This window comes from Notamacropus eugenii, chromosome 2 (genome assembly GCF_028372415.1).
Source record: "Notamacropus eugenii isolate mMacEug1 chromosome 2, mMacEug1.pri_v2, whole genome shotgun sequence".
Taxonomy (NCBI): Eukaryota; Metazoa; Chordata; class Mammalia; order Diprotodontia; family Macropodidae; genus Notamacropus; species Notamacropus eugenii.
The window spans coordinates 528198239-528486596 of record NC_092873.1 but is presented as its reverse complement, the minus strand read 5'-3'; the positions used below and the strand labels follow the sequence as shown (position 1 = coordinate 528486596).

The 288358-nt window shown below is 44.8% G+C and overlaps 1 protein-coding gene across 5 annotated transcripts; it reads left to right on the top strand.

Moving 5' to 3' along the window:
- Window positions 1–144423: 144423 nt before the first annotated feature.
- GNG12 (G protein subunit gamma 12) lies at window positions 144424–280382 on the top strand. Of its 5 annotated transcripts, none has more exons than XM_072649798.1 (4): window positions 144453–144542; window positions 196233–196284; window positions 278548–278663; window positions 279999–280382. In XM_072649798.1, exons 3-4 carry the CDS (start codon window positions 278571–278573, stop codon window positions 280122–280124), a joined length of 219 nt encoding a protein of 72 aa, XP_072505899.1. In that variant the 5' UTR covers window positions 144453–144542; window positions 196233–196284; window positions 278548–278570; the 3' UTR covers window positions 280125–280382. The 5 variants fall into 5 exon arrangements, with proteins under 5 accessions (XP_072505901.1, XP_072505899.1, XP_072505900.1 ...); XM_072649799.1 differs by lacking the exon at window positions 144453–144542 and adding an exon at window positions 191653–191717; XM_072649800.1 differs by lacking the exon at window positions 196233–196284 and having other exon boundaries at window positions 144424–144542.
- Window positions 280383–288358: the final 7976 nt, after the last annotated feature.

Here is a 288358-nt window from a genome sequence, read left to right as displayed (position 1 = left end):
ATGTACTAGGAGATTAGACCAGAGGGATGTCATCGCCATTTGGAAGGACTAGCTAAGGATTTCTTGAACTAAAATATAAGAATTTACAATTATTCCTACTCAGTTATATCTTATTTGATTCAGCCTGATCTGACCTGTCAGGATATTTTGGGTTCTGACACTGTCATCCAAGGTGTGAACTAGCTTTGTGCAAATTTGAACACTGTAGCCACTAACCTGATCTATTGATCAGGAAGGGTCTGCCCTGGATATGTTCTTCCTAGAGATTTTGGTGTTTTTCACCCGACTGAGAAAAGGTGCTGGAGGGCCCACCTTCCTTATCGCTACCTCTAACAAAAGATGGTCAGCAGGTACCAACAGGCAGAGAGGCACAAGGGTCCTGGGCATCTTGGTTCTAACTCAGCCCTCACAGATACCAAATAGGAAAGCAGATCCAGTGGGTAATAGGCCATCTTCATAAACAGCCAACCACTCACCCCCCATGGGGCAGTCAAATCAGCCTAGCTAAAGCGGAGGGCACCCTGGGGGAGAGACAGGAGGCAGCATATGCTGGGCAAGTTAAACCATCACACCTGCCGTGACCACCATCTCCCCTCAGACCCCGATGCAGACAGCCCAGTGCTCAGCCATTATCCTGGGGAGCACCCCTGTGGAGATGAAGTCTGTCTACAGCTGCCCCTCAAGCTGCTATAAACTCAGCTCCTAAAGACCTAGAAAAGCAAATGCTTGTCATCCAAGTTCTTAACTGGGTGGTTCAACATCAGAAACTGATAGGATTTTATCAGTGGAAATGACTTGAAGAAAGAGTTATTAACATCTGGACCCTAAATACCATGGGACCTTTCCATCTGACTTGCAGCTGAAATCTTCCATATGTCTGGTCTCTCTCATTATAATGGGAGCCCCTTGAGGGCAGGGGATCATCTTACTCCAGTATCAATATCCCTAGTGCTTTGGACAAAGTGAGCACTTAAATGCTTTTTTTGTTTATTTACTTAAATGCCAGACTCTCCAGAGTTGTCAAAGAATAGACACCTTCCATCCCTTAGTTCTGCCTCTCTCTGACCGTGCCAACTCATCAGTAGAAGGGCTACCCCCATCCAAATCACCTCCAGCCCCACCTCCCTCGGGTTCTAATGCCTCTACTGTCTTACATTATCCTAGTAGAACATAAACTTCTCAAAGGCAGGGCCGTGTCTTGTATTTGTATCCCCAGGACTCAGCACAGCACGTAGCCATGGTAAGCACTCATGAAATACTCACTTCATTCATTCCTTCTTCCACCCATTCATTATCTACTGCCTAGCCACAGGTCTTGACATAATGTAGCTGTATCCCACAGGAAAAGACTAAGCATGCTCCACTCTACATGGTGTTTTACTGTTGGCATAGGAACGAAATAAAACAATACAGAATAAAGTATCTACCCCACAGTCTCTGTGAGACTCAGTAAGTTTCTAGAAAGTATAGAAGCACGTCATTACCTGTGAGTTCTAGGAAAGGCCCAGGCCAAACTGCCTGGAGGTGGTCCGAGAAGTGTAGATACTACAGCCATTCTCAAGTGACGTTTGAGTCACCCATCCAGTTGGGCTGATTATGAAATAAAGACTCAGGACTTGAGGAGGCTCTTTTCCTTTCGTTATCTTGTTGGCTAGACCTCTGACTGAGCCTTAACACACTCAAGCTCATCATGCTTAGAGAAGAGCAAATGAACTCAGTGGCAGGTCCCAGCAAGGAGAGCCTCCGCCATTTTGTTTTTTCTCACTGACTTGAAAGCTTCTGGTTCCTGCTTTCACTGGATGAGTGGTGGAGGTACATAACACTCTCTCTGTCCTTTTAAGCCCAAGGACTTCATCTACAATTACCCACTCAAATCTGGCCTCAGACATTGACTAGCGATGTGACCCTGGGCAAGTCTCTTCACTGCTGCCTGCCTCCCTTTTCTCGATTGTAAAATGGGGGTAATAATGGCATCCACCACTTTGGGTGCTGAACACAGTGCCTAGCACTGCCTTGTTTCCTCCTTTCCTAGGAGACATTGCACTAGGTGAAAAATGGTACCATCACTGCCCTCAAGTATCATTGGGAAGCAGGCTAAGAGATGAACATAAGTCTATTCCCAGACAAAATGTGTGAAGTGCAGCAGATCATAGAAACTTCAACAGACAGCCCTAAAGGACCTTCGAGGGAATCCAATAAAATGTACAATCATTGCAGATAAACCAGTAAAATGTAAAAAATCATTGAAGGCAGGGACTGCTTCATTGAATCTCTGTGTTCCCAATGTAGAACATAGTCCCTAGAACTTAATGGGTGCCATCGAAGCTTGATGAGTTGAATCAAATAGTTTTACAGATGAGTAAACCAAGGCTCCGTGTAATAACATGACTTGCCCAAGGTTGGTCAAATAGCTGGGCAGTAGCCTTCTGCCTTTTTGGTTTTTTGCTCTTGAAGTCGGTACCATGTAATTAGTAATGCTCAGCATCTAGTTTTCATACTGAAAAGACTGTAACTTCCAAAGACTTGGGTCAGAGTTACCTATCATATTAGAGAGTTAAAAGCCCAGTTCAATTATGATTTGGTTCAGGAACAAGTAATATACTCCAGCAATTCATCCCCTGCTAAGTAGAAATTCTAATTTTATGACTCAGCCAGGCACTCAGGCTATGGCACAGCAGTAATGAATAGTCAATAATTTATGTCACAATAAAAAGCCAAATACTAAGACAGCACAAAAAAATTGGTAAATAAAGACCAAGGAACTAAAAGTCAAGTCAGGAAAGAAATGTAGACAACTGGAGAAACTGACAAAAACCTACGTGTAAAACTGTTGGATCCAACCAACTGAAAGTTCTTACAACAAGAATAATTGATTGTTTGTTTTTTATCTCACATTTTGAGGTTTGCACATTTTTCCCCTCACAGCAACCCTAGGGAATAGGAATTGTAAGTGAAGCCCATGTTCTGGGCTCACTTTCCCAACCCCCACTTGCACTGGTCAGTTGGGCCTCAGACTCCCATGTTTCCCCCTCAGGTTTGGTTTTAGGGAACCCTGAGAGTTGGGGGATTCTAGTACTATAGATCACAAGCCTAAACCAAAAAAAAAAAAATATTAAGTGATGTGCCAGGCACTGTGCTAAGCACGGGATATGAATAATAAGAAAAAGATGGTGCCTGCCCTCAAGAAGCTTATAATCTAAGGATAAGCCCCCACCAGCAGGCTTTCCTCATTAATAATCAATTAATATAAATTAGTCAGCAAGACTTAACTTTTAGATATATCTTTTTGCTAATGTGATATGTTAATACCAGTTGACACAAATACCACTTTCCCCACCCCAAAAAACCTGGGAGGACATTCTCCCATAAACACATATTGAATTTCAGAAAACTGGGGCTCAAGCTTAGAGAACACATTTGGCAAAGGGATGACCCCCAGCTCCTAGAAGCCCTTTCCTCCCCTTCCTGGGTCCTCACAAAGTTCCACTTAAGCATGATGCACCTTTCTTCATGGAGTCCTGAGGCTGCCTTTCCTCAGTGTGTCTAGTTTGGCCTCAGCTCCCAATGTAGGCTGCTAGAATACTGAGGAGTTCAAATGCCCTGCCCTTCTGAAGTTCACCAAGTCCTGCTCTGGGCGTGTGGGTGAGGGGAGGAGGAGACAAGAGTCATTCTTCTTCCCCCACCCCCAGTTCCCAGGAATCCCCCCTCCAGTTCTTGGCTGACTTGGCTCTCTCCTCTGTACTGAGAGATGTTCAAATGCTGTGTTCTATGTTGTGAGCTGACTTGCCAAATTATACAAAACCCATAGGATATGACTGTGTTTCCTCAACCAATCCCGACACGCCTCCTGTGGAACCACCTTCCACTTTATCCTATGGCTTTCAAGCCCTTCTCATTCCTGTTCTAATACCATTGGTTTATTAATGATTATTGGTCTGATTAAATAGAAATGTTCTCAGTTGTTTAAGGTAGTTCTTTTAAGTGCAGTGGGGTGACTGATTGAAAAACTCATTTGATCTCCCCCTACTCTTACGTAAATATTGTCATCTCCACTTAAAAGAAGAAGCAACAGATGATCAGAGAAAGACAGCGTCTTCCTCGGTTAGTCAATGTTGGAGAGGCAGGATGTGAAGGCAAGTCTTGATTGTAGGGTCCTTAGACAAATTGAATCAGTCCCTGCCTCCAGATAGCATACATTCTATGGGGCGGGGTGGGGTGGTGGAAGGGAGCTGACAACATGGACACATATAAAAATACCCAAAATAAAAACAAGGTAGAGGAGAGTGATGGTTCTGTAGGAGGCACAACAATTTCAAAATGGGTGAAATTCTCCTAAGTCTAGTCAAGTCCTGAGTCCCAGTGCCTGCCCCTTGTTATCCTTAGTGTCAACAGGTCATTGACAAGGTCATTTGTCTACTTTGTAGAGAGAGGATGCTTTTTCAGGTATAGGTTGAACAGAATGGCCACTAAAGTCCTTTCTGTCTCTCAGATTCTAGGGTTTTGTGAATATAAAACTAATAAAATAACCTAATGAAACTAATAAAATAAAAACTAAAAAGTGATTTTCCTAAAGCAGAGATCTGATCATGTCACTCTTCTCCTTGATGAATTACACTGGCCTCCTGTTACCTCCAGGATCAAGTGCAAACTCTTCTGTTTGGCATTTAATACCTTTTACAACCTGCCTGTAAAACACTGTCAAGAGGCATAAAAAGGACATTCGAATGAGAAAAGAAGATGAACGGTTCTGGGGACCTGAGGAAAAACTCCCTTTAGAGAAATACAACTAGAGGACTTATTTCCAAGCGAAGCACCCACTGAGGTAAAGATGGCCACAGAGCACCTTCTGACTGTTTTCAGTGTTTTGAAGGGTGCAGCGGAGAAAGGCTATATCTAATCATTTGTGGGGGGAGGATATTGAGACATTTGGGAATCATCTGGTTTTGTAGTTTCTCATCAGCTAAATGCAGAAGCCCAGCTTCAGAGCAGGAAAGGTGGGCACATTGAGTGTGAAGAGAAAGGAAGTTGTTTTGGACTGGGTCGACCAAAAAGCTGACTGGCACTAGACAGGTTCTCCAGCTCCTGCTCTCATTGGAAGGAAACTTTGTAACTTGTTCATTTGAAGAAAGCCGAATCCTCTGCCAAGGTGACTGGGCTTGTTGCCCTTGAGCACCCCCTACTGGGAAATCCCTTAGAGGCATGCCCATGTTGACCTTTATGTCCAGCTATGACTTGAGGAGATACAGAGGGGTAAAGAAAGACTCTGCTGAGACTTGTGCTTATTGGAGAAAAGGTGTTATTTTGCTGAGAGCTGACTGGAGAAAACAGAATCCTGTGGTAGTTGAAGAGTTGATTGGAGGGAAAGAGTTCATTGTCTTATCGCTGACAGTTTGAGAGAGAAGCAACTCCCAGGACCTTGCTTGCCCTGTGCATTACTGCCCTTTGTGGCTCTAGAAAGGAAAACCCTTCATACCCCATAGAACATAGACCTGGTTATCATGACAAATACTGGACTTATGGGCACTGCTGACTCACTGTGAGAGTATAATAATGCTGCATTGCTAAAAGTCCTTCATACTGCTTCAGTAGCCCAAGGATAGCAGAGAAGTGGCCTTGTCCCAGGGGCCAGGTGATATGGGGTGCAGGCTATCAAAAAGAAATTACTGACATCCAGGCCAAGAGCACAGAGTCATGTAGTTGCCCCAGGTATGTTTGTGCTTCTCTGCTCATGCACTTGGCACTACTGGGTGCCTCTCCTCCTCCCCACAACAGATACTGTGCAGTGGTGAAAGAGTAGGACCAGATTTCCAGGTGGACTATTATATTATTAGTAGTAGTATTGCTTTTTACTTCCTGTTTAGTAAATGCTCCATGTTAGGGAATCCATGATGCCATTGTGATGGTTTTGTATAAATGGGAAGCACATACATGTGGGCTCAAGGGCTACAGGAGAGAACCCTGGCTCAGATGTCTCCTCATTTCCCACCTGACTGCATTACTTTGGGACTGACTTCTGCACCATGCCCTGTCACTGAGTAACCCCTTTCAGGTTCCTTTTGTATATTGTCTTACTCCTTTAACTTATAAGCTTCTTGAGGCCAAGGGCTTTCCGTCTTCATATTTGTATTCCCCAGTATTTAGCACAGTGCCTGGCACATAATAGGTACTTTAAAATGTTTATTGACTATTGCTAGTGGCAGAGAGTTGGAGTATATCCCCTCTACATCAGCCTTACCCCACTGGACCCCTACAATGGTCACGTCTATGACAAAGCCCTGACTCCGGGAACAGTGGCAAATCTGTCAGTGTGAGAGAAGTTTGGAGTTAGTGAGCCAGACTTGTGGGTAGGACCAAGAAGGAAGGGGTAAAGGGACTACGTCGCCTGCTCCTCCCCTGCTGCAGAGCCTTTCCACTTTATTATATGTTATTTCTCTTCATGCTTTCCCCTGGCTCTGATGCTACATCTCCAGATGTCTCCATTCCATAGCAGCTTTCTCACCCTGGAAGATCCCCCTGCCTCTGTGGGCTCAAGCTACCACATGTGCAAAGCATTTTCTCCTCTAAGCATTGCTAATTTCCTTCAAAGCTTAGCTCAAGCACCAATTTCTATATGAAGCCTTTCTGATTTCCCCAGCTACCAGTGCTTTCCAGTAATCCTAGTACCCTCCAAGGCAGGGGAAGGGGGGGATTTTGCATATATTTTGTATTTATTAGCAAGAAACAATTCTCTAAGATTAAGAGTTGTAGAGAAGGTTTTGACCTGCATAGACAAAGAGTTCCACAGATAGATAGATAGATAGATGATAGATAGATAGATAGATAGTCACAGACAGATGGAGGATAAACAGATGAATGGAACATCCATGTATACGTACAATCTTCCTAGCTTTGAGGTGGCTTTCTCTCCACTGTCAGAACCAGTGGACCCAGGTGATGGAGATCATGGCCAGAGTGGAAGCAGCTAGCCAGGAAGTTAGTGACCTATGTAATAGACATCGTAAATATCCGATAGACTGAAAGGTGATGAGTGGATTCTCCCTCACTAGAGGCCAAACCAAAGATGGATGACCACTCATGGGGGCTGTTGTGGAGGGGACCCCAGTTTAGCTACTGTTGGACCATATGACTTCTGAGGTCCCTTCTGATCTGACATTCTGTGATTCAGTGACTCTGAGTGGCTTAGACAAGAGAAAGAGCAGAGGAGCATCCCTATGGACGAGTTCCTGTAGGAATGAGAAACAGGAACAGATGGTGATAGGTCAGACAGGTGAATGTTCGGTTAATTGTCCAGGTCAATAGATATTAATGACTCTAAAAAGCACAGCAGTGACAACAGCAACCTGGCCCAGCCCGAGGACAGGCAGAAATCTGGAAGGACTGCTCTCAAGGGCCAGGTGAATCCATCATTTTCTGACCCTGGCTTGGCTCCCATCTTAGTGATTAGGAGATGCTGAATCTGCCCCCACCCTGGGAAGGGGGATGAAGAGAGAAGGCAATTAATAAAAGTTACTGAAAGTGAATTTCACTTTTTCAATCCAAGACTCTCTACTTAGTAGGAAGTTAAAAAATGACATTTCCCCGAGGTGATCTGTGTCTTGATTAAGGTTCTTTCAGCCAACATTCATGGGATTTGAAGTCTACCAGGACCCTGAGTCATCTAGCCAAGCACCTCCTAATCTTTTCAGGTACAAGAAGCCATTTTTTAATCTCTAAAATTTCCCAGGACTCTGAAATGAGAAAAGTTGTTCTATTAACATCTATTGACTGAGAACATATATGATGACAGAAAAAACTATGAATTCATTAGCACTTCTAAATGAATTTGTATTTCACTACTTGCATTAGCATCTCCATGACTTGGAAAAAAATAGTAATGCGTATGTGGGAGATGTGATTTATTCAGACTAGAGAAGAAATAGCAGACCTGCTTCAAGCGTAGAGGAGTTGGTTGTGTTGCTAAGTAATAAGAGCTTACTTTTATTGGGTTTTTAAAAGGTTTTCCTTAGAGACTCCAAAGATTCACTCTTTGAAACATAATGGGTTATAAGTTCATTGTGGGCAGGGGCTGCATTACAAATTTTGGAAGTGTTGAATGAACATTTTGAGTCAATTTAATTGAACAGTGCCAACTTATTAAGTGCCTCCTGTTTACCAGGTACTGTTTTCTCCTGGGAACACAAACTTCAAAATAAAATAATGTTAGAATGCACATTCTACTGGGCTGGTGTTGAGTGATATTGGATGAGATTGGATTGGCTTGACTTGACTTGGTTTGACATGACTTGTGGTCTTGTCTATGTTACTTCCCCAAATAATTTTCATGGAATGTAATGAAGTAGGATGCTATTGTTTGAATAAGAATGATACAGTGGACAGAAGGAGGACCTGGGGTCAAATCCAGCTTTGTCACTTACTAGTTTGTGATCCTGGGCAAGTATCTAGGCCTCATCTTCACTGGTAAAATGAGGGGGTTAAATTCGATGACCTCCAAGCTGGTGCCCTTTCATACCAGTTAGCCAATTGTTAAATTTTCAAGGTAAGCATATAGAGCTCAGAAATCAGCAAATATTACAAATCAGGACTGGTTTTATTATTTTGGTGACTTTCTAGATTAAAGAAAATAATCGAGAAAAGTGTTAATTCAGATTAAATTTACCAGTATTCTGTGACAACTTTTTGTTTTTCCAGAAAGTCAGTTGTTGAACATTTGTTAACATATCCCTGTTCCCAAGGTTCCTTCAGCCCTAAATCTACCCCAGAAAATAAAAATGTTCTTTCTTCCCTTAGCTCACAGAAGCATTGAAATTAAATATGCTCATTTTCATGGAGTCATTATCAAAATCCAGGCTTCTAATTATCATGACATTTTATTTCTTACGTTCAGCTTTGCTGAGAAAGTCATTATGTGTAACTCTGCATTTGTCCACTTTTACTAGGGGATATATCCCTTATTTCTAGAAATACTCAGAGGATCAGAGATTTGGTGTTAAAATGGACCTCAGGAACCATCTAGTTCCCAAAATGTGGTCTAAGGATACTTGGGAGGTCCCGAGAGCTTTCTAGGTGTTCTATGAAGTCAAAATTATTTTCCCAGTAATACTAAGACATTATTTATGGACTCAAATACTGCTCCTTTTTGCAACTACTCATTTGTGTCAGGCCAGATTTTCTTCATAAACTTAAACCAAAACAATGCATCACGACAGATTGAAGGCAGAAGTAGATAGAGAATCCAGCTGTCATCGATTAAGTCAAACATTAAGGTGGTTTGGAAGAATGTAAAACAATGCCCCTTCTCAATAATTTTTTTGTTTTGGAAAATGTAGCTACTTCTCATTAAATATATTTATATTAACATGTCATGGGTTTCTTATTGATTTTTTAAAAATTGCTAAGTATGTGAACATTTTATTAGTTTGCAAAGCACTTTAAAAATATGATCACATTTCATCCTCACAACAGTCCTGGGAGGTGGCTGCTATTGGTGTTTTCATTTTTACAGATGAGAAACTGAGGCAAACATGATTAAGTGACTTGCCCACAGTCACACAGCTAGTGAGTGTCTGAGGCCAGATTTGAACTCGGGTCTTCTTGACTCTAGATTCAACACTCTGTCAAATGTACCACCTAATTACCTTCCATTTCCTTTACTAAGACCAGATTCAGATGGAATGCATGTCCTAGACCCATCATGGCAGACCCATAGGGTCTCCTCTCTCTATCCTTGAAATGGAGAGTGAAGGCTGACAGCTAGAAAACTGGTCCTTCTTGGCCTCTGTGTACCTCCAAGGACCTAGCCTTGCAGCCTCCCCAAATCTCAGAGTCAGAAGGAACTTTCAGCCCGAAGCTTATCTGAACAAGAGATTCCCCATGACAACATCCCTAGAAGGTGGTCAGCCAGCCAGCGTATCAGTAAACATTTATTCAGCACAGACCATATGCCAGGCACTGTACATATGAATATGAAAAAGAAAGACATTGTCTGCCCTCAAGATGCTTACAGTGTTACAGGATAAGACAGCGCACAAAAGCAAACAAAAATGGGGGCTGGGGATAGAAAGCCAGGCCAGGGCCAGGATGGAAAGGTTCAGGGTAGTGCTACCGAGTAGGAAATGAGGAGAAGGCTGGCCTGGGTCATGCCTGGGAGTGGGGAGGGCAATGGGAAGGGTCATGATTGACTTAGTACAGTTACTGCTTGAGGAACGTGCAAGAGGAGAGGCTGCCCATCCCAATTCTGGTAAGCTTGGAGGAGTTCTTTGTTTTTTGTTTATTTCCTGAATCAGAGTCTGTGATGTATCTCCATCTCTGTAATTTCCACCCCATCGTGGTTCTGCCCACTGAAGCCATGCCAAACCAGTGGCAGTGTGGGATAGTGGATAGAGTCCTGGACATAGAGTTAAGAAGACCTGAATTCAAACCCCACAGCAGACACTTCCCAGCTGGATGACCCTGGGCAAGTCTCTACCCCATGATGTGCCTCAGTTTCCTAATCTGTAAAATAAGGGCATTGGTCTCATAGGCTTTTCATTCTAAATCTCTGATCCTGCACATCTATTTCCTCTGCAGCTACTTAAAGACTTCTCTATCACCTACCCTCACCCCTCAAACTCTTCTGCCTGGGGAGCATCTTTAGTTCTCCCAGCGGACTCTCCTGTGACCCTTTTCTGTTTTATAGATTGACTTACGTCATCAGCTCCCCTGCCTCTATGTCCTGAAGCCTCTCTTGTTCCCCTGGCTTCCCATCTTTCCAGCACCTGGTTTTGCCTCTTCTCTGCATTTATCACATTCTCATTTGGATTATAGAATCTGTGTCCCTATCTAACCTCCCCTGCTTTATTAAAGCTCCTGGAAAACAGAAATTGGGCCTCTCGTTCTTAACCAAAAATGTAATAGAGCCATTAGAGGCAAACAGACATGAAAGACACAATAGACAAAATAGATTATTTTGATTATATAAAACAAAAAACTCCACCTTTTGCTGAAACAAAATCAATACAAATAATGTAAGAGAAACTTTAAAGTGGAAAATAAGCTTTGTATCAATTATCACTGAGAGAAGTCTGATATCGAAGATGTAAGGGGAAGTAAAATAAACATTTGAGGAAGACCCTTCCCCAATAAATGGTCAAAGGATAAATGAAATTGTGGGTCCGCTAATATAAAAATAAAAGATATACATTTAAAACAAACTTGGACCCCCAAAATGAGCAACGATGACCCAGATGGAAATGGAATAGGTGTTTGGGGGGAAGACTTGGGAAAAGGCAAGGGTACTAACAAATTACTGGGGGAGCCATGAATTGGTTCAAATGTTTGGGTTAATATTTCAGAGTTAGTTGAGAAAGGTGCCAAAAGGCTCCATGCTGGTGGACCCAGTGAGCCTGCTACTGAGCATATATATATATTTCCCCGTCCTCCAGCCCCAAAGGATCAAGACAGAAAGAAAAATCAACTAAATGAGACAAGTAGATTAGTTGGGCTATTTAAGCTAGTTCTATTTCCCCAGATGTTTATATATACCTCTGGAGGAGGGAGGAGGGAATACACTTTGGGGAAATACCAGACTCTGCAGTGCTCAGAGGATAAATGATCTTCTGGCGCTTTTATCCTGCCTTTTATCTCTAGGTGGTCATTTTGGTTGTTGGGAGTCAGGAGAGATTATATGCATTTGTCCTATTATCATCAGCTCTTGAACCTCCGTTCTACAAGAAACCATCTCAGTCCCTCATGATCGGGCTGTATTTCACTTAACCTCATCCCATGACCTTGGCATAATGGAACTGCTCCCCACTGGAACAGGCAGGCATGCTTAACTGCCATATAGTGTTTACTCTTGGCATAGAATCAATACAAGCAGTAAAACAACACACAGTAAAATCCCAACACTCACTCCAGCCACAGGCTCTCCCAGACCCAGTGGAGTTTGCTTGCAGCCCTTGGGCTCTTTGGAACCCAGGAGCTCCAAGGAACACACAACTCCCACCTCCCTCCTCCTGAGAGCACAGGCAGTAGGGCAATGTATAGAACTCTTGTTTGCCACACACATCCAGTGGGGGCAGTGTTTAGATGGAATGTCGGGAGCTTTCACATCATAGCCCTACAGTATCTGGGGAGAGCAGGAAATCCTGCATCTGGTACTCTTCCATGGGGTCCTGGCCCAGAGGAATGCTCTTTGCTCTGCTTAGCTAATCTCCAAGCAGAGAGAGAGAGTGGATCCCATGGCTTCCCTGTCATCGTTCCAGCCTCGCATCCCTCTGTCTCTGACGTGGAGACCTTGAGTTCAGGATTGCCCTGTCTTGCCATTTTCTGTTGGACATTTCATTTCTTCATCCTCACTGGATAGCCCAAATCCTATGGCTCTCAGGGGAAGGGGCACATTGAGAAAATGAGGAACAACACGAACTAAGATGGAGAACTCATGGTTGGGCTTTGAGTGAAAAGCACATGAGGATAGCTGGCTTTCCCTTTTAAAAAAAAATTCAAAGCTGTGATTTCTTTGTTACAGTGATCTCCCAAGTGAGAAAACTCATAAGAAGGAAGGAGGGAGGGAGGGAGGAAGGGAGAGAGGGAGGGAAGGAAGGAAAGAAGGAGAGAAGAAAGGAAGAAAAAGAGAGAAGGAAGGAAAAGGGGGAAAGAAGGATTTATTGAGTGCCTGCTCTGTTCATATCTCATTTGATCCTCACAACAACCTAGGAGGTAGGTGCTTATTATTGTCCCTATGAGGAAACTATACAGAGATTAAGTCAACCCAAGGTGACCCAGTTAGTAAGTGTGTGAGGCTGAATTTGAGCTCAGGTCTTCTTGCCTCCAGGCCCAGCACTCTAGCCACCATTTGAACCCACTGTCACTGGATTTTAGTCCTATACTGATTCCACTCTACCACCCACTTAGCATGTAAGCCACTTAGCTTTTTACAGTCTTGAATTAGTGCCTCTGCAACACACAAAAAAAAACCCAAAACCGACAGAAATTTTCAGAACTAGAGTGGAGTTGAACAAGATTTGCATTTAGCCCTACTTAGCCCAAGGTAGGGCTAATAGATTTCTCTGTGCAATTTTAAAGGTTTCCTTTGCCTTTGGGGCAGGACTAGCCTAGGCATCCAGAGAGGTTCAGGAGTCCTATAATGATAATGCCTCGTATCTGCTTGGTCCTCTGTGGTTTAGGAAGACTTGGCATGGATGTTCTCACTTAATCTTCATAGCCCTGTGAAGTAGGTGCTGTTGTTATCCCCACTTTAGAGATGAGGAAACTGAAACTTGAAGAGGTCCAGTGACTTGCCAGACACACATCTATTGTCCATCAGAATCAGGACTTTATCCCAGCTCTTCCTGGCTTCAAGGCAAATTACCTCATTTTTCTGGGCCTCAGTTTTCTCCTTTGTAAAATGGATGACTTATGACTCCCTTTGAACTCTAGATCTAAGACCCTATGAGTCTGTGATCACTGTGACACCACATGGCAGAGCAAACTAGATGCTTGAATGAAGTTCTGAATGGGAAAAATCTAAGTCTCTAGGTTTACACAGGCGGTCCTAGAATTTATATATCCTGCTTTAAGGTTGGCAAAGCACAATATACATCTATAACGTATATAAATACATATATGTGTAGATATGTATATGCATGCATGTGTGTGTAATTTTATCCTCACAATATTTCATTCTGTACAGTGGGTGCTAAAAATGTCTCCATTTGACAACTGAGTAAACTGAGACAAGCAGCAATGAAGTCACATAGCTACTAAGTGTCTGAGGCAGGATTCAGACCTGATCAGCTCCAGGTCCCACAGCTCTACTGACTATTCCACCTAGCTACCAGATGAGTCCTTTTGCTCCCAGGGCGCTGTGTAGAACCCCAAAGAGACTGGAGACCTCCGAGCTCTCTACAACCTAAGTAGTAGAATTACCACCAAAAGTGTTGACTCGAATCTTCCTAGGCTCAACATCAATGACATTATAACAGTAGGAATAATAACCCAAGTGGGAGAGACACCCACACCAGCTTTCCCCCCCCACTACCAGTTGGACTGTGGCCTATTTCTAACCCATAATAAAGAAATGCTGTTTATCAGTGAGGATGGAGAACACAGTATTTTTCAGCCCAATTTTCTCTGAATGCTAAAAACTGTAATCAGGATAAAATTAGCTACGCTGCTGGGGATAAGACCCATTTATAGATGCATTTTTCTGCGTCTGAATTGCTATCCCCTTGGCTCTGCTTCTATGCTATCCCCCACACTTTGGCTCATTATTGGAAAACATACGATCGGCCAGCATCTCTGCTTCCATCACCATGTGTTGGTTGCTTTAAAAGCAAATCCAAAGATAAATGAGAATGTGTGTGTGTGTGTGTGTGCATGCGTGCATGCATGCATGTGTTTAATTCCACTATTATTTTTGAAAAAAAAGGAGAAAAGAAGAGCATCCAAATACTGGGGCTGTATATGTCTGACTGTGGGTTAGAGTACTAGGGAAAAACTCAGAGAACAGCAGAGCCAGAAGAGGCCACAAAGGTCAGCCAGTCCCAGCCCTATTTAAATCATAAATTCTAGCTTGAAAAGCCTCCACAGGTGGTTATACAAAATTTGCTCAAAGACATCCACTGATGGGGAAATCATTACCCCATGAGGCAATCCATTCTTCAGATGTCTTCAGACTTCAGGTAAATTCCATATTTTAAGGCAAAATAATTCCATTATAATCAAATGTCATATATAAACTGCCTCACAAACCTTAAAGGATGGCATGATTGTTAGCTTTGATGGTGGTTATGGTGATGAAGATGGTGGGGATGGTGGTGGTGGTAGCAGCGGTGATGATGACAATCGTGATGGTGATGCTGATGAAGTCAAAAAGGCTTTGTGTGTTGTTCTGCATTTTTCCTGAATATCCAACGTTGTTCACTAACAGATATGGCAAAACCCATGTTCATTCACCCAGTGAAGCATGTAGAGTCAGAAATGATGATGATTTATGTGGATTTATTTGCTGAAGTTATTGTTTCAATTAGGTTTTTAGTTAACTCTAAGATTCTCTAAGTAAACCATTAAATCATCTCTATATAAAAAGTGATCATTTTGTTTCTTCTTTGCCTGTTTTTGTTCCTTCAATTTCTCTTTTTTTGTCTTATTGCTTTGGCTAGCATTTCTAGTACTATATTCATAGTAATGAGGAGAATGGACGTCGTTTTATCCTAAAGATAAACCCCACTTATCTCTACTTCAGATAATGCTAGCTTTTGTTTTTAGATAGATACTACCTATCATATTAAAGAAAACTCCATTTATTCCTGTGCTTTTGACGTGCATTAAGGAAAGCTTGTAGTATCTTGTCTATTGCTGTAATCTATGGCTATAATCATATAATTTTTGCTGTTGTGTTATTAATGTGGCCAATTATGTTTATAATTTTCCTAATATTTAACCAGTATTGCAGTCTAAGTATAAATCCAGCCTGATCATGGTGTAAAATCCTTGTGATAGGTTGCTGTAGTCTCCTTAATAACATTTTATTTTAAAATTCTGCATTGATATTCATTAGATATATTGGTTTATATAGTTTTCTCTGTATCAGCTCTTCTTAGTTTAGGTATCAAGATCATAATTATGTCATAAAAGGAATTTTTGTAGGACTCTTTTCCTAATTTTTTTTTCAAATAGTTGATCGGAATTAATTGTTCTTTAATTTTTTTTGAAAAATTAACTTGTAAATATGGTCCTGTTTTTTTCCTTTGGGAATCAATTTAATTCTTGTTTAATTTCAAGCTAGGATATTTAAGTCTTTTATTTTCTGTTCTGATAATCTGGGAAATTCATATTTTTTATAAATATCCATCCATTTCATTGAGATTGTCGGTTTTATTGACATAATTAGGCAAAATAGTTCCTGGTAATTTCCTTTATTTCTTCTTCATTGAATTTGAATTTACCTTTTTTACATTTTTTGATACTAGTAAATTGGTTTTCTTTTTTTCTTTTTAAAATCATGTTAGTTAATGGCTTATCTATTTTAAAGTCTCCCCCTCCAAAAAAAAATCTCCTAGTAGTATTTACTAATTCATTCTTGCTATTTTTTTAACTTTCAATTTTCCTAATTTTTCTTTTGATTTTCAGTGCTTTTATTTTAGTGTTTAATTGGGAGTTTTTGTTTCATAGGGTTTTTTTGGTCCAATTTGTTGATCTGCTCTTTCCTTTTGTTATTGATGTAAGCATTTAGAGAGATAAACTTTCTCCTTAAAAAAGTGCTTTGGTTGAATCTCCAAAATTTTGGTATGTTGTCTCATTGTTGTCCATCTTTAATGAAATTATTGATTGCTTCTATGATTTGCTCTTTAATGCACCATTTCTCTAGATTGTTATTTACTTTCTAATTAATTTTTATTTTTTTGCTTTAAAAGCCCTTTATTGAATATAATTTTTATTGCATTATGGTCAGTAAGAGAAAGATGGATTTAATTTTTTTTTCATTTCTGCATTTGTTTATGAGGTTTTATGCCCTAATAAATGGTCAGTTTTTGTGAAGGTGTTATACACAGCTGAGAATTGGATAGATCCCTTTCTTTTCCCATTCAATATCCTCCACGAATCTCATATATCTAACTTTTCTAAAATCCTATACAGATTTTCTTTCTTATTTTTTGTTACATTTATCTACATCTTAAAGGAGCAAATTGAGGTCCCCTTCTTCACTATGAATAAAACTATGAAGTTTTATTTCTCATGTTGCTATTCAGTCATTTCAGTCATGTCTGACTCTTTGTGATGTCATTTGGGATTTTCCTGGCAAAGACACTAGAATGGTTTGCCATTTATTTCTTTAGCTCATTTTACAGATGAGGGACTGAGGCAAACAAGGCTAAGTGACTTGCCCAGGGTCACACAGCTAGTAACTGTCAAGAAGCTGGATTTGAATACAGGTCTTCCTGACTCTATGCCCAGCACTCTATCCACTCTGCCCACCTAGCTGCCTATTTCTCCCTATAATTCATTTAATTTTTCCTTTAAGTATGTTGATACTATGCCATTTGACACATATGGGTTTAGTATTTATATTAATTTGTTGTCTGTGATTCCTTTCAGGAAAATCTAGTTTCTCAGTTTCTTTCTTTTGAGTAGCTCTTTTTTGGTTATTGTTATTGCATTGAGATCATGATTGTTACTCCTGCCTTTTTTTTTTTTACTTCAGCTGAAATATGATGTATTCTGCTTTAACTCATATTTTAATAATTTGTTTATCTTTCTATTTCAAGCATATTTCTTGTAAACAGCATATTTTTGGATTAGGATTTACAATTCATTCTGCTATCCTTTTCCAATTTATGGGTGAATTAATTCCATTCACTTTCAGTTATATTTGTTAATTATGTATTTCCTTCCATCCTAATCTCTTAAACTTTTTTTGCTCTTTGATTGCTATCTCTTTTGGAAGAGTTTGTTTTATTTCTGGTTAATCCCTTCCCTAATCTGCCCTTCCTCTTATTTTTTCCTTTCCCTTATTGAGTTAAATGGATTTCTGTACTCAACTCTGTGTGTGTGTGTGTGTGTGTGTATGTATGTATGTATGTAGAGTCTTCCCTGCTTTGACTAGGTTAACTGAGAGAGTCAAGTGTCATGTACTTGCCCCAACTTCCTCTTCCTTATATAGAAGTATAGACTTCTGCTTATGCACCCCATTTATGAGAAACAATTTTTCTCTTTCTTCCTCTCCTTTTCCTCCATCCCATTATATTCCTCTTCCCTTTACTTTCTTCCCTTATGATCATCCAGACATAATGGAATCATACTCAAATCTTCTGTGTAATTAAACACTCTATGATACCTAATGAAAACAGTTCTGAGAGGCTGCAGGTATCATCTTCATATGTAAGAATATAAAGTGTATCTAGTCCCTCATAAATGCTTACTCATGTCTACGTTTTTGTGTTTTTCTTGACTCCTATGTTTGAATGTCAAATTTTCCACTCACAACTAGTATCTTAGTCAGGAATGCTTGGAAGTCCTCTACTCCATTAAAGACCTATTTTCCCCCTGTAGAATTAGATTCAGTTTTGCTGGGTTTGCAAGCCTAAATCTTTTGTCTTCAGTAATATCACATTCCAAGTTCTCCACCACAGGCAGATCCTTTCTATTTCTGTTTTGCTCTATAGTTCTAAAAGACTGAGCAGTTTTATTTTATGATTCCTTGAAAATGTATTTCTGGGGTGTTTTTTTGATCATGGCTTTCAGGCGGTCCAGTGATTCTGAAATTAACTCTCCTCCTTTTGTTGTTCAGGTCAGTCATTATGTGATAGCTTACGTTTTCTTCTATTTTTCAGTCTTTTGACTCCGTTTTCATATTTGTTGACGCTTCATGGAGCCATGAACTTCTATTTGATCAATTCTAATTTTGAAGGAGTAATTTTCTTGGCTAAGGTTTTCTGCCTCTTGTTCCAAGCTGTCAATTCTCTCTCCATATCTTTTTTCCATAGCTCTCATTTCTTTTCCCATTTTTTTCCTCTATTGTTTTCATTAGGTTTTAAAAATCAGTTTAGCTGTTTTTTAACTCTTTCTTGATCTCTTCCAGAAATACTGGTTAGACTGGTGCCCATGCTGCATTTTGCTTTGAAGTTTCCTTGTAGGTTTTTTTGAATCATTATCTTTTTCTGGGTTTGTGTCTAGAGCTTCTCTGTCATCATAACAGCTTTTCATTGTGAGATTCATGTTGCTCTATTTTTGTTCATTCTTCCAGCCTATTTCTTGACTTTAGACTTTGTGTTATGCTTAGGCCCTTTGCACTTCTGAGGGGAGTACTTGGGCTAAACGCTTGTCCCCTTATGTACCTCAGATGCACGTTGTAACCTGGAGGTTGATGTGATGAAGATGCGCATCAGCACTATTTTGGGGAGCCCCTGGAACTTTTTCTTTCCCTGATGCACAGACTCAGTCCTGGACCCAGGAATGCTCCACACAGTGTCCTCCTGGCTAGCCCCCTTCCTCAGGGTCCACACACCTCTCTGTCTGTCTTCTTGTGGAGATCTGGGCTAGAAAAAGCACTCGTTGTGACTTGGTTTCTTGGATTTCCTAATTTAGGATTTGGTCTAGGGCATTTTCTAGATCATTGGAGGCCATGTGGTAGGAGAGCTGCTGTTTCCAACTGCACCTGTATATGGACTCTGTCTCCTTCAAACACTTTAGCAAAGTCACTTTGCCAGCTGTGGAGGGCAGTTTAGAGGGGAGAGACATGAGGCAGAGAGACAAAGGAGGAGACTATTGCAGTAATCCAGAGAAGAGATAATAAAAGGCTGAAACAGGGAAGTCATGGCTGTGAGGAGGAAGAAGAGGACAGATTTGGGAGATATTATAGAGACAGAAATAGCCAGATCTAGCTACAGAGCAGATCTGCAGGCTGAGGCAGAGTACAGAGACAAGGAGGATACCAGCATTGTGGACCTGGCTTACTCCCACCTACTTCTCTTACTTTTGCTCTCTGGGGCCAAGCTGCACTTTAAGATACCCCTCTAAGAAAGACTTTCTTACCTGGCCCATAAAGAGACAAGAAGATGAGGACTCATAATTTATGCCAGTGGATGCTGTTGTGGATGTTTCTCAATGGAATGCAAGCAGAGAGAATATTAGAACAGGGGCCAGCTCTAGCCGGACCACACCTATAGCAATTAGGCTCAGTTTGGGAAAGGTCCTTGCTAAGCTAGTGAACTTTGAGAGGAAAGTGACCAGAACAGTGAGAAGACTTTTAGAGTATGCTGAATCAAAAGGCAGTTATGGCCCAATGGATAGAACTGTGGATATGGACTCAGGAAAACCTGGATGAAGCCCCAATTTTGATAGCAAAGGACTGAGTGATTCCAGATAAGACATTTAATCACTCTCAACCTCCACTTCCTCATCTGTAAAATAATAATAATAATACCCAGCTCATGATGCTGGTTAATAAAGTATGTGAAGGGGTGCGATAAAGAAAGGGATATGCAAAGCTTAAAGGACAGCTTTAACATGGGACAGTATTGTTATTGAAGGAAATGGCAATAATTCATTTGGAGGAGAGGTATCATGGCCAGAGCATGGTTGCTGCCTTCAAGGATTTGAAAGGCTATCACCTGTAAAGGGGATTAATCTTATACTAATTGGCCCCAGAGGGCAGAACCACAGAACCCAATGGCCAAAGAAAAGGAAAATGCATTTTCTGATTGAAGTTTACTACAAAGGAATAGAGTGGCTATAGAAAGGAAAATTAGAAAAATTTAAAATGACTGAATACCGTACCAAAAGATGTCTACACTAATGACGTAAGGAAAGTGGTGTCACTGTCATTAAAGTATTTTAGCAGCATAGACTGAACCGCCTTCTCTTGTCTTTCTTCAAATCTTCATATATATGCTGGTAGGTCCAGAGAGCCTTAGCAGATCTTGGCAAATTTCCAGGCTCATATTCTCACAAGATGAACCAAGGGATTGGTTGGGGCATTATCTGAAATCAGTAATACTTTAAACAAGATCTTGTTGTCCTTGCAATATTTTTCAGCAGCTGAGCTGAAACTTGAAAATTAGTCTTCAAAAACAGCTTTAGTCAATTATGCCTTCTTACTTTACCACCAAAGAACTGGAAACAATTAATGGTTGCAGTTTCTCAAAGCACAAAGATCTTAGAACCGATAAGCAAGCATCGGTTTTCATCAAAATTCTCTTCTGTATTACCTCTCAATAATGGTGTTAGATGCTTTAAATCCAGGTGGAGTTTTTTTCTTTCTTAGAAATGTGAGTTCTGGAAAGCAGCCTTCTCCAGAATAATCCTATTTCATCCCCGTTAAAATTTTGTTGATCAGTGTATCCATCTTCTTCAATTATTTTCTTCCAAACATTGGGGTAGTAACCTGCGACGCTTTCATCTGCACTTGCTACCTCTCTGAGAATTTTAACATTATGCAATAGAATTCAGTTTTTAATGTGATCAAATCAACCAACGTTTGCAGTAAAAGTTTCTTCCCTATCCACTTCATTTCCATTTTCTTTCATTGCCTTAACTAAACTTGAAGCCTCTGTCTGAATGGCTGCTGTGTTAAAAAGAATCGATTTCTTTTTACGGAAGTCTTTGATTCACATAACTGAAAGATGCTCCATTCCTATCGCCATAACATTTATATTCCTTTTAGTCATTTGCAAACCACAAAAAGCTGGGGCAACTTTACCTTTTCTTTTAATATTCCATATCGCAGATTCAAGCCTTACAACATTTCGTCCTACTTTTGAGTAACTCCAACTGCATTTGCGCCATCCAATTACATGAGATTCTTGTTCGAATGGAAGCCCAGGCATCTTCTTTTTGGAACTGATTTTCCTCTTGTCCATTTTGTTGAGGGTTCTCTTTAAGGGAGTTAGCATGGGAACTAGCAGCTAGGAGGCGCACAGTGGATAAAACACTCACCTTGGAGTCAGGAGGACCTGAATTCAAATCTGACCTCAGACGCTTTCTAGCTGTGTGATGTCACTTAACCCCAATTGCCTCCAAAGCCACAACAATAAAAACAAACGAATAAAAAATTAGCACAGCCGTTGGTAAGGTTACACAGCCGTCTATCACATCCCCACACAAATATAAACAAGGGTAAAGTCACTATGTAGTGGCATGTTAAAATCCTTGACTAGTTCACATGTGTCTGTATCATATTAATCAAGTTTGGGCATGAATTAAATGCAACCTGGTATTATTATATTATATATATAATATTATATGTATATATTATAATTCATACAAAATTGAATTTTGCATTACTTAAACTTGCATTTATCCTTAGATTTTTATGTTGAGACCGTTGTTGTGATTTATTCATTCTTCCAGCCTATTTCTTGACTCTAGGCTTAGACAGGAAAGCCCACTGTACGCAAGAGAGATCTATTGTCTTATGTATAATCACCTTTTTTTCTGTTCCATTATATAAGTGGAAATGGCCGTTTCATTTATTATTTATTAAATTTAGAATGAAAAATAAAATTTTAAAAGATGTCAAGTATTATTATATTCATTTCACAGAATGAGGCTGAGAGTGGATAAGGGACATGCTCACATGGTTGTGATCTCCCTATCATCTGAGGGCTTCAGGCACCAGCTAGATGGACCACTTGTTAGAGATATCCTCCAAGATGCCTTCCAACTCTGACATTCTGTGATTCATTCATTCATTTGACTAATCTTTAGTAAGCATCTGTGGTGTGCTAGGTACTGTGTAGGAGATAAAGATGTAGAATGAAAAACATTTGATAAAAATGACATGAAGGCTGATTTTTACTCAATATGGGAAGAACTTTTGACAGGACTACCCAGGATTGGAATGCATAACCTCAGCAGCTAGTGAGTTTCCCATCACTGTAAGTATCCAAATAGATGCTGTAAGTAATGTTGTAAAGGAGATTCATGTATTGGATAGTGGTTAGACTGATGTGCTCAGAGGGCCCTTCCAACCCAAAGATGCTGTAACTTTAGACAAGAACATCTTGTTAATTTCTCATTTGGCATCAACCAACTACTTACTATACCCCTTCTCATTTCAAAGTGAGTCACCTCTTTGTTGTATAAAGAATCTGGTCTCATTTTCTGAGGCCCCCAATATAATAGACTCTCCTGAGAACATCGATTATCACAGGGCTATGTCCTTAGTGCTTGTTTGGAGAGCTGAGGGCCTCGTGTCAGACAATCTGCTTATTAAGAGGGTTTAATGAGGTATTTCACAAATCATTCATAGCTAAAGTAGAACTTGTTCACTCAGGTATTCATGTGTCATTATCTCTCTGAATGAAAATATTATTTGGCTCAATATATATTAAGCAATGTTCCCCAGGGAGAACTCAGCTGGCAGACCTCTCTAACCAACAATGCCCCAATCTTTGATTTTCAACAGTAACTTTTCACCATCTGGGAAGCTTCATCCCTTAGGAAGAGCTACTACCCACAAAGCTGCTGTAAAAGGGGTGGGAGATAGGAATTGGGGGATGGTCTTTCCAAAAGAGAAAGCCCATTTCTAAAGGTTAACTCCAGCTTTCTCTTACTTTGCTTCCAGCCCAACTCCTTCTCACCTCAGCTCTGCCTGCTCAGCAGCAGCTTTACCCACCTTCAGATGTCTCCAAAGGTTTTAACTAAACTAACCCTCTGAGAATGGACATGTGGCTTAAAAAGTTTCCTGCAAAGAAAGGGAAGAGAATTCTAGTAATGCAAACACAGTCAAGTGAGAAAAGAAGTAGAGCTGACACCCCTCCCACTCCTAGTCTTTGTCAGACACATTATGAAGCAAAAACAATGGTAATCTAGTCGTATCTGACAAGACAGTTACCTCCCCCCAAATTCAAAATCATCCAGAAAATTATTTGGAATATGAATTTACACTCGTTATTGTTAATGCTAGACTTCCCCTCAAGTGTATATTTGTGTCTTGAGATATTACTTAATGACAGTACAAAGTCATCACCATTAGCCAGACATTTAGAAACTAAGTTTTCATTACGATAATGATGTGCCTGACTCCTATAAAAATTCTCCTAGCTCCAGACTTTAAAAACTTGAAAGCAACCTGCTATATGACTCAAAGATCTTCCTAAGAGTTTTAGTGGGCTTTGGATTCATTTGTTAAACATATAAAAATTCAACCCATTCCAATTGCAAAAACAATTAATTAACATCAAGGAAGAGGGAAATTTATTAGAGGGATTTAAACAAAAACCTTTGTGTAGTTGGTGGATAGGATTTTTTTTCATGAGTATCAGAATTTAGTAATGCTAATACTTCGTCTCTCAGCATCCCAAGCACCAGGTCTCTGCTGATGTCTTTGCACAACAGCCAAACTTGGAATCCTGTTGATTGAAATGGAAGAATATGATATCAGATTGTTTTCCTCAGTATTCGCAAGGAGTGGGGGCCCTGCCCCAGACCTCAGAGAGTCCTCCAAGGGTACAGTAGCAATAGCTTCTCAACCGCCCCCCCCCAAATTGGTCTGCAGTCACTTGGAGACCTACCCCACCTAAGTCCAGGGCATCATCAACTCCCTGATTTTAGAAATGGCTGTATCCTTGAACTTGACCTGGATCCAATGCCCCTTATTCCTTATACCCATTAAATGGCCAAAAGAGCACAATCCTGTATACTCTGGCCATAGACCCTAGATCCTGGCCTAGTCCATTGGAGACCTAGTCTTTGGCTACCACCAAACTGGGGTTCTGAATGAACCCTGTACCAGGAAGCTCCACCAACTTGCTGTAGCACTTCTGAGGCCACATTAGCACCACCTGTCAAAGTGACTTGCCCTCACCCTAGAGCAGCTGAGAGCCCCACTCACACTATGAATAATGCACTGATTGGACAATAAATAAATATATAATACCTCATCTCCACCCATTATTCTAAATCTTCACTAATAAATAATTATACCTCATATGGGCCCATGAATTTTGCAATATTTTTAAAAAATCAAATTGTTTATATAAACAGGGGATGACAAAAAAATTGCCTGGCTGTATACTCTAGTGGCATACCCAACTGGAAAAGGAAGAGAAGAAAGAAAAGAAATGGAGAAGGGAAAGGGAGAAAGAAGGGAAAGAGAAAAGAGGAAGGGGAGGAAGGAGAAGGAGAAAAGAGAGGGAAGGAAAAAGGAAATATAGAAAGGGAAAAGAAAGGAAGGAAGGAACAATTGAAGGGAGGAAAGAAGAAATTTCATTATTAGTGCAATAATTTATTAATATGAAAGACATTGTGAAGTAGTCAGGATGACCCACTTGTGACACATTGGCTTGATGACTTAACCACTCGGTGCTCTAGGAAAGTTTTAAGACTGTAAGTCACAAGGAAGTTGCGATTGCATTGGTAGAAGAAACTACTTTGTCAAACAGTTCCATATATCAGTGCTCTTTGACTAAAAAAGAAAACCATTAAAATGATTAGCAGAGATTATTAAAATCTGAGCAGAAGCAAGGAGAAGGACAGGAAGCTTTGGGAAGTTGTCATGGGGAGACGAACTCCATCCAAGGAGGCTGCCATGTGGTGGATGATCATTAAGTGTTTCCTGATTTCATTTGTCTTGAATTGTGCCTTTATCGTGGCCTAAAAGATTTCAATAAAAGGAAATGCTTCCTCTTTATTGGTAGCATGGAATGTCCTGAGCTGTAACTAGCCTCAGGTGAACGGGACTTTGTCCCAGGAGGCTAAAAGGCAGAGGGGGATGTTTCTTTCCATGGTGACCACCATCCCTGCACTTCACCTAGTGTTCCTACATCAGCCCACGTCACCATCATGGTGCACAGTCCACCCAGGGTTCCATGGCCATGGCCCTTAGCCAAACGCCCACTACATAGTACATGCTCAATAAATGCTTGCTGATTTGATTTTATTTGACTTGACTTGAAGATATCCCCAAGAAACATTCATCTTCCTGGGGCAGTATCAACTCTGATGTACCTTAAGGAGTATCCCAGGTATCTGTCCTGGGCTCAGAGCTTTTCATTGTTTTTATTAGTGTCACAGATAAGGGTAGATGTTGCATTCTTTCATATGTGCAGATGCTACAAAGCTTGGAAGGTTAGTTAACACATTTGATCATAGGATAATAAGATCCAAAAATATCTTGACAGACTCTAATACTGAGCCAAATGGCATCAGAGAAATTTTAACAGGAATAAATGTAGAGTTGGATACACAGCTTTCAAAAACAAAAAATCAGTTCCATAAATTCAGTAGAAGGAAGGCATGGCTAGAAAAGAAGTTCATCTGAAAAAAAAAACTTGGAGGTTTCAGTGGACCACAAGCTCCATATGTCAACATCATAACATGACAATACAAAAGGCTAATTCTCTTCCAGGTTGAATGATTCTACAATACACCTTGTTCCGATGAGGCCACAGGAGGAAGACTGTATTTACTTCTGGGCACCACATTTATCAAACTCCTAGATATGCCAAAGCATGTATGGAAAGGGGTGACCAGAATAGTAAGGACAGTGAAGAACATGCCCTGTGAGGATTGGTGGAAGAAGAGGAAATGTTTCTTATAAACAAAAGGAGACCCAGGAGGGACATGTCAGTTGTGTTCAAATATTTGAAGAGCTGCCATGTGGAAGAGAGATCAGGCTTATTCTGCTGGGCCCCAGAGGGCTCAATTAATGGCAATGGTAGGAAGTGTCTGAAAGTCAAGTTTAAGTTTTATGTAATTGAAAACCTGATAATAATTAGGGCTACCCAAAAGGGAAATTGACCAGATAGTGGCTTCCTCCTCACTGGAAGTTTTGAAGTAAACTCAGGATGAGTAACTAATGGGGTATGTTCTAAAAGAGATTTTTGCTCAAGTATGAGCTGGACTTTATGGCTTCTGAGGTCTTTTCCCATCAGGGATTTTCTGATAAGTACAATGGCTTAATGACACAGAACTGGATTTGGATCCTGGAAAATCTGAGTTCAAATCCCACATTAGACCCTCCCTATTTCTGTGGTTTTGGGCAAGCTTTTTAACCTCCCTAAGAATCCATCAACCCATAAGAATTTATTAAGTACCTTCTATGTCCTCACCTATAAAGTAACAATAATGGCACCTACCTCACAGGGTTGTTGTGAGGATCAAATGAAACGAAATATATGAAGAATTTTGCCAACCTTAAAGTGTTACATAAAAGTTAGAAGTTAACTGCTATGACGATCATGAAAGTGGTGAGGTTGATGACAACGATGACAGTGGTGATGGTGATGGTAATGATGGTGATGGTGATGTGATAGTGATGACGGGGGTGGTGGTGGTGATGATAGTGATGTGACGGTGATGACGAGGGGGGGGTGGTGATGGTGATGTGACAGTGATGACGATGGTGATGACAAGGGTGGTGGTGGTAATAATGTTGTCACTCTGGGATTGGTCAGACGAGGCAGACCTCTGCTGTGAGATTTCTGAGATGGTACTTTGGTGAGTCTGGCAATCTTGCTTGTAAGGTTGACAAGATGTTTTGGAACTGAGGAAGGCAATAGGCATATATACCTGGACTAGTGTACTAGCTTTCTGGTCGATCTGCCTGCCTTGTTTCTCCCAACTCCAATCCATACTCCACTTAGCCATCAAAGTGATCTTCTCAGAGCAAAGGTCTGACCATGTCACCCTCCCATTCAAAAAAGCTCCAGTGTCTCCCTTTCATCTCCAAGACTAGATATGAAGGGACTTAAAGGTCCTTCTACTTTTCCAGTCTTTTTCTGTCTTACTAACTACTACATAATCTGCACCCTAGTAATGGACATGGCTGTAGCTGCCCTTCTCCTCATCTCTATGTCCTGGCTTCCTTTGTCCCAGGCTAAAGTTCCAACTTCTGCAGTAATCCTTTCTGGATTTCCTGTACTTTAATGCTTTCTCTCTGCTGATTGTTTCCCATGGATCCTATCTGTATCTTGTTTGTACATTGTTGTCTCCCCCATTCGACAAGGAGCTCCTTGAGGTCGGGGTTTACTTGTTTTCTGCCTTTCTTTGTATTCTTAGACGAGTGCCTGTCACATAGGAGATGCTTAATAAATGCTTGTTGACTGACAATTTCTCCAAAATGTAAAAAAGCAGGAGCTTCAGAAAAGGATGGCTAGAATGTATACTAGCCCATATGAGGGCTGGTTGTAGGAATGCTTAGTTTGGACTCAGTGGTCTCTTCCAGCTCTAAATCCTACAGTTCCATGAATCGGCAGAGGTCCTGCCCTCAGCAATAGACTGTCTGAAATGGACATCCTCCAAGTGCAGGTCTCCTCCTGAGGGGGAGGGTATTTGGGGCTCCTTGGGGAGCTGGGGGGTGCCCCTCCAACTGGATTTTCTCTAGCTCAGCTCCATTTACATTTAAAATCTGCCTGATGTTCTTGCAAATGCATAACTTAGCTGAGATGAGACCATTTGCTTTTCAGAGGCTGGATGATTTACTCTGTGTCCTTTGGCTGAACCCTAAACCCTGTTCTGTGTGAAATGCAGTGTTCCAGAGCTGTGAGTAATTGCTACACACCATAGAGGAGAGGAATAAATTTTGGAGCAAAGACCTGAATTCCAGAGGAGGAAATGCCCTGCTATGAACTGTCTTTAGTCAGAATAGAATTTGCGAATTTCATTATCGAACAAGATGGTAGAAACAGTGGTAATCAGTACAACAGGCTAAGGTCCCCCCATCCCACACAGCCCCCTCTGCCCACAGCAAATGATTACTGCTGCCATCCTGGGCAGAGGACCAGGCAGGGCCTCCTCCCTCCCCCTTTCTTCTTTCATCTTCCCCTTCCCATGCTATCCATAATGTATCTAGGGTAGGAAACAGGCAAGATAGGCAAAGGAGGGGAGGATGCAGGAAGCTAATATCCCTCATCACTTCAATCCTTTGCACTGATGGGGAGTGGGCAATAGTGGTAATTAGAGAATTTCCAGGTAGAAAAGGGAAAGGGGACAGGAGGGGTGCCAGAGAAGAGAGAGGCCTGGGCCTACTCCAGCAGTATAAAAGGACAAAAACAAATGCTTGGAGGTGTGAGGACAAAGAAAACCTTGATTCTCCAGAGCCTACAACCCATCTTTGGCATAAACCATGGAATTTCAACAAAGTAAGATTGCTCTGAGGAAACCTAATCTGGCCCATATATAAATCAGGAATTCCATGTATAGCCCTAACAAGTGGTCTTCTGATTCTGTTTAAATATCTCTAAGGAATGGGAATTTACAGTCTCTTAAAATGGTACAGTCCATTTGGGAATGGCTTGAATAGTCGAACAGAAATCTGCCTCCCTGTAACTCACACCTATTAGTGAACCCTAATTATGTCATCCACTTTTAGTCATCTCTCTCAGGGTAGCCTAGGCAACTTGAGTCACAGGTCCCCTGAAAGCTCTTATAGTTCATGAGCCCCTACTGAAGTTCGTTTTACCCATCAGTCAGAAGATGGTGAATTCAAAGTAAAAGATGTATACTTAAATAGCATACGGATATAAGTGACAAGGGTCTTCCCTCCTATCTACAGACAGTCCTACTTTCTCCCAGATTTCAACAGCAAATCACTTCCCAACTTCCCTGTGGCAAGTCCAGTCCTTCTATTCCCCTGCTGGCCCTTCACATTACCAAGGAAGGACCCAATCAGCTGAACCAGCTCCCAAACAGCCCTTCTGTCTTCCTAACCTAGCAGAGAGCTGGAATAACTCAGTCACTCAGGGCAGGCAGTAGAAAACCTGCTATACCTTCTCTATCTCTTGGGGTATAAAAGAAACCTTTGCACTAGGACTAAGGGATCTATAAACTGGTTGTATGACTTTTCATGATGGGAACCCAGCTGATGAGATATTTCCTCATGCCACTTTTACCAAAGAGAAACTGCACTGGCCTTGTCAACACTAAGGCTGATGAAAAAGCATTCTGGAAGATCGCCATCCTGACATCAAGGTACTAGCTCTAGCAGAAATTAGGCAAGGCACCAATAATCTTCTTTTGGTTTCTCTAACCCACTCATCCCCCACTCAAAGAGATTTCCTTAGACTGCATGACCCATCCACAGCCTCTGGGCTATCCTGTTCACCTTCTCTGAGATCAGTGGCCATAGGTCTCTGTCCCAGAGACTTGTGGGAGTGTTGGCTAGAGCTGTTGCCTGACCAGACATTCTCACATCCGTTTCCTGGGATCTGTCAATCTGAACAGTATGTGAGTTGTCTTTGGCTTTACATGTCACTTACCAATAACAAAATATTTCCATACATACATTTTCTCATTTTTATCATTTCAACTCTATAAGGTGGGCATTACGATATTATCACCCCTTGCATTTTATTGATGAGAAAGCTGAAGCTAAGTGCAGTTAAGTGACTTACCCAGGGTCACAAAAGTTGAGAGTCCACAACAGCATTGCCTTCAGCTTGAGATCTTTTTAAACTGTTGTCTTCAACATCCTCTCAAATAATCTCTCATCTCCAAGTTTTCGTGACATGCTCTTTCCTGGACTTCTTCCAACTGGTCTCATGAATCCCTGTCTTTCAGTGGATCATATTTTGTGTCCTATCCCCTAGCCCTCTCTGTCCCCCTAAGAGTGTGCTGGGCCCTCTTCCCTCTCATTTACACTCTCTCTTAATGGTTTCATCAGTTGCTATGGGTTCAGTTAGCATCCCAATACAGATGACTCCCAAATCTATATGTTCAGCCCTCTGCTCTCTCCCAGGCCCCAGCCCCACATCGCCAACTGCTTGGCAGATGTCTCCACCCATCTCAAGTTCACTGTTTAAAACAAAATTCAGTACCTCCTTCCCTAGACCCCTTTCCCAAGCGAGTTTGTTGAGAGCGCCATTCACCTTCTAGTCTCTCAAGCTAAAAAGAGAGGAGACATCTTCAACTTTTCCTTGTCCCTTTACCTTACTTGTTTTCTTAGTATCCCATCAGTTGTCAAGTCTTGTGGATTCCTCCTCCACACCATACCTCTCTGTACTCATGTAGCCTTCACCCTCATTTCATACCCTTATCACCTCCCACTCAGACCATCACAATAGCCTCTGGTTTGAACTCCTGGCTTCCAGTCTCTCTGCTCTCCAATCCTTCTTTGACCCTACTGCCAAGGTAAACTTTCTAAAATCAAGTCTGACCCTATTACACCTTCAATTGATAAACTTTCCATGGCTCCCTATGGTGTCTAGGAGAAAACCAATTTCATATCTAATGCCTCTTAGAATCTGGCTCCAGTCCACCTTTCCAAACGTCTCACATGGTTCCCCTTCACCTGCCTCTGTTCCCACCAGACTGACCTGCCTCCTGTTGCTTGGTCTCAGCTCTATGTCTCCCACATCTATGCCTTTGCATAGCTGTGCCCCCATCCCTTCCTTCAAAGTTCTTTTCACATTCTACACAAAACCTTTCCTGATCCCCCTAATTGTCTCTCTACTCAAATAACTATGGATATATTTACTATTTCATGTTGCACTAAAATGGAAGCTCCTTGAGGGCAGGAATTGTCTTTGTATCTCCTGCCCTTAGTAAAATTGCTTCTCTGTAATGGATGCTTCATAAAGGTTTGTTGGATTGGCTTGCTGGGGCTCTGCCAAATGCTGTTGCCTAGGGATGCTTCTCTTCATGGAACATGGCTCCTTCCCTTCTCTCTTTTCCCCTAACTCTGTTATCGCATAAAACACAGGACGGGCTCTCTCAATTTGGCTCCAGAGGGCAGAGACAGCTGGGTGGGGTGGTGAGTAGGATGTCGGACCCAGAGTCAGATAGTTACGGTCTCAGACACTGACTAGTTGTGGGATTCCCCAGTATCCTCACCCCTAAGAAAGAGATTAATAATAGTTCCTATAGTTTTTTAGGAGGATCCCATGAGATAACATGTATAAAGTACTTTGCAAACTTTAAAACAAAATGATAGATACTGGTATTAACTGGAAATACTGGGGGAAGGATGCAGACGTAAAATCAGGCTTGATGGTTACACAGCCTTCACAGACACTTGGATACATCCAAGAAGGAATTCTTAATCCAGTAAGAGGAGGACTAGGTCAGCAGTCTATCATTTTGACATTATCTTATGCCCCATTGGTATTTTTTCCTTGTGGACATACTGCAGGCTAGGGGAAAATGAATGTTCTGAATGGCCTCCTATGGTGCCCTGGTCAGGGTTAGGTTATAATTGCCCAAAGGTGCTAAAACTTGGATCTGAAAGGGGGAAATTAGTAACTTTCATGACATTGGGAATGTGTGTTGTATGAGAGTGTTGGGCAGTGAATAGGCATGGAGACAAGTCCATACAAGGAGGGTGGGATGTGACCTGTCTTTGCGCCCTCTGATCGACGGACCATTCACTGGTCATCGCCTCGCCTCCCAGGGCACAAACAGATTCTATGTGGGGACCACTGGACCAGATGGCCAGAGAAATCTCTTCCAACTTTGAGTTCTGTGAATCCCTACAATGGGTGCTTGTGATTGGTTCCCACTCCTTTCTGTAGTCATGTTGACTTTAGCACATCTGTCCGTTATCTCTAACCCCAGCACACTTGTCCATGGGGCCAGATGAAGAACACATCTATTCAGCAAGAGAAAAATAATTCCATTCCAGGTTTTCTGATTCCAAGTCCACTGAGCTTTTGGTTATTAAAAAAAAAAAAGATATCAAGGAAACATTTTAATCTGTTTTGGAGAGGAAACCGAAAGCTGGTTAGTTATGTCTACTATCCCTATTTACCAAAAAATGACTTGGCTCCCTCTCAGCTACCACAGGCCACCAGCTTCCCATGGCCAGCCAGCAATGAGGATGGTCAAGCAGAGACTCAGTGATAGGGGCGGTGGGGAGTTCCTTCCACCTGTACATATGGCAGCCAAGCGGTATTGATGGGTTGTGCTGACAACTAGAAAAAGAAAAGCAGTAGTTTAGCATTTCACTCCACTGGCCCCATTTCATCTTTTTAAAAATATTACTTTTTAAAAATCTTCTTGAACATTTGCAAAGCTCTTTTCTAATGGCTATTCCACAGTGGGCAGAGCAAGATTGATTTCCTTTGATTCAAAGGCATTAGGATCATGGACACGTCTGCTTGGCATCTATAGGCCTCCAAGATCTCGCCCAATTTCTCTTTCCAATTGGTCTTTTTATTGCTCCTGATACACTCCATCTCCCAACTCTGTACCTTTGCATAGGCTGCCCTGTGTGCCTGGAACACACTCCTTCCCAATCCTCACCTCCTCTTATACTTCCTTTTTTTCTTTTAGAGCTCTGCTCATTCACCACCTTTTATGTGATGCCTTCCCCCTCATATCGCCTTGTGATTGTTTGTATATACCTCCCTATGTGGATGTTCTCTCCCCACACACAAGGGAAACTCCATGGGGACAGCACAGTTTCCTTTTTTGTCTTTGTGCCCCAGTCCCTCACCTGGCACCTGTAAATAGTAGGTATTTAATAAATGCTTGTTGATTGACTAAACTGGAAGAAACTATAAAATTGTGTACCCCAGAGGTTCTTTACTTTTTTGATGTCTTGGATCCCTTCTCAGAATGATGTCTGTAAATGCAAAGAATATAATATCTATGGGTGCCCCCGAGGATGCAGGATTCTAGAAAACACTACCAATATAGGTGACACTAGTTGGTGCACGGCCCAGAATCAGGAAGACCTGAGTTCAAATCTGTCCTCATATACTTACTAGCTTAATCCTGTCTGCCTCAGTATCCTTATCTGAAAAATGAGCTGGAGAAGGAAATGGCCAGTCTCTCCAGTATCTCTGCCAAGAAAACCTCGCAGAACATCATGAAGAGCTGGGCATGACTAAAATACTGAAGAGCAACATGGGTAGCACAGTAAATAGAGAGCAGAGACAGAAAGATCTGAGTTCCAATCCTGTCTCAGACACTTATAGACACATTATAATCAAAGTACCCGAATTCTGATGCTGGCTCTCCCACTTTACCTTAAGCAGGTCATTTTTTTCTACTCTGGACCTCAGTAAAATGTAAACTGAGGGGATTGGACCTCCCTTCTGCTTTTCATCTGGAATCTCTTCCAGTGCTATGAGAGCACCTGCTATGTTTCTGCGTGTAACCTGTGTATTTGGTTACTGTCTACCACCCTGATATGTGGTACAATGAATCATTGACTTTAAGGTAGAGACTGGTTCAAATTCTGCCTCTCTCACCTACCACCTATGTGACTTAAAGCAATTCACTTAATTTCTTTGGGTTTCAGCTTCCTTGACACTAAAATATGGATGAGGGGACAAGGTGACCTTGAAAAGGAAGCATTCACTCCAATGACATTGGAGAACCATTTGAGGATTACGATAAGCATCTAAATATGGAAATCACACTCTCTTTGGGTCCTGGAACATCACTGAAGAGTTCTGCACTTCCAGAGCTACCCTGCAAAGGCTAATGACACTATGTTCAGAAGTGCTAGCTTCTTTCCCAAGGATTTTAAAAGCCCGATTCAGACCTAGAGGCATCAGTGATAGAGTGAGCAAAGCACTAGATGAGGGTCAAACCAGAACTACATAGAGCAAAGACTAGTCAGGCACCAAGGGCACAAGATGGATGATGGGAGGAGAGAAAAAGATAAGGGCACACGTTGGTGTTTGTTTCCCTTACAAAGGCATATATTCTCACTGTCAGAAAATTCCACTGTTCTTTGATGGCTACGTGACTGTTTGGGGATGTCAGTACTCAAGTGTTTCATTGAAGGCTCAGTATCTCAGCTAGACAATAACACATAGATAAGAAAGCTTTCAGATTTGTGTCTATGCATGTGTATTTGCATATGTTTAGGCCGGGGGTAAGGAACGTTTACCCTTAGCGAACTGTGCCCAGGGAACCCAGACGCTGTGTTCTTCTCAGTGATGATCAGATGAGCAGAGTTCTCAGGCAAGGGAACTCTAACCTTTTGCCACGTAAGGGACCTCAAAGGTCCCTTGCCTTCTCATTTCGTAGGAGAGGAAACCAAGGCCCAAACTGGAAAAGTCAGATTAATCCAATAAGTATTTTTTTTTTTTATTGTACTAAAGGCTGGGCATACAAAGAAAGGTGAAAACAGCCCCTGACCTCAGAGAACTCCCAGCCTAATGCAGGACACAATGTACAAGCAACTATGTACTAACAAAATATAACCATTGTAAATGGATGCTCTCCCAGGGGTAACACAATGGTTCTCAGTTGTTATAATCATGTGAAAATAGCTACAACTATGTTCCTGACTGTCACAACCTGGTCTCTTTTATTTGGGGTTAATCTTCACTCATGTCAGCTCATACTTTTGGACACCCTTGTGTGGCACACTTGAGAATGATCTTCCATCCTCCTAGCTCCCCTTTCTTTCTCTGGACACCCTGTGTAATCCCTCTAGGCAATATGGTTTACTAGGCAATTACTAAGCAATATGAGCCCCCTCCTACCAGTCTTGCACCACCTCCTCTCTGTACTTGTCAGATGTTACTGAGCCATGATCATGTAACCTTAGTATGTAATAGAAGTCAGTCCCCAAAGGAATAGACAAAATACGTAGACTCTATATAGTATCTGGCTAACTGGAAATGCAAGCAGTGGAAAGATCACCAGCTCTGGAATCAGTGAACAAGAGTTTGAATCCTGACTTTGTTACTTACTAGTGGTATGTTCTTGAGCAAGTCAGTTAAGTTTTCTGGCTCTTAGTTTTCTCTTCTGTAAAATGAGGGGATACCTGTCATATAATAGGTGATTTCTGAGGTCCCTTCCAGCACTAGAAGTGGAGGGGGATGGGTATGATACAAATGATATAATGTATATAATAAAGTGCTTTACAAATCCTAAAATGTCATATAAATCATTAAGCATAAATCAGCCATTATACCATCATCGTTCTCACCATTGTAGCAGGGGTGTAGCCTTCCTTCCCCCTCATTACTCCCTGGTGCAAGGTACCTTTCCAATTGGCTCTACCTCCTCTCATCTTCCTTCACCTTAAAGCTAAATGTGCATTTTAACAAATCACCCTTCTAGGCCTCAGTTCTTCCATTTATAAAGTGAGGGGCTCTGACTAGATAACCTCTGAGGTCCTTTCTAGTTTTAAATTTGTGATCTTTAGGTCCTAGAAGTAAAGAGTCTCTAATTCTATAGTCCTGTTTAAACTTATTGTAGTCTCATTACTGTGCCTTAATTCTATATTTCTTTTTTTTAGGTAAATATGTGGGAAAATCCCATTAAAATGCCCAGAAAGGTAGATTCTTGAGGCCATTTTTTGAGTTAATGAAGTCCTGGAAACCTGGAGATAAGGAAACAAGAAAATAAATGGAAAGCTAGCTGGTGTGGGAGCCAAGAGCTTGGGTAGAGAATTTTTACAGGCACTTAGTGGATAGAGATCTTGTGCTCCAAATGACCAAGCATGACTCAGACCCAGGCAGTGTGGCTATCGTGCAGATGCTAATTTGTTTTTTAGAAAGAAGACCTCCTGGCACTTAACCTATCTGTGATTTAAGCAGCTGCATGACTACATTAGTGTTTATCCGATTGCTCTCTCCCAGAAGAAAGCGAGAGTTGGGGCCAGCATCTTAACATTAAAGCATTGGAAATGAAGGCAAAGGCAACAGAGGCAACTTTGCAAATACAGATAGGAATATTTGTAGCCATGAAGATGATAGTGTAAGGATGGGTCCAAATGGATTTGGCAATGAGAAGGGGATTGGTTTCCCTGGGGAAAAGAAGCCATTTCTGTGGCTAGGTGGGGGAAGGAAGCCAGATTGAACACAATTCATGATTGAAGAAAAAAGAGCAGGATGAGGAAGAAAAGGAGAAGGAAAGAAGACAGGAAAAAGAATAAGAACAAGAACAGGAGAACTTTCCTCCTTCTTGTCTCTCCTCTGACCTCTCTGACCATTCCTCATTTGAAAAGTGATCCTCTTCCTCTTCCCGTCCCTTAAATGGGAATATTGTCCAAAGCTCTGTCCTCTACCTCTTGGGTCCATGAGGCATGTTCATCAGGTGTTTCAGCAAGTGACAGCCCCTGGGGCATGGGTCTCCCTCCTCACCTCTCTAAGCTTCCCCTCTCTAGAGAAGATGCCAGCACATTCAAAGCCAAAGAGGCCAACCCCACAAAATCCTTCAAAGCCTTGTGGATGAACACCAACTCAGGAAAATAAGGAGTGCAAAGGACAGGTGGTGACCCACTATCCTCCAGGGCCCATTAAGATCCTCAAGAACTGAGGAGCCCAAGCCAAAATGGATACCTCATCCTGGCTCAGATGAATCATTAGGAAAATAAAAACCTCCCCAAAAATGTCACTGAGTGTGAGTGGAAAATGGCCTGCCTATCCTAACTGGGCCTTTGCAGCAGGCAGACTATCAAACCCCTTGATGTCCCCTCAACAGGCAGTAGGAGCAACGCCAAGTAGTCTCATTACTGTGCCTTAATTCTATATTTCTTTTTTTTAGGTAAATATGTGGGAAAATCCCATTAAAATGCCCAGAAAGGTAGATTCTTGAGGCCATTTTTTGAGTTAACAAATTCCTGGAAACCTAGAGATAAGGAAACAAGAAAATAAATGGAAAGTTAGCTGGTGTGGGAGCCAAGAGCTGGTGTGGAGTCAGAGGGCCCGAACTCCAACCCCAGCTCGGCTACATCCTCCTCGTATGACCTTAGAAAAGTCATCACAACTCTCCGTGACTTTATTTCCTCATCTGCAAAATTGGGGTTGAGTACCATGGACTTGATCATGTGTGGTCCGTTCTAGTTTTAAACTTATGATCTCATGGAATGTGTGTCACCTTGAGCACATCACACAACTTCCTTAGATCACAATTTCCTCACCTATAGATTTTAACAAAGCTTTTAATAGAACATCTCACATGATTCTTTTGGGGAAGGAGAGATGTGGACCAGATAATCATACCATTAGATAGATTCAAAAGAGACTGGAGGCCAGTTGCAAAGGGCAGTTGCCCAGGGTTCAGTGCCTGTATGGCAGGAGGTCTCTAAAGAGATGTCTCAGGAAGATGCACTTGACATTGCACTGTTCTTGGATATAGATAGAGATAGAAATCTGAAGGGCTAACAGAGCTCAGAGGGCATGCTGATCAGCTGGATAACAGTCTCAGGGATCTAGAAGCATCTTGGTAGCTGAGTCTAAGAAGCACTGAATTCAGTATGAGTAAATATAAATGCAAAAATCAGCCTTAGAAATGTAAGATGGGGGAAAATTGGAGAGACAGAAAATGTCCTGAAAAGGATTTTACTGGACTGAAGTTCTAATATGAGTCAGCAGTGCAATGTGGCCACCAAAAGCCAAAACAACCCTACTATGAGAAGGGATTGTATCAAGAGGGGCAGAGCTTCCACAGACAGGGAGATGGCAGTACTGTCACATTCTGCCCTTGTCAGACTTGGTACATGTGATCAGTTCTGGGCATCACCATTTGAGAAGAACACTGATGAAATGGAGTGTGTCCAGAGGAGAGAAACCAGGGTAATGAAGGACCTTGAGCTTATGTCCTGTGAGAATCAGTTCCCTGGAGATGTGTAGACTGATGAGAAGAGGATTCAGTGGGTGGAGGGATGAGGACAGTTATGTTCAAAGACCTGAAGGTCTATTGAGAGGGGATTGGGTCCACTGTTTTTGGCTACAGAGAGCAGATCCAGGAACAAGGTGTTGAAAAGAGGCAAGTTAAGGCTCTGTTATCAGAAGAAAAAAATCGTCCCAATTAGAGCTGTCCAAAAACTGAATGTGCTGCCTTGAGGAGTTATGCGTTCCTCCTCTAGAGACTGGAAGAGAACCAGTGCTATGGTGAGAACTCCTTTACGTATGAATTAAGCTAGATAGTCCCTGAAGCCACATCCAACTCAAATTCTCTGATTCTCTGATTCCAGGTTTGGACTGGAAAGTCTTTGAAATTTCTCCAAACTCTAAATCAATTTTTATGTAACCTTTCTATCATTTCTTTATTAATACTTGGAACAGCAGGAATCAGCAGGGTAAGATTCTACTTCCAGGCCTGCTTCTCATCTCCCTATGGAGCTAGGGATGAGAGTTACAGACATTTATGAGCCTCATTTTCCTTATCTACTTGCTATCCAAGAATTCTAAACACTCTTTTGTTTTGATACATCATAAGATCCTCAGATACAAGGCATTCTTAGAGCAAGGCCTTAAAATTATTTGCTTGTTTTGAAACTGAGGACCCTTTTACCCATGTCTGTGGAGACCTGGACACAAGCTGTATTATGATATTTCTTAGAGGCAACTCTGGGTGGTACAAAATGAGTCAAAAAATAGAAGATTGCTGAGAAGCCTGAAAGCTGAAACCTGGTCTTTATAAGCCCAGAGCCTTGGCTTGTGAATGTATCCAAGACTTAAGAACTAGTGCTCCCTTCACTAAGGCAGATTACAATCCTTCTAAAATTTAGCAATGATCATTAAGACCCTATTGTCTTCAGGTTCCACCCTGGTAATGAACTAAAGAGTTTTAGAATAATGGGACTGGAACAGACAGTGGCCATCTAATCAAGTCATGTCCCTCAGCAGAACGTGGCAATTGTTAAAAAACATGTTCCTTAAATCGTGTATAATATGTTTCTTTGACCTCCCACACATTACTTCTAGTTCTAACATCAAGAGCAGCATCTTTTCCACATGATAGTCCTTCCAGATACTTGAAGAAAGCTCATTTGTTCACCTCCTCCTCCCCAAGTCCTCCAACCAGCCCTCAAATGGCATAATCTCAATCAAGGATCTTCACCCTCCTGATTGCTGTACCCTGGACAGTCTAGCTTATTAATATCCTTTGTAAAATTGGTGCCAAAGTCACATGGATGGTGCCACTTCTGATTAGCAGGGAAACAGTTAACTTGGGGCGGGGGGGGGGAATCTTTGCAGCAAGCTTCTCTGATAAAGGTCTCATTTCCAAGTTATATGAGGAACTAATCCAAAATAATAATAAGAGCCATTCACCAATTGATAAGTGGTCAAAGGATATGAACATGCGGTCCTCAAGGGAAGAAATCCAAGCTATCTATAGTCATATAAAAATGCTCCAGCTCATTAGTCATGCAAATTAAAGCAACTCTGAGTTTCTGTCTGCCACCCATCAGATTGGGAGGGTTGACAAGAAAAAGAAAATGGCCAATTCTAGAGGGGCAGGGCTGTGGGAAAACAGGTCTGGTAAGGCAGTATTGGTGGAGCTGTGAATTGGTCTAGTCATTCTGAAAAGCAGTTTGAAACTGTCTCCAAAGTCCCTAAGCTGTGTATATCCTTGTATCTGTACCTCAAAGCGATAAACTAAAGAGGAAACTATCCTGTGTATGCAAAAGTATTTATAGCATCCAATATGTGTCAAAAAGCTAGAAATTAAGCTACTGCCCATTATTTGGGGAATGGCTGAACAAATTTTGGCATATGAATGTAGTAGAGTACTGTATCCTGCTGTGAGAAGAACTAGAAAACCATTTCAGAGAAACCTGGGAAGACTTGTATGAACTGAAGTGGGCAGAACCAGGAAGATACTTTATACTAAAACAGTGTTGCAAAAAAGTGACCAGTTTTTAAAGACTTAAGAACTTTGATCAACGAAGTAAATTACCATGACCTATAGAACTGACGAAGGATGCTATTTACCTCCTAACCAGGAGGTGAGAGACTAATGCACAAAACGAGACATGCATTTTCAGACACAGGCATTGTGAGGATTTGGTTTGGGTTTGGCTACACTTATTTAACAAATTTTTTCTTTTTCTTTTCCAGGGCTTGGGGGGTGTGCTTTGGAAGCAGCTGGGTATCACAACAGTTAGAACAGTGTCGCCATGCCCAGAGTCAGGAAGTTCGTTTGTTGTTACTGTTTTTCAGTCATGTCCAACTCTTTGGGACCCCATTTGGGCTTTTCTTGGCAAAGATACTGGAGTGGTTTACCATTTCCTCCTCCAGCTCATTTTTTTATAGATGAGGAGCTGAGGCAAACAGGGTTAAGTGACTTGCCCACAGACACACAGTTAGCTAATATCTGAGGCCAGATTTATATGCATAAAGATAGGTCTTCCTAATTCCAGTCCCAGCACTAAATCCACTGCACTACCTAGCTGCTCCTGGAATCAGGAAATGTAAATCCAGCATTAGACACTTACAAGGTGTGAGACCTTGGACAAGTCACTTAACCCCTGTTTGCCTCAGTTTCCTCAACTGTAAAATGGGAATAATAATAGCATCTCCCTCCCAGAGTTGTCATGAAGATCAAATGAGATAATATTTGGAAAGCACTAGCTTCGTGTCAATGCCTAGCACACAGTAGGTGTTATAGAAACCCTCCTGTTGTTGTGTATTTAAAAAGTGATTGACCCCAAATAAAATTCATCTAAAATGCCAAGTTCTTGAGGTCAGAAACTATTCTTTGTTCTGTCGGTATTTCCAATGCCTAGCAAAGAACTTTGGACATCATAAGCACTTAAGAAATGTTTTCTGGATGGAATTTAGGGAATTATGTTTTGTTGAGGATAATAGAGTTTTGGACTTGCATCTGAGCTGTCAATGGGATATATGTCTGTTCAATAAACAGGTAGAAATGCACTTTTTACAATATGTGGTACTTAGAGAAGAATAAAACAACACACCAGGTGGGATTTAACCAAATCACAGTTCAGCAGGAATATCCCTTCTCAGGTGTTGGACATTATGTCTTTCTTAATTCAGCCTAAGAGTACATTCACTTTCTTGGCGGCCGTGTGATACTGTCGGCTCCTAATTTAGCTTATGGTGAACTAAAACCATGAGATCTTCCTCCCCCATCTTTGTAAAGTTGATTTTTGAACCCAAGTATGACTTACATTTGTCACAGTTCAATTTCATCTTATTAGATTTGGCCCAATGTCTGTTCTACCTTTCCCCACTTATTTTGAATCATGACTTTGTGGTCCAGTGTATTAGCTATCCCTTCCAGTCTTGTGACATCTACAACTTTTATTAATATGTCATCTAGGCCTTTATCCAAGTTGTTGATACGCATTCTAAATAGCACAGTGACAAGCATGTCTGTGGGGCACTCCACTTGGAGACCTTCTTCCATGTTGACCACAAACCATCAATGTCTTCTCTTTGGGTTTGGCCATTCAACCGGTTTCAAATCCAGCCAATTCTACTGTCAGTCACCCCATATTGCTGTGTCCTTTCCAGAAGAATAATTCAATTCAGCAAGTGAGCAAGCATTTAAAGCTTCTGCTGTGTGTCACAGGTGTGGTAAATGCTGGGGATACAAATAAAGGCCAAAAAATAAAAGCCCTCACTCTCAAGGAACTTTCAGTTTAATGGGAGAGACAGACAGTATGTGAACAACTGCGTACATGTAAGATGTAAACAAGATAAATTGGAGATTTTGTTCAGAGGGAAGGCAGTAAGACTAAGACATTTGGTTAATAATAATGCCACAAAGACATCACTTGCCTTTTCTAAATGCTCACCATGCCTTTAATAAGACATTCTCAAATGAACAGGGACCCAAGTCAGAGACACTGGCCTGAAGGTCACAGATGCCATTGTCTTGCCCTTATGCAGTCTGGTACAACTGTTCCCATCCTCCACAGGCTTTCAACAATCCCTCACGGTGGCTCAGCATTTTCAGAGCCCAAGAATGCAATTCATCTGTTCCTAGTGATTTAAATTCATCAAATGCACTGTTCTCCTTACTTGCCTTGGGTATCAACTCTTTATTATTCATGTATTCCTTGTCCTTTCCAGCCCTAAGATCATTCTAAGAGCAATGGGTAGAAGGTGCAAAGAAGCAGATTTTGGCTTGATGTCAGGAAAAAATGATTTAAGAGAGCTGTCCAGAGATGGGATGGGCTTCCTCAAGAGGTGGTGGGTTCCCATTCACTGAAGATCTTGGAGCAGTCTGGGGGACAACTTGTTGAGTATGTAAGAGAGGAGATTCTTGTGCATGTCTGGGTTAGACCGGATGGCCATTGTGGTCCCTTCCAACCCTGAAATCCTATGTGCCAGAAATGTATCACTGGGATGGAAAAAAAAGAAGAAATGGATAATGAGACGTCCATGAAGAAAAGCAGCATTATATGTAAGAAGGTTGCTGTGTTCAGCCCACTATATTCAGAAGCATCTCTTTTTCCTATCTATCATCACTGCCATCAGCCAGCTCTGAATAACCAGACATATCCCTGTGTACTCTGCCCAGCTGTCTTTTCCTGGAACTATCCAGCTGCTGAAGCACTCAACTGCTCCTGTCTACTCCCATTATTGATTTGTGACTTTTGACTGGAGAGCTCAGTAGGAGTCTTTATCAGAGAGACTTTTCTGCTGCAAAACCTCTTTTATACCATAGAACCCATCCCTGATTTCACCAAGATGCTCTATGCCATTGGGGAAGGGGAAGATTCTTATAAGCTACCTTTCCAAGGATAGTCTCTGAGGCATTCACCCCATTCTGGAGCAGTATTTCCATTCAACAAGCATTTATTAAATACCTACTGTCTTCAGCATTCCATGGGTATGGGAGAGGGGCTGAGAGACTGAGAGGGGAAAAGACAAGGTCATGGCAGCAGATTTTCTCCCAATCTCCTGTTGCCAGGGGGAGGTCACTACAAGGGGACATAAGTTGCAGGAGTTCTATGGGAAATATTTAGGAGAATCAGGAAATAACCTCCAGACTGGTGAATATGATTTCATCGGTTAAGAGATGGAAGGAGAGTTAGCATTTGTAACAAGTTAGTTTTTCCTGTGTGTGTTTGCAGGAAATTAAAGATTGAGATTGCCAGAGTTAGTGAGAATGGAAAGTTGGGAGCTGTGAAAATCTGTTTAGAATTTGGCACAGGGTAGAGGGCATGGCCTGAGAGGGGTTGTGAGCCTGAGCGGCTTAAGTACCCTATGGGAGGAGCCCAGGAGAGCTAAATGAGGAAGAAAGACCTAATATGAGAACTGTGACCTTCAAGCTATTCCTCCGCTGCCCCCAACCATGTACCAAGTGATGAAAAACCCGAAGATGCAATTCTTTCAGTGTTATTCCTCGGAATGATGGACTTCTGACTTCTTGTTTTCTGCTTTGGAAGGAAAGTCCCCAGTGACAAAGGGTACCAGGTGATGACATAGAGGTCCATCCTAAGTACTGTGGGAAATACAAGGTTTAGACAAAACATAACCCCTGCTCTCAAGGAGTTTACAGTATATTAGAGATATTCAGACTATTGTAGGATCAAAAGTTTAGAACTGAAAGGACCAAGAGCTGAGAGGTTATTCAGTCTAACCCTTTCATTTTGTAGTGCTGGAAGGATACCTACAGTCCTCCCTAGACAAAGCTACCTGAGTTTATAGTAATAGCTAACATGTATGACATTTTAAGGCTGGCTAAGGGCTGTACACATCTTATTTCATTGAATTCCCACAACCTTAGGAGTAAAGTGCAATTGTTATCCCCATTTTATAGATGAGGAAACAGAGGCAGACAGAGGTGAAGTGATTTGCCCTGGGTCACACAGCTGATTAGTGTCTGTGATCAGATTTGAATCAGATCTTCCAGAGTCCAAACTCCAAACTCTGTCCACTGTACCATCTAGCTGCCTGTGGAATTCTGTGGGTCTGCATCCACTCAAAACCATAATACAGGAGCCCCTGGAAATAGGTTCATTAGTTTCCAGAAGACACAATTAACTCACAACAAAGGGCATTTAGTGATATAATATAGATTAGCAAAAATTTTATAAAGCATTTACTATGATATGAACACAAGGAAGCAAAGGTATCTCTGCCCTGAGGAACTTCATTATCATGAGAGAAGTAGGAGTGGAGACAAGGTGCACGACAGCAGAGTACAGATGTTCTCTAAGTGATGTCGAGGTCTGGGGCCAGGCAAGAAAGTGAATGTTCAGTCACATTTCAGTGGCTTCTAGGGTTGGAGGCAGGGGCGTGCTAATAAACATTTAGCAACTGGTTCTCAAAAAAGTATGCATGATAAACTTTTAAGTTTAATCTGCATTATTAAAAAGGTATCCATCACTTTCTTGAATCTAGAAATCAATAAAACAATAAATCAAGCCCTGCTTTGTAGGGTTTGCCAATTTCCAAAGTATAAATGCTCATACTGAAAATTTAACAATCAGCTCTCACCCAGTTTAAGTGAGTTTCCACAAACCCTCCAGGGGAGTCCAAGGTTCTGGTGAGAGAAAAAATGAAATGATGGCCCAAGTGGAGACAGCGTGGTGTAAAGATGTCTAGGAAGTGAGAAAAGGAGCCCCCCTCTATTCGTCTATGTTCTCCCACAATATCTCACAAAAATATACTATCAGGGGGAAGAGTATGGACACATAGATGAAGTAAAGAGGAGCAGACACAGGGGAACTGTGTGGCCAGATCACGTGCACACGCAGACATCTCATGCCACTGAGGGTACAGGGTCACAGATGTTCTGTTGATGTCACTGTCTTGTCCATGATGGGTCTTCTCATTGATCTCTGCTGCTGCTTCCTGATGCATAGACTCTGCACAAACTCTAAGCCAAATGTCCTCAGGCATAGCTCTGCTGGGCACCTAGGTGGAGAGTTTCACTCTGCTTCCAGCTTCCAGCTCTAACTGTAGTCCTTGGTTAGAATGCCATCTCTTCCTCATCAGAAGAGTGAACTCTGCCATGGTCTTTTTTAGTTTAGAAGCCTGGGAATCTCCACTAATTTTTTTCCAGAGCACCAGATTTACATAGTCTTGGGTTAGCAAAAAAGCCTTTCCTGGAATAGAGGGTGGAAGAGAGAACTTTTCCAACTTTTTTCCTCAAGGAATGGTTCATCTTGTTCTTTTCAGTCTTAGGGTCATAGAACCTAGATTTAGAACTGGAAAAGACCCTAGAAGTCATTTAATCCAACTTTTTACAGATGGAGAAACTGAGGCTTAGAGCAATGATGAGTCTTACCTAGAGAGACACAGTAAGAGTCTGAAGTGGGATTCAAACCCAGGTCATCCTAACTCCAAGTCCAAGGCTTTATCTATTGTACCATAGTGTCTCATCATCATTGGTTAGAGAGAGAGATAACATAGTACAATGGAATGATCACTGACCTTGGCATCAAAGGACCTGGGTGTGAATCCTGCCTTTGATACCTACTACCTTGTGACCTAGGGAAATTCTCATAAACTCCATAGGCCTCAATTTCCTCATCTATGAAATCAAGGAATCTTACAATTGGCCTCTGAGGTTCCTTCAGTCTCTAGATCCATGACCCTACACAGATTTTCATCTCAAACAGGAATTTTTTTTTGCTTCAACAAGCAACAAGCTCTTTAGAACACTGTAAGCCAGGGATACTCAAAATATGATCCCAGAGTCTCTTTCAGGGAGTCCATGAGATCCAAACCATTTTTATAGTAATGCTAAGACATTTTGGTTTGTAATATGGCAATTGTCAATAGATAGCCCACATAAACAAAAGCTCCTTGGGCATCCTCAACCGTTTAAGAGAGCAAAGCAATCTTGAGACTAAAACCCTTGTGAGCTGCTACTCTCAGTACCCTTAGGATTCATCTTTTCTCTAAGCTAAACTTTCTTGTTAATAGGATTGAGTCTTCCCAACAGAGACCCCTATTTAGTTTCAAGTGGGCCTCTCCCATGCTTCTGTATTTGTCTCCAAGGGGTAGGTTACCTCCAATTGGCCTCTGTCCTAGAGGCTTCTGTCCCAACAAAACTGCCTTTCTCCCAGCCCCCCTCACATGCCAGGGTTGTTTACTTTCGTAGTATGGTTGGCATTCATTAGTATAGTCCTGAATGAGCTAAGTACATGTTCTAGGAAGATAATTCACCTGTCATGAGGCTAAAAGTCCTGTGATGACTAACTAGAATGACTCAAGTTTTCCCTCTGGTAGTCTTGATCTGCTAGTCTCCTAAGGTGAGGGGCCATCCTGCTGAGTTCTGTAGAATTTGTCTGAGTTGAATCTGGGCCATTTGAATCCCATTCATTTTCCTCCTGCAATCTTTAAGATAAAATATATTTGGAAAAATACCAAGGCCTGAAGACAAACCTAAATCTAGGAAAGTTATGTCTCTATATCATCAGCAGGATGTTATTCAACCTGCCCCCTGTCCACCCAATACTGCTTCCACCTTCTGCTATGGTTCCATAGCCAGAGGAGGGATCAAAACCACTGCTGGACAGCTCCTTCAGAGATAGCACAGATTTTCATCAGCTACAAGTCTGATGACAATAGTAACTAGCATTTGCTGTATATAGTGACTTAAGGTTAGCAGAGCTCTTTTTAAGTGTCATTTCATTTGAGCCTTAAAACAACCTTAGGAGTTAGGTGTCATTATTATTATCATTTTACAGATAAGGAAATTGAGGAAACAGAGGCTAAATGTTTCTCCCAGAGTCACTCAGCTAGTGAGTATCTGAGGCCAGATTTGAGCTGAAGTCATCTTGACTCCATGTCCAGTGCTCAAAGTGTTTATATTCTATTGGGGCTGGTCACAGTGTGTGTCTATGCATGTGTGTGTGTGTGTGTGTGTGTGTGTGTGTGTGTGTGTGTGTGTGTGTGTACACAATATAAATACAAGGTAATTTGGCAGGGAAGATACTGGAAATTGGGAGGATCAGGAAAGTCCACATGAATGAGATGCTTTTTTTTTTAAGGAAACAATTATTGAGCAGAAGGGAGGAGTGATTATATTCCAGGGATGGAGTACAACCTGTTCAAAGTCAGGGAAATAAGAAATGAAAGATAAAAGAATGTAACATGTTAGGACAAAGAGCTTCTTGGTTAGCTGAGTCTGGCCTAGAGCAGTCACTTGTGTCTAAAGAAGCCATTTTGTTTTAGCCTGATAAACTCAGAAGTCACTTTATCTTCCTGAGTCTCAGTTTCCTTATGGAAGTCCCATCATCTACAGAAACCCTTTTTCAATCCCTCTAATGACTTTCTTCTGCTAAATAGATCCTATTTGTACCATTAATGGCTTGTCTGTACATATTTGTTTGCATGTCGTCTCCCCCATTAGAGTGTGAGCTCCTTGAGGGTATTTTTGTATCCCCAGAACTTAGCACAGTGTAGGCACTTAATAGATGTTTATTGATTGAGTGAATGGCTGGATGGCTGGATGGATAGATAGATGAAGAGATGGATGGAGTGATAGATGAAAAGATGGATGGATAGATGGATGAATAGATGAAGAGATGGATGAATGGGTGGATTATTAGACTTATAAATGGATGGACAGATGAAGAGACGGATGGATGGATGAACTGATAAATGGATAGATAGATGGATGAATAGATGAAGAGATGGATGGATAGGCAGACAACTAGGTGATCTCTAATGTCTCAGATCTGGGTCTGTAAATGAATCAAATTTTAGACATGGGAGGGACCTTTTTTTTTTTTTCATTTTATTTGCAAGTGAGAAAAGTGCAATCCAGGGTAGGTGAGTCCCATGGCTCAGGCAATGCCTGAGCTGGAACCAGAACTCAAATTTCTGATTCCCAGGGCCATTCATGTTCTTCCCAGACTATTTGGTTTGCAGGTTAGTAGAGATGAGAGAAAGAGTCAGGGAGCAAGCCTTTTCCCAGTGGATCCTATGTCTAGCTGCTTCATAGAAGGATTTCTTTCACTTATTCAATGCCTCACTACTCTTCTGCACAGGGAAGGCATTAGGCTGGTTTCCCCAGATGCACTCTAGCTCAGCTTGTTTTTTCGCCTGACTCCCAGAGAACATGAGATGTTTATGAGCCAGCAAGGAAATACAATATAGGTGTGATTCACCCAGGGACCCAGAGGACTTTAATGAAAAAGCTGATGCAAAGTCCCCAATTTCCATCTCCTTAATGTTCTGGCTTTCCCAAGGAGGGTGTCCCTGTGAGACCCACTGCCTCCTCAGTTGGAACTGACTTCTGTTGGAGACGGGAAGGACAGTCCTAAGACTGTTTTCCCCCCTTTGTAAGCCCATCCTCTCCAGGACCCTGACCTCACACATACTGATTCATTCATTAGATATGCCTGGGTTTAGGGCTTTTTGTTCACAACATGCAGAGTTATGTAAATAGGCATCCATATTTATGCAAATACTGATAATATGAAAATTTGGACCTACATCCTGGGGTATTGGAAGAGAGGGGAATAGGCAAGGTAAAGGAATATAGCAACCATGTTTTTCAGAGCCTGGAGCTGAGCTATATTTGCAATGTGATGAGGCCTTATAGGATCAAGAGCTGGAAAGGACCTCAGATGCCCTCTAAGCTACCAACGACCCATTTTCCAGAAGAGGCCACTGAGTGATTCCTTTGGGAAGTGAATAACTTCAGAAAATCAATGGCTCTTACCATCATGATCTCTGACCTTGAGATTTTGATAGTAACTAGATGTGGAGACTCTGTGGTGTGATGGAAAAAGACACTAAGTGTTGTATCAGAAGACCCCGGAGTTATGTCTGTCCCTACCAGTTGATGATTGTGTAGTACCTGCACCCTCTCAGGTGAAAATAATGCCTGCCTTCCCTACTTCCCAGAGTTGTTGTGGTAAGAGGGCTTTGAACACCTTAAAACACCACAGAAATGTGAGCTATTATATAAAATGATCATGTATTAAGTGCCCCTCTAGTGCTGGTCAGGTAGGGGTAACCTGCCTTCTCTCTCTTTTTTAAAATAAAGTTATATTGGCACCTTTGGTCTTTACATCATCTTCATTTCCCATCCACTCACCTCTAGAATGAAATCTAGCCTGGACAAGGAACATCACTAAGATAATTAAGCCAAAGCAGTTGATAGAAAGCCCATGCTTGATAATTATACAGTACTATTCCTGTCCTGTAGTCCTCCACCTCTGTGTCTGGAAGACTCATTTCATTATCTTTTCTCTGGTAGCGTCATTGATTTTTTTTTTACCCATTACTCAAAGTTTAACTTTTCTTTATTTGTCTGTTCATTTGAACTGTTACAATCACCATGTATGTTGTCTTCTTGGTCCTATTTACTTCATAACCCATCTGTCCATACAAATCTTCCCACATTTCTCTGAATTTCTCATTGCTTTCAGAACAATGCTATTCCTTCACATTCCCAAGCGCAGTGTTGGCGACGTGGCATTCTGGAAGACCACACCTTGGGAGCACAACTTCTGAGGCTCCATCAGATTGGAAAGGTTTTAGATATAGATAGGCTTAGTGACAGACTGGATGTCCATCATTCAAGGACCAGACTAGCCAACTTAAGAGGGTCTTATCACCCAAGCAGGCTTTGCCACAGTGTGATAATCATCTTAACTACAGCCATTCATGGAACCATCTTGAAAGGCACCATGACACAGTCGTGAGAGCACTGGTCTTGGAGTCAGGATGGCCTGAATTCAAAACTCCATTCAGAGGTTTTGTAGCTCTGCAACCCTGAGCAAGTCACTCTCTGTGCCTCAGTTTCCTCATTTGTAAAATGAGAGAATTTGGACTTGATATTCTCTAAAGTCCCTTTCAGTCTAAAAACTATTATTTTATCATCTGCTACCATGAAGTTGTCAGGGTTCTGCCCTCGGCTGGTGAAGGGAGCACTTACATTGATAGAGTTCATAGCCTTGATTGATGGACTCATATCCTTGAAATATAGTATCTTGAACCAACATTTTTGAGCAAATGTAGTGTGCAATTTGGAGACAAGTACTAGGGATATGAACAAGTACAAGATACATCAAGGACAATACTGAAATTTGTATGGGAGAGAGAGGGAGAAAGGGAGAAGGGGAAGAGGAGAGACAGGGTGGGGCAAGACAGACAGACTGACAAGGACTAGGATATAGATACAGACAACAGATGACAGCATTTATTAGGTGCTTACCATATGTCCAGAGTTTTGCTGAGAAGTGGAGATATAAATACAAACAAGACAGTCTCTGTCCTCAAGGAGGGAGATGACAAATATAAGAGAGATGGAAAAGGGAGGCTGGGGAATGGGCTGAGGGGTAGACTAGGGGGATCCATAGTGAAAGTCCAGGCATAGTGATAGGAAACATAGCTGAAGTCCCTCCTAAGATGGTGATGGTTGGGGAAAGTCACCAATCAGGAGGGCAGAACCTCAGGGTGGTAGGTCTGCCTTCATTCTCTCCTTTTCATCTTGCATCCTCCATTATTTCCTCCTGTGCTCTAGTCTCTTATGAAGAGGTTGCCCTAGTCAAAGCCAGCCCTTTTTCTCTGTCCTAGAACCCATGACCTCCCATCATCTCCAGTGTGGTGCCCTCACCATCATCCCTTCTCTCTCTTTCTCTAATCTTTTATCTTTCCCTATGTACTGGTTCTTTCCCAAGTGCCTACAAATACCCTTATGTCTCCTTCAGTCTTTTTTTTAGACAATCAGGGTTAAGTAACTTACCCAAGGTCATACAGCTAGTAAGTGTCTGAGGCTGGATTTGAACTCAGATCCTCCTGATTCCAAGACCAGTGCACCATCTAGCTGTCTCCTCTTCCTTCATTCTTAAAAAAAACTTCACTAGATCCTACTATCATTCTGCCACCTTTCATCCTATTTCTCCCCTCCAATTCTCAAGTAAACTCCTTGGAATGTCGTCTACATTTGATGTCTCAGTTTCTTCTCTTTGGTCACCTGAAACTGCTGTCTCCAAAGTTAGCAATACAATCCAACGGCCTTTTCTCCATCCCCATCTTTCTTGGCCTTTGTGCTGCCTTCGACAATGTGGAATTCTCCTCCTCAAGCCTCTGTCCTCTCTAGGTTTTCCTAAGCTGCCTCTGGACACTCCTACAGCTCCTCTGTGGGGCTTCCTCCAAGTCATGCCCATTGACTTTGGCTGGCCCCCAAGGTGCCCTTTCCTGTCCTCTCTCAACTCTCTCACTTAGTGATTTCATCAGCTCCCATGGGTTCAATGATCATCTTTATGCAGATGATTCCCAGATCTATATATTGAGCCTTCATCTCTCTTCTGGGCTCCAGCCCTGCATTCCAAACTGTCTACTAAACAATTCAAACTGAACTTCCCAATCTCTGTCAATGATACTACCCGGTGCCTCACCTCATCTCATCCTTGCCTCGTCTCTCTCTCTCTCACCCCCACCCCACCGGCACGCCATCTCCATCCCTATCACCCCACCCCACCCACATCCCCACTCCCCTCATCTCCACCTCCTGCATCCAGTTTGTTGGCAATTCCTGTCATTTTTCTCTGTCCAATATCTCTCAGACATCATGGCTCCCTCATGCAGCCACCACCCTATTCAGGTACTCATTAACTCTCCCCCAGACTATAGTAAGAGACTCCTAATTGTTTTCTTGCTTCAAATCTCTTCTGATTCCAGCCCATTTTCTGCTCAGCTACCAAATGGATTTGCCTAAAGTCAAGGTCTGACCATGTCCCCTCCTACACCCCCTACTCAGTAAACAGCACTGATTCCTTATTACCCATAGGATCGACTATAAACTCCTCCACTGGCTATTTTTTTTTTTTTGAGAAGCCAGGCAGCAAAGGTGGCCCAGTGTGTAGAATACTAGGCCTGTAGTCAGGAAGACCTGAGTTCAAATCCAGCCTCAGATACTTCCTAGCTGTGTAACTCAGGGCAAATCCCTCAGTCTCTCTCTACCTCAGTTTTCTCATCTATAAAATGGGGATAATCATAGCACCTACCTCCCGGAATTGTGGTGAGGATCCAAGAAGACAATAATTGCAAATTATTGTTTTTATTTTAAAATATTTTTATTGTTTTCATTTTTTAAAAAATTTTTTCTTAAATGTCAGTGTTCTCTGGTGAAGCTCCAACTGTCTACCCTAGTTATGGCTCCACAAATAGTATAATTTATGGAAAAGAATTACATAGAAAGAAAGATTCACTGAGAAGCTGCTCCAATTGCCCCCCCTTGGGATTCCCTTTTCATCCTTCCTTTCCTAATGCAGCCTTACAGAGGAGAGGCCCCTGCCCAGGGACCAGGAGGCTTCCTGGTGGATGAGTAACCCCTTACTGCTTATCGCTCCCTAGTTAACAGGACCCAGTCTATCAAATAAGGCAATGTATGGGAAGAGGATTGAAAACGCTGACGTGTCAGAGTATGAATGTGAGTCATTGTCATCATTCTTCCACAAACACCCCCCAGTGTCTCATGGTGTGGACATGACCCAGGGGTCTTGAAAGCTGTGTTAAGGGCACACAAGCTCTGCCAGATCCTACCAAGCTGGAATGACTGTGAGTACAGACTCAGCAGAACACTCTGGGTGTTGCCTGAGGCTACCTAGATAAATTGGAAGAGGCTTCCCCTCCTTTGCCTCCCACGTCCCCCCAAACACATACACCCCAGGCAGCTGTTTTCTTGACTGTCCAGGTTCTGGAAGGGTTGCCCCATCTGCCTCCCAGGGTCACTCCTAGGATCATAATGTCATAGCTATTGAGCTGAAGGGAATCGTAGAGGTCATCGAGACTCCTCATCTTATAGAATTTGCTCATGCTCACACAGCTAAGAAGCGTCCAAGGCAGGACTCACAGACTTAGAGCCAAGTTGGACTTTAAAGTCCCTGGGCTTCTTGGGGGCAGGAATGATCTCACTTTTGTCTTTATGCGCCAGTCCCTCAGCAATGCCTTGCTCATAGTGGAGCTCAATAAATGTGTGTTAGTGGGTGTGATCTATTCCAATCCCCTCAGTTTACAGATGGGGAAACCGAGGCTTGATATTTCCCCATGACCACCTAGGTAGAGGTAGCCAGGATCTGATCCAAAGCCAATACTCCTTCCTCTGCACCACAGTTATTCCCCCAAAATGTGACACAGCTACAAGTTTTAGAATGTGATTTTTAATCCTGAAAACTCTAAGTGGAGACATGGGAACAGCATTTCCCCCCTCCCTCTCCCTCCCTGTGCTGGGAACACAGTAGGTATTCAAGGAATGCACTCTGGAAATGAAAGTGTCCTTCAGCAAGGACAATGGGCAACCCTAAATCTCTCACCCCTTCCTTGTGCCACCCGGCCTGCAGTATTGATGATTAGAGTGTCTGGGCTGAGACCCAGTAGACTCAGCAACTTTCCTGGAACAGCACCTCCATGTAAATGAGCCTTGATGAGCCTGAAGAGAGGCTCCTGGAGAGGATTGTCATCTAGAGAAAGGAAGATGGGAGGAAATGGGTTCTCACTGGGTCGGAGGCTTATGATTAGAAAACAGCCACCTCCAGAAGCAATGGATCCATTTCCCAGGGACTTCCACCCATCACCTCCTCCTAGCTAGTAAGGAAATATTGTTCTTAGTCATTCCAGTAGTGGAAGAGAAAATGCTAAGGGTATGTTTTATCAGAGCCATATGTAGAGCAGTACAACTGGGGCTTTATGCCAGGGTACTGGAATTCCAAGGGTCCAGAGGCTCTGTGGATCATGGATAAAGCTGGAGGGTACTTTAGGGGTCTCAGAGTCCAATACCCTCATTTTACAGATGAAGAAACTGAGAAATTCAGGGTCCCACAGCTGGTAAGCACCTAAGACACCTTGACTCTTTTCCCAGCACTCTATCCATTAAGCATTCCTACCATCCCAGCGTCCTTCCTTCCCCTGCATTTGTACCTCAGGGGAACTCTATGTCTCTCCCCAATGAGTACAAAATTCCCAGGTCTAGTTCTATATATTTTATAAGCAAATGGACCTGGTGAGCCTGGGGATTCATGACCTGATTCAAGAGAAACAGTGATCTCCACAGGGTCTGGTACCCAACAGGAATTGCAAGAGTATTTGTCCCAGGAGGGAATGAGCTTCCCTTCCATGGGAACAATGAAGAAAAATGACAGATCACTAGATTTGAAGACAGAGAGCATGTAGGACCTTGACCAAGTCAGTGCCCTCTCAGGGCCTCAGTTTCCTCATCTGTAATCAAGAAATCAATCAGCAGGCATTTATGAATTTACATAATGCTCTGGGCCTAGAGTCAGAAAGAACTAAGTTCAAATTTGGATTCAGACTGTGTGACCCTGGGCAAGTCACTTAACCCTGTTTGCCTCAATTTCCTCCACAATACAATGGGGATAACAGCACCTGCCTTCCAGACTATTGTGGGGATCAAATGAGAAAATATTTATAAAGTGTTTTGCAAATCTTGAAATGCTGTCATTATCATTAATGTGCCAGACTCTATTCTGGGCACTATGTTAGGGCCTGCTGAAGGAGGTTAGACTCACTAGGCAATGTCCTTTCTGGTCCTGAGCTCTGTGGGTTGATTCTCTCCCCCTCTTTCTCAGTGTTCTTCCAAGCGGCTTCATCACCCTCCCTTTTTCATCGGCAGCAACAACAGCAGGAATGCTTCCCAGCCAGGTGCCTGCCTGGCCTGAATGCTAAACTGATGAAAAAAAAAGGAGCCAGTCATGGTTCCTACTTCAAGGAGCTTGGAATCTCAGACCGAATTCCAAAATGTGAGAGTTAGAAGCCAAGTCATCTACCATGGCCCAGAGAGAATCCTCCCTCTGACATACCCAGCCAGTGGGCATATCCACCCTGTTTTTGAGACCTCCAAGACCTTCCCTCTTGGTTCTCTCCAATTTCTCCTGTCTACAAGATCTTGTTTGTACCGAGTTGTTTGCAGGTTGTCTCCTCCAGTAGACAGGCAGTTCCCCAGGGGTAGCTATTGGATTGTTTTGTTTGGGGGCGTGGGGGCTTTCTTCACATCCTTAGAGCTTAGGACAGTGCCTGGCATGTGATAAACTTAAATGATGGTGCCGATAACCAAACACGATACTCCAAATATGACAAAGAAAAAATATTCATTTCTATAAGCTCTCTAATGCAGCTCAAAATGATATTAGCTTTGAACCCAAGCGAAAGTCTCAGCATTTATCCCTAATGGACTGCATCTTATTAGATGCAACCCAGTGCTGAAGCCTATCAACATCTTATTAGATCCTGACTCTGTCATCCAGTGTGTTAGTGATCCCTCTACATTGTGTCTTCTGCAAATTGTACAAACATGTCATGTATGTCTTATTCAAGTCATCTATATACTATTTATGCCTTTATAAAAATGTTAACTAGAATGGGACCAAAGATAGATCTCTGGGGCACACCACTGGAGACCTCTTGCCAAGTTGACACATCCATTAATAACTACTCTTTGAATCCAACCATTCAACGAGGTCTAAGTTATTCTAATTGAATTATCATCTTATACACATGTCTCTATTTTCTCCAAAGAAAAATACAAATTACTTTATCAAATGTCTGACTAAAATCTAGGTAAACTATATTGATGTACTCCCCAGTAATCTTATCAATAAAGGAAATTAAATTAGTGTGACCTGGTGGGTTCCGTATGAAGTCAAGTTTAGAATCAATGATTCCTTCTCTAGATAGTCATGAAACATTTCTTTAATGACAAGGGATGATCACGGACAAATGCATTTGTAACTCTTTCCTTCAGTCCAATTTGGTTCATAGATTCATGGAATCTCAGCGATCCTTGGAGAAAGTGGTAGGCAGAGATCCTTAGGCTGAGTCTTTTTAATAAAAAAGATAGATAGGTGGGTGGATGGATGGATGGGTAGACAGAATATTTTTATTAACTGCTTTCTATATACCAGGCACTGGTAACACATATAAAAATGAACAAGACAGATCCAACCTTCAAGGTACTTACCTCCTAATGGTGGAAGATGACTCATAAAAGAGAACTAAATAGTGGGAAAAGGGAAGATGACTTGGAAAGCTTGTGCATGATCACAATCAATGCAGCTCAAAAAAGAAGGAAAGGGAAAAAAAACTGTTGGCATCAAATACCTCTAATAGGGTCCGAATAACAGTACATTGGAAAGAAACTCAAATTCCATCTCTGCAATTGCTACCTATGTGACCTTGGGCATAATACTTAGCCTCTGAGCCCCACTTATCTGATCTGTAAAATGAAGGGGTTGGACCAGTGACCCCTCAGGCCCCTTCCAGCTCCAGAGCTTCTCATTTGAAGATATGGTGTATTAAAAATATCTAAGACCAGGATCCATTCCTCAATAGACAGCTAAAGGTATGAACAGCAATTCTTAAAGAATTGAAAACTATTAGCAGCCACATAAAAGACTGACCATGAAAGAGTCAGAAGGGAAATGTAGATTAAATTAATTGGTTTCTTCTTACATTCTCAAAATGAGCAAAGATGGAAATAATAGTATAGAGGGGCTGTGGAAAATAAAGGTGAATGGCAAGGAATAATCATGGACAAATCCAGAAGGGTTGAGAAAATGTACTTCTCTCCCTTGTTGCAGAGATAGAGAATTATAGCTAGGTAGTATTGCATATGCTGTTAGGTACAGGTGGTAAGTTATTTGATCTTGCTGAATTGTTTTCCTTTCCCTCTCCCCTCTTCCCCTTCCCTCCTTCCCTCTCTCTCCCTCCATCCCTCTGTTTCCCCATCCCTCTCTCTCCCCCTCTCCCTCCTGTCTCTTTTTCTGTCTCTCCTCTCTTCCTCTTACTCTCTTTGTCACTCTATTTTCCTCCATCTGTGTCTCCCTCTTCCACCCTATGTCAATAAAAAGTGATTTTTTTAAAAGAAATAGGCAGAGTTGTGGAGCTGAAAGAGTATTGAATTTGGAGTCAAAGATCATGAGTTCGAATCCTCAGACTGCCATTTAACTACTAATGTGACCTTAAGTAAGTAACCTCATCTCTCAGGGCCAAAATTTGCTCACTGGTACCTGAGACAATATTTGAACCCTGAGCTCCTCACTCCAAGGTCAGCAAACTGTTTTCCTTGCCATGCGACCCCCCTTTAAGGCACACAAGGTCTGCTTAATCTTCCTTTCCTGCCCTCCCAAGTGGGGCAGATGCTGAGTTATGGCAATCAGGGAAATTTTTACAGCTGCTCCCTTGTGTTGCAAACAATGAGAATGGTGGATGGAAAGCATAAACCATCAGCAGTGGATTTTTGCAAACATTTCGATTTTTTTCCCATTCCTCTTTTGGGATGTTTTGATTTCTTGTTCATGTCAGAAAAACCAGTATATCATGCTAGGCTTGTATGAAATGTGGGCCTTAAATCAATGCAGGCTTCAGAGGTTCTCAGATCTAGTAGCTTTTTATAGCCCGGTCCTTTCTTTGTCTCCCCTCCCTCAGATGGAGGGAGAAAGGCTAAGGAAACATTCCCTCCTCTGGCTCAGAGAGATGGGAGATTCAGCAGTTTTTAACTTTAACCCTAGAGAGAAGAGTCGACAAATAGAAAATTCTACCAGAGACTAATAGCCAATAGATAGTTCCAGAATTTTAGCCCTCACTAATTAGCAAACTTCCAAAGGAAATAAAAAACTCCAAAGCTTGCAATTCAGGGTTAGTTGCTTTGACTTTAACATGGCCTGAAAGATGTAAGTAAAAAGACAGCCTTCTTCTGTTGTGGTGGTAGGGAATGTCCAGAGCTGTAGCTGCCATGGGGTGAATGGGGCTTTGCCCCCTGGGGGCATGCCTCCTTCTCATGGTGACCACCATCCCTACACCTGTGCCACAATGTGCTGCCATTATGACCCAGCTGCCACCACCCAGGGTCACATTGCCGTGACTCTCCTCTTGTGGGATCCAACATTTTCCCCAGCCTGAGGTGGTAAAGATCTAACCTTCCCTCCTCTCAGGGGGTCTATACCTGTGGGAGCACAGCAAAAGCAGCCCTTCTGCTGCCTGTCATCACTCCCCCTTCTCCCAAAAAGCGAATATATATTTGTGCCCCAGAGAAAATACTGCTGGTTACCAGCCTGAGAACTTCCATGTTAATGTACAAAACTATCAGAACCGTAGCTTTTCCAACACTGTCGGAACCTCCATTCTTGGTCTTATTCTCAGGACTTGGAAAGCTCTCTGTGTTCTTGAATTTCCAGTGGGAATGACAAAATCAACTCCTGGAAGCTCAGCCAAGATTCTCAATCAAAGAATTACTGCAGTGTTGAGTCAACCTCATTGTCTGGATAGTGGATAGAGTGCAGACCTTGAAATCCTCAGACTGGGGCTTGAGTCCTTGCTCCCTCCTCACTATCTGGCTTACACTGGGCAAATCACTTGGCTTCTCTGGGGTTTTTTCATCAGTAAAATGGAAATAATGCCTGAATCCCAGGGTTCTTGTAAGCATCGATGTGATCATTTTGAGCTGGTGAATCCTGGTTCAAGTGGCTGTTCCAAAGCTCTCCCCATGCATAGATGCCAAGGCTTACCTGCCCTGGATGGCACTAGCCCTTTTTATGAGTGCCAAGGTACTGTTGAAGTTGTTTCCTGTCTCCCTGACCTTTATATCTTATTTTTCTTTTGGCATGGCAGTGGTCTAGATCACCCAACTGCCCTGTACCACTAGTGATGGTCTAGTTTCCTATTAGGGCCATCTCATCATCTTCTTTGGTACATGATCCCATCAAGCTCAGCTTAGACGTCTTTGGAGAACAGTGGGGACCCTCTCTTCTTTCTGCATGGTCTCAGAAACCATATGGGCTTGTTATGTCTCCATACTCTTTCCACCTTTGCCATTCTCCCCTCCCTCAGTGTATAGATGCTATGTTTCCTGCTCACATCATCATTACTCACTGAGTCCAAGGGATTCAGGGGATTCCTGATTCCCCCCCCTCCCCCCCATTCCCTGGCCTTCCCCCTGGAACAGCTGAGTCAGCTTATTCAAATGAAAAAACAAAAAGCAAAAACCCAAGCTACTCACCCAATTTGCACTCACACTTGTGAGTTAATCCCCAGGTGCTACCTCAGGCTCTAGGAGTACCCCTATGGGGCTCCCGTCCTAAAATAAAAGTTTACAAACTTCCATTAAAGGAAAGTAGGCTTGACTAGCTCTTAGAGCAAGTATTTACTAAGATGGTAGTAGAGTAGGTACAAAAACATTCCTCCCACAAATTTCAGTACATTCTATCCCCAACAGGCACAGCATCCTTGGGAAGGATGGGTTCAAATTCAGAATGTGGTGATAATCTAAGGAGCTCACACATCTGTGCTAATTTATAAATTACAGAAATAAATCTTCCTGCCTGCTGTTGGACTGGTCTTGCTCCTCTCTGGGCAGAGAATCTCCTGGACTGATCAATCCTTTGCATTCCCTGGGTTTGCTCCTCAATGAATAGCTATAGTGTCTGCCCCTTTTAGCTTCCTATTCAAGCGGAATCCTTTGGGAAGGGATTGCCCTGCTCAGAGAATCTTAGACCAGGACCAAAGTTAGGCTCCCTGTTCTGTAACCTTAGGGCCTTGGCTAGTCATCACCAGACAAGAAGCAAGAGGAAGGAACTAAGCGCTGAGACTTTCCAGAAATCTTTGTGTGGCTGGGTACCCTGGTAAGAGATCTCCCTCTAACTTATGGCGACTATCCAATATGTTTTCCAAACCTTCATCTCTGCAGGCTAGGTAATGAGAAGGCAATATTCATTTGCCTAAAAATTGCTGAACAGCTCCAAGGTTTAGGGTTCCCCATTTTTTTTTAAATTCTAAGGGTCTCTGGTGGTTCTGTGTAGATAAGTGGCTGGGGAAAAGGTACAGATGGCCTTCGGGCAAATTCATTATCTCTGCTGTCAGTTCAGATGCTTTCTTGGCTTTTTCATATGTAAATGAACTATTCAAAGCTTCAAATCCTTTAGGCAGTACAGATGAGTATAAACCAAGTTTTATATCCTTTATAAGCTGGAGAATGATCCACTCACAGCAGAAAGGCTTACTCTCTATAAGAAGCAAATGCAATCTCATTGTACTGTCTCTGCAAATTGCCCCATACAACCTGCAAATCTAATCAAATGGAAGGGACATAGCCTTACACTGAAGCTACAAAACTAAAACATGGAGGCCTCTGGACTCCTGGAAGATTTGTCAAGCCTGCTCAGGAAGAATACTTCCTTTTAATGACTCCAGCCCTATGTATAGACTCTGTGCCCATTTATAAACCTTTGGGTCCCTCCTCAATCCTCCCATAGCACCTCTCCCCATCCTTTCAACTGAGACCCTCACCTCACATTTCACTGACTAAAAATGAAGCCATACGCCAAGGGCTCTCTCTTCCTCCCTCCTCTTCTCCCATTACCCCTGTCTTCCCCCCTTTTTCCTCTTTCCCGTCTCCCACAGAGAGATGGCCATCCTCCTGGCCAAGACCAACCACTCTTCATCATCCTACTCCATATAATCTTCTCCAGTAGATTGTCTCTCCCCCGTCAGTCCAATCACTCACTAATTTTCAATCTCCTCCATCTATTAATTGTTTTCTTGTTGCTTTGCAAACAAGCCCATGTTTCTTTAATCCTTAAAAAAGCAAAAAACCAAAACAAAACATACTTGATCTAAACCACCATCCTATTATTTCTTCACTTTCATGGCTATACTCTTTCTCCCCTCTTAACCTCTTTTAAACCTTTTGTAGTTAGTCTTTCAAACTCATCATTCAACTGGAATCATGGTCCTCAGAGTTTCCCATTGGTGTCTTTCCCTTTATTGCCAAATCCAATGGCCTCTTCTCGTACTCATCCTTCTTGCCCTCTCTGAAGCCTTTGATTCTACTGGTCATTCTCTTCTCTTGGATGCTCTCTGGTCTCTAGGTTTTTGTGACACTGATTTCTCCTGGTTCACTCCCTCCCTGTTGGACCATTTCATTCTCCTTTGCTGATCTCCATCCAGGTCATACCTTCCAGCCACAGGTCTGACCTGGGTCCACTTGTCTTCTCCCTCTATACTATTTTGTTTGGTGATCTTATCAGTTCCCATACATTTCATGAACATTTCTATGCAGATAATTCCCAAATCCATTTATTCAGCCCTAACCCTCCAGACATCCAGTCTCACATCCCCAACTGCCTATTGGACTCTCAGACTGAATGAATGTGGACATCTCAAACTCCACATGTCTAAAATTGACCTCATTAACTTCCCCCATCCCAAGCCCTCTGCCTTCCAAACTTCCCTGTTATTGCTAAAGATACCACCATTCCCCTCTTCCCAGTCACTCAGGCTCTAACCTTCAGTGTTACCATCACCTTCTCACTTGTACTTATCCTACCTACACAATTTGTTGCTACATCTTGTTTCTACTTTCACATCACTCATATACTTCTCTCCACTTACAGGTGCAGACTCTCATCACCCTGACCTGAACTATTACAATCACCTACTTATAGTTGGCCTGCCCTGTCCCTCCCTATTCCAATCCATCCTCCAATCAGCTGTCAGAGTGATCTTCCTAAGGCCCAAGTTTGACTATATCATCCCTATCCAATAAACTCCAGGGGTTTCTTATCACCTCTAGGAACAAATACAACTTTTAAAGCTCTTCAGAGCCTAGTCCTCAGCTACCTTTCCATAGTCTCTGCTCATATATTCTGAAATCCAGAGGCAATAGCCCACGGGCCATTCTTCACACAAAACACTCCATCTTCTGACTTTGTCACCGGCTGTCCCCCATGCTTGGAACACTGTCCCTTATTACCTTCACTTCCTTAATTTCTCAGCTTCCTTCAAAACTCAGTTCTAATCTCACCTTCAGCAAGTCTTCTCTCCAGCCCCCCCAACATCTCTCCCACCATTGCCAATGCCTTCCCTCTGAGATTTATACTATATATGTTTTGTTTGAATGCTGTCTCTCATTAGTCCTCTAAGAGGAATAATAGGAAGGAAGGAAGGAAAGAAGGAAGGGAGGGAGGGAGGAAGGGAAAAAGGGAGGACGGACATAAATTCTTTTGAGAGCAAGGATTATTTTTGCCTTTCTCTGTATCACTAGTGCTCACTGCTATGCCTGGCACATAGTAAGACCTCAACAAATACTCATTGGTTGACTGTTGACTGACATGGAAGCCTTGGTGTTTGGCTGGGATGAGAAGTAGAGAATAAGGAATTACAGACAGAAAGACAAGAGGACTGGAGGTCAAAGGCAGGAAAAAGAATAGTCTGCTGGTTCACAAGGGGGCATGATTCCACTGTAGTAGGCCCTACGCGTGGGCTAAGGAGCCCCAGAGATATTGCAAGGGGTCCTCAAATCCATAAACACACTGAACATTGGCATTTTGATCTCTTTAGCTTCATGAAAATATGCAACGTGACTCAGTATGATAAATAAGCAGGCATTCCTTCTGGAGGCTGAATAAATAATGCCTCTCAGACAGACACACTATTTTTCAAATGTATGCAGATGCTGCTGCAGTGAATAAAATACAAATTTATTTAAAAGCATTACTGAATTCCAAACAGTTTTTTGTTCATGAATTTTCTCCATCAACAGATGCTAATTGTACAACTACTATCATGTTTGCGTCCATGAAATTTTTTATGATTAAAAAAGGGTCCCCATACTTGGAAGTCCACACTGGCTTCCAAGTCAGGAAGACCTGAGTTCAAATATTCCCTCTGACACATACTGGCTAGATGACCCTGGAAGAGTCACTAAGCTCTTCAGTGTTCTAGGCAACTCTCTAAGACTATAGGTTACAGCATAGGTACCAATCTGCATTGGTAGAGGGAGTTTTCTCACCTGGAAGTTCCCAAGTCAATGAAATCACAGGTCAAGACCCTCTCCCAGAACTCCTGAAAGTGGGGAGAGAATAACTAAATAATATGCAATTTATCCATTATTTTCATGTTAGTCTAATCTAAGAAAGAGTCTTTGGATTTCCATTAAACAGGTTTTTATTAGTAGAAAAGAAAAAAGAGTCCCCTGTATTCAGAAAGGTTGAAAACTGCTGCTATCCTAGCATTTTCTCTTTTGGTCTCCCCTTGCTCTCTACCTCTTCTCCCTTTGCCACCCCCAGGGTTTTCTGGGGTTTTTAAGTTGTCTGGATAAAGCCTAAGAAGCACAGTGTGAATAATTAATGCCATAAGAATGAAATAGGCCATCCTCAGATTGTGGGTTGCTCAAAAGCTGGAGGTACCTGGTGTTTTTGATTTCCACAGCCTTCAAGAGGCAGGCCCCGAAAATTGTGTTTCCCACTGATCTGCCCCCCCACCATCACTGCCACTCCGTCCTCCATACTGACTCATTTGACGTCATGCCATACCATGCCCAGGAGGATCTAAGCCCCTCAGCTCTGTACTCCCTCATTCTCACCCTAGCTACCTTTTCACCTGACAAATTTCCTTTCCCACCCCCCTTTCTTGCTCTGGGCAAAGTACTCAGATCAAGCACTTCCTCTCATTGCTGATGTAAAGGGATGTGTGGGAATAACTTCCCTACTCTTCCAGACCATAATTCTTTTTCAGAACCACCCACTTCCCTAGGTATGTTACCCCTTCCATTCAAATATAAATTTCTTGAGGACAGGAACCATTGGGTTTTGTTCTAAAATCTGGGGCCATAAAGAAAGCCAAGACAGTTCTTGCTGTCAAGGAGGTGTTTTGATTCTGATTTCATGTTCTCAATACTTAACACAGTGCCCAGTATACAGTAAGTGCTTGATAAATGTTTTTTCAGTCATCTATCAGAAACACCCCTTTGGGTGTTTCAAAAGATAGCTTTGTGCTACATTAAGGATGACTTGGTCAATGGAGATTCTCCTGAGTGTGACCTTGTCCTTGTCTCTTCTAATTAGGAGTTGCTGGGTTATCTTTGGGAGCAGCACCAAGGGATGAGGACAGGGAGACTGCAGAAAAAACAGCTCACTCGGTCTTTCATTCAGCCCTCTGATCTCAGATACAGTCCACCATAGTTGGAGAGGAAGAGAAAAGCCTGGGTGAAAGGGATTGGTTAGTAGGGTTCTTCAACTATTTCACTTCCAGGCCCATCTCCCACTGTCAAGTTCCCCATGTCCTCAAGCCAAAATGACTTGACTTCTGTGCTCAGTTTCTTGGTCAGGGGCAGCTAGTAGCACAGCCTAGAGTCAGGAAAGTCTGAGAACAGTCTTGCCTCAGATACTTACTATCTGTGTGACCCTGGGTAAGTCACCTGATCGCTCTCATCCTCAGTTTCCCCAACTGTAAAATGGGGATAATAATAGCACCTACCTACCACCCAAGATTGTAGTGAGGATCAAGTGAAATATTTGTCAAAGACTTTGCAAACTTTAAGGTATTCCATACATATTAACTATTGTTGTAATTATTATAGGATGTTATGCTATAAAAACATAATTTACTACCATTGGGTCATGGACATGCTTTTCCCAATAATCAAGGATGACCCTGAAGTGTCTTTTAATTGTTCCTTATACAGCTGCAGACACAGGAAAGGACTGGAGGAGGGGTCCCATTCTGGGGTTGAAATTGAGGGTTGTGAAGAGTTAAGAGCATTTATTAAGTGCCTAGTAAGTAGAAGTGACTGAACTTAGTGTTCATGATACAGAGACTCAGAAGAAAGGCTTTTGCCTTTAAGAAACTTATGTTCTACTCGTAAGGCTGAACTCAAAAGTGTTTTAGGCTTTAGGTGGTCAGATGTTCCTGTGAAAGACCATGAAGGTGACTAGAGGGGATGGATGGATGGATGGATGGGAGGGAGGGAGGGAGGGAGGAAGGGAGAGAGGGAGGAAAAGTTAGTATCTGGGGGGGAAAATCTAATACTTTCTATCTAAAAGAATAAAAACAAAGCATGCAGGCCACTCCATAAATGAGAGGTTCTTAATGCTGGTACTGTGAATTAAGAAAGAAAAATACTTTGATAACGCTCAATAGAATTGGTTTACTTTCTTGCCTGTGCATTTTATTTTATTTTATGCGTTTAAAGACATGATTCTGAGAAGGCTCCATGGGTTTAACTGATGGCCAGGACTCTAGCTTCAGTCAGGAGCTCCACAGCCCCATGACCAAGGAGGCCAACCCTGGAAGCATCAGCTCCTGAAAGAGGAAGCCACTTGTGCAGTGGGGCAGCATATTTCAGATCTAGAGGGTCAAGGCAATGACATCAGTAGAAGATGCCTGGGGCCTTGTAGGCAGAGCAGAGGCCTGGTTCTCCATGCTGTGCCTGACTGTGTGTTCTCTAGGTGTTTCCACTGTTTATATTGATGGTCTGGGTGTTTGTAGGAGCACGTGCCCTGAGTTTCTTAGGGAAATGTATTGCAAGTTTTCTTGTTGGGTCTTTTTTGTGATGCAGTGATCAGTGATCCTGATGATGTAGAAGACTGCTCACCTCTGTTAGAGGTGATGACAATAACGGTGATGATGATGATGGTGATGGTGATGATGATGGTGACGGTGGTGGTGGTGATGATGGTGGTGGTGATGATGGTGAGGATGGTGGTGGTGGTGATGATGGTGGTGGTGATGATGGTGATGATGGTGAGGATGGTGGTGGTGATGATGGTGGTGGTGGTGATGATGATGGTGGTGGTGATGGTGATGGTGGTGAGGATGGTGGTGGTGGTGATGGTGATGATGATGATGGTGGTGATGGTGATGGTAGCTAACATTTATATAGCACTTCCTATGAGCCAGGCACTGTCCAAAGCACTTTACAATTAGGATCTCATTTGAACCTCACAACAACCCTGGGAGGGATGTGCTATTATTTTCCCTATTTTACAGATGAGGAGACTGAGGCAAACAGGTGACTTGCCCAGGGTCCCACAACTAGTAAGTGTCTGAGGCTGGATTTGAAGTAATATCTCCCTGACTCCAGGCCCAGAGCTCTGTCCACCATGGCGCCACCTCGCTGCTGATGGACGCAGGATATAGAATGAGACATACATTTAGGATGTTGTCAAAATGATCGATTGTTTTGGTTAACTGTGCATATTTGTTACAAGGGTTTTGCCTTTCTTTTTCCCAGTGGGTGAGAAGAGATGGGAGGGAGAGTAAATCAATACTTGTTAATTGAAATACATTTTAATTTTTAAAAATAAATGCTTTTGCTTTGAATAATTGCTTTGTTTCCTCTAACTGACTGTTACTGGGAAGCACCACAGTAGGGGCTCATGAACTGTGGTTTAACAGAACGTGGATCCATGGGGCTCCTTGAAAAGCTGGGCTGGTCTTTTCTGGGAGCTCATCAGTTAGGCTGCTACATGTTGGATGGGGGCATGAAGCTCCTTGAATTTCCTTCAATCAGCTTCTGCCCACTGGGAAGTCATCATGTTATACTGGACCTGAAGAAAGAAGATCTGAATTCCAGTTCTGACTCTTTCCCTTCCAGAGCAACAACCTACAGTCAAATCCCATGAGCCCTTAGACCTTGGACAGAATGGGGAGGTAGCCTTTGCATTTCCTGTGCCACTGGATTGTTGTGATGAGTAAATGAGCTGTTGCAGGTAAAGCTCTTTGTGCATAAATGCAGGCTATTATTATTACTATTATTAAACATTAAGCTGGACTGCAAAGCAATGTATCTTGCAGATGGGGGAGATGAAGGCGCCAAACCCCAATTCCCTCGCCTCATCCTACTTTATTAGGGATGCAGCTTTCAGCAGCTGCTGTGGGGAGCTGTCTGCCTAAATCATGTCCTTTCTGCTCTCTGGCTGGTGAAAAATTGGTGTTTTGTGTGTCTCCCAAGGAAGGAGATTAGACTAGAATGCTGGTGAAGCCCTGCCCCCACCTCCCCTGTGCAGCTCCCTCCACCTTCCCCAGATGCAGGGCTCTGCTGCTCCCTACTCACTCCCCGTGAGCTTCTCTTGCAGCTCTGGGGCCAGGCAGAGCCCCAGACATGGGGAAGAAGCATGCACGATATGAGAATACCAATGCTGCGGCATCCAGGGGCTGATGACGCAGCCTCTCCTTATCCGTACTGTTTGACGTGGGTTTACTGACGCAGGCAGAGGGAAGAGGGAGATCAGAAACGTGATTAGGGTCTGTCTTGAATGTCTGGGTACACACACACACACACACACACACACACACACACACACACACTTGTCTTTCAGTCCTCTTTTCTCTCTTGACGTAAATATGTGAGAGCACAAACACACATACCTACATTTGCCAACTAGTTTGTGTTCTATCCATCTTGCACACACACGTGTGAGTACACATCTACTCCTACACCAACTGGCTTATTCTCTAGCACACTTTCTTCTCTCTTGTGAATAGAAACATATATTTACACATATCCACTAATAGATTTGTTTTTCAATCCTCCTCTTACACACATATGTTCATGGGTACAAACATACAAATCCACAATACACCAACTAACTAGTCAGTGTTCCGATCACCTTCCCTGTCTCACACACGTGTGTGAGAAGCTACCCTAAAACATATATATGTGGATTCTTATCAAGCTTTATATGAACCGAATAGATTTTATTGGAATTCTGAGATAAGTCTTCCTTTTCAGCTCAATTAACTTGGGAATTATGAGAGAAAGAGAAGAGACATAGAGACAGGCAGAGAGGGGAGAGAGAGAGAGAGAGAGAGACAGACAGAGAGAGAGAGAGAGAGAGAGAGAGATATTGAAGTTGATGTCTGTGAAGACCAGGGCCACAGGCCAAAGACTCCAAAGGGCAGGATTGGGACAGAGGGGGTACAATTCCCCCCTCCCTTGGCCCTTCCTCTGCCACCTGTACTAATGAGACAGTGAGAACAGAAGAGCAGAGTCAGCAAAGATCTGGGTTGGATTCCTCCCTGTGATGCTTACCCACCATTTGCCATCAAATGGGTCTGATAATAATTCTGGAGTTTCAACCTCCTGGGTTTGGTGGGAGGCTCATGGGATCATTTAGAGCTGGGAGGATCCTTAGAGGTTATTAGATCCAGCCCCCCATTTGACAGTGAGAACCTGAACTCTGCATTGGAGAAGTGTCTTGTCCTGCATCACATAGCCAGGAAGTTTCCAAATTAGGATTCAAACCCAGGACTTGTTGATTCCCAGGCCAGTGCTCTATCCATTGAACTAAGCTGCCTTTCACATGAGATAATAAATGAAAAAAAGGGCTTTGCTTCAAGCATTGTGCTCATATCATTCCCTATGATAATTGCAGGGAATGTGCAAAAACAAATCAAACACCGCTTCACGTACTGACCCCACCAGGAAATCTGTGATACTTGGATGACAGGAGCCTCTGCTGCCTTCTACAGAAATTGTGCGGGAGCTGATGGAAAATGATGAATGAAAAAGACTGACTTCAGCCCTCAGCCCCTTCCTCTCTTATAGTCAAAGAAGATAAGAGTTCCCTGGGACCTTGGACAACCTTAGGTCCCAATCCTGCCCTAAGAAGGAGCCCATTCACAGCCCCCTTATGACTCTGAGCCATCAAACATTTATTAATGCTCAAATTTGTTAATTTTTTATATGCTTCCTATATGCTGAGTCTAGAGCAAAGTCTAGCCTTGGGCATGTGCTCACTGTGTGACCTTAACCACTACCTGCCTCAGTGTCCTCATCTGTAAAATGAAGATTAATAATAGCACCTGCCTCCCAGGACTGTTGTGAACATTGAGTAAGATAATATTTTTAAGCACTTAGCAAACCTAGGAGCTAACTTTTATTTCCCTCTTTTAGGTTTGCCAAATGCTTTATCCATCTGACTCCCCCGTGTCACCTTCTTGTCCTTGCCTTCTCCTAGACTCTAGGTCATTCCCTGGGAGCTCCAGCTTCTACTTCGTAGCAGTTGGACATCTGCCTCCACTATCTATCTCTTCTTTTGCTCTTGTTTCTCTTGAAGAGATAGTCTTTCCCCGTGATGTGACACAAGTGGGAACATAGGCATCTGGAGAAGATCATAGGATCAGAGATTTGAATTTAGAAGGTTCCTTGTTAGCCAGTAAGTCCAACCCCTTCATTTTACTTATGAGGAAACTGAGGCTGATTGAGGTCAAGTGGCTTATGTGGAGACGCTCATCCAGCAGGTGCCTGAGGCAGGACCTGAATTCAAGTCTTACTGACTTCCAGGGACATGGATCTGAGATCTCTCCAAGCATAGGGGAGGGACTTGGGATCATTGAAGGGTTATACCCAGATCTCCAGCTGTTTTCTGATGTATCTTGTCAATCTTTTGTAAAGTATTAAGAGCTGGTCAGACACAGAGGCTAACTCTGTTCACCATCCTGCTTCCTTCTCTCTTCCTCTGTCCTGTCTCTCTAACCCTGAGTCCTTTGGTTCTCATTTCAAGGGACTGAGAGCTATGACATATCCCACCCTGACCCTTCAGCTGGCTTTTCTTTTTTTTTAAGAAGGCACTAGAATGCTGGAAATGCAGTTATCAGAAGGGTATAGACATTCGACTTCCCCTCTTATATCAAAGAGAAGCAGTTGTGATGAGGAAGAAAGGGGGTCGTTGTCTAACAATCAGTGAGTCAGTCAACAAGTATTTCCTACGTGTGAGGCACTGAGGGTATGAAGAAAGTCGGCATAGTACCTTCACTCGAGAAGCGCCCATTCCAGTGAGGAAGATAACATCTAAATAATTGAGGTGGTGTATGTATATGTATGTATGTGTATGTATGTATGTGTATATGTATGTATATATACATGCACATATAAACAGAGTACATGAAAGGTCACCTCAAAGGGGAATTCTCTAGCCATGAGGGAACTGGGAAAAGCCTTTTGCAGAAGATACAATCTGAGCTGAGTCTTGAAGAAGCTGCGACAGTCAGGAGGCACAGGGGAGGAGGGAGAACACTCCAGGCCCAGGGCGCAGCCAGTACAAAGGCACAAAAGCAGGAGATGCAGGCTCCACACAAAGATCTCCGTGGCTTTGGGTGCCTTCGAGTTTTCAAGTTCATGTACAACAGAAGGCCCCAAGGGCAGGTCACAGACACAGAATCCAGAAGGGTGGCATGGTCTTGTAATAATGGGGCCAGGACTGCTAGAATTATGAACGAATGAGGAAAGCAAAAGCTAACAAAAAGGGAGTTTCTGCTGTGTGAAAGAAATGAAGTCGGGAGAGAAAATAACCGTGCTACTCCATGAGAATGGTACAGCAACAACCCAAGAGAGGAGAAGCCGCGGCTGGCTCACCTCTGCTGGGTTCTCTGCCAAAGAGAATGGTCTTTAGCCTGGAAAGGACCAAACAAGAATGGCAACAATGGAAGTTGGAGAGGCTAAAGAAATAAGAAAGGAGTGAGGTAGAGAACAGTTAGCGGCCTGTCATGAGGTCGAGTCACCAGGACGATTGAAATAACCTGGTAGATGTGATGACTGAGTCAAGGTCAGGAACGCTGAAAGATTGTGGAGGTTGGAAGGGATGCCACACAAAAGAAAAAGAGTCAATGTTCGGTTTTTCAAAGAGCAAAGGAAAATGAAGGCTGCAAAGCAGAGCATGGTGGGGTTGGCTCATGTTTCCTGCAAAATCCAAGAGTGTGTTAGGAAAGAGTAGGTTCGTGACCATCTAGAAAAGGAAGCGGTAACCACCTAGACTCAGCAGGGCTTCACTGAAAGCAGATCACATGCATGTATGTGTGTGACGTACATCATATACATATGTGTGTGTGAATGTGTGCACATATGCATGTATGTATATTTATTTACACATATGGATCTACATGCACGCACAATACATCTGTGTGTATATTTTTATGTACATGAGTGTGGGAAATGCATTAGTATGCATATATATGTATATTTATATATATGTGTATATATATATATATATATATATATATATATATATATATGAAATCTAGCTCTTCTAGAAGGAGTTTGAAATCACATTAATAATAGCTAGCATTTATATAGCATTTTCAAGTTGGCAAACCACTTGACGTGTATTCTCCCGTTTGAGCATTTTATTTTCACAACCCTGGGAAGTAGGTGCTATTGTTATCTTCACTTTACAGATGGGGAAACTGAGGCAAATAGAGGTGAATTGACTAGTCCAAAGTCACCCAGCTAGTAAATGTCTGAGGCAGGATTTGAACTAAGGTCTCCTGACTCTATCCCCTATGCCACCCAGACGTCCTACACAGATAAAGTGGCTAAGAAATTCATACTCTTTGAAAGCAAAAACTCTACCTATTTCTTAACAGATCAGTGATAAAAAAGGCCCCAAGGTACCAAGTACATTCAAATGTTTATAGCCATTGTTTTTGCAATGGCAAAGACCTGCAAACAGAGTCAACATCCATTGGTTCGAGAATGAAACGGAATATTGTGGTGCTGTAAGAAGCAATTAATATAATGAATACAGAAAAGACTAGAAAGATCTAAGTGAACTGATGCAGAGTGAAGTCAACAGAACCTGGAAAACAATACCCAGAATGGTTACAACAATGTGAAGAGAAATAACAGCAAGAATCACGTGAAAATGAATTCTATATAATTGGAATGACCAAGTTTGGTCCCAGAAAAAAGACACAAGAAGGTACCTGTCTCCCTTCTTTGCAGAGGTGGGGAACTATGGGTGCAGAGCACTGCAGACAACATCAGACTTAAGGTCAGGCTTGATGGATTGCTGAGTTTGTTGAATTTTTTCTCTTTTTTATTCTGAATAAAGGATAGCTGTATGGGAGGGGGAAGCAAGGGAGGAGGGGGTACATCAGAAAGCAGAGATTATATAAAAACAAAATATCACGATAAAAATCGTTTAAAAGAAAGTGCAAGTTACATCAGATGAGCCTCATTTCCTTTTTGAACGAGCTTGCTGAAGTGATAAATCAGGAGGTGATACTGACATGGCTAACTTTTAGTAAAGCATGCGATAAGGTCTCTCTTTGGCCGGTGCTGAAGAGAGGAGAGTTAGACAGCCCTCCAAGTACAGTAAATGTACTTGGAAGTAGGCTGAAGGAGCCACTGTTAATGGTCCTACGTCTGCCTGAATAGAGGTCTCCAGTTGTGTATCCTAGGGATCTGTGGTTGGTCCTGTGAAAAGCACGTTTATCAGTGACTTTGATGAATGTGTCGATGTCACATTTATAAGATTTTCAGATGACAAATATGGGAGGGATAATGAACACACAGAATGACAGAATCCAGATCCAAAAATATCTTGACAGGCCAGAGGATGGGGCTGAATCTAATAAGATATAATTCAATAGGGACGAATTTAAAGACTTACACTTGGGTTCAGAAATCAATTTAACAGGTAAAAGATGTGGGACTTGTGTCTAGACAGACAAGTCAGTCTGAAAAGGATCTAGGGGTGTTGTCTATTACAAACTTAACATGCTTTAACAGTGAGAAATTAAGTCACAGCAGCTAGGTGGTGCAGTGGATAGAACTCAAGGCTTGGCATCAGGAACTGAATTTAAATTTTGGCCTCAAATATTTACTAGTTTTGTGACCCTGTGCAAGTCTCTTAAATGGTCTCTCAGCCTCAGTTTTCTCTACTGTAAAATGAGAAGAAAAAATAGCACCTACCTCACAGGATAATCGTGAGCACCAAATGAGCCAGCACACATAAAAAGCACTTTGCAAACCTTAAAGCACCATATAAAGGTTAGCTTTAATTAGCACTTTGCAGTTGGCAAGGTAAATGGGCTAGCTTATAGTATTGAGTTAGGTGGAGAGCACTCTCAATGGCCCACGCCATCCTCCGCTACTTTTGCAACTATGGACTCTGCCTAGTGGCTGGCCGTATGCCAGCAGTATGCAGCACCCCAGTTGATAACACCCCAGCACTCACCTGGCATACAAGCTAGGATACAGCTAGCCAAGGCCAAAGCCCAGTTCTCCTGCCTCCTAGGCCCAGGACTCTACGTCCACTGGACAGGCAGCCCTCTTCCTGTCCTTTTGTCTTTGTGCAAGACGTTTCCTATCCATTCCTTACCCTCACAGGGCACAGCTTTGGGATGGAGCCCACTTGTTCCCGGAATGACTCAGATTCACTGACTTCCTTCCCGCTTTCCGTTACTCTATTGGCCAAAAAGAAAAGAAAAGAAAGCCACTGTATTTGCCCCAATCCCCTTTGCTCTCTGAGCTACAAGTGTGAGGACAGTGATGCCAGACTGAGGTGTTTGCCAGCGTTCTCTTTTCATTAACTGATGACATTCACCGCCACTATGTAATAAGCCAGTGTTTATTACATCGTAACATTTCTCTCTTCTTCCTCGTCAGTTACCTTTGTTCCCCTAGCCTGGAGACAATCCATAAAAGTCACTTTGTACCAGCTTCTTAGGCTTCAGGAAACCTTGATTCCATGATAGGCTTTGACAAGCGAACTGGCAATATTAGCCCTGGGAAGAAATCTCTGAGCCACATAGTCCAGGCTCTTCTTCAGATAAAGAAGGAAAATGAAATTCAGGGAGGCTAAGAAGATCCACTTGCTACCTGCAGGGGCTGCCTAGAGACTACTGCGTGGTTCAGGAGATAGAGCATTGTTTACTTTAATTGGAAAAACCTGAGTTCAAATCCTACCTCAGATGCTACCTTTGTGACTGACCCTGGGCAAGTTGCTTGACCTCTCTCAGACTCAGTTTCCTAATTCATAAAATAAGGTTAGTAACAATATTGGCCTCACAAAATTGTTCTGTGGATCAAAGGGCCTAACAGGTATAATGTACTTTGCAAACCTTAAAGTGTTACGTAGATGATGTGAGGATCCCCAGATATTATGATGATCAAAAAAAATAACTGTGTACAGTGCTTTACAAACCTTAGAGTGATGCACAACTATTAGCCATGAGCTACAATTCACTCTCTCTGACAAATCACTTAACAACTCATGGTCTCAGTTTCCCCCTCTGTAAAATGAGGACATTGGATTAGCCAATCAGGGGTGGGGAAGGCCACATCCAAACTTCACAGGGCAGATCCCATAAAAAGGTTCAATCAAAGGGCTGCACCTGAGAACCTGGAGGGTCCCATGTGGGCTCCAGCCACTGAGCTAACCTCGTCAATTAAATCTCTGAGTCTACGAAAACATAGATCATAAGCAAATTGAACTGGGATTCAAAAGCAGATCCTCAGACTCAACTCTGCATGTCTTTTCTTCTTCCATTGTAACACCCTGAAATCCCACTCCAAGCTGGCTTGTTACCATGGATTTCTCCAGATTAGACTTCCATTCTGTGATAAAGACAAATACAAGGTATTTCTTAGGTTGATATTCATAGCAATAATAATTCCTTTCAAAATGTATATGTCATTTATCTCTAAGGAGTTCACTCTCTTTCACTCCTCTTCTCCATATTCCTGTAAAGCAGAGATGGGTTGAGTATTTTAAATGACACTAATCTCTCACAGAAAGTCATCTGCCCATTAATTGAAATGTTGCTTGTGTTCAGCAGATGCCTGGCTCTAATTTGATTTCATGGTACCTTTCCAAAAGTCACTGTCAACCTCAGGGAACCTTACCCAGACACCCGTCATCTCCTCTTACTCAGTAAAAGATTGATCCATTAGGTTTTTGTTGGGTTTTCTCCTCCCAACTTTTTCCTCTTCCCTCCTCCCCCCCCCCAAACACTCTCCAATATCCACTGTAGGCAAGGCCCCTTGTCCCTAGTCAGCTCTACCGTTGACTCGTCAGCCCAACATTCCTTCTCAAACAATACTGGGCAGCCTGAAACCTTGGTTTCTGCAACTTGTACCACTGATGTCTTTCAGGACCGAAGGCTGTGGATTTGTGGAAAGAACACCAGGTTTGGGTTCTGTTTCTTGATTCTGAAGAGGTCATTTAACTAAAATGGGTTAATGAAACATACCTTACTCACCTTACACAGTCATTTCCAGGAAAGTGCTTTGTAAACTGTAGGACTCTTTGTAAGTGAATTGTCATTATCGTTAGCTCAATGAACATTTATAATAATTTCTTCATTTTTATTAGTTTATTATTATTTAGTTTTATTATTACTTTATAACTATAATTTATAGATCATTCTACATTGATATAATTATATAGATGATTAAGTATGATATATAATGATAGTTATATCACCTATGTATATGTATAGTGACTTATAAACTATACAGTACTACATAAAGATCAGTTATTATTAGCAAAAGTTTGTTAAACTAATGATAATAGTTGAACTAAGATAATTATACTTCTGTATTGTGTGTATAAGTATATATATATATGTGCATGCATATACACACAGATACATGCATCATTTGAACCTCGCAACAACCTTATGAGCCTGATACAATAAGTATCACAATCCTTATTTTCCAGATGATAAAACTGAGGGAGAGAGAAGCTCTACCATAGCGTTGAATGTGATAGAAGCACGAAAGAAGAGAAAAAAAATCTGTGGCAAGTCCAAGGAAAGAAATGATAGCACCTGATGTAGTCCTTGAGGACACACCCAATATACAGAGTGGGGTCCCCAGCCAAAGCTATGCATGCTTAAGGGACTTGAGTCCACATCCATTCAATACCCTAACTTGCGAGCCCCCACTGGTGTGTTCTCATTTATTAGTCAGTCATATTAAGCAATTAGTTCAAAGCCAAGGCATCTAATAAAATGATGCAGTAAGAAAAACAACAATAAAATAATCTCCCCATCCACACATCATAAATCTGGGGTATGTTGTCCCACACTGCACACAGTTAGTGCATTAGCCTGAGGAAAAGGCATAAGGCTAGAGAATGCCCAAAGAGGAATAACTGCTCCCTACAGGACTGACAATATCTCCTGGCAGTGTCACCATGCTGTTCTACTAGTGTCTGTTTCCTGCTGGTCTCATGAGGCATACGGTCTCTGCCAGGCAAGGAGTCTCTTTTGCATGTGTGACCCTGACATGGAGCCTCTGCCAGGTACTGCTCCCTGCTGGTCTCCAACAATTTCTACTTTCTGATGTTCTGCTGGGCTTGTGGGAGCTTTTTCTAGGTACATCTTCACTAAAAAGAAGGTGAGGAGCTTTGATTTCTGGCTTTAACCAAAATTCTTAGCTGAGGGCCTACCTCCTATAAGTAGAGAAATGGGTCCTGTCATTGATGTTTTAGCTTAAAGTAAAAAGCTTTCTTTCTACAGCTCTTATTGAAAGCTCCAATATACCTAGTCACTGAACTGAGTGAAAACTATTTGACAAAACTGAGTCAAAACTTTTCCTCCTCTAAGGAGAGTACATAAGTTCCCAGAGCCTTGATTGAAATGGACCTTCTCCCTCCAGAAGGAGATTCCTTCCGCAGGAGCCAAGCTCTTTGGAATGCAAAACAGTGCTAGGTAAAAAGGACCTTTGGGATGAAATTGTTATCCTTGTTTGACAGATAAGAAACTGATGCCCAGGAAAGGAATATGAATTTATAGAGTCATGAAATCTCAGAGTAGGAAGGAACCCCAGAGGACACTGATGCCAGCCTGTCACCAGGCAAGAATTCCCATGTCAATATCTCCAGTAAACGGGCTTCCAACCTTTACATGAAGAATTCAACCTGCTCTTCTCTGGGGCAACTATTTGAACATTTTTCCTTGCAACAATTTGCAAGCTTCGACTTGTTCCATTTAAGCTTCCTCCCATTGTTCCTGGATCTATCATCTGGAAATGAGAAGACAGTTCCTCCATAATTCTCCTCCCAACTAAATGTCTTCACTATGCAAGAGGGCTTGGAATTTGGTTTGCGTGTGTCTTATGTGTACTTATACGTTTGTTGGTGTCATCTCTCCCATTACAATGTAAGCTTCCTGAGGGGGGGAACTACTTCACTTTTACCTTTGCATTCCTACATTTTATTTTTCCTCTATTGTTACAAGCTTTTGTTCTCTCTCTCTCTCTCTATCTCTCTCTCTCTCTGTGTGTGTGTGTATGTGTGTCTCTGTGTGTCTGTGTTTCCCTGTCTCTTTCTCTCTCTTTGCCTCCCATATTGAACAACTTTAAAAACCTCCTAAGAAGTGAGCACAGTCCAACAAAACAAATTCCCACATTGGCCGTGTCCAATCTCTCTGTCTCATGCTGCATTTGAAGCCCATCACCTCCCTGGCAGCAGGTGGGTAGGGTGTTTCATCTTCATCCTCTGAACTCCCGGCTTATTGTTGCATTGATCAGAGCTCTAAAGTCTTTGAAAGCTGTTTTTCTCTCTAATGCTCTTGTCGCTGTATAAATTGTCCCCCTGGCTCTGCTCATTTCACCTTTCAGGGGTTTGTAAAGACCTTCCCACTCTCCCATGAAAGTGTCCATCTCGTCATTTCTTATGGCACAATAATATTCATAGATTATAATTTGTTTAGTCATCCCCTTGTAGGTGGGGCCAACTTTGTTTTCAGGTTGGGAGGGACTACAAAAAGAACTGGCATAGATATTTTTGGTACATATGGATCCTTTCCCTCTTTTTTGGTCTCTTTGGAGTTTAGGCCTTGTAATTTTGAAGGGTCAAAGGGTATACATGGTTTAGTAGGTAACTTTTTGGACATCAGTCCAAATTGCTTTCCAGCATGGCTGGACCAATTCATTCATATGTCCACTCTTGGTGCCAATTTTTCTGAAGTTCTCCTAACATTTATCATTTTCCTTTTTTTAAAATTTTTACCAGTCTGGTGTATTCTGGACTCTGCTTATACTGGTTCATCAGAGCTGATAGTTAAATTCTCAGTGTGAGTATTTAAAATCAGCAAACCTTACAAATCAAGGTTGGATTTATTGTTTCATTGATTGGCTTATAAATGTGATTGAGAAGATAATAATGCAGACTAAATTTAAATTTTAATAGCAGCTCTCTTTGTGGTGGCCGAGACCTGGACATTGAAGGGATGCCCATCCACGGGGGAATGACTGAACAAGCTGTGGTATATGGCTGTGATGAAAGACCTCTGTGCTATAAGAAATGATGAGCAAGTTTAGAAAAACATGGAAAGGCGTGCAGGAAATAATGAAGTGAAATGGGTGAAACCAAGAGAGTGTTGTACACACAGTAACAGTGATGTTGTCTGAAGAATAGCTGGGAACCACTAAGTTATTCTGTGTATTATAAATGCTCAAATCAACTCCAAAGAGCCAATGAAGGAAGGCGCTATCCACCTCCAGAGAAAGAACTGATCTATAGAAGTACGCACAGTATGGTTTTACATATATGTGTGTATACACATACACACATATATGTATATGTACACACTTCTGTCTGTCTATTTAGAGCTAGATGTCTATCATATCCTTCTCTAGGGTTGGATGCAGAGGGAGAGAGGGAGATAGCGCACAACTCCAAATGTAACCAAAAGAATAATCACTTTTTGTTTAAAAAGCATGCGGTGTGTACATTTCTCCGCCCCCCCGCCCAGAGCAGGTTGTTAAACATTTACCTGTGTGTATCTGTGCAGTTTAACTGAATTCCCAGCACACAGTAGACTCTTCATAAATATTTATTGAGCGATTAATTGATTGATTAAGCATGCCCAGCTGCTTCAGGAAATCCTCAGAGGACACGATCTCAAAGCCCTTCTTTCTCCTGCTCCCCTTCCTCTGAATACTTCCCAGTTTCTCAATATCATTCTTTACATGAGGTGCCCAAAGTGAACACAACCAGCTATGCAGATGTGCCCTGCATCTGGTTCTTACCATTGGCCTCAAGGCTTCCATTTGTCCTGAACTCTAAAATCCCTTTATTCAGTCCTGATCTTGTGTCATTCTACCTTTCTCTGGTCTTGCCTTAGGCTCCTGAAGCCTAAGCCATCCTTACCTCGACCCCCAGTTCTCTCCTAGGCCATCCTCCCTGCACTGGCTACACTCTCCTCTTTTCCCCACCTTGGCCCCAGAGTGAAACAGCTCCCTTCTAGACTTTCCTCTCCTCTCCAGGACTGGTCCAAACTTAATTCTGGGAAGCCTCAGCTTTGGATTTTTCCCACCATTCTGTCTTGGCTCTTATCCCTATACCACTGTTCACAGCAGAAGAGTTATCCTGGACTCCTCACTCTGCCTTCCCATCCCTCCCCCTTTCATATGTAAGTTGTTTCACCTTTGTAGCATGTTTCAAATATGCCTCATCTCTCCTCTGACACTGCCTCCACCCTGGTGCAGACCCTCCTCACCTCCCTCCTAGAGCATTGCAGTGATCTACTGGGAAGTCTGTTGGCCTCCAGTCTCTCCACAATCCAATCCATCCTCCGTTCAGCCACCAAAGCATTTCCCTAAAATTGAGATCTGATCATGCCATCTGGTACTCAGTAAACTCTAATGGTTCCCTACTGCCTCCAGGATCAAATACAAAATGCTATGGCATTCAAAGTCCTTCCCAATGTAGCCCTGCCTACCTTACTCCCTGACATGTGCTCTTTGATCCAGGCATTCAGGCCCTTTCTCTGCCTGTCACCTATACTTAGAATACTCTCCCTCCTCACCTCTACCTTCTGGCTTCCTCCAAGTCCCATCTTCCATACCTTGCCCCGTGTCCCTTAATCTTAGTGTCTTGTCTCCACGAGCCTCTCCAATGTATTGTCTATCTCTTGGCTGTACCTGGCTGTTTCCTCAGCCCTTTCTGAAGCCACACTGGCTCTCAGGCCTATGACCAGCTTCCAGGTGAAGGATCAGCCTATTAGGAGGACTCTAGCAAGAATCTTACTAGCAATGACTAAGATAGGCACCCCTCTGTAACTGTCACAGGACAATCTATTCTCTTTGCCTTTATAGAAATGGACAATGGAGGCATCCTTGACCTCCTTGGGGATAACCTCCTCTTGCCATATAACCTGGAATATTTCAGTCAGCTTTTGTATGAGCAATGGTCCCCCTACCTTGTAAATCTCAGCTGGGATAGAATCAGCACCAGGTGCTTTGCCACATGAAAGGAGCCTCATGGCCCTCAAAACATCTTCTTCAGTTGGAAGTTCAGCTAAGGAAGGATTGACTTCAACCTGGGGTAAATGGTCAATGGCTTCAGCATCAATTGATGATGGTCTGTTGAAAACACTGTGGAAGCGTTCAGCCCATCTCTCTAGGATTTGAATTTGACTGGGCAACATGGGAGACACTGGCACAAGACTACTCAGCATGGCGTGCCTGCATCAGAAAGGGTGCTGTGCTCTATGAGCAAAACAGAATTGAGACAGCACAAAGTAAACGCAGGATGCCCAAATTTGGGATATTCTCCCCAAATATTCACACAGATTATCTGTGCCCAACCTGTGGTAGAGCATTTCAAGCTTGTATTGGTCTGATCAGCCACAGTCGACACACTGAAACTTCACTTTACAATGGTGAGGTCATTTTGGTCCTCTTTGAAGAAGAAGGACAACAACCAAAGGACAACAACCAACCAACCAGCATAGTTCATTGGAGTTCTCTCCCTCTCCCTCTCCCTCTCCCTCTCTTGCTAAGTCTTATCAGTTCCCTGTTCTACCTTCACAATATTTCCTGCTTTCCTTCCCTTTCTCTCCTATGCCATTGCCCCACTCTTGTTCAGGCCCTTATCCTGGATGATTACAATAGCCTGCTGCTGGGTCTCTCTGCCTCAAATCTCTTCCCATTCAAGTCCATATTCTGCTGAGTTATCAAAAATCTTCCTAATGCGCAGATCCCACTGCATCAACTCCCTACTCAATAAACTCCACTGGCTCCCTATTACTTCCAGGATAAAAAATAAAATTCTCTGCTTGGCTTCTAAAGCCTTTCCTAACCTGGCCTCTTCCAACCTCCCCCTCCCCCACCCCCAACACACACACGTAATCTGTAATCCAGGGACATTGGCCTCTGTGTTTTTCCTCAAACAAGACCCTCCATCCTCTGATTTGGCATATTTTCCCTGTCACTCATGCCTAGAATTTCCTACCTCTCACCTCCCCTGGCTTCCTTCAAGTCTCAGTTAAAATCCCACCTTCTACAAGAAGCTTTTCCCAGTTCTCCTTGAGACTCATGCCTTCCCTCTGAGATACCTCCAAATTGTCCATTGTATATATCTTACCGAGACATGGCTGTTTGCATGTTGTCTCCCTGATTAGACAGTGAGCTCCTCAAGGGCAGGGATGGATTTCTGCCTTTTGTTGTGTCCCCAGCACTTAGCACAGGGCTTGGCACATAGTAAGTGCTTAATAAATGCTAATCAACTTGAGTAGAACAGAGCACAGCAGCAGGATCACCTCCTTATTCCTGCAATCTTGCCTTTGCTCTTAGAGCCTAAGACAACAAAAGTGTTTTGGGTTCCCTGCCAACATATTGAACTCACACTCTGCTAATACCCCCAGATCTTCTTTAGATAACTTGCTATCTGGACATGCCTCCTCCATCTGTGATTTACAAAGCTGATTTTCTGGACCCAGATGTAAAATTTTACCTTTTCCCACATTCTTATGGTTCATAAAATGATGAAGCAGCAACTGGAACCCAAGGCTTTGAATCAGAATCTGCTGCACTGCAGAACTAAATCTGTTTCCAACTTTGGAGAGAGGGGTGAGAAGAGAACCAGGGAGGGCTTTGGGGAACAGGCTCTAAGGCTATCTGTCTTTAGACTGGGAACATGGCATTTCTGTGTCTTTGGCTCAGTTGGCTTTACGGTCTTCGAAACTGAAATCCTGGTGATCTATTTGGAGTACAAGAAATAATCCCCTCTTTTGACAGGCTGGGGATCATCTATGTGTAGCCTGATGTCTACAGCAGTGATTTACTGCAAGCTTTCAGCTCAAGAAGGGGCCATGCTGGCCGATGGGAATGAAAAGCCAAGGAAACAAATCTTCATTGTAGGATGATGTCAACACGCAAAGCCTGGAGATGCAATAAGAAAAGGATGCATTTATCCCATAGGCTGTACCCCAAATCACATAACTTCATGATAGTTTGCTTGCTAATACTTGACTCCCCCCCTGAAGTGATGTCCTGCTGCTGCCTCCCATGGGAGGGAAACGACTGCACACAGATGTGAATGCACCAGCAGGAATAACTCCTGTCCTGGCCTTTTGCAAGTGCCAAGTACTTTCCCATGCTTTTTTTCTCACTCAGACCCCCAGACAAACCCCAGAAGTAGGTGATGTTATTCCTATTGTTGGAGGAGGCTGAGTGACAGGCCTGAAGTCAGAAAGACCTGGATTCAAATTCAGCCTCAGCTCTCACAGTCTACTATATGACCCTGGGCAGATCACTTTGTTTCCATCCACCTCAGTTTCTTCCGCTGTAAAAATGGGGATAATAATAGCACCGTCTCATGGGATTATTGGAAGGATCGAATGAGATAATATTTGTAAAACCTCTAGCATGGGGCCCAGCACAGAGCTGGTGCTTAATAAATGCTTATTTCCTTCTTGACAACTAGAGAGGCTAAGGCCCAGGGAACTCAACTTGCCCAAGGCCACACAGCCAGGAAGGGGGAGGAAGGGCTTGCAAACCCAGCTCTTCTGACTGAAAGTTCTGGATTCCTTACGCTATAGTGCACTCACTCCCAGTCCTTTAGGATCATTTATTGGGTTTTCCTCTCTGAACATAAGTTTTCTCATCTGTGAATGTGGTAGGGAGTGGGCAATGTCATGAGGTAATGGATAGAAACCAGCGTCAGGACCAGGAAGACCTGAACTCAGGTTCTGCCTGTGACCCAAACTGTCTGTGTGACATGGGGCAGGTCACTTCTCCTGCAGCACTCCCAGGGAATTCTTGAAAACGGTAAGCCCCAAAGAAGGTGAGGACCCTCATTGGGAGGGGATTGTTCCTGGCACATTTTTGGAAGTGGTTGTTGGCCCAGAGGGCTTCCACGATCCCTTTCAGATCTAGTTGCCTGCTTTTCTTTGCCATAAGGTGTGTGTAGCCACAAGAGCCCATGAACCGGAACAAAAGTGGCTGGAGTGAAGTCCAGGCTACCCCTCTAGCTCCTATAGGGCTCACCTTGGTGGACAAGCAGGGATGTCCCCTGCTCTCTGCTTGCCTTGAGTTTCTTTCCACTGCCCCTCTGAACAACCTTGTGAAGTCAGCGGTACAAGCACTGGGATTCCCACTCCACTTGTGATCTGTACAACTTGGACAAACCACTTGATCTCTCTGGGCATACATGTTCTCTCTTGTAAGATGAGGGCACTAGAGTGGATGAATACTGGTCTCCTCTAGTTCCGTGACCCTAGTTCATTCAGATAACCTGGGATCTCGCAGAGGTATGCATACCCTCCATTAATTTAGAATGCAGCTCATGTCATCCTGTGCATCCTGCATGGATGAAGTTAGAGAACCTGCTTCCACCTCCAGAGAAAGAATTAGGGAGTCTGATTGCATATTGAAACAGACTCTTTTCTCTTTATTATTCTTTTTTGTGGAATTTCCCTTTCGTTCAGATCCTTTTTTCATAAAAATGACTAATGTGGAAATATGTTCAGAATGATTGTGTGGCCTATATCAGACTACACACCATCTTGGGAAGGGGGGAGAAAAAAGTTTGGAACTTAGCTTTACATGTAATTGGAAAAAATAAAATACTTTTAAGGAAAAAAAAAAGAACCTGCTTCCAGAGAATCATGATGATCCATAATGGAAGTGCCCATTTTGGAACTGGAACAATAAACAACATTCTTTAGTGGTCTCCTATAATGTAGCCACGTGATGAAGATACAGACTATTGATTGGTTGTTAGGCAGAAAAGTGGGGAGCCTTCGAAAGGCCCAGCCAGCCAGGTCCTAGACTTTGCTTTGCTCTATCTCTTTCCCGGACGATGCTGATCACGTGAGAGAGAAAGAATAGGTTGAAAGAAGAAGCCAACATGGAACCCATGGACTCAGACCTCCAGTCTTTGACTCTACTTCTTTCTTTTTTAGGGGAAAGAGTCTATGGCAGTTGTGATGTCACTGGCGCTGGTGCTGGTGGTGGCGATGGAGATGGATAACCTTGTGAGCATTAAAAGGTCAAGAGAATAAGTCATCAGAGTCCAGGAACTGGAATGCATAATGGGATTTTTAAGAAGCTAACTGCTGAGCAAGGTGCCGAGCAACCTGCCCAGCCCAGCCCAGGCACAGCAGAGGTGCAGACCCATCCTTCCATCAGACATGCAACATCAGTAAGTGAATTTGATGGGGGATGGTTATGGACGTATAAAATCTGAGGTATGTGGAAGGAGGGGTAAGTCAGGGATAGGCTTCTCCCATTGGGTGCATTTATGCCGAGCAGCCCCAGGAAGGGGGGGGAAATGGAGGCAGGTGCTCATGGCAGGGGTTGGGCTTCCCCATTAGCGGGTGGAGAAACAGGCTGGATCATTCTGTCCCCAGGTGGCATGGGGCTGGGGAGTGGACCAGATGTTGGTGCCTCAAGGCAAAGCCCTGCTTGTTTTGCCCCAGCTGAGGGTAGCATTAGTGACAGCTTCCCAGCCCCACCCTCTCTCACCCACACACCACCATAGCTTGCATTTTCATCTGTGCTTAAGAAAAGACTTTATCTCTGTAAAAGCCACAATGCAAACTGACATCCTTGAAAAGCACCCCAGAGTAACTGGCCAAAGACTGCTTTGGGTTCTAGCCACGTGACTTTGGGCAAGTCCCTCTTCTTCTCCTGAGCCTCCATTTACCCCCCTGTAAAATGAGCGAGCTGGGCTTGAGGTTCTCTGAGGTTGCTGCCAGCTTTGACATCCTGTGATTTGGTAATTGAGCTTCTTTGGAAATGAGCAGAGAAAAAAAAAAACCCAAAGGTCAATGAAGCCGAAGGCAGACGGTTGATTTTGCATGCTCCTTGCGAGAGCCTTGTGTCTTGTCTGGACGTGATTGGGAAAAAGTGCTTCTGGGCACTGGGGCTAATCAAGGATGATTGAAGTTGAGTTTAATAGAAATTTGGAACTCTCTCGAGCCTCCTTCAGCCCTCTCCAGGGGTGGAGCCAAAGGGAAGGAAGGAGCTTTGTGCCCTGTAATATGGGGAGGGGGCATAGATGGCTCCTGAAATCCTTTCAATGCTTGGGTCTCTGGAGAGACTTCAGGAAAGGCCTAAGGGTCTGAAAGTACCTGGACTGTGATGTCCTTGAACACAGAGCTGGGCTGCTTCACTGGGGGTTCCACTGGCTGCTCCTGTAGCTTTGGGGGGGGGGGGGAGGGGTGTCACTTCCTCTCTCCAGGCCTGGCTCCTCCTCAGTAAAAGGAACTGCCAAACCAGGAAGCACTCCTCATTTTGTTTTCCAGCAGCCCTTTGCACAGGCTCTATCTTTCCCCTGGAATGTTCCCTTTCTTCACCACCCCCCCCTCAGATGTCATAGCATTGCCCACCGGAGAGCGCCCCCAGTTGTGTGTGACCCCACCATTATTTCATGTCCATTACCTGTGTACAGGGTGATTCCTCCCATAAGAATGTAAGTTCATTGAAGATAGGGAGGGTTTCATTTCCATCTTTTTAATGACCCCAGTCCCAAGCACAGAATAGGTCCTTGGCAATTTTGTTTGTTGGTTTTGCTTGTTTTCAGTCAAGGTGCTTGCAATGGGTAGACTATAATGCCTAAGATCCCTTGCAGCTTGGACCTCCCACAAGCAGGAGAAGGAACTGGCCCAAGCCCAGGGACCTTCCCCTGCGCCCCTCAGCCTCCACTCTCCCATCCAGCAGGCCATCAGTCAGCAGGACAGCCCCACGGGGCTCTAAAGTCCTGAAACATCCAAGACAAATGCATCTATCTGAGACAGATCCATTTCTGTTCCCAGAGCAGGAGAAGGGATTTACACATATTAAGAAGGTTTGCATCAACAAACAAGCATTGACCTACTGTGGGTTTGGCGCAATCATGTAGGCCAAAGGGAATAACAAAATCCTCCTGGAAAGACTGGAGCCAGATTGGGAAGGACTTTCAGTGACAAACTGAGGACTTTCTATATGATCCAAAAGTCAACAGGGAGACAGACACTGGAGCTCCTGGGGCAGGGGGGTGACATGGTCAGACTGGTGTTTGCTATATTGCTTTGGAACCCATGAGGAAAAGAGAGGCTAGGATCAGGAAAACTGATGGGAAGGCTGCTGAAGTGGTCCAGGCAAGAGGTTTGAGGGCCTGCATCAGAGAGATTGTGGTGGAAGGGGAGAGAGTGGAAAAGATGCTGAGGAGGAGGAGCCCACAAGACTTGGCAGCTGAGAGGAGATTAGGGGGTGAAGGAGAGGGGAGAAGGAAGTCAAGGATTCCAGACTGTCAGTCTGACCAGGGAGGATTAAGGGGGAAGATACCCTGAGTTCTTTTTTGGACATATGTTAGAAATCAAGGGGGAAATATCCCAGCAGGCAACTGGAGATGTAGGATTGTGTTTAAAAGAGAGAAGACTGGATATGGAGATTTGGGTGTGTTTTTACTTGGTAATGATCACTGAATCCATGGGAAATTATGGGACCATCAAGAGCTGGGCCTGGAGTTAGGAAGACCTGAGTTCAAATTTAGCCTTAGATGCTTGTCCCTGGGCAAGTCACTTATCCTCTGGTTTCCTCAACTGTAAAATGGGAATAATATCAACACTTACCTTCCAGGGTTATTGTTATCAAATGAGACAATAATTTTAAAGTGTGTAGCCCAGTGCCTGGCACATAGTAAATGTTACATAAATGTTAACTATTATTATTGTTGTTATTAGAGAAAAGACAGAGCCCTGAGGCACAGCTACATATAAACACCGTGGGGACTCAGAGGTCATGAGCCTACAAAGTAGACTGATCAGGCAGTTAGGAAAAATCGCAGAATTTGGATCCACCATTCCTTGCACGCCATGACAAGTGTGCTTTCCACCCTGAAGGCCTCTTCCAGCTCAGAAATTCTGTAGTTCTGCAAGAGTAAATTCCATCGCCATAAAGCTTGAAGGTTTAGCTCAGCCATGCTGGGCCATGGAACGTAGCAAATGATGATTCCAGGGATCCCTGTTTGGGCCCGGGCAAACTAGAAATTTGACTAAATAAGTAAAAAAAAATTCTCACCAGTGGCTTTGGTGATGGTTTTAGAACTTTGAGTTGCAAAATGCTGACACATTTCTTCTAGAGACCTTTAAATCCCTCCTGTTAAGTGGAAGCAGAGACATGGGTAAGTTGCTTAATGAGGCCTTGCACATGATGTATCGTGCTTATTTCGGGACAATCACACCATTGTTATCACGTAAATAGCATTACTCAATTTTATTAAGAAAAAGTCTTCCGAGGATTCTGTTTTTCTAGAAGAGTTTTATATTAAGCTTTGCAAACCATCCAAGGCCAAAACTCCAACACTGTGAACATTCGGCAGAGCCAGGCTAAAATAGGAAAAAGATTAACTGGGTTCTAAAATGAGATGTACATAAAACAATTTATCAACTTCATTCTTTTAGAGAGAGGGTGACACAGGAGATGAAAAACACATCCAAAGTTTCCCATTACCATAACATTTTTATGGGGACATTTATTATGCAGGAAGATAAAATAGAACCATTTGATGCTGCATGTAAAACAGGCAGACCATTTGCCTCAGTTGCTGCTGGCCCTGAATCAGGGAACCACGTGGATGTATCTCAAGGAAGAAAAGGATCAAGGCACCCAAATGCCCCTTCTCTCACAGTATCCAGAGAGGAGTGATGGCATCTCCCATCCATGGAGCTGGGACTTTAAGTTCTGTTCTCTTGCTGTGACAGTTTGATGAGGTGGGTACTATGGGGATCTCTGTCCCCACTTGAAAGATGGCACAGCCTGGGCTGATGAACTGAGACACATGACTTGTCCAAGGTCATGAAGTTAAGATGTATCAGGGCCACAAACTGAATTTAGGTGTCGCTTGTCTGAATCCAGAATTGCTTCCTTTATACCACAGCCCAGACCCAGAACTGAGCTGCTAGAATGCTTCAGCTATCCAAAGATGCCTTATCTATCCAGAACCAAGCAAAGGAAAAGGAAGAAAATGGCCAATGTCTCTGAAAAGTCTCTTCGCATCACAAAGTCCCTGCTCTAAGGCTGGTCGTAGTCACAACCTGGACAAATCAGAACCCCTCAGTTCTCCTCAGAGAGGTCCAGAGAAGGTGCCTGCCTGTATTGGGGGTAAGGGAAGGGAGGCTTTTCTCACCCAAGAGTCCTATATGCCAAGGAAATCAAAGGTCTAGAATCTGCATCAATCTTACCAAATTTAAAGCCACAGGGCAAGGCTTCTAGTAATGACTGATAAGTTAATAACAACAGGGCCTCTCAGCATTAGAATTATTGTTTGGGGGTCAACAGGTCATTTTCCTTTCCTTACAACATCCAAGTCACATAGGTACTATGGGGATTTTTATGCCCATTTGTCAGATTGGGAAGTGGAGCTTCAGAGACACAAAGAAATGAAAGATACAAAAGCAAAGTCTGTGAGCGAGGCCGACAAACGGCCAAAGCGGTGAAGCCAGCATGTTAGCAAGAGGACCTTGAGCTCTGACCCACCCCACTTAACCCCCAGAACAACCCACCATGTTATTTTCTTCTAAAAAATATTTTAAATAAAATTTTATTGATACTTTCTGTTTCTTACATTGGCACAGTATCCCACAAAGCCATCCCATAAGACAAATAGTATTTTTGTAGGGAGGAAAAAAGTCAATACAACACATACATTAAAAAAAATTCTGAAAACATGCAGTGTGAATCCAATGGACCTCCTCCCTCTGTGAGGGGCAGGTTGGAGGCATCTGCACCCTTCTCTTCATTTCAGCCCCATTCGAGCTTTATCATTTGGATCTCTATAAATTTGTTATTTTGTAATGTATCGTTTCCTTTGGATTTTTCAGTGTATAGTTATACTTTTCACTGACCTTGTTGTCATTCCTGCATAGATGATTATCCTGCCTCTACAGACTTCACTCTGCATCAGCTCATAGAGATCTTTCCAGGCCATTCTTATTTATCACACACATTCCTTACAACAGAGTAACATTCCATTACATTCATGTACTACAGCATCCCCCAACTAATTGGCATCTACTTTGTTTACAATTCCTAGCTTTCACAAAAAACACTAAAGTTATCCCTTCCACGTTGTGGGAGTTAGGGATGTGACGTACCTATAATCTGGAAAATCCATGTAAAAATTTTTGACCCTCACTTCATACCAAAGTCTGAATTATTACGGTATTAAGAGATAAAATCTGTTGTTATTATATAATGCTATACATATATTTTACGCATTTCTCAATTCCTAAACTTTTTCTATGTCATCTTCTGGCCTTTGCAAAACTCTCCAAAAATTTCCATTTAATTTCTTATGCCAACCTGTGATATATCAAAACCGTAATGGGGAAAGTCACAATGTGGAAGGGATAACTGTATAATAAATATTTTGGAGTATAAGGGACTTTGTTCCTTATCTATCACTTCCTTAGGGTAAAAAACCAGTAATAAAAACTCTGGTTGAGTGGGTATGGATGTTTTTGTCACTTTATTTGCATAATTCAAATTGCTTTCCAAAATGCTTTTTCCATTTCATAGATCCACCAACAATGTATTAGTGTGCTACTCTTTTACAACCCCTCCAACATTGATTGTTGCCCTTTTTGGCCATTTTTGCCATTTTTCAGGGTGCAAGGTGAAACCTTAGGGTTGTTTTGATTTGCATTTCTTCTATTAGTGATTTGGAATATTTTTTTTCATGTGGTTGTAATTCTTCCTTTGAGAACTGTTTGATCATATTCTTTTACTCTGTATTAGAGTTGGCTAGTGTGTTATACATATAAAATTGAATTATTATATCATATTAAATTAATAAATTATTATAGTAATGTATTATAGTGTGTGCATGACACATGTATATGCCTACATCTTGGCTACCAAACTCTTATCAAAGAAATTTGATACAAAGATTTTTCCCCACTAAACTACTTCCCTTCTTACCCTAGAATCCTTAGTTTTATCTGAACATAAGCTTTTCGGTTTCAAGTAATCAAAGTTATCTATTTTATCTTTTGTAATTGCCTCTATATCTGGTTTGGTTAAGTGTACATCTCCTTCCTGTGTCTTTGGGAAGTGTATATTCTGTTTCTCTTCTTTTTTTATCATATTATCTTTAATATTAGGGCTGTGTATCCATTTAGAATGTATTGTAGAATGTGATCTAAGCCTAATTTCACCAGACTGCTTTCCAGTTTTCCCAGCAGGTTTTATCAAATAGGGAATCTTTCCCTAGATGTTTTATGTTTTCCGTTTTATCAGACACCAAGTCGTTGAGATCCATTGTTCCCCCTTGTCTAATCTGTTCCATTGATCTATCTTTCTGTCCTTTAGCCAATCCCATGCAGTGTGAGGTCTGAAAATGCTATTCCTTCTTTTTCCCTCCTTTTCATCATTTTCCTTAATATTCAAGAAGCACCATGTACAGACTCAGTTGAGGTTTAGTCAGTCTGATGAAGGGATGATGCTAGAATCCTCCAAAGCTTCACCCAGGAGTGAAAGTGGCTTTGGACTCTCAAAGTCTATACTGGTGAAGCACAGGCCCTGGCAGGGCCTTCCAACCAAGAAAATCTCCAAATCTGAGCCCAGCATTCTCTGCAGCTGAGCCCATTTCCAACTGGGGGGGAGGGCACGGGCAGAGAGATCACCAAGAAGACTGGACACCAGCTTCAGCAACTCCAGTCAGTGGCACTCATGAAATCGCAGCTTTGACACCCCAATGTATGACTACTTCATGGAACAGGGGAAGATATCATACATTATGGACAGATGGGTAGTTAAAATAAAATATCAGGATACTTTAAGAGGCAAAGGACAACAACCCATCATAGTAAACACTCAAGAAATTCTCACTGCTTGGTTGAGTTATTATTTCTGCTCTACATATGTCTAATGATACCTCAGAAATGTGTATTGTTCAGTTGTTTCAGTCATGTCCAACTCTTTGCGATCCCATTTGGAGTTTTCTTGGCAGAGATCCTAGGGTGGTTGGCTGTTTGACACTCCAGCTCATTTTATAGATGAGGACACTGAGGCAAACTGGATGAAGTGACTTGCCCAGGCTCACACAACTAGTAAGTGATTTGAAGTCAGGTCCTCCTGATTCCAGACCCAACACTCCATGAACTATGGTACCACCTAGCTTCCCCTTAGAAATCTTCCCCAAAGGGTCAGCAAGGAGGAACCTAGGATAGAGCACTGAACGTTCAAATCTCTCCTCCAACACTTACTAGCTGTGTGACTGTGCACAAATCACTTCTGTACCTCAATTTCCTCATCTGCAAAATGGAGCTGATAATAGCACCCACCTCCCAGGCCTGTTGGGAGGATTAAACAACATATTATTTGTAAAACGCAAACTTGACTGCACTGTTTGTAGCACTCTGAATACTAGCTATCATCATCATCTTCATCATTTTTGTCCTACATCTGACTCCTTCCCTCTCCAGCCCATCTGTCACACTGATGTTCCCTGAGCCCATTCAGACAACTCAGGAAGTCTCCTTCCTCAGTGGCTCCCTGTGACCTCTAAGATTAGACCCAGATTCCTGTGTTTGGCATTGAAATCCTCGCATGATTGCGCTCCATCTTATGTCTCCAGGCTGATTAGGCATCATTCTCTTTTATTTACTTCATGTTCCAGCCAATAGACTTGCTATTCCCGGCGCCTTATGTTATATCATTAAATGTCATTATATCACTTTTCTCTGTCCCTTTGCACAGGCTGTCCCTCATGCATAGGATGCTCCCTATTCTCACCTCTGCCTCTTAGAATCCCTAGCTCTCAGCTCAAGGGCCACCTACTTCAAGAGGCCTTCTCTGATTCCACTAGTTTCTGGAGCTCTCCACTCAAAATTCTTGAAATTCCTTTGCATTTTGGTCAATTTTTTATATTTATTTATCTAGAGACATGTTTCTCCACCATAGAACACAGTTCCTAGAATGCAGAAACTTTCATTTTTATTTGGCCTAGAACCTGATGTAAGAGGCCCATAAAAAAAGCTGACTCATTGCAGGCAAAGGCAGGAGCATCCAGAGGCTAGCTAAGCATTCTGGGTGTTGTAGTCCACACATTGAAACAGACTCCTTGTGAAACTGACTGGTGAGGCTGCATGGAGGGAGATTTAAAAGCATCTGGGAGGACAGAGGGAGAGGAGCTGGAGCAAGAAGAGCTATGGATTTGTCTCTAGGTCGATGATTCTCTATCTTTCAGTCCCACCCCAGTCTCTCTGCTGACCTCCAGTCTTGCATCTCCAGCTGCCTCTCAGACATATCAGACTGGATGTCCAATAGACATCTTGAAAACTCAGTATGTCCAAAATTGAACTTATCATCTTTCCCCCTAAACTCTCCCCAACTCCTACCTTCTCTATTACTGTCAAGGGCACCAACATCCTCCCAGTTTCCCAGACTCACAACCTAGGAGTCATTGTGGATTCTTCACTGTCTCTCAAACCCACCCCACCGCCATATCTTGTCAATAAAATTTATATTAAAAAAAAGAAGCGTTGGTTCTTGGAAAGGAGAAGGGCCACCAAAGCCTGTCAATTTTACATCTTCATCTTGTCTCCTAGATTTCGTCTCTGCCATTACCTCTTGTAGATTTCACCTCTGCAGCATTTCTTGTTGATTTCACCTTTGCAACATATTTTGCCAGTTTCACCTTTGCTGCATCTCTGGAATAGCCCCTCTCTCCTCTGAGGCTTCCACCATTCTGGTTGCAGGCCCTTATCACCTCACACCTGACCTTTTTTAATAGCCTGCTGGTGGATCTACCTGCCTCAAGTCTATCCCTACTCCATCTCCTAACACCGGGCATTTACACTGACTGTCCCCTATGCTTGGAATACTCTCTCTCTTCATCTTTGCCTTTTGACTTCCTTTAAGTCCCATCTAAATTCTCATCCTCTACAGGAAGCCCTTCTGTTCATGCACTCCTAATTCTAGTGTCTTACCTCTGTTAAATATCTCCAGTTTATCCTTTCTATGTCTTATTTGTATCTAGTTGTTTGTATGTTGTCTCCTCTAATAGGCTGTAAGCTCCTTGAAGGTTGGGACAGTCTTGTGCCTTTCTTTATTTCCCCAGTCCTTAGCATGGTACCTGGCAGGTACCTGACACCTAGTAGGTGCTTCATAAAGGTTTCTTGACTGAATTACTATGAAGGAAGCAGTCATGAGGGCTGAGTGTCAGAGTCATGGGGATTAATCGATAACTTGAAATGTAGGGTCAAAAATGAGAGAATAAGTGTGAAAGACTAGGCATAGGGATAGATGGTGTTATAGGAATTAAAAACAATTCATATCAACCTTGGTAAGGACTCCTAAAAATTGTAAATAAAATCTGCTAAAGGTGTTTTCCCTTGCTTTCCTTCTCATTGCTCCTTACTTCAGCTAAGGGCAGCTGGTATCTGTTTCTGATGTATTTCTTTGCCATGCTTTAATTTTTTGATGTGATTCCCCTTCCCATAAAACCATATGTTCAAATTTGAACTATTAGGAATGGCTTGTTTGAAAGTTAGTGAAGTACAGAGTGGTTCATGGAAAGCATAATGGTTAGAAGAAATCTGCACAGAATATTAGGGTAGAGAGTCCAGTCTCTGGTCAGTGGTCACAGAAAACCTCTTTTCTAAATAAGAGGATCAAGGTACATATTTTGGTAATAACCAGTTTTAAGAATCTATGTTTTTGTAAGTTCCCCAAACCAACAGAGAAAAGAATCTTCATGGATGTTGGAATAGCTCCTCTGATTAAGAACCAAGAGCTTATCATTTGGATTCCTAGCAATCAGGAGTGTTGGAACATTGTAGACTTAAAGAAAGAGAGGAGTTGAATTGATAGGAAGTCTTGCTTCTAAGCAGGCTCTAGTGGGCAAAAATAGGCATGGATTCTGTTCTTGCTTCTTTGGGGGTGGGGAGGAAAGTAAGAAGCACATTGTCAACCAGCTCCCTTTACTCTCCCTCTGGATACCTAGGAGTTATACCAGCTTGGTGCTTGGCACATTAGTAGGTACTTAAATTAGTGCACAATGAATTGAAATCTGAGTTCAAGTTCATTACACTGGCTGTGACCAGGCAGAGACTCCCAGTCTGATGACATCAACTTAGGAGAGTCCTAGAAGATCCAATAATGTTTTAAAAAGAAGGTCATAGGATCATCAGCTTACCTGTACTGCTCTCTGATTCTCCCTATTAAAAAGTGTAAACTCCTCATATGCATGTATCAATTCACTTTTGTTATCCCAGCAATTTCCCTAGTACCAGGCATCCTGATAAGCACTTGATAAATGCTTATTAATTGAATGATCGATCTATTATTTACATGCCACATCAGTTTCAGGGTGACATCTTAGAAATTCTTAAAGTTAAGTTATACCAAAAATGAAGGACTTTGTGGCGAGTAAACATGAAGTCCATGTCAAGCTGGATTTGCTCACTATCTAAGCAGAATCTGAACCTGAACAAAGTCACCCAGGAAGAGCCAAGTTTCAGGTGGGCAGTGGGGTCTCAAAGATCATGAATCATAGACATAGAAAGTCTGTGCTGGAAAGATCCCTCAGAACCAAATAGTATCTCAGGAAGGATTGATACCCATAGCGGTAAAGTTATTTAAGATCATACAGTAAGTTAAGGTTGAGCCGGGTCAAGATGCAAGGTCTACCAAACTGTTGATCCACTTGGAAAAGCTCCTAACACCTGGACCTGTTCATAGGTGGAGTAGTTTGTCTTTAGAGATAATGAGTCCTCAGTTACTGGAGGTCTTCAAGGAAAGCCTGGATAACCACTGGCCAGCTATGGAGTAGATGCTATACATGGTCAGATGTTGGTTGGGCTAAAGGTTAATTGGAGGTCCCTCCACCCCTGGCATTTTGTGATTCCTATCCCTAAATATAACCTTGAATAAAATGGAACCTGCTTAAATATAAAGAGGAACTCAAGCTGTTGTGTGTGTATTAATGCTGGTTTGTTCATTACATGGTAATATATTCATCCATCAAAAGCTCCTTCATCTTCCCTCCTCCACAATTCAGAACCCTTTATAATTTCACCAATCCTCTCCTTGTTGACTTGCCTTTAAGGGAGAGGTGGCCCTTCTCCTTTCCAAGAACCAACCCTTCTGTTTTTAAAATAAATTTTATTGACATTTTTTACTTTCACATTACTCATATTTTCCAGAAAATATAATCTCTCCCAGAAAGCCATCCTTTATAATAAAGCAGAGGAAGGAAAAAAAAAAGTTTTGCAAAACTAAGCAACATATAGAAAGATATGATATTATGAACAATGTTCCATAACTATGGTGTCCACCTTGATGGAGAATCCAAGACAGGTAGCTTCTTCTCTTTCTTTTTATTGAACAACAATGCTCATTATAACTTCAAAGCATTCAGTCTCTACCATGTGGTGGCTGTCTTTGCCATTTTTATTATTATCACCATGTTGTGTAATGTTTTCCCAGTTCTGTTTACCTTCCTTTGCATCAGTTCATAAATATCCTCATGTTTTTCTGTTGTCATAGTATTAATCATTTCTTACAAGGCGATAATCCACCATTGCATTCATGCACCACAACTGGTTTAGCCATTCTCCAATCAATGGTCATCTACTTGGTTTCTAATTCTTTGCTACCACAAAATGTACCGCCATGATATTTTGCTGTAATTAGGATAAAACTTTCTATTTGTGCCCTCAGCTCACTCCTCTCCTATCTCCTCTAGGATCTTATTTCCTGAACTTTTCTCTCTCACACTCTGATTTTTATTCTCCCCCTCACTGCCTACAAACATGGTCAGGTCTCTCTCATCCTCAAAAAGAATTGGTACTTGACTTTGCCATCCCTTTCTCCCCAAACTATCATCCTGTATCTTTCCTACTTCCTACTACTAAGCTCCAAGAAAGTTTGTCTTCCTGTTCCATTTTCTTACCAGCGAATGCACTTCCCAACCACCTACAAGTGGACCGAGGGAAGGCCTATGGCCCTCCATGACCAGCCATTGTACTGAAATTGCTGTCATTTCTATTCTTAACAACTACCACAAAAAAAAAAAAAAACCCAACACATTTCTACCTGCAAAGTAGAACAGAAAAAGATGACTGTATATGGAACTATGAGTCTCTATTATGTACAATGTGATTTCTTAAAGACCATAATTTCAACATGTTACTTTCAAAGCTGTCCTGCTTGTCTGTGTTTCTTTATAAATTCTCTTTTGTTGTCTTGTGTACATTTTTTAAGTGACTCAATAATCCTCTAGTCTTTCTTTTCTTTCTTTTTTCTTGGTAATCCTATCACTAACAACCACCACCCTCCTAATCCTCCTACCTGCTGAAAAAGAGAAAAACAAAACCCTTAAAAAAACAAATAAACATAGCCAAGCAAAATGAATCTCGTTACTAAAGATCAGTTATGTTCTGCCTCTAATGGCCTTTTCTCAATCTTTATTTTCTCTGACTTTTCTTGTAGTTATTGCAATGATTGACTACTACCTCCTTTCTGATGCTCTTTCTTTCTTCCCTGGGCTTCCATTACACTCCTCTCTGCCAGTTTTCCCCCCTTATCTATCCATCCATTCTCTTTCAGTTTCTTTTGATGGTTCCTCATGTATCTCCTGCCATGAAAGTGTGAAGGTATCCCAGAGCTCTAGCACAGCGACCTTCTCTCCTCTTTCTGTACTCACTCTCTCATTAGTCTTACCTTCTCCCATGGATTCAGTTATCATCTTTATAGACTCTTCATGAGTCTCAGATCTGTATATCAAGTCCTGGTCTCCTGCCTGAAGTCTATTTCCATATTGCCAGCAGCATTCTGGACAGCTCTACCTGGATGACCCATTAGCATCTCAAACATAACATGAACTGAATTCATCATCCCCTCCCATCCCCAACCTACCTCTTCTCCAGATTTCCCTGCTTCTGTTTAGGAGACTACCATCTACACAGCCCACCATTCTACAGCCACAATCTCAGTCATACTAAGTGTTTTCTCTCCCTGCCACATGCTCCCTGAAACCTTTTCCCCAGGTGTACAGGCTCTTTACCTCCAGCTTCCTTAGTGTTTATTTATCTGATGAGCATATTGTATTATGCAGTTGAACATAAGCTCCTTGAGTGCAAAGTTATTTCATTTTTATTTTCATATCCCCAATATTGACCATAGCACCTGGCATAGTGGGCATTTTAATAGAAGACACTTAATAAATGCTTGTTCAATTAATCATAATGGAAAAGAAAAGGGAGAGAGAAAAAGGAGGGAAGGAAGGCAAGGAGAGAGAAAAGACATCTATTAAATGCTTACTATGTGCAGATTGTGTGTTAAGCACTGGAGATACAGATAACTAGTGAGCAAGATAGTGCCTGACCTCAAGAAGCTTCCATTCTAATGGGGGAAGACAACACATACATGGATACCATATGTGGATATAGTGGGGAGCTGTCCAAGAAGGGAAGCAGAAACCTGGGCCCCTGCAATACAAAGCAAAGCTAAGTTGGGTGACCCAGGGGCAGTCTGACAGCCCAGTGAGAGGGAGAGGTGGATGATGGTTAGAGAGAATATAACATGGTGCAAAAGCAGCTAGGAAGTGGTATGGAGAGCTGGATTCCAATTCCAGCCTTCATCACTTAGTAGCTGAGTTGTCCTGATTCACTTCCTTGAATCTCCATGTCCTCATCTAGAAAGAAGCTTAAAAATATTTTCATTGCCTAACTCACCTGCTTACTGTCTATGTGACCTGGGGCAAGCTCCTTAATCCCCTTCAGCCTTGGTTTCCCCACTGGTAAAATGAAGTGCTTAGACCGGATGGCATCAGAAATCTCTTCCAGCTCTGGTGCACTGATCTGACGATTGGGGATTGGCTGAACAAATGATGGCATGTGAAGGTAATGGAATATTATTGCACCATAAGGAATGATGAACAAGAGGAATTCAGAAAGCCATGGGTACACTTGAAAGAACTGACGCAGAGGAAAGGGAACAGAACTAGAGAATGATCTATGTGCCGTCACTGCAACAATGTAAAGGGAGGCTGCACCAAAGACCAGTGGAGCTCCCATAGAATCACGTCCCAGTCTGCCTCCTTGATGACTTGCACTTCAAACACCCTTCCTTCCTGTCCTCCAAGAAAGGCACTTGACAAGAGTGGACTGTCACAGGCACTGGCCCAGATCACCCACTTTGGCTTCACCATTCCTTCTCTTTGTTTCTTCTTCTCTTTTCTATTCTCGTCTGTCTCTCCCTTCCGCTCTTCGTTCTTTCCTTCCTTTTTTCCCTTTTCCCATCTCTCCCCTCTTTTCTTCCTTGCTTCCTTTTCTTCATCCCTTCCTTTCTTTGTTTCTACAGGACAATGTGGGAAACTTTGGGGGGGGATGGTCTCAACATTTGACTTCATCAGTGTGGAGAAACTCATTCTACTGATGTGGATAATAAGCAAATCAGCTCAAACTTATCATCTTAGAGTCTCAAGGAAGCAGTGTGACACAGTGAACATCCAACTGGTCTTGGAGTCAAGAAGACATGTCTTTAAATACTTCCTCAAACTAGCTGTGTAACCCCAGGCTAGTTACTGAACCACTATCAACCTCAGTTTATTCATCTGTAAAATGGAAATAATAATAAAACCTATGTCAAAGAGTTATTTTTTTGTATCATAGATTTAGAATTGGAGAGGGCTTTGGTGGACGATGAGTTCAACACCCTCATTTTTCATGCAGTCAATAAGCACCTACTATGTGCTGGGCACTGTTCTGTATATAAAGATATAAAGAAAGGCAAGTGGTGATCTCCGTTCTCAAGCAGCTCACAGTCTCATGGGAGAGAAAGATTGAAGACAACTGTGTAGGAAGTATGGACAAGTTAAGTGCCTGGGTCACTCAGCCAAGGCAGGGCAGTGAACGGTGTGTGTGTGTGTGTGTGTGTGTGTGTGTGTGTGTGTGTGTGTGTGTGTGTGTGTGTGTGTGTAAATGACTCCCTATTACCCTTGAATCAGATGTAAACACCTCTATTTGGCATCTAATCTGGATATATCTAGTATCTATTTATATGCATGTGACCTTGGCAAGATCACTTAACCTGGGGTATCAGTTTCCTCATCTGCAAAATAAAAAGTTTGCATTAGATCAGAGGTTCTTAACCTTTTTTTTTTAAATCAGGTACCCCTCTGACAGGCAGGTGAAACCTGTGGACTCCTCAGAACCATATTTTTACATACTTAAAACATTCAGGATTATAGAAAATTATATTTAAATAGTTATGAAAATATTTTTTTTAGAAAACAAGTTCAGAGACCCCACTTGAAGAAGCCCCAGGCATGGCAGACTCTGCTGGCTTTCGAGCCATAAATCTCTGATCCCGGGTCATTGCCCTGGTTAGAATGTCTGCTCCTTGACGGCACGGACTGGCTCACTTTGGATTTTCATTTTTGGTTTGTATTTCCAGAGACTAGCAGAGAGCCTAGTACAGAGTAAGGGCTGACAAATTCTCCATTGATTGATTGATAAAGTATGGGGGTGGGGGACGAAAAAGCTGTAAATAGTAGGTGGTCCGTAGGATTTTGCTCCACGATGATGACATGCTGTCTTGCTTGGGGTGATCCGCCTCGTCCCCATGGTGCCTGTTTTCCCTACTCCTCTCCTCTTGGACCTCCATTAATGCAGCCACACAGCACAATTACCCCAAGTCCACCAGTCCCAGAGCCCTACTATGAGGGCACGTCTCTCCAGGGCCAGCATTGTCCCCATAGCCCCTATGAGTTGAGGGCCCACCTATCCCAAGCTCCCTTGTGACTGGCCCCTATAGTTGGACCATCTTTTGTATCCCTCTGGCCCCTGCTGCCTGCCTTCCTGTTCCCCACCCCAGCTATACACATGCACCCTTGTGCACACACACACAAAATTTAAATGAATTTGCCTTTCATTACACCTCTACTGACGAGGATAATTAAATGCACCGGCCAGATTGGGTCTTGATGGAGTCCGACTGTTAAGCTCTTCTGACCTTTGCACCAATTTAATCAAAAAGCCTGTGTAGAATTAACCCCCAGCTGGTATGGGTTTCTACCCATTTTGCCTCTGCTCCTTAAAGGGTGAGGAGGAACAGCCAGAGCCCAAGGGGATGGAGATAATGTCAGCCAGAGAGGGGAGCGCAATCACCTGCAAAGGTCACTTTATTTGTCTGCCAGAATTGGCTGTGTGTCAGGTCAGCAGGGAATTAGAGAGAAAGGAGTTTTCCACCTCTAGCCATGTTTCAAATAACCAACTTTGGGGCAACAGTTTTAATCACCAAAAATGACCCAGAGTGAATTAAAACAAGACAATTCAAAGGAGTGAAAATCACAGAGGCCCTCTTTCCCTTAGCTCAACACTATGAGTTTGCCCCATGGACTAACTCTTCTAAAATGCAATCTCTCCCTGCCCTTCTCCCCTCCCTGCTTCCTCTGCTTCCTCTCCTCCGTCCTGCTTCCTTCCCTCTCTTCCTGTTCTCCCTGCCCCCCTCTCCCTCTCTTTCCCTCTCTCTCTCTTTTCCATTCCCTTTTTTCCGTCTCACATATTCTCCCGCCTTCTCTCCCTTCTTTCTCTGTTCACTTCCCAAATACCTCTGCAGGCAGTTGATGATACAGAAGGTAGAATACTGGGTCTAGAGTCAGGAGTTCTTGAGTTCAAATTCAGCCTCAAACAATTGCAAGCTGTGTGACCTTGGGCAAGTCACTGAACCTCTGCCTGCCTCGGTTTCCTCAAAATGTAAAATGGGGATAATAGCATCTGTCCTGTGAGGACTGACTGAGATAATATTTATAGAATGCCTGGCACAGAGCAGCTGCTTCATAAATCTTGTGTTCTCTCCTTTTTCTTTTTCTTTAACTTAAATGGGTAAAAGTGATGAGAACACCATCTATGGTCCTGCCCCACAGGTTCATTTTTTTGCCCAAAACTTTGTGATCTTTCACAAGGTTGCTGTGTCCCTTCTGGCTCTATCATGTGTACCCGCATGAAGGCCCCAAAGCAGGTAGTGAAGATGAGCTGGTGACCCTTGGGAAGTTCTCCATCTTGTCTCACATAGGTGCCCCAAGAATAATAATTACAATCAGCGCTTTAAGGTTCACAGAGCACTGAAGAAATATTAACTCATTTGATCCCAAACTCTGGGAAGGAAATGCTTCGATTCTTCTCATTTTATGGATGGGGAAACTGAAGGAAAGAGAGGCTGAGAGATCTGCTCTGGATTGCAAAGGAAGAGAGTAGATCTCTGTTGGGATGATCAGATCAACAAATTGTTGCCTCAGTTTACTTCCAGAGGGACTCACCCATGATCCGTATTTGTCTCCCTGATCCATTCTCAGAATAGATGTGCATGTTCATCAAGAACCGTTGCCTTAGGACAACCAGCCTTCACTGTGAAGTCATGATAAAGCAGTTATTATAAATGTTCTGTCTTATAGCAAAACAAAATCTGTCTCCCCACTTCTTAAACAATGCAGAATTAAGTCTCTTACCTCTTCTACCACATGGCAGTCTTTCAAATACTGGATGCCAATGATGATGCCTTCTGATGACCTTTACATCAGAGGCTCCTCAATGACACAAAGAATCAGATCTACTTTGGTAGGGGAGGGGTCATCTCACTCTTCTTTCTTGTTGAGTACCACCCCACCCCCCAATCTGGTCATATGTCTCGGCCTTGCACTCCCTAAGGAAGCATATGGACTCACAAGATGTGAAAAAAGAACCATTTTACTTACAACTTCATAGGAACAGGACTCATTCCCTGCTCTCAGACCTTACCTCCAGGGTTCCTCTCTCTGCCCACTCGGCCTGCCTCCTGTACCTCATCTTACATTGTCCCAACACATTCTATCCCATGATATTCTCCATTGGAAACCTCCACCCTCTCAAGCAAGGGGAAGATTTCTTCTTCATTTTGATTTTCTGTAGTCTTTGCTTCTGGCTTCTCAGCCCTGCATCCCAGCTCTCTGAAGTTCAGATCTTCTCTAGCAGTAACTGCTCAGTCCCATTTTTTAGAGAATCAGCTCATTAATGAGGCCTTTATCGAACCAATCTGAAGGTGATTTTCTCAGCTCAAAAAGCAAATAAACAAACTCCCACACTTTTGTTAGTCTTATAGACTTTCCCCACCAGTCCCATGCCTCACAGAGAGGACTTGTTGGGTGGTAAGGGTGAAACTATGGGCATCTCCCTCTTGTCCCCTTAGAGATTCAATGTTAGTTACCACAGCCTACCTCTTTTCTCTGCCAGGGTATAGTCTGTAAGGCTCCTGCTCACATCCTCACCTTTCTCTGAATCTGAGGGTTTGGGGAGATCACTCTTACTCTCTCTCTTTGTTTTTCCATGCCTTTCTTCTCCCAAGGAAGCAGGACCAGATCACTCATATTATACTGTGTCTGCTGTGGGAAGAATCCTCTAAAAAAAGGGAGAAAAGGGACATAATTAACTACTCTTGGCCTAGGTGTTCATGTCATTGAAGGGATGAGTGGATGGATGAATGAATGAACCTCCAAAAAATGTAAGTGCTCACCATGTACATAATGCTATACTAAGTGCTGGGGATATAAATAGAAAAATAAGACAATCCATCTTTTCCAGGAGCTCTTGTTAGTGGGGGAACAATACATATAGGAAATGTCAAATGAAAATCAGATGGAAAGGTAATAAGATCCTTAGGGTACAATATCAAAGCAGACAGTAACATATCACATTTAATGTTGTTTCATTGATAAAACTAAGCCCATTTTTTATTTTGAACTGTTTGGCAGCGCCAAGGTCTTTAGAGCCAACACCTTTTTTTTTTCCCTACCTGTAATGTTACTTTCCTGACTTTCGTGCCATTTGGTCAGGAGTTCAGCCACTAGGGAGCTCTTGCTTACTTCTCTGGGGGATGCTCTGTCCTGAGTTTGGATTCAGAATCCGAGGCTGTCTCCATGGAGATCTGAGGGAAGGTGATGGTCAGTGTTGTGATCCTAATTTGACTTGCCTGGCAATGTCACCTCCCAACTCTCCCTCAGGGTACCTTTCTCTTTCAGCAAGGAGAGGGAAACAAGGTGACAGTGTATAGAATGCCAGACTTATGTACAGAAGTGAATTTGAATCCCATCTCAAACACTTACTAGTTGTATGACCCCAGACAAGTTACTTATCCTCTTAAATAAGTCTCAGTTTCCTCATCAGGTAAAATGAGGGTCATAGTATCACCTACTGCACCAGGTTGTTGTTAGGATCAAATGAGATACCAATTGTAAAGTGCTTTGCAAACCTTAAAGTACCGTATTATTATTACCCACGGCTAGAGGATGAAGTGGATGGAGTACTGAACTTGGAGGGGGAAAGGACTGGCTTCAAATTCAACCTCAGACAAATAATAGCTGTGTGACCTTGGGCAACTCACCTACACCCTCTCGGGACGCTCTAAGCCATGGAGCAGTGGCCCATCTTCGTTGGTGAAGAGCGTTTCCTTCTCTGGAGTTCTGTGGACGTGAAATCACAAGTCTCGTCCAAAAGCTTCAGAATATCCGTGATTTTTATCCGTGTGGGAAGTCGCTTTATAGCATCAGTGGTGAGCCAGCCATATATTCTCAGCCTGTGTGAGTCTTGTCCATGTTGTGCCATAAATCCTCCACAGAGGAGCTGCCCAACGCGGTCAAGGCCTTCTTATGATCCTTTTAACAGTTCAGGGGACCAGTGGAACCCTCAGGCCATCCGCCTGTTATCTATCTATCATTCCTTATTGATCCACCTCCGTTTACTGCCCTACCTGCTTTTCATTGTGTCTTTTATTCCATTTCTCCAGTAAAAGTCCTTGTTACCTTTTTTATGATGAGAGTACAAAGGGTGACTGGCCACTTGGTGGGAACGATGCTTTGTAGAAACTGGATTAAGTCTGAGCCCCCATCCCGAAGAGACTGCAGCAGGAGCCCCCCAGGTGTTGGAGGTAAATACTGGTACTTTCGTACTACTATGTCTTTGAAGTAAATAGCCCTTTGTAAAAGCTAATTGATGTTAATTGGTTAAATGGCCCCGGTGGCTAACAGTATGGGGGAGGAGCTCAGAATGGGGACTGAGAAAGACACCCCAGCTCTCAGAGGATAGCTGTAATCAGCCTGGCTCTGGAAGAGAGCTATCACAGCTCTCCATATGGATGCTTTATGGATGTCTTTTGTTTTCTAAATCACAGTTGTTCCATCCACCTACATCCACAGCAAGCCTTCTCTCAGAAAAGAAAAACAGTTCAGCAAAGCCAGCCAATAGGGTTATCCCATTGGAGAAGATGTGGCATTCTATGCCCTCGATCCCCCCTATTTGGCCCCACCTCTTCTCCAGGGCCTGGATCTGATATTACAGTTACCCAGAATTCAGCTCCATTAAAATGTTCTCTTAGGTTACATTATTACGGTCATTGTGCACATCTTTTCCTTGAGTCTGCTTGAATTCATTGTTGTAATATGTTCGCTACCTCCTCACGCCCACTTTACATTTTTCCATTGTCCTCTGGGTCATCTGCAATTATACTGATGTAGGTTCTCCCAGATGCTTTCAGGAACCAAGGAAATATCTCTCTGGAAGCTTGCGTGAAGAGTTACATCATGATTATACACACTGTGCTGGTTCTTCTCAGGAACTCCTATCCAAGCAAGATGTGGGTCTCACCTCCCACCCCCAGCCCTACCCTTCTGTGCCTCCTGGGATCCCAGATCTCCTGTAAGGGAAGCTCAAGAGTGGGTGGGAGCTTAAACAGAGACCATGAGTCTTGAACAGTCACTGGAGGGAATGCACTTTAGTCCACAACTGCCGAAGCATTGCCAAACAGCGCTGAGGGCCCAGCTGCTTCCCTCCCCCAACAAGCCCCCTAATTACCTTTCACCACTTTCTGCTGGAGAGTATTAAGTCTATCTGGCTTCCCTGCAGCTGCCCTAATGAGGGAGATGCAGTCTTGCCTCGCCACCTTTCTCTGTGTGTCATCTCCTAGAAATTTTTTGAAGGTTTTGTCTGGCATCTCAATCCCAGTGGAATTCATGCTCTGTCAATGTGTGTCTGGGCCCTGGGACCCGTAGCTGGCAAGGCTGTGGAATCTGGGGCCCCACCAGCACCAACTACCCCCAGATTGGTACAGCGGGAAAAAAGCGTGGACCAGAGAACCAAAGACCCTCCATTTGAATCCCACCAGTAACTCTGGCCTTCTGGCTGCTTCTTACACAAGGCGCTCCATCTCCAGACTCCAGACATATTCACTGGCTGTCCCCCAGGTCCAGAACTCTCTCCCTCCTCATCTCCACCTCTGGGATTCCTTCAAGTCCCAGCCAAAACCCCACCTTCAGCAAGAAACCTTTTGCATTGTTATCTTCAGTCCATCCAGTCTATAGCTCACAGCTGTCTTAGATGCCCAGAGGAGCCCCCTGAGGGCAGGGAGGGGCTTTTGCTTTTCTTTGTATTCTCCGAGCTAAACCCAAGACCTGGCCAATCCCAAGCTTTTAATAAATGTTTATTTATGACTGGATTTACTATCCTTGTGACCTTAGCAAGTTATTTCCTCTCCCTGAGCCTCAGTTTCCTCATCTGTAGAATGAGAGGGTCGGACTCAATGCCTTCCAGAATCCCTTCTAGGTCTAGAGATATGACCCCATAAAAATAACCACAGGTAGAATGAACAGATCTTCAGCAGTGGATGGAATATTTGATGATGGGGCTGTTAACAAGTAAGAAAATCACACTGTGAACTTTGTAATCATCTAATATAGATATAAAAGTAGCCTGATGGTATTTAAGTATATAAGAGGTTTCAAGAGGTGTCTCCTTGACAACTAAAGGAATTGTAGAAAGCTATTAATCCATGGTCTGTCTTTGGTGTAATAGTCTGCATTTGGATTGAATCTCACAGGGCAGGGAAGGGAGGGAGTCTCTCTCTCTCTCTCTCTCACTCTGTCTGTGCTATTAGAACTGACTGTACTCAGTAGAATGAACTTTCTGTTCTACTTGAAACTTTGCAAAATGAAAACCCAAGGTTCAGAGCAGCACACTTCTGGAATCATAATAGCTCATATTTGCATCATGCATTGTCATCAGCTACTACTTTCCTCAGCACAAGTCTATGGGCCATATCGTACAAGTAGGATCCAGGGTCTTTGATGTGGGCCTGGAAGGGACCTTAGAGATCAGTCCAGTTCAACTGCTTCCATACACAAATGAGGCAGCTGAGGTCTGGGAATGTGAAATAACCTGCCAGAGTTTGTATGGGTTGTAAGTGGTAGGTTTATTTTTGTGGTTGTTCCCTGACTCTTTATCACCCATTGTGGGGTTTTCTTGGCAGAGATACTGGAGCAGTTTGCCATTTCCTTCTCCAGCTCATTTTACAGATGAGGAAACTGAGGCAAATGGGGTTAAGTGACTTGTCCAGGATCACCCAGCTAGGAAGTATCTGAGGCTGGATTTGAACTCAAGAAGATGAGTCTTCCTGACTCCAGACCTAGTGCTCTGTGCTCTGTAGCGCCACCTAGTTGGTGGTAAGTCAGCATTCAAACCCAAGCCTGACTGTTTCCAGGTCTCTTTTCATTGGGCAACATGTCAAATGTTGTACTGAAATCTAAGCATATCATACCTCAGCATTCCTCTGAGTGAGGACAGCAAACTGTCCAAGCAGAAGAGGAGGTTAATCTGGCAAGACCTGTTCTGGATTAAGCCGTGCTGGTTCTTTGTGATCCCCCTTTCTCTAGAAAATGAGATCCTCGGAAATCATCCTTTTTAATTATACTTTTCTAAAATTTGACCCAGATTTGAGGTCAAACTCATACACCTAGAGTTTTCAGACTCCATTTTGTTGTTTACATTCAGATTTCTTTCTGCTAATTCTGATCTCTACAAGAAGCTTAAACCTCATGTCGGAAAGAAACTCTCCCCCGCCATTTTACAGATGAGGATACTGGGGCCCAAGATTGCAATGGTAACAAGTGGTAGAGCTGATTTAAATTCAGGTCCCTTGATTCCAAATTTCCCCATCTTTAGATGAAATCCCATTAAGGCATCATGGGCTACAATAGAAAAAATTCTGACTCCAGACTTAGAAAAGCCAAGTTCAAATCCTGCTTCTGGTATTTGTTCTCTCTGTGATCTTGGGCAAGTCACCTAACTTCCCTGGACCTCAGTTTCTCCACTGTAAAATAGGGTGGTTGGGCCAGATGCCTTGCAAGATGCTTCCAGAGCTATGATCTATGATCTTACCTTTCTCCCTGATGTTTCTAAGACCACAGTCTTAGCTCAGTGGCTCAGCAATCATGGTGACCATCTAAAGCTCCTTTCTTCTCTCATTACTTCTCTTTGGTTTCAGCTAAGTGCTCTGCCTCAAGGTGCCTGGCACAGAGTAGACAATTAATAAATGCTTATTAATTGTTTGATTGGTTCCATCCTTTTCCATCCAGGGATCATTCTCCTTGAGAGGAAAAAAGGACCTAAGAACCAAGTCCTTGTCTTCCTCCTTGCTGTCATGCAGTTTGAGTGAGGTTTGGGATGCCAAGGAGCATTACCAGGCACAGACAGGACCAGCACAAAGACAGGCATCGGCAGAAAGTAATGCCAACAAGCTTTACTGGGGGAAAACACAATAAGGAGGAGCAGTGAGGGAGACATAAATGGGTGAGTTCTGCTGGAGTCCCTGGTGGGATCGGACTTCCGAAATTGGCAAAGCCTGGGAGGTGTTTTTAGGGTCCTTCTATGAGTCAAGTGCTACCTGGCATTGGGAAGAAGGAGCAGGGTCCTGAACCTGAAGGGAAGATCAAGGTTCAGGGAGCTATGCTGATTCAGAACACAGATGTCTGGGAAACTGGCAGCTATGACTACAGGCCTTTCTCTAACTGGGTGACTCAGGGAATTTGAGCCTTTCGGGAAACTCTCTTAGTACTTCATGGCATGGAGAAACTACTGAGTCCTCATGTGTTCAGTGCCATCTTTGGTCTGCATTGTGGCAGGTAGTGCAGGAGACTTCTCTAGACTCAGTTTCTTCATCTGTAAAATGAAGGAGTTGGACTAGGTAGATCTCTGGATCCAGGATCCTTTCACAGGGAGAAGTAACAAGATGGAGTACCTGATTGAATGTGTAAGGTGAATGACCATGAGGAATTAAAGATGACACAAAAATTCTGAACCCGGGTGACTGGTAGGGTGGTGGTGACCTTGACAGTACTAGGGAAGACCATCGGAGGAGCATATTGGACAGAAGAGAACAAGTCCTGTTTTGGATGTGTTGAGGCACCTTTGGGATATTCTGTTTAAAATCTCTGATACGTGATTGGTGATATTGGCAGTGATTGGTGATATTGGCATGGAGCACAAGATTTGGGACTCATTGTCATTGAGAGGACTGGCAAGGTCATCAAGTGAGAAAATAGGAGAGGAGGGGAGGGGAGGTCAGGGAAAGAGAAGACAGAGAGAGAGGAGAAGAAAGAGAGGAGAGACGAAGAAAGTGACTTTGGAGAGGGCAAGCTCAGTTGAGTGATGAGGTCAGAAGCCAGATTGCAGAGGATTTAGAAGACAGAAAGAGAAAGTGGAGGCAGCTCAGCAGTCATTATTTTCAAGGAATTTGGCTGAGGAAAGAAAGAGATCTGTAGAATTATAGCTGGTAGGACAAGAGGCTCTACTGAGTGGTTTTTCTTTCCAATAAGGGACACTTGGACATCAGAGAAGGAATGTCTACATGTGGAGAGATTGAAGACAAGGTGAGAGAAGATGGTAGCCCAATCTGAAAAAGAAAAAAGTTTAAAATGAAGGCAAGTGTGTTGATTATGGAATGGGAGTTCCAAAGGGAGCAATGGGAGGTGTGAGTAGATTGGAGTGAGAACATTAGAGCTGTAGAATTGAGATGGGGAACAGAAAGAACCAAAGTTGTGGGGTTTGCTCTTGGGTAAGCAGGAACTCAGTATCATGCACAATGGAGATGGAGATGGAATGAGGTTTGTTGGTCTTTGGGGAATGAGTACAAGAAGAGTCTTAGGAGATGGCAGGGGACCATCAATGAAGACACCTGAATCAGAAGATCCAGGTCATAATCCCAGCTTCGTTGTGCAATCATGGTCCCATTGTGGCCGCCATTTTGGTCCCAATACCATATGGTTTTTCACCAGCCCAGAGGCAGCCTATTTTTTCATATGAAGCTCTGATGCCTCAGCAGGAGCTGGCTTCAGCTCCCTGGGCAGCTAGGTAGATCAGTGGATAGAGCACTTGACATGGAGTCAAGAAGGCCAGAGTTCAGATCCAGCCTCAGATACTCACTAACTGTGATTCTGGGAAGGTCTTTTAGCCTTTCTTACCCTCAGTTCCTTCATCTGTAAAATGAAGATAATAAACAGTACCTACCTCCCAGGGTTGTTGTGTGGATAAAATGAGATAACATTTGTAATGTGCTTTGTAATCTTTAAAGCACTGTGGAAGTACAAGCTAGTGTTATTAGTCATTTTTTTCCTTTAAAATTCCAAGGGCATACTCCTTATCCACAAAATAAGAGTCATTAGATCATAAATTCAGGGACCATCCAGTACAAGCCTCTGATTTTATAGCTAAGGAATGAAGCCCCAGAGTCAGGAAATGATTTATTCAAGGTCATACAGGCAGTAAATAAGAGAGTCAGAATTTGAACCTAGGACCCTTACTTCCAAATTAGTACTACTCCATTGCTTACAGATTTAAAGCTGAAAGGGACCACAAAGGTCATTCAATTCATTCTCTCATTTTTTCAAATAAAGAAATTGAGACCCAGAAAAATAAAACAACCCACCTGATATCATCCAAGCAGAAAGTAGCAGGGCTGAAATTTGAACCCAGGTCCTCTGGCTCCCAATCCAGTCTTCTTTCCACTGCATTGCCTTCTCTCCTCCCTACCATCCATGATCCTTCTCCCCTCCCTCTTGATCAGTGGGTTTATACCAGATGGATCCCTCTCTTTGTCCTAAGGTGGCTACTTTTTAAAGCCCCAAACCTTGTTCCTTTTCCTCCTCATTTGTTGCCTGCATCAGTTGCCTCTAAACTTTAGGACTCCTGACACTGTTCTCCCCAGACTGTGCCAGGTGTTAGCTTTCACCCTCTATTACCTGCCCTTGCTTCCATCTTTGGCGCATGTTGGAAAAGAGGAAGTTTTTCTGTGAGTGAGTTCCCCAGACATCCACATCAGTCTCTTCAAACAACTGCTTCTTTTCTGCCTCATCAGAACTATTTTCCTTTGCCTCTGAAATCTCCTCCTTGTGATCACCTGCATCATCATTCTTTCGTGGACTTCCTCTGAGGGTCTTTAAGCCATAAGTTTAAATGTGTTCTCTCTGAACCCATTCAGTTTTCCCTAAAATCTAGGGTGCACATCAGACTATGCTCAGCTGTTCTGTCTTTTGACAGAAATTCTAAATGGAGTAACCACTCCTCACCCAGGAGTCCATTATTTGGACTTCAGTGACCTTGGGCAAGTCAAAAGTGTGCTCATCTGTACAAAAGAGGAGCTTGGATTGGGGACATCTGAGATGCCTTTCAGCTCTAAATTTCTGGCCCTCTGAATTAGAATCCAATCCAAATGAGCATTTCCCATCTTTGCTGCCTTTCTGTTTTGAAGGATGAAGTTATCATTAAGGAAAGCCATGAATTTAGTAAGCTAGCCTACTTTGGCAAAGAGAAGCTCTGGCAGCTGTCTGGATAATTGAAGCCCTCCATCACTACTCCATCATCCCTCTGTACTGGGTTTGTGATGTGTCTCCCAAATGCCTCATCGATTTCTTGCAGAATGGTTGGTGCCATTCACATAAGTGAATTTTCCAGATAAATGAAGCTTGCCATTTAAAATGTCAGGTGCTACCTTTGACAAACACCTTTCTCAAATGAATTACACATGTCCCAATCTCTTTAAACAGAGTATTAATTCCATTTGCTTCCCCTGTCTTTGTAAGCACTGATATTCCTTCTCCTGATACAGAGGGAGACAGCCTGGAATAGGGGAAAGTCAGATCATTGACTTCAGAGTACAGCAGGCTGACTTCCCAACTCACCTCTGGCCCATGCTACCTGTATGACCATGGGCAAAACAGTTCCTTTCCATGGGCATTAGTTAGTCTACCTAGACAATGAGGGGGTCAGTCTAGATGTCCCCGCAAGGTCCCTTCCAACTCTAGAGCTATGAGGCAGCTAAGTGGTGCTAGTGGATAGACTGTTGAATCTAGAATCAAGAAGACTTGAGTTCAAATACTGTCTCAAATGCAGGACCCTAGGCAGGCTACTTCACCTAAAAAAAAAAAAATCTCTGTGTGCCTCAGTTTCCTCATCTGTAAAATCAGGATAATAATAGTATCTTATCTCCCAGGGTTGTTGAAGATCAAATGAGAAGATATCTGGAAAGTGCTTCACATACCTAGTTATTATTCTATGGTTTTGAGTCTCTTTGGCAGGGCATTTGGAAAGGACTCATGTAGGAAGTGGCATTTGAGAGATAAAGTGAGGAAGAAGAGGATTTCTAGAAGTTGAGTGGATAGAAGTTCCCCAGGTTGAAAAGAAATTGGAGGGGTTACAATCTAGCAAAGACAGTGATGAGGTCACGCAACCTTGGAATCCTCCCTGACTCCTGGACCTAATCCACTGCCAGGTCTTACCAACACAACCTTGGAATCATTTGGGCACCCTTCCCTTCTCTTCCTTTCTTACATCAAAGTTTTCATAAAGAAGGAAAAGTTTTTTTCCACTCGATGGTTTTGTAGCCTATCTTTGCTTGGAGCAGAGAAAGTCAAGCTAATCAGGATTTGTCATGCAGAAGTGGCTAGCTCACCAGCAGCTCCCTGGCAGGCAGAAGCTTTCCTGATTGGCTGAATGTGAGCCTGGGATTATGGAACAGACCAATGAGTTTGATACAAACCCAAACAGGTGAATTTCAAATTGGCCTGGAGATAGTTCAGAGGACACCATGCTAGGGCCAAAGCTGGGATTCCTGACCCAGGTCCACATATTCCCTAAATACAGATCTGGCAAGTCACTTCTCCACTCTACAAGCTCCGGGGCTCGTCATGGCTTTGGGGATTAAAGCACAAAGAAAAGTCCCTCCTCAATTTGATGGTTAAAGTCCTTTGCAACTTAGCCTTAGCCTACCTTTTTAGGCTAATTATACATTGGTCTCCCACAATCTAATCTCCAGAGAAAGTAGCCTTCTGTCGCAAGCCTTTCCTAAGCCCCCTTCATTCTGATGTTTTCAGTCTGTTGATTATTTGTTGTTTATCCTGCATATAGCTTGTTTATACACAGTTGTTCATATTTATTTCCCCCATTACATTGTGAGCCCCTTGAGGGCAAGGACTCTCTTTGTCCAGTTTATGTCTAAGGAGAGACATCTGGGGAAACAATCCATGAAGGAGTCCGGGTGCTGAGGAGAAAAGGGGTGAGTGGAGAGAAGTGACCCGACATGCAGCTGAGTCTCATGCCTGGAATAGAGCCTAACTCACTGTATTGGGGAGCACAGAGACACAGGTCCATGCAGCAGGAAGGGGGTGCTCCAGAGTGTCCTCTGGAGGGGGTACTTCTCAGACGTGGATTTTGGGTAACCCCCTGAAGCTACCTGGATTACAAATCATGGGTCAGGGCAAAATATTGTGGGAGGTTATCAGGAAGAAAAAAATAGCTGATGGTAGACAAAATATTGTTTGTTACCAAGGAGAAAAACAAGCTGGCAAGAAACAAAATATTATTTGAGGGACCCAGCTATACTAACCTTCAAAAAATATTATTGTCGGTATCTTTTCTGTGAGCATGTTCTGTAAGTTTTTGTTATTGTTCATTTGTGTGGCTCTTTGTGACTCCATTTGGGGTTTTCTTGGCAGATATTGGAGTGGTTTGCTCTTTCCTTTTGTAACTCATTTTGCAGATGAGGAAACTGAGACAAACAGGGTGCAGTGACTTGTGCAGGGTCATACAGCTAGGAAGTGTCTGAGGCTGGATTTGAACTCAGGAAAAGGAATCTTCCTGACTCCAGGCCAAGGACTCTGTTGACTATGCCACCTAGCTTATAGCATCCCTTAAGAGAAAACTGTCATGATGGCCTCAAGGCCAAAAGGCCTTATGATATGTAGAAAAGAAGATCGCAGCCAGTCTATAGAAGTCTCAAAATTCCAGGCTGAGGAGAGTGTATTTTATCTTACAGACAATAGGGAGCTACTGAACCTTCCTGAGTGACAGTGACAGGATCAGACTTGTGTTTTAGGGATGTTAACTTGTTAGTTTTGAGGAAGGTGGGCTGGGGAGATTGGGGACAGGTAGACAGGGAGGCTGCTGTGGTAGCCCAGGCTAGAGGTGATGAGGACCGTGAGCTCAGAGAGTGGCTATATGGGTAAAGGAAAGAGAAGACATGTGAGAGAGTGTGTTAAGGTGGCTTTGACAGGACTTGGCAATAGATTGGAACAAGAAATGAAGGAGGGAGAAGAGTTGGGTGTGATTCCAAGATTGCAAACCAAGGTAATGGTGAGGCTGCAGGGAAGCTGGGAGCTGTGGAGGGAAAGATAATGAATTTGTTTTGGGCATGATCAATGTGAGATGTCTATGGGACATTCAGGTGGGGTTTGGTGATATAGACTCGAGCTCAGGAGAGAGATGAGGCCTTGGTTATGTAGATTGGAGAGTTATCTTTATAGAAGTGATAGCTGAAGGCAAGAAAACTGATAAGATGTGTGTGTGTGTGTGTGTGTGTGTGTGTGAGAAAAAGAAAGAGAGAGAGAGAGAGAGAGAGAGAGCGCCAAGACCAAGACAGCATAAGCAGCAAGATATCAATATTGATCCAGTAAAGGAAATTGAGAATGAGCACTTAGACAGCTAGCAGGAGAAGAAGAAGCCTTGTCAGAAAAATACATGGAGGTGAGAGTGTCCTCCCCAGTCCCACAGGGCACCATCTCCCAGCCTAGAGGCAGAGTGGCCTGGTGGAAGGGGATGCTTATGGACTGGAATCAGAGGTGAGACCTTTGATATCTTAACAGGTTCCATACATGCTCCCCCAAAGTCACCTAGGTACACATAGGAGAATCAGGATTTGAACTCGGGTCTTAAAACCACAGTCTTGGCATTGGAGAGTCTGAGGCTATCTGACCTGACCCCTTCATTTGACAAGTTGTATGAATGATCTTTAACCCACAGTAATGAATGAGGGGAAAAACATAGAGGAGCACAAGAAAGCCTGTCTTGCAAGGTTCTCTCCTCTGCCTCTTCCTCCTCAGTTTTTGGCTCGTTAATCCATCACTGAACATTGGTTAAGCACCTACTATGTGCCAGGCACTGGACTAAGCCCTGGGGATATAAAAAGGAAAAGTCATTCCCTTCCTTTGAGGAACGCACAGTCTATTGGAGGAGACAACACGTAAACAGATATACGAGGCAAGCTAGATACAGGATGATTAGGAGTGATTAATAGAGAGAAGGCTCTGGAATGAAGAGGGGCTGGGGAATGAGTGCTTCCCATGATAAATCTTTCTCTTTCCTTTTCCTGCTCCCACTTGCCAAGCTTTGAGCTGACTTAGAAAGTCACCACAGGCAGTGGCAGCAGTCACTTGTGGAGGGAGTCTTTCCCTCAAGTACTCTCCCCTACCCAGGGGCCACCTCTACATTGGGCACAGTTGAGGAAGCTGAAGTTGACTCTCAGTGACATCCAAGGGCACAAAAGTGCCAGGATGTGAATTTCTTCCACACCACAGTGTCTGCCAGGTTCAAATTTTGCCTCAAGCACTTGCCGGAGGCTCCATGCTCTTGAGAAGAAATTTATCCCCCTTGGGCCTCAGTTTCCTTATCTGCAAAACAGAGTTATTAATGCCCATACTGTACCTCACAGGGTGGCTGTGAGAAAAGTCTTTGCAAACCTACAGAAATAGGAGCTGGTGATATGGTTATTGATCCAACCGAATCTCAAAATAGATAAGTAAAAACCTTTCCTTTCCCTGGTCACAGATATACTTCCTGGTTTCATCTTGCCTCTTTAAGAAAAAACTAAAACCTCTCACAGAACACAGGAAACAAACCCCCTTCCAGGAATATGAGAGAGTTTGAAAGGAATGGAAATAGCCACCCCCACGAAAAAGCATTATTTTTGTTTTTATAAGTCCTGAAAAGGCCAAGTGGTTGATAAAGAGAAATGAAGGCTGAGGCAGTGGGGGCTCAGTCTGGGAAAATAAACACAGCAGCCACAGCGAGGAGGGGGAGCCAGCCCTGGCTACGGCCACATTCCCTGAGGGATGAACGCATGGCTGCTCTGAGCAGCTTGGCTCCACCCGCCTGGAGGCCAGCTTGTCGCTGTCCAACACAAGGGGCCTGCTGAGAAATCCTGCCTATGAGGCTGGATGGAATCAGGGTGTGAGTCTGAATAAAGACACTGGAGGCACACTTCTAAATTGCTTTCTGGGTGGAAAGACAGAGACAACTGAGCCAGACAGAAGTGAATTCAGGAGGATCTGTCAGGTGCCACTGAATTTTTCTCTTCTTGCTTGGCTCGAACCCCGTCAGACTTTGGCAGTCACTATATACATACATACATACACAGACACACACACACATTCATATATACATATATATATATATACACACACACACACACGATGTCCCCAAAGTCCTGGCACAGTGTTAAGCTTTAATAGCTTAGATATGGGGGACACCCACGTCCAGGGACCTTTGTTCCACTGACAATGAGAGTGAATGGAAAGCTGGAAAACCTGAGGACAGGTCACGACTCCTCTGGACCTCAGTTTCCTCCACTGTAAAAAGAGTATTGGACTTGATTTCTAAAGCTAGCTTCCAGCTCCAAGTCTCAAAGTGTATAAGCAATAATGCAGATGATGAGAACTCACATGTATACAGGACTTGGAGGTTTGCAAAGTACCTTACATAAAGAGAGGTGATGTGATTTGATAATAATAGTGTTGCTAATGACATGACAACTCACATTTATGTAGCATTTTAAGGTTTGCAAAGTGCTTTAGGAATGTTAACTCATTGCATCCTTTCAGCAGTCCTAAAAGGCAGCTAAGGTATAGAAAGTCAGACAGGAGGAAGAACTGGGTTCAGATCCTGCCTCTGACCCAGAAAGGCTGTGACCTGGGGCAAATTACTGAACTTTTCATCTCTCAGTGCTTAAGGCAACTCTCGGAGACTCCGAGTTACAGAGAAGGAGCCAACCTGCACTGGTAAAGGACCTATTCTTAACCTGGAGTTCCCTGTGTCAATAAAATCACATGTCCAGCCCTTCTCCCTTTATGTAAACCATCTCACTTAATCTGCACTACAAGTCTGAGAAGCTGCTGGTGGTTTTATCCTCATTTAAAGATGAGGAAACTGAAGCAGACAGAGGTTAAGTGACTTCCATTAGACTGTGACCTCCGTGACTTTCTTTAGCCTCCTGTGATAGCCTCAACCCAGTGCCTGACGCAGCATTTGCTGAATGATTGCCCAGGGTCACCCAGCCAGTAATCATCCGAAGTCACATTTGAACTCAGGGCTTCCTGTCTCAACACTAACCACATGTGGCACACTGGATATTCTCCTTGAAGAAGGAATCTGTGTCTGGGCAGCCATACTAGAGTAGGAAGCACTAGGGTAAAATCCTAGCTCTGTTTTATACACACACACACACACACACACACACACACACACACACACACACCACCTATGTGTGTCTCTACCTTCCCTGGGCCTCAGTTATCTCATTTTTCAAATGACAGGATCTCTGAAGTCTCTTCCAGCTCTAAATCAACAACCTGAGAATTTTCTGCAAACCTCCAAGTGCTGTACACATGTGAATTATTGGTATCAGTTTTCTCGGAGCTAAAGACAGGCTCTAATCTCCTAGAATGACGCATGTGTGTGACAACTGAGATAATACATAGAAAATGACCTATGTCAGCTAACGTTAGGGGTTTGGAGTGGGAAAGAAAGAGGGAGAAGAGTCCTTTATAAGAAGCCAGTCAGTGAGCATGCTTGGGCTTTGCCCTAGGGTACCCACATGGGAAGGGGGCTGGCTAACAGTCACCTTAACTTACTCACCTTGTGGCCTGTTCATGCCCACCCACCTCCATTGATCTGTCCCGTTCCAGGATCCCTGATGGTCAGGTACTGCATTGCCTAGGAAGTTCACTTGGCAGCCATCCCTCCTGGAGCTGCGAAAGGACCAGTATCTTCCTGGCCCCACCTTCAGGGGCAGCCAGTCCACTTCCTCGTTTTTTGACACTGTTGTCTAATAAATGGTCCCAAGCCTGAGGTCCTCTAAGGAAACAACGCCATCTGGTGGACAATGACCGCAGGCCTTAGTTCAACAAACCTTTCTAAATCCTGAAGAGCCAAGCCCTCATGGAGATGAGCAAGGCCCATGTCTATGGTGTTGGGTCAGCAAGCTAGGACTGAACTGCAAGGGACCTTAGATATCGTGGAGTCCAATTTCTTCACTGAACAGATGAGGAAACTGAAGTCAAGAAGGGGGGAAAGATTCGGGATTTTACCATTTAGATGGATTTAGTGCTGAAATGGAGCTTAGAGCTCATCCAGTACAACCCCTTTTTGAGGATGGGGAAACTGAAGCCCAGAAATGGGAAATGACCTATGATGGTGGATGATGGACCCTGGAGGTCATTCAGTCTAATCTGTCATTTCACAGATGAGGAAACTGAAGCCTACTCAAAGGAAATGACTTGCTCAGGGTCACACAACCTTCAGCCACACAGCAGAATATGGCCAGACCTTCTGACTAGAAATCCATTTCCATGATACTGCGATGCCTCCATACAGAATTCTGGTCCCTTTTAACATCATCAACTTTTCCATCCCATTATATGTTTGAGTTTTGCAACTCTTATCTGTATTAAATAATAAATATTATGTAACTAAACAAGGTGATTATATTCAGAGATATAAATCAAACTGCAGTATTATCACTGTTCATAATAATAAGAAAGTGCCTGGCATACAGTAAACACTTAATAAATGCATGTTGGTGATGACAGTAGCACATAATGCTTTGAGTTTTACAGAGAATTTTACATTCGTCATCTTATTTGAGGCTCCCTACAAGTCAGTGAAGGAGGAATGATGAGAACAAGATTATAGCATATTCTCCTTGGCTCATCATCCTAGAGCTGGAAGAGACCTCACTTCCATTGTACCAATGAGAAAATGGAGGATGAGGAAAGCTAAGAGGCTTTCTACAGAGTCTCTGGGCTAAGAAGTGTCTGAGTTCTGGATGTAAAATATTGGTGAATATTGAATATGGATACTTTTTCATTTCGTTCATTCCTTCATTGAATGAACTCAACCTTCATTCTCAACTCTTTTACAATTTCTTGGAAGCTATCAATCCAACCTTAGGCTCACAGGCGGAAGACTTGGGTTCACATCCCAGCTCTACAGTTTACTCCTGAGACCTTGGTCAAGTCACAGAACTCAGAGGGGATAGAAAGCATCTCACCCATCATCTCATCCACCCTGGAGATTGTCCAAGTGGTCATTTGGCTTCTCCCATGACCCCTCCAGGTGGCCCTTTCCACTTTGAGATAACCCTGACTGTTAGGGAGTTTTTCCTATATTTGCCCTTTTCAGTTTCTCCCCATCACCCTCTGAGACCAAACAGAATCATTTTAATCCCTGTTCCCATTTGACAGCCTTTCAGATATATGAAATCAGCTGCCCACTCTTTTTCCCATCTCAATGCCCTTGTTTCTTTACGTTGATCCTCATAAGACATGAGCTCAAAGGCTTTCACCACCTGACCCTGCCCTGTGTGCTCTCCAACTCATTAATGTCTTTCCTAAGCCATTTTACTCCTTTATGTCTTGATATCCCCATCCATAAAAGCCTTTAAAAGTATGATTATTCCAATTTTATAGACAGAGAAACTGAGACACAAGAAGATTGGCCCTGGCCCAAAGTCACACAGCTAATCAGAGACAACGCTGAGGCTGCATTAGAGGTCCCCTTGACTCCCACTCCAGGCTCTTTCCACCAATGTCTTCTTTATTCCTGAATAAAGACTTAAACAGTTATAACCTGGATAAATCTCTAGCTTGTCATACATTCCTTTAGACAAGTTTTAACTGGAAATGGTCCAGTATCTCAGGTTTGAGATTAGCATGAAATGACATTCTCCTGGAACATCTGACAGTTCACCAAAGATGGTCCACCTAGCCATAGGAGAGAAGAATATTTAGCAAGGACACAGCAGGGATTCAACTGGGCGTTGCTTCCCTTTCTCTGGGTTGTCCATGATGGTCTGCTGGTCAGAAGCCTCAGGGAGTTGCTGCTGATTTTCATGCCCTGGCTTTTCTTATACATACACCACCAGGAAGCTACATCAACAGCCAAACCTTTAACTCTCTGAATCAATTAAGTCTCAAGAATTATTTCAACACCTGTTAAAGAGAAATTAACCCAGCCTGTACTGGGTAGGACTTCAGTATAATGTTCCCATCACAACTTCTGAGCCTTCGAGTCCTTATCCAAAAATGAGAGCGTTGGTTTAGTTCCCATATTTGAGGGAGCTGATTTCAGATCTCAGAAATATAGTCTCAGGACTACAAAAAAAATTATTTTTACAAAATTCTGATAAATGTAACATTCTATAAAGCAGCTTGGTTCTATGGTGTCATTTAACTCTGGATATAGGTAAGAGGAAATTTTGAGTAGATGTGCACAAGGACAGCGAAAGAGGATGAGCATCCAAGAAACTAAGGGGAAAAAAATGTAAAGAAAGCAGATTCAACAGCTCCAAACCTTAAACTATCTTCTAAGGCATGAGCAGTGTTGAAATGTAAAATGGAGAATTTTGATTATTTTAAATTAACATTTTTTGTACAAATAAAAACCATCATAGCCAAGAATAGAAGGAAGGCAGAAAATTGGGAGAAAACTTTCATAGACAGTCTCTCAGATAAGATATAATTAGGTTGGAATATTTGCTGTGATAGAAGAAATGATGAGCTGATTGATTTAGAAAACATGGAAAGACTTGATGTAGAAAGACTTAGAAGGAAGGTGCCATCCACCTTCAGAGAAACAGATGATAGAAGGAAATAAGCATGGTATATTTATGTATACGTGTATATATGTGTGTTTATGGAATCTATGTGTATGGGTTTATGTATATATGTATTTGTATACACATTCATACATACATATATCTATACATCCACATTTAGTTGTAGCCTTCTCTGGGTTGGAAGAGAGGAGCGTGAGGGAAGGGAGGGAGAAAAAAAATAAAGTCCAAAGTGCACAGCAGAGAGCAAAAGAAAACCTAGAAGGAAGCAAAGAAAAGGTGGGTAGCTTTGAAAATCATGTATAATATTTATATAGATTTTCTTAAAATGGAAATTTTTCTTTTTTTGGAGGGAGGAGGTGAGACAATTGGGGTTAAGTGTCTTGCCCAAGGTCACACAGCTGGTAAGTGTCAAATGTCTGAGTTCAAATTTGAACTCAGGTCCTCCTGACTTCAGGGCTTGGTGCTCTAGGTAGTTGGTGCCACCTAGCTGCTTCTTAAAATGGAAATTCATTGTTTTGTATTGAATCTTCTCTTATATTCTTCTGGGTACGTGGAAATGATCTTTTATTTTCTCACTTTGTATTTAAGTTTAAAATGAGAGAGAGACAGAGACAGAGAGAGACAAAGAAACAGAGAGACAGACAGAGGCAGAGACTGAGAATGAGTATGAGTGATAGGGACCAGCTGAGACCAAGGAATCTGGAATTCTGGGTTCCTTTGGTTATCTTAGCTCTGAACTTATGTAATCAGGACTCTTAGAAGTGTGTAGATGAGTGACTATGGGTTTATAAAACAATGGCCATTCTGGACATAAAGATCTGCTGTTTTTTTCCTGCTGCATATGTGGTAATACTTATTTTATTTGGAGTTTGTTAGGTCCAGAATAAAAATAAATAAATTATAAAACTTTGTTAAATGATGATGGATCAGTAAATCCTAGCATTCTTGATGAAGAAGGAAATCTCACCAAAATCAAAACAATTTAGTCCAACCTCTCCGTTTTGAAAACTGAGGCAACAGTTCCTGAGAAGTGTCCTGGTTTGACCAAGGTCATGCAGCCAGTAAGTGGCAGAATTAGGATGTGAAGCCAGGTCCTCTGGTCCCTAGTCCAGCGGTTCACTGTTGCTTATTTGATTATTTTCTTTTACTGTAATAATAGCAACAAACACTTATTAAGTGCCTGCTGCATGTAGGGTCTTATGTCAGTCACTGGGGGAGATACAAAGTTTAGAGACCACACAGTGCTGCCCTTGTGGAGTTTCTAGTTTGTAAGATCGTAATTTAGATGTGAAAGCGTCCTCAGAGCTTCTGGAGTACAACCTCCCTCCTCATGTTACAGATGAGGAAACAAGAGTAGACCAAGAGTCTGTCCAAGGCCAAATGGGTGGTAAGAGGCTGAGCTGGGATTTGAACATGGCTTTCAGGTTGAACACTGGTTCTAAGACTGGTTCCTTCCATTTGGCCAGTGATATGAAACAAAGTTCTAGGTGAAGTCTGAGAAAGTTCTAGGTGAGGTCTGAGAAGGTTCTAGGTGAGGTCTGAGAAGGTTCTAGCAGAAGTCTGAGAAGAACTGATCAGTAATGGGGAATGGAGAGGCTCGTTGAAGGAAAGGGCAAAGCTCTCCAGCGGGAAAGGACCTTTGAGGTAGTCTGCAGTTCCTGGCCAGCATGATGGGATGAATATTATGTAGGGTTCCCTGTTAGTTAGTTAACAAACATTTATTAAGTGTATATTATGCACCAGGCATTGTGCTAAGGAAGCACTAGAAATACAGAGAGAGATAAAAACACAGTCCTTGCCATCAAGGGACTCGGGCTATTGGGATACTGCAGACTGACCACTATATGTGTAATACAAATGAGGAGAGACAGACACAGAGAACCCAGTGTAACTCTAGAGAAGACATTGGGATAGAAGCAAGAGAGAACAGAATGGCCTCTGGGGTCCCTGCCCCTGTGATCCTATGTAGTCTTACTTGTCTGTTTCTATCACCAGAGTAAGCACATAGTAAATGCTTGATAAGTGCTTCAGTCACTCATTGATTTGTTGTTTTAACCTCTCTTTCACCATGAAGACCTTAGAAAAGTCACTGCGCCTCCTCTGACCCTTGTCAGCCTTGGTTTCTTGTTCTATGAAATGAGGATTTGACTAAATAATCTCTTCAGTCATTTCCAGCTCTAATTATCAATGATTTCATTAACTTCTTTGGAAGTATTCATCAGACACTGCCTAAACAAGTCTGGGGCCACACAGTAGTCTCCCTTAAAGTCCTCCCATCATCCTTGTGAAATACAAGACAATAAAATGATTCCCTTTTTTTTTTAGAACAAACACAATTAACAGGAAACTAGGCCTCCTGGCGAATGAGGAGATGCTACGAGAGTGCCCAGCAGCCCTCAATGAGCTTAAGTCATTAAGTCTTAAGACAGAACTGTTTCCAGCCAAGGATACTCAGAAACCCAGAGAAGGTGATGATTCCTGAGCCCCCATCGGGGATCTATGGAAAGTTATGGGACATGAGACACATACTCCATACTACAAATGTGTCTGCTTCCCTGTCTTCAGTGCGTAGTTAGAGGAGACATCTAGACAGTTTAAGTCACTCATCACAATCAAAACACGCTTCTCTGTTCCAAAGGTTTCTCCAATTCTTCATTGAATTCTTCTTTCTCTGTTGGTGGTCTGTAGCCCCCCTCACACCCCAGTCATTTTATTTCTCTTTTTTCCTCTACTTATCCTACCCCAAATATCCTTTGGTTACTTCGTCCAGCTCCTAAATTTCTTCAAGTATCTTCTTAATTTTTAATACTATACTTCTCCCTAACTTTTTCTCTAGTCTTTTGTGAATAAGGCATACTGGTCTGGCATGTAGCACAGTTCAGCTTGAAGGCAGAAGACTCTGACACTTTCGAGCTCTGTGACCCCTGAACTGCCACAGGCCTCTAGTAACTCCCCAAGACTTAACTATTAAGTCAAGACTAGATACATGCTACAGCCAATGGAGAGCATTGCCCATGCACGTGAAGATGTGGTTGTCCTCATGAAAATTTGATGCATTTCACTCATGAATCCCAAGTCTCAGTAATATGTATAAAGTATAATCAGGATTTCTTGTTCACTGTTAAACAGACATGCAGTGTTTTATGTTCAGTCATAGGAAGGGTGCTGACAAATCACAGGTAAACAGAGCAGTGGGCAGCCAGGTGGCGCCATAGTGCATAGAGAAATCCAGCTTCAGACACTCACCAGCTGTGTGACCCTGGGAAAGTCATTTAATCTTGTTTGCCTCAGTTTCTTCATCTGTAAAATGAGCTGGAGAAGGGAATGGCAAATCACTCCTGCATCTTTGCCAAGGAAACCCTAAATGGGATCACGAAGAGTCAGATGTGACTGAAAAATAGAAGGGTATGGGGTCTCAGACCAGGATACAGAAGGAATGTTTGGAGGAACTGAGACTGTTTAGCAATTAGCCTGTGCTTAGCACAGTGTCTGGCACTTAGTAGGTTCTTAATAAATGTTTATCCATCAACTGATTGGAAAAAGTAATACAAGGATGAAGAGTGATCTCTTTAAATATGGAACATCAAATAATAAATATTTGTTAATGGACATCTTATTAAATTCTTATAACATTTATATATTATAAACATTTGTTGATAAATGTTTATTAATAAACAGGAGAAAGTAAGATAAAGATTAAGAGTAATCTCTTTAAATATGGAATATCAATCAATAAATATTATTAATAAATATCTTATTAAATTATTTGTCCTAACATTTATGTATTAGAAACATTTGTTAATAAATGTTAATAAACTGGAGAAAGTAAGAAAAGGATTAAGAATAATTTCTTTAAATATGGAACATCAGTCAATAAAATCAAGCAGTAAACATTTATTAAGGACCTACTGTGAGCCGGGCACTGTGCTGAGCTGTAGGGATACAAAAGGAGGCCAAACAGCCTCAGCTATGCAACAGACCATGAAATATGCTTGTTTTGCTTAACCCCAGCCAGTGGAACTAAGGACTAATGTCTGAGTGGAAATCCCACACAAGCTGATGTGGGCTGAAGAGAAGGGAAAACTTCCAGCTAGCCAGGAAGAGGATGGACAGTCTTGGGCTCCCAGTCATTGTACATTTTCAGATGCAGGCCAAACAGCCATTTGTTGGGGGTGACATAGATGTTTCCTCCAGTTTGGGTAGAGAGGGCACATGAGTGCTTGGGTCTGTTCCACCTGTTTTTAAATTTTCTGTCTCTATTACATCTTCTTTCTTCTGCCATAAACATCACCAGTTCTTTTAAGATTAACTCTGAGGAACCACTAGTAGGCCCATAGGAGCAGGGCACTGATCTGTTTCCTTGCTGTGAATCTGGGTATGACTTGGATTGGGTTTCATCCTGGGAGGTGGGGAGAGAGGGGCAGGAGGCAGGGCTGGCCTCTGAGAAGGGTTAGACTCCGTCTTCTCAAACTACCTCACATGCAACTTGGGGGAAAATTACCTAAATCCTAAACAAGTCAGAAGTAACAAATACCCAGTGTGGCCTGTAAAAATACAGTGCAACATAGATGTGTTAATTTGTGGTTTTCTAACTCAGCATAGAGCCAGCAGAGATCTCTTTCTATTTGAGCTTAAACCCTTTGGCTTAGGTTATAGTTCACATCCAAGGTTTCCCCAAAAACAAGAAAATAGAAAGGAGAATTCTTAATGAAGAATATGAATCAGGCATGTGATAGATAATTTATTTCTACACCCAAAAGAAATGCTAAACATAAATGACTCACAGTAGGCACTAACAGAATAAATTAAAACAGACTTCAGCAACTTAATTTATAACTTATAATTTATCAACTTACAAGTGCAATCTGCTGGGAGGCTGGCACTCAAACTTTGTTAGAACCTAGAGCAATGGGCAGGCCACTAGTTATGTGTCTTTACTTCAGTCCTGTCTGAAAAATGTACTGACTGAGTAACCACTGGCAAAGGACTCCACCACTGACAGGAAAATGGGGGAGATAGGTAAGATGCTTCCATCACAAGGTTGTTCTGAGAATAATGCAAACCTTTATACACATTAGAAAGGTGAGGAGTTGGGATTTTGAAGGCAGAGATTTGAAGGAAATGTATTGCAGGTGGAGGGGACGGTCCTTGTACTGCAGTAGATACTAAAGGGCCCCTGAAAGCTGAGACAATGCCCCTGCTTTCACGGAGGTTACAACTAGAGAGAGGAGATAGGATGTATACAAGTTACTAGGATGCAAGGCAGGAGGGCCCAAAGAAAGGGGCAGATAGAGGTGGTGGGAGTCTAAGGAAAGAAAGATTATTTAACAGCTGGAGCACGTTATAGGAAGGAGTGTTTTATGGAGGCTGTTTAGTATTGTGGTTAGAGTTCTAGACTTGGCAACAGGAAACCTGGATTCCAGTGGTGCAATCAGGACTGTAATTTATTTTGGTGCAATATGAACTCCCGATATGGAAGGCCCTTTCACTGGTGTAGATTAGCAACTTGTTTACACGTTAGAGTCTTCATAGCCCGGGCCTCTTTGACATTAGGTGACTGGCCAAGAGTCACAAAACTGAAATGTGTCAAACACAGCCCTCAGACTAGGATCTTTCTGGCTTTAAAGCCAGGTCTTTACCCACCAGTCCATAGTGCTTGAAAATTCGATCTATCCAGAAGCCAGAGGATTTTCTGTCACTGGAGAACCTTAAACAAAGGCAGGGTGGGGATTTAGGGGGGCAGGGTAAAGAGGGTTTTCTTTGAGGTTCCTGGTTCTCTTCAAACTCTGAAAACCCTGAGTTTAGGGTCCCCAACTTGGAGAGATGCTTTCATGGATCAGAATCATTCCTGGAGCCCCAACAGAGGTAGCACAAGATGTCCACTGTCCCCAGGAATTTGGGAAACTGGTAACAAGAATTCATCTTTCCCTGACCTTGACTTTCTACCTGATTGGCTCCAGGAACTCAGCAAATATAATCATGCGGTGACCTCCAACCTCCTTTATCCTCAAACTCGGGGGAGTGAGCAGCCTGCCCTAAGGAAGTTACGGACAAGGAAGAGGAACTAGCACCAGGAACTCCAGTTTCCTAATACCATCCTTGAACCCTCCCACCTGAAAGGATTAGGGTTCACTTAGCCTATTACCACAGAATCAATCAGTCAGTGGCTCCTAGTGCTAGAGGCTGAAGCATTGAGTGGTACAAGAGAAAAAATAGGAGATACAAGGTCAGAAGATGGGGGAGGACTCGAGTCCTAGCCACTAGATCTGGGACCTAGGGCAGACTGCTTAAGCTGAGAGGACTCAGCATCTCCAGCTATACGATGGCAATTAGATGCTTACAGCTCCCTATTGTGGAATTGTAGAAAGGATGAAATGTGATCATTATGGAAAACCCCAAATCACAGGTTCTAAACCTGGGGGCCCTGAATTTGTTTTAATCTTTTGATGGGTCTATTTCAATATAATCAGTTTCCTTTGTAATCTTCTGTGTTTTATCATATGCAGTTAAAATCAGAATTCTGAGAAGGGGTCTAGAGGCTTCACCAGGTACTGCTCAAAGAGTCCAGGACATCAACGAGTTAAAGTAGCCCCACCCTAGGGTGCTAGCCTGCTAGAATGGAGTTCTGGAGAGAAGTCTGGCCTTGCATCCAGAAAGAATCTAGTACAAGTCTGGCCCCTGACATGTACTGGCTGTGTGACCCTGGGTAAATGCCCCAGGATACTCTCTAAAAGTACAAATTGCAGAGAAAGCTCTGATCTGGGAGTTCCCTGTACCAATTAAAACAGGCCTCCTCACTATGGTGGAGGTCAGTGGTCTCCCAAGTAAGAGCCAGACAGTGATTTCCAAAGGTGTGTGATAAGCCAGCACCAACATGGGGCAATGGGTTACCTCCCATCCTCCCCTCAGGGTCAGCTCATTAGATAGCCCAGCCCCTCCCAGGGCTGGCTGTTCCAGACTGGGCACCCTCAGGAAGGCTGTGCCCAAAGCAGCCCCACACATTGCAGTAGCTGTGCGGATAAAACTCCCTGCCCTTCCCCCACCCGGTATCCTTCCATCACCATGGCAGCCGGCTCTGAGCTCTAGAGAAGGAGCCAGGCAGTGAGTAAGCTCCTCCTGCCCCCTCCTCTTCAATATTCACAAGGTAAGAGTGAAAAACACAGACGAGCTGGCCCAGATGGATTTCAATGACATCCCCTAGGCTCACCCCTCTTTCCCTCATCCCCCCTCCTTCACCCTGCCCATGGCAGTGCCTTTCTAATTGCTGCCCCTGACTCAAGTGTCCCTTCTCTCCAATCTAGCCTCCCGCCGCTGCCCAAGTGATTTTTTCAAGCTCAGGTCTGACGTGTCATTTCCCTCCTCGGTCATCTGCAGTGGCTCCCAAACAACTCTGGGTCATAGCAGCTCATCCTTCCATCTTGATCTCATCCTTCCTCCCTCCAGGGAACCACTCTCCTTCAACTTCCTCCTTCAGGACTCACGTTCTCCCTTTTGAGTTCACAGTGATGGCTTCATTGTCCCACTGAATAACTGTTTTTCCTCCTTCCTCATCCTTCAGGGTCTGTGTCACTGGAGACCAGTGTCTCCTCGGAGATAAGCATTGCTCATTTCTCAGTTTTGATCCTTCTCTCTCTCCTTCTGCCAACTATTCCTTCTCAGTCTCTTGCTTGATCATCACAGAGATCATATCCCCTAATAGAGGGTATACCCCCAGCCCTTTCCCTCCCATCTATAGTCTCTCACCTGGTGATGTCATCCATCATGAGTTCCTTTGGATTTACTGATTATCTCAGTGCAAATGACTCCCAGGTCTTCTTTCTCTTAACTCCAGTCCCACCAACTGCCAGTTGGATGGATGTCCTATGTAAATCTCAAACTCAGGACAGCAAAAGAGAATTCATTACCTTTCCCCAAAAAGCTGCTCCTCTTGTAAACATCCTGGCTCCTGTTGAGGGCACCACTGGCCACCTAGCCTTTTTGGCAACTTCCTGTATCCCTTGCTTTCCTAAGCCCCAAATATCCAGTCAGCTGGATGTGGTTAGCAGTGGATGCCCTTGGTACCCCATTGGAGTAATGGTGAGGAGAGGAGATGAGAACCTCCAGCTCCTCCATTAGATTGTCAGTGCCTGGAGAACAGGAATTCCCCAGCACTCAGCACAGTGCCTGGCACATACTAGGCACTTAAGGAATCAGTCTCTTGACTGATTCCTTATTACAGGGCTCCAGTCCCCTGTGCAAGCACCATCAGTCCACAATATGCCCTTTCTGCCATGCTACTTTCTCCTTCAGCTTTTGTCTCTCCAGTCTATCCAGAGGTAAAGCTTTGAAGGGGCATATGAAGGGGTCACCCCTTCTAAGGCCATGCTCATTACTGCTCCACATGGTCAGAGGAAATCTATCACTACCTCTCTCCCCTTCTTTGCTCATGGCCTCTTTGAGTGGGATCCCAGCCCCAAACCATGGTGCTCCCTTGCCTCAGGAGACAAGCAAAAATCTCCAGTTCCCCAAAGTCCAAGTCATTCTTTCCTCTTCATTGCCCAAAGATGAGCGACAGCAAAAGAATCCAGTTCAATTTTCCCAGTCCCTGTTCCAGATGCAGCCTCTGCCTTCCAGGAGTTTATATCCTATCGGGAGAAACAACGTGTGTGCTTAGAAATAAATAAAAATATGTACAAAATCAATTCCCTGGTGTGCGTGGGAGCTGGGGGGAGGGAAAGGCCGAGAGGGCTGAGGAGAGGGGAGGAGGGGATCAGGAAAGGCCTTCCTGGAGGTGATGGCTCCTCACCTGGGGCTTAAAGGGCATTAGGGAGGTGAAGCCTGAGAGCAGCAGTACAGCTGCTATGTGGAGAATGGGTCGAAGAGACCTCTGAGGTTGTAAAGGGGAAAACTGAAGTCTAGGGTCAATCACTTGTCCAAGGTCATACAGCAATTTAAAAGCTACATCAAGGAAAGAGGTGATGAGGGGCCTCTATTAGAGTAGTGACTGAGTGAATGGAGAAAAGAAGACCAAGGTTGAGGAGGAAGGCTTAAGACCTGGCCACTGATTGGATGTGGGGGAAGGGGAAAGGGAAACCACATGGAAATCCTCATTATCCCTTTTATTTTTCCAAATATGTTTAGTATTACCTACGCACCTTTAGAAACAAAACAACTTGGATTCTTTTGACTTTAGGAACAAGCACTCGTTTCACTAGCAATCCTGACTTTGCAAAAGATTCCTCTTTTCCTCTCTTAACCTCTGGACAAATCTTTTCTGTGTGTGTGTATGGGGGGGGGGGGGTGGCTTGCCTTTGGTGGCCTGCAGCCTCAAAGCAATGACTCAGAAAGGCCACTTGAGACCAAGTAATTCCTGCCAATCTGCAAAAGGATGGGCCCTTGCCCATCTCGGAAGCCTCATCCGAAGGGCTGGCAGCTGGCCAGGATGTTGGCAATGGGCTCAGGTGCTAAGTAATTAAATGGTACAACAGAAATGTTCTTCTTGTCAACCACCCCACTCAGACACTTCCTGAACAAAAACCTCCATACCCCTGAGTGGGGCTGTGGCCCTGTGTCTGCCTCTAGTCCCAGGTTCAGAGTTGATTCATATACCTGTGGTGATGGGGGGTGAGCTCAGCTAGAGAGAGAATGAGGTTTACTGGAAATTCTGGGACTCAGTCTTTGGGCTTTCCATCCTAGCAGCCCTGGGAACCCACGCCTGAATCCCCACCCATCTCTGTGGTGACTGCAAGATTTGGTTTTAGTTTAGTTTTTAGCTGATGCTTTTTGCATTCTCCCACAGTCATTTCTGAATGTACAACCCTTTCTCCCTGCCGCATACACACCCCTAGTGAACCTTCTCTATGTAAGAAAAACAGCTCAGGAAAAACTAACCTCCACACTAACAGTGTATTCAACATGCCACACCCATAGTCCCCACCTTTTCAAGGAAAGGAAGGAGTTACACTTCTTATTTTTTCTCTACCGGACAAGATCAGTCATCACCATGATTATCCTTTTACCTTACCAATCATTACCTCTTTATCCTCCTGACTTTACTTTTCTCAGATCATGGACCTGATCAGATCAGGGACTCAGAATCATCTCATCCTCCCCCCTCATATTATGGTTGACAAAACAGAAGCCCAGAGAGAGACTTGCCCAAAGACACACAGACAGTGTCAGAAGTGGGATCTGGACCCACATCCTCTGACTTGCCCCAGTCAGGGCTCTTTCCTGGGCCTGATGCCAAGTCATCTGTTTTCCTACGTTTCTCTGGATTCCTCATTCTTACAATGCAACAAAATAACATAACAGTCGTATGCCACAACTCTTTAGTCATCCCCTAGTTGATGGGCACCGACTTTGTTTCAGTAGGTTTGGGGTTTTCTGCAGCTACAAAAATGTGTGTGTGTGTATGTGTGTGTATATGTGTGTGTGTGTGTTTTCTTTCTATCTTTGACCTCTTGGGGGTAGATTTCCAGCATCCACTGCACGACTGCTGGCTCATTCATTCATTCATTAGTTCATTCATTCAAGAATACAGCTTGTAAGTGGTTGAGCAGAGATTCAGATTCAGATTCATCCTACTCAGAAGCAGGGTTGTATTTTTTTTCCAGCTACTGAGCACTGAGAGAAAGTGGAGGAAGGCTGCTGCAGTCAGGGAGGCGGAGCTTAGAAGAAGCTCCCCTTCCCAGGGCTGGGCCCCACTTAGCCAGACTTCACTTGCCTTTCCCCCTTCAGAGGGCATAGCCCGGCTAAAAGGCCACAGCTGCCTCTGGAGGAGCCCAGATCATCTAGGGAATCCCAGAACTGTGAGCACTTCCCGGCCTTCGCCACCGGCAACACTCAGGCAGATTTTGCTGAGCAGAACCAGTTTGGGAGCTTGAAGTCAGGCAAGAGACTCATAAGGTGCTTCTCCCCAATCCCAGGAGCAGGTTTAGACAGATAGACCTCGAGTGTGGACAGGCAGGACTGGCCAAATAGACTCCTCTGGATCCCATCCCACATCCTTTACAGTAGACCTTCTGAACCTTTTCCGAGTCCTGGGGCCTTTGGGCAGTCTGCTAATAGAGCCCTTCTCAGATGCCTATTTCTGAATGTATATGGTAAAATAAAGAGGATTACAAGGAAAACCAATTCTAACAAGAGCTACAGAATATATAGATATGTATACATATACACATATATAGATATAGATATATAGATATATACACACATATACATATAGATACAGAAACATTCACACGCATACACACACACGTTATATCTGTGTATCTCTTTCTCTAGATATATAGATATATTTGAAGACAAATTCAAAGACCCCTTGAAATTTAGGTACAAACCCCTTGTTCCTTTTAAAAGAACTAGGCATGTTCACTTACAGACTTTGTTCTAATTTCTGCTAATCCTTCTCCCTCCCACCTTCCACCCCCTTCACCAGTTGGTTATTTAGTAGTAGATCTGGTATTGGACCTGGAGGCAGGAAGGCTTTGGTTCAAATACGTACTAGCTGCTGTATGACCCTGGACAAGTCATATAAGATAATAATAGCGGTGGTGAGGATGGTGATTAACACTTCTATTGTACTTTAAGGTTCTCAGTTCTTCCTAAAGGCAACCCTATAAGGTGGGCAATGTTATTATCCCCATTTTGCAAGCATTTTACAAATGAGCCCTCTCTAGCTGAGGGAATGACATGTCCAGGTCACATAGCTAGTAAGTGACTAGGTAGGATTTGAACTCAGGTCTTCCTGCCTCCAAGTCCAGCACTGCATCCACTGCACCACTGAGCTGCCATTCACATTTTCCAATCTCAATTTCTTCATCTGAAAGATGAAGCAGTTGGCCTTGCCCTCTGAGAGGCCTGCTGGTTTTAAATCTATGATCTTATAATTGGTGATTAATAATAATAGCGGATATTTATGGTATGGAAAGGTCAGGATTAGAATCCCACTTTATACACATACTAACTGTATGAAATTAGGCAAATGACTTAGCCTCTCTTAGTCCCAGTTTCCTCATCTGTAAAATGGGGCTTATAGTACCAAAAGTATTTCCTTCCCAGGGAAGGTTGCTAAGAAGCTGAAAGATGATGTGTGGAAGGGACTTTGGCAAACTTTCAAGCATTAAGTAAGTTATTTTCTACCCAAGATGCTCCTGGGATACACTGGTTTACTATAAATAGCAGAATTCTAAATCTGAATTTATTTTTATTTTCAAAGTGCATTGATAGCACTTGTTTTCATATCACATTCATCTCTAAACACATTCCTTCCCTTCCCCCTCCTAGAGAGCCATCCCTCATGATAAAAAAATTAAAAGAACAAAAGAAAACAATTCAGCAAAACTAACGGACAAATCAACCAGGCCTGACATTCTGTGCAGGGATCCGCAAAGTCCCCCACTGCGCAAGTGAAGCAGGAAGGTTCAGCTAGAATTTTTTAAAAATCAGCTCACAAGGGCCCCAAACTCATTAATCTTATAGATCTCATGAGAATTACCAGAAAGAAACCCTGGTTCCTTTGCCTTACGTCACCCCCTAGAAAGTTTATTTCACTGGCTGCTCTGCTATTTAGCTGGAGGGGACCCGCTTTATCCATAGGCCTGGAGTCAAGGACCCTTTACTGTCCTCAGCGTCACTGGCAACAGTGAAGATTCGGGCAGGGAAAAAAAATAAAAGGAAAGGAAGAGGGGGGAAAAGGGAACAAGAAAGTGGAGGAGGAGCTAGGAAAGGCAGCCTAACTTAGGGTAAAAGCACGGGATCTGGAGTCAGAAGGCCTGAGCAGGAATTGAAGCATGGCCACCACATAGCTGTATGAGCCTAGACAAGCTGCTTCTCTTTCTCAAACCTTGGTTTTCTCCTCTATAAAATGAGGATAATAATGAACACGCTTTGGAAACAAAGTAGTATGGAATTGTGAGCGGTAAGATGATGACGATGATAGGATGGTGCGGTGGGTAGAGCTCCAGCCTCAGAATCAGGAACACCTGAGTCCAAGTCCTGTCTGACACATTCTGGCTGTGTGACCACGGGGACGTTATTCAATCTCTCCATGCCCCAGACAGCACAGAAGGACTATAAGCTGTGGAAAACTTGAATGTTTGCATCTTAGGAGCTGGTTACACCAAGAAATCACAAGTCCAGATTTAGGGGAGGGGAATTTATGAAATTCCTGGCTAAAGATAGAAAAAGTTAAGCAAAAACATAACTGTGGCCTTCCAGGAACTTCTAATCCACTGTCAGATCGAAGAGGTGGATGTGAGTTAGTATGATAGATTAGTATAACAGAATAATAAAGGGTGGTGGGCGCTCTAGGAAAACTGGAGTCAGAGGAAGGCTTCGTGGAGAAGACTTCATGATCTAAGCCTGGAAGGAAAATAAGGAGTCTGTGAGGCAGACACGAAAAGGAAATAAATTTCAGGGCTGGAGGACAGCCTGTACATGTGCACAGAGGAAAAAGATGGCTGACTGGGTGAATACAGTAGGAACACTGGGGCCAGAACAGAGAAGACAGGGGAACAGGGAAATAAGGCTGGGAAGGGGGATGGGAGCCAGGCTGGGGGGAGGGGAGGCATATTATCCTAGAGGTAACAGCGAGCCCGGAGACAAGGAAATAAGCAGCTATTGATTCAATGCCTGGTGCTGGGGCTGAGGGAGATCCAGACAGAAGGTACAAAGCTTGGCTTCGCTTGCATGCTGGGATTTGTAGTCTCTGTACCACAGCAAGCCAGTACGCATGCTTACCTCCTTGGTTCCCAGCCTGAACTTTTCCATAGATTAACTTGTTTGGCCTTTACAGCCTAGTGAGGCAGATATTATTAATACTCCCATTTTACATAGAAGGAAACGGAGACACAGAAGGGTTTAGTGACTTGCCCAGAATCACACAGCTCCTCAGTGTCTAAAGCAGGAATTGAACTCAGGTCTTCCTGATTCCAAATCCCATACTCTATCCATTGTGCCACCTCTCTGCCAAATGCACGTGTTAAGTAACCATAGGATTCAAGATCTGGGAGAGACCTTACAATGCATCCAATTCAACCTCTTGATTTTGCTGATGGGGCAAGAGAGCACCCCCAAAAGGTAACAGGACTTCACCAACATCCCCCAGTTTAGAGGCAACAGAGTTGAGGAGAGGCTACGGTAGATTGCCAATGAAAAGCCCTGAGACCTAGGCTCAGTTCTGCAATCAGCTGTGGGCTTTTGGGCAATCCTCTTTATATCTCTGAGCCTTGGTTTCCACATGTAAAATGAAGGGTTTTAAAAATCTTGGACCAGAAGTTTCCTCAGGGACGGGAATCCTTATTTCATAGAAAGAGGAAATTTGGAGGTCGAGTGACTCACCCAGGGTGACACAAGTTGGAAAGGTCAGAGGTGGGATTTGGACCAAGAACCTCTGACTCCAAGGAATGTTTCCCTGGCAGCTTTCAAGTGAAGAGGCAGACCGAACTATAAACAATGCTCTTACCTGGCAACCATGCATCCAAAAACACACAACTTCTCTGTACCTGTTATGATCTGTCTTTCCTGATTTTGGAAAAATGAATAAGCCTGAGATTAGAATTTCTCAAAGATCAAGACCTAAGGATGTATTAAAGGAGGAGTCCAAGTGACCAGTGAGACCAGGAGATCCAGTAGAGTTATCTGTGTTCCTACTGACAATCACTATCCCAGAGCCAGTGATCACGGGGGCCACTTCCAGTGAGGGGACTGCAAAGCAGTTCTGAGGAGAAACTTGGTTAACCCAATCTAGAAAAGGGCCAAGCCCAGCTGAGCAAGGAAACATCTCATGCATTGATGCTGCCATACCCAGTGAATTTGATGGGGAATCTGCAATTGATTTTAGGACTCATAGGTCTAGGAAGTCTACTGTGACTGAGTTGAAGGAGAGGGGAATATTTCGTAGCAATCACTTAAAGTTCAAGTTTATAGTCCCTAAAGACCAAGTAGGTGAGTATACGCCCTTCGTTTGGAGAAATGTGGCTGTCTTTGGTCCTTAGGATACCTTCTTAGTAAAAATCTCTTTGTAAAAGTTAATTGATGTTCGTTGGTTAATTTATATTAGGAGGACAACGTGTCAGATGGGAGCTCAAGAGTCATCTCATTAAAAACCCCAAGCCCTCAGGATAGCCCCTAGAACCCTGAGGGGAGAAGTAGTAGTAGGTATTTGGGGAGCTGACTTGCTAGTCTGAGCATGAGTTGAGAGAGTAAGTCCAGAGTCTGCACTGCTTAGCTATATCTGTACCCAACTCTACACCTACACCTATATCTATACAAACAGTTGTGGCTTTATGCAAATTTGGCTTTACCTATGTAAACTTTACTATATAGTACTTTGCTCCCTCTGTCTCTGTATCCATCCCTGTCTCTCTTCCTCTCTTCTTTTCTCTCCCTCTACCTCTCCTCCTCTCCACTCCTGCCCCTTGGCTCAGCATTCTGTAGCTTCTCACCACCACCAAAAATAAACCTAAAAAACTCCCTCCACATGAAAGTATAACAGATGCACAGAGAGACCAGGTTCCAGCTAGGCCCCCACGTGGCTGGCCCCTGCTCCACATGTTCCTCCTCTGCTCTTACTTCTCTGTCCTCAGCCCTGATGTGTCCTTGAACCATGTGCTGGTCCCTTCCCTCCATGGGCATGAGGCCCCCTTCCTGCCTCTCTGCCTTCCTTCATTTCCCACATCTGTGGGCACATTCATATTGCATCAAATTGTCTTACATAAAGGTCTGCAAAATGATCCACTTACATAAAGTGAGAACTGTCTGTATCTAAACCTATACCTGTACCTCTGTCAATATAGCTGTACCTGTATCTATATTTATTTCTATATCTAGATCATCTATCTCTGTATCTATCCATATCCAAAACCATTTCTATATCTATAAATATATACATATATGCACACATGTACATCTGTGTATATGTATGAATTTTATATATATATATACTGTACACATTATATATGAAATTCCCCAGCCCTATGAGCCTAGTAGCCCTAAGTTTCCCCAAGGATACCCTTGATGCCGCCTCTCCTGCATGTTTTTTGATTTGTCTTGTAGCCTGCTCACACCCTCCTTTCTACTTTTCTTTGGGTGATTCTCAATTTCAATTCTGTGAGAACTGGAGTATTTCATGACTTACAGATACATAGCACCAGGAGAATATTGGTGTTAAGTAGATGGGCCTTTCTTTGTGGTAGGGAAAATCTAAGTTTATTATAAGACCTGCACCATGACCCAAAGATGTCCAATGTATTTTCTTTGTCCTCTTCTCTTCATTAGCCATTTATGGTATCCATCCGGGTATACACACTCAGAGGCATCCACAGATTTAGGTTGAGCACCCTAGTGCAGCTGGCCTGCATTCTGTGCATACCTTCTTATGTCTTGATGGACAAACTTTGTGAGTTATCCTTCCAGCTATATACCATCCTCTAGACCAGCGCTTCTTAAACTTTTTCCACTCATGACCCATATGGGGTTGTGACCCACAGTTTAAGAAGGGCTGTGACAGTACACATTCTATTAGACTCAACTTAGTGAATGGTTATGGATCTCATTTAGACTGCAGTGCTTTGGAATTCAATGCATTGTGCATGATTTCATCCATAAGGAGTATCTGGAGGATTTTCCCATCTCTAAGGACTCCTAGCTCTTTGATTTGAATTTTTTATGGCATCTCTTGAGTGATAGCAGCAAGCATGTTCAGTGAACACACAGAACCCTGTTTCAGGTTCCACAATTTGTAGGGTCACAGGACCAAAGCTTTTGAGCTAGAAAGGATCTTTAATTTAATGCAAGGATCTTAAAGGGATTCCTATCCTGGGGTCTATAAACTTTGAAAAAAAATGTATAATTTTATTTCAATAAAATTGGTTTCCTTTATAATCTTATGTGTTTTATACATTTAAAAACATCCTAAGAAGGGGTCCATAGGTGTTACCAGACTGCAGAAGAGGTCCATGACACAGAAAAGGTTAAGGACTCTTGCCTTAGAGGCTAATTAGTTCAATTCTGTCATTTTACAGATGAGAAAATTGAGGACTAAGATCACATAGACAATAAATGGTGTGATTTTTTTTGTAAATGGTATTTTATTTTTTTTTGATCACCTGTAAAGAGAGTTTTCAACATGCATTTTTATAAGACTTTGAGTGTCAAATTTTTTCTCCATCCTTTCCATCTGCCCTCCCCAAGATAGCAAGCAATCTAATACAGGTTATACATGTGCAGTCCTGTAAACATATTTCCATGTAAGTCATGTTGTAAAAGAAGAAACAGAACAAAAGAGAAAAGCCACCAAAAAGCCCCCAAAGTGATGAGTATGCTTCAATTTGCATTTAGACTCCAGAGTTCTTTCCCTGGATGTGGTTAACATCTTCTGTCATAGTCTTTTGGAATTATCTTGGATGTTGGCATTGCTGAGAAGAGCTAAGTCCATCATAGTTGATCGTAGCACAATGTTTCTGTTACCATATACAGTGTTCTCCTGGTTCTGCTCACTTCACTCAGCATCAGCTCATGTAAATCTTTCCAGGCTTTTCCTGAAGTCTGCCTACTCATCATTTCTTATAGTCCATTCATCACAACTTGTTCAGTCATTCCTCAATGGATGAGCATTCCCTCAACTTCCAATTCTTTGCCATCACAAAAAGAGCTTCTATAAATATTTTTGTATAGATAGATCCTTTTCCTTTTTTTATGATCTCTTTAGTATACACACCTAGTAGTGATATTGTTGGATCAAAGGGTGCGCCCTTTGGGCATAGTTCCAAATTCCTCTCCAGAATGGTTGGATCAATTCACAACTCTATCAACAATGCATTAGTGTCTCAATTTTCCCACATTTTCTCCAACATTTCTCATTTTCTTTTTCTTTCATATTAACAAATCTGATAGGGATGAGGTGGTCCCTCAGGGTTGTTTTAATTTGCATTTCTCTAATCAATAGTGATTTAGTGCATATTTTCACATGACTATAGATAGCTTTGATTTCTTCCTCTGAAAACTGCCTGTTCCTATTCTTTCACTATTTATTCATTGGGGAATGACTTGAGTTCTTCTAAGTTTGACTCAGTTCTTATATATTTGTCAGAAACACTTGTTATAAAAATTGTTTCCCATCTTTCTGCTTTCTTTCTAATTTTGGTTGCATTGGTTCCGTTTGTGCAAAACCTTTCCAATTTGATATAATCAAAATTATATACCCTTTTTGGTTTGGTCATAAATTCTTCCCTTCCCCATAGATTTCACAGGTAAGCTATTCCTTGCTCTCCTAATTTGCTTATAGTATCACCTTTCATGTCTAAATCATGTATCCCTTTTGACCTTATGTTGATATACAGTATGAGATGTTGGTCTGTGCCTAGTTTCTGCCATACTATTTTCCAGTTTTGTCAGCAGTTTTTGTCAAATAGTGAGTTCTTATCCCAGAAGCTGGAGTCTTTGGATTTATCAAACAATGGATTACTATAATAATTTATGACTGTGTCTTGTGTACCTAATCTATTAGTAGAATGATTTTTTATTCACAACTTGACATGCGGTTAGAATCTTAGAGCTCGAAGAGGCATTAGAGATCATTCCGGTCTAAACCCCTCATTTTAAAGCTGAGGAAACTAAGGTCCAGAGAAGTTACAACCTGCCCAAGATCACATCAGCAGCTAAGTGGCAGGTATTTTGAACAAATGCTTTCTGTTATTACATGTTGTGTGGGATTCTGCATAATTTTAACATATTCATGGTAGACCTATTGTTGGGCATGTGCCTTTCAAGTGCGTTTTTTCTCCACTAAAAGATTTGTTTTAAATGTCCAACAATGAGCATAGCAGAATCCTGTATTCTCAACATCTTTCCATCATATTGTGGCTGTAAAGATATGACCTATTATAGAATTTCATTTGTGAAACTCTGCCTATTCCCTTCTTATGCCTTTATTAAGGACAAATGTAAATATATATATAGATTATGACAATAAAATTGTATGTAAATGTATGTAAATATATACATGTATGTATATATGCATTTGCATATATGGAACTAGGCATATAGGTTGATAATTCTTAGTATTCTCTCACTCACCTTTTTTTGGTAATAACAAGGTTTGAGATATTGTCCATCCCTTTGACATCCTCTCCCCCTTTCAGACATCCTCAGCATTGATCCCTCAGTGTCCTTAAATTTTCATAATATCCAGCATGGGTCTCTGGTATAGATATCTTGGTCTAGTTTAGCTCTGTTTCCATCTTAATTTTCTTTGCTATTTCAGTTTTCTCAAGAACCACATTCCTGACTGTAACACGACAATCCAAACCTTGTAGATTTACTTTCCTTAAAGGTGAAAAGAGTTTGTCAAAAAATTCTTTACAGATCTTTTCCATTTTTTACTAGTTTGTCCTTAAATGACCTTAAAATGATTTTGCTTAATTGTTTCTGTCACCAGGTTTTCTTTGAACTGATTTTCCCCTCTACTGTTTTTCATTGCTTAAATAGTAATATTTATCATACTCTCCTACCACCTTTCATCATAAGATTTTACAAACAAGCTTGGATCCTAAACTGCCACTTCCCTTGGTTGCTAGATCTGTCCTTTCAGCAAGGAGAGCAAGTGTTTGGTGACTGAGATAGTTTTTGAGGCTTCTTTGGGTCTCCTTGTTATGGTCATCAATTTGTATCAATTAAACTTCTTTAGGAAATTGTTATAATCAATGTCCATATAGCTACTAGTACTCTTATCATCATCATCATCATCATCATCATCATCATCATCATCATCATCATCATCATCATCTAGAAATTTAACCACCAGAGGGCACTCTGACAGAGCACTTGGCCATACTCATGGATGAGGTCCTTGTGCAGGCCATCCCACACTCATCTCAGCCAGAGCTCAGGTGCTCTACTTAGCACCATGGGACACCTCAGGTAAATGCCAACCTCTTTACGCTTCTTGGAACTTTGGCTCCCTCTGTCTCATAGCTCTTTCTTTTGCATAGTTGACATTGCTCCTCTTATTTGTTTAGGTATAAGTTGGGTATGGATTTATCCAATTAGATGTTTAAGAGTTGAACAATCATCCAGTAACAAAAAAATCCCTTTCCCTTCCTTGTTCACTCAATGACTATGGATCGCAAAAGGCTTGGAATTGACCACCCAAGTGTGGTGTAACTAACTGTATATAGTTTTTTGAGGTCCACAGAAACAAAAGGAATTAAAAACAAAGTCATGTCAGCACATCAGTGAACATGTAGCTCAACATGGGAATACAAAGAAAGGAGCTCAAAATCTATTGGGAAATTCAGCATGCAAACAAGTTACAGGCAGGATAGATAGAAAATAATCAACCAAAGGAAGGCAGTAAAATTATGGAGCTTGGGAAAAGTTGCCTGTAGAAGCTGGAATTTTCTCTGAGACTTGAAGAAATCTAGGGAGGCCAAGAGGCAGAGATGAAGAAGGAGAGCATTCTGAATGTAGGGCACAGCCAAAGAATGCCTGGAATCTAGAGATGGAGAGTATTGTTTGAGGAACATCAAAGAGGCCAGTGTCAGTGAATCACAGAGTATGTGGGGAAGGAGAGGTACAAGAACACTAAAAAGGGTAGAAGGGGCTAAGTCATGAAGGGTTTTGAATGTAAACAGAGGATTTTGTACTTGATCCTGAAGATAATAGGAAGCCACTGGAGCATACTGAAGTTGAGGGTGACATGGTTAGACTTACACTTTAGGAAAATAACCTTTGTGATTGAACAGAGGATGGACTGGAATGGGAATTATTGCAATGGTCCAAGCATGAGGTGATGAGGACCTTCCCCAGGATGATAGCAGTGTCAGAAGAGAGAAGGGAACACATGGGAGGGATGATGTGTATTGACAGTCCTTGGCAACAGTTTGGATATGGAAGGTGAGATAGTCAGGAGTCAAAGATGACGCCTAGGTTGTGAGCCTCAAGGAGGATGGTGGTTATCCTCTTTGGTAATGAGGAAAATGATAAGAGGTAAAATAACGAGATCAGTTTTGGACACATTGAATTTAAGGTGTCTATAAGATAACCATTTGAAGACATCCAGTAGGCAGCTGGAGACATGGGACAAAGTCATGAGAGAGGTGAGGGCTGAGTAAATAGATCTGAGGATCATCTGGATAGAGAGGATAATTGCATCCATGAGCTCACCAAGTGAAATAGTCAAGAGAAAGAAGAAGCTTAGGATGGAGCTTGGGAAAGATCCATAGTGAGTGGACATGACTTGGCTAAAGATCCAACAAAAGAGCTTGAGAAGGAGAGATTAGAGAGGTAAGAGGAAGACTAGGAGAGAATAGTATCATGGAAACCTAGAGAGAAATTATCAGGGAGAAGAGAGGGATCAACTGTGTTAAAAGTTAAGAAAGAACACCATTGAGAAAAGGCCACTATATACATATTATACATTATGTGCATAATATACATTGGTAAATGTAACTCCATGAGGACGAGGGACACTCAACCAGTCCATCCACTAGTTGATGAATCTCTAGGACAGACTTGCTGCTTGCTTCTCACTTGTAGAATGGCCCAGCCAGGCTCAAGGGCAGGCTTTCCTTCACTGCTGAGTTTCTCCTGGGGCCTCCATTCTCTTCCAGGCCTCCTCAGGTCCCCGCGGTAGTCTTACCTTGGAACATCCATCCCCCATGGCTTTCTCACTCTTGAACATTCCCTGTCAGCCATCTTCCTTCTTCCCTCTATTCATTCCTCCCAGGGTCTCCATTTTGGAGAGGGGTCCAAGCCTGCCAACTTCCATTCCTCTCTTGGCTGTTTCTGACTTTCTAGATTTCTCAACAAGGCCCCACCCGAGGGAAGCATCCCTCTGCTTTGTGGTTTGTCTTTCTCCTTCAGGGTAGGGACTGTCTCTTTTTTCTTTTTCTTTTTCTTCTTGCTTAGCACAGTGTCTGGCATATAGTAAGTGTTAACTGACTTAGTGACTCTCTCCAAAAGCAGCGTTTGGTTTTAGGGTATGGAGCAATGAAGGGCAGTCTCTCTAAATTGGTCTGAGCTTTCCTGTGAGTGGCAGGGAGCGGTCACTTTGCTAGGTTGACTCTTGTCCCCCCTCCCCCCCCGCAATGTTCCCCATCTTTAAGATGTCAAAGATGCTTCCTTGTTCACCACAGTGGGCGTCCCACCCACCCCTTCCTCCTCCTTCACTCCCTCCTCAAGGTAAGTTCTCCTGAATTTTTCCTCTCATAGTTTCACTATGAATGTGGCAAAAGCAAAGAGAACAGGAGATAAGGTGAGCCCTCTTAGGAGCTGAGCTTCTTGGGAATTGTGAGGGTTATGAATGGAGCCCCAACTGGCCAGCTCCCTTACCTGCCAGTCCTACTTCATGTCAATGTGTGAACACAAATATCCTCCACCTGTGTTTTTTCACAGTCATTTTTTAATAACTGTTCTTAATATAATGATGAAACCTCAAAAATGCTGCTGGGGGAACATGGGATACCCACAGGGTAAAGGGGTGAGGCAAGTGTAGAGTAAAACAGGAAGTTGTCTATTCTGATACTCCAAAATTGCTGTGTGTAGTTTGGGCACAGGCATGAATTTATATTTGAATTTTTTTCAGAGCAAAGATCACTAGTGTTGAAGCTTTCTCGTGGAACATCTATTCTCATTCAGAGGAACAGCAGTTTTCCGAAGATCCGAGCGTGCTCAGGGATGCTATCTCATACAAACACTTAAGGACCCTTCCTGTTTGCACTGGAACCCCTTCTCTCTCCAACTGGTCATTGGAAAATCGGCCAAAGAAAATACAGCTGGTCAAATTCTTACCAGTCAACAAGCCTCTGAAGGGACTCTGCCCTCAATACAGGTGATTTCTGCCCTCAAATAGTAGCAGCTACATTTACATTTTAAAAAAAACATTTCCACAACATACATGGACTAATTGGAGGGAAGGAAGGAATTAGCAGCTAGGGGAAGTCAGCTAGGCCTCATGCAAAAGTGCTTGAGTTCAGCTTTGAAAGTAGCAAGAATTCTTAGAGGGGGAGATGGGATGGAAGGCAGGCACTCCAGGCCCGGGGGACAGACTGTGCAAAGATCTCCCATGGGAGATGAAGGCTTCCACATGAGAAAAGCAAGAACACTGAAAGGTAGTGGTTGTGGTAAGGGTGGGAAGTGGCTGAAATCCAAACAGAGGAATTTGTATTTGATCCTAGAACAGAGGTTCTTCACCTGTGAACTTAACAAAGTGTATTCCAATATCATTGGTTTTCTTTGTAATCCTTTGTACTTTATTTGCTGCATTGGAAACACGATTCTGAAAGGGGCCCATCAGTTTAGTCAGATCTCAAGAGAGCATTAACACACCATAGACTAAGGCTCCCTCATCTTGGGGAGATGGAGGCACCAGTGGAGTTTACTGAATGTGTAGGTTGGGGGTGGGGGGAGATGACACGGTCAGACCTAAGCTTTAGGAAAATCACTTTGGCAGCTGTTTAGAGGACAGATTGGTTAAGGGAGAGACAGAAGCAGGAAGACCATTAGGGGTTATTGTAATAGTTCCACAGAAAGGGGGTGAGGGCCTGAACTAGGGTGCTGGCTCTTTGAGGTCCAGTTTTTCAGGAATGTACCACCTAGAGGGGCAACCTTTTGAAGAACTGCAAGGGACCTTGGTTGGCCTCTAGGCCAACACCCCCCACTTTTCAGAGGAGGAAACTGAGTCCCATAGAAATGAAGTGATGTACCCAAGATGTCACAGGGAGTAAGCAGCTGGGTCATCTGATGGGAATTCACCAGTCACTGTCCAAGCCGTGGACCATCCATTCAGAACTAGATGGGATCTTGGGAGTATCCCTCCAGTCACCTCACTTTAAAGGAGACACAGGAGGTTAACAGAGGTACCCAAGGTCATACACAGAAAAGGACTTGGGCATTCAGAGAGGCCCTTTGTGCCCCAACCCAGGCTTCCTTCACTATGCCACTGAAGGATGAATATGTATTTGTGTAATGTAGACACACACGTGTATGTAAGCACGTGTGCACGCTACCGTAGCCTTCCTAATTCTGTCCAAAGACTGGCCAAAGAAAATATAATATGTCAAACTCCCCAGCTCAGCTCTCCCTTCCTTGAACCAAAGGCAGTCACTTAGCAAAGAGCCTACTATGTGTGACAGACACGCGCACCCCAGGCGGGTAGGGGATGGCTACCTTTCCTGGGTAATAAAGCAAAGGCCAGCAACCCTATCCTCCCTTTACAGAGAGCCCACCGCCATGGTCCTGGACTCGGACAGAATCCACTGTTTGCTCCTGATGAGGCTGGGCTCAGCGCCCAGCCCCTGAGACAAGGCCCCAAGAGGATTTTCCGCGCCCCAGGGTGGGCAAAACTTCTGGAGACAGCCCCCGAAAAAGGCCAATCGAGACTGGGGGTGGGGCAGGGGCCGCAACCCTTCAATAACCGTGGAGAGCCTCTCATTGGGAGAAGCAGGGCTCTCCTTCTCCAGGGTGTGCACCCCACTCGACCACTTGTGCCCAACCCAAAGTGCTGCAGACCTTTCTCTGGGCCTGGTTTGGGTGCCAAGGAGCGCCCTGGGCACGGGCTCTGCAGCCGAGCGGGGGAGGGAAAGGAGGAGGGAGGGAGGGAGCCTTGGGGGCAAGCGAGCCTGGGCCAAAGCTGCTGCTGAGCCCGGCGCCGCCGCCGCCGCCGCTCCGCCCGTCTGTCCGTGCGCCCCGCCTCCCCAGAGCTAGGCGGAGCCGGGCACCCGGAGGAGCAGGAGGAGAGGTCGGAGCAGTCTCTGGTCGCCTGGAGAGACCGAGCCCCTCGGCAGCTGCTGCGGCGAGAGGTGAGCGAGGCCACACCGGGCAGGGGGACGTGGTGGGCACCCTCGGGGGCAGCAGAGCGCAGGGTGCGGCGCAGGGCACGGCTCTGGGGGGCCTGGGGCGGAGGAGAGATGGAAGGAGGGAAAGAAGGAAGGAAGGCAGGCGGGCATGAGTGTCCCGGAGGGCGGAGACTGGCTTCGCGCACTAAGCGCCCCAAGACCGGGGCCAGGAGAGGGCGTGCGTGCGCCCTGGGCGCGGGAGCTGGGGAAGGGGCGCTTGACCCTGGGCTTAAAGCCTGGGGGGGGGCCCAGGCCTGGAGGGGCCCCTGTCCGCAGCCGGGTGTGCCTGGTTTGGGGGATGGGGAGGGGAAGCAGAAACGCTGCCCTACCCCTGCCCCTTTCGCCTGCCCTGGGCGCGCCTTCCACCAGGTTGCCCCCTAACCCCAGGCTGGGATTCGGCGCCAGGAGGGCGCTGCCCTTCCTCCGGGGTCGAGGGAGACCACTTTGCGGTAGAGAGAGATTGGCGTAGAGCGCCCCTGGGGAGTGCCACGCCCCTCTCCCGCAGCCCCCCTCCCCCCGGCTGGGAAGGAGTGTACCCAGGCGTAGCGGGCACCCAGGTGGAGCATCCGGGGAGCCAGAGCTCGGGTTGGCGTGGGAAAAGCGAGGCCTGGGCAGTGGGGGTGGCGACAGAGGCCAGCCACGGACACCGGAACCCAGGACTTCCCACGCACCGCGGGATCCGATCGGAGACAGGGGCGGGGGTGGGGGTAGGCCACGCGTGTTCTCTCCGACCCTGTGGAGGCGGTGGAGTGGAGAAAGCCGGTGCTAGACCGCTTTCCTTTTCCACCCGAAGTCCGGCCAGAGGTGCTGGGGCGAGTGGGCAGGGGTGGCCCACGGAAGCTTTCCGTTTCAGCAAGGACAGTTTCCCAAGCTAGCCCCGGTGCCCTCCTGGCCCTGCCTCGCGCTCAGCCTCGCAGTGTGCCCCTGCCTGGGAAGCTCTGCTCAGATCATTCATAAAATTCTCCCTCGGAGGAAAGGGAAGTGTTGGTTTTAGTTGAGATTTTCCCGAGTGAAACTTCAGCCCTTTCCCCAGCGGAGAGGTGGCATTGGCAAGGCAAGGCCAGGCCCGGCCTGGCGCGGCCTTTCCCAGAGGGGCCCTTCTGTCGGTGCCTACAGCCCAGCTCGTTCAGAGGGGCAAGCGTGATTTCACTCCTGCCCTGGGGGGAAATAAAATAAGAAAACGCCAGAAAGAAGCCAGCTTTGGGAGGCTGCTTTTTCTGCTCTCCCTGCCCCCCAACATTCCCTGTTTTTGTTAAATGGCGGGCCTGGCCGTGGGAAAGAAACTTGGACTTTGTTGGAGAGTCAAACGTGTGGAGTTGGATAAACTTTTCAGGATCAGCTTCCTTCCCATCATTTACTCCTTTCTCCCCACCTCCTGCCTTTGGGGACAGGGTGTTTACATTTCCTGGCACAGTTATAATCCAGACTGAACATGCTGTCTATAGTGAATCTTTTTGGAGGCTGCTAGAAGGCCAGATCTCAATGGGTGTCTTTGCCTTTCACCCCCCCTCCACTCCCACTTTAAAACAGTACTTTCTTAGCCTTGGGTTTAAAAGGTGCATTAAGCTCCACAGCCCCCTCATCAAAATACCTGCCTGCTCTCAGTGTTAATCATGATCCCAGGGAAGGAGCTCATTCATCCAAGCCAGGGAGGAAGGCCTGATGAGACACAGGGAAAGGGAGGGAGGGAGGGGGAGAGGGAGGGAGGGAGAGAGGGAGAGAGAGAGAAAGAGAGAGAGAGAGAGGGAGGGAGTGTGTATGTGTGTGCGCGCGCGTGTGCATGTGCCCACACACATGTTGGAGGATTCATCTGCTATCTGGAAACCAATCAGTCAATCATTAAAACCAGGCAAAAAAGCTTTAAGACAGGTCAATCAAAACAATAGAATTGACATTCCCCCCATCAGCCTCCTTGGAGTGGAGGAAAAAAAGGAAAGAAAATGAAAATCATGGGATGGTGGGTGTCATTACCCAATCATTTTTTCAGACTAATAAAATCTGGTACATTGGAATAAGCACAGTAGATAATGACTGCCAGCTGCTGCTGCTTATATGACCTTGGGCTAGTCACATCAGTCAATAAGCATTAATTAAGCACCTACTATGTGCTAAGGTCTGAGGATACAGAGAAGGCAAAAACAGTCTAGTCTCATGAGGAGACAGCATGTCAACAGCTATGTACAAATAAGCCATGTCTAGGATAAATTGGAGCTCATCAACAGAGACGTTAGGATTACAGGGGATTCGGAAAGGATTTTTGCAGGAGGTGAGATTTTAGTGGGGGCTTATTCTCTTTCCCCCTAAAGCCTTCCCTCCTCCTACTCTCCCAGTCTCAGGCTCCCAGCCTCGGTGGCATCCTCGACTGTCTCTCCCCACCACATCCAATCTGTTGCCAAGGCCTGTTGCTCTCACCTTTGCACCATTTCTCCATGATGCTCCTTTTCCTCCTCTGATACTGCCACCACTCTGATGTAGGCCTCATTACATCATTCCTGGACTATTGGAATAGCTGCCTGGTGGGTCTGTCTGCCTGAAGTCCCTCCCTAACCCAATCCATTCTCCAGTCAGCCACCAAATGATTTCCCAAAACAGAGGTCCTATCACGTCACCCCCACACTCAGTTAACTCCAGTGGTTCCTGCTCATCTCCAAAATCGAATCTGCAATCCTCTGGCGTTCAAAGCCTTCATGACCTGCCCCCTCGTCCCTTTCCAGTCCTTATACATCATTCTCTCTGATCAGTTCCACTGGCTTCCTGGCTATCTCATGAACAGACTCTCCCTCTCTCATTGCCTGCTATTTTCTCTGGCTGTCTCTCATGCCTAAAAGGTTCTCCTGCCTCATTGCCCCCTGGCTTCCTTTAAATCTCAACTGAAATCCCACCTGTGTCTTTGAGAACCCTTCCCAACCCCTCTTAATTCCAGTGTTTTCTCTGTTAATTATCTCCTCACTTTCCTATTTCTCTGAAGCTTGTTGGCACGTAACATGATGGCCCCATCACATTGAGGGCTGGCATTGTCTTTTGCCCCTTTTTGTGTCCTCACTGATTAGCATAGTGCCTGGCACATAATAGGTGCTTAATAAATGTATATTGATTAATGTCTTGAAAGAAACCAGGGAGACCAAAAGGCAGAGATGAGTCGGCTGAGAATTTCACAGGTGGGGAGGGACAGCCAGAGAAATTGATGCCGGGAGCTGAGAGATGGAGTTTCCTGACCTACAAAAGGAAGGTGTCGGAGGAGAATCTCTCCAGGGATGGGGGTTAATGTATTCAGGGCTGGAAGGGATCATCGGGTCAAATTCCTTCATTTTAAAGATGAAATGACTCACACCTTTCATTTCTGGGGCTAGATTTGAACCCAGGCCTTCCTGACCCCAAACTTTGTGACTTTGTCCATAATGGTGAGTTTCTTCCAGCTGTAAATCTGCCCTTCTAGCGGCTGTGGTAACACTTGTGCTTGTGTTTACAGAATTCAGGTGACTTTGGAGGAGCTGCTCTTGGCTTCAGTTTCCTCATCTGTAAGGGCGCTACCTCAGTGTCTAGTTTTGTTATCGTTGTTATTAACCCATTGTGACTGAACCTAAGACTTTAGTTTTGTGTGAGATGGCTTTTTATTCTGTGTAATTCATATCTGAATAAAATGAATGGGGACATTTTTATTAGGTGCTGACAATGGACCAGGTACAGTGCTAAGGGCTGAAGAGAAAAAGACAGAAAAGGAGGCATTACCTGCCCTCAAGGAGCTTATACTCAGCACACATGAAGGAGGGAGGTGACCAGGGAAGGGGAGTTGGCTCTGGGGAGGCTGAAAGTTGGGGGGTCCATCAGTGGGGGCAGGTGGAAGGTTAGGCGGCCTGTGTGTGTGGCTGGATGGAACAGGAAGGATGGCTGCCAGTTGCTTTTCTGGACATCATCTCCATGGCCTCAGTGCCATTCTGCCATTCTGGCTACCTGCTGTAACTGCTGAGTGTTGGGAGACAACAAAAAGGGGGCACTTATTAAGCTCTGACTGTGTACCAGATGCTAACTACACTGAGCCCTGAGGATGAAAATGAAGACCAGGACCCTGTCCCTGCCCTCAAGGACCCCAATCAGAAAAACTACAGAGGAAATGGAAGATCAGCTCAGAGGCAGAGGATAGGAGGAGGAAGGAAAGATGTATTTATAAGGGAGAGAAGAAATGATCTGAAGAAGGTGAATTTCAGCTGAGTCTTAAAAGACCACTAGGATGGACCATTCTAGGCATGGGGACTGGGGTGAGAAGAGCATTCCATAGGGAACAGCCAAGGCAAAGTCAGGAACATAGGAGAGGATGGGAGATAGAGTGGCCTGTGGGAGGGTCAGCAAGCAGGCCAGTGGGAGCTTCCTCTGTGTGTGAAAGGATCTGAATACAAAGGAAGGGACCTGGAAGTGGAGAGCTTTAAAAGGTAATCTAAAGATTTTATAGTTGATCCTGAGATAATAGCCTGGATGAAGCCTAATGGCTTCGGATTGTATCCCCAGGGCCTAGCGAAGTTCTTGACATGGAGTTAGTTGGTGCTTAATAAATGCTTGTTAATTAAAATTATTCAGTATACAGAAATCCAGTGAGGTTTTTGATGCTGCCCAGTAAAAGCCTGAAGGATATAATTAGGAATATGGGGTTTCTTTTCTTTCCGCCATTAAAAGTAAAACCTCAGTCTTCCCATTCAGAATGAGATTATTTACAGCCTGGGGTTTATAGTCCTCTCTGAAAGGGCCCTGGTTTGTCCAGTTTCCTTATGTTTGTTTAATCCGATCTCATGAAGCTCTGATGGAATAAACAGATTAGGGAAGGCAATACTCTGGGGGCTGGACATGATCCCTGATGGCAAGTCTGGTGGGAAGTGAGAACTTGGCAAAATCGCACCCCCAAATGTCTCAGACCATCCTTGCCCACCTCGTGGCACTCTCCCGATTGGGGAACAAGGTTCCCCTCTGAACCTGACCTGGATTGCCTGAAACAACAGTTTTCAGTTTCTGGATCTGGTGCCCAATGCCAGATCCATTTGCATGATGGTCTTTTGGCATCTCTGTGGCATTGCAGTACTGCGTAATGAATTTGTGCCTCATTGTTCATTGAGTCTGGAGATGGCTTTTCAGCTAAGAGAATGGAGGGCCATTTCATAAAGTGTTATCTTTCCAATTTAAAAGGTAATTCCCAAATGAGAGTATCTCTTGGAACAGTTGCGTTCGTTAGCACAGGCCTTGGGGAGCTTGGAAAGGAAGGAGGTCAGGTCCCAAAGACAGAAGTTTTGACTAGGTAAAAGTGTGACCAGTACCACCCTCGTGACTACCTCTTCCCTCACGAATATTTTAATCATGGTGGCATTTGGAAAAAGGGTGGTGAGGGAAAGGCAGGATGGCCTAAGGACAGAATGCCAGCCTCAGAGTCAGGAAGAACAGGGTTCTAATTCTGCCTCAGCGTTTACTAGCTATCTGACTACTGGCAAATCTCAGTTCTGCTACTTTGGTTTTTGTTGTGCTTTTTTCTGGTTTAACTATGGCAGTGGACTTGGAATGAGAAAGAGCAGAGTTCAAAGCCTGCTTCATACCCTCACTAGCAGTGTGATCCCATGCCTCAATTTCTTTATCTGTCAAAACAAAGAAGTTGGACATGCTGGCTTCTAAGATTCCTTCCAGCTCTAAATCCATGCTCCTTTAGCTGCTGAGCCTCAGTTTCCTTATCTGCCAAAATGAGGAGATGACACTTGCTGGCCTCTAAGGTCCCTTACAACCCTAAATTTTGATCTTGTGATCTTATGCCCTCTCTGAACCTATTTCCTCATCTCCTAAATGAGGGATTTGGCTCCAATGACCTCTAAGGTCCCTTCTAGCCTTAAGTATATGATCCTAACTTCAGTCTTCCATTACCTTACATAGTTAATGAAGTCCACTCTGTGGAAGGATATCCTAGGAAATATTTACAAATGAGGAAACTGAGGCCCATAATGCTCTAGCAATTTGTCCAAAATACAGTGGCTTTTTTAGCCGCTGACACTTTTCATTTGCATTACTTTCAGAAACATCGAGACATTTGTTTAAAAGAGCCATTTTGAAACTGCTGGGGGACTTCTCTGTCATCCTAATTAATTCTAGTCTGAGAAAGGAAGTAGTGGCTTTGGGTACTTTATGAATGATTCCTAAGTGTCCAATATTATTCAGAGGGACTCCCTAGGGATGCAAACAGGAATTTAATTAGCTGTAGACTCCTAGAATATTAGCAATGGCCCAGACCTTAGAGACAGGCCAACCTCTCATTCTGCAGAGGAGCAAATTGGGGCCCAGACAGTTAGAGGGAGAGGCAGAATTCCAACCCAGTACTTCTGCCTGCCATTGCCCCTAAGTTCCTTCCACTGCATCATGAGGAGAGTGGCCATTTGTTGTCACTGCTTTTGGTTTCCCGCGATATATGGGATGCCTGAATGGTCATCCCAGAGATGTTTTTTTAAATGAGCTACTTTGGGTTGGGGGATTTTTATCTCCCATTTGTCTAACAGCTTGTTTTAATGGACTGAGAACTTAACTGGTGCCTACCGCACTCAAGCCTGTTTTCATTTCTTGTTAGAAATGAGGGGAAGTGTATCAGACTGCTGCCTGCCATTTTCAGAAGAAGGGAGGGAAGGGAGGAAGGGAGGGAGACAAATTTGGAACTCAGAGTCTTGTAAAAATGAATGCAGAAATTTTTCTTGTCGTATAACTGGAGAAAAAAATAAAATACTACTAAAAAAAAAGAAAAGAAATGAGGGGAAAAATAGAAACCAGATAGAATTTTGTATTTATCAGTTACATATGACAGTTTTTGGAGAGAATTTACTTTACTGCTTGAGATCTGGAAGCCATGGAGGCAGAAGAATCCCATGGCTAAGGCTTGTGTTTTGGTTTTAATAATAATAACAAATATGGCACTTACTATGTGCCAGGTATTGTGCTAAGCATTTTATAATTATCGATCCTTACAACAACCCTGGGAGGTAGGGGCTATCCTTATCCCCATTTTACAGAGGAGAAAACTGAGGCAGAGGTTAAGTGACTTGCCCAGGGTCACCCAGCAAGTAAGTGTCTGAGGTTAAATTTGAGCTCCAGTCTTCTAACTCCAAGCCCATCCCTCTCCCCATTGCACCACCTCACTGCCCTATTTTTAATCCTATTTTTATTGATGTGGTTTGGCAATATCTTTTGTTTTCTGTATCACTTTCATTTCCAAATATGCCCCACCCTTTCCCATCTCCTAATCTACCCTATGTAACAAAGATTTTAAAAAGAAAGAGAAGGACATGCAGTAGAAACAGCATTGCACACTCATAGCCCTTCACCTCTTCAGAGATGGGAACAAGCTCCATTTTCTACCTCTTCTCTAAGGCCAAACTTCTTGCTCATAATTCTGCAGCGCTGGGTTACACATCTCCCATCCCCCTATCTCTCTTACTTACCATGTGTATTGTTGTAGCCATGTTTTCTATTGTTTTCCTGGTTTTACTTCCATTTGCATCTGTTCATATAAATTGTCCCAGGCTTCCCTGTATTCATTATATCTTATGGTGTATTAATATTCACTTATGACATTCATGTTGAGACATTCCCTGATCTATGGGCATCTTCTTTTTCTCCAGTTCTTTGCTATCACAAAAATAGTCCTATTGTGAATATATTAGTGAATGTGCATTCTCTCTTTCTGTCTCTGGCTTCCTTTGAGTTTTGGGGGGTTTTTTTTGGTTTTTTTTTTTGCCTAACAGTGGGCTTTCTTGGTCATAAGGTATGCAAATTAACGTCTCATTTGGAGAGAGAGAGAGAGAGAGAGAGAGAGAGAGAGAGAGAGAGAGAGAGAGAGATTCTGTAATGAACTACAAGCTCCTTATATCCCTTCATTTCCCTCACCTGGGGATTTTTCAAAGCTCCTTCAGCTTTCACATCCCCACTTACTCAGGATATGGACAAAGGCATTACCTGCTCTCTTGACACTATTTCTGGAACTTGGAGACAGGCCCTTAAAATTCTCAGCTGAGCTAAGGGTTCTCACACCAAACATCGAGAATGAGAAGTGTCCTCCCCACTCATTCCTTGAGAAAAAGGGAGCCTGATGGACAGATGAGGTCGAGAGAGGCCTGGACATGTGTTAAAGGATTAAACACCCCAGAGAGGCTGCATCCAGCTGTGTTCTCTTCTGCTTTGCTTTCCCATCTCTTCGGAGGCATGTCCGATATCCCTGAGATGTCTCGAGCTTTATGGGATAGCTTAAAAGCTCTTAAACCATCAGGGTCTGGTTGCCACCCATTCACAAGCAAGGTTTTTGCCCTGTGCCTTATGAGCAGGCTGCAGCAGAGTGTTCTTGGCCAAATTAATTTGAGAGAACCATGGTGGGGTGGGGCAGGGCCCAGGGGGCTTAAAGGCTGCCAGCTCATTAAAAAGCTTTCCGTAGACTATTAAAGAGAGGTACCTTTGAGACTTTTAGCAATGTACAGCAAGTGAACTTAGGGGTTCCACTTCATGAAAAGCCAAGAATTGTTTGTAATTAGCCTGATTGCTGATTGAGACGTAGGGTAGCACTGTAGATGGTCACCAGAGTTTATTTCCTCAAACACAAACCAACAGTGTGACCCTGTGCAAGTCCCCTGAGAAAATAGAAGATCTCACTCCTGGCCCCGTACTCTGGCCCATTATACTAGGGCTTCTTAACTTGGAGTCCTGGGGGTCCGTGAACTTGGATATTGGAGGCGGGGGGGGGGGGGGGAATTACATATTTATTTTAATCGACCTCTAACTTAAATTAAGAGTTTTTTCAAATATTTAGAAGTATTTTTCTAAGGACGGTTCTATAGGCTCATCCAGGCAACCAAAGGGGTCCCTGATGCCCCAAAGGTGAAGAATCCTACGCTATGCTCTGCTGCCTCTTGTTAGCCAGTCTTTTTTTCCTCCCTTTAAGATGGACACTCATACTTGCCTTCTGCTCAAAGACTTTTCGGATCTCTCCCAAACTACCTGTGGTTAATTGATTTAGATATGTTTGTATTCATTCACTTTATGTTTATGCCGTATATGGGCTATATGTACTTGTTTTGTGGGTTCACTGTGAGTAGGGATCATTTCATTCTTTGTACTTTTATCCCCTGGCACATTCATTGTGAGCACTTAATAAATACTGATTGCGTGATGAATTGTTGATTGATTAAAGGCCGTCTCTAGAATATAATTAGACAAGCATCTCTGGCGTATTCCTGAATGTCCTGCCTTCAGGAAGGGAGTTCACGTTCTGCCTTGCTCTGCCTCAGTCTCCTCTTCTGTACTAAAGGATTGGATTCAGTGATCTCTAAGAGCCTTTTTAGCTCTATATCTTTGGTCCTGTGATCTGTCTTTGACCTAAAGTCTCTTTTGGGCTGTGGTCCTACAAATGGAAGCTTACTTGCTGCCAGTTTGATGTCGTAAGGGTGAGTTGTGGGAAATTGTGTGGTGTTTAAATAATGTGCTAGGTTTAGAGAAACTAGTATCAGTTCTTAACCTCTATCCCTCCGTTCCCCCTCCTGGCCAAGAAGAAAAGAAGTAGATTGATTTTATCAACATGAGAATCATTCCTCTTTTATGAATGGATGGACATTGCCTTTGGCAGAGTTCCAGCACAGCACAGCCTGTATTTGGTTAGTAAGAGGACTTAGATTTGATTCCTGATAATCCTACTTGATTACCTGGGGTGTCTGTGACTTGGACAGATCACTTCCTCTCCTCTATCAAGCGAGGAGGATGGATCTGAGGATCTCCAAGAGTTCATCCCGCTCTAAATCTGTCATCTTCTCTTTTTTATCACTTCCTTTGAGGCAGGAGGGATAGAGGTTGCTTAGGAAGAAAGAGGCCTTGTGTTTGAATCCTTTGGTGGCTGATGTTCACTTAAGGTCAAGCATCAATCTTGGATTTGGGATTGCACAGCATGTATGTTCCTGATATCTGACTCTTCGATACCCTCTTCCCCAAGAAGAAAGTGAGCCACGGGGAAAGGTCAGGAATTACCATACCTTTGCCACTTCTGAATTCAAACAGGAATAATGCAGGTCAATGGGAGCCAAGCAAAGAAAGGGTTAGGGAGCTTTGGATGGACCAGAGGTCAGTGTTTAATAAATGCTTCTCAATTGCTTGAATGGAGACTACCTTATATGGTCCCTGGCAAATCCAGTATGTCAGTCAATCAACAGTAAAGTAGAATGTGGGCACCTCGAGGGCAGGGAATAAATGCTTCTTGACTGACTAATTCGTTAATGATGGTAATGGTGATAGCTAACATTTTCATAGTATTTTAAGGGTCGCAAGTGCTTTACAGATATTGGCCCATTTGACCCTCACAACACAAACCAGACACTATCTCCTGACTCTGGGCATGATCTCTGCCTGTCTTCCTAATGTTCTCTTTCTTCATCTCTACTTCCTGCTTTGCTTTAAGCCCCAAATAACATACTACCTTCTACATGAAGCCTTTCCTCTTAAAATTCACCCACTCTTCCTATGTGTCTTTTTGAGTATCTCAGAGAAAAATAATAGTAATAATAAGTAGCTTACATTTATCAAATAACTTTCTCTTAATTATTTCCTTAGATTGCTTGTTTTTACTTATTTTTTTTACTTATTGTCTCCCCCATTAGATTGTGAAGATCATGACTCCTTGAGGGCAGGGACTGCCTTTTGTCTTTATATCCCTAGCACTTACAGTGCAAGTGAGGTGTAGTAGGTGCTTTAATAAATACTTACAGACTCAGGTAGGCACTAAGCACTTAATGTTTGACAGACATGTCCCAGCTCTGGGGATACAAGGAAAGGCAAATATTTCAATAGATAAACTTTACAGACATATGGATACATTTGCTTAAGGATTAACCATGGAACTCCTTTTAAATAACAAGTTTCCCTATAGCATTTAAAATGAAATTTCTATCCAGTTCAATAACATGTCAGAATCACTAAGGAGAAGGATGGAAGCTGGATCTGTGATTAGATTGGTGTAGGAAACTTCCTCCCTGGTGAGAAAACTATCTACAATGCAGTGAAGCCTCTTCTTTGCATCACAGTCTTCAGGAGTTGCTTAGATGCAAACTCATACAGATCACATAGCTAGTAAGTAGTAGCCATCTCGGTGGTGCAGTGAATAGTCCAGGGCTCAGGAGTCAAGAAGACTTAAATTCAAATCTAGCTTCAGACACTTACTACCTTTGTGACCCTGGGCAAATCACTTTACCTCTGTTTGTCTTGGTTTCCTCAACTATAAATTGGGGGTAATAATAGCACCTCCTTCCCAGGGTTGTTGTGAGGATCAAATGAGATCATATTTATAAAGCACTTTTTAACCTGTGCCCCAGGCATATAGTAGGTGTTTTATAAATACTTATTCCCTTCCCCTCCTAAGTGTCTGAGGCCAGGTTTGAACTCAGGTCTCCCTGACTCCAGGCCCAGCCTTCTAACTATTGTACTACTTAGTTATTGGTTTTGTTTTCCCCTAGAAAGGGAAAGCACAGCTCCCTGCTCCCAAGGAGTTCAAATGTCTAATGTAGGAGACAACATGCAAGCTATTATGTACTATAAAATTTAGACAGTTTAAATGGGAGGTAGTCTTAAAGGGAAGATATTAGCAACAATAAAGACCTGGAAAGGCCTCTTGTAGAAGAGGGGTTTTGAACTGAGTCTTGAAGGAAGCCAGGGAAGGTTGAAGATGGAGGTAAGGGAAGAAAGCATTCCAGGATAGGAAACAGCTGGTCAAAATGCATAGAGGTCATTTAATGTTTGAGGAACAGCCTGGAGGTCAGGGTTACTGGATTGGAGTAAGTGTGGAGAAGTAAGGTTTTAAGAAGACTGGAAATGTAGGAGGGGGCCAGGCTGTAAAGGGCTTGGAGTACCAGAGTATTTTGTCATTGATCCTGGAGGAGACAGGAAGCCACTGGAGTTTATAGTGTAGGGAGGTGACATGATCAGAATTGTGTTTTAGGAAAATCACTTTCATGGCTAAATGGAGGATGGACTGGAATAGGGAGAGACTGAAGCAGGAAGACAGATTCCCTAGCTGCTATTACAGTAATCCAGGCATGAGGTGATAAAAGCCTTCACCAGCATGGGAGGGCTGTCAGAGAAGAGAAGGGGGCGTATTAGAGAGGTGTTGCAGAGGTGAAATCCACAAGATTCTGCAGAGGTGAAGTCTACAAGAAATGGTTCAGAGGTGAAATGGATGAGAGATGGTGCAGAGGTGAAATTGATGAGAGATGTTGCAGAGGTGAAATACACAAGAGATGTTGCAGAGGTGAAATTGATGAGAGTTGGTGCAGAGGTGAAAGCTACAACAGATGTTGCAGAGGTGAAATCCACAAGACATGGTACAGAGATGAAATTGATAAGAAGTGTTGCAAAGGTAAAATCCACAAGAGATGTTACAGAGGTGAAATCTACAAGATGCAAAGATGAAATCTTGCTAAAGTGAAATTGAGGAGCTTGTCAACAGCATGTATATTGGGGGGGGGGGTGGAGTGATCAATCAAGACTGATTCCTAGGTTGTGCACCTGAGGAACTAGAAGGGTGGTGATGTCCACCATAGGTACAGAGAAGATGGGGAGAGACAAAGGCAATTAATTGTGATCTTGGACAAGTTACTTAATCTCTTCAGGCAGGCCTCAGTTTTTTCATCTATAAAATGAGATAATAACACCAGCACTGCCCACTTCATATGGTTGTTCTAAGGAAAGTGTTGTGTAAATTTTAAAGCACTGTATAAATATGAATAGCTTTTTGTTAACATTATTGTATGAGGCAGCTGGCATTTGCTATCCTTGCATCTGTGTGTCCCAGCCTCAATGCAAACATAGTGGATTTCATTGGACTTTTCTTCTGGATTAAGTCATTTTTGAACACAGCTAGCTCCTCAAGAATGTTCTAATACAAACTCAGATGAGAATGTAATCAATATTGTAAGATAAAACTGAAAAAAAATAGCAGGACTGCCAAAGGATGTGTCACTGCTGAATCCAGAGGAGGAGAAAGCTGAGTCTGATGCCAGCTGTTAATATATGATTTATAAGTAGGTTTCATACAATAGTATTAAACTGGCCATGTTCCAAAGCTATTACCATGATCACCTTCAAGATCAGAATTTTTTTCTCAAGAAGAGAATGAGAAAATATCTTATAAATAAACTTTGATGAATTTTGCATTATGCATTTGAAGAAATCAGCAGGGACACATCCCTTACATCTAGCTTCTCCCAATGCACATATCTTCTCTGTGGATAGTACGTATAACATGTTAAACAATTCAGTCAATCAAACATTTATTAAGTACTAGTGTGTTTCAGGCATTGTTAGTTTCTAGAGTACAAAGACAAAAAATAAAGTCCTTGCCTTCAAGAAGCTTGTATACTTCTAGGCGGAGGTTGCGGAGGGGGAGAGGAGCAGGACTACAATGTGTATACAGATATGTAGATGTATACAAAGCATGTGTACAAAGTAATTTCAGGTGGCATCTGACTTGTCCTTTGGAGGAAGCTAGAGATGCTGACAGATGAGGAATGAGTGTATTCCAGGCATGGGAGCCTGCAAATTCAAAGACAGAAAGAAAGGTGGGAGATGAAGTGTTATGTCTGGGGAAGAGCCAGCAGACCATTTGCATTGGACAATAAAATATATGTAAGTGACTAAAATGAAATAAAAGTAGAAAAGTTGGTGGGCCACCATGTGGGGGATTCATTCACTTTCCAACCTGAAGATTTTTTCCCCTTATTCTAGAGGCAGTAGGGAGCTACCGCAGATTTTCAAGTAGGGGAGTGACATGGTCAGATCTGTATCTTGGTAGCTGTGTGGAGCACGGACTGGAGACAGGGAGAGAGTGGAGGCAGGAAGGCCAGTTAAGAGGCTATGGTAATAGGTAAAATGAGATGACAAGTACCTGAATGAGGGGGGTAGCTAAGAAAGGAGAGAAGAGGACAGGTGTGAGAGATGCTATTAGAATGAAAACCAACAAAATTTGGCAACTGATTAATTAAGAGGGTTGAGGGAGAGGGGAGGGTTAAGGCTAATACCACAGCTCTTCTGCCCTTTCTCCCACTAAATTTGATTTCAAGAAAATACTGCTTTCAAGATTTGTAAAAATTTAAATGACCTGCTTCATTTCTAACGTGGTCCAGGTCAGCACTCTTTAGGCAGCCCAGTGACCTCCTGCTCCCCAGCGGCTGAGCTCAGTGTGGACTTAGTTCTTACTGTTATTCCATGCCTGCTGTCCATGACCCCATTTAGGGGTTTTCCTGGTAAAGAGAGTGGAGTAGTTTGCCATTTTTTCCTTCCCCAGCTCAATTTACAGATAAGGAAATTGAGTCAAACAAGGTTAAGTGACTTGCCCAGTGTTATGCAGCTAGAAAGTGTCTGAGGGCAGATTTGAACTCAGGTCTTCCCAGCTCCAGGCCTGGCGCTCTGTGCACCATGGTGCCCCCTAGCTACCTCTACTGGAGCTCCAAATTCCTGAGTTTGAGTCCACCAACCAGTGCCACCAGCAGCAGAGATTTCAGGCAGGCATGATGCCTGACTTCTTACCAGGCCGTTGCCAAGGTCGGAGTGATGGTAAAAAGGAAAATACCATTTAAAGTTAATCTTCAGAGCACAGAGTTGCCATTCAGGGACTTTTGCTGACTTTGCCGAAATGAGTTGTGTGTCTTCCTGTACCATGTTGTTCCCATCCACTCCTTGGGTGGTGTTTTAATGTAAAATTACCTTTTTTTAATGAGCTTCATCAAAGGAGAAATGAGTCATGGCCAGGCAGGTGGATGCTTTATGGCAGCCTCATGAAACTTTTTCAGAAATTCACTTAGTGAATTATCCTAACAAAAACTGAGCAGAACTTTAATGGACCAGCAGCAGTGGATTCAGTGCTGTGTCTGTGTGGTTGGAAGCTAGAGTGTTCTTCTTCAAAGCTTTGACAGATCTGTCCTTCCATCTGGGTCACTATTCCTACACCAAACCCGACCTTCATGAGGAGTTAGAGTAAAACCAATTTACCATCCTCTGGAAACCCATTTGGAGCCAGGTAGTCCTCAGACAATGGAGGCAGGGCTTACTGCTGGGCCATGCCCAAAGCTGTTCAAGGGCCTAGTAGGACCAACAGTCAGCCATTAGAGCCTTCATGGATTCAAGGCTGGTATGATGATAATCACCAAGCTTGACCATGGAGAAAAGATGAGAAACATGCCTTCTTCCTTTTGTTGAAGAGATTGGGGACAATGAGTGTGAAATAACAATCATAGCTAATATTTATATGGTGGTTGAAGGTTGGCAAAACACTCTACATGTAACTCATTTGGTACCCACAAGAACCCTGGGAGGTAGGTGCTCTTATTATCCCTGTTTTACAGATGAAGAAACTGAGGCAGACAGAGGTTAAATGACTTTTCTATGGCCACACAGCTGATCCGTATTTGGGGGCAGGATTTGAACTCAGGTCTTCCTGATTCCAAGTCCAAGGCTCTGTCCACTGCACCAGCTTGTAGTATATGCTGTCAGACACAGCTGATGTGTTAGTGAACTTTTTTTTAATCTTTATTACAAGGGATGGCTACCTAGATAAGGAAGGTACTCAGAAATGAAAGCAAAAGTCATCATTACTCAAAACCGATCTCAGCGTCAAGCCTACATGCTGCCATGAGATAGTGGTGTTAGCCATCATTCACTTGAAAAAGCTAAGGATGAAAGAAACTAGTTTGGAAGTACCAACGGTCACAGCATGCTAGGCCTAGAGCCAGAAGGGACCTTGACAGGGTGGCCCAGTTCAGCCCCTTCGTGGTAATGAGGAGGAGACCAAGACCTTCCATGAAGGCACAGGAACAGAGGCAGAATTTGAACCCAGGCCCTCTGCCTCCAAATCCAGAATTCTTTCTATTGTGCCTTCCAGCCAGGCTGGGAACCCCACTAGAGTTAACTGCTTAGAAGGCAACTGTGCTCCACCCCCCCAACCCCCAAGACTAGCAGTGCCCACCCTAGAAAGCTGAGCTAAGAGGATAATACTGGCAGGGTCTTTGTCCAGAGACAGTATATTGACATGACCCTTGATGAATAGTCAGCTGTTGTCATCATGGCCATTTTTAAGTGGAAATCCAACTGAAGCATGTATTTTTAAAATAGAAATTGAATCCATTTTGACGCTAATTCATGTTGAATTCCAATAGCAATCTTTTTCTTTTTAATGCCTCTAAACATCTTTAAAAAAAACCCCTCCAGTTGATTGGCATCACGCTTTGAGCAGTTCCCTCCTGTCTCTCCTACCTGGCACTGCAGAACACTTAGCATCCTCTCTGCCACTGCCTCCGCTGCCTGCCCCCTCTCCACTTCCCAGTGCCTGCCAGTCTGGCTCCTGCCCCTGCCCTTTGACCAAGGCTGCTCCCTCTCAGGGGTTACCAAGTCATCTCTTCTCTCTCTGCTAAATGCTCGGGTCTTTTGTCTGCCCTCATTCTCTCTGAGCTGCAGCTTTTGGCGACACTGACCACTCCCTCCTCATTGATATTCTTTCCTCCCTTGGTTTCCATGACACTGTTCTCTCCTACCTGTGTGAGCACTCCATTTCAACCTCTTTTACTGGATTATTATCTCTAGCCCACCCCCAAAGCACGAGTGTACCCCAAGGCTCAGTCATGGTTCTCTCTCTCTCATCTTCCTACCTCCTTTCCTTCTCCTGCCTCTCTCCCTTCCCTCTCTTTCTTCCTCTCTCCCCTCCCTCATCTCCCTCCTCTTTCTTTTTTGTCCCCCTCTTTCTGTGCCTCCCTCTCTCTTTTTTCCCTCATTTTCCTCCCTCCTTCCTTCTCCCTTTCCTTCTCCCTCTCCCCTTCCTTGGATCTCATGTGCTCTGATAGATCCAATTATCACCTCTCTAATCCCAAACCTGTATATCCAACCCTGATCCTATGTTGCCATGTTTGAGGAGAGAAGATGTAAGGCTTTTTTACATGATGGCTGTCTTCAGTGTGGAACGGCTGTTTGGTGGAGGAGGACTGGGTCTGCTTGGTACCCTAGGGTGGAAGCTAGGTGTGCCAAGGACAAAGAGACCCCTTCAGGCTTGGGTCAGAAAAAATGTCCTAAGAATTGGAGCTGTCCTAAAGGGGAAGGGGCTGCCCCATCGTTGGAGGTCTTGAATCAGATGCTAGATCACACTTGTCAGCTGTATTATTAGCTGGCTTCCTTTGGGTCACAGATTAGACTCAGGGGGCTGCTGAGGTCCCCCTCCCTTCCAACTTCCTGATTCTGTGATTCGAATCTCTTTGCTGATCTCCAGCCCCTCCTGATAATCTCACTGCTAGACATTGCCTCAATGTCCCGTTGACCCTGCAAGCTCCACACTCGATACTGAAGCCCTTCCCTCTCTCTCCCAAGCACTGCAGCTCTTCTGCTCTTTCCTGTCTCTGTTGGGGACATTTCCATTAATGATGATGATGATGATGACTAACAGTTATATAGTGCTTACTAGGTGCCAGGCTCTGTGCTAAGTGCTTTACAATTCTTATCAATTTTGATCCTCACAACCACCCTATAAAGTAGCTGCTATTATCCTCATTTTGCAGGTGAGGAAAATGAAGCAAATAGAGGTTAAGTGACTTGCCCAGGGCCCCATAGCTAGGAAGTGTCTGAGGTCGGACTTGAACTCAGCTCTTCTCCTGGCCAGCACTCTATCCACTGTAGCACCCCCTAGCGGCTGTTCTTCTAGCGATTCAGGTTTATAACCTGCAAGCCCATCTTAGATTTTTTTCTCTTTCATTCCCTAAATCCCACCTGCTGCTGAGTCTTATCCATTCTGCCTGCCTGTTCTCTGCCCCTGTCTCTCTGTCACATGGTCACTGCCTCAGTCCTGGTCCCTAAGATTCGCAATCAGTTTGTGGGGAATGGTTTTCTCACTGGTGTCCTTGCTCTCAGGCTCTGTCCTTTTCAATGTGCCCTCCTCCACCCAAAGTAATCTCTCTAAGGCCAGTTCTAGCCATTTCACTCCCCTACCCAAGAATCTTCACTTGCCTCTACATCCGTGTGATCTGCCTTCTTTCCCTGCAGTGTGCCTGCTCCATCTTATCTCTGCCTTCTACCATTCCCATCTCCCTTCAGGGTTAAGCTTGGGGGCTACCTTCCCTGGCCCCTCCAGCTCCACCTCCTTTGGTGTTCTTGGGATGCTTTGTCCAGTGGTTCATGTCCCTTCTCCATAATACCTCTTCTGATGCCCTGACTATTAGGACCTTCCTTGCTTAGCTAACTGGGATTGAACTGCCTGGTACTTTTATTGTATCCATCCTATAGCTATCTATTTGTTATCACAGCTGATAGAAGGGAAGTTCTTCCAGAAGAGAGCTTTATTCTTTCTTTGTTTTTGTAGCTCTTTCCACCCCACCCCCGACTCCCAACCCTTTCCATCTCTAAGTCTGTCATCCCATGATTTTGTAGTAAATACTTAAATTATTTGTTAATTGAAACCTAAATTGCCTATCTCACAGAGTTGTTGTATGAGCCAAACAAGATCATATTTGTAAGTCTCTTTGTAAAGTGCAAAAACATTATATAAATGTGAGTTACGACTTTTTTTTAAAGTGCATCAAATAGTACACAAACGTACAAGGTTTTATGAGTTTGAAGCTTATACAAAGGGTATATTCCTAACCTTCAGTATGTCTGCCTGAAAAAAGATCTGGGGGTCATAGTGGTTTGAAAGCTCATAGTTTGTTATAGCAGGCAAAAACCACTAATGCAGTTTTAGGTCACATTAAGAGAGGCATCGCTTCCAAAAGTAGTGAGTTGATTGTCCTGTTGTCTGTCCTTTTAAGACCACATGTGGAGTATCATGTTCAAGTCCCAGCTTCACAGGTCAGGGAGAATATTGGTAAACCAGAGACTGTCTAGAGAAAGATAATCAGGATAAGGATGGGCCTCTAGTCTAGCAACTCCAGAGGATTGCTGGAAGGAGCTGGAGAGCTTTAGCCTAAAGAGGAGAATGTGTTTTGGGGTGGGGAGACAAGGAACCTCAAGTTTATGACATCTGTTGTGAAGAAGAGGGTTTAGACTCTACCTGCTTGACTCCGGAGGGCACAGCTTGAAGCAGCTGGTTCTAAGAGGCAGATATCAGGTCCAGATTGAGGAAAATCTCCCTGTCAGGGCTGAGACAGGGCTGAAATGGGTTTCCCAGGAGCCTTTGAGCAGATCATCAGATAAGCCTTTGAGGGGATGATGGTTCTTGGGTGGTTTGACTCTGGACTCTGAGATTTTCTGATCTGAGTTCATTTCAGGCCTAGGACGTTATACCAGAGAAAAGAAGCCACACAGGTGTGCTTCCTCAGAGAGCCAGAGTAGGGAGAAATATGGTCCAGTTCTATTCCTTGTGGCAGTGACCCTGGTTATAAAAGCCATCTCTGACCATGCCTGGGTCTTCCAGTTTTCCCAGAAGCTAGGCCAACAGGACAAGCAGGTACTTCGAAGTGTGCACTGTGAGAGTCCTAAAGGCACACCCAGCCTCCCCGCCCACAGACACCCTCACAGCATGTTTATTATCACTCTGTATCACCAGAGGTGATGAGTAACTCCAGAAAGCAGAAAGTGGGGAATGGGAGGGGCGGGGGGGTGGGGTCTGAAGGCAGAGGCAAGAAATACATAGGGAGGGGGTTATGGGCAGACACGAAGGGCTTTTGGTAAGTGGGGTCAGTGCCACACTTTGGGGAGAGGTCACCAGGTGCTCGCCCTGCTTCTGCCCACTAGCTGTGTGACCCGGGCCAACTGACCCGCCCCCCAGACTGGAATGGGTGGTCTTGTAAGGTCCATTTAGTTCTGGGTGAATGCAGGCGATGGGGAATGATAGACTGAGGGCTGGAGAGAAGACAGCCCAGCTTGAGAAGCCCATGGTCTCCAAGCTTCCTTCCCATTCCAGAATGATTCTGGAATTCTGTGAGGGTTTTAGGAAGACAATATCATAAATCATCTTGGTTCCAGTTTTATTCTGTTAGATTCAAGTCATTTATTAAGCTGATAATAACAGCTAACACACAGTGTTGACAAGGTGCGTGTCAGGCCCTGTGGTAAGCCCTGGGGATGAAAAGAGAGGCTGAAGGAGCTCCCCGTCTACTGGGAGAGACACCAGGCCAACAACTATGCTCAGGCTCTACATGGAAAAGTAAGAAATGATCGACAGAGGGAAGGCTCCTAATAGAATTGAGAGGGAGGGACCAGGAAAGGCTTCCTCCAGAAGGTGGGATCTTAGTGAGGACTTGAAGAAAGCCCAGCAGATGCAGAGGTACAAATGAAGTCAAGGAGAGTTCCAGGCATGGAGGACAGCCAGAGAAAGTTCCTAGAGCCATGGAGGCTGGTATCCCTAAGTCATAGAGTATATGGAAAGGAGTAAGGTGTAAGAAGACTGGAAAGGTGGGAGGCATCAGGTACCAAATGACCTTAAATCCCAAGCAGAGGATTTTAGATTTGGTTCTGGAATAAGTAAGGCTGCGGATTTATAATTCACTCCATGGGCAATAGAAACCAATGGAAGATTTTCAAGTAGAGGTATTAGGTGGTTGGATCTGTGTTTTAGGAATAGTATATGGTGAGTTGGAGAAAGTCAGAGCTTTCAATTCAGCAGCTGTTTCATAGTCCAGGTGAGGAGAGATGAGGTTGTGAGCTGGAGTAGAGTCTATGGGGATGAAGAGAAGGGGCCAGATGGCAGAGTTGTTATAGACACACAGTTAGAAGAACTGGTGCTTGAGTGAATGGGAGTTGGAGGAGTCACACATCACTCCCATGAATGGGCTGTGGTGGTACCATCAGTAGAAACAGGAAAGGCTGGAAAAGGGGATGGATTTGGGAAGAAATGTATCGGGTTCAAGCTCGGACATGTTGACTTGAGATGCCTCTAAGACGTCTGTGTGGACTGGCCTATTCCTGGAGAAAGGTGTGTGTATCTTTGCTTTTTCTGAAGTCAGGCATGCTTAACTTACCATATGGAAAGCATGTTATGTTTTTAATCTCCCAGATAGGGCTGTAATCTTTATTACATGGGTGGGGTTGGGGTATGAACTGGGGTTGATCAGAGGACCATGACCTGTCTCCACCTTCCAACTCAAATAACAAGAAATTCACAGCTCAACATGCCATTCTACTTAGGCTTTGTTTTGGGTGAAAAATATTTGAGGGGAGTTTTCCAAAGTGTCTTGTGGTTTGACAGCAGGAGAGTAGAAGGCAAGAAACTTCTTGATGCACTGGTAAGTGCAGTTGCTGACAAGTGAGGGGTCCTAGGTTTGAATCCAACCTTGCTACCTCTACCAGTGTGATATGAAGCCTTCCAGGCCTAGTGTAAGGTAAGTAGGTTGGACTAGATTAGGGCTTTCTTAACTTTCTTAACTTTGTGGCATAAGTCCCTTGGGCTTTCTAGGGGAGCTTATGAACCCCTTCTCAGAATAATATTTTTAAATGCATAAAATAAATGGGGAAAAGCTAGATGCATTTCCAGTAAGATCAGGGATTAAACAAGAATGTCCATTATCACCACTGTTATTCAGTATGGTACTAGAAATGTTAACTGTAGCAATAAGAGAAGAAAATGAAATTGAAGGAATTAGAATAGGCAAAGAAGAAACTAAGTTATCACTCTTCACAGATGATATGATGATATACTTAGAGAATCCCAGAGAATCAAGTAAAAAACTACTTGAAATAATAAACAACTTTGGCAAAGTTGCAGGTTACAAAATAAACCCACATAAATCATCTGCATTTCTACGTATTACTAACAAAACCCAACAGCAAGAGATAGAAAAAGAAATCCCATTTAAAGCAAGGGTAGACACTATAAAATATCTGGGGGTCTGCCTACCAAAACAAACCCAGGGATTACATGAGCACAATTACAAAACAGTTTTCGCACAAATAAAGTCAGATCTAAGAAAGTGGAAAAGCATCAGTTGCTCATGGGTCGGCTGAGCTAATACAATAAAAATGACAATTCTGTCTAAATTAATTTACTTATTCAGTACCATACCAATCAAACTACCAGATAATTATTTTGTAGGGCTAGAAAAAATAATATCAAAATTCATCTGGAAGAACAAAAGGTCCAGAATATCAAGGGAACTAATGAAAAGAAATGCTAGGGAAGGTGTCCTAGCCCTACCAGATCTCAAACTGTATTATAAAGCAGCAATCATCAAAACCACTTGGTACAGGCTAAGAAACAGAGGGATAGACCAGTGCAATAGGTTAGGTACTCAAAATGCAATAGTTAATGAATATAACAATCTACTGTTTGATAAACCCAAGGACCCCAGCTTCTGGGATAAGAACTGACTGTTGGACAAAAATTGCTAGAAAAACTGGATAGCAATGTGACAAAAATGGGGCATAGACCAATGCTTGACACTGTACACAAGAATAAAGTTCAAATGGATATATGATCTAGGTATAAAGATTGATGCTGTAAACAGATTAGGGGAGAACATTATGAAGTGCAAAATGGATAATTTTGATTGCATTAAATTGAAAAGCTTTTGCACAGACAAACCCAATGCAACCAAGATTAGGAGGGAAGCAGAAAACTGGGAAAGAATTTTTGTAAATAGTGTAAGTGATAAAGGCCTCATTTCTAAAATATATAGAGAATTGAAACTGAGTCAAATGTACAAGAATACAAGTCATTCCCCAGTTGATAAATCGTCAAAGGATATGAACAGGGAATTTTCAGAGGAAGAATTTAAAGCTATCTATAATCATATGAAAAATGCTCTAAATCACTATTGATTAGAGAGATGCAAATCAAAAGAACTCTGAGATATCACATCACACCTATCAGATTGGCTAACATGACAGAACAGGAAGATGATAAAGGTTGGAGATGATGTGGCAGAGTTGGAACAGTAACTCATTGTTGGTGGAGCTGTGAGCTGATCCAACCGCTCTGGAGAGCAATTTAGAACTATGCCCAAAGGGCTACACAAATGTGCATACCCTTTGACCCAACAATATCACTTCTAGGACTGTGTCCCCAAGAGATCATAAAAATGGGAAAGGGTCCCACATGTACAAAAATATTTATAGCATCTCTCTTTGTGGTGGCCAAAAACTGGAAATCAAGGGGTTGCCCATCAATCAGGGAATGGTTGAATAAATTATGGTACATGAATGTAATGGAATACTGTTGTGCTATAAGAAATGATGAACAGGAAGACTAAAGAGAGGCCTGGAAGGACATATATGAACTGATGCTGAGTGAAAGGAGCAGAACCAGGAGAATTTTGTACACAGCAACAACCAGAGTGTGCGAGGAATTTTTCTGGTAGACTTAGTACTTCATTGAAATGCATGGACTTAAAAAATTTGCAATGGACTCTTGAGGCAAAACACCTTCCACATCCAGAGAAAGAACTGTGGAATTGGATCACAGACAGAAACAGACAATTTTCTTTTGTATTATATTTTGTTTTGTTTTATGGTTTCCTCCATTCATTTTAATTCTTCTATGCAACATACATTTAATAGGAATGTATATGTAGAACCTATATAAGATTGTATGCCATTCTCAGGGAGGGAGTGGAGGGATGGGGGGAATAAGAGGGAGGGAATAGAAAAGAATCTAAGCTACATGGAAGTGATTGTTGAACACTAAAAACAAAATAATTCAATTAAAAAAATGAAATGCATAAAATATATAGGATTAGATAAGAAACCAGTTATGCTGAAATAGTTATCCAAATAATTTTTTAAGAAACCAAGTCATAGATTCCATATTACAAATAACTGGGTGATCGCTAAGGCTCTTTACAACTCCAGTAATTTATATATTAATAAAATTCAAAGACCCTTTGTTGTGACACTGCATGTTCTAAGGACCTCTTGGCCTCTGACATTTCACATTCCAAGTCCTCCTCAACCTCTGACATTCCATGTTCCAAGCCCCCTTGGCCTTGACCATTTTACAGACTGTTCTGATGTTCAGTGTTTCCGGGTCCCTTCCACTTAACATTCTGTGAGTTACACAAACAGCAGTGATCTGCTTAATACCTTTGAGCTGGTTCCTAGGTTTAATCCTAGCCTGGTGTGTGACCTGGTTTATCTTTGATGTGCCTCAGTTAACTCATCTCTGTAGTGGGGATAATTGGTAGGAGTGATGGTTCTGAGGTTAGAGAGCAGCCCTGGCAGATGTGACCCAAAGAGTCTTGAAATGAGAACACCCAATCCAAGTGTTCTAATCTGTCATTTAAAAAATAGAAATGCACACCCCCCCCCCCTTCAAACAAATTGTTGGTGTTTCCTTTGGAGAAAGAGTGTTGCCTTTGAAGGGCAAGCCCAGGGTGTCTTCATCCAGTAAGCCACAGGCTGAGTGCAGACCCACTTGCAGAGAGCCCTGGTGTGACATCAAATGTGGGCCCCTCCTGCTTCTCCTGGGGAGGGCAGGCTGGGGGCCTGTGGTGTGGGAGAGAGGCTTCCCCAGGCCAGTAATGGCCCAGCAGCAGGTGGGGGTTTTCATTTTATCTGAGTGAATCTAAGGAGCCTGAGACAAGGCTGGGAATGATTTTAATCCTTTGGAAACAGCGTGATTGGCAGCTTCCTGTTTATCAGAGGAGGGGAGGGGCTCCCTCCCAAAGGAGGAGGTAGAGGGTGACTTGGACCACTGGACATTCATGGAAAAGACTTCATGAGTCTTTGGATCATTTAAGGGAAAAGGGCAGTTTAGGGATGGATTTAAATGTCTCCTTCCACACACAGCTGAATGGACAGATGGAAGGAGACACACACAAACACACACACACACACACACACACACACACACACACACACGCTGATTAAAAACTGACAATTTCACTGTGGCAGGTCCTGAGGCTGTGGAGACAAAAATAAAATAGCCCTGCTCTCCAGTATATTACATTCTGTTAGGAAGAGGTCACGGACAGAAATACGCGTCTGTTTGTTGGTCAGCTATGTTGGGCCCTGAGCCAGAGGTGTCACGTACAAGGAAAGGAAGAGCCCCTGTGCCTGGAAGCTTCCATTCTGACACAGACACGCATGATAACATCGTAGAGGCAGAGTGACAAGGATCCTCGGAAGCCGCTTCTCCCGGCTTCCTTTTTTACCTGGAAGCTGCAATCCAAGGATTTGCCCAAGTTTGTGGGATCAGAGACCTGGGGCTGGAAGGAACCTTGTCTCCCCCGCGTTAGACTGTCAGCTCCTCCAGCGCAAGGACTATCTTTTGTCTCTTTGCATCCTCAGCTCTTAGCACAGAGGCTGAAATATAGGAGACACTTAATCAATGTTTATTGATTGGTTGATCCAGTCAACCCCCTCATTTCCAGAGGAAGACATTGAGGTTTAGAGAGGTTATTAGGTGACTTATCCGAGGTTACTCAGATGGGATTTGAACACAGATCCCAGTCCTAGAGCCAGCATGAGCACTGATCCTGTCCTAGACCTGCTTCCATAGGCACCCTCACTCATGCTCATCCCCTTCTCCTGCAGTGCTGAGTGAACAACCAGCCACCCATGAGAGTGAGAGAGTGAAAGTGACTGGGGAATTTTTATGGCCTCAAAATGGATAAAAATACCCACAGGAAACATGCAGAAAACAGGCAAATAGGAGGGAGACAGCGGGGCTCTAATGATCCAAGCTGCTTTCCTGTCATCTCACCACGTGGCCCCCCTCTGGAACCTGCCAGCACCCGACCTCCAAATCCTTCCTTCCCCAGTCCTGGCTTTTCCAGGGAACCCCTACCGGGGCCAGCAGAGCAATGCCAGGATCGTTCCTGAGGCCCAGCAGCCGGGAGGTGAGGGGGAGACCTTGAGGCCACCCTTGCCAACAGGCCTTTAAACAGGAACCGCAGTCACAGCCACTGGAAGGGTCCCTCGCTGGGGCCTCAATGGGCTCTTTATTAGAGAACCCGCCCTTGTCAAACATGGACTTGCAGCCAAGCAGAACTTTTCCTTGTGACATGGTGCCTGTCCTTGATGGCCCCCAGTGGTCACCTTCTCAGTGTAATTGGCAGAATACTCTACAAGGAAGTGGAGAGCGAATATTGAGAAAGGAACAGAAAAGGTAGCGGGGGGGGGGGGGGGGGGGGGGGGTTGGGAGACTTCTTGGTGGCATAGTGGACAGACTCATGGGCTGTTAGAAAGACCCGAGTTCAAATTCTGCCTCAGACACTTACTAGCTGTGTGTCCTCGGTCAACTCACCTAACCTCTTTCCTCATTTATAAAATGGAGCTGCCCTCTGGCCTCTAAGGGCTGTTCCCTATAGAACTTTGATCCTATGGTTCATTCCTAGAGGCTTACATGAGTAAGGAAGGCAAGGCTAATTTTTAGCACCTTTTTCAGCTTCAGGTTTAGTCCCCTATGCCTGGAAAATATTCTGTCCTCACTTCTTTACCTCTTAAAATAGCAAGTTTCTTAAAAACTCAGTTGAGGTTGACACCTCCATGAGGCCCCTCCAGATTTTCCTGCCTCTTTGTATCTCCCCTCTAATTACCTTTTTAGAAAAATGTTGTATATACATATACACTTATATATGTATGTATGTGTGTGTGTGAGTGGATACACACCCCATCAGTGGGGGCTCAAATGCAGCGGGGAGAAGTGAAAGAGAGCCAGATCAGTGCACTTGAGGTCAGGGACTGTACCCCCATGTCTCCACATCTCCTAGTGCCTAGCACACTGCCTGGGGAGTGGTTGAATTCATTTTAAATGGAGGACCATTTTCTCTCCAGCTAGTAGAAGCAGCAGGAAGCCCTCAGGGCCTTCCACCTCATTCCCATCCTTATTTCTTCCACCCAATGTCTGGGCTCCTCACTGAGCCCCCATCTCCTGCCTCTGGGTGTGCTCCCTGGCTGTGCCCCATGCCTGGTGATCTCTCCCTCCTGGCCTCCTTCAAGTCAAGTTGTCTGTAATCCAGATGCCTCGGTGATTTAGCCTAGATGTGTTTTGTTTGCACACTGCCGCACTTATGCCATTTTTATAACCTGCTGTCCTCATTCAGGAGGCTAGGTGGTGCTGAAGTGGACAGAGGACTGGGCCAGAGTCAGGAGGACCTGAGTTCACATCTGGTCTCAGACACTGACTAGTTGTGTGACCCTAGGCAAGTCACTTTACCCTGTTTGCATCGGTTTACTCCTCTGTAAATTGAGCTAGAGAAGGAAATGGCAAACTCTCCAGTATGTTTGCCAGGAAAGCCCCAAAATGGGGCCAGGGAAAATTGGACATGGCTAAACAACTTCTCATGGTGACCCTGTGAACTAGGGTCATGCAGGTGGTGTTTGCTTCCATTTTCCAGAGTTTCAAACTGAGGCTTATCTGTGGTCATACAGCAGGGAGCAGGGCAGAGCCTGCATTTGAACTCGGGTCTTCCCTTGTCAGGTTGAGCGCTCACTGTGCTGGGCCAAACTTGTACCATATCACCTCTGAGTAGATGACCTGGTGTTTCTTACCCACCTGATGCAGATAGGATCCTTCCTGAGGCCCAGCAGCTGAGAGCTGAGGGGGAGACCCTGAGGCCACCCCTGCCAACAGGCCCCTCCTGGCCCCCCATTTATACCTCGCTGCCGGCTATCTTGGGAGACCTTCTTGCCCCAGAACATCCTCTCTGGCCTGGGATTGTACTCCCCTCCACAAAGCCTGCCCCCTTCTCCTGGGAGGAGTATCTCCTGTAGCCCTCTTCTCGGGAAGGGTCTCCCCAGCCTGCCTTCATTCCCCTTCAGGCCTTGTCCCTGACTTTCTCTTTAAAATCATGTCCTTCCTTCCATCCTTCCTTCCCTCCTTCTTTCCTTCCTTTCCTCCTTCCTTTCCTCTTTTCTTCCTTCCCTCCTTCCTTCCCTCCCTCCTTCCCTCCTCCCTTCCTTCCTTTCTCCCTCCTTTTTCTTCTTTCCTTTCTCCCTTCACTTCATTCCTCCCTTCCTCCATCCCTCCTTTGCTTCTTCCTTCCTCCCTCCCACGCTCTCTCCATCCTTCTTCCCTTCCTCTCTGTTTCCTTTATGCGTCTGTAGCCCTGCTCCCATCACCGCCCTTGGCACAGCGCTGTGCGCTCAGATATGCTTGTTGTCTGGTTGGCTGGTGCAGCAGAGGAGGTTTTTTACATTCTGAAGCTGTTCAGACAGTGCAGGGACCAGACACTAGAGAAATGAGAATCACATCGACCTCAGCAGCTTATCTTCTTCCAGCATCTCAGAGGAGAACAAAACAGCAGAGCAGGTGAAACATAAATATGGTGGCCAGATAGTTGCTTCTGGGGCATACCTTGCTCCCTCTGGTGACAGAGAAGGTGTTGGAGGCCCAGGTCCAGGCTTGTGACTTTCTTTGTCCCCCCACCAGCCGACAAGTATTCATTAATCAGGAAACATTGGCTACATTAAACAATATGATTGACCAACCAAAATCTTAAGGGCCAGGCTGGGCTCTGTGCTAAGTTCTGCCTCCCTCCCACCCTGCCCACAAGCACTTGTTTCCAACGGGTGGCAGAGCTAGGATCCATAGGGACAAGTGGCAAGGAAGACCACTTCATCTCTGAAAGAGCTTTCTGCCAACTTGAGCTGTATCAAAGTGGAATCATCAGCCCTCCTCAGAAGACTTCTGGCTGAGGCTGAATGACTACTGACTAGCTTTGCTTTAGCACAGAATTCCTCTGGAATCTGACCTCTGAATTCCCCTCCAGCCCTGGGATTCGGGGATTCTCTCATTTAAAACCAGGTATCCACAATATTTATTTCTCCTTAGAACCAGATGAATTGGCCTGTATGATGAGTTCCCTGACTCTCTCCTCCTTCCCTTCCTTCCGCTTCCTAGATCAGAAACCCTTTTGGACAAAGTACAGTAAGTTCAAAAAGTCATCCCTTGAATGTCCTATCAGTATAGGCTGTTATTCCAAAGTCAAATGCACCACAGGAAGCCCCAGAAATATTTGTTCGAAGCAATAGCTCCTGCAGTGGTTCAGCTTGGATTTCAGCCTGGAAGCATTCAGTTTTATTTTGATGTTTTTTCCAAAGACATTTTCCCTCTTTCTTCACAGCTGATTGAATTTGTAACTTCTTGCTGCTTCTCTCCACTAGATTCGTGAGTTTCCATTCTCACTAAGGCCCAGGACTGGAGTTTTTCACATAATGGAGTGATGTCCTTGTCAGGGTCAAGATGGCTCATAGGAACTGGAGAGGAAGGCACTGGGATGGAAGAGAATGTGAACATGGACAGGCTCTGCATTAATTAGCAATGAGTCTCATGACCAAAAGGATTTGTGAGCATAGAAAAGAGAATATAGACATTTAGGGCTGGAAGGGTTTTTCTACATATAAGAAGTCATACAGTTGTCGTAGACCTTTTTTTACAGAGTAGGAGATAAGGGACTCCCCTGAAGGACGTCACCACGTGTTAGTCACAGAGCTCGTACCAGAGCCATTTTTCTTGCCTTCGTAGGGGTGAGACTACATCTAGCATCCTAGGAACAATCAATCAACTGCCCACTGTGTGCTAGGCACCATGCTGTCAGTCAGTCAACAAGCATTTATTAAGTACTTACTATGTGCCAGGACATGGAGCTAAGCATTGGGGACACAAAGACAAAAGTGAAACCCCCAGCCCCTTGGGAGGTCCCATTCTGATGAGACAGACAATATGTCTCTGTTAGGACACACACAATATATACAGAATCCTTATTAAGCACCTACTGTGTGCCATGCACTCTGTTTCAGGCACTATGGATGCAAAGAAAACAATGACCCCTACCCTCCTTTGAGGAATATTTACCTTCTACTAATCACAGATTTAGAGCATCAAGGAACCTTACAGGTTGTCTAGTGAAACCAATTGATTTTTACCAGTGCAGAAACTAGGGCCCAGGCGGGGAGAGGAATGGTAGAGCTAGAATTCGAACCCAGGGCACCTGATTTGAAATATAATGTTCTTTTTCCCCTCATGTAGAACCCTAGATCTAAGGTTATTAGACCTGTGTGTGGTCATTGTTGTACAAAGTAAAGAGATGTTATAGATGTCAGATTTAAGATACACATTTTTAAATAAGTCAGAGTTTCAAGCAGAGTGGAACTCACCCTCAAGCATTTATTAAGCACCTACTGTAAACCAGGCTATTCTAGGCATTGAGGATACCAAAGTAAAAGTGCCCCCAGGCAGCTTATGTTCTAACAGGAAGGACAGCCTAGCACAGTAGAGAGAGCGCAGGATTTGGAGTTGGAGAACCTAGGTTGAAATCCCAGCTCTGCTCATTACTGCCTGTGTTACCTTGGGCTAGTCCCTTAGATCTCTCTGGGTTCTCATCATGGGCCTGTTAGACCATATAATCTCTAAGGTCCTTTCCAGCTCTAAATCTGATCTCTGGTGGTGGGATGGCAAGCTAACAAAGAAACTTTACTCACCTTCAGTCATTTCAGCCTCACTATACTCCTGTGCATCTGATGGGGATTGGTATCGCTTTTTTACAGACTAGGAAACTGAGGCTCAGGGCTTGTTCAGAATCACACCGCAGGTTAACCAGTGGCAGAGCTGGAGGGGACTAGGACTCAGTGGAGTCAAGAAGCCTGCATTCTAGGCTTGCTTTTGTCACTGCTTATCCATAGAATGACCCTCCCCACAAAGACTCAGTTTCTGCATCTTTATGTTTCTGTTTACATCATCTACCTGAATGAGAGAGAGCGGAGGACAGAAGAGTGACTGTGCCAGCAGGAGTCAGGAAGACCTGGCTTCAGATGCCTTCCCTACCCTGGTCATACCTGCTATGTATGACCGCCTTCTCTCTTCAGACTTGGGAACAGTTGCCAGATGTCTCTATCGGGGATGGGTGTCCCAAATGAATGAAATCACCTGTCCTTGAGATTTAAACCTTAGAGCATTAGAGAAATGGCAGCCATGGGTTGTGAGGGCTAATTTTTAGTGACCCTCCATAGGGAACTTCCTCTGCCAAGTCGTTGTCTAATCATTTGTGACTCCTTTTTGGAGGGTTTTCATGGCAGAGATGCCAGAGTGGTTCACCATTTCCTTCTCCAGCCCATTTTACAGATGAGTCAAACAGGGTTAAGTGACTTGCCCAGGGTCACACAGCTAGTAAATGCCTGGGACTGGATTGGAACACAGGAAGAATCTTCCTGACTTTAGGCAGGGCACTCTATCGCCACCTGGCTGCCAGTAGGAGAACAATAATAGCCCTTGTTTTTATACAGATCAAATGAGCTAGTATTTGTGAAGCACTTAGCGCAGTGCTTGGCACATAGTATGCACTTAGTTAATGTTTGTTCCCTCCCCACTGCCTTATTATTATGCCCACCTTTCAGTGGCTTTCCCAGGTCACCCAGCTAATTAGGGTCAGAGACTGAATTGGAACTCGGGAGTTGGTTTCACCAGATTGCTGAAGAAGGCTTTGAGAAAACCCTTCAAGAAGCCCTCCACTCTGCCAAGATGCCTCGTGGTGATTGTTACTGGACTCCTTCCAGTGCTTGCGTTGTGTCATCATTCTGTGATTTGTGTCCTGTGTTCTTCCCACTACCCTTCTCCTGGTGACCATAAAACACCTTGGACCTTTGGTCAGGAAGTCCGAACCTCTGCATCATCAGTCTGCCCTTTTTTTTCTTTTTTTAAACTGTTTTCATTTCCATTGTCCCACAGTTCTGAGAGCAAGAAATCTCTTTGTGTCTGTGTTGGACGTGGTCTCTGCCCAAGTCCCAAGGAAGAAGATGAATACCAGAGCTCAGGTTGTCCAGGCTCAATCAAAGACAGGAATCCCACATAGGGGCAGTTTCCCAGGGTGTGGCAGGGGTGGGCCCTGCTGGGTAACCTGACACCAGGCAGCCAGGGCTCTCTGCAGACAGAGGCGTTACAATCAGTGCCAGGCTCGGCATGGAGCGCTTGAAGACCAAACCAGAGGTCAGTCCTTGTGTCCAGGCAGGGAAGGGAAGGAGGCTGATCATACATTGGCCTTTTCAGCTACGCACACAGAACCATCTCTGTGGCTCACAGCCAGCTCTGCCTCCTCGCGCATCAGGACAACACCCCTTCTATGTCTGCCTTTACAAAGAGCATGATGGCTTTTGGGAAGGTGTTCTTCATTTTTGAACCACAGGAAAAGAATTGGCGATACAGCTGTCCCCAACTTGATTACTTCCCAGATTTCATCCAATGAGAAAGTGTCAAGAGGCACTTGGTTTAATATTTTGACCTTGACCTTGCAGGTCAAGGAAAATTATTGGGAAAAACCATGGCAGTGGTATTTACAAAGCAGCCACTGGATCTGTTGATATAATTTCTGCTTGTTGGCATCTGGTATATCTGAGATGAGAGGATCATAGTCTCTCCCTCATTTTGCAGGTGGGAAAACTGAGGTCCTGAGAGGTAAAGTCATCCTGGGAGTAGGCATCAGAGATGGGAAATGATGCTACAACCTCTTACTCATGAGCTAGTGCCACTCAGAGTGGGGGGGAGTTTCTAAAACCTCCTCTTAGAATTAAGAGCTGGAATGGACTTCTCCAGCTTCATTTTACAGAAGAGGAAACTGAGGCCCAAGGAGGGTGCCCAAGGTCACACAGGTATCTGGGATAGGATTTGAACTTAGGATCTCCGACTCCATGGTTCCTTGACTTCCATTTGGCTATCCTGTAGACAGAGTTGCAAACATTCAGGTGAGCAGCAGCAGAACATCTTAACTGCTCCTATAGAGTTCATCAGTTTTAGCGTAAATACTTAGGTGTGCGAGAAGAGTGAACGTGGCCTAGTGGCTGGAGTGCTAGCCTTGGAGAAGGAAAGACCTGAGGTCACCTCCTGCCTCAGACACATAGTGCCCCTGTGATTCTGGACTAGGTCTTGAACCTCTCGCTGCTCCAGACAACATTGCAGAGAAGCTGCTGATCCAGACTGGAGGAGAGACTTTCCTCCTCTAGGAATCCCCTCTACATGGAAATCACAGGTCTACTCTCGGTTTCCGTTTTGAGGTAGAAACAGTATGGTGTTGGGTGCTCCATGTGGACTCAAGAAGCACTCAATTCAAGTCCCATCTCTGTGTAGTAGAAGTAGCAGTAGTAGTAGTAGAAGTTATAGTAGCAGTACAAAAGCAATACGGTAAACTAATAGTAACAGTTGTAGTAGTTGCCACTATTGTAACAACTACTACTGGTTTACTATATTGCTTTAAGATTTGCAAATACTCAGAAGCTAGTATAAGGCCTGGCATAGGGTAGCCACTTAATCCAATAATTCAGCACATTAAACATTTTTTAACCACTTACACATGGCTGTGCTAAACTCTGAGGATACACTTAATTAAAAAAAAACCAAAAACATCATCCCTTCCCTCAGTGAGTCTCAAGGGGGAGGCAGCACACAGTAAATAAAGACTCAATAAGTGCCCCGTGACTGATGATGCTTGGCCCTGAAGATACAAAGTCGGAACAAAATGAGCCACTGCCTTCAGGCAGCTTCCATTTCCTTGACCAGGCCCCAAGATAAGGCATCTCTGATATAGCAGCCCCCTCCTGACCTTGGTTTGTCAGCTTGTCCTTCATCTCTCACCCTGCTTTTCCATGGGCATTTTCTAAAAGTAATGTAAATAGGCCTTCAGTTTTCTTCGCATCATTCTTCTGCCTTAGTGCATCCTTTTTTTATACTTGGAGCAAAGATAAACTTTAGACCAGTACCTTCACTGGGCCAATGAATCCTCTGTAAGAAGCAGAAAAGGAGCGTGGTTGGCATGTACTAACACACCATTCTGGAACATGGGTTGAGTGCAGCAAACTGTCCTTTAGAGAGCTCAGAGCTCTCATCTTGATCAGTTTTTTTCTGGCCCATCCTGACATGTTGTTTTCGTCCTCCTTTCTGTTCTTTTCTACACTGCAGGTCTTCACAGATTCAGAAATCTCACAGTTGGTAGTACCGTATAGGACACCTAGTTCAGTTAAACAAGCATCTTTATGACAACATCCTAGCCTTCCCCTAAAGAACATGGGAGCTTGTTCCCTCCTGTGGCATCTCATTCCACTTTAGTGGAACTCTGATGTTAGCAAGAAAGGATTTCTTTATGTCTAACCCAAATCTGCCTTCTGTAGTCATACAAAGCAGGTCTTAATTCCACTTCTGGATGGTAACGTTTAAGTTCTTGAAGCTGAGCCTCCCGCTGGGCTCAACCTCCCATCACCAGCATCCAATAGCTACCTTTCTCTAACCCTCCATTTTAATGTCAGGCCCATGCTTTGGCCACCATTTTGTATCTCCGTCCCACCTTTCCCACTCTACTATTAAGCAAGCTGATGCTACTTTGCTGATTGCAACAGCTCTGGCCAAATGATTTGCTGTTCCAAACTGGAGGAGTCCGCCTCAGAACCATCTCCTCCCTTATCATCTTACATGAATGCAAATGGAAAACTTTCAGAAGATAAAGTCCGTATCTAAGGATTAAGGGTGTGTAGAAGAGGGGACACTGATTCTTCAAGCCCTAGTTTAGGCCTTAAGACCCTTCCCTCCTGGATTTAAGTCTTCCATAATTTTATATTTTAAATGCTGTTTCTGTCACTAATTAGTTGAATGATCCTGAGGAAGTTGCTTAACTCCTCTGACCCTCAGTTTGCTCATCTATGAAATGGGGGTAATAGATCAGAACTTCCAGCCTCACAGAGTTTTTTGTAAAGTGTCTTACAGACTTTAGAGAGCTACGTAAATGCCATTTATTCATTTCACATGATGGAAGAGGAGGGAAATAAGCCTCTGGGAAGAGGACCTCCTATGAAAAAAGACTTTCTAGATGAACCACTTTCCTGCAGTTCTGCAGCTGAAATGTTGCAGTGTTCATGAATGCTCAAGTCTCACACTGAAGCTGGCAGCGACCCAAGCCAAGGACTGTGTCACAATACTTCCCTCAGCCAAGTAGAGTGAAGGGAAAAGGGCAAAACTGCATTAAGGGCAAAAAGGCTTGGCAGAGAAATTCCAAAAGCTCTTGGGTGTTCTAAGTTGTGATCAGCATGGCTCTTGCTTTGGCCTGGCCCTATAGTCAATAGGAAAAGAAAAGAAAAATCAATCAGTCCATCAATAAACATCTATTAAGTTCCTACTGTGTGCCAGGCTCTCTGCAAGGCCCCTCCTTTGTGTAGCTCCCTCCTCCTGCCAAGCACAAGTCATCCTTGTTTGTCATTCAGCCCACTGCTTCTCCTTCTGTCTTGGGAGCCAGGCAGAACAAAACTGACTCTTCTTTTCATAATTGCTATCAGATAGTGTTTTAAGGTTTGCAAAGCACTTTGCGTGTTTTAATTTATTTAATCCTCAGAGCAACCTTATGAGATAGGTAATGTTATTATCCCCAATTTGTAGGTGGGGAAATTGAGGCTGAGAAAAGTTGTCATGCCCAGGGTCATACTTAAGCAGGATTTGAACTCAGATTTTCCTGATTCCAGGTCTAAGACACTGTCTGTTGGGCAGCCTAGCTACTGGATGGTCTTTCTGTCCTTGAAGATAGAGGTCATGTGCCCAGCAGGCTAAACATCCTTCAGTCATTGTTGAGTATATGGCGGTAGAGATTCCTGGTAGGAATCAAATGAGTCTGACATCTCTTCCAGTTCTGAGATTTGGGAGATTCATCTGGGAAAGTTTCTCTGATTCTCCCTCTCCATCCATCTGCAGATGAAACTTGTTTTTTTTCCTTCTCTCTGGCATTTCTGCCCTATGGCCTGACTCTCCTAATCAGCAAGTGCCTCACCTGGCCCACTCTTCCAGGCTGGACCCCAACATACTTCACTTCAGTGTCCACTCAGTAGCCATCTTCTTGACCCCATGTCTTGATGTTGCTTGGATTCCATCTCCTTCCAATTCTGGAATGATGATTCTGTCATCAGTGCCTCTGTTTCTGTCCCAATTACTTAATGGACCCCTGTGTCCCTTCCTGGCCAGCTCTCCCTTAGATGTATTAGAGTATAGGTGTATTGAGGTCAAGACTGTAGTTTCAGAACTTAGCACAGGACTTAATACTTACTCGTTCATTCTTCAAGTATTCCAAGATGACCTTATCTCTGTCTCCCCTTTATCCTCATTAAGAACTGTCTTGTGTCATTGTCCTTCCCCCACCCCCACCCCCAGTATTATTGTCACCTAGACTGTTCTCCCAATCATGGCCAGACTGGAAGCTCAGTGACCACTCACAAACTTGATTCCACTGCTGATCAGCAGAGAGACATTGACCTTCTCCATTTCCAACCTCAACCTGTTCACCCCTCCCCCCATCCCACGTCCATCTCACCATATTGTTGCCAGGCTTAGTGCAGACACCAGTTGGCTTAGCCTACTGAAACTCAGAACTCCCAGCTCAAGGGGTCCACCATCCTCAACCTCCCCGGTAACAGAAGTGTGCAGAGTGGAGGAATATATAGAGGGTAAGTCTTGCATTCAAGATCTCCAAGCACACTTGGAGTGTGCTTTTTGACCATGGGAAAGTCATATAACTTTTTGAGTGCCCTTGGGAAATTCTGTGAGACTCTAAGTCCCATGGCATTAGCTTGAGAGTCACTATTGGGTAGAGAAAATCCTGGGGGCAGGGAGCAAGGGCGAACTCTGTGAACAGTGGGCATTGAGAGCCACATGACAAAGGGGCCCCATTCACAACAGCAAACACTACTCTTTTTGTGAAGTGTGCCTGATGCCAGGAAACTGGGAGGGCAAGCTGCCCTGCCATGTTCTCTGGCTGCTAAGCCCCAGTGCAAAACCCTGGACAGCAGAAACTGAACATCCTGACGTATCTGAGGCCTCAGGGTGGCCCAGTGGAGAAATCCCTGGTCCTGGAGTCAGGAAGTTGTTTTTTCGATCATGTCCAACTCTTTGTGACTCCTCTTGGGCTTTTTCTTGGCAGGAATACAGGAGTGGTTTGACATTTTCTTTTCCATCTCATTTTACAGATGAGGAAACTGAGGCAAACAGGGTTAAGTGACTTGCCCAGGGTCACACAACTAATAGGTGTCTAAGGAAGGAAGAAGAACAATCAGGAAGACCTGAGCTCAAATTCAGCCTCACATACTTACTATACTCACATACATACATACTAACCCTCAACTGCCTCAGTTTCCTCAACTGTAAAATGGGAATAATAACAGCACCAAATCCCAGGGGTTGTTGTGAGGATCAAATGAGATTTTAGTTGTAAAGCACTTTTTTTTGCACACCTAGATAAATGTGTGCTATCTTAATTATTATTTCAAAGCACTTTACATGCATTATCTCATTGGATCTTCACAAGTTTCAGACGTGAAGTTTAATATGCAGGATGATAAGATTTAGGGTTGGAAGGGGCCTGAGATGTTGGTCCATCCTCTTCATTTGATAGCAGAAGAAAATGGGGACTGAGAAGAGTGAAGATGCCTGAGGATCCCTAGGGAGCTGTGTTTCATCTCCAGTCTTCAGTCTCTTCATCTGTAAAATGCAAATAATAATAGTGTGCATCATGAGGATTTGAACTCATGTCCTCTGACTTAGTGCTAGAGCCCTCCCTCTGTTGACTAACACTAATCTGTCCTGTTTGTAAGTAGTTGTTTGCATGCTATCTCCACGTTAGACCGTAAGCTCCTTGCCTTTCTGTAGTGCCTGACACGTAGGAGACACTTAATAAATGTTTATTGACCAGTGCCTGCAAATCCAGTGTTGTTCCTCCTGTACTATATGACCTCATCCTTCTGGCCCCCTACAGTGCTTGTGCACAGCACCATTTAATTATCCCTCATGATCAGAATTAGGATCAGAATAATCTTTAAGAAAAGATTAAAATGATATTCAGAACAGTGGATGAACTAATTATAGGGAAAATTGCAGCACAGAAAATGGGAATAAATAGGGGTTTCTGGTTAATTTTGCTTAAAACAACAACAAAAAATGAATAAAGGCCGTTGAAGAAACTGGGGATTTTTTTTTTAGCCTTGAGAAGAGAAGGCTTTTGTTGGGTGTAGGGATGGCTGGAGGAGGTGTCTCTTAGTGTTTAGAAAGTTATCCTGTGAAGAGGAATTCATTTCCCTTTTTCTGTAGAAGACAGAACCAGGACCAAATGAGTAGAAATCATAAAAAAATACTTTAGGATGGATAAAGGAGAAACCTTCTTGTCTTTGGAGCTGTTCAGGTATGAAATATGCTCTGGTAGGAAGTAGTGTCACGTCAACCATGGTTGTTGAGGGACTGTAATGGGAATGCTTTCTCAGATGCACTTGGGATGGCATTGCTAGCTCCAAAGTGTAACATCCTCACATAACAGCCGGAGGAGCCACTCACTTTGAATGGGTAGATTCCTTCCACGTCTGGGATTCTGTGGTTTGTAATTGTCTCTTTTAATTCCCCTCATCAAAGTCTCCCAAGCTAAGGTGAATTTTCAGGAGACCCTTCACTTAGAGCAGTTATCCTTGGCCACAGAAGGCTCAGCTAAAGCACAGTTTCTTTCCTTGCATTTCTCCCCCCACCCCACCTGCCCACTGTGGATGTTTTGGCAATGAGATTTGGGTGTCTTGCTATTTTCTTTTGTCTGGCTTTATTTTTCTTTATGGCGTGTCATGTATTTCAGTCTTTCTCCCAGGAGGGCAACCGGCAAATTTTCCATAGCCCTCTATTGATGCAAAATGGAAGAGCACTAGGTAGATGCCACATAATCCAGAAGAATTCACAAGTATCTTAGGAAACCACTGGCAGTTTCCCCTGGAGGATGGGAGCAGGTGCAGAAAGAGGAGGTGCTTGTCCCTTCAGCCCAGCCCCCAGATTCTCGGGCATCCCGGTGATCAGAACTCATTCAGACCCCCCTCTCCAGATCAATCCATGGCTCAGACCCAAAGGACACAAGGTATCTCTCCATATGGAGAAACATTGTATCTGCCACTTACCTTCCCTTATAACAAAAAAACAGCCATTGTAACAACCAAGTCCTCTGGTTCGTGTTCCAGAAAGTGGTTTCCCAGCTCCTGGCTCCTGAGCACTTCCCCAAATTCTTTTGTTGATACTGTGCATTTACTTTTCTGATCATGTTATTTACCACTGGGAGAATGAATCTCCCAATCCAGCATTTCATGACCACCTACTATGTGCTAGCAGTGTGGTATGACTGGCAAGCTGGCCAGAGGTCCACAGTTAGCCCACAGCCTGTTTTGTGACTTAGACAGCAGTCTTTAGTTGAGGTTTTTACATTTTTTAAATAAAATAAGACTTTATTTTAAAATCTAAAAACGATTCTTAACTTGCAGTTTGCCAACCCCTGGTGTAGTGGCTAGCTCCAAGTTAAGAAGACCTGGGTTCAAATTCTGCCTTTAGAAGTCTGGCCCAGTGACTCTGAACAAGTCCTTTGTGTCAGGCAACTAGCTTCCTTAAGATGAAGTAGCAGAGAAGGTGCTACCTGCATTGGTGGAGGGAGATGCCCCATCTGGAAGTTCCCATATCAATAAACCTGCAAACCACCCACCACCCAACCCCCACCAAGGTACTGTGCAGGGGAAACAGATGTCAGTGAAACACTTCCTGTCTGCTGGGATTTACATTCTCTAGGAGGGACAGCATGGACATGCCTCAATGAATACACACACACACACACACACACACACACACACACACAGTATATGCAAAGTAAATATGAGGTCAACCTCTTGAAGGTAGGGCCAGCTTACTTTTTGTCTTAGCTTCACAGTGTCCTAGCAACAAAGTAGATGGATAAAATTATTGGAAAAATCCTATTTCCCCACTAGCTGCCTGGTTTAAGTTGGTAAATTGCATTTTTGGCCTTAGAATGCTGACCTGAGCCCCTTTTTAAGGGACTCTATACTGATGTTTCCCCAACCATTTATTAAACTTATACCATGTGCCAGGCACTGTGCCAAACAGCTAAAAGACAATGAAATTGTCCTCAGGACTCAACTGATCCAGGGGACCGAGTTTCACACTGTTTATATAGCTTCCTGGACACCTTTTTACAAAAACCCAGCATGTGAAGAGTTCAGTGTCTTGAGCTATGATGCTGGGAGAGAGCCACCATGACAAATGGAGAGGCAGGCAGGCTGGGCTGAAGCTATGCCGTGTCTTTGCTGAATATCCTTCCCATGCTACTGTAAACGTGTGATGGTCTACAAGAGTCTCATTTCATTCCACTTCCAAATCACCAGACTGGCCTGAGTCAGGCCTGGCCCTGAACAGGGGCCCAAGGAATCCTAGGAGGGTTGATGTTGATAGAGCATGCTCAAGTCCAGGTGCTCTGAGAATTGTAGTCTGTTTGTATCCACCCTCGCTTCATTCTCTTTAGCTTTCAGATTTGTGGGACCTGGTAGGAACATCCTCCCTGCTGGCATTCATTCTCATCCATCGAGTATTTGTTCTAATTCTTTTTCCTCCCCTCAGGAATCCAAGGCACGGAGAAGCGGTCTCTCCCACGTGCCTGTACCCAGAAGTCTAGCAGAAGCCAAAGCTGAAAAACTCTTTTCAGTGTTGTTCCTGGTCCAGGCTCCCAGCAAGGCACTTCCTGTATTCTGCCCCTAACTGTCAAACCTGGCTCCCTTTTGTAGCGGACATAACCCAAATATTTGTATAATGACTCTAGAGTCTCGTGGCGGAGTGAGAGAAATCCTCCCTTCCCCCCGACAACTCCTCCCCCCAAAAAGAGAGGAAAAATGTATGATACATCTTAGAGAACCGAATGTCAGCCAGATTCATTATTGTAACCATCCAATTCCTCAGTCCCTCAGAACCATCAATTAACTAGGATTTGGAGAATTAAAATCTTCCTGGAAAGACAATGAAAACTGTTCTGAACCCCAGGACAAGCTTTCTGCCCACTACACTGCACCATCTGCCCAGGAGGACCCATTACTAGTTGGGTGACCCCGGGGCAAATCCTCATCTCTTTGGCATTCAGTTTCCTCATCTGTTCAGCCGAATGGTCACTCAGGTCCCTTCTAAATTTATGGTCCTATGATGCTTTGCTTTACCTTAGAGGTAATGTTAGGTCAAGAGAAAGCTCTGACAACTTGGGAGGGGCAGCAGATCTGAGCAGTGTGTCTGCCACCTGTAAATCAGCCTGGCCAGATTTGGACCATTGCCTGTGGAGTTATGAATTTTTCAGCCTTAGCAGTTTTTGAATTAATCAATCAACAAGCATTTCTTAAGTCTTTGGTAGCATCTCGTACTCTGCTAAACCTGGGGGTGCAAAGAGAAAGCCAAATGGGTCCCTGCCCTCAAAAAGGCTTCCATTTGAAAGGGGGAGAGTATGTGGGCATAGCCATTGAAGACTTGTCTCTAGAGGGATTTTGATTTGCATGAGTGGAGAAAACATCTATGCCACTAAAACCACAGGTCCTTTCAGTGTCAGAGGGGATATTATACTTAATGCACCAAAGGCAAATGGGAAGGGGGGGGAATGGTTGATATCAGGGATTCATTTGTTCCTTTTTTAAAGTCAGCTCCTTTTTTTTAAGCACCTACTATGTGCTAGGGACTGGTGTAAGTGCTGGGATATGATTAATAAAAAGATAGTCCCTGCCTCATTACAAATTCAGTCTTTCTCACAAAGTTCCTTGTTTTATTTTTTCTAACATTAAGAAACCATTGCTGGGATACTATACCTGTCTCCTGCTGTGTGACATTCAGTTTGGACTGAGCTCAGTCCTGGGGAGCTTGTCTTCTAATGAGAAGGATTAGACTCTCTGGCTCATTAACCCTAACCCCAGCATATGGAAACAGCTCTACTTATAATTTAGGTTGTGGCTCACATCTGGTGTTTCACCAAAAAGAAGAGTTAAAAATACTTAATGCAAATCAGATATGGGGCAGATAATTTATTCCTACACAGAAAAGAAATGCTAAACATAAAAGACACATAGCTTGCATAAACAGAATGATTTTAAAACAGGATTTAGTAACAACTTATAACTACTGTTACAATCTGGTGGGAGGCTGATATGTAAGCTTCATCAGAACCTAAAGTAGTTGCCGGATCACTAAAGCCCTGTACATTTCACCTCCACTCTGCACTGTCTAAACAGCATCCAGGACAAATCTGCTGATAAACAGTTTGCTTGGGCTAATCCTTTTGTCAGTACCTTCCTCTCCAAGAACACCGCACTAGCGGCCATGGATTCCTTCTCTGCCACCATTCAAGTCTAATTGAATGGGACATCTCAAACCCACAAGTTTGCTTTGGTACCTGTAGCTGTCCAACTTGGTAGAGGTACTGACACTTTCACGATCAAAAGTAGCAGCCAAGACCCCAGGCTCAACCCTGCTTACACAAAACTTGTGCTCAGGCCTTCCTGGAGGCTAGGGGTTGGAGGTGATATATGGAATAGTGCCAGCTGCACCCTTCCCCCTCCCCCAGTCTCCTATCAGGAAGCAGCTTCAAACAGCCCTGATACTAATTGGAGCCAGAAAGAAAAATAATGGGAGTCTTCAACAAGTACAAACCTTTGAGTCCTGAGTCATACATGGTAGAAGGTAGGCTCCAAACTCCTACATGGTCAGCTGCAACCCAGGGTGGCAGCTCTGAGCTTGCTCCAAGAGATGGCCCCAGGAGCTAGTCCAACCTTGCTATATGTTGTTTATGTCTGTATTTAATTGTGGGAATGTACATGCTCCTTTCCCTCATAGAATGTAAGTGCCCTGAGGTCAGGGATAGTTTCAATTTGCTTTGTGTTCATAGAAGCTTTTCCAGTGCCCAACCCATATAGGCACTTAAAGGCTGGCTGAATGACTGATCAATGGGTGCTGTACCATAAAACGTGGGCCCCTCTAGTGAGCTAAAGGCCCCACAGGACCTCCTGTCCTTGGAGAAACAGCAGGTGATGTTTATTCACATTGTACCTTCCTAAGGTAGGAAAGCAGACTCATCCATGGCAGAAACGTTTTCTTTAAGCAAGGTTGACTCCAGTAGATACCCTTGATTTAGACATGTAAGAGGGCATCTAATCTCCTCCTTCATTTGATAGATGAGTAAACTGATATCCAACAAAGTTAAGCATTTAGCCCAAGGTGATTCAGGTAATAAGTGGCAAAGCATGGCTTCAGATCAGTTTCTCTGACTCTGAATCCAGGGATGTTTCCAATGTCTGTCAAAATAGGGTGAGAAATTAGAATCAGGGGACTTAATAGCTTTGTTTATTTGAAGCCCAGCTTAGTGAAAATCATCTGGAATGTGGCATATTTCAGGAAGAGTTGGAAATTTTCCCTTGTGGGCTGCTATATTTTTCCAGAACATGCCCTTGTAGGTTGTATGACAAGGATATTTTGGCACAATAATTCTGTGCAGATCTTTGCTTTGTAGTTACCTGAGCGGTTTCCTGTGGGCCTTTGTGATAGTAGGAAACAGATGTTCCCTAGGCTGTATCTGTGCCCCCATTGCTCTTGTAGGCAGGTTCATGGGGTAGGTGCACATGCATGGATAGACATAACATTCATGGAGGAAGGGGAGAGTTCATTTATACTGCACTTTCCAAAGGAGGAGGGAGTGGGCGGCAGGAACCTTGCAGACATGACTAAAGGATTTTACTGCTGTGTCCTGGAGTTTTCACACACTGTTCAGTGGAATCCAGAGGTGCTTAACCCAAAGTAAGCTTCAGGACTAAGCATGCAGGAGTTCTCTCATGGCTGACATTTGCTGGAGTTAAAAGCGCTAAGTCAGGGGTGTACATAGGGCTTTATAATAGAATGTTCTGGTCTTAACTGAACTCCTGATTTACCTTTATGGTGTTTCTTAACTTTACTTCAATGGCAAAAATAAAGTAAAACCACATTTTTGAAACTAATAATGGATTTAAAAGAAAACATAGGATCACAAAAGCAGCACAAGCAAACAAACCTGGAAAGGACCTTAAAGGTCATCTAGTCCAATCTCCTCATTTTACAGATGAGGAAACTGAGGCCCTGGGACCCAGCATGATCTACCCAAGGTCATATAGGATGTGAGCATGGGATTGGAATACAAATTCTGATCTTGCCCTTTGTACAAAGAAAGTATAGACACGGTGGAGGAGGAGATTATGGAGGCCTGGCAAAGCCTTCTTGAAGAAATGGTAGAGAGTTCTGTACTGGAAGTCAGGAGATCTAGGTTTGAATTCAAGAGCTGCATTTGTTAAGTGACTGTAGTCAAGAAGCATTAACCTCAAGGCCTTGGTATGTAAAATGAGAGCAAGTGACCACCCCTTCTGGATTGTTGAGGAAAGGGCTGTCTTTGCAAGCCCCTGAGGACAGTAGAAACATAAGGTGCTTTAGAATCAGACACATGTAAAACTGTTCCAGTGCTTTTTCTTAGCAAGTTGTCCTTCTTAGGGAGGAAATAACCCCCAATCCCAGATGCTAAAAGCTGACATTTCCGTGACCAGCTCTTAGCTTGCACTGCCTTCTTTGAGCCCTTTGAGAGAGGTGCCATGGTTGTTCTTGCTCTCTCCATTTCACAGATAACAAGACAGAAGCTTGGCAGAATTTGACTTGTCTAGTTACCCAGCATGTAGGATTCAAATGTCATGCCTCCTGACTCTAGGCCCACTGGCCACCATGGCATGTGGTCACCAAGGTGGTGAGCAGAAGCCCAGACTAATCCTTAATCCATCAGAGAAGGAAATGGCAGTCCACTCCAGTAGCCTTGCCAAGAAAGCCCCATGGACAGTAGGGTACAACTGAAAAAAAGCCAAAAGCCCCAAGCAGATCCTTTTATGTTCATTCATCCATCGTCCTTTTTTTTTTTTAAATGCTAACCTTGTTATCTGCCTAATCCATTCAGAAATTAATTCTTTGATTAAATCTGGGATTTGCATCCTGATATTTTGAGGTTTGTTTTTTAAAGGTTTGACAATTCTGAGAGTTGTTGAAGTAAACTTACAGTGATGTTTAATAGTTATAACTTTATGTGATGATCATAATTTTTGGAATGGCTGGCTGGGCAGCTCCCTGGCCTTCAAGTTGGGAAGATCTTGGTTGAGCCTCACCGTTGGCACATAGCGATTGCAATGGGAGGTCACTGAGCCTCTCAGAGCACCAATCAAACTCTCTAAGACGAGAGTAGCCGTTAATCTGAATTAGTGAACGGTATTATGCACTAGGGGCATCCTGTAACAATGAAAACACAGGGTCAGTCATTCAGTTAATCCATCTATAATATGTTGGACATATGCCAGGTGCTGAAAATGCAAAGGGGGAAAATACTGTCCCTGTCTTCAAAGAGCTTATGTTGGGAGGAATTAGCATGCACACACATATAAATATATACACAATACATGTGTAACACCAGCCCCCACCCTGGACTCACTTTCCCAGTGTCCCCTTCCACCACCAGAGCCTGGCTGACTGTATTCCTCCTTTAGGATTCTGGGGTAACTCTTTGGGATCACAGCTTCTAATATTGTGATTCAGGAGTCCCTATACAGTGTGTTTGCCAATATCAGTCAACTTAAGTGACATAAATTAGCTTTTATAAAAGGGTATTTACTGAGAACAGCAGCTTAGAAAGCAGAAGGCCCATTCCATACAAGGAACTTGGGGTGAAGGAGCTCAGATGTAAAGTCATGAGACTTTAGAAGTAGAGGGGTGCTTTGTTTCTCCTGGCCCCAGAAGTTATTTTCTCCCCAGATCACATCTGATTGTGAACTCCTTGCTGGGTGAGGGTCCTGGTGGATAGGACAATCCCCTGCTGGGCTGCTCCCACCTGTTCCCTTGGCTCTGAAGGAACTCTTCACTGAACTTGCTGAGGGACTTCTGACGGTGTTTTCAGCCTTTATAAGCCCACGAGGTCGTAACCTGGTTAATTCTGCCTTCAGGTATTCGTTCCCCTGTGATTAAAAAAGAATGCATGCAAAAGAGATGAAAGAAACAAGTGCCACGCATTCATGACCATCTGGTGGCTGGGCAGGAGCAGCCACTGCCTCTCCCCTTCACCTGGCAGCTCGTAACAGTTCAGGTCTTCGCTGTCTTGAGGAAGGAAGACAACCCAAGAGACGATGGAAGACAGTGTTGATCCTTTGTATTCAGACTTACGTGGGGTACCTTACTTGCCTTCCCATTCTTTAGCCAACCAGAAAGCTCTTCATTCCTTCAGAGTAGTGCCCTCTCTACCCCAGTCCAGTCACTCGTGGCCAGTATAGGGCTCCCCAAGCCTTCCCCTGTTAGACAGAAGCTGGGAGAGAAGCAAAGCTTATACCCCTCCCTGGTACCCACCAGGAAGGGCTAATCCCAGCATGCTCTGAGGCAGTGTTGCCGAATTCAGACAGAAACAGCAGCCACCAATCCATACAGAAGGATCCCTGCAGGGGCATATTTATTTGGTTTTAAATGTCATGTTTTCCATGTTTTGTTGTGTTTTTATTTTGTTAAATATTTCCCAGTGACATTTTAATCTGGTTCAGCAGGCGCTGTGTTTTTGACTCTTACTCTAAGGACTGAGCCCTCATTGGCCAAGCCTTCTTTTACAAATACGTAACAGAAGCAAGAAATAAGGACGAGGTTAATGTTTGGTGACCTTAGATTCAAGGGAGACTTGATTTCCAGCCCACCTCTTGCACTTCCTAGCTGTGTGACCTTGGGCACTTCGTTGTCCACTATACCTATCAAGAAATTTCCAGTATTTATTAAATGCCTAGCATGTACTAGGCACTATATAAAACTCTGAGGATTCAAAGAGAGAAATACAGTCTCTGTTCTTCTGGATGTTATAGTCTACTTTGAGGGCATGGGGTGGGGAAAGAAATAATATTATAATATTACAATTACAAAATGACAATATTGCAAAGAATATTAGATTAAAATATATACATACATATATATATAAAGTGTAGATACAAAGTGACTTCTAGGTCAGAGGTATCCTAGTGGGATGCTCAGGATAGGTTCCTGTAGAAGGCAGCGCCTGAGTTGAGCTCAGCCCTACCTAGGCTTAGGGGTGGGTGGCAGGGTTCTCCATTTGGAAGAAATCACAGAAATCATTCATGTATTTGTGTATTCACATAGTCATTTTCATTTTCTTTAAGTTCTCAGTGAAATTCCAACATTCAAGAAAGAATTTGATTTTCCCCTGGGCCCATCCTAGTGGGTTGGCTCTCTAAGTTTCCCTAAATAGATACACTCATTTACTGAGACCTCCATTGTAGTGTCCACATGGTGGATTCCTTTCTTGGACATTGTATCTGTAAAAGAGAAAAACACAGAGAGAGACAGACAGACGCAGACAGGGAGGAAAGAAGGTAAGAAGGAAGGAGGGAAAGGAAAAAAAGAGGGAGAAGGGAAGGGAGGGAGAAGGGAATGAAGGAATGAGAAAGAAAAAGGAAAGAGTGAAGGAGGGAGAGGAGAAAGGAAAGGAGGGAGGAGGAAGGGAATGAAGGTAGGAGGAAGAAAAAAGGAAAAAGTGAAGGGGGAAAAGAAGGAGAAGGGAAGGGAAGGAAGGATAGCCGGGCATCTCTGAAGTGTTTTACCAAGCACTATGCTAAAGGCTGGCAATAAAACAACCAGGAGAGAAGCCTCTTCAGCTGCACCAGACAGAGCTACTTTTCCACTTTGGGGGCTGAGGGGGCGAGATGATTGTGCTGCACTGGCTGGTGAAAGTCACCCAGGGCGATGCTCCGGAGCCCTGCCCTGTGGACCGCAGGCTCCGACTGATGGCTGTTTGTGCGTTCTTTAGCAGTTATTATTGTCCAGCAGCCTCCTCTCCCCCTCTTTTCTGATGGCGTTCAGATACAAACTCTGGGAACAAGCTGCTAGCCTGACATTATTCTTTTATGTTTAATCTTTTACAGATTATTGTTCTGGCTGATAAAACGGCCATTTTTGGGAAGTTGGATAAAAATACTGGGATCTAGGCTCGTCTTCTGTGGGCTTACAGAAAATCCACCCAAGATGACTCAAGAAGCAGACAGGAGGATGGGCTAAGTCATAGGCACTGGGCTTGTTCCCACATGACTTTTAGTTCTTTTATTATTTCTCTATGGTTTGAAAGCTTTTCATTCCATGAAGCTTGGAGCTTGAGAGTATTCAGTATGGCTGCATCTATGGAAATTGTATGGCTCGGTATTTTAGGCAGCAGTCCTCAAACTTGACCCTTCCTCTCCCAAATGCAAGCGTTTTCACAATCCCCAGTTCCCTCCTCCTCTCCTTCCAGCTCCCCAGCTTCAAGTCCCACCTTCTGCAGGTGGGCTGTCTTCTTCTTAAGTGTCTGCCCTCCAAGAATGCCCCTGGGAATCCCTCTGCAGCCTGGGAGAGTATACAAGGTAGGGAGGGGGGTCCCCATTTGACTGCTGAAGACACAGTGGTTCCCAGAGGACCAGTGGGAATATTGGATTCTATGACTGGCTGAGGGTATAAAGACCATTCCCTGGTCTCTCCTCTCTTATTTCTTATTATTATCTTATCCTCCCTTATCATTTGTTTTTATGAGAGAGGAGAGTGAGGCTAGATATGCCAGCATAAAAGAATGACTGAGAGATGGTAAACAGAGTGAAGCAAAGACCTCTTGACCCTGCCTCAGAAAAAAACATTTTTTTAAAAATTAAAAATCATAGTACACATTGTGGATAATAGAGTCACAACCTGGTTTGTCTTCTACATTCAAGGCCTCCTCTTGTCCCTCTCCTCACCCCCTTAATTCCACATCTCATAAACTAATGTGGAGTTAGAGAGGCTTAAGGCCTGTGATCAGCTCAGTGACCAACCACAACTCCCTGTGACTCATGATGAAAAGTACTACCCATGCCTTGACAGAGGTGATGGACTCAGGGCACAGAATGAGACTTACATTTTTTGGACGTGGCCAGTTTGGAATTTTGTTTGTTCAACTTTGCATATTTGTTACAAGGGGTTTGTTTTTCTTTTTCAGAGTGGGTGAGGCTGGGCGGGAAAGAAGGCAGATTTTTATTGCTTGAAAAATAAATAAAATATTTGAAAATGAATTAATAATAGAAAAAATCATCCCTTTTGAACAGCTTAGGGATGGGAGGACCTCAAAAAGATGCCAGTGGAATCTAGTAGAGAATTGGGGGGTTTAGGCAGCCAGCCTTTTCCATGGGAGGTTTGGGATGTGTTTTATATTCTGTCTGTAATAGTGAGGGTAGATGTTAGAGCAAATTACATTAATCTGTTAGTGATTAGGCCTGGCCTGGGACATGGTCCAGCCTGTGACGTGAGCCGAGAAGAGTTCCTTGCCTCTCTCCAGAGGTCAGCATCTGCCCCAGATCTGGGAGTTTTTGTCTTTTCCCCTGTTGCAGGGAAAAAAAGTGACGTCTTTCAAGGTTAATGCCACCAGCTGCTGCCTTAAGGGATTCTATGTAGTCCTGGATGGGAATATGAAAATAGAGAGATGTCATGTGTCTTTTAGGGGCAGGGAGTGAGGAGGGGGTTCTGGGGGAAGAGATCGCTTCAAGCGGAGACTAACCATGTGTGGCCAATGTCCCAAGACATCAGAAGTAGATGAGGCTTTCAAACATGCTCATCTTGAAAGTCATTCAAAACCCTGGGAGCTTGGATTTGGGCTGTTTTCTTTCCTTTGCCTTCTGCAGATTGATTACAGTTTCCAGGAAAGAAAAAAAACCCCAGCAGCAAGAGGCCTACTTGCCTGGAAGTGGTCAGACCTTTCGGAAAATGTCCTTAATATATGATTGCTTTAGTCCCATGTGCAAATTGGATTAACGCTGAGTAAATTGTTGAATTCAAGTCAGGCCTTTCTAATCGATACTGTTACTGATGTCCTGTCACAGAAAAGGCAGCACAGATGGGGGATCCCTCCTAACAATTGCTAGATTTTGAGAACATTATTTTTTACTTACCTTCCTATCTCACTTTTCAATATACAAGATACTTTTTGACGAAAAGAACTTGGCCTTCTCTGTACTTAGCACAGTGGACCTGGCACGTAGTAGATGCTTAATAAATGCTTGCTGAATCCTCACAGCAGCCAAAGTAGAAGGTAGTAGAAGTGAACGATCACCCCCATTTTTACAGGTGGGGAAACTGAGTTCCAGAGAAATTGGCCAGCTTCAGGTCACCCAGCTTCAGGTCAGAGCTGATGCTCTGATGAACATCAGAGGTGGACTTCAAACTCAGGCCTCCTAACTTAAAAACCAATGCTGTTTTTGCTGCAATAATTATATTATGAAAATAATGATAATAGCTATCGCTTGTGTAGGAATTTGAAATGTATTTCACTTGATATTCACAACCCTGTGAGGTAGGTATTATTGTGATTTCCATTTTAGAGATGGTGAAGTTAAGACTGAGGGATCTAAAGGGATTTGCCCAGGGTCCTACAGCTAATGAACATCAGAGGCAGAATTCAAACTCAGCTCTGCCTGGTCCTAATCCAACCTACTATCTCTCCACTACCCTCCCAGGTGCCTGTACCCCATTCCCACATCCCTAGGACCATTGTCTTACTGAATTAATTTCTCACCCGTCGATCTCATCAATTCCCACAGGCTCAGTCATCACCTCAGTGCAGATGATTCCCACATCTCCTTATCTAATACTAACCCCTCTCAGACCTTCTCCCATCACCAACCACTCTCCGAAGGCATCTCTGTCTCAATATATCCAAAACAGCGCCTGTCATCATTGCCTGTAGACTTCCTATTTCCTTCCTGGGTACCTTAATGATGCCAGCCTCAGCATCATCCTTGTACTCCTCCCTCTCACTTGCTCCTATCTTCCCGGCATGGCTACAACAGGGCTCTTTCTAGTTTCATGCTGCTACCCCACCTTGGTTTAGGCATTTCATCATCTCTCACTTGTATTATTGTGGTAATATTCTCATTGCCCTCCCTGCCTGAAGTCTGCCCACTCCTGTCCTCTGCCAAGATGACTTTTAAAGGGTCATTCTGACCGTATCACCACCTCCCCACTCAGGGAACTCTAGAGGCTCCCAGTTTCCTCCAGGATCAACCATAAAGTCATCTATTTTTCAGCTAAAGATATTCACAACTTGGCCCCTTCCTACCTTTCTAGTCATCCCCCTTTTTCTTCCCCTCCACATACTCATTATGTTCCTTGAACACAACCCTCTATTTTCCATTTCTGTGCCTTCTTTCTGCTGCTTCTTAATTTTTACCTTCCTTCGTGACTCACTTTAAAGCCCACATTCTGCTGGAAGCCCTTCCCCATCCTTTCCCTCCTCTCTTAGACCACCTTCTTTCTATTCTGCATGTAACCTGTGTGTTCATAGTTATTTACGTATTGTCTTCGCCAGTAGAATGTCAACTTTTTGAGGGTCTTTCTCCACCTAAATCTTAGCAATATCTGCCATACACTAAGCACTTAATAAATGCTTTTTGACTGACTAATGCATTTCAGAGAAATTGAGAACAGTCTCCCACCATCAGCCCCCAATAATGCTTCTCTAATGACTGGTGTTGACTTATCTGTAAATGTATTGGTTGCCAATCTAGTAAGTTTCCTGAGGGCAGGTTCAGCCTCACTTTTCCCTTTGTTTCTCCAGCATCTGACACAGTGGCTGCCACATAGCAAGCTCTTTCAAAAATGGTTATTGATTGACTGCCTGAAAGGCCGACTTATAGAGGTGACCTAGAAACCAACAAGCATCAGGAAATTGAAGTATCCAGGGAAAAATATCCTTTTGCTCAAACAGGCTATGCAATTGCTGCTAATCTTTAACCAGAAGTAGAAACACTTAACACTGTTTCAAGAAACGATTGTAAGTACAACTTTTGAGAAGTTGGCTTGCTTACGATGGAATGTTTGTTTTAATGTTCTTGTAGATTTCCTTGACCATTTGAACCTGAAAACACGGTGTCAGACAGCCTCTTATCGGTAAGTCCTTTGTGTTTAATTTTTAAAAGAAAATAACTACAATTGCCTCTGACTCAGGAATTCAAGTGGAATGTTGCTTGACTTGTACTGTAATTAAATGGCTATTCACCCACCTTTGGGTTTTTTCCTAAAATAATTTGTGATGTTTTCCAGGCTTGCAAAAAAAAAGATGTAAATTCTTCTTGGTGGCCAAAAGGCCTTGGAATACAGGTCAGAAGCCACTGGGGAAAGAGCAGCTGTAAAATAGTTATTGTCATTGGAAAAGGATTTGAGGGTCTGGGTGACTGCAAGGTCATTATGAGCCCCCTGTTGTAAAATAAAAACCAGATTAAACTTCCAAGACTTTAAACTGAATTGAGAGGCATAGGTAGTGTCAAGGAAGCAGGTATATGTTGCCTTGGTTAGACTCCATCTGGAGATTTGTGTTCAGGGTTAAGTCATTTTAGGGGAAAGATTGAAATTTGGATGGATTATCGATAAAATGATGGGCCAGAACAATAAAAAGGCTGAAAATCATGCCTTACGTAGAAAGAGCTAGGACTTTTTAGCCTGGAGAAGAGATGATTGGGGGCAGTGGAGAAGGGATGAGTCACTGTTTTCATATATCTTAAGGGCTATACTACGTAAAAGGCAGAAGGCTGTTTCCGTTTCTCCCCAGTGGACAGAGGTAGGAGCCATGTGGTGGAAACTAGAGAACTATAGATTATCTGTTGAATGTAAAGAGATAAAAAAAACCTTGCTAACAATGAGAGTATTCAGAGGTCTGGTGAAATTCCTTGGGAGCTTACCCATCCCCAAGTCAAAAATGGATAACCACTCATAGAGGGAGGTGTTGCTTCTGCCCAGCCTTGGGCTCAGTGACCCCATAAGTTCCTTTGAATTCTCAGACTCTATGATTCTATTACCTGAAAAACTCTCCTGGAACCCAGACATCCCCAAGTTCCAGCTTGTGGCTTCTTACTTCAAGCCCTCCTTAATACATCAACATTTTAAGATAGCAAAGGAATTTGAACAACTCCCTGGAGTTGGCTCTCCAGGGATCTGGCCTGTAGCTGAAGAGTGATCAGCCCACTTCTTACTCAGGCCCCTATCTTCCTGAAGTTTCTTCTTCTCATGATCTATTTGCTTGTGGCATGATGAGCAAGGCACTAACTGAATTCTTTAGGCATGATCCTGTTTTTTGGGTAGGAAAAGGATGTGTTTCAGTGGGGACTTTTATAGAAAGTTACAGGCGCTTTCCTTTTGTACTGTGATTGTGGTGAGAAGGGATTTCTTCTCTCTTAGAGCAACATCCCTCTCTGGGATACTAGGTCTTGGGTGATACCAGGTGAAAATAGGCCAGGATAGACTGTGTTCTTTTGCTTTGAATCATTTATTGATTTTTTTTATGACTTCTTAATAACTCCTCCTACCACCCATAGGACCTTCCCTTGTAACAAAGAAAGATACAGCAAATCAACATATTGGATATGTCTGAAAACATGCCTCATTTCATATCTGTGGTTCATCATCTGTCTGCTGAGAATCAGGAGGCGTGCTTTCCTGCTCAGTCTTTAGAAGTCAGGACAGGTCACTTCACTGATGGGAATTCTGAAGTCTCTTGTCTGTTGTTTACCTTGAAATTATTGTGGTCATCTTGTAAGTTATTATCCTAGTGCTGTCCACTTCTCTCTGAATCAGTTCATATGGAACTTCTCAAGTTTCTCTGAATCCTTCATTTTGAGGCAACATAGGTACCATGTAGCTGGAAAGTCACTAGCGGGGATGATGGGATGGAGGGGGCAAAAAAGGCCTCTTACAGAAGGTGGGATTTGAGATGAATCTGGAAAGAGGTCAAGGAAGCCTAGAGGTAAAGGTGGAAAGGGAGCATGTTCTGTGCATGGGAGACAGATGCCAGTGAGAAGCTATAGAACTGGGGGAGATGACATGTTGAATCTGAGGAACAGCAGGTAGTCTTGTATTCCAGAAAGGAGGAAAGTATCAGAAGACCAGAAAGATAGGAACGGGGATATAGGCCACTTATATTCCCTTTGCATATTGGAGGTATTTCCTATGATAATTTTTCCCACAATTTTCTTCTTACTATGGCTGCACTGATTTTGTTTGCATGAAGGATTTTACGGTTTTATATCACTGGAATTGTCTATTTCCTCTTTTATGATCCCCTTTGTCCCTTATTTAATTAAGACGTTTCATCCCAGCCAGAGTTGTGCCTTCTTTCATTCTCCTCTAATTTTTAATGATTGGATCTTTCATATTTAGGTCATGTGTCCATTGGAACTTGTTGGGGCATATTGCTCTAGAGAGATTTTACAAGTACCATGGGTTGTGGTAATGGCCAGAAGGGGTTAGTGTCATGGATCAGTGCTTAGGTAACTTTAAAGCCATGTGGTGCCCATGAGTGGGCTTCAGTCAATACAAGTAAGCAACCACAAGTGACCCAGTGTGGTTTTAAGTAAGTCTGTAACAGTCTGGGATATTGGCACAGGCAATCAGCCAAGGTTTCCAAGAAGGTATTTCAGGTCAGTGTCCAAGCATGACCAGACCAGAAACCTAAGAAGCACAAAGCCTGGGCACAAAATGCCAGCCAGCAGCAATAAGAACATAGACAGACATGAGTAAACCAGTTAACATGAGTCAGAGAGGGAAATAGGGTTCAAGTCTCCTCTGAGGTCTCAGCTCCTTCATTGATCAATGAATGAGTTGGTCTAGACAATCTCTAATGGCCCCTCTAAGCCCAAGGTGCTTAAAGGGGCCCATGGAGAGATTTCAGGGGATCCAGTGCCCTTGGATGGAGAAATAATTGCATCTTTATTTTCCATAGCCTCTAATTGTAATTTAGTGCCTCCTTCTATTATAAATCTAGACAACAGACCAGACAAGGGTTAGTGATAACCTGTGCCTCTGTGACCAAGAGAAATCACAGATCTTTGCATGTTTCATGCTTTTGTCGCTTTCATCACACCTTTAAAATTACTTTAAAATGATTATATCTGTGATCAGATATATTACCCTGTCACAAGTTGTTCCACTAGTATTTTGATAACTGTATTTCAATATAATTGGTTTCCTTGGTAATCGTATACTTAAAAACTACTCTGAGAAAGAATCTATGGGCTTCACCAGACTGCCAAAGGGATCCTCCATGACACAAACAAGACTGAGAATCCCTTCTGTGAGCTTTAATCATCTCTGGACCTATGAACTCAAGCTGGGAAGTCATAGGAGTTAAACATGGATAGAAGGGGCCAACCTGGGTTAACATAGGTGATGACAGTACAAAGGTTTGGTTGATTACTGCCTGGCTTTTACCCCATTCCCTTTAGTGTGGGTGGATGAGGACCAGAGGATCTGCACTAATGGCCACCAGGAGGTAGAGCCCTGCACCTGCTGGTCGTTCTAAAGTGTAGCAGAAATGGATAATCAGATTTTCCTGTCCTCCCATTTCTACTCTTACACTGTGGAAAACTCTGGGTGCTTAGCTCTCCCAGTCAGTCAGAAAGCAGAGACCCTTCTTGAGTCTTCTTGGGAGTCCAGTTCATTGAATACGGCATCCCTCTTGTACGTGTGCCATCACGAAAAGTGGGGAGGAGAATAGGCCAGCTGGGAAAAGGGACTGAAGAGGGTGAAGGACCCGTTCTGAGGGGGCAACTGGCTTGGTGATTCTTAAGAGTCAAACCTTTTTGTGGTATCAACATACTGGAAACTAAAGGGATGACTGCCCATCGTTTGGGAAACATCATGGTATATAAATGGCATAGAAGAGAATACTATTGTCCTGTGAGAAATGATGATTTCAGAGAAAACTGAGAAGGCTTGTATGAATTCAAGCAGAAGAACAGTTTATACAAAGGTGACTTAAGAAATCTTATCAATGCAGTGACCAACCATGATTCCACAGGATACTTGAGACTTCTTTCTTGGTAGAGATATCATAGACCAAGGATGCAGAATGAGCCATATAGTTTTTGGACATGGCCTTTGTAAGAATCCCTTTTGCTTGACTGTACCTATCTGTTACAAGGATTTTTTTTCCAGTGGGAGAAGTTGGGGGAAAAAAAACAGATTTCCTCATTGGAAAAATTAGTTTAAACTTTAACCAAAGGGGGTGCCTGACATTGTGTCCCATAGATGTGATTGACAACAGACATAAATGAGCTGGGACCCATTCCTAAGAGAGCCTTTAGATGAGACACAGCCAGCAAATTCATCACATGAGATTAAGTCAGGGTTGTATAGCCCTGAAAGGAGAAGACTTTTGGGGAGGCACCCTATTGATTTTGCTGTGATCCCAAGGAGAGGACAAGGAGAAATCAGTGGAAGTAGCAGAACCTAGTCGGGATTTTCTTTTTTATTGTTTTTGTTAGTTAATTTATTTGCTGTTAGTTTAGATTTATTTATTTTTAGTTTTCAACATTCACTTCCAGAAATTTTAAAGTGTCTCCCCCTCCCCAAGACAGCATGCCATCTGATATAGGCTCTACACATACATTCCTATTAAACACATTTTCACATTAGTCACGTTGTACTAGAAGAATTATACTGAATGGAAGAAACCATGAGAAAGAAAAAAAAGAAGGAAATAGACTGTTTCACTCTGCATTCTGACTGCATGGTTCTTTCTCTAGATATGGATGGCATTTTTCATCATGAGTCTTTTGGAATTGTTTCAGGTCCTTGCATTGCTGTGAAGGGCTAAGTCTATCATATCAGTCCTCATACACTGTGACTGTTAACAGTGAACAGTAGTCTCCTGGTCCTTCTCGTTTCACTCAGCATCAGTTCGTATAAGTCTTTCCAGGTTTTTATGAAGATTGTCTTCTTGTTATTTCTTATAGCACAACAGTATTCCATTGCATTCATACACCACAGCTTGTTCAGCCATTCCCCAATTGATGGGCATCCCCTCAATTTCCAGTTTTTGGCCACCACAAAAAGAGCTTCTATAAATATTTTTGTGCATGTGTGTCCTTTCCCCATTTTTATGATCTCTTTGAGATATAACCCTAGAAGTAATATCACTGGGTCAAAGGGTATGCACATTTTTATACCTTTTTATAGTTCCAAACTGCTCTCCAGAATGGTTGGATCAATTCACAACTCCACCAACAATGAATTAGTGTTCAAACTGTCCCACATCTTCTCCAACACTTATCATTTTTCTGTTTTGTCATGTTTGCCAATCTGATAGGTGTGATGTGTTGTTTTGATTTGCATCTCTCTAATCAGTAGTGATTTAGAGCATTTTTTCATTTGACTGTGGATAGCTTTTATTTCTTCCTCTGAAAACTGCCTGTTCATATCCTTTGACCACTTATCAATTGGGGAATGACTTGTGTTCTTATAAGTTTAACTCAGTTATCTATATATTTTAGAAATGAGACCTTTATCAGAGACACTAGTTGAAAAAATTCTTTCCCAGTTTTCTGCTTCCCTCCTAATCTTGGTTGCATTGGCTTTGTTTGTGTAAAAGCTTCAATTTAAAAGTCATCAAAATGATCCATTTTGTATTTCATAATGTTCTCTGTCTCTTGTTTGGTCATAAATTTCTCCATTCTCCATAGATCTGACAAATACACTGTCCCTTACTCCCCTAATTTGTTCATAATAATCAGCCTTTATACCTAGATCGTGTGCCCATTTGGGCTTTATTTTGGTATTATGGTGTCAGATGTCTCTCTAAGCCCAGTTTCTGCCACACTGTTTTCCAGTTTTCTCATGGATCTTCTGCAAGAAAAAAAAGGCCTCACTGATTAGTGCTAGAACTCTTGGGACTTAGACCCAAATCTTCTGACTCTTCAGAGCCCAGGATGCCGTCTCCTGTCAGCTCCAGGATTTGGAATGTATAACCTGTTAGGAAGCAATAGATCATATGTCTGAAAGATTCAGTCAGTCATCAAGCACAGAGTAAGCACCTACTGTGTGCAGGCCCTGTGCTAAATGCTAGGGGTACAACAAAAGACAACAACAAGGCTTTTCCTCTCAGAGCCCACGGTCAGCTGGCAGAGACGCCTTGCAGAGAACTGCAGGGGAGGAGGGCAGTTATTGATGTATCTGAGACACGTGGGAGTCTCTGCTGCTCTCCCGGGATCTTGGTGGGTGAAACATAGATTTCCTTCCCCATGCTGCACCGCGTACTTCATAAGAGGTTATTGACTGTGATTCTGACCCTTTACATATTAGGTTTTGCATGTATGGTGTTGCTAACTTTTCTTTTCCCCAAGGTTCTGAGCTCATAAAAGCTTCCTTTTAAAAGAGGCTAAACTATGTATGGGGGCAGGCTTCTATTCCTGTATTCGTATTAAAGTGGTAAAGTCTGAATGGGCTGCTGGGGCCTAGGGAAGAAGTCTTCCAGTTGAGAGACAGAGGAGATATCACACCTGAGTATGTGGGGGGAGAGGAGAGAAAGATGTGACAAGTTTGGAAATGTGAGGAGAGGGGAGCAACTTAGGTTCGCCACATAGGACTGTATGCATTCCTGGAGGTGATCTGTTTGTTGGTTAGAGTTTGTGAGATGGTACCAGAGGTATCTGGGTTATGAAGCTGACCTACCATCTTCCCTGAGTCCCCATCACACAAATCATAAGAGATGAAACTTGTAAAATTCAGGTCTGCTCATCCACTCATCTTGGAGCCCATGTTGCCTTGATGGGCAGGAGATTTTGGGAGTGGTGATAAGGGTGGAGATGGGAGCAGACCCCTGTGCAGAGTGGACCTCCCCTTCCTGGAGGTCTTCAGGAAGAGGCTGGATTCATTGTAGAGGAGATGCTTGTTGGAGTGCGGGTCACACTCAACAGCCTCTGAGCCTCCCCAGTCAGAGTTTGTTGGGGTTTGGAGTCCTAAAGTAAGTGCAGTGCTGAGATGATGGGGTCACCTTAGAGAGATGGTCCCACCCCTTCATCCTCAAGATGAGGAACTCAAGGCCCAGGACCCAGCTGTCCTCAACTGCAAATCCAGTATTCCTCTTGGTTTCTACAGAGGTGCATGCTGTAATTCCAAAATACTGGCATGTATGTGTGTGCTTAAGTGTTATGTGTATGTGTATGTGTGTGTATGAGTTGTGTGGTGTGTGTGTGTGTGTGTGTGAGAGAGAGAGAGAGAGAGAGAGAGAGAGAGAGAGAACATGTGCTAGAACATGTGCTATTTCCTTCAAGGAAGGCTAGAGAATAAACTAGGGGAGAGGAGACTTCTCCCTTACATAAGATTGTTAGCTAGATGGATAGATAGATGGACAGAGACAGACAGATGGATAGACAGGTGACAAATAGATGATCTTATATAGAGGGATAGAGAGATAAATGGACAGAGACAGGTGGATAGACAGGTAATAGATAGGTGGATGATCTTAGAGAAATGGATAGATAGGGACAGATGGCTAGATGAGTGATGGATAGTTAGATCTATAGATGGATGTATGGCTAGAAAGATAAATGGGTAGATAGATAAAGTGCCTATTAAACACATTTATGTTCCTGGCACTGTGCCACTGTTGATCCCTGGAGAGCTCCCTCTCAGCTCTGGAATTCCTGCCCTGGGCCCTTCCTCCTTCGTTCCCCAATTTAAGTTTTGGACCAACAAGCCAACTAGTCCTGTCCCTGGAACGTGTCTGTCTGCTCCCCTATGACTCTACTGATCACCTTTGTTATATTCCCCCATTAGAATGGAAACACGTTGAGGGCAGGGACTAGCTTCTTTCTGTAGCCCAGCACCCAGCCCAGAGCCTGCCCCATAGTCAGCACTAAATAAATACTTCATTCACTCATTCATTCACGGACTTCCAGCACCCCCCATCCTACAGATGTGGGCACACCACACAATCAGATGAAGTCAGAGCCCCAGGAGGAGGCCCAGACAGGGCTGGGACTGGCCAGGCCTCCAGGGTGAGTAACAGCCGGGCTGCTCAGGCAGAGGCAGGCCCCACTTCTGGCTAAGACATTCCTGGAAACTGCATCATGAAGCAGAAATGTCTAAATGCCAATAAAAACCCCCACCCCACCCCTGCACCGTTAAGAAGAAGTAATTGTTATTATTGATGGCATTAATTGCTTAGTGACATCGGCTTCTTAGGGTCATCGTTCACAATAACTTACCTTGGCACGCAGCAGCAAAGTGTTCTGGGTGCTTTGTCTCACCTGAGCCTGAAGGGCACCCTGGGAGGCAGGGATTGGGAGGGCTGGGGCCTGCTTTCTGTAAGGACTCTATGGCGCTCCCTCTCCCTGGCTGTCTCCTCCCACTGTGCTGACCCTCTCTCAATCCCTTGACTCTGGTGTCGGTGCCTTCCCACAGGCCCCTCTCCATCTCTGGAAGCTTCTTCCTCCTTAGCTCTGTCTTGGAGGCCCCCTCTTCCTTTGAAGATGCTGCTGAGACGCCAGGAAGCCTTTGGTGATCTCCCAGCCCTGCCCCTGAACTATTCTGTGCATCAGTGGGCGTACTGTATTTTTATTTCATTCACTTTATATTGGTGCTTGTGCGTGTATGTGCACACACACACAGACGTATTTATCTTCCTCATTAGAATGGAAATTCCTTGGGAGGAAGGATTATTTCATTCTTAGTACCTGTATTCCTGGCATGTAGCACAATGCCTGGGGTTTGTGAGCACTGAAGAAATGCTCGTTTGATTGAGGAAAGGGACTTCTGTGTGTTCACAAGGCCTCCCTGTGATCGGAGAGCTCTTAGAGCTCAGTCCCAGCCTCATGGCAGTCCCTGAACGCTCCCTTCCCAGTATCATTATTTTCCAGCTTTTTCATTAGTATGAAGGCCTCTTTGCAACGTCCATTTTCTTAGCCCTCACACAGACACATAATGCTGTATTATTAACCTCTATCAATTGAGAAAACACATAACTAGATAAGGATCCCTTGTAATAATTCTTAGACCCTCCAGATGTCTGCCCTTGGGCCCAGGCATTGAGAAATAGGAGTATTCTCTCTGTATATTAAATGGGGTTGTGATCTCATCCGTCTGGATGAATCCTGCGAAATGGAAGCCCACAGTCTATTCATGCCCCCGCCCCCAGCCCAGGCAGGGTTCTCATCCGCGGCCTCCAGAAGGTCACTGCAGGAGTCTCCCATGGTCCCACAGGCCTCCAGCCTGTCTCCTAACGTCGCTGTCATCGTCATCATCAGTGTGTTAACGGTAATAAAAATGTCGATAATCCATATGAATCATAACAACAGCTCACATTTATCTAGTGCGATGAGGTTTGCAAAGGATTTTATCTATTTTTATTTATTTCTATTTATTTACTATATGTCTCTATACACATCTGTATCTCTAAAATCTCACTAAACTCTCACAACATCCAGTTTCAGTGCCCTTCTTATCCTCCTTTTATAGAGGAGGAACCCTTGGCCTCTTTTGTAAATGAGGGGCATGAACCAGGGCTCCTTGGGGCCCTTCCTCTGTCAGTATTTCCTAACAGTCAGTATTTTCTTAGCCCTGTAAGGTCTGCCACGGACTCCTGCTTGGTCTTCACAGGAACCTTGTAAGGGCGGCACTATTATTGTCCTCATTTTATAGATGAGCAGCTGAGGCAGAGAAAGGTTAAGTGACTGGCCCAGGTTCACACCAAGCAGGATTTGCACTCGGGTTTCCCAGCTGTCAAAGCTGGCTTCACTCTCTCCACATCCCATGAGCTCTGGATGGACTCCAGGCTCATGACTGCCCTCTCAGCTACCCTGTCTCTGACAACAGTATTTCATGCCACAGGACGGCTCTCCACACGGAGGCCATTCCGGCTTCACTACAGACCTCCACCCTGGGCCCTTTTGTTTATCCATGAAGCTGGCAGGCACAGCTAATAGTGGAGAGGATAGACCCAGGGTCCAAAGGGACCTCAGCAGCCAAGAGCACGGGCCATATCCAACATGCTGCAATTGAGTAGGATCTCACCTAAAGATGAGGAATGCTTAAGATTCTCCATTTCCAGCTGGAGTGAACTTTGGAGGCCATCTAGTCTAAGCCTCTGGTTTTACAGTGAGGAAACCTAGATGCAGAGAGGCAGTGATTTATCCAAGGTCACACAGGTAGTAAATGACAAGTACAGGTTTTGAACCCGGGTCTCGACTCCCAATCCAGGTCAGCGTTTGTCTCTCTGGGCAGTTACACCTCGGTTGCTTCGTTAGTGTTTAGACCCAGAGTCAGGACAGACTTGATTTAAATCCTGCATCAGATCAGTACTGGCTGTGCAGCCCTGGCATCTTGGAGCCCGGTTCCTCATCTGTGAATTGTCGGGCTTGCCAGCCAGCACACATTTGTTAATTGCTTACAGTGTTCCAGGCACTATACCAGGGATGCAAAGCAAAGCAAAAACAAGGATGGAAAATATGTAAAAAAAATGAAAAAGAAAAAAATCCCTGCTTCTCCCACAGTGAGCCTGCATTCTGATGGGGAGTGAGCAGGGAGATGCTTCTCATGGAACAGCTAGAAAGACATCTGTGAGGGATGGCATTAGCAGCTTCAGGGACCAGGAAATGTCCCCTCGGCCAACCACACCTTGAAGGAATCTAGGAGAGCTGAGAGGCCAACCCAGTGCAAAGCCTCGGAGGTGAGAGAAATGTTCTCTGCTCACTCTGAATTGTGACTGGACCTTAGGGAGAGTGCCTGGAGCCCAGCTGTCTACATCTTCCCCTCAGGGTGCTAGGGACACACCTGACATTGACTCAAGTCCCCACCAGCTGGGTTCTTCCCCTTTCCCTTTTCAAGTGCTGATGACTGACTGCAGAGTTCCCTCTAACTAACGTCAATTAACTTTTATCATTAGATATTTATTCCAAAATTATAGTAAGGGGAGGGGAAAGGAAGGGAAGCCCAGGCACTGTTACCTCACTGGATCTCCACAAAAGCTGTGGGAGGTAGGTGCTCTTATTAATCCAAAGGTAAAACTGAGAGAGACAGAGGTAATGGGACTGGCCCAGGCTCCCAGAGCTGAGAAGTGTCTGAGACCATATTTAAGCTCCAGGCCCAGGGCTCTGTGCACTAACCCTAAATGTGGTACCACTGGCTGCTTCTAAGAGCCTAAGCAAAAGCAAATGACCAATGTGCCCCCTAATACTTCAGTCCATACGCTTACCCCATACCACTGAGTGACTGGTGGAACACCCTCTGAACAGTGACTCAGTCATTCAGTCAGCCCGTGGTGATCCAGGCACTTTGAGCCTCCACCCTGCCAGGCTGAGGACTCTGCGTGAGGTCATTCTTGTTCCATTATTGATGGAAGGGTCAGAATAGAGCCAGGCACAGCATGATGGAATTTGCACAAGGTCACACAGGTCATAGGTAGACGACAAGATTCAGATTCTCTAGGTCTGGTGATCTTTCTGGCTCAGAGATGCATCTCATAGAACCCACAGAAGCCTTTTGACACAACCTGACCGGACTTATAGTAAATTTGTAATCTAATAAGTAGAGTCAATCAGTAAGCATTTACTAAGCACCTACTGTGTACGACAGGGCTAAGTCCTGGAAATACAAAAAGAGGCCAAAGACAGCCCCTGTCCTCTAGGAGCTCATGGTCCACTGAGGGCAGCAACATGCAGCCAAATATGTATGAACAAGCTCTATGCAGGATAAACAGGAAATAACTAATGAGGGAAGGTGCCAGAATTCAGAGGATTGAGGAAGACTTCCTGTAGAAAGTGGGATATGAGTTGGATTTAAAGGAAGCCAAAGAGGTTCAGACCTGGAGCAGAGAGGGGGGCCCTTCCTGGTGGGGGCAGGGGGACAGCCAGAGAGAATGCCTCAAGCCAAGAGATGGAGCCCCCAGGAGCTGGGGTCACTGGACTGAAGAGTATATGTCAGGGAGTGAGGTGTAAGGAGACCGGAAGGTGGGAGGGGGATTCATTATGCAGGGTTTTGAATGCAAAACAGGTGAGAAGGAGTTACTGGAGTTGAATGGGGAGGGGTGACATGATTGGACCTGGGCTTTAGGAAAATCCCTTTGGTGACTGAATGAAGGACGGACTGGAATGGGGAGAGACTGAGGCAGCAGACCCCCCTACCCCTACCCCCAGCAGCTGCTGTGTCAGTCCAGCCTTGAGACAACGAGGGCCTGCGGCAGGGTGCAGTCAGTCAGAGGAAAGGAGGGGATGTATTCACAGATGCTACAGAGGTGAAATCAGCAGACCATGGCACCATATTAGATAGGGATATGGGGAGTGAGAGAGAGCAGGAAATCTGGAATGACCCCTAGCTTGTAAGCATGAGGGACAGGAGGATGCTGGTGCCTTCGGCAGTAATAGGGAAGGTAGGAGGGTAGGTGGGGAGGGTGGTGGAAAAATAATGCATTCTGCTTTGAACATGCGTAGTGTAAGATGTTTACTGGACATGCAGTTTGAGATGTCTGAAAGGCATTGGAGATGGGAGATTGGAGGTCTGCAGAAAGATTGGGGCAGGAGAGGTCAGTCTGGGAATGATCAGCATAAAGATGATCCTTCAATCCATGGCAGCTGATGAGGTCACCAAGGGAGTAGTGTGGAGGGAGAAGAAGAGAGGACAGAACCCTAAGGGACACCTATGGTTAGAGACCTAACCTGGAGGAGCATCCAGCAAAAGGGACAGAGAAGAAGGGGTCACAGAGGTAGGAGGAGAACCAGGAGAGATGGTGACTATTATCCTAGAGAGAAAAGAGTGTCCAGGAGAAGAGAGCAAGCCATAGCATCAGAGGCTCAAGAAAAGTCAAGGAGAATGAAGATTGAGGGAAAACCACTGGTTCTGGGAACTAAGAGATCGTGGGTCACTTTGGAGAGGGCAGTTTTGGGTGAATGATAAGGTCAGAAGCCAGTTTATAAGGAGTTAATAAGAAAGTGAGAGGTGTGGAACCTTGGAGGCAGCCTAGTAGGAGTTTAGCTACAAAGGGCAGAAGAGATAGCGACCATCGTGGGAATGGAAGGATCCAGAGAGGGAGGTGCTGGTGTTCGAGTTGGAAAGATCCAGGTTCCGATCCTGCCCCCACCCTCATGCTTGATGACTGTGTGCAGAGTCTAGCTAAGTCCTTTAAGCATTTCCAAGTCTTTGTTCCCTTAGCTTTAAACTGGGGATAACAGCAGCACCTCTGTCTAGGTGGTGTGAGGATCTCCGTCTTCACGGTAAAGCTCTCTTTATGTCCAAGTTGCTGCTGTGATTCTGATGGTGTAAAGAACTCTTGTGGAGGGGGATCTTTCTACTGGTGCTTATCACGGGACCCTAGATGGAGAATAATAAGAAATAGCCTTTATGTAATGCTTTGAAGTATGCTAAGCCACTGAATCCGTTTTATACATGAGGAAATTGAGGTAGGTGGGTCACCCAACTAATGTCTGAGGTGAGATTTGAATTCAGGTCTTCCTGACTCCAAGCCCAGTGCTCTGGGCCAACTCGGGGCCAATTTATAGTCTTGGGAGTTGCCTGGGGGTGCTGAGAAGTTGGGTAACTTGTCCAGGCTCACAAGTCTAGTGTCTGTTGAAGGAGACTCGACCCCAGGTCTCCCCAGCACTGAGACTGGCCCTCTCTCCACTGTGCAGCCCTGGTGTGTGTTATTGGTAGCATTACTGAACCTCATTGCACCATGTGTGTGTGCATGTGAGTGCATGTGTGTGTGTGTGCTCCTCTGTAACACAGTATCTTTTAGTCAGGGAAGTCCTTCCTGCAGTCCTTCTTCTCCATCCAGGTGCCTTTGGGAGTGGCTGAGCTCTGCATAGTCAGGGGTGAAGTCAAACAGCTATTAAACTTCTAAGACAGGATTCAAACTGAGATCTTCCTGACTCCAAGTCCAGCACTATCCACTTCATCTTCTATCTGCCTCAGTAAGTCTCTGCCTCAGAGATACAGAGACAGAGAGGAACTAAAGAAAAAGTGCTGACAACTGAGAATTGGGAACAGCAGAGAAACAGACTGGATCCATGAGAAACATGGATCTCTGTTCTCTATGATGTGGATGCCCCTCTCAGTGCCTGTTCCCCTCAGAGACAGAATTTGAGAGCTGAATTGGCCTGAGATGTTTTCTAGCCCCATCCCTTAATGTTACAGACAAGAAAACTGTGAGCCCCTTATTATGTGATTTGTCCAAGACTCCTCAGGCAGTAAGTGACAGGTAGGACTTGACCCCAGGTCCTCAGACTCCAGCAGAGGTAGGGCTGTTTCCATGGGAGCATCAGTGCTTTGTCCCTCCCTCCCAGGAGACCCAACGGCTTCATCTAGTTCTTCCACAGTGCAAAGATACCAGTGGAGGAATAGGACTCTCCCTCTCTTCCCTCCCACTCCTGCCCATGACCAGTCCACCTCCTTTTCTAATCCCTACTTTCTCTCCTGGCCTCTTCTACCCTTATTTTTTGTGTGATGACTTGTTAAAGGCTTTTTTGATCCTCCCCGTGTTGGTAACATTGTTTCCTTCTTTAAGTTACATTGTATGTCGTTTATATTTGCATTGTATGTGGAGATAGAATATAAGCTGCTTGAAACTAGGAGCAGTTCTGATTTTTCTTTGTATCCTGGAACAGTTGGTTAGGCAGCAGACACTTATTAAGTTACTACTATATGCCAGGCACTGTGCTAAAGCTCTGGGGATACAAAGAAAGACAAAGGCCTGGTCCCTGCCCTCAAGAAGCTTCCTCTCTAAAGAGGGTGATCATGCAAATAACTCCCCATTTCAGATAAAGACAGGGGTTCTAGAAGGTGACCTCAGAAAGAAGTGGCGAGGAGCTGTGGAGTTTGAAAGGTCTTCTTCACAAGGCAGAGTTTGAGCCAAGAGGCAGAAGTGAGGAGGGAAAATGCTCCATTACTTGGGAACTGTCAGTGCAGACGTAGGGAGATTCTGGTGCCTGCCTTCTATCAGTTATTTCCAATTTATCCTGTCTATTGCTTGTTTGGCCTGGTCAGGTCATTTAGTCCTGCTTGCCTCCAGGTCTTCCTCTTTAAAATGAGCTGGAGAAATAAATGGCAAACCCCTCCGGTATCTCTGCCAAGAAACCCCCAAATGGGGCTGTGAAGAGTTGGACACGACTGAAACGACTGAACACAAAACATAACGTGTTTGTACGTAGTTGTTTGCATGTTCCTCCCCCATTAGACCATGTGCCCCCTGAGGGACCGCTTTTTTTGGCCTTTCTCTGTCCTCAGCTCTTAGTACAGTACTTGACATAATATAACCAGTACTTATGGAAATGTGTATTGACTGACTGACTGACTGACTGCTAAAGTTTCTTGTGTTAGGACCTCCTGGAGGGTTCCATTCCCAACTCTAATGCGACCATGTCAGGCGAATGAAGGGAAGACCAGTGTTGTCCCTTTTGTGGACTTGGAAACAGGCTCAGAAAGATTCAGCAACTCTCAACATCACACAGCTAGTGAGAGGAGGCTCTGGGGGATGATGAACCCAATTTGAAGTAAAAAAGACCTGGATTCAGATTCAAAGTCAGATGATTGCTAGCTGTATATCCCTGGGCAAGTCATCAAACCCTGCTGGGTCTCCATTTCCTCATCTGCAAAATGAGAGGGTTGGACCCAATGTCGTCTGAGGTCTCTTTGGCTCTAGAGCAAACAGTCCATGGCATATAGTAGGTGTTTTAACAACGGCTTTTTGAATTAGATCGAAACCTTCTCACCCCAACCTTGTGCTTCTCCACTGCTCTGTGGGTAGCCCACAGCAGGTAAAGAAGGTGCATGGCACGCATTGCCTTGAAGCTTCACTGAGAATGGTAGTTTCTTGGACCCAGATTGGGCTCACAGGAGATCAGTAACATGAGGGGCCCAAACTTGCCAGTCCTCAGAGAAGCCCTTAAAATCCCAGGGAGGCAAAGGGAAGATTATCCCCCAGAGAGTCTGGAGGTCTTGGTTCATAGAATCCAGAAAACCAGGGTTCAAATCCTGCTTCAAGTACTGAGTAGTTGGGTGCCCAGGGCAAGTCACTTAATTCCCCTGGCCTTGTTTGTAAGAATCATAATAATAATGGCCATAGTAATTATCACACCAGATCCGTGTAAGATAATGTATGTAAACTGCTGTATAAACGTTTGTGGCAGTTATTAAAATACCTGACTCTGCTCTCTTTAATGCTAATACCTTCCCTTCCTTGATTATTTCTAGCTTTTCCTCTATATTTGTCTCCCCAGTTAGACTGTGAGTTCACTGAGGGCAGGGACTAGACCTTGGGTGGAGAATCTGCACATGAGGACTAGAGGACCACACGTGACCTTGAGGCCACTGGCTCTCCATCCCTGCACTGTCCTTTGCCTTTCTCGGTGTCTCCAGTTCCTGGGACACAGTAGGTCTTAATAAGTATTTTTTGACTGATTTATTCATTGCCACCACTGGTTGTATGGCCTTGGACAACTAGGCCAACTTGTCTGGGTCTCAGTTTCCCTTTGACAGTACTAAGGACCCTTCAGTTTCCCCAGACTCAGGACAGAATCTTAGATTTAGAGCTAGAGGGAAACCTGGAAACCGCTGACTTTAATCCTTTCATTTGACAGGTGAGGAAACTGAGACCCATCAGGTTCCAGCCTTGCCTCAGTAGAATTCATACCCAGCTCTTTCTGGCTCCAACTCTCCATATACCAGCTGGGTGATGTTGGGAAAGCCTGAATCTTTCTGCACCCATTTCCATATCCATAAAATGAGGGCAGTACTATTTTCCTATCTCATCCCGCTTTAGTGAAGAGTCCTGGCACATATGTGTGGGGGGGTGTATGGGGGAGTGGTAAGCAGAAATCTCATGACTCCTTGCTAGAAGTCTAGTCTTTAAATGAAAGAAAAATGCCATGAATGAGTGAATGAATGAATAAGAAAGTGAATGGAAAATCATTTCTCAAACTTACATACGCCAGGTACTCATAGGGTAGAAAGACCTCAATCCAAAAGACAGACAGTCCGTGCTCTCAAGAAAGAATTTCCTCTTGGTTTTTTATTTAGTCAGTCATACTTTAATTTGGGAGAAGGGGATTTCAGGCAGACTCCATCCTTCCCTTTAGTATTAATTGCGGTTGTTAATACTATAATATCGTATTAATGATAATTGGCACTATAAGTTTACAGAGCACTTTACATAAAATACATTATTTCATTAGACCCTTTCCACAGCCCTTGTGAGGTGGGTCCTTCAGGGCCTACTGCACAGATCATTAGAGTGAGGCATTTGGCAAACATTTATTTAGCAAGTACTTCAGTGCCCATCCATCTGCCTTGAGGGCTGTTTATTGTTTTAAAGATAATTGGTAATTCTCTGTAAATACGGAGAATTTAATTTTACAGATGAGGAAACTGAGACTCAAAGAGCTTGTCCAGACTTGCCCACAGTCACCCAACTAATGTCAGGATCTGGTTTGGAACTGTCCCTTCCTGATTCACATTAAACATGCCTTCCACTATATACACACATACACACACAGAGCATGCACACACACATACACACCATACACATGTACTACATACACACACACACACACACACACACACACACACACACACACACAGCCTGCGCTTTATGGAGTATATAGGCCAGGAGCTGCCTGTCTGGGCTTCTTCCTGGCCTGGAGTCTGCACTGGGTACAGAGGGGAGAGTTCCCACAGTGAGGATGTACAACGGGAAGCTCTCCAGGGGCTCTTGTAGTCACACAGACTGACGGGTGCAGGATGAACAGAGAGGAGGAGGGGCAAGGAGCAGATGCCTCCCTGTACACAGGAGACTTCCACTAGAAATTGGCATGAGGCAGAATTCTGCAAAGTGAAGTACAGAATCGGTCTTGAACTTCCCTTAGCATTGGCCAGCCCCAGCCCTCAGATGGCAGCAGGAGGCAGTGTGTGGCTTACCTTGGCTACTTAGCCCTTCTGCCCCTCCGTTTCCTTATCTCTAAAATGGGGTAGTAGGGGTAGGGTAGAAGAGCTATGATCTGACCCTAATCAAAGCTTCCATCCTTCCCTTCAGAAGGACCCTCCTCCTTCCTCCCCTTCTTTTCCTTTTTTTCTTCTTTCTTTCCTTTCTAAGGACTCTGGTCACCTCTTTCATCCTTCCCATCCCCCTTCTATTTCTCCCTCCTTCCCTCTTCTGCAGTATGCCCCCTTCTCTTGGATTGTACCAGGGAAAAAGGCAGAAATAAAGGCTGTGGAGTGCTGGCTATTCACTCTGAATGAAAATGTGGCCAGGAGAAAAGAGAAGGCTGGGTGAGGATCCTGCAGAGGAAAACCATGTCCAATTTCTCTGCAGAAACCTAGGGCTCCTTTCAGTGAAATGTTGCACAGCTCTGCCCCCTGGAGTACCATACAGGAACACCTGCTCTCAGAATCCCCAGTCTTCCAGTCGAATTTGAATGTACAAAGCAGGCCCTTTGTTCTCATTATCAATAATCCTGGAAGAAACGTCAGCACTGGGTAGATTGGAGAGCAAAACTGTTGTTGTTTTCCCCCGAAATAACCTCGTCTGGATGTCAGAGTGGAAGACTGTCACAGCTGTGTTTTAAAAATTCAAATCATTTCAGATTATATTAAAAATATTATCTACAAGGACCAGTCACTAACTAATATGGATTTAAATGTGCTTTCCAAATGCTTTCATTCAGAATGGATTTCTGTTGCAGAAACTCTAGGTCCCCCCTATTCGGTCCCGGGGGCACAGCGATGCAGCTGTTACCAATAAGTAATGGACATTACTCACGCTCCCACCAGCGGCGGCTGCTTTTGCTGAGCTGCTCACAGTCCTTGGGAGGCTGTTTTGTCTCTTTCCCCTTGGCTCTTTCTGCTACTGGCCGTGACCTGAAATCGAGCAAATGTCAGAAATACTCCCCTCCCAGCCAAGCATGTCTAGGAGATTCTAGATTAGGAGCTCGGGCGGATGCTGCCTGAGTGCTGGGCTGTAATTCATCTCTGCTCCTGTTAATTTGCGTGTCCTTGGACTGTCGCCGGCCACTCGAAGGGCTGCCATCAGAGCGAGGCTAAGCAGGTACCATTTTTCACAATTTTATGTTTTCAGAATTCTTTTTTAAAAGTAAAAATGGAAATCAGTTTCAGGGAGCTGGGGAGTGGGAGGGGAAAAGGGAAGTCTTCCTGTATAGTTTTATCTCCTCATGTATGCAGAAAACCTTGTGGATTTGTTAATTTTTTAGAAGCTTTAGACTGGCAAGTCAAACCTGATTCATTTAACACAGGTTGGGATTATAATAAGAACCTTAAAAATAAAATCCCATTGGCCTTGCTTTCACAAGAATGATTTTATTTATTGGGGAAATTGTTCTAAGGCACACTCTAGCTGAAAGACAGAGGCATGATAATCTTTAAGAAAACAAAATACGTGTGAAAGATCGTAGGTTTAGACCTTGGAAAGCACCGACCGTTGAGGTCATTGAGTCCAGCTCTTTCGTTTTACATCCCAGTCAACCAATCAATGTTTATTAAGAGAGTCATTGATACCAGGTACCTGTCCTCGAGGATGGATCTGGATTTGAATTGCACCTCAGGAACCCATTAGCTGATGACCAAGCCACAATCTCTCTGGGCCTCAGTTTTCTCACATATGAAATAGGGGTGGGGAAGAGGAGAGGGTACGAATGGATGCTCTCTAAAGTCCCAACCGATTCTAAGTCTTTGATCCTAGACAGGTAAAGTCGTTTTCTCCCAAGGTCATGCTGTTGCAGGTGGATGGGGCAGGGGTCTTGTGGTGCCAAATGGAGCCTTCATTTCTCGATTCGCCTCTCCTTTGTTTATGCCTCCTGTTCTGGGGGAGGGAAGGGGAACCCTTCCCCACTCCTACCCCCAGACTGATCTGTACTTGTGGCACAATGCCAGGGCCACCAGCCTACTCCACGGTCACCTTCCTTAGCAGATTCTCAGCCCCAGCGAGCTGGTTACCTTTAAGTCATCTTTTCATTTTCAGTGTCGAGGCCTCTGGGTAGAGTATTCCTTTCCTTCTCATTATTTTATTCCATGTCATTTCCTACAAATCTTCCTTTCACGGCTTTGAATTTCTCATTTCTCACTTCCTGTTGTCCAACAGTATTCAGTCTTGCTCTTAGAGTGCTGGTGGACCTCTAGTCGGGAGAACCTGGTTCGAAACCTGCCTCTTTTGACAATTACTGACTCTGGGATCTGAGCTCTAGGACTCAGTTTCCTCATCTGTAAAATGATGTCCCTTGTGCCTGGAGGTCTGTAATCCCTCAGACCACCATCTTGTGGCTGTCCTGGCATTGGTCATTGCCAGATGTTTGCATAGCCCCAAGAATGCTGCTAGGAATATTTAGACTCAGTTGCTGCCTTTGATTCTCATGGGGGTATTTTTTCTGTAGGGACATTTTCAATGACTTTGACAGGTACTTTGTTTTCCATTCTTTCCATGTCCTGGCCATTCCACCAAAGCCTGAGCCGGAGACCTTTTGAGGCAAGGTGTGAAGGGCCCATTCATTTCTCACACACTGGAGGATTGTTTGTCCACCAGGGACTGCTTTCTTCTCAAGAACAAGGAGGTGAAAAGAGACACACAGCCAACAAATTAAATTTCAAAAAATCCAGAATTTGACATCCTTGTTTAATGACTCTTGAGGATGCTCCTCTTCCCTGTCTTAAATTTTTTCCTCCCTCCCCCCCTTTCCCACAGGCTCTGCTCCCTTTTTATTCCAGGAATACAGAAACCCATTGCCCCAGGCAACAGGGCTTGGGCTTTTTTTTTTTTTAAACTACCCCCAAGGGCATAGGCTCTGTGGGAGTCTCACTTTTCTCTCCTCTCAGATATCAGCTGAGAGTCCTAAGGGATACTAGGAAAGAGCTGCCAGACCAGTTCTGGGAAGGATGGGTGAGGGATACAGCTCTGTGAATCCCCCATCTGTGAATCCTTCCTTCCCCCATTGGCCCAGCCACAAGTAGACTAATAAGTCCCCAGCTGTTAGCTTCTGTAGGGAAACATCTGGTCCCAACCTTAGAGGATGGCTTGTCTGACCCTTCCATTTTATAGAGAGGGAAACTGAGGCATCTCTCTTTACTTGTCAACTCTATCCCTCTTTCCATTGTTGAAAGTTTATTTTCCCATTAATCCACTGGGAAGACAACTGCCTGTGTTAATGGTCTCTTGATATTCGTTTAATTACAAGGCCCCTCTAATCCAAAGTCCTCTAATTCAGAGCATTCCCTGGCATTCAGACCCACCATTGGTAACACGTCAAAGTGCCCTTGGTGACCAGGCTTGCACCAGGGGTAGAGAAGAGCAGCGAATGCCAGGTTCTCAAAGCAGGTGAGTAGGAGGAGGTTTGCAGAGACAGGTGTGACCAGAGCTAAGGGGCTTTTTGGTGGGCTGTAACCTCCCTCTGAGTTGGAGGTAGTGGGAGGAGAAAGCCAATAAAGCAGAGAGGATCTTGGGTCTTCTTGAGAGGCATAATGTCTCAGAGTCAGAAGACAGTAGTTCCTCCAGTCTCTGCCCACCTTCCAGGGGACAGGTCTGCCCCGCTCAAGGCTTCTCTTCCCCAGAGCCTCATGAGATAAAGACTCAAGTCCTTCACCATCTTGGTCCTTCACCATCTTGATTCTTTCCCATCTTGGTCCATCACCATCTTGGTCTTCCTCACTCACAATCATAGGTCTAGGGCTAGAAGGGACTTTAGAGGACATCAGTAAAGAAACTGAGGCAGACAGCTATTAAGTGATTTGACCAGGATCACACAGCCAAGAAGTATCTGGGGCCACCTTTGAATGCTCTTGAGGCCTGTCCAACTCCAAACCTAGGTTCCCAGCTGGGAACACCTATGGTGTTAAAAGGCTTTAGGAGAAACTGTAGAAGGAAAGTTTGGGGTAGGAGGTGGGAATTTGAAGCTAGCTTCAAATAGTTAAAGGGTCATTGTGTAGGAAAGGGAATTACACTGATCCCAGGTAGAAGGTGAGAGAAAGCTTCCTAATGATTGGAAGGTCCAGTGCCAGAATGAGCAGCCTGAAGAGGCGGTTTCCAATGAAGGCCTTCAAGCAAAAGCCAGATGACCCCTTGTCCTTTCTGGGCACTTTTTCAGGCCTAAGAAGGACTTGATGATCCCTTTGGTCCTGCCATCTCTTCTATAGCTCTGTGAATGGGAATGTCCAGGATAGGGATGTGTCCTGGAGATGGAGAGCAGATAGTGTCAAAAAAAGCAGCTATGGCTGATCTCCTCCCTCTGAACCTTTGCCTTGGCTGGTCACCATGCCTGGTATGATGTCCCATCTTCATTTCTACCTCTTGGAATCCCTGACTTCCTGCAGAGCTCCTCCTTGAGGACTTCCATAATCTCCTCCCTGGCTGGTTCTCCCCCCCCTTGCCCCAGTACCTTTTAGTCATTCGGGGTATGTTTTATATTGATTTCCATGCAGACGTATTGTTTCCCTGGTGAACCATATACTGCTTGAGCACATTTGTTCCTGTCTTTGCATCCCTGGTCGATCTTTTGGTTAGCGGCTGTATTTGAGGACCTACTATGTGCTTGGGGGCTCCAGCAATGAGAATAGAGAAAGGTAAATCATGTTTCCTGCCCTCAGGAGGCTTATAGTCTACTTGGTGAAACAAGAAAGATGTGGAAGAAACAAGTCTCCAGTGACCAATCAGTCTGCAAGCTAAGCTTATTACTGAGTTCTGAGAGCTGTGGAATTTCTCCAGGGGTGGGAGCTGAGCCCTGCCAGGGGGCTTCAAGTCAGAGAAAAAGAGAGAGATAGATAAGCAGAGAAAGAGAAGGGGCTAAGCTTAAGCCGAGATCTGTCCCTTGTTGGCTCTGGGAGCAGCGGGGTCATGACATCTCTAGGAGTTTTCATCTCCTCAGCTGTAAAGTGGAGTGAATGATACTGTGGAGGAATTCATGCAGTAAATCAGTCTGCATCATACCAGGTCCCCTCAACTTCACATCCAGTGGAAGTTGACAATTGTAGAGTAGAGGGGTTTTCCTCATGGGAAGCTCCCCACACTGATGAAACCAGAGGTCCCACCTGAAAATGTGTGAGCTAGCAGCTCATTACTCATTCCCTCTGTGATTGAAGGGCAGTGTGGTTTGGTGGAAAGAAATCAGAAGCCCTGGGTTCGAATCCTTGGGATGTCACCACTAGCTGTGTGGCCTCAGGCCAGTCACTTTCTTCATCTGTAAAAAGAGGCATTTGGCCTAGCTAATCTCTTCAATCTCTTCCAGCTCTCTATCCACATTGCTGCCACACATAGTGGGTTGCTTTCTACACTAGTGAAGGGAAGGGTCTCCCATGGGAGAATTGACAAATTGGTATGTTGTGTCATGATGTCCTCTAAGGGCCTGTCTATGATCTGTCGTAATATATGCAAGAGACAGTAGGGATACAAGCCTGACACTAATAAGGGCTTCGTACAAAGGAAGGGAAACCAGTTTTGATCACTATTCTCCAGAAGCACTGAGGCCAAGAACCAGCCTCCTGGCAGGTTCTCACACAGAGCATGTCACCTAACTCTCATGCCCATAATGCTTCTCCTCCCATCCTCCTCCTGGCTTTCTACTAGACTGTTTAAATCCAAGGCAAGAAGGCTTTTCCATTCTCCCCCAATGCTACTGCCTTCCCTCTGAGATTACCTTCCACTTAGAATAGATGGATGGATGGATGGATGGATGGATGGATGGATGGATGGATGAATAGATGCATAAATAAATTGATAGGTAGATGGATAGATAAATTGGATAGATAGGTGAATGGATGGAAAAATAGATTAGGTGGATTGATAGATAAGTAGGTGGATTGTATGTGTTTATCTTTCGTTGCTGAAGAAGACCTTGCCATCAGAGAAATGATGACATGACTTGCACTTGACTTTGTTTTGAGTGAGGGAGGGCTGTACAGGTCAACAGCCTCACTTCTCCTCCAGAGTCATCTGAATCCAGTGATGATCAGGATGACTGGAGATGACCCAGGATGAGGCGGTCGGGGTTAAGTGACTTGCCCAAGGTCACACAGCTAGTGAGTGCCAAGTGTCTGAGATGAGATTTGAAACTCCTGACTCCTGCACTCATACTCTCTCCACTGTACCACCTAGCTGCCCCAGCAGGTGGATTAATAGGTAGGTGAATGGATAGATACGTAATGGATTGCTAGATAGATGGTAGATAGATGGTAGATAGGCAAGGTAAGTAGATAGATGGATAAACAGATAGATATAAATAGATAAGTAGATGGACTGATAGGCAGATGAATAGATAGGTGGATCATAGTATATATTATTATGTGATATGTAGTTAATATATAATATATTATAATTATTAAGCATATTTTATATGATTATATTATTATTAATAATAATATATCATTATCGACACCGTATTGTCTATGACATATATTGCCCATAGTTATCTACGTTTTGTCTCGCCTACTAGACTGCGAACTCCTCAGGGTGGGGGGCCATGGTTTTCCCTTTGTGTGGGTCCCTCCCCCTTAGCCCAGGTCACGTGGCAAGTGCTTAGTGAATCCTTTTCTGACTCAGGCTCCTTTCCGACATTCATTTAACTTCTCATCACACAGTAAAAGGGCCACCTCAGTCGAAAATTCTTTCTTGTGTTTCTTTCCTCACTCCCAGCTTCCTCGCCCAGTCCCCCCTCACCCTTCAGCCAGAGAAGTGGTGTAAGCCTAATCCATTCTGACTTCTATTTCATTATGATTTCTATTTCAAGGTCCTGAAATTTTGTCATTGTGAATGTGAAATTTCCCATTAGGAAATAGCACACACAAGACGTCATTTAATGGGGCACTTGCTTGTCTCTCCTCCCAGTGGTCCTGATGGGAATAAATACTGGAATTGATTACCCAGCATCTGTTGCAGATGTTAAAGAGTTAGAGAAATTGTATGAACAGCTCTCCAAATTAAATCATCTCTCAGCAAAGATGTCTGCCACTTAGCTTGGAAGCTGTCCCATGCAGAAGCCAGGTGTAGTCCCAAGAATTGCTACTACTTTTTTGAGACATGGACCTCTTTGGCCGTCAGCTGGACCACACTCCTTCTCAGAATTGTGTTTTCAAATGCATAAAATACAAAGGATTGCCAGATAGCCAATTCTCTTAAAATGAAGAAGTAATTTTTTTTTCCCATCTAAGTTGGAGGACCTCCTAAAATCCACACGCAGATGTCAGGTCCTGCCATACTTGGTGGGCTACTCCAGATGCTCCCATTGTGGGAGACGTCATGAGAATGGCAAGGAGACCTCAGTCACAACACAGCCTCTCACACGGAGCCTCAGCATTTGGCCTAACCATTCGAGTATGATAAGCCCCTTGAGGGCAGGGGCTGGTTTTGCCACTAGTGCCAGTACAGTGCCTGGAAATGAACCTTTGAGGAAATGCTTTGTGGATGCTGAACTGACTGACTAATGATATTACAAGTCCACAAAAGGCCTTTGGGCAGCAAGGTGGTGCAGCAGATGGAGCAGAGAGTGCTGAGCCTGGAATCGGGAAGACCTAAATTCAAACCTGGCATCAGACACTTCTAGCTGTGTGGCCCTGAACAAGTCACTTAACTTCTGCTGCCTCCATTTCCTCAACTGTAAAGTGAGGATGATAGTAAATTAGGCCTGAAATCAGGAAGACGGGTTCAAATCCAGCCTCAGACATTTACCAGCTGTGCAACCTTGGGCAAGTCACTTAACCTCTGTTTGCCTCAGTTTCCTCATCTGTACAATGGGGATAATAATTGCACTTCCTTCCCAGGGTTGTTTGTAAGATAATCATTGTAACGTGCCTAGCACAGTGCCTGGCATCTAGTAGGTTCTATATAAATGTCAGCAAATATTCTTAGCTATTAATGTATTCCTAAGGGGAGTCTGTCTAAATGCTGGCTATTGTCTGTTTTTACTGCCATCACTGAAGCAAATCTTTGCCCTTTGAGATCTGACTTGACCAATGGTTCATCCCTCTGGGGCTGCCTGGCGTGAGCCTTGCCAGTGGTCACTCGGTAAGCTTTAGCCAGGATGCTAATCCAAATGTGGGTCTTTTCCAGTCTGGACAGACAGACTCGTGCTGGGCCTGACCTTGGAATCTGACCAGGTGGAGCAGGAAGGACCTAAGAGAAAGCGGTTTCTCCTTGTCCTGATGCAGCATCAGAGGAGGTTCTGTTGTAGTGGTGGGAATTGGACAGACCCATTCTCCAGCAGGGCCTTAGGCTGGAGAGGCTGAAAATTGGGGCTCCAGAGATGTAGCAACAGGAGTAGAGGTCTAGGTATCCTAAGGGGCAGAGCACTCCACTCTGGCTGTGTGGCCTTGGGCAAATGATTAGGCATCTCTGGGCTTTAATTTCCTCCCATACAAAATGAGAGGGTTCAAGTGCTTAGCCTCTGTTGTCCTTTCTAGGTTTTGTGGGTTTTTTAGCCTGAGTCTCCCTATGTTGGCCAGGCTAGACATTCAATGGGGACTCATAGCTCAGAACACTGCAGTCAGCGTGGAAGTTTTCCTCTCGTCTTAGACAGCCAAGTGTTCCCCCATTCCTGGGGTCTTGCTACAGTCATGCCAGACTTAATGCACTCACCCAAGTTGGTTTAACTCAGAGCTCCTGTCCTCAAGGGATCCTGCATCCCCCAGTCCCTGAGGTCACAGGGGGGTCATCCAGCCCAGCGTGGTTTCATTTCTTGGAAAACAGGAAAGAACTTTTCTTTTCTTTTACTTGGACCTCCATCAGACCAACCAGAAGGAACCCAGTGGTGGAAAGGAAAGTGATGGGAGCTCTGCAAGTCATTAGAATGCCAAAGAAGAGAGCTGAGGAGGTCGTCAGGTCTGGTCCTAGAGCCGGGGGCCTAGGCCACTCTTTGCTCTCTGACTCTCTGAACATGGTCTTCACAAAGGTCTAGGTGTCCGGCTGTTTGGGCCTCCCGCAAAAGGACAAAAGGCTGCCTACTTGGAATAGCAGGACTAATGACCCCTGGAAGACTTACCAAGCATTTTGGATGTATTATATCACTGGTTCCTCAGAGAAGGAAGGGACCTTGGGGGCTGTGGTTTCACTGGTTAAAGGGACCTCCTGGTGTGGAAACTCTCTCTACCAATGGAGATCAGACCTTGCTTCCGAGACTTCAAGTATCCTGTCCATAGGTCAGAGAGACACAGAGAGACCCAGATCTCAGGGCAGGTCATTATTCTGACTTTCACACTGGCCTTGGCTAAAAGCTCCCTGTCACTCTCAGCAGGCTGAATGCTATATCTTTGAGTCCGAAGGGCCCTGGCTCCAGACACTAGATAGGTCTCTAATCTGATAACCAGAAGGTAAGGACAGGCGGGAGCAGTGGGTAGTGCAGTGGACAGAGCTCTGGACTTAATCAGTAATACTCATCTCTCCAAGTTCAAATACCACCTCAGACACTTACTCTGTGACCCTAGGCAAGTCACTTAACTCTGTTTGCCTCTGTTTCCTCATCTGTAAAATGAGCTGGAGAAAGAAATGGAGAAGGAAATAGACACTCCAGTGTCTTGGCCAAGAAAACCCCCAATGGAATCACCAAGAGTCAGACAGGACCGAAATGACTGAACTGTGACAAAGGCTAGCCAGAGGCTAACGTTGCTTCAGTATAAGGAAAGCTTTCTGATAGAGATCTCCCAGAGTGGTGCAAAGAACTCCTTAAAGTGATTGCATTTGCCCTGGCAGAGACTGGATGATGGAATCCTAGGCTGAGAATTGTGAGGTACCTTTGAGATCACTTAGTTCAGCCCTCCATGTTTACAGCTGATAAAAACCTTGCAGGGATGCCGTTGAGTCAGCATTAGAGTTTTTGTAGGGATGACTTGTGTAGGGAAGATGTTGATCTTAGCACAATGCATGGTACATAGCAGTTGCTTAATAAAGCCTTGTTAACTGACTTACCTTGTTAACATGTTCATATCTACCCCATCTACTCTTCAGACCTCTACCCCCCACCCCTCATAGCCCCGACTCACATACACCAGGGTAGAAAAATAAGAGTTATGGATCCGATGTAACACTTTAGTCAGTTAACACACATTTATTAAGCACTTATCGTATACTAGGCACTGTGATGAGTGCTAGGGATACAAAGACAAAAATGAAAATCTATCTGCCCTGGAAGAGGCCTGTCCTAGGAAGGTGTGGGGTGGGGGTGAGGGCTGATGCATCATGTGTCCATAAAGTATGCCCAGAATAAATAAAAATCAGATGCAGGATAGTTAGGGATAGGAGACCTTGGCATTTTGGAGGTTCAGGAAAAACTTCATGCAGAAGATGAGGCTTGAGCTGATTTTGAAGGAGCTGAGAGATTTTCCAAGATCAAGGTCAGGAGGCAGTGCTTTCCAGGCAAGGAAAATTTGCTACCCCCTCCTTTAGACAACAAAAATAGTGACTTGTCCTGAATGCATTTAAAGCAGAGTTGGGCCATTCCTGCCCTTTGGCCATGAAGGGCCATTTCCAGAGAGCAGACCCCTGGATTGTGCCTTCCCGGTTTAGCATTTCTTCATCTGTAGGGGATCTTAATGAGCTAGTGGGAGAGCACTAGATCTGGACTCTGGAATACTCAAGTCTGGATCCCATCGGAGACACTTAACTAGCTGGGTGACCCTGGGCAAATCATTCCACCTCTCTAGGTCTCAGTTTCCCCCTCTATAAGATGAGTGGAGTTGGACTCATGGTGTCTCAGACCCCTACTGTCTTAGCATATCTGTGCTCCTAGGAACTCTGAAAGACCCACGTATCTTTAAAATTCAGTGTTGATGGATTTTCCTGCTCTGTCTCCTTCCTGCTGGAAGATCTGAAGCCCTAGAGCATCCCCTTCCCTAGCCCCATTCCAAAAGGTGATGGCCAGAGGTCCCTGGCAGATTATTTTTCTGTCCCTCTGTGTGTCTGAGTCAAACATGAGTGGGTAAACAAAGCCAAGACTGACTTTCTTTCATCAACCACATGATGTCGCTGTTGACCAGGCAGCGAAGAACCGTCCAACCCCTTTTATCAGACTTTGCATGGAAAATAAAAAAATAAGGCCTTGGTGGTGGATGAAGTGGAGGCCTCCCAGAGGGGGACAGGCTCGTCCCTGGGAACTGGCAGCCTGCCTGGGGCCACTGATGGAAGAAGGGCCAGGCAAAGCCCAAATAGGATAAGAACAACATCGATAATAGACGTGATAGTCTGTGGTAACGTGTGGCACGGTGCTACATGTTGTGTAATGTTTTGTGTTGTATGTAATGAGTTATTTGTTGTACCTTATATTATTATATTAAATGTATGCCTTATATGTACCTTATGTTATTTTTACATAAATGTATATATTATTGTGTTTATATATGTTAATATATATGCTGTCCTATTAATATCTAAAATTTTTTTAGCACTCAAAGATTCACAAAGCGCTTTTAAAAATAATCTCCTTTGATCCTGTGAAGTAGGTTCTATTATTATCTCATTGTATAGATGAGGAAACAGTCTGAGAGAGGCGAAGCATCTTGGCCAGAAGTGACCTCTAGGTTCTTTAGAACCGGCAGAGACCTTAGGGGCTATGCAGGCCAGACGAGTCCAACCCAGGAACCAGCTTAAAGGATAATGGAGAAATATTTAACAAAGTAAGATAAAACTGTATTACGCCTTAGAGAATGCTCACAGGTGGTTTTCTCCAGGAGTCCTTGTGTGTTTTAGCGAACCTGGGTCTTATGTGGTTTTGACAGTGCTGCCCTAGGTCCATCCACTCCTTTTTTCAGAAGAGGCAAGAGACCCAGAGAGGGGAAGGAGATGTCCCACTGGCCATAGGCAGCAGAACAAGAGTTAGAAGCCAGGGTCTTTGGCCCCAAATCCAGGGCTCTCCTCAGTCCTATGATGCCTTTCCCTCCTGCCCTCCAGTATTTGAAGGGAGGTGTAGGACGGGAAGAAGAGGAGGCAGACCAGGGTCACTCTATGGTGTTACCTCTGCACCTGCCAAAGTGAACAGTGCGCTGATGAGGAATGGACACTAGAGGGAGCCCTTAGCTTCCCATTTCTCTTCAGGCTTCTCCTGACCACGTGAACACCATTAGAGCTTTTTGGCTGAGAGCTCAGTGTCTCTCACCTTTAGTTTTACAAACTCGGAATTTTTCAGTGTGCTCTCCCCACTATAGAACCTGGCAGCCTCCCATGAGATGTCCCTCTGTGTACCTGTCTGAGATCTGTTCAATCCAGAAGGGTGCTTCTGGACTGGCCTTTCGCCATCCGGGGACATCCACAAGAAAACCAAGAGGATCATAGACTCAGAAGTGGAAGGACCCCTGAGGACCCCCTAGTCCCCTGAGGCCGGGGGTAGTGAACCCAGGGTAGCACAGGTCCTAAGCAGCCAAAGCTTTGAACCCAGTCCTCCTTCTAACTACCCACTAAGAAGGTTCTTGACTAGACCACTAGACCACCCTGCCTCCCTCAGGGTGAGACAGCTAAGACAAAGAGGGAAAATGATATTTAGAAGACCATTGTGAGCATCTTCCAAGAGAATGTGCCCAGCCTTAAAATGCCCAGCACCCATGTGTTTTATCAAATTGATATCCTTTAGCGTTCTAGCCTTTGATTGACTTCTTATTAATGGTATGTGCCCACTGGAAATGATTACCATTTTGGTAAGTGTTAGAGGCTGTGTCTAGCTGAGGTGGGGGTTGGGGAAGGGGGAAGCACTGGTCTTGGGAGTCAGGAGAGGTTCTAGTGCCTGCTCAGCCACTCTTTCCTTGGGTGAGTCATTCGTAGCTTCCTATCTTCTGTCAAATGAGGGGCTTGGCCTCGGTGATGCCTTGATTATTGTCTCGCTCCTAATGGCCCGTTTGAGGCTTCCTTGGCACAGATACTGGAGTAGTTTGGTGTTTCCTTCTGTACCTCATTTTTCATATGAGGAATTGGAGGCAGAGCGAAGTGACTTGCCCAGTTAGTAAGTGTCTGAGGCCAGATTTGAACTCAGAATCCTCAGCCTCCTGACTCCAGGGCCAGCTCTCCAGGCACCATGGTGCCACTTTAGCTGCCCCTTCAGGTAGAGTCTGGATGTTATGATAGGACTTCTTTTCAGGTATGGATTGGTGGGTGTTGGCCCTTAAAGTCTCTTCCAGTTCTCCATGGTCAGTCAGTCAATCACCAAGCCTTTACCAAGTGCCTTTCTTGTGCCAGGCATGAGGGATATGAAGACAAAAGGGAAACAGTCTCTCTTCCCAGGGAGCTTATATCCTATTAAAGGTCTGTACAGTCTCTTCCCACTTTCCCAGCCTTCTCAGACTCACTTTACTGACTCCATGTATCTTTTTCTGGCTTGGAAAGCCTTTCCCCCCTGGATTAGTTATGCCATGTTGCAAAAATTAGGAATGTTGAGATTCCGTTTGACCTTGCTGGGAAGGCAATAAGAACGCAAGCACTTGTGTCCAGCCCTTGGATGTATGTTGGACTGTAGTCCCAGCTTTGGACCTGGAGGTCAGGTGCATGCCTATCTCTGGCTCCCAGGAGATGGATGGTCCTTGTGGAGCAGGGAGGGCTGACCTTGGCTTGTGAGGTGATACTGTTCAGTGTTGCAGGGACTGATAAGGTACTGAGTGGGGAGGAGAGGGCAGGGCGAGGTGAATCACTCCCCGAGCGGTAGAATTTGGTCCCATTCTTTTTTTGTCTTTGGCCTTCATAGGTTACTGCCCGAGGAAAATGATTTGAGACAAAACTTGCAGCAACAGCCACTTTTGTTTTAACCCCATGACCAGGGCTGCTTTCTCTCTGGAGGCTTCAGAGCCCCATTCTTGGAAGGACCCCCCTAGTCTAGCCCCTTCATTTTACTGATAGGGAAAGGAAGACCCAGGCAAAGGAAGTAGCTTCCCTGAGCCTTAATTTCCTCATATGAAAAATGGGGACCAAGATGAGCCCCCAGCCAGGTGATGTAAAGAGGTTCAAATGACAATGCTGATAACCCACCCTGCAAACTTTAACCGCTCCACAAAGGTCAGTTATCACTAAGGGCACTAGGGGGTGCCATAGATGACTTACTACCAGTCATAGTGAGGGGAAACATTTGCATAGAGCGTTAAGGTTTGCAAAGTGATTTACACATGTTCTCTCGAGATCCTAAGAACAAATTTGGGCTCTTACTATATAAGCACTTAACACATGTTCCTTCATGGAATCAGTTGAATTCAGGGTGACCTCTGGAGGTCATTAAAGTCAACTCCCTCATTTTCTAAATAAGGGAACTGAGTCAAAGGGGCAAAGTGCTTTGAAGGCAGGAAAGGGCAGACCTGGGATTTGCACCCAGGTCGTCTGACAGCCAGAGATGCTCTCTCTGCCTTCCACCGAGGTCATCTGGTCTCTCAATAATAAAGGCAAGTTTACAACCAAATATTCTGACTCCTAGACCAATGTTCCTTCTGACTTTATGAGGCTGGAGACCAGCGGGTGCTTGGTGCCTCCCCCAGCTTCCCTCAGGTCCTCCCTGCCCCAGAGTTCTTCCTGGGCTGGGCTTCAGAACAACCTGCTTCTCCTGCCTGTCTAAAAGAAACCTTCAGTTCCAGCGAAATCCAAGATCCCACTGGAACAGCCTCATTCCTCACCCTTCCTCCCCTCCTTTCCCCTCCTTCTGGCCTCTTCAGACCTTGTTTGCAGCTGTTTAGAGATGGGGGAGGGAAGCCCTAGTCTCACTGCTGTTGGAGGGCTCTGGCTCTAGGAGGAGCAAGATACAGGGTGTGAATCCCAGCGGTGCCATTACAAGTGGAATGACCTTGGGCGCCTCAGTTTCCTCATCTATGCAGTAAGAGGCTGTACTAGATCAGTTCAAGATCCCTTTCATAGCTTTAAATCTGTAATACTGTGATGCTTCATTTAAGGTGTGGTGTTGGGAGAAGGTGAAAGCTACTAGCTGCAGTGAGGTGATCGGACTCTCCTGGAATTTCCCTTCTCTTGCTTCCTGTCCTCCACCCATCCCAGTAATCGGAAATTGGATGTTAACTTTGTAAATGCGTATGTATTGATCTTGGTGATGTGACTGTACTTCATTGAAGGGAAGCTTTCAACCCTCCAACCCTTTGCCATTCAATTCTTTTCCATGCCCTTCTGTAAATCCTCCATGGGGGCATCCCTCCTCCTCTCCCACCTACCTCCAGTGCATTGGAGGTCAAAATCAACTATTCATTCAATCAACAGTCAATCGAGCAATAGGCATTTATTATATGCCAGGCACACCATTGTGGGCACTGGGAACAGAGACCAATGTGACACATTCTCAGCCTTTAAGAAGCTTACATTTTATCAGACAAATACTCTGATATTTAATTGTATCAATCAATGGATGGATGGAAGGATAGGCAGGTAGATGGATGGATAGAAGGAAAGATAGATGGATGAGCAGATAGATAGAGGAAGTAGATGAATGAGTGGATAGAGTGATGTATGAATAGATGGGTGGATAGAAGATTGATGAATGAATGAATAAGTGAATGAAAAAGTGTTTATTAAGTGTTGAGAATACAAATATAAAAAGGAGACCTACTTTGTCCTCCAGGAGCATTAACTCTATTGAGAGAAACTATAGGAAAATGGCGGTAGCCAGGGAGGCATATTTTAGTCTGGAAAATGACAGGTCTGATAAGTGGAGCCAGTGGGGAATAGGTCAGCACATTCTTTTCTGCAGCAGTGACAATGTTGATTTTATTTCCAGAACTGGACAGGAGGTAGAGTAGCTTAATGTGAAGGCACCAGAAGATGGTCTGGAAGCCAAGTGAAGTGAGGTGGGCAGCCCCAGGAGGCTCCCCTGGAAGGGCAGGAGGGGCCCTATGCTGGGAGCTCTGAGGATGAAAGAACTGCAGTGGTCCTGATGCCTCCCTCATTCCTCGCCCTTATCTCTGACTCTCGCCACAGCCAGCCGCTTGTTGCACATGAGCCATCACCAGTCAGACCCGGGCTGCTTCCTCTTCTGCAAGGGGTGTTGATGGGCAGGATGTCTATGGACCTTCAACAAGTGTTTATTATGCGCCTCTGGTGTCACAGTGCACAGAGCATTGGACCTGGAGTCAGGAAGACCTGAGTTTAGATCTGGCCTCAGATACGAACTAGCAGTGTGACCCTGGGCCAGCCACTTACCCTCTGTCTGCCTCAGTTTCCTCATCTGTAAAATGAGGATAATAATACCTTTCTCCCAGGATTTGTGAGGATAGAAATGAAATGTTTGTAAAGTACTCTGCAAGCCTTAAAGGCCCATTTAGAAATGCTAGTTCCGTATTATCTCATCTGATCCTCATAACAACCCTGTAAACTAGACGCTACTGTTATCCCCACTTTACAGCTGAGGAAACTGAGGCAGATGGAGGTTAAGTAACTTGCAGGGAGGGGGGGGCAGGGTCACACAGCTAGTAAGTGTCTGAGGTCTTCCTGACTCCAGGTAAGGCTCTCTATCTACTGCAGCTCCACCTACCTGCCAGTATTCCAATACATCAATACATACGTACATTCGCTCATACATGTGCGTGTATGTATATATGTGTGTGTGCATATATGTATGCACACATATGTGTGCATATATACATTCACAGAGCTCTTTGCAAAACTGTACTGGGTGCCAGAGGGGTTTTTTTTTTTTCATTTTATTTGGGGGAGGAGATGTTCTAGACTTGTTATTTCAATTGGTATTGGCACCTCCCAGTGTGGAGACTCCCTCCCTAGATGAAGATGGGCAAATCTTTTGTAGCTGAGTCCTGGAGAACCGCTAACATTTACATTGGATTCAGTCTGCAAAGTGCTTAATCTGTTTTTTCATTTGCTAAGTAAATATTAAGTCTAGCAGGAGGGGAAGAGGACTAGGCACCACAGTTGGACCCACTGATCCCTGAGGTCCAGGCCAGCCTTCGAAGCCTTCGTTGCTCCGGTGCACCACCTCCCGCCCACAGCCATGGCCCTTTTCACTTGCCCAGGCTACCTCCTTTTTTGGTATCTGGCTCTTCCCTTTGCAGAAAGTCCTCTCACAAAGGTCTCTTGTCTCTTCCTCCTCCTGGCAGCTGCCTGTCCTAGGCTGGGTAATAAAACCTCTTTCTAGCAGCTGCCTCAGCTCCCCCTCCTCCGCCTGCCCGCCCTCCCTCAGTCCCCAGAAGTGTCGATCCTGGGGGGTTAATGATTCCCATGTGGACAACACAGAATCCTGCAGACACAGGAAGCCCTTGAAACAGGGAAATCCAGCTGAGCAGCATTTTCAGTTGACCAGGATTTTTCCCCCTTAGAGAAAAAGGCAAATGACCAGAAAATAAAAATAGATTTCATTTTTTGGTCTGGTTGGTTTTTTGGTTTTGTTTTTTTTTTTTTAATGAAAACTCAGGGCATGTGCTGGGCCCAGTATGTGTTTATCCCATTTTAGTCATAAGAGATTCCGGATGACAGACCTGAGATCTTGGGATACATTCCTCAAAGTGCTTCTGAATCATCAGACTTTTGTGAAACACCTACTATGTGCAGGGCACCCATGCTGAGCCATGGAAATACAAAGAAAGGTTAAAAACAGCCCTGACTTCAAGGAGCTCCCATTGTAATGTAAGAGACAACCTGCAGACAGCTGTGTGCATGCAAGAGATATGCAAGGGCTATTTGGGGGTGATCTTAGATGGAAGAAACCAGCATTAGGGGTGCCAGGAAAGACTTCTTGCAGAAGCTGAAACAAAGATCATTCCAGGGTTGAGGGAGATGGGGGAAGGGGAGCTGCAGGGAACAGCCCGTGACAGTGCGTGTGGTATGTGTAAAGGAGGCCAGCCAGGGTAGGAGTTGGGGTTCATGGCACCAGGCCGCCCTTAGCCTGTCCTTGCAACTCTATCCAGGGAAGCCCCAGCAGGTCATTGACCCACCCTGGGCCATCTTCTCGTCTGAGTTTCCTCAGTTTCTAGGACAAGGGGCCCCAGCACCATCTCCCCACGCTCATTTAGCCTCAGCCATCTGCCGAACAACTGAAGGTCAAGCTTGGCAGCCGCTTCATCTCCAGCATAAACCCAATCTGACCGGCCTGCCTGCAGCTGTGCACACGCAGGCACGTGGCCTGCTCCCCACCCTCGCCCCTAATCCTTACCCCTCTGGTTGGCCCCAGACCTACCAGATCCTGGTCACCCTCCCCTCTGCCCCCACCCCTCACCTTCAACCCCCACACTTTGTACCTCTTACTGAAGGAACAAAAACCACATCAGCCTTACCATCTCTACTGAAAAAGGCCTGTACCTTCTACCCTGTCACCTCTGCTCCAAAACTCCCTTCTCTGGACACCCCGTGGGGAAATGCCTGTCCCTCTGGTGGGATGTGAGTTTGTTGAAGGGGCTGCCTCCCTTTGATTTTTACATCTGTAGCACCTCAGAGACTTTGCATGGTATAGGAGAGAGGGAGAGAGAGAGAGAGAGAGAGAAAGAGAGAGAGGGAGAGAGAGAGAGACAGACAGAGAGAGAGACAGAGAGACAGAGAGAGAGAGAGAGAGAAAGAACTGGCCTTAGTCTGGAAGACCTAGCTACCTAGCTCACATCCCACCTGAGAAAGGGAGAGGCACAGGCAAATTGATTTGGCTTTGTGACCCTGAGCAGGTCCCTTCGCTTGTCAGACACCACATGATGCTCCAAGGCTACAAACTGGCAAAGCAAAAGCTATCCTGCTTTGGGATGCTGTCTTCTATCAATGAAATCTCAGATCTCTGTACTTGCTCCTGACCCCCCCCCCCCACCATCTCCAGTGAAGGGCCCAGCATGTAGTAGGTGCTTAATAAATGCTTATATGCTCACTCATCTATAAAACAAGGATGAGAACACGTATCCGACCTAGGGTTACAGTCATTGTTTTTGAGTTCTCTATAAACCTTGGTGCCCTTTAGAAACATTTGTATTTGTGGAAGGAGTTGTTTGGTTCTTGATACCTGTATCCCCAGCTCCTAGCATGGTGCTTGGCACACAGTAGGTGCTTCATCAAGGCTCATTGATTGACGTAGCAGTTGTTACTTACTCAGGCAGGGGAGCGCATTCAGGACAGCCCCACAACCTAGCTACAAAATCTTGGTTCCTTCTGCTCCAGATCATGAAAGGAAAGCCTTTGGGGACAGCCCCTCATCACCATCCCCAGTCCCTTTGCTTTCCACCAGTTCATGGCTCTCAGAGTTAATAGATTGACTGGACCTGTGATCTTATCGGCCTAGAGGAAAGGAGCACCCCCCCCCGCCCCCCCCCCCCCCCCCCCCGCCAAGAATCAAGTCTTCTAGAGCTGGCTAGAGCCCAGAGAGGCTCGATCCAGTCACACAGCCAGTACGTTTCAGAGACTGAATGGGACGAGGCTCAGAGACTAGCTCTCCCCATCCACAAAAGAGAGACACAGATCAAGGAGCTTTTCCCTTCCTCCTTCTGCAAAACCAAAGTAGTTTACAAAGAACCCTCTGGAGAATGTTAAGCAATGTCGCAAGCAGGGCTCTTATAGACCAAGTGCATCCGTCCTTGGGAGAAACAGGATCCTTGAGGAATGAGGGACCAGCCTGGGGAGAGCGTGGCATGCATGCTGTTCACCCTGCAAGGGCCCAGAGGTACACCAAAGACTCTCCGGCGTCCTGGTGAGCCTCCCACAAGCTTAAAGGGATTGCTGTAGTGAATGTGCCATGAGATCATAGCGTGCTGAGTAATTGGAAACCCGAGATGGCAGGGCCTTGCCTAATTAGGAGAGGCCCTGGTTTGTTTTCTTTGTTTAAAGGCAGATCGACTCTTTCAGAAAACTTAGCCAGGACATTCCTCCCCCACCCGAGTCATAGCTATGTGATAAACACCCCGGAGAATGGACCACATATCTGGGAGTGCCTACAGACAGGTCTGCTTTCATGGAACTTTGTAGAGCAGTGATGCAGTCACCTGAGCTCCTGCAGGGGTCTGCTCAGACCAGACCCAGTTACTGTGGCCGTGTTACCTTATACCGAACTCTTCCAGCAATGACTGGTGTGTACGGAGCAGGTTGTTGGTGATGGGAATGTAGAGGAGACCTAGGCCCTTCCCTCATGGAGCTCACCATCCATGAGGGAAATGAGATACATGGCAAGATCCTGGAAAAATGAAAAAAATGCATAAGCTCATTAAACAGATGCAAAACCAGATTCCTTGGCATCCAGATCATGAGGGATGGATTTGGAGAGGAAAGACCCAGGTTTGAGTCCTGACTCAGTGACCTTGGACAAGTAACCAAACATCCCAGAACCTCTCCCCATGCCAGTCTACCCTCCATTCGGCCACTAAAGTATCACCCACGCCCCTCCCTCATTCAGTCAGCCAGGGGCTTCCTCTTGCCTCTGGGACCAAATATAAAATACTGTTAGGCTTTTAACATTCTCCCTAACCCGGCCCCTCCTACCTTGACTGTCTTCTTACATATTACACGTCTCCTTCCTCCCACCCCATCCATGCACTGTGTGGTCCCAAGAAGAGTGTCTCCTGCTCTATCTGCCCCACAGAGCTCCATCTGCCCCCTGGGCATTGTCACCAGCTGTTCCTCCATGGTCACCTCTTCTCCTCCTCGCTCCCCCAAAGCTCTCCCTTCTGCAAGGAGCATTGCCCAGCCCTCCTTAGTGATGATGCGGCCATCCAAGGCTGCCTCCAAATTATCCTGTATGTATCTTGTTTGTTCCTGGTTGGGTGGTGTCACCTGCCTCTTTGGATTGTGGGCTCCGTGGAGGCAGGGACTCTGCACCCTTGCCCTTGAGACACTTCTCAGCATATCATATGCACTTGTTGCCCAGGGGACATCCCACATGGGCTGTACATTCTGCATTCTGCGCCCCCTCTAACATTTAGCATCCTCAGATTGGGCTCTCTGAAGGTGCGTTTTGCCTGTGTTCTTTGTTCTGAAACTATGCACCCTCAGGCCCCCTCCAGCCAAGAGTTTCTCTGACCAACCCAGGGCAGGCATCAATAGCCCCCTGCCCTCAGAGAGGGCAGCTCTGTGAGCTCCCACCAGTGCACTCCCCATATCCTCACCGCATGAGCTGAGGTCCTCTCCTCTCTCCAGCCATCGCCTCCGCCTCCAACCGGCTACATCTCCCCATTGGCACATCCTGCCAGCCGGCATTGTTCGCATAGCGTACATTCCTGGACAGCTCAAACTCCACGCTAAATATTCTTAGCCTTCAAGAAGCTTGCTGAGTTTGTGGGTGTTTGTTCCGGTAGAGGAAAGAGAGGAGCATTTCTATGGCATGTGTGTCCTGAGACCACTCCCCAAAATCCAGATCTCTTTCCTATTTGGATTTAGGTAAATGGTTTGATCCCCAGATTCCAGGCAGGGCTCGAAGCAAGCTTTCCATGCTGGCCAGTAACCCCAATTTAATGGGCATTTTTTAACTCTCTGATAACTGTTCCTTGGACTGGCCCCACGCAGTTCAACAGTCCTTCAAATACAATACAATACAATAAAATAGAAAAAGAAAGCAAGCCCCTGGAAAGCACTTGGTGCATTCCTGAAGGTGCTAAAGGCACAGATTTAGAACTGTAATTCAATTCAATTCAGCAAATACTGACTAAGAGGGGGTGGGGCAGGCACTGGGCTAGGGACTGGGGAGCCAGCTCAGAAACCATCCAGTGCCTGCCTTCTAGGTCCTTATATTGTGTTAGGAGTGACCAAAATATAATTAATAATAATAAAATAATAATTCTGATTATAGCACTTCACCTTTATGCAGTGCCTACCGTGTTCCAGGCATACTAAGAACTTTTTTTTTCACCAAATATCTCATTTGATCCACACAACAGCCTTGAGATAAGTGCTGTGCTTGTCCCTGTTTTACAGATGAGGAAACTGAGGCAGACAGGTGACTTGTCCCAGATCACACAGCTAGTGGGTGTCTGCGGTTGGATTTGAACTCAGGACTTCTTGATTTCAGGCCTGGTGCTGTATCCACTGTGCCAGCTAGCTGTCCCTTGTAGGGGGTGGTCTGAGGGTTCCGAGAGGCAGAAGTGAGAATGGAGGGCATTGCAGGGTTCCAGTAGTCATGGATTAAGAGTTAGAACTAGAAGGGACCTCAGAGCCCATCTGGGGCACCCCTTACTTGACAGAAGAGGAGTGGCTTAATAATAATAGGTAGCTTTTGTGTTGTATTCACTGGGAGCCTGGCACGGTGCCAAGCACTTGACCATCCTCACAACTGCTCTGGGAGGTGGGTGCTGTGATCATTCCTATATGGTGGTTGGTTGGGAAACTGAGGCAGGCAGCAGTTAAGAGACTTGACCAGGGTTACATGGCTGATAAACATCATTAGAAGTGGCACTCGAACCCAGATCTCTTCACTCCGGGACCAGGGCTCTTTGTGCTGCATCAGGTATCTGCATGGTCAACCCCCTCATTTTGCAGAGAAGAAAAGTGTGGTACAGAAAGTTGAGTGACTGACCTAAAGGCACACAGTAGTATAAGCACTTAGCACATAGTGGGTGCTTAACCAGTGCTCATTACCTGCCTCAGGGACGGCATCCAGGTTCAAACCCAGCTCTCCTGATTTCCAGTCCAGCATGATTCCCCCACCCCAGATCACCAGAGGGCCATGTTTTCATAAAGTCATCCAGTAGAATGTGAGGTGGCTTAGCCTCCTCACAACTGCGGAGTGGAGTAAATTGAAAATTATATTTTTTCCTAAAAAGCATCTTTCTCACTAAAAGGCATCTGGCCCCTGCCTCTTGGGTGCACAGCCATCTTAATGGGGCACACTTGGGAATTGTGCACTTGCAAAGACTGTGCACCAATTTTACCTCATTTTATCACTACATCCACCCTGGGAGGGAATGCTGCTCTTGTCCCCATTTGGCAGATGGGGAGACTGAGGCTAGGGCAGGCTACATAGCGTGTTCAGGAATCCACAGCTGCTGCTGTTTATCCTTCATTCTCAAAGAGGAAGCGTCTGAGCCAGGGCTTGAACCCAGGTCTTCCTGCCTGGGGCACAGCCTTGTGTGCTCGATGCTTCCTGGCCGCCTCTATCACGAGGAGGCAGAGCAGAGAGACCTTCGGGCTTCAAGGCATCAGCGTGGGGCTCGGGTCCTCTCTTCGGAGCTAGAAGAGCCCTCTCCTTTTAGGGACTTTGGATAAGTGACTCAGCCAAGGTCATCCAAAGCCAGTGCTTGGACTCCAGACCTAGGACATCCCCTTGTCCAGGGCTTCATCTCTTCCTCACTTTCTAAATGCTAAGTCTTAAGGCTGGAAGGATGGCTTTGGGGCTTGGCTAATTCTGTCACCCCTCAGTCTCCCCCAGATGCACAGGGAGTGTTTCTGTGCTCTACAATCCAAAGAAAGCTCAGTCCAGCCCTGAAGGGGTACCTGGGAGGTGCAGCCTGCAGCTTGTGAATGCCCATTTACACACCAGGATGGGAAGGAGGCTGAAATCCTGCCAACCGCCTCTATTTTTAGAGGCTCATCCATATTTCCCAGTCACCTCCTTTTCACTCTTCTGGAGGCCACACTGAGATAGGATGCTGGTGGTTGGCCAGGCCCCCATTAGTTTGTGCCTTTCCCTTCCCCCGGTGCGGGTGATGACTTCAGAGCTGGGGGAAGGGATGTGACAGACAAGCTTATTAAGAATGGGTTGTCCAGTAATTCTCCCTTTAGTTCTGGTGGATTTGGGAAGCAACCCGGGCTTGGGGGCTGGGGGTAGAAGGGGGGATGACAATGGGTGGGGAATTTTTTTTTTAATTAACAGGAAGGTCAATTCTGCCTTTGTCAGCAAGTCATTTATAGGGGAGTCCATTTAAAGAGAGAGAGGTTGGCCTTTACTTTGGGCCTTTAATTATCTCAGCTGGCGCTCTGTTGGAGAATGAATGTCTGCCCGCTGAGCATGTTAATTCCTTCCTTTGGGTAAGAATCCTAATTCTCTGGGCCTGTCCTTCCCAGCCTGCATGTCACCTCCCTTCGTCCCTGGGCACTTTCCCCCCGGTGTCCTGGTGATTTAGGACAAGAGCAGGACTGATCCCTCGCCACCCAGGGAGATCCAGGGCCTCCAGGATCCAATCTTTTGAAGCTCCTCCTGCTGTTCCTGACTCCCTTAGACTCCAATCCCCTGGTCTAGCCACACTGGCTCTCCTGCAGTATCTCCTACTTAGCACGGTCCTTGGCATGTAGGACGGGCTTAGAATGCTTGCTGACTGATTGATTGTGTGATGGATCGATCTCCCCCAAGCACTTAGGGAGTCTGGAGGAGATAGAATAAAGGGAGCTTGGTTCTCTTTTTTGGACACAGTGGGCATCCTGAACCATGGCCAGAAGTAGCTCAGAGTCAGGGAAGCAGCCTGCTTGGAGGGGGGAGGGAGATAGGGTGACGTGTTAGGAAAAGTGATGGCACTGGATTCATAGGGCTTGAGTTCGAATCCCAGCTCTGACACTTTTCATACCCCTCTACACTGAGAAGGTATTTCTCCCTTCTGACTCTGTTGCCCTACCTGTAAAATGGAGAGGTTGGACTGAGTTAAGGGGTTCTTGGCCTTTCACCACATCCCACCTGGTCGTCAGTGGTGAAGGCTAGGACCTCTTCTCAGAACAGTGTTAAAGCAAACCAATTCTACCTCAAACAAGTTCCCAGAGCCCCTGGACCAAACCGATCTCTCCGGTCCCTCCCTGGTCTACGGCTAAGGCCTCCCCTTACCCACCCTTCCTTCACCTCCCCTCTAGATCAAACAAGTTAACTAAACAGCAGGGGCGCCAGGAAGCTCTATCTCCCCTACAAAGGATAAAATGAAGACAGTAACCTCTTTGAAAAGCAGTTCCCCGTCTATGGGGATAAGAATAATGCCCCCCATTCTTGACCCACCTTGTTTAGCAAGATGCTGTCCCAGGCTCATTGGAGCCTGTTAACTCCACCCCAACACCCAGGACTTAGAAGCATGGAAGCCTTGTAATTACATACTAAAACTACGGCTCTTCTGGCCCTTGATTGGACAGCGGTTAATAAGTTTGCTTTTAAAAGCCACCTAGAGAACAGCAGCAGGCATATATTAAGTGCCTACTGTGTGCCAGGTACTGTGCTAGCTTCTGGGGAGAAAAAGACAATCATGAAACATTTCCTGCTTTCGAGGAGAAACAATAATAATGACTTTGTAGACTGAGTTAATTTTAATAATAATAAATTTAATAAAACATTCATAAAGTGATTTAAGGTGGAGCCGCACAACAACTCCGTGAGTTAGGTGCTGTTATTATCACATTTTGCACATGAGAAAACTGAGTCAAACAGGTTAAGTGACTTGCCTGGGGTCACATTCCATGGTCTGTAAACTTTTGTTAAGTGCCTACTATGTGCTAAGCACTGGTGATACAAATCAAGGCAGAAGATAATCTTTGCCTCCAAGGAGTTCGCTGTCAAGATAACACTTGAAAAAAATGCTTAGCCCCGTGCCTGGCGCATAGTAGGTACTCCATAAAAGCTTATTCCTCCCCTAGCAAGTGTCTAATGCAGGATTCAAACTCAGGTCTTCCTGATTCCAAGTCCAAACAGCATGTGCACAGAAAATTAAATGTAAAATGTATACAGTATAAATACAGAGTAGTTTATGGTGGGAAGGCATCAGATAAATTATTATTTATTGTCACTATTGTTGGAATGCCCCCCCCCCCTTTTGTGGGACTGTAAGTCATTTCGTAGTAATGGTAACTGAATCTATGGGAGCTAAAGAGATTAAAATAAAGAAAGAAAAGAGAAGGGGGCCAGAGATAGAGACCTGGGATCTGCCCCCACAGCGTGGGGAGGGTCTGGAGGAGGAGTCAGCCCCGGAGCCAGAGGGGTGTGGTCAGGAAGGTAGCAGGAAAACTCAGAGGGGAGAGAGTGTCCAGGAGAAAGAGATGGTGAGCAGTCAGAGAAGTTACACGGACGGACGGAGAAAAGACGACCCGATTTGGCCGTTAAGAAATCATTGGTAATCTTGGAGAGGGCCGTGTCACTCGAGTGATGATGTGCGAAGACAGATACAACCGGATTATTTCCTGAGGACATTGAATAATCATTTTAAGAGCTACCACCAGCTACTTTTCTATTGATGGGTATGGTAGGAATCCTCAGTTTGGGGTATAAGTGAGTCAGAAAAAAGATGTTTAGTTTTGTTTTTTATTAAACACACACCCTTTTAATTAAAATAACGGTATAAACCTGTATAAACCACTCCATTTTGGAATCTCACTATTATTTGGGTTCAGCATGAGAGCCAATATTCATCTGGTGTCCCATCTAGGGAATGCTTTATCAGCAAGCCGGGCAGAAACCATAAATCTAATAGCAAAGTATTTAATTGGGACAGACTAGCAAAGTAAAGCGATGGCTACTGAACAGTCTTTGGCTTGCTTGGTGTTGAAGGCCCTTTACAGTTTGCCTCCTGCCTCCTGTTCCTTGCCTTCCTCCCCTCATGCACTCTGTATCCTGACCAGACTTGCTATTTCCTGTATCTGCCTCCAGGCCTCTTCCCTATTTCAGAGCTTACCTACCTACCTACAGGTTCTTTTCCCTCTTCACCTTTAGAGGCCCTCTTTTGTTTCTATTTTCAGCCCCTGGGGTCAGGGTCAGTTTTATCTTTGTGCCTTCTGTCTGGCACACAGTAGGCACTTAATAAATGCTTATCAAACAAATGAAGTAATTCACCCCTGGTAAATCAGGGCAATTCAAGTAATGAAATCATTCTCTTCTCTTCCTTTCCCATAAGCTAATGTGGCAATCTCCCCCTGACTCACACATTAGTGGAGAGAGCAAGTAAATCCTTGCAAGATTCATGCTCCAAGAGGCGGAGGCCACCTGCTTGGTGGTTGGCGCTTGGGCAAGGCCCAGGCCTCTGTTGCTCTCTTTGGTCCTCTTCTCATCCATGGGAGGCCAGGCAGCTCATTACTCTGCTGTCATCTTCGGGAGGCCCACCTTCCGTCACCGCCCTCCCCCTAGTTGGCCTCCTGACTCAGACTAGCCTGTACATCTTCAGCTGCTTTGTTAGTCAGGTCTTTAGCTTTCTCCAAGACACAGAATCGGTAAGCAGCTGTCAGGACCTTACTGACTCACCCTTCTTCCCTCCCAAAGGAAAGTCCCCCAGCTTCACTCTTAGCAAAGTCTGAGGGAGTGAATTTCTGTCCCCCACCTGTACCTCTAGTGGAGTCTTTTGGATGGAGGAGCTAACCACACACCCTCACATTTGCCCTTTTAACTCTCACCATCCCCCCAGCAGCTGGTACCCAGGCCATGGGCCATGAGCTTTGATCAGTCTTAGGAAGTCATTAGAAACACTGAAGGGATTGTGAACAAACTGATCATGTCTGCCAACAGCATGGCAGCAGAGCTCCTTGTTTCCCCTACCAAAACTTCACCAATTCCTCAACTTCACTACTTGGTTTTATGAATTTGTGGGAACGTGATTGTTGAGACACAACAATATGAAAAACAGAAACACCTAAGTACAAGTTAAGCACTCTTCTTACTAAGCTTAAACAGTCCACAGTTGCTCCTTAGATCTGGTTCCCCTTTTTGCTCTCATTATCTTTTGACTGACTCCCTAGGTTGTGCTTGCCCGCAGCTTCTGGGTGTTCTGTCCAAGGAGGAAGGGCTCTCAACTCTCTGTTTTCAGGGAGAAAGGTATTTATCTCAATCTTCCATTTCTCTTTCATCTCTTTGTCTCTCTTTCTAGCAAAATAAATTTCTTAATTTCTTCTGCATGACTAGATGACACCAAAACTGATTTTGTGTTCCCTCTGATAACTGCGCAGAAATACACATGTGGCAGGAGTCTTCCTCTTTTAGCACTTATTCATCAGTCATTACTTGGCCAACATCTTATCCCTAACGGGAAAAGATCGCTGTCTGTACAGTCACACTTTTGGCCACTCACCACTAGCTTTCCTTTCCTTCCTTATCGACGCTCACTTAACATTAAGTGTTTCTTCTTAGCTAAGGCTCTTACCTTGTGGAATTTCTTATAACCTGGCTTTTCACAGACCCGACCCATTTCTTATCTTACCCTGAAGTAGCAAGGGCTGGTGTAGTTGTAAAAATGCCATTTGATCCTAATGGAAAAATTTAAAAACACACTTACACAATGGTTTCCTCCATGATTACGACTGACAACTGAAAAGTCCCCAGCAGACAACTTGAGCCAGGTGGTGCAGTGACTGAATACAGTCACAGGCCTGGAGTCAGGAAGACCTGAGTTCAAATGCAGCCTTAGATTGAATCTGTGCCAGTGTTCAAGTTACCCGACCTCTCAGCCTTGGTTTCCTCAGCTGTAAAATGGGATAACAATATCCCAGGGTTTACTATCAAGCTGGTCATCTTTAGACTCTAACAGTTGTGGTTTTCCATGTTCTTTTGACAGTTTTTAAAATGTGTCCTATAAATGCCAAGTAAGGACCCTTTTAGAGTCCATGGGAGAGCCCACTCTCCCATGTTACTCCTTCCACTTTATTGGTCTGGGCAATCCCTCCACCTACCTCTCTGGGACTTGGGGAAGCCATCTTTGAAAGCTGCTGTGGCCAAAAATTTATCACCTTTGGCCAAATTGATAGTGAGATTCTCTGAACTTAGCTTGGCCGATCCTTATGCAACAGAGATATGAGTCAGTCTTTATGCAAGCCTGATGCCTTTTGGCTTGGTAGAACCTGTCAGAATTCACGTCCACTGGCAAAGCCATCAGATAGCTCAAGTCATCTGTTACAACATTGAGCCATTCAGTTGAATGGTACAGTGGAAAGAGCCTTGGGTTTGTAGTCAGTCAGCAAGCATTTATTAAGCACCTATTGTGTGCCAGGCACTGGGGATTTCATTCTCTTTCCCTTCTGAGGAGTTTGAGGCTTTGGCTCCTCCAAAACTTATAACCTCAGGAGGGGAGGCATGGACAAAGACTTGGCAGCCAGGGTGTATGCCTGGCTCAATTTGACCTCAAGGAAGAGCCCACTTTGAGGCTAGCTGATTGGCTATCTTTGTACATCAACCACCAATGTGTCTTGGGACCTCCTCATCACTCACTCTTCTCCAGATTTCCCATGCCATGATGCCTCATCTCCTGGAGCTGCTCTCCATAGAACAGCCCAGCAGCAAGCTCTGTCCCTCCTCCATTTTTCATCCATTGCTAGGAAATGGAGTATTTGTTTCCCAGAGAATGTTTGCACTCTGGGTCCAAATAACCTTCGAAATGTAGCCCTTTCCACCTCTTCCATCCCATACAAAAGAAACTGTTTTTTAAGGCATCTATGTCTTGGAATTAGAAGATAGACCATTGCCCTTGAATATCCTGAAGTGATAAACTGGAACCATTGGAAAGGATGCTGACTCTAGAACTCAGGTTCTTAACCATTTTCATTCCATGAACCCGGTTAGTGTTCCAGTGAAACCAAGGAAACACCTTCTGAGAATAAAGTTTTTAAATGCATAAAATAACGTACATAATAACATACAAAGGAAACAGATTATATTGAAACAGCAATCAAAATGTTTCTAAAATAGGTTCCGAGCCCCCAGGTTAAGAGCTGAGCCTTTTCTGCCATCAGAGAACCAGGGTCCAAATTCTGCCTTTTGACACCTACTAGCCATGTGACCTTGGGCACATCCCTGACTCTCCCTGGGCCTCAGTTTCCTTCTCTGTATATTGAGGGATTAAGCTGGTCGCTGAGCTCTTTTCCAGCTGCAAAGTTATGACCCTACGTCCATGTGTAAATCGAATTAGTGAACAGTCTGTAGTGTTTGTCTCTTTTAGCTACAAACATAGTAATATGAACGACCACATTCATATTACTGCCACAGTCTGTAGAGAAAGGCACCATCTGAAGTGCCATGGATTGGTTAAATACCTATATACTGAGTTAGAATATAAGGATTATTATTAATTGTAATGTTGGAGTTATTGCTAGTTGTAATATAATATACTATAATAACCTCACATTTATATAATGCCTTAAGGTTGACAAGGCACTTTCCTCCAAACAGCCCAACAATTGAATATGTAGTTACCATGTTTTCATTTTGGCCAGTCCAGTTTTCACTTCCAGCCGATATGGAGGGTTGTATGGTTATCCTTGCTCCACCTACAAGGAGCCACAGCTGAACACACTGGAACTTCACTTTATCGTGGTGATGTCATTTTGGTCCTCTTTGAAAACAAAGGACAACAACCAGCCTACAAGGAAACTGAGGCTCTGAACATTAAGCCCCACCTTCCTCACACTGCTACTCAGATTTCCACTCAGCAGTGAAGTTTCTCTAAAGGCACCAGACCCAAATTTGGTGGCCTTTTGTCCCAACTCCTAGACCCCTGGTCTAAGTCTAGACCTGTTGGATCCCACCTTTGCTTAGGTTTGTGACTGTGGGCAAGTCCCATTTCTCCCCTAGTCTTCTCACCTCTAAGTTAGGGATGACACATTGCCATGACGTATGTCTCGGGTTTTTGTGAGGTGTCACCATCACTCAGGGGATTCCCCAAGTATCAAGTGCCATAAAAATATCAGCTTTAAGAAGCAAGCATATAAATGAGGTGGGTCCATTTTTACAAAAGTTTAGCAAACAAGTCCAAATGAACTTGCTGAAGATCAGGGAAGTGGGAGGGGCGGAGGGAAGATTTAAACCCAGGTCACAGGGTCAGAGCATCACAGAGTAAGAAATGGGAAAGGCTGGAAACAGACCCAGGGAGGTTCTAGGGTCATAGCTCAAGAGCTGATCTCACTCCAGAGCCACTGCTTTTCCCATCATACCCAGAAGAAATTGTACACATTTAGACTCATAGGGTTTAGCTCTAGAAGGGACCTGAGGGCCCCATGGTCCAATCCCTTCATTTGACAAGTCTGGGCCATGCGAAAGAGCCAGAGGAGGGGTTTGGATCCAAATCTCTAATTGGAAACCCAGATTTCCCTATACCGAAACCAGGCAGTTTGGGGAAAATAAGTCCTCCATTTATGGGTGGGAGTTAAACCAAGCTATGCTGCTGTTCTCCCCCCTCCCCATGCCAAGGGTGCAGAGGCCCAAACAAAAGTGGATGCTGCTCACCCTCCTTCCAAAGTGCTTCATCCACCTCCCTGATGGTTGCAGTCTTTCCAAGCCTCTTGGGCTAAATGACACATCTCCACATTCCGCCATCTGGGTGTTAAAGACCTTTGTCCCGTGGATTGGCATCAAGTGGTTGGGAGTCTTGTTGTGTTTTGTTTTCATGGTCTCTGCCCGGCTCTGCTTACCCTGGCAGTGAACATGGCCCTGGCCGTCAGGTGCCAGCTGCATGTTCTGTGTTCGGATTGGGAGAAGCCCAGAGCCACATTCCTGTACCAGGCCAGAGAAGACATTTATCCCAAGCCTCTAAATCCAATGAGACCCCAGGCCTGGAAAAGTGGCATAAGAGGAGAGGGGCTTCCCCCTTGTTGCTGCTGCCAGGGGGGCCCTCAGCTTATCCAGAAATGCCCGCAATCCCTCAGGGGGAAGAAGCTGATGGAGGAGGCTTTGATCCACATAGGGGGCAGAGAAGGGGGTGCGATTTAGAGTCAAGGGATCTGGGTTCAACCTTCTCTCTCTGGACCTCAATTTCCTTACCTGTGCCACCATACCAGGCCTGCCTCTGGTGTTTGATGGATCTGTGATCAAGTCATGTCATGAAGCATTTATGAAGTGCCTACTATATACCAGGCACTAGTCTAAAAGCTGCAGAGACAAAGAAAGACAAAAAAATAGCTGTCCTTTCCCTTGAGAAGCACATGAGGTTATTAGTCCTCTGCAGAGCTGGAAGGGACCGTGGATATTATCTAATGCAGCCCCTCATTTTCTTTATAGATGAGGAAGCTGAGGCACAGAGCAATTAAATAGATGACTTTCCCAAGGTCTTACAGGTAGTAAGTAGCCAAACCTAGATGTGACTCCAGGTCTTCAGATTCCAGATTCAGTCCTTATCTGCAACATGGCAGATGCCTCTCATAATTGATGCAAGAGGTCATCTGTAATGGAATAAGCTCTAGGTTCACCTCATTCCTCTGCCATATACTGTCTCAGTGTCTTTGGCAGGAGGGTGGGGGGGATTTCCTGTCAAGGGGACTGTCTCGTTAAGTTCCTGTCATCAGGGGCAGCCAAGTTTCTGTAACCTCTGGAAGATGAAAGGAGTGGGAAACCATGGAAAAGATTGAAGACAAAGGCATATTTGTATGGAACAGGCATTCCAGAGGGCCCAGTAGAGCATGTAGATGGTGTTTGGTTGGGACTTGGGGAGTGGATGGTTGAGGAGGATGGGAAGTACTCTAGTACTAGTACAGGTGTGGTACAAGTTCTATAGGTTTGATTAGCTCCATTTTACAGATGAGGAAATTGAGAGTCAGAAAAGCCTAAGATTTTTTTTAAACTTAAGCTCCAATATCATTATCATTTATTGTTAATAAACATTATTTGACCGTACTTGTGATTTCAGTGCTATGGGAAGTACCCTCTCTAGATCCACACCCACACACCAATGTGTGTCAAAGGCGAGCCTTGAAAACAAGTCTGCCTAAGTCTGAGCCTGACTCTCGATACACTACTTATCATTATTCTTATTACAGACTTCAGCAAGGGCCTCAGCCTTCAGCCCTCCCCTCACTGCCACCTCCCATGGCTAGTAGACAGACATGGAAAGGGAGTGGAGCTCAGCCTCAGTTTCCACACCTGGATTTTCATTGGGGACGTTTTTCATCCATCACTTACTATTCCCAGTTGCTGGGAGTTTTCAGGTGACCTGGAATATCAAAGAGGCCCATTTGCTCCTTGGGCTAATTTGGGCACATTCTGTGGGTGGTTCAGGGCTTTCTTTGACTTAGAGGATGATTTGGAATCTTGCATTCCACAGGGAGCAGAAGGAGGCTCGTAACAGATGTTGCATTTCAGAGCCTCACTAGTACTTGTGGGCCCCTTCTGGTTAGAGAATCCACTGCCCCCTACCCAAGCCAAGACCCCACCTCATAACTCTGAATTAAGCATTGCCTCCATAAAGAATTGTTCCCAGTCCACCTCAGTTCAGAGAAAATTAAAAGCTGCTCAGAAGGGCTCTAAATTCACCAAGAAACGATTCCAGTCCGAAGACATTGAATTGTTGAAAGATCATTGAACTCAAGAGTCCAAAGCTCTGGGTCTGGTTTTGCCGAGGTCACTTCATCACTCGTTGATCCTCCTTTGGGATTCAGTTTCCAGGTCTATAAAGGCTTGGAGTGCATGGTCCTTTCCAGCTCTAAATGTCTGACCCTCTGAAAAATAATTTAGATTAGTGGTGACTTGCCCAAGCAGAGGGAGGTACTCATACTGATGGAGAGCTTTCTCTCAGGTTTCTAGTGCATTAAAAACCCACAGGTCACTGAAGCAGGCAGCCCTGGACTCTGCAGCCTGAAGGGCAAACTGGGAGGAATGCTAATACTAATACTTACCCGAGTTAGGGGAGCATTTCCTTCATTTAATTGTCCCATCCCACCAAGCAGTATTTCGTAAGCACCTGACACCATATGTCAGGTGTGCAAAGCACAGTCATTCAAGGAACTGTTTTGGGGACGTGGGAAGTGAAGTTGTCCCTTCCTTGAATCAATGGGAAAAACTGAGACAACAGCTTTCTTTGAATCAAATGGCAGAAGATGTCAGAGATCAATATGAACAGGCCTTAACGGCCTTGCCATCCAACCTCCCTCCTTTTACAGAGAAGGGAGCTGAGTTCTCAATAAATAAAGGGACTTGCCCAGTGTCCTAAAGCTACTAAGTGTTTGAGGCAGGCTTCCGAGCCACATCTCCAAGTTCCTTGCTCGGTGCACTGCACCATGCTTAAAGGAGAGGTGTACTTGAATATTAAATACTCAATGGTATGTGTATGTATTTTGTGTGTGTATCTATGTGTGTGTGCATATATGTGTGTGTGTGTGTGTTTGTGCGTGCAAACTATGTACATGCTGTAGAAATGCCAGCTGTTAGGACCAGTAACTGGAATCAGCAGCTCAGATAATCCCCAAGTCATTTCCACTTCGCTGTGAAATTGTGGAAGTTGTTTATTTTGTAGCGGATTTATTTACAGCATTCAATTTTACTTCGGCTCATATTATAGTGAATTTGTAAACCCTGGAGCAAACACCAATTAATATTAGAAAGAAGTGACCCATTCACAACAGATGATGGGGAAATTTTATATTTGCTGTAAATGTTCCTTCTTGTGGCTTGGAAGTGAACTTGGGATGTCATGTACTCCCAGGAGAGATGAAGTGCTGACCAGTACCCCAGGGAGGAAAGGCTTTGAACATCACTCTAGACCACAGAGTAATTGATTTAGAGTTGGAAGTGACCTTCAAGGTCATCTGTTCTCATTTCCCTGATATTGCATATGAGGAAACTGAGGAACAGAGAAGTTTCAGTGACTCGTCCAAGGGCGTACACATAGCAGATTTAGGATTTGAACTCAGGTTTTCTACCAGACAACTGTCCACCTAGGACTAGCTTCACCAGGTTCAGGGATGCTCATTCCATATGGCTGGACCTCTGGTTAATGAATCTTTTGACCATGACAATTGATGAAATAAAATGCTTTCAAAGCCCCATTATCTTGGAGCCACTAGATCATTCATAAAGCCTCTGGTTTGATGATTCCAAGGAACAGAATGTGGAGGGAAAGGGGGTATTTAGCCTGAAAAAGAAAAGGTTTAGGATCATGTGACCAGGGTCTTTGAACGTCTGCAGGGATTTCATGGGAAAGCAGGACAAGACTTGTTCTTAGAGCATATACTAGGAGCTGGGGGAAAATTGCCAAAGGGTAGAATTTAACTCAAAAATAGAGAATTTCCCATGGTTGGTGATGTCTAGAATCAGATAAGGCTTCTTCTGGGTTAGGGAGCTTTCTCATCACCGGAGTTCTTCAAGGAGGGAAAGGACCACCAACCACTCTCGTTGGCCATTGATGGAGAGTGGACGCCTCTTCAGATATAATTTGGGCTAGGTGACTAGGGAGGTCCCCTCTACCTCTGAGAGTCTCTGACATAGCTGAAGGTCTTACCCTACAAAAGAGGGGATTGCTCTGCGTAAAAGATCAGTGGGTGGAAGTCACTGGGACACAGATTTTAATTCAAAGAAGCAAAACTATCTTTGTTAATAACTGGAGCCATCCTCAGATGTCAAGTCAGCTGTCTGGCGAAGGAGTGAGTTCCTTAGTGGTAGTTAATGATGGGGATTTATTACCTGCTGCTACTTTCAGGAACTTAGCTACAAAAGGAGTAATCAACAAGCATTCATTCAGTACCTAATATGGTCTGGACTCTATTCGTGGTGCTGAGTTATAAAAGAGTAACAGGCCTTATCTTCAAAGAAGTTGCATTCTCTCAGCAGAAATATGTACACGTGTAAATAAATACAAAGCAGACGTAAGAAGCTACGTGATGTTGCGTATAGAGAGCCAGCCTGGAGTCAAACATAGCCTCAGCTGTGTGAGCCTGGGCAAGCCACTTTACTGCTGACTGCCTCGGTTTTCTCATCTGTAAAATGAGGATCTCTCCAAGTCTTATTATGAGGGCCAAGTAAGGTAACATTTGGAAAAGGCTTTTCCAACCTTACGGTGCTTTAGAAATTCTAGCTGTTACCATCGTTACACTGGTGATGGGCCCTGGACTTGTGATTTTCCAGGTGTCGGGGACTCCCGTGTGAGTAAAGTGCCCCCACATTCGTCTGTCAACATCTTCTTAGGACTTATATTCTTGGAGAGTTGCCTAGCATGCTGAGAGCTTGTCACATGCCAGTCAGTCTCAGAGGCAGGACTCACACCCAGATCCTCTGCTTCAGAGGCTATTTTTCTGTCCGCTGTGCAATGCTGCCTCTCAGTCTCAAGAATAATAATAACTGCCCATGTTGCAGAATGGCATAATGGACCATAACTTGGAGCCAGGAAGGCCCAAGTTCAAATCCTGCCCCTGATTCTCACCTGCAGTGCCCATGGACATATCTCTTAACCTCCCTTGCCTCAGTTTCCTTATCCACGAAAGGGGGTTAATAATAACTAGTAGATCACAGGCAAGCTGATGTGAGACATGCGTAGATCATGTACGTAAACGTGTGCAGACTGCAGTGACTGGGACACACCAGGACAGCGAGCGATGATAGATCATCGTTAGTACCATGGCATCGTGCACACAGCGTTTCCCTCTCAACCCTGACGTTTTTGGCAAAGACCCAAAGGGTGCCTTTCCCAGGATCACAAAGCAGGATTAGAACCCAGAGCTTCCAATTCCAGTGGTCACCTTCTATGGAAAGACTTTCCTCAAGTGCCCATAGTACCCATCTGTATTACCCAGACTGCCTTGTATTAATTTTGTGTAGATACCGTAAATGCATATGTGTATTTGTGTGTGTACAGAGATGCGTGTACAGGCACACACATTGTCTGTCTGTGCACACACGCATTATCCTCTCTGTCAGCTTCATGAGGGCAGGCAGTTTTGCTTTCTGTCTTTATAGGCCTAGGGCTTAGCACAGTTCCTGACACATGGTAGGTGCTTCACATAGTAGGTACCCAGACTGCAGTGCCATGGAGCCACAAGAGATCATTTTGGCCTCAGTCCAGAACTGTTCATCCAGTTGGCTTCCTGGATTTTCTGAGTTATAACACCAAGTCCCTTACTGTTTCTAAATGTTCCCATCTCTCCTGCCTGGCTAGTTCCCTGGCCATTTTACTGGCAGAACCAATGTCCTGAGTGCCACCGTGCCCTTGGGCTGGGCAGCTGGGTAGCATCCTGCAAGGATGTGCAGACGGCTCTCAGTTCCGGGAAGCAGCCTTGCCCCCTTGCCCCTCCCCTTCGTCACAGCCCGTGACCCAAAGCCGTTGGCCAAGGCCCAGGGCACAAGGTTCATCTACTCAGTTTCCCAGCAGGAAATATAGGGAGCATTTATTGGCTTTTGGACCATCGATAGCCCTGGAGTAACCTCACTCAGCTTGGCATTTCACACCCGAACACACCACATGCTGAATTTAACCTCTGCCTTCACCATCCATGTTTTAGTCTTGACTCTCTGGAACCCATTTGGAAGGCAAACAAAACTCCAAAGGAGGAAAAAATTGTTGGGGGTGGGGGAGCGGCATAGGTTTGTGTTTGCTTTATAAAAATCCAAGATGAAAATAGTTCCTGGCTGGGCTGGGTCACAGCACCTCAAAACTAATGACAGATAGGTGACTCATTGTGTGAGCCCAGAACAGGACAGAAACAGGAAGAAGGCTCCTCAGATGCCAAGCTCTGTTCAATCCAATGATGAGAATCCCCTCCCCCTCAAAACAAATAATGAAGACAGCCCTTTTTCCTGTCCTCCTGCCCCCCTGTCCGTAGGAGGATCTTTCTCATGTGCACAGTGGCCTCAGAGACCACCTGGTCTAGTGGACAGAGCCTGAGCCTGGCAAGGAGGAGAACTGGGCATTTACCGCTCAGGAGCAGTGTCTATTTTCCTCTTGCAGCCTCAGTTACTTCATCTGTAAAACAACTGAGTTGGCAGCTGGGTGATTGATTTTGCAGGTCTTTTCTGCCTCCAATATTCACTGATCCTGAAGCACTGAATCCCTCCTGCAGGGGTCTCTTCTTATTCCGCCTCCGCCAGCCTTAGGAAGGTATCTTTGGCACTCTGGGATGGTCCACAGCCACCTTTCTGACTAGGGATTGTCGAGACCTTTTTCCTGATGGACTTGAGGGCTCTACAGGGCTGATTCTGGTGTCCAGAAAGAGGCTCTTGGGGCCCCTCACTCCCAGTGTTACCTCTGGCAAATCCGCTGACCTTTCCGAGCCTCTGGTACCTCCCCTGTAAGTTGTGGGGGATGGCTTAGCTGGCCTTGGAGGCTGCTTCCAGCAGTGACAATGACAGCCAGCCTCTCTAGAGTACTTTCGGGTATACAAATGACATGTGGTGACTCATTTCACACCCTAGGAGAGAGGCACTATTGCTATCCCCATTTCACAGGTAAGGAAACTCATTTCCAGAGAAGTTAACTGACTTGCCCAGACCCACACGGCTAGTAAGTGTCTGAGAAAGGATTCTAGCTCAGGTCCTACATAATCCCATCAGACCCAATTCTGCCACTTGTCACTACGTTTTAAGGTGAGTCATGGAAGCTGTCTGCCCTCCCTGCCTTGTAGGGCCGTTGTAAGGATCACAGGAATAATTGAGATGAAAATGTATCCCAGACTGTCAAGGGCCATAAAGATGGAAGTCATCACAAATGCCCTAGGAAGCTATTCATTTCATTTTCATGGTCCATTGTCTGTATCTCGGCACAGTAAAGGGTGGAAGGGCAGTAGGGTCCAAGTCCACCTCTGACACTGGCCACCTCCCTGATTCTCAGTTTCCTCATCTGTAAAAGGGCCGGACTGGCCTAGAGCAGGGGTCTCCAAAGCAGGAACCCTGTGTACCCCCCAGAAGCTGTCTGTGACTTGGAGGGCCATGGCATGAGCAGAGGGTGTATGCTCAGATGACCAAGACATGGAAAGATGCCTCACATGCAGTTCTGACCTTTCTATTCCGTAGTGTGGCATATGCCAGCACTTCCCTACTGACTCCAGGGAAAAACACTAAGGTATCTTTTTCTTAGCCTTTTCAAATTTCTTTATTCCTGTAGCTGAAACCTGCTGTCTGCCCTCTGGGGCTGCTCCCTGGGACCCCCTGCAGATCCCATCAGGCAATATGTCCCTGGTGGAATGAGGGGAGAGGGTGTGTGCATCCCTCTTCTGCCACAGGCCTGTTCTGGAATCTGAGTGGTGCTGATGTACCCCTGGCCAGCCCCGGTCCTTCACAGGGAATGATCATGCTTCTGTTCATTGACAAGATCTTGAACAACTGGTTGCAGATACCATGGGCTAGGTGGAGCAGATAAACTTATCCCCAGCCCCTGAACTGCAAGTCCGTAGCCAACATGCAGCTTCTTGATGCCTCCCTTCAGCCCCTAAGGTGCTCAGAAAGCACACCCTCCTCCTCTCCTGGGCCCTTGTCTCTCCCAACATGGCATGCTCATTTGCCCTACCACCATCTGTCCCACTCCGATAGCAGCCCAGAATATGGCTTATTCACGTGGAAGACATCAGGTCTGCCCGAGAATGAGCATGACCTCCGTGCCTGGCAACTATCAGGGCAAGCCAGCTGCTGGGCGGGTGCCATGGGAAAGAAGGGGGTCCCTGGAGCAGCATGGGGTGAGCCACAGAGCCTCAGCCTCGAGGCCGCAGGCTGGTCAGACTCTCTGCCTTCCTCCTTCCTCTCTGGGTGACCTGCCCGTAGGTTCACTGCCCACTTGTGCCCATGGGGGCTGAGCACAGTGAGCCTCCCCCACCAAAGAGAGGTTTTCAGTTCGTGTTGCTTCTTTTTGTTCTTCTAGGCAGCACACAACACACTTGAGTTCAAGGTGATGCTCCTACCCGCAGAACAGGTTTAACCCTTTAATCTGTGAAGGCAGGCAAGGCTACATGCCCCCATCGTGGCCCATAGAAGACACAGAGAGGAGGGGACAAGACCTCCGTCTTTGCTTCTCCTCTCCCAGCCTAAGAGACCTTGATTCATTAATTATCTGTCAATCTGATATGTGGTGATAACAACCTAACTCCTCATAGCAGGTGTGTAATTGGAAAGAGGCTTGGCGTGTCTTTTCTTCATAACGAATGCAGGTTGGGGGGTTATTTTTTTCACACAGGAGATAACAGGATTTGATGGTGAAGGATGGAGAAGGCTTTGTAGTGGTAGGTTCAAATTCCTCCTCCATCTTGTACTGCCTATGTGACCTTCATTCTCTTTGGCCTCGGTTACCCCGTCTGTAAAATGGGGCTTGGACCAGAGGATTCCGAGGGCCCTTGCAGGGACAGAGTTGCCTATGTCCAGGCTTCTGGGTTCTGGGTTCCTTCCATTGCCCATAATAAGATTTCATTGCCTGCATCTCAGGAGCATCTGAGGTGCTCACCCAATAGAGAAGAGACCACAGCAGCTCAGTGATCCCTTTGTGCCTTTATGTTTCTAAGAACAGGAAAATCTTACCATTGGGCATACCCTTGCAAGAAAGACAGCCAGCATTAAAGAACTCTCATCTTTGAGTCAGCAGCGAGCTGGCTTAGGCTTTTACTTCGGATGCTTGCTGGCAAGCGACTTCACCTCTGTGACTTTGCCTTGGTTTGCACATCTGTAAAACAGAGATTATAATGCCTGGGGTACCTCCTGGAGTTATTTCAAGGCTCAGTTGAGCTAATGCAGGACTGGGAATCAGTCCTGCCTCCTGTCATCCTGGGCAGGTCATTGAGTCTCTCAGGAGACTCCCCAGGAAAGTCTCCAAGAGGGTAAATTCTAGATAAACTGCCCCAGCAATGGAATCACAGGATCCTGGAGGTGAGCAAGGACAACCCCCTCATTTTCCAGACAGGGAAACTGAGGCTTGGGAAGGATAAGTGACTGCCCAAAGCAGTAAGTGTCTGATGCATTAGGATTCAGATTCCCATCTTTCTGGCTTCACATCCATCAGTCTAGCTCTATCACATTCTCGATCTAGAAGAGAGGTGGAGAGTGACGGATAGAGAAGGAAGAGAAAGGAAAGGAAAGGAAAAGAGAGATGGGAGAGGAAAGAGAAGGGAAAGGGAAGGGGAAAGACAGAGAAGAGAAAGGAAGGGGAAAGAGAGGGGAGAGAAAAGAAAGAAAAAGAAGAGAAAGGAAGGGGAAAGGGAAAGGGAAGGGAGGAGGGTAAAGGAAAGGAAGCATCAGGGGGAGGAGCGAGGAGAGCAGAGTGGATGGAGGGCTAGATACCGCTCTGCAAACCCTTGACGCTCTCTGTCAGTGTCAGGTCTCATGATCGTCACTGCTGCAGTTGGCATCACCCCCACCGGAACAGTCTGTGCCTTAGCCAATGACCAGCAGCGCACAAGTGACACAGTGACCTCAGGAAGCCCTACTTTCTACATCTTTCCTCCAGCATTTAAGAAGGCCCAGGCTCCCACCCACCCCTGCTACTCCTGCTGGGCTCCCGCCGCCTGTACCATCTGTTGATCTGTCATCTCAGGGAGTTCCTGTGTTGGGCAGAGCTTTTTTCGTTTGTTTGTTTTTACTTCTTACCCAGAATCATGATTTCCTAGACTGTTAGAACTGAAAAGGGGCTCAGAGGTCTTTGAAGAGATATATGGGACATAGTACAGATAACTTACAGGATTCCATTTGAGTCTCTTTTACCTCCCCTCCATTTTGCAGATCAGTAAGCTGAGGTTCAACAAGGTAAAATGATGTGACCATGGTTAAACAGCTAGCAGTAGTCAGAGGCAGGAGTCGCATCCATTGTGATACGGTGAAGAGTTCTAATTTCAAAGTCCAGGGGCCTGAGTTCAGATTCTCACTCTGACAGGACTTGCGTTGCCTTCAGCAAGGCACTGCCCAGGCCCGTTTCCTCCCCGCCCAAGCACACTATTTTTGCTTGCTTTGAGACTCAGAGTACTTTGCAGCACTCCCTGTAGGACCGGTGAGCTTGCAGGGGATTCGACGTGCACTTCTTCCCTTATTGTCCTGAGTTTTCCCAAGTTTTCAGGAGTGGAGTCAGTCTTGGCTTCTGCCCTGACATGCTTTAGTATGTTCTTCTGTTTCAATCCTGTCGTCCTAACGGGCTTCACTTTTCTAACCCCAGACTACTCAGTGGATCATGGATTTGTGTAGTAGGTTTCTCGTGTAGAATTCTCTGCTTTGGCATTTGCCTCTCGAAGGTATTTGTGCATTTTTCATCCCAAACTCCCCCAGAGACCTCCCCCACAAAGGGGTCCTTGGGTGCATCGTGAAATTCAGGAGGTCTTAGCTACTAAATTGTACAAGGGTGGTGAGCTCCATGGGAGGAGGGGATGCCCAAGATGAGGGCTCCCCATGGGTGGGAAAATCACACATACTTCCTTTGTCTCATCACTTAGAGCTGGCAGGGACCTTACTGGCCATTAGTCCAACTCCTTTACTTTGTGCAGAAGAGGAAACTGAGGCCTAGAGAGGTTACAGGCTCATGAGAGTATAAATTTACAGCTCAAAGGTAAAGAAACTGAGGCCTGAAGGGAGAGGAGGTGCAGCAGGGAGCTTACTGCCTGTATGACCTTTTGGCCAGTCACTTAAGCTCCCTGAGCCCCAGTTTCTCCATCTGTAAAGTGAGAGGATTGGCCCAGAGGACCTCTAAGGCCCCTCCCAGCTTCAGAGCCCCAGTTTCCTCATCTATGAAGTAGGCATAATGCACGGCACTTCTGCCCTCCTCAGGCTGGTGATAAGGAAAGTACTTTGGAAAACTCAAGAACTTTAAAATCCTGGGAGTCAGAGTTAATCATTGCTGTAGGAGGGTGGGAGGAGGAGCAGCCCCTGTTAACCTGCCTGACTCCTCTGGGCCCTGTTTGTCGGCAAACAATGGCCCATCTCAAGCTCTGTGCGGATGCCTGCGGACCAGACCCTGGGGCATCCGGACAGGGGCCACCCAGGCTCTCTTTGTGCCTGGGCCCTCCTCCCTGTGGCAGCAGCAAGCTGGCGGCTGTGCGTGTCTGCTGGAGTCTGGAAATGCTGAGCTGGCTTGTTTTTATGCAGGTCTCCAGGCCTGCTGGTCAGCCAGACCAGGTTTCAGCTTTGCTCGCCTGTTCAGCGGATGGATCTGACTCACATTTGGAGACTGGCAGGACCAGCTCAGAGCTGGAACAGACGTTGGAGATTAGCTAGGCCTCCCTCCTTCTCTCCTTTTACAAAAGAGTAAACTGAGGCCCAGAGAAGTCATAGCATCCTAGATTCAAAGCTAGGAGCCACCTCACTTTTCAGGTGCAGAAGCTGAAGCCCTTTGAAGGGATAATATGTGTTTTCATCCTTGTTCTCAAAGAGGACAACCAACATCTGGAGGGTGATGTCTTGACTTGCAAGTGGATTGGGTTTAAGTGAGCCCTGAAGTGATGTGACTCACCTAGGGTCATACTGGCACTGTCTTTGTAATCTCCAGGGTTTAGCCTAGTGCCTGGAACATAACAGGCATAATTCAATGTATATTGACTGACTGACTCAAACTCTCAGGGCCTCTTGCCCCCAAAGCTAGCCTTCTTTCCACTGGATTGCAGGGGAGGTAGTGAGACCCAGGGATCGTTTAGGAGTGGTAGGCCCAGGATCTATTCCTGACAAGAAACAATGAGCTGAGCCTTAAAAGACAAGAAAGCCATGGACCCTCCATGTCCAGCTACCTAAAATTCTTCAGATGCACACCGGTGGGCAGGAACCAGACCAGATCATCAATCATTCTCCCCATGCCCCTTCCTTCCTTGTGTTGGCCCATTTACTGCCTTGGGCCCAGAAGTAGAGCCTGGCATAGTAGAGAAGGGAACACAGGTTGAAATCCTGCCTTGGACACAGGAGGCCAGCAATGAGCACGTGGCCTCTCCAGGACTCAGAGACGGCCATTTTTGTAGATGGCGCTGGTAGCCCCACGTGGTAAAACCCTAGGCCTTTCTCGTATTGACTTATGCTCCTAGCCAGTGTGCAGACTGACACAGCAGCTGCTCTCTCTTTATCACTTCAGAACCAGATAAAATTACCAAGAGTGAAAATAGAGTAAAGTACAGGGGGATGAGGGCTGAATTTGTAGTCGAAAGAAACTGGATCTAGGCCCTGCCTGAGTGATGGTTAAATGGTTACTGAGGGGCCGACTCTAGGCAACTCATAAGCTCTCCAAGACTCAGTGTCCATATCTCTAAAATGGGAACGCTGTTCCAGAGACCAAAGACAAAAGGCAAAGACCCAGATGTTGGAAAATATTTATAACAGCAGTTTTTGTTATAGCGAAGAATGGGAAACAAAGTGGGTGCACCTCAGGTAAATGTAGGAATGTGGTGGAATGTTACTGCATGATTAGCAAGGACAGAAGAGATGCATTCGGAGAAATCGGGGAAGACTTACATGGGCTGATGCTGAGCAGCCTGAGCAGTACTCTGAGGAGAACAGTTTATTACCTGAGTTCAAATCTGGCCTTAGTCGTTTACTAGCTTGTGACCCCTGGGCAATTTATTTAACCCCTGCTGCCTCAGTTTCCTCAACTGTAAAATGGGGATAATAAGGCACCTGTCTCAAAGGGCTGCTGTGAAGATCATGTAAGATATTTATAAAACAGTTAGCATGGTGCTTGGCTTCCAATGACTCCAGCATGATCAAGGACATTTGTGCTAAATGGGAGAATTCTGATGATGGATGGCCCTAAGATCTTCTTCAGCTCTATCAGTCATTCAGCAAGTATTTATTATTAAGCACCAGCTGTGGGCCAGGCCCTGGGACTGGCAGTTCAGAGGCAGAGACAATGAGGAAATAGTTCCTGGACAGAGAAGACTTGGGCACATCTTTGGGACAGAGGGAGGTAGGACTGGAGACCAAGAGAGATCAGAGATGGATAGGGGATGGGACCAAAGTACACAGTAGGTGCTTAATTAATGCTTGTTGGCTTGACTTTATAAGTAAAAGGGTTGGCCTTGACAAAAAGAAAAAAAAAAAAGCCCCTTCAGATTCTGTAGTAAAGGGAGGAATAGTGGGAAATGATTTCAGAGGGCTCAGAGACAAGGAGAGGAAAGCCCTCACTGAATGTCCAGTTTTTTTTCAGCTCAATATAAGACAAGGCCCTCATCTGAATGGGTGGGAGGTTGGGTGGAATGGGAGGCTTGAGGGGAGAAGAGAAGGTTCAGAGCAGCCACGGTGGTGAGTGCGATGGGGAATCAGCTGGAAAGGGAATCAGCTGGGAAGGAGCGGATGAATTGCCTTTATGCAGCAAGTGCCTGGCTGATGTTACCTAACAATGTGCAGTGGACCCAGTCATTGATCTCCGTTGCTGTATTCTGAATTTTCACCAAGACAGTGGAACCAGGGAGAGTCTGCTAGAGGTGGCAACAGCCTCTCCCATCATGCCTTTTGGTTCATGCCTTTGGTGTGTCTCCCATGCATGAGCTAATTCTCTACCCCCACATGCTCTGGCTGAAGCACAGGGATTTCCCCCTTTGTCCATTGCGAGTTTCATTAAAACATTCTGTGGACGGTGAAATTTGAAAAATCGAATCTTCCTTTCCCATTGATTTGTTATTAGTTGTGAAAGTGTTTCCTCTCCCTTTGTTTGATTTTGGGGGGGGGGTAAAAGTGGGTCCAAACATGTTCATCTTCATTTCTCTGTAGCTTGAGCTCTTGGTCTAGCAGCTAATGATCTGTTTCAAGAAGCAATAAATGCTGATTCAGCTCTCATTTGCTTTGCTAGTGTATACTAGATGCTGCAGACACAAAGATAAATGGAATGGAGGAAGGAAGGAGAAAGAAAGGAAAGAAAGGATTAATTAAGCACATAGATTAAAATCCAAGTAAAAAGAAATCCAATCCCTGCCCTCAAGGAGCTCACCCTCTAATACCCAGGAAAACTATACACAAAAATTGCTGAAAGGGGGGCAGTGGGAAATGAAGATCCAAACACTCAGAACCAGGGCTGAGAGGGGAAGGAAGGCAGGCTGGGCTGTGTGTGCCCTTCCACAAAACGTATGCCCCAGGAGACAGTCCCACTGAGAGGAGGAGGAGGAGGCCAGCCTCCCAAAGGGCTAGTCTGGGGATACAGGCTGGAGATGGTAGACTGTTCCAGGGCAAGGTGGTGCTAACTGCGGAGGAAAGTCTCAGGAAGAGCCGATTGTGGGGAACACACCACTCGGAGGGCAATGGAACAGTAGCCATCCTTCCAAAAACAATTGTCAGGAAAGAGAATCCCAAGAAAATAGTGACGTGGGAGCCAAGGCAGACGGTATCTTTGCTGTCTATAAACAGAACTGTGATTGGAGGTGTGCGACTAAGGACCAGAGGCAGGGTTCATTGTTTGTTGGTTGGTTGAAGTGAAGCCAGGTCTCCAAAGAAACATGCTCAACGACTGGCCCATGCCATAATTCTCTCCATCCTTTCTTAAGAAACACTCTTATCGTGGTCAGTTTCTTTTTCCTAAGACACACCCTTCCTCCTTCTTCAAAGTTTCCTGGGCTGGATTTTTTCAGTTAAAACAAATGAAAACAAATTCACTTGGAAAATGTCACCAAATGTTCCTCACTTTCCCCTCCCCTTCTGCTTCTCTAGTCCAGCCCAAAGATCATTGTTTCTGGAGTATCTAGAGGCAGCCAGCCAGGTCCGGGCTACAAGGTGAAGGAACTGGGGGTGGTCAGCCTCGCTCCTTTCTCCAGGTATTTAAAGGGCTGTCCCCTAGAAGAGGCTCTGGACCAGCTCTCTTGGGGACCAGAAGGCAGGTTAGTAACAGGAATTAGGAGCGACAAAGTCACATTCTCCCAAGAGTTGCCACTATCTCTGTGTGGAATGGGCTGCCCCTCACTGGAGTTCTTCCAGCAGAGGCTGGAGGATCATTTATTGGGTAGACTGGTTAGCCTCTGGAGTCTGTTCCAGCTCTCACCTTCACACCTTAGCCCATGTTGTTCTCTCTACTTGGAATACCTTTCCCCAATTTCCATCCCTATCTCTTCTTTTGCAGTCATGGGATTTATAGCTGCTGGAATCATATATTATCTGAGTTAATCCCATCATTGAAAAGGAGGAAGGAGAGGATCCCAGGCATGATCCTAGGCAGCCAGGGAAAGTGACTTGTCACCCAGGGACCAAGGGGCAGAGCTGAGATTTGAACCCAGGGCCTCTGACTCCAAGTCCAGGGTCTTCCTTTCTGAAAGGCCCTTTTGCTTCCCAGTGCCTTGGGCCTCTCTCTCAGGATGGACATGCTGTTCCAGTCAGTGTTATGGAGTCCTGGGGCCTGGCTGAAGTCATGCAGGTTCTAGCTGCTGCTTCTTGTGGTTGGCAGCTGTGCTAAATGTAGACCCACCAGTCAGTCACCACCTGTGTAACCTGGGGCAGGCCTCCTCCCCTCCCCCAGCTTCAGTTTCCTGCCTTGTAAAATGCAGAGAGCATTCTGCAGATTTTGGTGAAGACCAAACAAACATCCATTCTGTCTGGTGTTATTGCTGATAACAGAAGCTTGTATTTAAAGAGCAAGTTAAGGTTTGGGAAGCGCCTTCCACCTACCATCTCATTTGGTCCTCATCCCCCAAGGAGATTTGTTGTGGTTCAGTTGGTTCAGTCATGCCCGACCCTTGGACCCCTATCCTTGGGGTTCTCTTGGCAGAGATCCTGGCAAACTTTGCCATTTTCTCCCTGCTTGGCAGCTTAAGGTCTGTAGCAGAGGTTAGGTGACTTGCCCAAGGTCACACAGCTAAGACGGTTCTGAGGCTGGATTTCAACTCAGATCTTCCTGATTCAAAACCCAACACACTATCCACAGTGCCATCTAGCTACCTCTGTTATTATCCCCATTTAACAGTTGGGGAAACTGAGGCTGCCAGCAGTTAAGTGATCTGCCCAGGGTCACAGAGCTTAAAAGTGTGTGCTAAGCTGGGTTTAAATTCAGTTCTTCCGACTCTAGGTCAGTGCTGCCTTGGATAATTGTTACTGTCTGAATTACCCTCCCTTTGATTATCAGCTGCTTGAGGACAGGGACAGTGTCTCGTTCATCTCTGTGTCCTCCTGGAGCACCAGAGCTAAGGTCTGGAGCATAGCATGTGCTCAAAAAACATTTGAAGAATGCAGCTCTCATTTGAATGCGTGTGCAGGAAGGGGGCATCATGGGATGTGCTGGGGACGCCCCATTGAAGAGTCAGGAAGCCATCCGTTGGGGTCCCAGGAAACAGGTCTAGATTGCGCCTCTCACATATGTGATCCTGACAAATTACCTCTTTGTCTCCTGCAGTGAGGGGATTGGACTGAATAACCTTGGAGATTCCTTCCCCTTTTCCCTCAGTGACCTGCCTGCTTGCAGGTACTCCAGGCTGCCTGTGTGACCTTGGACTCAGGTCAACCTTTCCATTTTGGAGAAAGTCCTGCTCGTCCTGGAACCCATGGGGGACAGGCAGAAGAAAATCAATTTGGGCTGATGTAAGGGAAAGCCCTATACCAATTCCTTATACTGAGGGGGTTGTTCCTTAGTCCACAAGCTTTTATGAAGCACCTGCTGTTTCCTAGGTGCTGTGCTAAGCACCAGGGATATAAAGAAAGGCAAACACAGGACCCATCTTGGAAGAGCTCACATTCTGTTGAGGGAGACCACATGAAAGCAAATGTATACAAACAAGAGAGCTGTGGTGTGAATGAAGGGAAGTGGGGGATGCTTCAGTCTTTAAGGAAGCCAAGGGAATGGACAATGGAAAGACAGAGCAGGATGTAAATAGCTGAGTCCATCCAAGCCAACTCTCTGGGAGATGGAAGGAAGTTTCTAAGGGTGGAGTGATTTTTCCATGCCTGGAGATCCCCAGGCAAAGATGATCCCTGCTGTGATTGTATGTTATTGAGGTGATTCATGCCCTAGGCAGGTGGTTGGACCGGTGAGCCCATCTGGTGGAGTGAGTCCTGTGAGACTTGGATCCCATCCCAGACCCTAGAACTGGATGACCCTGGGTGAGTCACAGCTTCTCTGAGATTCCTGGTCATCTCCTAGCAACTGTAGCTTCTGCCTCCCTGGGCTGGAGGGGGCTGGCCTTAGACAATGCTTGGAGCTGAGCTCTGCAAACTGGAAACCCTCAGGGACTGTCCCAGAGGGTTGGGTTTGGGTGCCTAAGTTGTTCATTGGGTGGTTGGTAGTTTGAGTGAGTTGGGATGACTGGGATTTTGTTTTTTATTGTTTTGGGTCAGGACCTGGGATTTCAGTGATATTGGGAACTCCTAGGGAGAAGACTCCCTCTGCCAATGCTGGTGATTGCCTGCTTGGCAACTTAAGATCTTAGATATCGGGCTAGAGTAAGGAGAGACAACAGCAACAGCTAATTATAACAATCCCAGTAACTTAGCTAGCAGTCTAGGCACACCAGGCACTTTACTGGTCCACAGACAGCATGTGTCGGAGGGAAGATGTGCACCTGGTCTTCCTGGCTCCAGGGTCAGAGCTTTCTCCACTTGATATGCTACATGGCCTCTCCTCAGAGGCAAAAGCACCATGTTTTCCCCCCCTCCTACCCACTCAGGTCCTTCCCAGATTCTGAGATTCCATGGCTAGGAGAAGACATGCAAATGTTCTCTGTTTGTCTTCTGTGTTGGGTGACCCTAGGCTAGCATTCAACACCCTGTGCCTCAGTTTCCTCAACTGCACAGGGAGGATAACAATAGCACCTACCTTGCCAGGCAGTTAGGAGATCGCTTAGCACAGTGCCTGGTGCATAGTAGGCTATTATCCTCATATAACAGATATGGAAACTGAGGCTGAGAAAAGTTAAATGCTTTGCCCAGGTGCTTTGTAGTTAGCATCGCCCCAGGCATTGCACCAACTTCGACCTTCATCATACTTCCTAGGTCCCCAGTGGCCTCAGTGTCAGACCTAGTGACATTCTTTGGGGATCCTCCAGCATTGAACACTGATTGGCTGATGACTTCCTTCCTTCCTGAGGCCTTCCTTTTGACCGGATGCTGCTGGATGCTTTGACCACATGCCTCCCAACTCTCTGGCTGCTCCTTCTGCCATTTCGCTGCTGACTTTGCTTCCTCTCTCCTGGAGTGGAGCCCCAAGGCCAAGGCCTTCCTTGGCTCCCTGCTTTTCTCTCCATATGCCCTGCTCTTCTCAGATCTCCTTTCTCCTCTGGTAGCTCAACCATATCCTCCATGCCACTCTTTCCAAACCCAGTGTCCATCTCCAGCCTTCTCCCATCCTCCAGCCTCTCATCCCCTCAAACTCAACAGGTATAAAATAAAGCCAAGTTCTCTTTCTTTTCCCCACATCCAGCTTCCCCAATGTACTTGGCCATTTTAACCTCCCTAGACCTCAGTGTGTAGGCTTGTATGGCCCCTGAGCTTCGTTCCACATTTGCAGCTACACTCCTAGGGCCCAGTGAGCCTTGGAGCCTTCTGACCAGCCTTGACTCCTCCCTCTCTGAGGTGGACACTGAGCCTTCTCGTTCCCCTCAGTATCTCTCTTTTCCTTTCTGTTGGCTTCCAAACCCCTCTTCCAGCTTCTGCTTACCTTGTTCTGGTTCTGGCCAGAAACTCCAAGCATCTCCCTTTCCCAGATTGATTCTTTTGTGATGGTTAATTAGACCACCTTTTATCTCAGTTGTTACCTGGCCCTTAGTCATTGAATGGACTTTGCCTCAGAGCAACTGAGACCCAGAGAAAACCTTAGTTTAGAAAGGCCAAGGTCACCCATTGCATCTGGGGCCATGGCCTGTCATCTTGACTTGCCTCATCACTGGACTTTGAGGACTCCAGAGGAGGAGAGAGTGAGGCTGACTGCAGGGCAAGTCGAGACATCACCCTCGTGATGGTCCCTTCTAGAACACAACAACCACCCTAGGTTGTCCCTGAACACATATTAACCAATCCATGGACTGGAATGTGTTATGAATCTAGGTCTGTGCTGTCATTGAAGATATCAAGACTTAGGTGAACCCTGCCCTCAGGAAGCTTACGTGTTATGAAGGAGAGGATGTGTACACAAACAAGGTTCAGTCAGCAGGCATTCATTAAGCTCCTACTCTGTGCTAGGCCCTTGGCATGCAGTCACACCAGACAAACAGCCTTTGCCCTCAGCGAGCTCACAGGCTGTGGGCAGAAGTAATAAGGATGCAGACAGGCATGTGCACAGTCTATATCCTCTGCGGTAGCTCATGCTTCCCCAAACACGGAATCTCAGGGCTGCCCATTCCCCTTCCCCTCCGCAGCCATGAGAAAAGCTCACAGCTGCTGTGTCTGGGCTCTGATGATTACCAAGCCCCACCTTTTCCCAGAAGCTCAGCACCCCCTCCTTCACCCCTCACTCCCTCCTGAACCCCAGACCTGCTTCCTGCCAGTTCCACCCACCTGGCACCTCACCCACAGGAGCTCCCCTGTACTCTGCAGGCCAGATAATGGGGAAATCATCGGCATTTGCTGCTTCTCACAGCCTGTGTGACCTTGGGACCTCCTCCCTCGTGGCCTCCTCCATCGGTTGAAGGCGCTGGACTGAGTGGCGCCTACATGACCTTCCGGCATTTGGACTGCTTGGTAGATAATATCAGTGATGATCCTGGCCCATGGGGATCAGCGAGGGCCACAAAACGGTCATATTATAGCCCAACATTCACCTTCCCTTCCCTCATTTGAGCCTCCCGTGAGGCGGGTGCCATTGTTTCCCCAGCGTTACAAATGAGAATGTTAGGGCTAATAATTAATTTATGTTTTTATTAATAATTAATGTTCATTTATTATTTGTTTATGGTAATTAATAATTAGCCCTAATAAGGGAAGCAAAGCGACATGCCCAAAGTTTACTGTAGGAGGTGGGATTCTGGCTGAGCCCAGGAAGCCAGGGAGGTCAGCGGGCAGAGTGGAGGAAGGAAGGCAGGCCAGGCTTGGCAACGGTCAGACAGAATGGCCGGAGCCACCAAGAGATGGAGGGGCTTGTTCCAGGTCCAGCCAGGAGGCCAGGGTCTCTGGATGACCTTCCTCTGTCCCTGATTTCTTGTGACCCCAAGGCTCTTGGGCCCTCGGACCAAGAGTGGGTCAGACTGGTCGGCCTCTGGGGTCTCTTCCAGCCCCAGATCCCCAGCAGCCTAGACAATGATGGTGCCAGCACATGAGGGACCACCGTCATCTTGTCTGTGTCCTCTCACTCCCTTTTCTCTGCCCCTTCCCCAGCCTGTGTTCTGTCCCCTCTGGCTGCCGGCAGCCTTCACAGGAGCCCCAGAGCACCCCAGGCATCGGCCTGTCTTCTAAAGCAGCAGCAGGGGGAGGGGAAGAAGGGAGGGTCCCACCAGCCCAGCTGTCCCCCAGGCATGCTGGCGGTTGGCATCCATTGGAGATGGATCGGCCCCGTGTTGCTGCACACCTGTCCTCCTAGGCTTCAAGGGACAACCAAAAGGGAGAGAAAGAGGTCAGGTTTCTGAGAGCTTTGCCCCAAAGACCAGCCTTCAGGGAGCTGGGGAAGGCAGAACTAAGGGTCCATGGGGGCCAAGCTCCCCCATGGAACCCACTGAGCCAACATTCTCTGTGGATAGAGCATGGGGCCTAGCATCCGCCTGAGTTGAGTTCAAATTCAGCCTCAATCCTAACCTGCCTTGGGCAGGTTCTCTGTCTCTGCAATGGAGAGAAGATGATTTCCTAATTCAGAGGGCTTTTTTAGAGTTAAATAAGACAAACCATTTCAGGATCCTTAAAGTACTGCGTACATGTGGGTCATTTTGTCCTGATTCCTTGCACGCACTGGCTCTGCCTCTGATTGACTTATAAGGGTAAGACAATGACTTATATTCATGATTATAATAGAAACAATCCTAAGCGACTGAGAAAGGTGCTTTAAGCTTGGCACAGCACTTTATGCTTCTCCCTTGAATCCTGGAAGGTAGGCACAGGTGGAGTGATGCCCATTTTGTGGATGAGGACAGTGGGGCTCAGAGAAATGGTAAATGACTCACCCAGGATAACCCAGACAGTGCCAGAGGTGGGGCTTCCTGTCTCACATCTGGCACTGCCCGCCATGCCTTCTTCCTTTATTATCCTTACTTCCTGCCAGCCTGACTCCTGAGCCTCTGAGGCATTGTGGTCCACCTTGGTTTGGGGTAGAGAGCACTTGCTTTCTTCTTGGGTGTGGGCAGATTAGACAACCCATGGTGCCAGTTACAAAAGGATCCCTGTGTTCCCTGATTAGTAACAATTGAGCCTCCACTTACAGACCTGCAGTGATGGGGAGCTCATTACTTCCAAAAGTAATCCATGCCCCATCCAAGTAACTTAAATTATTTGGAGGGGGTTTTAGTTGGTTTTTTGCACCCAGGGCTCCTGGTTCTGTGCCCCAAGTCACACAGAGAAGTTCTCAACCACCCATCCCCAGCCCCTAGACCTCACTGAAAGCCACATCCGGTGTTCCTGGGCCTTTTCTTCCTCATAAGAGTCACAGTGTGCACTTGAAAGTGAATCCTGGCAGATCCCAGGGCAACAGACACTGGGCAGGTGGACAGTCTTGGTAAGGTGTGGGCTGCCTCAGAGGCAGGAAGGTCACAGCTAGCATCACTGTCCAGGCCAATAAAACAGGCCCCAGCCACCAAGACTCCATCCACCCAGACTTTAAATAGAGTCACTGAAGTGAGTGGGCGAGTAACCTTTGGCCAGAAACATTCAGTACTTTGTGGGATCCCTGAGGAAGAGGGGAGGGAGGAACCTGCCTCTAAGTAAACAGGCCTCACTCAGGTGTGTGAGCTCTGGCACAGAATGTTGGATTCCAGCAAGGTTTAACAGCCAGAGCACTGGAGACCTGGGTTCAGATCCTAAGAAGCTGCGTAACCCACAGGCAAGCCTTGGCTCCTCAATCTTCTCCTCTGTACAATGGGGGCACACTGGTGATGCCGGCTGGGATAACCTTCTCATCGCTTTGCAGACTTCATCACACCTAAATGAGCTGCCATCCTATGAGTGGCAAAGGGTTAGAAACTAAGAAGAGAGAGAAAAGTGGCTTTTTGTGGTTGTTAAGTCATTGTGACTTTTCATGACCCTGTTTCGGGTTTTCTTGGCAAACACTGGCATGGTTTGCCACTCCTTCTCCCACTCATTTTACAGATGAGGAAACTGAGGCAAACAGGGTTAAGTGATTTGCCCAGGGTCACAGCACTGCACCCAATAATCCAAACCATGATAATAATATTTATAAAGGACTTGAAACTTAACAAAGTGTTCTCCACAAGGGATGTAGTAAAGTAGGTAATGGAGATACCATTATCTTCATTTTACAAATGAGGAAGTTGAGTTAGAGAAGTGATGGGACTTGCGTGCTTCCAGCCTCTTATGCTTCCTACTTGGGTGACCATGAGCCAGACCCATGACCACCCCAGGCCTCAATTTCCTCGTATGGGCTAGATGAGCTCAGATCCCATCAATAGAGCTGGGTGAGAGTGACCTTTGAGGTCATTCTGTTTAACACCTCATTTTACAGATGAGAAAACTGAGGTAGAGAGAGACATCAGTCAGCTAGCCTCTCTTAAGAGCCTGGGAAAGCAAAAGTCGGAGCCTTTGGGAGTCTTTGTTGTCTCCTGATGGGAGACAACATGCGGACCCATGTAGGATGGGGTGGGACTAGTCAGGGAAGAGAGGGCGGGAAAGGCTTCCTGTGGAAGGAGACACTTGAGCCAGGACTGGAGGAGATGAGAAGGAGAGCCTGCCAGGCATGGGAGACAGCCAGGGAAGGTGCCCAGAGTCAGGCCATGTATGCCAAGCAGCAAGGAGGCCATGGGCATGCCCCTGGAGCACAGAGAGGGTACCAAATGTTTCCAGTGAGATATGAACCCGTGTCCCCAAGTTTCTGTTCCTGTGACCCAGCTCCCAAAGGGCCAGTCTCCCAAGCCCAAAGCTCACTCTTCACAGGCATATCCTGGGAGTTCAAAGGAGGGAGAGATCAAAGTGGTTGTGAAAGAGATGGGATGTGAGGGGCCCCTTTGACATTGGGATAAGGCAGGAGGAGAGGGAGGCCTTGCAGGTGGGGAGAACTGCCCTGAGCAGTCTGGAGAGGGCCTTCTTAGGTTCAGGGACATGAGGAAACCAGGCTCACCAGAGCAGTGGGGCTGCATTGGACGGGAGCAGCAGGTTGGGGTGAGCTCCTCAGAGGGTGGGTGGCTGTGGGGAGTCCTTGAGCCAGAGAGCCCCCTGAGAAAGTGTAGGAAAGATCAGTCTGGTGGCTGTGTGCAGAACAGGTTCAATGAGGAAGACTCAGAGGAGGCCCAGCACAGAATCTCCACAGTAGTCAGAGTAGTCCACCATACAGGGATCAGGATTCCCTTGAGATGCAGATGGCAGCTGGGCTCACCTCAGGCTCCCTGGTTCTGCCTCCAGACCCACTGAACAACCAGACTATCCCAAGGGAAGCCCCGAGACTCAGAGCAGAATCAGGTGTAAAGGATGAGGAAGGGACTGAACCGAGGGGCCCCAGAGATGGACAACCCCACAGATAGCAGGAACAACATGCATTGTCCAAGGGGACCTTCTTCTCAAAATGAGGGGATTACATCACTCTCAAAAATCATGGTGGAGGAAGGGCTAGGTTTGGGTGATCGATGATCATATTAATTCCACATACACGCATGGACATCCGGATGCACAGGGTGTTGGTGCACAAGGAGGGGCCTTGCCTGGCATCAGGAAGAGCTGGGTTCCCATCTTGACTGGCCCACAGATTGGGCAGGTCACTGAATCTCTCAGTGCTTCAGGAGACTCTCTGAGACTTTCTAATTGACAGAGGCTTTGCCAGTCTGATGGGCACCGATAGAGGGAGACTGCACAAAGAGAGTCCATGTTTGTGTCTTGGGCCCCGTTGGGCATCAGTCTCATGACACCTCCACAACCCTCCTCCGAATCATGGTTTCTTTGGTTTTTTTCAGTGCATAAAAGTAAAATGTGTAGGACTCTAAGGCAAACTGATTATATGGGAATGTAATTATCAAAATATTTGTAAAAACAAGTTCACAGAGCCCAGCCCAAGACCCCTGGTTGACACCAGAGTCATCATGGGATCACACCATCAGAGGTCTATAAGGGGCCTTCATACCATTTAGTAAGTCCAGTCCCCTCATTTTACCAGGGAGAATATTAAGGCTCAGAGACTCAATGACTGGGCCAGGCTGTCGAAGCTGATCCAATGCAGCGGTGGTGGTGGTGGTGTTGGCCCAGGTGTCTCTGCCTCACCTCATTACCTTTCTCACTACACCGTCCTCTGTCACTATCTTCTGTCTGTCTCTATCTCAGTCTGTCTTCTCTCTCTCTCTCTCTCTCTCTCTCTCTCTCTCTCTCTCTCTCTCTCTCTCTCTCTCTCTCTCTCTCTCTCTCTCTCTCTCCTCTCTCTCTCTCTCCCTCTCTCTCTCTCTCTTCCTCCTCTCCCCCTCTCTGTTTCTCTAGATAGATAGACATATATAGATTTAAACTTTGAAGAGAGATCTGAGGTGATCTGGTCCAACTTTCCCCTCCCCTCACACTCCCATTTTACCCACAAGGAAACTGAGACTCCAAAAGTCCAGTGGTCACCTCAGAAGTGGCATAGCTAGGACATGGGCCTGTTCTGAATCCCTCTATCCCTGGGGCATTTCTGCCAATCCTCTCCCTTCTGTCTCCCGAGCTGGGCAGACCTGTGACTCTCCTGTCCTGTGCCAGCCTGTTCAGGCCAGCCAGGGTTGGGTCACTCTATTTCTGTGTCCTTGGCTATAGATTTTTAACTTGGATCCCAGAGCAGAAATTGTTCTTTTGAGAAAGAACGCCTAATTCTCCATCAACAAGGCTGGCTGACAGCTAGCAGATCGTGTCCTGACAGCCCTGATTCCACCCCCACCCCACTGAGAACGTGGACTCAGGAGAGCAGGGGTTATTGGGAGTCATCTCCCCCTTCAATCTCCCCCCAGCCCAGCCCCAGCCTTGGGATCCTGGAGAGAGCCACCAGGGGCTGGAGGAGTCCCTGGGGCCAACGCCTTCATGTGCATGATGGGAAGGCCCTGAAATGGAGTGCTGCGACCCTGCTCCTGAATCCCCTGCCCCCACTTTCGTACCAGCCCCACCCCTAATCCTACTGTTGCCAGGCTTCCTCTCAAGCCAGCATCCCCTAAGCTCACACTTTGAGCACTGTGGGCTGGGCAGGTGTGAAAAACATCAAAATGCCTTTATTTCGAGATGCCAGGAGAGGGAAACCAGAAGATGCACTTCCAAAAATACACATGCATTGTTCCTCCAGGACTGGTGTTGAGGCCCTGGGGTGGGGCTGGGTGGGGCACAGGAGGCTGGGTGCTCCAGATTCCAGGGCCTTTATAAGTGGGCTTTATTTGTCCCATTGGTGAGAACTACCCCAGGAGATCTCCCCACAACCCTCCCTTCCTACCTGGCCTCTTCTTCTCCCTCTCTGTCTTCCGTCCCAGAGCCAGAGAGAGGCTGATGGCTTGACTGGCCAATGGGCTCCCCAGCTCTCCCAGCTGGCCACAGTCCTAGACTGAATACTGGAGCTCCTCTGACGCCTCTCCTTAGGGCTTTCCTTTGGAAATGCCCAGGCTGGGCCACAGTCCTGAACCAGAAGATGAAGGGACTGATGTCCTTCCTCCCATCCCTCTCTAGCCCCCAAAGGCCTCCTCCCAACTTTGAGGGTCCCAGAAAACAATATTAATTTTGCAGCCCCTGGTGGCAGATGATTGGTAGAAAACTCAGATCTCACATTTAGATCAAGGAGGAAGCTGAGAAGTCATCTTTTCCAACTCTTTTTGTTTCAAGATGGGTTTTCATAGTTGCTGGTCGGTACAGTGTCAAATTTGGCGTGGACCATTACAGATTCTCTCGTTTTCTGCAATGTTCCTTTGTGTTGTCTTTGATAGCCTTATCTTGAAATGGAGCTCTTCCAGATGGCTGAGTTGACTTTTCTCCCTCTATGTTATAGGAAAAAGAAAGCTGGATTTGGAGCCAAGAGTCTAGGGTTTGATTCCTGACCCTCTTCCGTAGCGGTTTTCCTCATTTTCCTTAACACTGTTGGGCCTCTGTTTCCTCATTAGAAAACCAAAGAGTTGGATTTAGAGGCTGTTCAGAAGGCTAATAAGTACTCTGTGATTCTGCCCAAGGCTTGCCCATGGCTACCCACCAATATGGCAGTTCTTCCAGCCTTGTGTTACTGGTCTTTACCCAAGCACCCCACAGCTCTCTGAAATCTCCTACACAGTATATGTTGCCCAGAAATAAAATATGTCAGTGGCTGCCCTGACCGACAAGGCATATCTGATTCTCCCATCTAAAGATGTTATGAGGAACAATTATGTCCCTAGCTTAGGCCAAACTGCTTTGTCTGTTGTTAAATTATCCCAAAACACCTTATTTAATTAACTCTGATCATCAGATCACAGAGTCAGAGTGGGAAGAGACCTTAGATACCACTGAGGGAGTCCAGCTCCCTTGTTTTACATTTGGGGAAACTGAGGCCCTGAGGAGTATAGTGACAGATTCACTCCAGATGCAATAAATCCCACTGTTAACCAGTGACACAAATACGAAACCCATACTGACTCACATACAGATAGATAGAGCTTGATAGGTTTATATCTGTATCTAAGCCCACAATAGTTACTGTCTCATTAGAGCCTCACTGCAACCATGGGAGGTGGGCATGGGCACTCTTCTTATCCCTATTTTGCAGATGGGAAAACTGAGGCATGCACAGGCAAAATGTCAGAGCCAGGATTAAAACCTAAGGCCACTGACTCCAAAACCATCAGGGAGATTGAGCTCAAATCCCAGGTCCCCTCTCAGGGATAGTGTCCTCAGCCATCCTAGGCAGCCTCCCAGGAGGAGGCAGGCTGTGGAGCTCCAGAGACAGGACTACAGCCTCAACTGAGGATGCTGGCCAGCCAGGGATGAGCTGTGTGGGACCGCCCTCCCCTGGCCCCAAGCTCCAGGGATGGGTGTGAGCTGGCTGGAGGGTGGCTGGGCCACATTGCTTATAACCTGATGAGAGGCCTATAAATAACTTGGGTGTGACTGGAGGAGCTAGATTGAGAGCACCCTGAGGGCAGGGTCTGTTTTTGTAGGATGAGCCACAGATTTAGAGCTGATAGGGCCCTGTGGGAGCCCTAAAATCCAACCCCTACTGTTTACAGATGAAGAACTGAGGCCCAGCAAAGTCTATGAGACGCTACTAGAATTGAGCAGTAAGTATGTATTAGGCACCTCCTCTGTACCAGGGACTCCAGAGAGAGGAAGCACCTCATAGGCCATGTCGTCCTACCATGTCACACAGGTAGTACACTGGCAAGCCCAGATTTAGACCCACGTCTCTCTCTGCCCCCAATTCAACACCCTGTGACTGCATCCAGATGCATCCTTTGAGTTCCCAGTGCCTTGCACCCAGAAGGGCTTAGCAAAGCTGTGGCATGTAGTAGAGTTGCCCCTGAGTGGAGAGCTACCCTCCCTAGCCATTAGCCCCAAATAGAAGCCAGTGGGAAATAAAGGAAGCCTTCATTACTGCATGGGAGGGAAGCAGTTGTTGTAAAATCCTGGGTTCAAGTGCTCCCTCTGACACAGTGGCAGGGTGACCCTGAGCTGATCACAACCTCTCAGAGCCTCGATGTGGCTCTCACTGAACCTCAGAGGCCAGTCTGCACAGGAGACGTCACTGCTCAATGGGTGTGTCCTCCTAGCACCGATGAAATAATGTCTAGTTTTGTTTTGTTTTGAAAAAAGATTTCTACTTAAACCTCCTCCTGAGAGAAAAGAAGGAAGCTGTGAGTGAGCAGGAGGGCTGTGGAAGTGCCCGGCTTCTGCCCGCCTTGTGGGGAGGCCTGGCTGTGTCTCAGCCCCTAGAGGCTCAGAAAGCAGGCTCGTGGCTGCATTGTGAGCTGGGAGCCCAGGAGAATGTTCCAGCCTGTTCTCCTGCATGGGAGCTTTCAGAGCCAGGGGGAGATGCTGAGCCAGCTGGCATTGGGGCAGGCAAAAAAGGCATTTCTGTTTGGAGGGGCGACGGGTGGTGGCTACTGCTGAGAAAAGCCCGACTGCCTGCTGCTGCTGGTGGTATTGATAATAAGGATGATGATAATGATGCCACCCCCTCCTGGGCTCCTTCTCAGGCTCCTCTTATGTCCTGGACATGCCCAGGGCTCCCTCATGATCCCTGGTTGGGGCAGAATGTGAACACAGCCAGCCTGCCCCCTGGATGCTCATCTCTGGCCCCCAGGCCACACCAAGGAGAGTCCTGGGAACTGGAAAGTGATTAATCATTCACCGCCTCTTTATTAAGCACCAGCTGTGTGCCAGGCCAGGCACTGTGCTGAGCATAGGAATGTAAAGAAAATAACTGAAACAGTCTTTGTGCCGAACATTAAGAAGCATGCATTCTAGCAACCAACAGGCGTTTATCAAGTGCCTACTGCATGCCAGGTGCCGGGCACACAAAGACAGAAACAAACCATACCCTGGGGCCATAGAGGGTCATCTAGTCCGATCCCTCATTCTGAACTTGGAGTTCAGAAGACCTGATGCTCAGTAGCTAAGTAGGCCTGGGCAAGTCCATTCATTTCAACTCAGTAGCATGTATTGAGTATCTAGTGTGTGTGGCACAGAGTACAGAGGGGGAGTGTGGCTTAGTGGTTAGAGAGCTGGCCTTGGGGGTCAGGAAAACCGGGGTTCAGGTCATGTGCCCCATACTCAAGCGCGTGCACACACACACGCATGCACACACACTGCCTAGCCCTTCCACTGTCTCAGTGCCCCAGGCACCTCCAAGGTGACATCGTTCAGAGCAGCTGCTCATCTCGTTGGTGGACAGCATCCCCCATTACATTGCAAGCTTCCTGAGGGCAAGGACCATCTTTGGCCTCTTTTTGTATCCCAGGCGCTTGGCTTGGCCCACAGTAGGGAGTTCCAGGCTCCAGGCCAGGCCTGGCAGGAGCAGCTGCCAGCATCCCCGTGGCCCTCAAGGCCAGGAAGGCCAGTCTTGTATGCCAGCCTTCTTCTCCCTTGCCTCCTCCTGGGCTGGCACCTCCTCATCCCAGAGGATGGAATATGTGGAATGGGAGGCGACTCCCAGCTGTAACAAGTCACCCCATGTGGTACTTGCCCAGGGTCACCCCCTCCCCCCAGCATGCTTCCTGCAGGTTTAAGGTGCCTCCAGAATGTCAGAAACAACAGAATGAACAAGCATACCCAGTGAACACTAGGGAGAGGCAGGCATTGGCCTGAGAGGCTCGGATAGAGACCCCAACTGCCCTACTTTACAGATGAGAAAACCGAGGCTAGAGGGGATCAGTGATCCACCCAGGGTAGCCAGGTGCAGTTCTGGGATTCGAATCTAGGTCTTCAGCCCCCAGATCTCATGCCTTCCCCCTGGACCACACTGGAAAGCCAGGGGACGGCATGTGCTAAAACAGCACGTCAATACACAACGTCTCAAATCCAGCCTCATGCCAGGGATGGTGATCCCCTGCCTGCCACAGGCCAGCCTCCAGCCGCAAACGCAAACCTCACTCACTACAGGGGCTCCCTGTGGCCTCCAAGATCAAATGCAAAGTTGTGTTGGACATTCAGAGCCCCCATCCCCAGGCTTCTCATGCTTGTTTGCCTGCACATACTCTTGGGTCCAGTGACCTGGCCTCCTGGCTGTCCCAGGAACAAGACCCTCCACCTTTGGGCCCAGGGCGTTCTCTCTGGCTGCCCCCCATCTTGGGACACTCCCTCCTCAGCTTCTTCGAGTGACCCCCTTCCTTTATGTCTTCACTAAAACTCTAGCTTCTAGAGGAATCTACCTGCACTCCCTGAATCTTTGCCTAGTGATCTTGTGTATCGCTTCTTTGTGCCCATTTTTTGGCCTGGTGTCTCCCTCCCCATTACATTGTAAGTTCCCTGAGGACATGATCTGTCTTTTGCCTCTTTTTGTATCTGAGTGGCTGGGCGGCACAGGAGTTAGAGCCCAGGCCTGGAGTCAGGAAGACCTGAGTGTAAATCCATAAGTACTAGCTGGGTGACCCTGGGCAAGTCACTTAACCCTGTTTGCCTTAATTTCCTCATCTGTAGAATTGACTGAAGAAGGAAATGGCAAACGACTCCAGTATCTTTGCCAAGAAAACCCCAGAAGGGGCCAGGAAGACCAGGACATGACTGAAAGAACTGATCAACAAGCACTTAGCCCAGGGCCTGGTACACAGTAGGCTCTTAGTAGATGTTCATTGAGTGAGTGAATGAATGAGTGATTCTTTTTGCTTTTTGGATGCAAAGCAGCCTCTGAGCTGTACAGTAAAAACTCCTGAATCCTTTCCCTGGACAAGCTAAATAGGCTCATGACATAAAGGCTGGAACATCCCTATGAAATTATTGTCTCCTGGATTCAGGGCTGGATGAAGCTGTAGGACCAGAGATTTCAAGGTAGAGGGGCCCTGGAAGACCTTGATACAGTGCCTTCATTTTACAGATGGGGGAAAGTGATCTGACTAAGGTCACACAGATAAATGCATGTTCTATTTGGAGTCAGAGGATGATGGTCCTGTCGATTGTTACTTAGGTGATTCTTTGGGTCTCAGTTTCCTCATCCGTAAAATAAAGTGGTTGAGTTCAGTGACCTCTGAGATCCCTTCCAGCTCCACACTTAGAGTCCTGTGAATCCAGGGTTTGAAAGCTTTCTCTCTATGTTCAAAACTAGCACCCTTTCTTTGCTTTTAAAATCTTTTTTTCCCCAGTGGCATGTATAAACAATTCTTAACATTTGTTTTTTGAAATTTTGAATTCCAAATTCTCTCCTTTCTTCTCTTGCCTCCTGCTTCCCTGAGATGGTGAACAATTTAATATAGGTTATACACGTACAATCATGTAAAACACTTCCATCTTAGTCATGTTGTGAAAGGAAACACAGACCCACCACTTCCAGAAAAATAAAAAATAGTATGCGTCAGTCTGTTTTCAGAATCCATCAGTTCTTTCTTTGGAGGCAGATAGCATTTTCAGTCATGAGTCCTTTGGAATTATCTTGGATCATTGCATTGATCAAAGTGCCAAGTCTTTCACAGTTGATTGTTGTACAGTTTTGCTGATACCGTGTACGGTGTTCTCCTGCTTCTGTTCCCTTCACTTTGCATCAGTTCATAGGAATCTTACCAGGCTTTTCTGAAACCCTCCTGCTCCTCATTTCTTACAACACAAGAATATCTCATCACAATCATAAACTACAGTTCATTCAATCATTCCCTAGTTGTTGTCCATCCCCTCAGTTTCCAATTTGTTGCTACCACAAAGAAAGAGCTGCTATCAATATTTTTGTACATAAAGGTCCATTTCCTTTTTGTCTCTTTGAGATAAGACTTCGGAGTGGTATTGCTGAGTTAAGGGTATGCGTGATAGAACACCCTTTCCTCAACACCAAATCTTTGATATCCTTCAGGTCAATTCAACAAACATACCTGTAGGCATTTTCCTGACCTTTGACTGTTGCCTGACTACTGAAGACCCTTGGTCCTAGAGTCACAGAATCTCGAGAGATAGATGGATAGTTGGATGGGTGGGTCTAAAAGAGAGGGATGGGCATTTGGTAAGCACCAAATAGATGTCTGTTGCTGACGGATTGGTTGATTGATTAATTGATTGGAGATTCGGATATAAAAGTGAAAGCCCTAGGCCTGGTCCCTTCACAAGCGTCCTTGCTGGGCCATCCCACAGAAGAGCTCGGGCCACACCTTTTCCTTCCCCTCCAGCTCTGAAGAGGCACCCTGTGGGATTCTTGGCCTAGAGCTCAGGAGCCACACCTAGGGGCCACCTGCCTCCCGTGAGTCAGCACAGTGCCCAGCATTCACCTGGCCTTATATGGCTAATGCTCCCAGCCTTCCTGTCGCGCAACCCTTGTCATTATCACTTGGAATATTGCCGATGCAAAGCCAGAGCCATGGAAGGTCAAGGTCCTGGCCATTTCCTGTGCTTCCTGTGCAGGGTCTAAAGAAGGAAATGTGGGCTGGCCCTGAGCAGGTGGAACCAGCCCCGAGTGGGGAAGAATTGCCCTCCCAGGAGGCCTGGGGAAGGGGTAGAAGCTTGCAGGCTCGGCTTGAGCCCCACTGTGCACCAGCATCCAGGAGGTTTCTGGTCCAATTCTCTACCTGCCCTTCTTCCCATGTGTCAGTCACTGAGAGCAGGTAGCAGAAAGGTTCCCTGGGTTCTGCCTGGGTAATAGGTGCTCTTGGTGACTGTTGCTTCTTCTTAGATGTTCTCCAAGCTTTTGGCCCCCCAAGATTTGGGACAGCCACCTCCTAGACCCTCTTCCTGTCCCCCATTTTTTGATGTCCAATTCCAACCTGAGTTGGTTATATATTGCTGTCCCCAGTGGTGCCGAGTAAATGTTTGCTACATGGAATCCTAGCAGGTGGCTGATTGGTGATAATGATGGCATTTAAGGTTTGAAAAGTCCTTTACAGACTTTACCTCATCTGCAGCTTGCAACAGGCTTTGGGGAGACTTCATGGCAGGGTGACTTAGGGAGCCCTCACCTAGGCCCACCTGTGATACATGCAGGCGGGGTGATGCAGGACAGGCCGCTGGACACTCTTGGAGTCTGTGGGCTGCAGAACCTGGGCTGCTCTTCATGGATAGAAGTTTATGGGCTTGTAGAATCCTCAAAGCCACTGAACCCAACCCCCTCATTTTACAGATGGGGAAACTGAGGCCTGGAGATATACAGTAAACCTACCCCAGGTGCTCAGTTAGCAGAAGCAGCATTCACACTCAGGTTCTCTGGGTCCAAATCCAAGCTCAAAAAACCCAGAAATCTGTGAGAAGGTTCCCAGGAACCAAGTAGCTTGAACCATTCATTTCAATTCAGAAAGCGTTTACGAAGCACCTGCTGGTGATGGGCATTCCTCTGCACGCTGAACAGCCACCTCAGCAGGGCCCAGTCTCTGGGCAGGCTGCACCTGAATTTTGCAAATTACAGCCACGCTGTTGACATTTTAAGGAGATAATGCCACTTGCTTTAAACGTAAAAACGTCTTTTCAGATCTCACCTGGAAACTCAAGAGGATGTCTAGCAAAACCACCAACACCAACAGCGTGGCCCAGGCCCGGCGAACTGTCCAGCAGTTGAGATTGGAAGCGTCCATAGAGAGGATTAAGGTAAGGCTTGTCCAATTTCACCAATGGGGGAAAGTGCCTTCACTAAAGCATATTGCAGCCCAGCTGTGACTGAGAACGTAAATCCTGGAGAGTGACCTGAGGTGCTCAGAGGGAACGGAATGACAGCTCTGTCCCCTCCACATTCCTCTGTGCCAGTGGTGGTTCATCCCACTTGGAAAAAGCCCTCGAAGCAGGAGTATTCAAGGGGGAGCTTTAATGGTCTCATTCTGTACCTCTAACTTTTCATTGCATAAATGCCATCTCCAGTTAAGCACCCCTAGAAAAGCTCCAAATACAGTTCTCTTCCTTGGTGCCTGTCTCTCCCCTCATTCTGCTCCCCACCACCTGGCCATTCCTGGATTCTTTCCCGAGTGACTTCGTACAAGTGACTCCCCCACTCTGGGACTCATCTGTAAAATGAGAGGGTAGGTCCCTTCCAGCCCCAGATCCTTTCAAGTGTTGGTTTTGAAGTCAAAGGTCCTGGGTTCAAATTCTGATTTTGCTACTACTTGACCATGAGCCTGAATTTTTCATTTATGAGCTGAAGGCCTTGAATTAGATAACCTGAGATTCTGTCTCATTGAAAATCTATGTTGCAGTGGCGAAAGGGGCCTCAAATCAGAGGTCTACTAGGATTTGAGTCTCCTCTCTGATCTTACCTCCTGTGTGGCTGTGGACAAATAAGATCTCCAGGTCCTCAGTTTCTTCATCTGCAAAATGAGGGTCTGGGCAAGAGGCCCCATGTCTGTGATCCCATGATCTCTTGTGGGAAAATCAGACTGAATTATGATTTGGCGGGATAGAAATGACAGCGGTCACAGGATCATAAATTTCCCTGGGCATGGAGATGGTCGTTTGTCTTCAGGACACAGACATGAACTCTTTAACTGATATTCTCTCAGGTGGCCATGGCTATGGATGAGAATTCCACAGGGCTGAACATTTGAGCCAGAGAACAAAGTGGGTGATGGTTCATTCCCATTCAGATGAGGTGCCCCCTTCCCAGCCTCCCTCTGGGTACTGATGCCTGATTCTGCAGTCAGCCTGCCCCTCTCTCCCCCTTCTCCGCCTCCACTGTCTTCAACGATAATTTCAGAAACTCTGTACTTTACCCCAGTGTCTTGCAGTGTCTTGGCCCTGGGCCCAAAACGTTCATTCAGTTTTTGAACTCTGCCCCACATACCAGCCTCATTTTATCTTTTATTCAGTAGAAACTATGACACTTCCCACCGCTGATTCATACGAGTTTTACAACTTTGGAAATAGAACCCTTTTTTTTTTAATGTCTTTACCTCTCTGTTTCTTTCCTTTCACTTTGAATCTTATGTCCTCCAGGTTTCTAAGGCATCTGCAGATCTCATGTCCTACTGCGAGGAACATGCCAGGGGTGACCCTTTGCTCATGGGAATCCCAACTTCAGAAAATCCCTTCAAGGATAAAAAAACTTGCATCATATTATAGTGTGTCGGGGAGCCTGTGGGTGCTGCCCCCCCATGATCGAAGCAGCTCCATGAAGAAACCTACCTTCCGCTCACTTGGTAACCACTGCTAAAAACGAAAATGCTTTTAACTTGTAAAAACAAACAAAAATTGAGTTTTAAAGCCTTTGTTTTTAAAAGTCTCCCTCTCTTTAGAGTGTTCCCTTTATAAAATGGATGAGAATCAGTCAAATTTATTCTTGGTTTCCAGTTGAAATGATTAAAGGTGGTTCTTTGCTTAGATTGGCTTCACGTTTAAGGAATGCTGGTTTGGGTTGGTTTCTATGTAAATTCATTGTCCAGCGATCTACCTTTTGATTTGAGGGAAGACCCAAGCTGCCTCCTCCTTTCTCCAGACCCACCAGGCCCATGAGTCCCCAGGGCCTGTGGCAAATCCAATCTCTAAAACGCTTCACTTCTCAGCATCCTTAATTGGGTTGGTGCCTCTATGTACAGTATACAAGTTGTGCATGTATTTGGTGTGTATATATGATTTTGTATATATACATTTCAAAGTGCATATTTTCTAGTTCAAAAATGTCTTTCCCCTTCTACAGCGCCCCACCCTGCCCTCTAGCCCACCCTGAGTTCTGCCTCTCTCTCCAGTCGTGTGCTAAGCCGGCCATGTGTCGGGCAGCCACTGCTGTGTTTGCCTAAGGCTTCTGGGGGATGAGGGCGGCCCGCCCCCAAGAGTCATTTTCATGATACCAAATTCTGGTCCTTTTATCATCGTGGTCATCGCTCCCTTTTGTTTGCTTCTGTGGTCCTCACGGCCTAAATACAAACGGTGCCAATTTAAGAGAGCGAAAAACAAAACCCTCTTGTAATTTGAGGTGCTATTGCTGTGAGGGCCCCCTTTGCTTTTATGGACTCAGCATAGTCAGGATACAAGATCCCCAAATCCAAAAGCCGGACAGACCCACCCGTGCCTAAACACGCGTCCTCTCTGTCACCTCCCTCCTGACGAGTCATCTGCCTGGTCTGCTGAAGACCATGGACACCTTCTCAGAATTTTTGTTTAATTCTTAAAATAAGATATATAGGATTACAAAGCAAACCAGTTATACTGAAATCCAATTACCAAAATGTTCTAAAAAAAAAACTGAGCTCATGGACTCTCGTTAAGAACCTTGATCTCATCTGACTACCCCATCCACACTAAGAAATGGTCATTCCCTCTCTGCTCCAAGACCTCCAGTAAAGGTGAACTCACTGCCTGCCAAGGCGACCCATTCCCCTTTAGGATAACCTTAGGCTTAGCTGGATTTTCCTAACCTCAAAGCAAAATGCACCTCCCCTTGTCATTCTTAGTTCAGGCCTCTAAGGCCAAGCAGAAAAAGTTTGATTAGTAGGAGGTGAAGGGTATCCATGAGCCAATCAACCAGAGGAGGGAGGGTCCATGAATGTGAGCCTGGCTTTATTCACAGAGAAGGAAATCAGCATGCTAGATTAGGAGAGAGCACCTCCTTCCCCTGGGAGTTCCATTCACTCTTCCTCTCCTTTCCCCAAGCTTCCCTCCCATGCCTAAATCTTATCTGTTTGAGAGGTATGCTTCATCCCCCTGCCTCATCCCAGGTTGTTGATGTGCAGGTGGGAAGGTTGTTTGTCAAGAAGGAATCAGAAATGTCCAAGGTGCTGGTAGATTTTCTAATTCCTAGCTTGTTGTCATCTAGCCCAGTCTGACCACGCTCTAGGCAGTATAGTAGAACTTCAAAAACCAGAATCACCTTGTCAGTCCCCCTCCTCCCCAGGTAATTCCATAGCTGAGGATAGGCTAGGCTGCTGTAGAGTTTTCTGCTGAACTAGATGGGCCATAGTCTGGGCCAGCCCCTACAGAGAGAAGAAGGGGGTCCTTTTGCAAGGGGTCGCTTATGTAAACTGGACGTTTTTGAATGATAATTCCACTCCCATATATTAACCTCAGTGCCCTCATCTGTAAAATGGATGATGATTCAAACATTGTCCCTTCATAGGGTCATTGTAGGGAGACTTGAAGGTGCTCCAGAAATCCCAGTTATTAGCAAAACTCTAACATAAAAAATTAAAAAAGCTTTCCAAAAAGAATCCTCCATGGGAATTCTTTACAATCCTTCAATAGATACTGAATGCCCTTCTTGGAGGTGCCAGTCCCTTTTCAGATCTTGTTCCTTGTTTTGGGGAGGAAACCGTTGAAATCTGTCTTAGTAGCGGTCATCAGAGAGATTCTCCTCTTGCTCCTCTGTGGCTACTGTTGTGGAGTGTGGGAGCCCTACCCCTCCTTGGATGGGATTCCACATCACCTCTTACTAACAGCTCAGTGCTCTAGTTTGTCCCTTCCCCAAGTAAAGTCCTCAGCTTCCCTGTGTCCCAGGCAGGAATGTTGTCCTGCCTTTCTAAAACATTAACTCAGAGATAGATGAGGAAAAATTCTCAGTGTCACAACCGCTCTTAACACTCACATCCTTTAATTCAGTGATTATATTTTTCTAACAACCATTCAAAACTCTAATCTGTATTTTCCACTCTGATTTTTAACCATGTGTCATTAATCATATAGGATGCAACCTGTTGCAAAAATATATTTGATGAATTTGAATACGCTTGACTCTGTGGGGATGCCATTGAGGGCGGTCACCCTTTATTCACTGGTGTTAAATGGACCCTTTTATACAGCCCCACTCTCTTATTTCCCTGGCCTGAGGTATGGTCTCTCTGCCCTGGTCCATGAGAGCATCAAGGCCTTCAAGCGTGGACAAACCTCCCCAACCAGCAATGAAAGCCAAATGACCCCAGATCTAGACCTAGATTTCTGGACCAAGACAGAGAGAGTAATTCAGTGTTGATGTACCTAGAACCAAAAAGATTGTTGATGTACCTAGAACCAAAAGAATTATATGAGGAAAGATAATATATATGTATATGATAAACAGAAGTCACTATTATTTAGCCGGCTCGATTCCCTCTGTGAGTTTCAGCCGCTCTTGCAGCAGCTGCTATGATGATTCGGGGTAGATGCCTGGGTGTATAATTTTTTTTCAGCTACCATTGTCATGTTGACACGAATATACATCCGCATATGTGTATATATAAACTGTAACCCTTTGGCTTTCTTATCACTGCAGTTCCTATGGTGTGGGTTCCACGTGTGTACTTTGATGGTAGTTTTGCAAATATGCTGTTTTCTTGGTTCCTCCCTATCCCTTCATTCTGACATGTCTGTATAGTTTTTATTTAAACTCCAGGTCTCAGTGCCATGACCATGTGCTAAATAGAATTATTGATCCCAAAATCTTTTACAGAAACACATTTTGAACAGGGGAAATATTTTATGTACCAGATAATTAATTACCAAATGCCACATTGTGTCTGCTTGCTCTTTTTTCCTATGAATCTGGTTTTTAAGTTCCCTGGGCTAATTCAAATCAGAAGTGCCATATTCACCTTTTAGAATAAAGGTCTGGTGTTTGCTTTCAGCCCAATTGAAACAATTTTTGTACTTTTTTCATCTGTAAACCATCAGAAAAAAATTTATACCAATACTTTCGTGTATATAAATGTGCATATGTTTTAACAGAATCACAAAGATTTATGGAAATGCAGAGGCATCTTTAAATCTGAGGCAGAGGCTGGAAAAACAAATGGTGGAGGATGTGTTAAGCTGTCTTCTCAGTTCTGTTTTAGCTAACTTTCTAGATTTTAAATGAAATGGGAAAGATGGCATTAGCACTCTGGTTACCCTGAATTTATTTTTCTTTTGAGCTATACATTTGAAAAGATGCAGAGGCTTAGAAAATGAATTCTAACATAAATTAGTCCTTGCTTACTGACCCCCCAAAAAATGATTATATGACTAAGTGAGTGAGTAAAATTTTAAACGATCTAATTAGAAAAATTATGAGAAAATTGAATCTAGACACTTCAGATTGAAATCTACAATTCCTGGCTTATTGGCAGTGGTACAGAAATTAATTGAATCATCCTTTTCTCTGAATCATAAATGATCACAGTTGGAAGTGACCCCAGAGGCCATCTGGTCCAACTCATACTGGAAAAAGTTCTCCAGGACAACATCCTCATATGTGGTCACCCACAGTCCTTGCTCAAAGACCTTCACGCTTCCCAGATAAACCATTCCACTTTCGGAAAGTTTCTGGTTGTTAGGAAGATTTTCTTGACCTTGAGCCTCAATGGACCTGTGTGCAATTTCTGCTTTCTGAGGCCAAAAAGATAAAATCCAATCCCACTGGAGATTTCCCTTCTCCAACCTGAATATCTCCAGTTCCTTCAATCAGCTCTCCAAATACATAAGCTCAAAGATCTACGTCCTGGTTGTCCATCCCCTGGATGTTCTCTAGAGAGGCTCTCCAGACCAAAAGTTCGTTGTAATAGAAAGAATATTAAACTGGGACTGCCCTCCACTGGGTGATTCACTTTCCTGACCTAACCCTTAGGTTCCTGGTCTAAGAAATGACAGTTGAACCAGATGACTTCTGCTCATTCCAACTGAACTCATTCCATGGTTCAATGCTCCTTCCTCCCCCACCGCCATCTTCGTGCTGTGAGCATCGCTGTTACAGTATCTAAATGTTGCTCCTTCCCTCATGTTGTCATGAGCTAACAGCCTTTGAAAGTGTGTGCTCTTGGTTTATTTATCATAATTGGAAAAACTGACTTTGTTCCTTCTGTGGTGATGATGGTGTTTTGTTTTCTTCGGATTTGATGAACTCTGTGACTTTCTCAATGTTCTTTGTGTTGTTGATGTAACTCCCCCTACATATCCTTCGAGTGTCCCTGGAAATTTGCCTTTGATTCCTAGTCAGTGAGACCTAGCTGTCTTAGAACATTCTCTGGCTACTTGTATGTTGTGTCGTGTATAACCTTGACACTGTGATCATCGTCTGAAAGACTGTCAAAGATGGAAGCATTTCTTTCCCAGCTCATCTGTTCAATAGCACGGATACCAATCAAATGAATTAAAAACATCATGGCTTTCTATACTGAATCAGCCTCTGTGTGTCTTACTCTGCTCTGTTTGCTGGGCACTTCATCAGAGGAGGGGGGTCTTCCCATCCCGCACGCTGCACATCCCCGGGGCTGAGCCTGTGGGGCCCAGGGATGTCCCCTGCATCTGAAGGCAGTGACATTTGAAGAGTATGTCTCCCTAGGAGACCATGCATGCCACTGTTACAGCCACCAATCCCAGGGTCCTTTGGTTTTGGTGCCTTTCTCTGTCTCGAGCCTGACATCCCTGCATTGGTCTGAAGCCTCTCTCCCCAATTCCATCATCAGGGGAGAAGGCAATTCCTGGCAGAGTGCCCGGGTCCCAGGCAGCCAAGGCCATGATGACTCTCCCCCTTTCATTGTGGTGAGGGAGGGGGCGCACAGATTGCCTACGTGCCAACTGCTCTGATGGGAGTCAAAGAACGCAGGTTCAAATCTCACCTCTGCTCACTTCACTTCTAAGCCTCAGCTTCTTTATCTATAAAATGGAAGCAGTAAAGCTCAGACAACCTGCCTCACTGGGCTACAGGAGAAAAGGGCCCCATAACCTTACAGGTAATGGAAGTAAAAGCAGTTTCTGTTCATATTCACTTTAAGGTTGGCAAGGCACTTTGCCCACGTCATCTCTTATACATTTAAGCTATTACTCTTTGTGTAATTGATCCTCACAGCGAGAGGGAGGGACATTGTCATGATCTCCATTTAACCAAGGGGAAAACTGAGGCCCAGACAGATTAAGTGATTTGGGTCACACAGCTAGTAAGTATATGAAGCAGGATTTGAACCCAGGTCTTACTGCGTGGACACACACACACGCACACACATACACACACCCGAGTGCCTATTATCTCACTGTAAATTATTGACATTACAAGTGCTGAATCATGAAGCTATGGGACATTTTTAGTCAGATGCAAAAGTTTCACCTCTGTGATGTTGGGAGCCTTAGGGAAGGGAGGGGTGGTCAGGACTTGACTAGTATGACAGTAGCAATGGGAAATGAAGCAGCTAATAATAGCATTTTTATCACATGTTAAGGTTCGCAGAGCACTTAACATAGTGTCTCACCTAGTCCCTATTACCAGCCCATGAGGTAGGAACTATGATTATCTCTATTCTACAGATGAGGTACCTGAGGCTGAAGGGGTTAAGTGACTTGTCCTGGTCCACAAAGAAGCAAGATTTGAATCCAGGACTTCTTGACCCCAAGTCCAGCCCCATTCCACCGGTTCTTGTTGCCTGTTGGAGAATGGGAGCTCCTACCCCTCCTGCCTTTGCCCTGGTCTTCATGCTTGTACTGAAGGGCCCCAGGTCTTCCTTCTTCCCAACTTGCCTTCCCCTTCCCTAGCTCAATTCCTCATACCTCTTTGAAGTCCGTAGGCAGTTTGGTGGCTCTAGATGGGACCTGGAGTCAGGAAGACCTGAATTCAAGTCCAGCCTCAGACACCTACTGAGACCCTGAGCAAATCACTTAACTTCTACCTCAGTTTTCTCACCTGTAAAATGGAGATAATTATAGGGTCTGTCTCCCAGAATTGTTGTAGAAATCCAACGAGGTCATATTTGTAAAGCATTAGCCCAGAACCTGGCACATAGTGGGTACCTAATAAATGCTTTTTCCCTTTCTCCTTCCTTCTGCTCTCTTCTCAGTAAACCCCCTCCATCCCTGTACTTTTCAAATAATCCTCCTTCCACCCACTGGCTCTCCCCTGAGGACACAGTCTCTGGATCTCTGCCCCTTCCCCCCCATAGCTAGCCATCTGCTGAGTCTTTTCAAGTGTCCTTCCAGAACATCCCTTTCATCTGTCCTCTGTCTCTTCCCACATAGCCACCTCCTATTATAGGCCCCCATGCCCTCTCTCCTGGACTATTGTCAAATTCCTAATCAATCTCTCTGCCTCTTTTCCCCAAATCCGCCCTCCACCAAGCAGCCAGAATCTTTCTGTTGTCCATGACCCAGCTCTTTGGTCCTGAAAGTGCTTCCAGTCTCAACTCCAGGCTCATTACACAGACACCCTCTGTGCTCCAGCTGACTTCATTACTGTTCCCTGTCTACAAAAAGTCATTTCCCACCTCTGAGTCTTTGTCCCCCACACCTGGACCCTGTTCCTCTTCACTGCCACCTCCTACGCCCCCCAGCTGCCTGTAAGGTTGTGCCCATGTGCGCCTCCTGTCCCCAGAAAAGTCTTCCCTTCTAGAGCCAGAAGGGTCCCACAGCAGCATGTGGCCTCCCCCCCCAAATGGTCATCATGTATTTTTAATATTACCAGGATCTGCTTCTCTGTAAACATGTGTCACCCCAGAGAGTATAAGCTGTTTGAAGACAGGGTCACCTAACTTTTGCATCTTTTCCCAGCTCAGCTCTCACATGAGAAAAGCTTATTGTTGGACTGATTGAAGAGTTATAGAATTAGAGCAGGCAAAGATCTTTGGAGAAGCCCCAACCCTCTGGCTTACATATTAAGAAAGTGAGGCCAAGAAAGGGAGAGCATCTCTCTCAAGTTCTTGTAGGTGTGGCAGGATTGGAACCCAAATCCCCTGGCATCCTAAGGCAGCCTTCTTGCCGGTAAACAGCGCTCTCACCTTTGCAGTTCACATAATACAGAGGAGATAAGCCACTGTCCTTGGCAGAGGGAAAAGCCACCTTAGGCCCTTACATGTGACCCTGAGCAAGTCACTGAAATGGAGTTTCCTCCTCTATCAAACAAGGGGGTTACTCTGGCCTCTCCCAGCTCTGAATCTGAGAGTCCATCCATGCTCCAGCACTCTCTGCCCCTCCTGGGCCTCCAGGCCCCTCTCAGCTCCCGCCACCCCATGTTTATAGTCAGCTGCTCCCTGCCTAGCCTTCCCCTCCGATATAGACTTGTTTTGAACACACCCTTTCCCATCACTGAGCAACCCAAGCAGATAAACACCCAGGCAGCTAAAGGTGAGTTGTGGGATCTCGGATCTGCAAGGGAAGGATTTCAAAACCGTCTACACTGAACCCCTCTATTCAAAGTAAAAGACACAGTCCATGAGAGAAGGGATTTGCCCAAAGTCAAAAAGCAGGCAAAGGGGCAGGATTGGAATACAGAGCTTCAGACTCCAGGGTCACTCACGTTGCTCTGCCCCATCCTTCTTTATGTTGTATCTACTAGCTTTAAGGCACAATGCCAGACACTGAAGGGAGAAGGGGAAAATTAGCCCCTGCTTTTGTGGTCTCCAGAGGGACCTTGAGCCTTGCAGATCCTGTAA

Bases quoted from the DNA above. Each gene is read 5' to 3' on its own strand.
- GNG12 (XM_072649797.1), top strand. The intron at 278,664-279,998 runs GTAAGGCTTGTC...TATGTCCTCCAG, and splicing joins CGTCCATAGAGAGGATTAAG to GTTTCTAAGGCATCTGCAGA.